Here is a 288,358-nt window from a genome sequence, read left to right as displayed (position 1 = left end):
GTACCTACCAACAAATGGCTTCTTATTTTTATTCATAGGATTCTTTCACCAATAACAGGTTGGTAACAGATGTGTCAGAATCAATCGTGTTTTAGATGTGCATGTAGTGAAGTGATAGGACAAGTCATTGTGTATCCTTGTAAAATTGCACTTTCCATCAAACAATAGAAACTGTTTTCTCTTTAGTGTTCAAAATATCCCACTATTTGGTTCAAATCTTCTTGCAATACATACAGATAAAGAGAAACATTTCTAGGCATTGCAAAACAGTAGGGTTCTGTCAATCATGATATTTTTTGAAGCCGAACATTGCCAAAGCTTTGGCTGGAATATCTTCTCATACTGGTAAGTCTATGAATTCTATTTCTTTGCTGTTTGGTTTTTGTTGGTTTTTTTTTTTTTTTTTTGTGAAATGGGACAACTTGTGACCCATTAATAAAAGCTCAGCTATTTGCTATACTTAATGTTCTTTTCTGATCACTTATGTGACACAATATTTTTCCTGGTCCATGTCTGAATTATTCCAAATCTTCCTTTCTGCATGAACCCTCCTGATAGGAGTTCTTGAACACACATACATTTATGAGAACCTTTTCAGGGAAATCTTACAAAGCTTCAGATGTAATCTACTAACCTAATAGGTAATCTAGAAAATAATTGTTTTATCTTTCATTAAAAGTCAGAACAATGTCTGTGTGGCATATGTTTGTCCTCCTTGGTTAGTACAAACATCCACATTTGTGCTTATGCTTCTTATGAATATTTACTGTGACCATTTATATGGAAAAAAAATCAGAACTAAATGAAAGCTCCAATCTAGAATTTTACTTTTACTGTACTTGACTGGAACCAATTCAAAACTTAGAAGGAAATTCCAAGGTTTGGCTGAACTAAAAATAAAAAAAAAAAAAAAAAAAAAGAGGAGTTATTGAATAAAGAATTCTGCAACACTATAAAGTAATTGCTGTTCTCAGAAACACCTTTCCTATATTTTGTTTGTTCTTTTGGCTTCATCTGGTTTCTTTATAAACTAAGCCACAGAGCATGAGACAACATCAATGTTCAATGCACTTAAAGTTATATTGTCATGGAAATTCTATGGATGTGGCGATCTAGCTGCCTTTCTTCAAATTATTATGTAGGACTTTTACAGTAGATATTCCTTCTCTTCATTTAGCTTTGGAGAAAAAAAATTCCACTAGCTAGTTTACTAGTTTAGGTGACATGAGTTAGGCAGTTGTCTTCCTTTAAAGTTACTACATTTTCTGAATATTAGATTTAACAGATCGAGTAGGTGTTTTTTAATATTTTAAACATCTTTCTTGGCCACTTGCTGTCAACCATGTCTCCCAAGTCCTTCTCCACAGTGTTGCTTTTTAGCAGACCAGCACCTAATCTGTACTGGTGCATGTGGTTATTCCTTCCTATCTCTGTTGAACTTCATTATGTTCCTCTGCACCCAACTCTCTATCCTGTCCAGATCTTGCTGAATGGCAGCACAGCCTTCTGATGTATCAGCCACTTCACCTAGTTTTGTATCATCAGCAAACTTGCTGAGGGTACACTCAGTCTCTTCATCCAGGTCCTTGACGAACAGGTTAAACAAGAATGGACTCAGTACTGACCCCTGGGGAACACCACTAACTTCAGGTCTCCAACTAGACCCTGCACCACTAAACACAACCCTCTGAGCTCTGCCATCCAGCCATTTCTCAAACCATATCACTGTCCACACTCATCTAACCTATGAGGATGTTATGGGATGCAGTGTCAAAAGCCTTGCTAACAAAAATAAGTGAAGTGTAAGGTTTTATCAGGTCTTTCATCATACTCTGAGAGACAAGGAATTGTAGTAGGTAAGATCACTAGAAGTATGAGAAAAGTGGTGGTCCCAATTAGAAGGCTAAGAACTATTTTTGTGGTCATGCAACAGTCTCAAAGCAGACATAGATAGCATCATAAAATAGCATATTTGCATTAAGAATGATGTACCGAACACCTCATTCTAAAAATATATTTAGAACTTCCACGGTTGAATTAAGTATGGTCAAGTTTACCTGTTAGACTAATATCAGTCAGACAAGCGATCTGTTCAGGCAGGCTAAGAAAAGCCAAGATAATTATTTTTTTAAGAATTGAAAACATCCCTTTTTTATTATCATACAAATGTAATAAGAGAAAAATGCACCTACAGGGAATATCTGTGCTGCTTTTCAATTAGCTCAATCGATCAGAACAAACATGATTAGTTAGAACAGGTTTACAGCACTCATCATCATATATCAAACACCACCGGGGAACATTTATGCCTTTATGACGTGGGTAAGTAAACTATGAATAAAATAATGGATTTCTTATGGTGTCTCTCTGATAGTTAAAAATCAAAAGAGTTCTACAGGGTCATCTAAAGCTGAAGTTATGTCTTCTCAAAGTGTAAATCATTACTGAGACTGTAAAAGACGTGAATCTTTCATGGATTTAGCTGGTTTTTGTTTTGGTTTGTGGTTTGTTTGTTTGTTTTCTTATTGGGGTTTGGTTGGTTGGTTTGTTTTGTTTTAATCTGGCAATGCTCAACAAAGAAGAAGAATGGAAGACTTCACAGTATAGCCTCAAAATTTATAAATTCCTCAGGTTCCTAGTCACTTATACCTTATTTGACTGTTCTTGTATGCTGAAGAACAGCAAAATAGAAAATGGACCCTGATTGTTTGTCAGTCCTCAACAAGCACGGCATCAGACAAAGGATTGCAGATATAGAACATCTATGGGCAACCTGCTCACTTTTTGTTTCATAAAATAATTTTTCATTTTTAGCCTTCAGAAAATTAAATATTAATAGACTTTTATTTCACAAGCACCAAAAAAAACCATATATATTTGTGAGTTGGTCCCCATGACAGTTTCTTTTCTGTGCTAATCTCTATATTTAACAATATGTCACTTAAGACAAAGGAAAAATATCCCTGTATGTCTATTTCTTTTCTCCTTTATACAGACGAAATTCACATTGACTTCAGTGAGAATTAAAGAGGACGAAACTCAAAGGAAAATTTGGTGATGTATGTGCATGTCCAAGGAAGAATGGCCATCTGTTATAAACTGTAGTATTAATGGCCTTACCAGCTCATGTCTGGAAACTGAAAGGATGATATAAGTGTTGCTACTTTTAACTGTGTCTCTGTTATTGTATGGGGGGGGGGAGTGCAGGGAGGGGTGTTTTGTTGTGGGTTTTTTGTTTGTTTCATTGTTGTTTTTTTTTCCTCCTAGTAGTCTCAGCTAGAGTCATGCAGTCTTTTCCCATTTCTCCTCTTGAATAATGGATTAACACTGTTACTTAATTGTTCAAATAATTTTCATTTGGAACTCAGATGAGACACTTAAAAATAGCTTAAAGTGTTTCTCCTTGAACAAGAGAAATAAAGTTATTTCTTTTGTAATAGGAGACCAGTTGTTTCAATGTGAACAAAGATAGATTACTTAGAGGGGCACCTAATTAGCTTCATATGATACCCTTAAAGTGCACTGGCTGGAATGGTATGCATGCCATTTAAGCACTTCACTGGAACATCTTTGTATTGGCTCCTTTGAGTTCAAGCACTTTACTGGAAGTAAGGGAAATATTTAATGGCCTTTGCCTCATCTGGAGGCCTAGAAAGCTTATGTAAGAATTGCTGCTACTTGAACTAACAACTAATGGAGATTCTTCTTTCTTTCAACTTATAAAGTCAATGTTTTGGGATGCAAGTGTCTTCAGTTCAATTTCCAAGATTCCTTACACATGAATTTCTGCAGATTCCTTACACAACATACTGCTTCTTGTAATTTATTAATGAACATTCAAAACAGCACGAAGTGTCTTCTACAACTATCAAGATTGTTTCAAAGTATTTGGAGACAGACAATTCATGCTAATCAGAAATGCTTGGGGAAATATCATTTACTGTCCAAGTACAACGAAAATCCTTGAACATTCAGATCCATTAAATGTGGTGTAGATGTGAGACATATATCGAGAAACTGTTAAATAAATTTGCTATTTCTGGAATGTAGAGAATGTAAAAACTGATGAAAGTTGAGGGGTAGACATCAGACAAAAATCTACCAGAATTATATTTTATTTTACATATCACTCGTAGCACCAGTGCAGGTTGTTGTATTAAACAGAAGATATAAATGTACATGCACAAAGAATATACATCTCCCCTTGCCCAGCAGCCAATACTGGCAAGACAGGAGATAATTATTGCAGCTACATTTTGGAACAACTAACAACTATATCAGCCAAAAAATGAAAGTGCTGTTGCTGCTGTAATGAATGCTTACCACACCCAAGTCGTTTATGATGCAGGAAGGTGGGAATATTCATTTGATGGGTATGAAATGTTATATGCATTAGCCATATTTGAAAGACTAGACAAGGAGTTATATTTGTGCAGCCAACGAGTATATATATATATTTCCGTGTTGCATGATAGATATTTATATGTACATATTTATTTAAAACAGGTAATAGAATTTAATTCTATAATACCTGAGGAGAATTGTCCTCACAAAAAATAAAAGACACTTTAGTTTTAGCAATTAAAATGAAACCAGACTTTTAACTCATAATATGTATCTATTGACTACTAGCAGAGTGATGGGGAATGGAGACAACTGCATGAACATATAACTACAAGTAAGCAGTACATTTACAGAGCCTATACATGAGATTAGAATACAACACAATAAGAAATATCAGGAAATTGTGTGGATTGTCACAAAAATTATTGGATTATTTTACTGATGTGATGTCAATTAAACAGGGTTAAAATTAGGCCTGATTTAAGGAAATTCCCACAGCAAATATGAAGTAGTTGGCACTTCAACACATGCTGTGTTTTGAGGGTTAACTTACAATCACCGCACAGTAGTTAAGTTCAATGGAAAAGCAAACTTGTACAAAGAAAAATCAAGTTTTCTTGTGATTTTTGCCTCCCAGCTAAGATCGGTTTGAGCCAACATATGAAAGTTTCTGTGATTAGGCCCCAAAGCACAAAAATACCAATTAATTATGATGATTAGATATCTCTTCATTAGCAGCCTATAAATAAATCATACACAGCATCGCGCAGCCGGTATTTCTACTGCAATGAAGAGAAAAAAAATCCTTCAGTGCACTTTGCTAACTATCTAATTAATTTTAAATTTTGTTATAATTTGGCATTTGTACCATATTACAGAACCTTGAATATCTTTTTGTGTTTATATAAACTTATGTGTGTGTATACCAATAGATTTTTCTAGGGTGTATAAAATATCTGCTTTTGCTACATAAAGTAAAGGTGTTTAGATATAAGACCATGTTTAAATTTGTTTTGAAATTACAACAAGTGTTCACTCAGTGTAAATCTTTTTGTTGCCATGAAACATTTACAACTGGATGACTTCATCCTGGTTTACTCTCCTCTTCTCCCTCTGATCTGTATAAATGATGCTGCACCCATTTCAGGGTGGTGAAAGAGGAGCATATGGCATATTACAAACCTGGTGGTTGAGTGTGCTCTACCTTAACAAGTAGTGCAGCCAAATGGGAATGAATCTGTGGAGTGAAACAGCTGATGATGAGGGGGAGTTACTTCAGCATAGCTTTAGGCTGATCCTGTGGGGTGGGCACTCAATTAACAGTCAGATAATATTTCATGTGGTCCTGGAGTACATTTCTGATATAAGTTCCTCCAAAAGAAATCTAGTTCATGAGCTATGAGACCTTTCCACAGTATGAACCAGGGTGAAGGAAGGTGGGACACTAGGTGCTAGACCTTGAGGAAAATAACGTTCTTGGCTTGAACGCTAAGGTAGATGCATTCTCTCAGTATTCTTTTGCTTAACTAATAGTTCATCCCTACAGCAATCTATTTATCTCCAAATTTTCTATATGCCAGTCACCATGATGTTTAACTGTCATTAACTATTACAGCATCTCTGCTGGAAACCATACTTAGCTTGTACACCTTTCCAAAACATCCCTGAATTTAGTGAATATCATCAATAAATTTAACTCTGCAAAGTAAGTTCTTTCATCATTTGATTCAGGTGCTAAAGCTAACTCTGTATTAAAGAAAAAAAATACCAGACATTCTGATAGTAAGCAATCTCCAGTCTCCACCTTCACATTAGCAATTGTTTTCTGGTAAGACAAAATGTAGTGCTCAATCACTGATATTTTTCCTCTTTTCCACCATACAATTTTATGCTACAGAGGTGTCATTATTTTAGCCTTGATCACATCTGTCAGCACAAATTCACCATCCAGTCTTCTATCTTACACCTTCTCAAAGCCTTTATTGTCCTTCACAATGAACTTGACTTTTCCATATAGCAGCACAATGTAATCATCCTTTTCTAGCTTCTGAATAAGAAAATATCTGTATTCTTGTTCCCTCCAATTTCTATAACTTTTACCTCTTTTTGCTTGAAGTAGCAGGCTTTGAAAGATGTCTACATGCTTTGACTTTTTGTTTTAAATTTTAAAGACTTTTATACTCTACGATTAAGCTTTTTGAATGTCCAATTACAAATGTAATGGAAGTACTTTTTTTTTTTTTTTTTTTTTTTTTAACATCTGAAGCAGATCTTTTAACATCTGAGGAAAACCAGTCAGCCAAGGAGGACTTATTTCTAGTTAGGTAAGAGCTCCCCACTATTCCCAGCCAAAAACCTGGAAAAGATCTTCATTCAGTGAAAATTAAGAAATGATTGAAGAGCCTTTATGTCAAAGACAACAATCCTGAAACCTCACTTTTAACTGCTGCCTATCTGAGAATTACCTAAACTGTAGATATGCTCATGAGGTGTTTTAACATTTGACTGTTTGTTTACTTTAAAAGTCTTTGGATGCTTCATAACATGCTCAAGCACAAAATCCACTCCAGATTTCACGAGAGTCAGTAAGTCTGTAACTATTCATACCTTATGTGAAAACTCTGTGCTGCATATAGAAAAAAAGATGTTCATCTATCAAATATACTGTCAACTAAATGAAGAACTAGGCACAATTTATTCTCCACAAATACACAAAATTTCGTGGATATGTACATATCGTTTTTCTCCATTGGAAAATGTAACGTAGAGTTGGAGTTTTTTGGTATTTTTAAAACTCTGGATGCACTCACTCCAATTGTCTTGTCTTGTTCAAAGCTTTTGATTCAGGCCACCCCACCTACAGGAGTATATTTAGCTCCTTATCAGCATTCCACAGCTAGAGGTCTCTCTTACATGAGTACTGTCCGCCTACTTGGGAATATGTTCCTCTACCTAAAAACGTTTTAGTATTTCTTCTCTTTAAAACTCATGAAAATAAAAAAATAAAAAAAGAAAAAAAAATAGGCTATTTCCTGTAAGTATGTAAAAGAGCAGAACTTTATAATAATTTTAATCCATCCAACCCCCTTGAAGGCTTTCACACATTTGCACAGAATCTTTAGACACGTTAAGGAGTCTTTTTCCAAAGGACGGTCTGTAATCTTCCAGACGCACTGTGTATTCTGTGGTTCTTTGCCTTTTATCTGCTCTGGGATTTACTATTATGTGGCCTTATTACAGAAGAACCATGTGCAGCATCATTCCACATCACCTAGAAAATCACAAGCAACACATCTAGGCATTAAAGATAGCCTTCCATTTGAGACAGGTAAATAAAGTTTGTCATTGATTTCAAATGAAAGAACATAATTTAAGAGCATTCAGCTACATCACTTAAAACACTTTAAAAATACCAGCCAACATGTAATTTTAATTTAACATGATATTTTAAAAGTTCAGTGTGAACATTTCCTACTACAATAGACCAGATTCCTGGCTGCTGAAAAATAGCCAAGCTCCATTAAAGTCAATTGAGCTGTATCAAGATATACCAGCAGAAAGTCTGGCACACTAAATACAGTATTACTTTTCCTTTGGATCCAGAGATCTGGGTTTATCTTTGTTTCTAGCCTATAAGTTAGAAGAAAAAGGGAAAAAAAAAATGACTGCAGCTAGGTTTACTGTTGAACAGATATAGTATATCTCTATCCTCCAGCTTCCCCAATCAATTTTCATTAGGGCTTTCCTGACTGAATTTTTCTCTCCTGTTTCTGCAGTTACTATTCAGTCCTTGAGAACACAATGCTGTATATTAACAGCATCATGTCACTGGGGATTGTGTAGGAGTCAAAATACACCACCAACAGTTTATAACACTTTATGGCCATTTCTAACATATACAAACTTATTTCTTTAAAATCCTACTGATACCATTGAGAACAGATGGCATGACCCTGTTATTCAAGTGCACTAGCTTGAGCTAGGGGAATATAAGTATTATTACACTATATTAGGGATTCTGTGTCTCCTGCTGTAGGTTAAGCTTCAGAGGAAGGAATAGCTACCACTCCTGTTTAAATCTCAAGCCCTAGTAAAAAGTATTACACACTTTTTTTCAGTTATACATATACATATAGATGTATGCGCAGACATGTACATTTGTGCAGGCGAAGACAAGAAGAGTGACCTCAAGGGCATGTCATAAACTCTTCAGGTTTAGTATATGATACTTATAGCTTTTCCAACATATAGAAAAGATTTTTTAAAATACTTTAAAATAATATAAATATGAAAGATGTATATACGAAGTATAGTCATTTAGACAGAATTCAGATAGAGCTGTTGACATGATTTTGTTATTGTGCTATACCATACAGAGGAAGGGGGCTCATATTTCAAGTCTAGACCTATGATGTCATACTTCATTCCATTGAAAACAATTATGATAATAATTAAAAAAAAACAAAAGCCCTCGAAATTGAAAGTGTTGGAAAGTTTTGCTGTAGTTTCTTGGCCTTGCTCCTTTTTTTTCTAAGTACATTTTCTGTTAACAGTTTTAAAATGGTATTGAACATTGAGAATGTCACTGTTCTTTTATGAGAAAGAAACTGAGATGGACAGTTGCTGATGTTGTAGTCATTATTGAAGTCTGAACCTGCGTCCTCAGGACAAAACAAGATTAAATCAAACAAAGAAAAGAACAGTAATGCTGGAAAATAATGCTTCAGTTACTTGGGATGATCCAAGTTGAAATCTCACCACTAGAGAAAAACAGGCCAAGTGCAAGTCCTAATTGGCCTTCCAAGACCTGGGAAATATGTGCTGGTCTTGGTCTGTTAAAGGCATTGCTTTTAGTTCCATTTTCTGGCTGAAATATGAAATGTGGTTCCATCTGTCAAGGTATATTATTTTGAAGGGAAGACAAAAAGACACAGACAACAAAAAAGATGTCTTTAAGCTTTTTTGCTTAAGCTAAACAAAATCTGTCTGCATGCTTTTTTGTTTTTCAGAGTTTACAAACTCTTTTTATTTTAGACAAATACGTACTGTAAACCCTTATACAGCAGTCGTTACAAATACGAAAATAATATGCTGTTGTTTTCTTAACTAGATTGTCTGTCTCTAGTCAAAGCTTAGGATAGATACCTAGTGAATACATAATAATAAATCACTGGGTAGCTGCCAGAAATGACTAGGATGTGAGACAGTCATCTTTTTACAGTTTTGTTTATTAACTCTATTAACTCTACTAATATTTCTTATTTTGCTACAGCATCATGAATCATCTCTGGTTATGACTACATAGAGCTACATGGAGCTGCGTGAAAAGTTGTACATGCAAAACAATAACAGCTAAATTTACTTTAATGACAGTGCCACAAAAAATGAGAAATATGTATTTTGCACAGTGCAGTGTCAGGACTCTGCTGAGCAAAACTGACAGATTAGTGTATAACAGTTACAATAAAAGCCAATCTATCACATTCAAATTTAGTTTCTGTAATGCTGAATCAGTCTTAAGACCTTTCTTCCCCTTCAATTTGTCTGATTGCTTACTGTTACTGGTTATTGATATTGATGCACATTTATGGGGTAACTTTCAGAATTGTCAGCTACTGAACAGAACCCGTTATAATAGCAAGAAAAACTTAAAATATTTAGTTCACTGAAATACGGAGTTAAAAGAAATATAATGTTTTGAGGGCCTTGAAGAAGTCATGTAGTGCCTGTCCCATTGTGGAAGCAAGATCAAATGCATTTAGTACATCCTTAACGGATGTTCCTTTACCTCAGTAAAAAAACCCTCTAGTGATAGATGCTCCATAAACTCCATAACCTGTGTGCCAACATAAGTACTGAGACTTTAAGAGCAAAATCTATCAACAAATACTCTGCAAACTTCGACAAGATTTCTGGAAATCACCTGTACGCTTTTAAATGTTCAATCAGCCAATTTGTTTTCAGTACAGACCTACATAACCTGACATGTTACTATGCAATAAGGTGTCTCTTTTTGCTTGACAAATCTGATTCCTCTGCATTATCAGATAACTTCCTGGTGTCAGGAATTAAAGTCACTTCTCATTTCACCTACACATAAATTGCCAATTTTCTTCAACAGGCAAAAATTCTGCTTTTTCTTGCACTTTCTCTGAAGACAAAAGGATTGAAGAAGTGCATGAGTATTTTAGTTGGCACATAACATGTTTATTTCTAATGATTACCAAGAAGGTTAACACAAACAAAATTTCATCAGCCATTAAAAAAAACCTGGAAACAATAAACATGCCAACATTTTGATTAAAACTGTACTTAAAGCCATCCCCTACCCCCTTCCACATATATGATATTAACAGCTGTTACAGAAAAGATAATTTCTGGTGTACTTTCTTTATAGATGAAAGGTAAATGTTAACTCATTTTTTATTTTATCTGGTAGAGTAGCTACTAGATCTCACTCCTTAAAATATTAAGATATTGCTCTCATTACCTTAACAAAATTAGGGTTCTTAACCATTTAATCATATACTTAAATCTCCTCATAGTCAATTAACATGCACCATTTGACTAAATAACTAACTGAGGCTGATTTCTTTGACCTGCCTTGGATGTGCTTATGCAAGTAAGTCCTCAATAATTTGGTTTCCAAATCAGGCTTTTAGGAAGCATTCAGGAGACTCCTTTGACTTAAAAGTAAAAAAAAAAAAAGAAAAAAAAAATGTTATGTTTATGGAAGAAAAAAAGGTAAAACAAACTCATTATCTCTTATCTCAATTTTTGAAGTTAAAGTTACTTGAGACAATATTAAAAAAAGGAACAAGAAAAAGAATTGAAAAGTATTTATCTTCTCAGAACTGCGTGAGTCGTCTTCACACAATGAATAAAGTCATTCCTCACTACTAGAAGCAGATGTCCTGAAACCCAAGATGTCCTCAGTGACAGAAAAAAATCCATGTCGGAAAGGAAAGAACCTCTGTAGTATAAGTGGTGTGAATATTCTGGATCACAATTTTGGATCTAGACAAGTATCTGTGGCTATAAAAGAGGTTAAAAGGTGCCCATGAACATTACTAAGCTCCTTGGCTAACAGGGACAGTCTAGTCTAGATCAGGGTAGTATTTTCCCCAGATGTTCAAAGCAGAATAGTTGCTTGCAAACCACACCACGGGAACAGTCCCTAGAATATTTTGCTTCCTGAACTGTGACTGGGAATTGTTGGAGAGGTTGCTAAATGGCATGTGAAAGGATTAGTAACAGTTTTTTAATATAGAAAATCTTGTCCTTATGCTTGGGAAAATTCCTGGGCTCCATCTGGTTTATTAGTGTAGATATGGGCTTTAATTTCACCTAAGTCTAACACTACACGCCAAAGTGTTATCACAGCATTCTGGAAAAGGTACAAATCACTCAGTTTTCAGCCACCAACATGTGCTAATAAACGTGTAGGTTTGCATGACACATTTAAGACTATGTTCAAATAATGCAGTCTACAAATCTTGAAAATGTGGGAGCATTTAAAAGAATAAAATAAAATAAAAATAAATTATATTTAAAAATAGTAATAAAAATAAAATTAAAAACAAGAAAACAAACAAAAAAATAACAGAAAACAAACAAACAAACCCCAGAAGTGTGATCTGGAATCTATGACCACAAGTCTGGGTTTGAGATTCTGAGTTCACACACAGGTTGCACCAAACTATTGTGTGATCTGGTGTTAGTATCTCAACCCATATTTTTCCATCTACCAAACAGTACTAGTGGTGGTTATCTGCCTACTTGATAAAGATATTCTGAAAGTTAATTACCGAATTTCTAGACTACGTTTCCTGTTGAAACAATGATTTGTTGATACCAATATATAATTTTGATTTCTTTTCAATAAAAAAGTTCATAGGTAAAAACTAAGTGAATTAAGACTTCAGAAGTAACCATGATAACTGGAGACTCAGGCTTTGGTATATTCAGCTCCACTGATGTAAATGGAATTATATCAAAACTAAAATTTAGCACACTGTACTTAAAAAGCAGTGAAGACTCTTCCTTGCTGCTTTTTCCTTGGGGCTATCCTTCAGGCTGTGATTTTTATTTTTTTTTATGTATTCAAACAAAGATCAATAACTTCTGAAAGTTGAAGCAATGATTTCTGTCTCATATTGAAGAGTAAAGGAGCTCCTTTGTCTGTTAAATTGCTAATTTGTGGCAGGCGGAGACATTTCTGATGCTAACTGGATTGCATTTCACACATCCTCTTCACTTAGCCAAATCTATCTTGTCGCACACAAAAAAATAAGAAAAGATCCAGTGCAATTTGAGAGATGTTGTAGTTGTATCAGTTGATTCTTGCTTCTTTGGTCAATCTCCATAGAGACAGTTAAATTGCATAACATATTAAAGGACTAGGCAATGGAATGTTGCACTCACTGTCTGCAGATTTTATTTTTCATTAAACCATTGTACTATTTGTTCTGAGCAGATGAATAACACAAGACTTGGCAAACAAAAACCAAACAGAAAATGTAAAAATACTCTCACAATTCTGAAAGGAGGAAAAAAAAATAAAAGGAAAAAAAAAAAAACAGCTCCCAACCCCCCGAAAAACAAATAATCCAAGAGGTATCCTGTGTGTACTGTGAGATAGCATCTTCCAAATGTCTTTGAAATTCTTGAACCATTCAATTTTTTCTTCTATGTTAAGAGATATTCAATCAATTTACTGGCTAAAAAGATCAAATCTAAAATGTGGTGTAAGTAGTTCCATGTTGGATGCCAGAAGTCAGAACTGGCAGGAGTCTGGAGCAAGACCTAGAAGGAATTAAGATATTTTCCTTTGAGTGATCTACCTCAGGTTCCTTCTTGTTCTGATAGTACCCATCTATAGTGGGAAATTTTTGACAGGAGGCTTGGCTCACACCCCAGCAGGTATGGCCTTCTGGAGGCATTTGAGTATGTATTATGATAGGTTCAGGCTCAGAAAGATCACCAAGCTTGTTAAATTGAGGTTCTGCAAAGTCTTCCCATAGTACTGACCTGCATGTGTTTCTAGTTTTATTTCACATCAAACAGACAGACAGATACCCACCCAGTTTACCTAAACATTGAGCAAAGATGGGCTCTGAAGGGGGACTGAGGATGGCTTGCTTTGTCCCTGGTTTCAAATGAACCCTGTGACGGATTTGCATTAGCATTAGTATCACTTCAGTGAAATGTAGTTTAAATGTAATCTACCGTTTCCTCTTTACTGTTTTGGAACAGGTTCAGATTAGTCCAGCTGGGCACTTGCTTTGCTACTATATTATTTCAGCTATTTTTTTTATTATTATTTTTCAAAGAAATTATACTGTTTTTCCTCAAAACTTCTACATCAACACACCATGTAACTCCAGCAGACACCAGTAGGAGACACAATAAAACATCAAGAGTCAATTAATTTTCTTCAAGAAAAAATTATAAATTAACAAGTGATTGAATGATAACTGCCAATATCACAGTATTAAGTTCTCATACTGTCACAGTGCTGTTTTGTGATTAGTGTTTGTATTTTATTTAAGATTGAAGCATTTGTATGCATTTGTTTTCTCTTCCTTTCCCCTCACTATTCATTCTTACAATGTCTCTCTCACACTCCCTTTTTTGCCCTGTAATCTGTCTACCACAACATCCTATTCGCCTTTGGAGAGCCCTGATAATCCATTCTGTCCATATTAAGTGTTCCACCATAACAGTGCTGAAACCAATTACAGCAGTTCATGACCCATTTTCTATCCCACACTGACACTCATTTCTGCCTCTGTATTGGCCTTAAGTATTTATGGGGTCATATAATGAACCAAAATCGGTAACTGGTGCATTTCAAAAAGAACACAGTAAAAGAAAAAACAACATTTTTCCATCAGGATCAGTTCCTCATCCTAGTGCATACCCACACAAATTGCTGTGCAGGTGGATATAAGAAGTGGCTGGAGGCATGAATAATGAACAGGAACAAAGGCTGGAGTTCTGGATACTGCTTAATCTAGCACGGCTGACCAAAAATATGCATATCAAATGGTGGTGTGTATATAAATGGGCTATTGTGAAGTCAGGTTAATTGATACTTGAAAGAATATATGGAAAGCATAGAAGTATAATATGCCGAACCCTTAAGTGCAAGATACTGTGACATTAGCTACTAGGTTCATTGACACTTTGTGTCAAATTCCCAGCAAAATTTCCTAATAATTCCCTTGGGTTTGACACTACTTTTTAACCTTTTCCTATCCAAAAATTAAAGACGAATTAATCTCAAAATATATTTGTGCTTTATACAGTTTTCATTTATACAGGCTCATACTGGGCAGAATAACCTGAACAAAACTGTCAGCAATGAAGGATTAAAATGTAATATAATAAATGATATGGTTTAAATATATATGTTTAATTATGCAAGCAGTCATCTAAAACAGACCATCCTGACTCTTATGAAAACATGGTTCTCTGATTGTATGGATATACCCATACACCCTGATGAAAACCGAAAATCATAGGATAGGCTGTTAAAAATAAGTCCCTGCTGGGTCACAGTTTCCAGGAGGTTTCTCTTCTACCTCTAAACTTAACCTTTCATTCATATTCTTCAGAAAGTTGTTAAACAGCGTTAAATTGCATAATTCCAAGGTTTTCTGTATTCCCTCTCTAACCTAAATTACAACTGTATTTGCAACATATAACTTATGCAAGTATTTAAGTATTACAGAAGAACTTTATTGTCCTCATAACTGTTGTTCAGTTAATTAATATCGTTGCCTATGAAAACCTACTATTACTAAATATGAAAAGGATCAGACCATCTAATTATTTTACTCAATTGAAATTAAGCTCTGCTGAGGAAAGATAGTCTGTTTTTCTGGAAATATACGTCAACTTTAAACAAATAATAATCATCCTTGAAAAAATGAATTGAAAAATCTTTAGATTCTAAAGACCTAAAACCCGACCTGCAAAGTCTCAGAAGCTCAAATTTTTGATATGTCTGCTGTTTAGGCAAAACACAGGGAAGTAAAATGAAAGAAGCAAAGTTCATCTTCAAAGATGAGATTCAAGATGTCTAAATTTAATCACTTGGAAGATATCAAATGTATACTTCTTGTTTTGCAGTATCTTAGAAATTAATAGAAATACGGGCATTTCTAAAATGTGATTTGTCTCCTTATCTTATATATCGCACTTAAGATGGGGTAAATTGCACTCTGAAGGACCTGTCTGTCCTTTCACCCTATTATGATAATGCTGGGAAGCTGAAGATTTTACTTTTGTTGCAAAGGAGTTTGCGTTGCAGAACAGAAGAGGACCACACTAAAGAAATAGCTTCAGCTACGAGGTCCAATACTCAGAGGTTAGGTGCAATAATAAATGAGACAGAGAGAGGAAGGGGATTATAAAACTAACCCTAGCTGAAATTTTCATTTGTGCTTAGAGCCAAAGAAAGGTGTAAGAAATAAGCACTGATAACTGGTGGAACATCTTGTATGGTTAGAATATTTAAATCTTCTATAATATTTTTAAGAATAACATGATGATATGAAAGGACCAAAAGGACCGTGAGATTCAGGAGATTCTTTGGTCAATGCTTGTTATAAATCAGCAGACCAAATGAGAGAATAGCAAGAGTTATATTTGGAGCAGTAGTCTGTGATGCAGGAAACAAAATACGGTGTTAGGGCGGAATTATCTAGCAGTTTGAATGCGGAATATGGGCTGGTAATATATCATTGGAGTAACTAAAAGTTCTAAATGATGATTTGTTTAAAAAAAGTTGTCATACACTTTATACCAAAGAGTTTCTAAGTGTACTTTGGATTTCATTTTGATTAATTGAAGCATTGTATTAAAAAATGATATTTTATGGAGCTTGTATAGGCAAAAAGAGAAAAGCCCCAACCAATACTGTTTGAGATGTTTCAAAGATAATAACTTCCCCGTGCTGAAGAGAGACATTGAAAGAAATTATTGGGGTTGGAAAAGCAAAAATAAGGAAGAGACTAAAAAGTTCAATGGAAAACAAGAAAATCTTTACAAGCGTCTAGGCGGAAAGTTAAAAAATACAGCTCCATAATTAAGAAAAGACACAATGTTGGTTAAAACTATTATGATTCATGCAGAAAGCAGATTTTATCTACTAAAATAAGTGTTAGTCAATTTATTTTACTTTTAAAGTAGTTAAATACTATGAAATATAGGAAACAGATACATGAAATTAAAACTAAAAAAATTCTTCATAATTGTTACAACTGTCAGTAAAAACACAGATTTTTTAAAGACTACTAATAATAAAAGACCCCACAACCTATTTATAAAAGGAAAAGAGCTATAAAATTAAATAATTAAAAAACAACCAAACAAACAACCAGGAAAAAAACAAAACAAAACAAAACAAAACAAAACAAAAAAAACCCCACAAGTTTAAAATCGTGCGAAGATGGGAATATTCTGATAAATGTTTCTAACATACACTTAAAGAGAAGCTGGCTGATATTCTTGTAAAACATGAAATTGTGGAGTTTCCAGGCCATTAGTAACCAAGACTTATGTTAATGGCTCCTGGGAATAAACATCTTTAAATCAGATGCACTAGAGAAAATATCCAAGAACCTTAAAAAATATTGAGATGAATGACAAACGACGTTTTAATAAATATTTTAGTATTAGAGAAACTGATGCAAACATTCATATGGAATAAGCAGAGCAGCCCAACAGAAAATTCCCTTCAGGGATTCATAACATAAATTGATAGGCTATGCTGTAGTCAGACAGAACTTACATAGGATTCAATTCAGTTGCAGCTGGATGAACTTTAAAGAACTGTGACACATGAATTAGAAAATTTAGTGACCTATTTTTTAATTGAACTTTATTCTTTTGTAGGAGATTTTCTTTACTCACTGTAGAAAATATTTTAGAGAATATAATAGGGAATTTTAGGCAAAGAACAGATGGCCTCATGAAGAGAACAGAATGAATTTGATTTCTCTTCCTGAATTTGACTCTGTCCTTCATTTTTCCATAGTGACTCATTTCCATACAAGCAACTTAAATGGTAGCTTTCACAGCTACTTATTGATACTGTTTTCCTCATGTTCTAGGTTACCTAATAATGTGAGGTCTGATTTTCAGAACTGGTAAATGCTACTAATGCAAAAGCCATTTAGAGGTTTGGTTTGACTTGGTTTGGCTTGGTTTGGTTTGGTTTGGTTTGGTTTGGTTTGGTTTGGCTTGGCTTGGCTTGGTTTGGCTTGGTTTGGCTTGGTTTTGTTTTTTTAACATACTAATATTGCATATACTAAGTGCTTTGAAAAATCAAGTCTGAATTGTCTCTCATTTTCAAACAGGGTTTTGTTTTCTGTTGTTTGTTTTTGTTTTTTTTTAATCCCTTTAACATATTATTATTATTTATCTTGAAAATAAGGTAAAAATCTTTAAAATAAGACTGCTAGATAAAAAGTTATTTAAAGTTTATGAAAAAAATCAAATACTTATGATAGATGGCACAGAAAAGTCAACATAAATGCTAGTAATGCTGCTTCCACAGCAGTGTTTGAACAATGTGCAGGAAGTCTATACTAAGCACTGAAAAGAAAACCAAATTTTGACATGCTGATCAATTAGCAGCGGTTGCCCATTCTCCCCACTGAATCAGAAGACATCATCTGGAAAAAAAATGGACTTGAGGAAGAAGCACAAGTGTTGAACGTATCTCAGCTTAAAAAAAGGGAACAAGGAATTTATACAAAAGATACTTCTGGATTGTCACAGCTCAGAGAGACAGCTCAGCTCCCTGGTAGGAATAAGTGATAAAGGCATCTGAATATGGATTCTTCCATTATCTTTCCTCAATTTTCCAGCCATCATGAAGCCATGACATGAGTATTGCAGACGCATTAAGGCCAAAAGAACTCCTCAAATGTCATAAAAGATTGGAATATACAGAAAGCCCATGAGAGGAGAACTGATTCCCCCACCTTATGAAGCTGTCAGCGACCATGACAGCCTGCCATATAAATGTATTCCCACATTGTAGACCATTAATTGTGATTATTAGCCCTTCAGGCTGACACAGATCTTCATATTACACATTATTACTCCTATGATCTTTCTTTATAGCCCAGGTTTGGCTGGATCCCTTTCATGGGTGGAAAAGTCATAGTTGAGACCATCATCAGCAACAATTCATTGTCTTCAACCAGAGGATAAGGGAATTGTGAAAAATGAACTGCCACAGAGCTCTTTGTATGGTCAGCAACCCAAGAAATGCCTAAGATTTTCTGTAACTTTCTGTAACTTTTGCCTCAAATCTGAGTCATGCTTTAAGGTTTTGCTGATTATACCAGCAGTGTAAAATAACACTTTACCAGAATTTTATGTGTAATTGATTATTTTCTTCTTCATCACAGTAAGAAAAAACAAAAATACATCTTTCAGATAATATTTTCTGACATTCTTTTTCATTCAGTATTTCAGTTTGGTTCAAAGTACCAAAGAAATTTAATCATTGCAAGATACTTTCAAATTTTTTTTTCCTATATATGTTACAGTACCTGCTTGAAAAATTCCTGAAAATCCCCTTTTCAAGTTGACGAGAAATGTTTTCAGTTGGACAATCATTTCTTCTTTTCTTTCAACTAGAACTTAAGGAATATTTCAATCCCTGGTTCCTTCCAAGAAGAATTTTATTCTACTTGAGCAACATTCTGTGTGTAAGTAATCTTATTTTTGGATCCCCACCCTGAGTTATATGCATCATTACAGAATCACAGAATGGCTGAGGTGTGAAGGCACCTCTGGTAATAATCTAGTCTAACCCTTCTGCTCAAGCCCAGGTCAGACTGCCCCAGACCTTGTTCAGTCATGAATACCTCCACAGAAGGAAACCCCACTACTTTTCCAGGCAACCTGCTCCAGTGTCTGACCATTGTCACATGGAAAATTAGTTTCTTATGCTCAGATAGAATTCCAGTGTTTTGTTAATGGTGGTGGTGGTTTCTTGTGTTTAGTTTGTTTGTTTGTGAGTTTGATTTTGTATGATTTGTTCTGAGCTTTTGTTTCTGTTGTTGTTGTTTTGGTTTAGGTTTGTTTGTTTGTTTGTGTTTGGTTTTGTTTTTTGTGTATATGTGTGGTTTTTTCTTGATTTAGTCCACTGCATTTTTGACTTGTCCCCGGAAAAAAAAAAAAAAAACCTGAAAAAAAAAAAAAGAGAAAATAATGTCACAGTTTTCTTTACTTCCCATGCAACCAGGTATTTGTACACATCAATAAGATCCTTCTGAGCCTTCTTCTCACCAGGATGAAGAGTTCCAGCTCTCTCAGCATGTATATGATGTTTAAGTCTCTTAATTAACTATGAGGACATTAACTGGATTTGCTCTGGTCAGCACATATCATTCTTCTAGTGGGGAGCCCAGAAGCAGACCTAACACTCCAGATGTTGCCACACCATCACTGAGTTAGCATTCTTGAACTGCTGGCATTGTTCTTCCTAGTGCAGCCCAGAACACCATTGGTCTTCTTTGTCATAGTAGTACCTTGTCATGTTTCTTGTTCAATTTTTTTTCCATCAGGACCCTGGAGTCTCTTTTGCAAAGCTGCTTTCCAGCTGTTCAGCCCTCTCTGTGTACTGGTACATGGGGTTATTCCTCCCTAAGTGCAGGACTTCCCATTTACTTCTGTTGAACCTCATGAAGTTCCTGTCAGCCTGTTTCTTCAGCCTGTCAATGTCCTCTGAATGGCAGCACAGTCACCTAGCTTATCAGCCACTCCTTCCAGTTTTTCATCATCTGCAAACTGTTTGAGGGTGCTTGTTGTACTGTCATCCTGATCAGTAATGAAGATGTTGAACAGTATTGACGCTGGCCACAGCTGGGCTTCATACTGTTGATCACAAATCCTTGAGCCCAGCAGCCAAGCTTTCAAGCTTGATCCCAGTTTTCACCTTCACGATCAGTCTTTCCCTCTGTGCAACTGTGAGGTTTGGTAAAACATCGCCCCTTTGTCAGCCCTGCAATTACTTGTGTCAGGAAGTTGTCATCCATACAATGCAGAAAAGTCTTGGATTGCTTGTGCCCTGCTTGATTGCCCTTGAAGTCAATATTAGAGTGGCAGAAGTTCCCCATGAGAACCAGGGCCAGTGACCACTTATTATTAACAGCCTGAATTATTCAGAAATGTTTAGAAAGTTAAGATAATATTAGGAAGGATGTTTCAGTGCTACAGACTACTTCCTTGTTGTTTGCAGTCTATTCCCAATACAGTTTGTATAAAAATCTGAAGATCTGTCTGAAATAATAAAAAAATTAAAAATTTCAGATATATAGTCTTCAAACTCTATCTCCCAGCAGTCTAAACTAAGAAGAGAACATCTTCAACTTCTTACAAGCTTTTAAATTCTCATCTTTAAAAAATTTGAATCATATTTTATTTTTAGATATGTTGTTTCATAAACTAGTCTTTATTTGGTCTTGCTGAAACCCTTTTAAATGTTAATAATCTAAAGTAGTTTCCCAGACCTTTTTTTTATTATTATTATTTGACAAAAGCAAAAGGCAAAGCTAGTTAAAGCCACTCTGACAGTACAGCCTTTAAAAAACTAATGTATATGACTCTTATGCAAATATTCCCATTGGCTTCAGTATGACTACTTTCATTCAGAAGTACTCAGTAAGGATTGCGCATTGCATATACCTGCAATTGTGTTTCTTTCAGGAGAGTAAATTCTGAAAATGAAAAAATCGTAACAGCAAACCATATCATTTTACTGCTACTTCTCAAAAAAGTGACATCCACATTTGCAATATCTTAGGTTTGCTCAGCTTAAGGGTGATACCTTGAAATGTGGTATGACCATGTAAGGAATAGGCAAAGCCCCACCTGCACAGGTATAAATATAGCAGTTGTCTTTGGCCCTCTCACTGCTTACAGTGGCTGCTGTATAGACTTTGCCTGCTGCCTCAGCCAAACTAGCCCCTGCCTCCTAAAAAGGATTGTTGTGTGGGTCTCTTTGACCCAGGGGCAATAGCTGCCGTCCAGAAGATGGATTCTCACCTGCAGCCTCCCCCACCTCCTCCCTCAGACAAAGGCCAACAAAGAAGAACATGCCCAGAAGATTGCCAAGGGTCCTGGGGTCACCCAGTGGACCAGAGAGAGACCCCTGAATGCAGTCCACGCAAGCACAGATGGCTCCTTGCAAGAGAGGTGAGGACTTTCTGAGCCTGCACATTTTAAGCCTCGGTTGCGAAACAAAGGCGGAGTCTAGCCTCAAACAATGGGAGCGAGGGAGGGTGAAGAAGCATAAGAAATGACTCCCAAATGGGCATTGTTAGCATCTTCCCACCAGAGGATCCCAAACCATGATGGAGGACAGGCAGGACTCTACGGGACTGGAGACCAGAGGGATGCCTTTGGAACTTGTCTGGTGATAAACTAATCCTCATTCCCATATTTTTCTTCTTCTTTCCCTGTTTCTTTTTCCTTTTCCTCTCTCACTATCGCATGTTGTTTTATGGGCAAAATAATTACGTAACACTCTTTGATTGAATTCTAACCCCTTGGCATTTTGGTTGCCTTAATTTTGCTCTTCAAGATCAAGATAAATGAACCATCACAAGTCCATCACCAAAGGGACTGTGACATTAAATTGGCAACTAGGATGGGATTCTGGGAAACAGAGGGGTATAGGTAGTATATGGTTTGCACCAGGGGAAGGATGTTTCACTTCAGCTGCATCTGGCCTTACCTTGTTATCAGTGAGAAGCATCCAGAATGCAAGGGGGGTGATTTAGATTTCCCACACACCATACACACCTTGGCGTAGAGCACCCCAAACTCTAGTTGAGGGTTCTGTCTCCCAGAATGGAATGAATGGACCATGACACTAATCAACAATATAAAAATATATTTATAAGCAGAGAATTATATGTAACTATAGGAACTACTATTTACAGAAACAACATAAATGAAGAACATGATTTTTGCCTAATCTCTATGAATATTATCTTTATCCAAAAGTTTTGCAACAGAGTTTTATTCTTTTACATTGCACATAGTCTCTAGAAAGGAGCCATTGTAAAAACTGTCACACTCACTTTCTTGCTAAACTCAATGGATAGAAAGAAATTAACTAGAAATGCTTCCAACCTTAAATAGCTTCTTAGAGAAGATCAAAAAAACTACAAACTTATATGGTTTATATTATATCAAGGATCACTGAAACATGTGAATGAATACAGATAGTACAATATGAATCACTTTTGAAAAAACAAATTCTGAAAAACTGCCCTAAGCAAAACTGAAGTCCATTATATTTTGGCAGTCTGCTGATGTTTGGAATCATTTGACTGCACACATTTGAAGCAATTTTATGGAAAAATATACAGAATAATATATTTCCCCATAAAGTATTTAATTGACTTATATAGAGCAAAACTGGATTGAAAGTATGAACTCTCAGATGCATCATCTGACCTGCAAAAAAACTTTTACAATTTTTGAAATGGAGGTGGAATTGGAACAGCTGAAAGTGCAAGGCAATTTTCAGAATAATCTGTTCATTGTGATCTCATTTTGAATACAATTATTTTAGGATCATTTTGATAAATGTGATCTGAGGTTTAAACATGAGATAGGTTGACAAAACAACAATAAGATAAGAAGAGAGAAAACTGAGCTTTATAAAAGAACTTTAAAGTATCTTTCAGCCATACAAGGTTTCTGTGTCCATTTAATACTAAGGGGGAAAAAAAAAAATAAAAGGAGAAAACTAATTAAAAAATAATTCTTGTTTTCCTGTAGTCTCAAAAGAAAAAAGGCAAAATCTTTCCTCTTTTGCAAAACCAACCCAACCCAACCAAAAAAAAAAAAAGGGGGGGGGGGGCATGTAAGGTGAAAATAAAGTAACAGAAAAAATGAAGTTCATTTTTTATTTTTGGACAATGTCTTACCAAACAGTCGTATGTGGACAACTAAAAAAGATTACATATGTACACATATATGTAAGTAGGTTTATCTATGTGTATATATAAAATACACATACATACTTATAAATGTGCATATATATTTATACATCACTGAAAACTCTTGTCTTAATTGACATATCACCTCCATATTAATCTATTCTGCTTTAAATATATAAATATATACACATATATATATATACACATAGATAAGCATATTTATTCACACAGAAACACGTGAGAGGCTGAATATGCACTTATATATACCAAATATATACAATGCATTTATTTTAACAGTCTCTTTGTATTTTTGAGTAGTTGGATTGTAATTTAGGAATCTGGCATAAAACTGTTTCCTCTTTGCAGAAAAGCCTTAAAAGGGATGATAAATATGTCTGATTTTCTGAGAAATGTCCACAGTTCTTTTCTATGCCATCATAATTAAACTATGAGGTATGTGTTGAAGTTTATATTTCTATGTATGTTTTCATTATATATGTATCTATGCAAGCAATGTATGATGCTGAATTACAAAAGTTATAATCAAAGGTAGATGTAACATATATATACTTTTAAATGATAAACATATTATCCTTCTATCTATTATATAAACCTGAGTTCATTCAGTCCCACTAGATACACATGACTGCCTTTTCCAGCTTGTCTAAATTAGAAACAAAATAAAACAAAACAAAACAAAAGATCAGGGGAGGGAGATTATAACTATGAACAGAATAGCTGTTACCTAGGACAAAAAAAAAAAAAAAAAGGAATAATTCTCTTAAATATTCAGATTAAAGACCCTGAAAGAGTGTGTGCACCTATTTTGGAGGAGAGTTGAGGACATCATTTTTGTACCTCCATTTTCCAGGCTGCTCCAGGAGATTGATAAATGTCCATTTTAGTCACCCTTTAAAGCCTGGCTGATTTGAATGGACATCCATCCTTAGATCTATCATCTTGTTGTTTTAATAAGTTCCTCTCTCTTCATTAAAAGCTCCACCGAATGCAGCCCTAAATTGGTACCCACCATGCTTTCATTAGGTTAATTCTCCCTCGCATAAGCAAATGGTTTCAGGTAGTGATGATCCATTTAAAGAGAATTAAGGGACCAGGGATGAAGTAAAGATCTCATATCTTGTACTTTGTAATGGAGAAATACAATTTCAGTAAAGTGTAACAACTCATAATTTTAAGTTGTTTTACATACAATAGGCACATACGTACAGAGTAAACAGCCAGAAGTTGTAACAACATTATCTGACAATGCTATCCAGTTTGACACAAGAGAAGTTTATTTCATTATCTGGATCACACAACTACATTTTACAAAGGCTTGCTTCAGAATTCTGCTTATTAGTTCTACTAATTAAGACACAAGAGTCAGACACTTAAGCAAAATAAACAAAAAAACCTTGATGATCCTATTTTTTTTTCAATTGTAGGAAAAATCCTCTATTTTTCTTTTTTTTTTCTGAGAAATTTCTTTTTCTTTTTTTTTTTTAATCACAAGAATTTGTTTCAAATTGCCAGTGTAATATTTACAAATACTTTTTTTATTATTATTTTTCATTTTGCTGCCCTAATTTTCCCGTCTTTCAAATGCAGTATTCTGCCCAATTAAGCTGTCTTTAGACACAGAAGCTTAGCAAATTATGTTTGTCAGGTGGGTTCTCCCAAGCTTTCAGTGCTCTACTTCCAGCAAATGACTGCAAATAATGAGCACACTGGCAGAAACAAAGAAGTTTCATATTCAACAGAGACTTGACTGGCAAGGATTAGACATAAGGATATACATGTCAAGCTTGGAAAATAATCATTAGTAATCAGTAGCAAAATAAATGCAACATCTAGCTAGAGCAATTACCATCAGGAAAGGAAATAAGTATGTGAAAGAGTATTTCCTTCATCCCACACCTAAATAATTTGGGGCAATCTAAAGCATTCCCATTTCTCACCTCTGCTTGAAGTTACCTTGAGGGCACTCAGCATCTACAATGAATAGGCTCAAGAGCACAGAAGATAAGGCACCACTCTTCAGTTTCTCTAGTGGGAAGTATTTATACCGGCCAAAGTGTTTCCTTTAGTTTCTACTTAGCTGGTGGCCCTTGCTAGCCATCTCTGGAATTGTCAATACAGGAAAGACATAGGTCCAGAGGAGGGTCAGCAAGATGATCAGAGGGCTAGAATACGTCTCCTATGAAGAAAGGCTGAGAGTTGAGGCTGTTCAGAGGAGGCTCTGGGGAGACCTTATTGTGAACTCTCAATACTTCAAGAAGGCCTATAAGAAAGATGAGGACAGACATTTTAGCAGGGCACGTTGTGATAGGGAAAGGAGTAACTGTTTTAACCAAAAGGAGTGGAGATTCAGACTAGATATAATGAAGTATTTTTTTATGATGAGGGTGTTGAGTCACTGGAACAGGTTTCCCAGAGAGCTGGCAGATGCCCCATCCCTGGAAACATTCAAGGCCAGGCTGGGTTCAGCCTTGTTATCTTTTTGAGGTGTGAAACAGATTGCTAGTTACTATGCTCAGAAATAATTGGTGAAAAAAGCTACATGTGAAAACTGAGAGGGAGGAGAAAAACAAATTTAGCCATTCAAATGCTACAGTAACAATTTTTATTTTATGTAATGTCCTTAATGGGATAATTGAGTCATATACCAACATAATACATTTAATATTGCAAATCCTGCGAAGAAATAGTATTTCTTACACTATGAAGATTTATTCTACACAAGAATAGCATGGTGGTTTGGGACCTGTGTCTTTTCCAATGCCGCTTTATAGAGTGTAGTCACACGTTCTCTGGCTCAACCTGAAACAATAGATAGAAAATACATTTTGAGAATAAACAGGAATGTTTATCAATCCACCTTCAGCTAACTGAATGCTGTTAACAGGTTCTTCACATTTAGGATTCTTCTCTTGAACTTTGATTCCTCAGAGAGCTTGATAAATCTAATGGCTAGACTAAGGAGTCTTGCCAGATGTATTCTTAACGACAAGGTGTTGTGCATCTCGGTTCCATTTGCACTTGTCAATGCTGGTTTTAACTTCCTGGTATTTTCAGCATTTTCTGTTTTTATAACTCTACTGAAAGACTCTATTTACTACACTGAAAGAATTCTGGCTATTTTGAACTTACCTTACTAACTAGGGCTCTCCATATCTCTTAGTCATTTGCTTCCTTCTCTAAGGCTCAAGGCTGTGGGGGACTGTTGACAGCAAAGCCACAGTCACAGTATATTCACAGAGGATGAACTGACATTACAATTTATGCTTCCCTCTTTATTGTAATTGCTGAATCAACACATATTAATGCTTGGTCATCACTCACACGCATTTTTGAAGAAAATAACTTTTTTTTTTCAAGAAGGGAACTTCATCTCCAGCCCACCATAGGGCAATTACTTTTTTTTTTTTTTCAGTCTAGATATATCTTACCTATAAAACAAAATACATTTGAGACATAGCTGAAGAAATCCATCATACACCTTGGTTTAACCTTGGTGGTCATCTTATAGTCATTGTGTTTAGCTGATGACTCTTATTACCACTGCAATGCTTTTTATCTACTGGTAGGGGTGGGAGCATGGGTGTTGCAGGCTTCTTCACTGATGTTTTCTGTACTTATGCATAATTCTTACCTTATCTTGACTATATGCTATGTCTTGGGGTCTGATGACTGCTCAGTTCTCAGCAGTAGATAACAGCATGCTATCCATGTCCCTGACTTTTTTTGTCCCCTATATCTTTACTTGGCTACAGTAAATAGAGGCAAGAAGGGAAAAATGCACCTAGAAAGCTTTCTCAGACTGCTGTCAGAGAAGTACCTCAGCACACTGAAACACAGGCACTTCTACCTTACAGCTCCCACTGAGATCTGAAATCAGTCTATGCAGCCAAAAATTTATATTGAGGGAAGAAACAGTTCTCCTCCCTGAGAGGCTGAATGGCATAACCTCCCCTCCCCTGAGCTCAACAGCAACTGGCAACAATGACTTCTTGCAATAACAAGCTGTTTCTCTGAATCCTGAGCTCAGCAAGACCCATTAGCCTCTGCCTCACACTAGAGCTGCGAGTCTGACAAGTGAGAGCCATAACACCACATGATGGGTCTGTGGGCCAGGGGAAAAGAGGCAGGAGCATGCAGGCATGGTGAGAGAGCCTGCAGCAGCCTGTAGGGCACACTTGGGAGCAAAAACAAAGACACACAATGTGTGGCCACAGGCACAACCAAAATCAGGAAGCAGGTGAAGGAAAACATAGGTAGGAGAGAATATTTCTGAGAATGATTATGATAGAGAGGAACAATTAATTTGGAAAATGGCTGGATCACACCAGCTTCCTATAACAGAAAAACTTTCAGAAAGTTTGTCAACCACATTATTCTAAAGGAGCATTACTGTTCTTTTAGATCAGATATCACTAACATTTTCTGAAACATCTCATTTGACTCCCCTTTAATGGCTGTCATAGTACCTCACCAACATTTCTTTCACTCTACTTGTTTATAATAAGATAATCTTTATTAAAAACAACAAGTGAAAGCAGAAAGATAACACCAAAAAGGGGCCTTCAGGTGCTCTGAAGAACTGCTGGACTGCTGCATGTAGTGGATATCATATTGTTTCAACTTTTTTTTCAAAAAAAAAATATGTTACTTTACAGTTTTAAACAGATTAGATGAATGAAAAGATATTATTACAATGTTGCAGAGTGTCAAAATTATATTTTCAGATCTGCATAAGAGACTTTCATGCTAAGAGTGCAATCATTTCTATCCATTTTTGTACAAGTGGGTGTTCATATTTCCTACACACCTCTCCAAAACCAACTCATATATGTAAAGTACTACTTTATTCTGAATTTTAAGTACTTGGATAAAACATATCTATAAATAAGATTTGCCTCTCAGGTTGTTCTGCAATCATAGTTGAGCTCCACACTTAACCAGACTGTTCTTCTCTATCAGTTTTCTTTAAAAACAGCCAGTTTATTGGCATGATAGAGAAAAATCAAGAGAGGGGGAAAAAAAAAGCCCACAAAGCAAGGCAGATCAAATAAAATTATACTGATTTAGCATGTCATTATGGAATATGCTGTTGAGTAGGCCCAAAAGCATTAATAGTCTCTGAGGTTTTGTTTTCTCCCTGTCTGGCTTTAAAAGATTTAATGATCCCAGAACAACATGTTTTTAAATGATCTTTCTCTTCCAGCTACACATCTTCAAGAAAATATGTTGGCAAGACAAAATATTGTGAGCTGTTTTCCCTAAAATTCTGTAGTACATGTTGAAATATGTAATACAGTAACTGCCTAAAAGATTAGAACCCCTAGAATAACTACAAAAATAGTTAGCTGAGGTTACTGATTGCCATACAGCACTTCTTTATTTTATTTAAAAAATGAGACAACTGGAATTATTTAGCTGTTAAAGTAAAATATGGCTCAAGTGGACAGGACACTATTCTACAATTATAGCTTCTCTTAAATAACTAACTCTGATAAATGCATCTGGAGGCTTGTGAGTGGCTGCAGTCTACTATTAATGTATGACGAACTGTCTCTCCAAGAAAGCTACATTTTCCTCTTTAATTTGCCTAAATATCTACAAGACAATCCTGAAACTTAGTGGGTGCCATATTCTTAATAGAGAATAATAAGAAATCTATCTGCAATAAGAAACATTTCCCTGTTGAGTTCATATAAAAAGTGGTCTGCACAGGTGAGGCTGATTTTCTGCAGCTGGGAGAAGGAAGAGGGAGGAACTGCCTCACCTCATAGCTAATCATCACAAGTTGTTATGGTAAGTCAAATGAAATCTTCAGTCTTGTTCTCACTGTCAGCCCCTTTCCCCTTCCCTTTTCCAAAGCCTTCTCTGCCTTCCCTAGAGCTGTCTTGTATACCTTCTCTTTGCTCTTTTGCCTCAACATGAGAACTCCCAGCAAGCATCAACAGTAGACGCAAAGAACTGAAGCATACTTCAAGGAACAGGAACAGCATTTGAACTGTAGCTGACCCTTTATTCTTGCCTCTCCTGGATAAATGCTTCTTGCTCTGAGAAAAAAGAAAAAAAGTTTCCTGCATTGCCAGTTAGCTGTGGAGCTACAGTACAAAAAGCACCATACAATCCTTTCTCAACCAATTGAAACAGGTTTTACAAATTCCGTATGCAATATGTATTATGCCTGTTCAATACAGGCACATGCTTATTGCATATTTTAATGTGGACACTCATTGCATTATAAAGAACAGAAAACAGAGAGAAGAAATTCAGTGTTAAGAAAGCTTTAATAAGGCTGTTGAAGTTACGCTGGGTCCACTGCCAGTAGACAGAGGAGACATAGAATGACTACAGAACACATTGATTTAAGAGAACTGACAGGAAGAGGCATGGGGAAGTAGTTAGTTTAGAATGTGAGTTTTTCTAATCTTTGATCTCTCTGTGTGTCTGATTCCATCCTCTTTCTACATAAAGTTTGACTCATACCCATTGATTCCTCTGCTTTTATATTTTATATTTATTGGCTCTGATCTAAAATAGAAAGAAATCCAAGGAAATGCTGTATTTGATCCTAAAACATATTCTGATCTGAATAGCATAGGGAAACATATATATATAACAGAGCTGTGTTTGCTTCCATACAGCTATCTGACAAGATAAGTCCTGAGGATACAGAAAGCCTGAGCGAACCATCTGCATTCTCCTGTACCACTCTGGAACCTTTGCATCAGTTGTGATAGACAGCCATTTCCTCCTTTTGCTACTATAGGTGCTTTATGCTGCATTTCTTCTCTATTTTTTCTCCTACTTCTTCATCTTCATTCATTTCCTTTATTAAAAATATGAAAGCAGTGTTCATAAATATGTCTTTCATTTGAGAAATAAACATAATGATAAATATAAGTGGTTGAACAGAAGAATTTTTAGTTATGCTGGTGACTTTCTGACTTTTCTCAAAGAAAAATAAGACAGTTGATGTCTTTAATGTTCTATTTTAATTTCATACTTGTTATGATGTTTTATAGTTATCTTAAGAGCTAGTAAATTGCTCTTAGAACTGAACTGTATTACAAAGAGAATCACATGGCATAGAAGTGGATATATTTATCCTTAGCAAAATAAATAATGTTATCAACGCTGTATGAATAGCTTACAAAAATTAAGAAAGTATATTTAGAGAACTGTACAAAAACTTCTTTACGCATAAGCTCTTTATATTTTCTTAATTACAGTTTCTTAAAAATACTTCCTTATTTCTTGAGCTGAAGTAAGACAGAAAATAAAGGTAATGAGAAAAATTCAGTCTTCATTAAACAGATAAAAATGTCACTGGTGTGGGAGTCATACGTATATTTTCATGTGTTAGGTTTAGTCAGACAGTATATAATGACGGGTATTGATGAGAGAAAAGTCATGGTTTATGGAATAATTGCATATACCCTTCTGCAAGACATTTACATTACTTCTACAAAGCACTCTTACTGAAAAACCACACACATTATGCATGAAATAAATAAAAATTATTTCAGGACTGTAAAATGGTCTACTGTGAAACACTCAGAGTGTTCTATCTCTTTTACTCACAAATAATTTTAAGTCATAATGAAATTATTTGGTCATAATGAATAAGTAACTGAATGGTGAGAAAAGACTAGATATCAAAAGTTATAGAGATTAAACCTGCATAGTGTAAAGAAAAAACATCTTTATGCAATCTCTCATTGTGGAACTCACTAGAGAACATCAGATAGGTGAAATTCTCTGTATAGAGTCATACAATAGGTGCATGTGAGTGTTCTAACATACCATGAGATTGTACCTATTCCGGTTTGTTTTCGTAACATGTCAAAGTATGTAAATAGGCTTTCTTTTTCAAGACATTTTAGAATGCAGTTGATCTTCACTCAATTCCAAGGAGAAATAATGCAAGATATTGCATCAGTTCTGTTTAATATTTGCAGCAACACTTGAAAATAAAGGGAAATTTTTTTTTTCCTCTTCATTATTTTCCCATGGTATGAAATTACAAAAGTATTTGATTAAGATTGTCAGGATTTATTTGTGTACTTGTTTCTAATGTGCTTCTTTATAGAATATTTAACTTATCCCTCAAAACCAAACACATCAATGAACAAATCAAGTGACATATTAGAAGTTATTTTTGGCTAGTTAAAAATAACAAAATCTATGTGTTTGTTATCAGTTAACCAATGAGGAGTTTACATAATAAAACTCAAAAAAAAAAAAAAAAAAGAAAAAGAAACTCAACTGAAGATAAGTTATTACAAGTCATAAATAAGATGCTCCTGTGAGAAATCTGCTTAGACTTCTCTCTGAAATAGGATAAATGTCTTCATTTTGTATTGTCAGCTCCAGACATTTCAAAACTTTAGGGATTTCACCAAAAACCACAATCAAACCAAACAGAAAGATGGGCTAAAAGTGGAACTGAGGTGTTCAAAATTCTCACTAGCTCAGCCTTTAACAGACAATTATGAACATCTTGATGTGTGCCTGATTGCAATCACTTTGCTTTATAGTGACAACAATGAATGGGATGCATTGTCTTTCAGAGAAATACTCTCTAGACATTTTCCTGGGTAGCAATAGAAATGAGAAATAACTGTCATTGGGGGGTCCAAATGACATAAGGAAAGATACATGGTGTATACTTTGTATATGCTGCATGTACTTTAGACATACAATCACAACCAGTAGATAATCTTTTTGCCCAACACTCCAACAGCTTCATGGCTACTTTTTCTCTAGGCTTTGCTTTAATACATAGTTGAATACCAAAAACTTCCTTAAAAAATAATTAATGCAAGTAAACTAATAGCTTATGTAGGATTTTAATCAAATTAGGACAAGTATAGCACTGAGAAACATTTGCACGTCAGTAACTTTCCATCTCAAAATATTTCTTTGCTCCTGTTCTGGCTGTATAATCATATTTGACTAGAAACATTGGCAGGGGGAAGAGCTCTGCTTTTGAGAACGCTATTAAGACATTTCTGAATAGAGAGAATAAAGTAAAAAGAGGTTATACTATTACTTAACTGAGAAACTGAGACAGGATACATTCTCTCAGTAAATTCATAGTTTCAATTGGAAAAGCAAATTAAATGGACAGGATGTTTCCCCATTCTGCCTCCAACTCTGTTGCTGAGAACGAGTCCACTTGACTTCAAAAAGACCATTTTCATTTACAGACTAAGTTGACAAAATGGGATGTCCTTGCTGCAAATGCTATATTATCTACCTAGTGTGTCAGCCTGAAATAGCAACAGAGGTGCATATCAAATGTATCAAATGAACTGGCTTATGCTCATCACTTCTTGCACTAGAAAATACTAAAATCTTTTATTTTTGTAAACTTTTGAAAGCCTGCATACTGATTATAACATGGAAGGCAAAAAAGATTTTTTTTTTTACAAAACAGAGTGACAAAAAGTAATAAAACTCAAAGGAAAGTTTTCAATTTCTGTCACTTTTCATGCCAGCTTGACATTAAAAGTAATAGCTAAGATTAGAATATAACAGGCCCTTAAAAGGTTCTTTGGCAGAGACTGTAAGAGCAGCCCAACTTGCCTCATCTTGTCCATCTTGTTTCCCACAGCAGCATCCCCCCGTGTGGAGGAGAGCAGGCAGCAGCCTCCACAGTCCTTCCCTGCACATGCTCCCCGTGACTTCCCCACAGAGTAGTGCAGATTTCCTAATGCCTAATTTGGCCTTGCAGTAAAAAAAAAAATGAGAAATTCTATATTCAGATTTCAATTCAGATATGGATATAGGTCTACTGCATCTACATTTATGAGATAAAACATTCCCTGGGAACAGCACATTCCCTGATTTCTGGTATTTTGAAGGAGTTTTATTCAAACACATTGGAGATGAATAGTCTAATCCTTCCATCTAACATCAAAAGAAAAAAAAAATAGCTTCTTCTTGAACTACAAAAGCCAAGATAGTTATCATTTTACACAACTCTTTAAGAAAAGGTGGACATATTTCCTCAATTAACAGAAAATTTATTTTTTTACACTCAGTCAGCAGCAGCTGACTGTTGGGACTGCTACTTTCTCTGTCGGTGACTCAGCCATAGAAAACTCAGCTTCTGTGGCTACCAAGGTGGTATCAGCGCCGCTTGGGCAGCAGGAGGAATGCTGCCCCATTTCAGAAGCAGCAGCTGGATGCCCATCTATTCAAGCCTCTCAGACACAGAATGAAAACAAGTCTTGTTCTGTAGAGTCCTTCCCACTCAGAACTTGGGTACATGGCTCCCATCCTGACACTTCAGTTCCTCAACTGTGAACAGGCTCTGATCAGTCCCTCTTCCTTCCTTCCTTCTCCCTGGCTTTGGAAAACATGGTTTTGTCCATACTGCTGAGAAGCTTCAGCCAAGCCTTGTTTTATACTGTGTGCAACCCAAAGATATCTTTCCATGGAAATCATAAACTTAAGCGGTGTTTAGTTCAGCCTGAATATTTTTGATTCTGAAAATAGTTTCTGTTGGACTGCCCATGGAACAGATTTGCAGAACATTTTCTCGGTTAGTCTGAGCCAGTTCCATCTAATTGGAGAAGTGCTACATAATGCAGCAGCAAAACCAAGCTGCACTTTTCAGTTGATAATACACAAAACAAAACCAAAACCAAAACCAAACCAAACCAAACCAAACCAAAACAAAACAAAACAAAACAAAAAACCACAAAAAAACCCAAAAAAAAAACGTAAGAGGGAAAACAGGTAAGCAATCCATATTGTATTTATACCAGTCCTAAGTGCACTTTTGGACAAGGTACTATTATTGCTAAAAATAATACGTTGCTTTGTTTTATGTTGCTTTTATGCTTGAGTCCTGACCTTGACATTAAACATAGCTTGTTGGAATCTTGAGGATTTTTTTTTTATTAATCCAGTCACACTGAAGTTTTCAATTTATAACTTCTACTACTAGCTTTTATTCTTTACAAAGGTTATTTTTATTGTTGGTTCTATATAGCAAGTGCTATTATTTCATATGATTGGTATTAGGATTTTAAAATGTTTTAAATTATAGTTTTCTGGAACCATAACCACTGATGGAAAATTAGTATAAAATGCCACAGTCTTTAACAACACTCTCCCTTACAGGTCTCCATCTCTTGACATTAAAATATTTAGCAAATTCTGAATATTACCTGCAGCTTGGGGAAAATTCACCTCTTTGAATGTGGAAGTTAAAAATTTGGTGAGATAGGAGAGATGGTAGCTTAACAAAATGTACCACAGGTCATTCTAAGTAACAGCAATAAATGGCATGCAACATTAGAAATTAGAACAATTTCATAACATCAATGGCCTTTTTATGAGTAAATTGCTTCTCTGTGGATTTGTGTACTGACCAGGAAAAAGATATTACGAAAATGATCTTTTTATGTCCTCTTAAAATGATAAAAATAAGATAATCTCCAGGTGGTCTTTTTTTCATAAATCACTTTTAAGCTTAGTGGCTACCCTGTGTTGTGTTCTGACATCTTGACAATAAAAAAGTACTTATAATGCTCCTGCAGGGTTTGTTCTAAAGCCTTTCCCTACTGTTAAGCAGTAAATCAGTGACTGACAGGATTCCTAACCTGCCACCTCCTGCCAGGGTGACATTAAATTTACACTATATACTGTAATCTCCTTCCAGCTACCTAATAAGGACAAGAGAAAAGTCACTTCCAGGTATCCCAGTTGCAAAGTCTTGGATAGTTTCTCCACAAAACTGTTAGAAGGCATGTCATCTCAAACTGTTGTGACAGTCTGTTAAAATTACTCTGCTTTAATCAAAGATGGAAAAGGATTTAAAATTATAAACATAGAAATTACTGTACAACGTAGTATTCACTTTTGCATACCTGTAGAGGAATACACCCATAACTCTATAGTACTGTGCCTATGCATCTATTCACCTAGCAATAAAGAAAATTATGAGGGTTGCATTGTCTCGGGACCGATGGGAGCTGCCTGGTGGGAGGGTTAACCCTAACATTATGGGAGAGAATACATTCTGAGCATGGCTGGTTTCCCCCTCCAGCCAGCTGGCTGCTGATACTACTGAGGCATAAATAAAAGTCTGTGATAAGATACTGACCCTCTCGCTGTGTTGCTAAGCTTTTTCTTAGCCTCTGGAAACCACTGGTTAACACACTTTTCACTGCAGTGCCCTGTCTGCAGCTGGGAGGGGAATAGAAGGGAGGGAAGGGTTCAGTACGTACAGTACTGGCATTGCCATGCCACAGAAGGGACACAGGGAGGGCTCCCAACAGGATTTCATCTATTTCATAGTATCACAGGATAACAGAACAGCTGAGTAGGGAGAGACTTTTGGAGATCGTCTAGTCCAAACCCCGTTCTCAGAGCAGGATCAGCCAGAGCAGGTTACCAAGAACTGTGTCCATTTTCTTAACTTCCCCAATTATACATATTGCTAAGATCCCCTGAGCCTCCTCTTCTCCAAGCCAAACAGTCCCAGATCTCTCAGCTTCTCCTTGTATAATATGTCTCCTCATCACTATCCTTGTGGTCCTTCACTGGAATCCCTCCAATATCCCAACTAAATCCTGCACTCCAGCTGTGTCCCTCCATCATTGAGAGATGAAGGATCATCACTCTTGACCTGCTCCTTCTCATGCATCTCAGGATGTTCTTGGCCTTCTTGGCTGCAATGAAACTTTGTTACAGCTCATGTTCACCTTGCTGACCATCTGGACCCCAGGTCTTTTTCTGCAAAGTCATTTTGTAGCCAGTCAGCCCCCAGCATGTAGTGGGATTATTCCTCCTCAGTGGCAAGACTTTGCACTTCCCTTGTTGAATTTCATGAGGTTCTTGTCAACACTTCTCATAAAATAGAGCTTAGTTTATGGGTCTGTGGAAAATTATGTGTCTAGGCGAAGTACCCCTCTCCGTTTTTGTGGAAAAACCTGAAAGAATATTATAAAAAGTGAAGCAGTCTCTCCTCTGTGCCTTTCCGTGTTATGCCATAGAACCTTATTTGAACTAGATTGGAGCAATGACAGCAGCTCCACCAATGACCAGCTTTCGTCAGGCCAGCACACTGAATTTTTTAACACGTTATGAACAGAGTTGCAAACAGCAGCATTTTTTATTACTTTTACTTAATGACACTGCATACAGATTCTTAAACCTCAACAGACACTCCAAATGGCTCTGCCACAGCTCCACTTTGATAAATTTGTCCACAGCCGAGTATCGAAGGCCAAAAGTCTAGATCCTCATTAATATCTCATATAACAATTTTATGGTTTTATAAAAAAAAAGAAAAGAAGAATGATGTGAATATCTACTGTTTTAATAGCTATACAAATCCAGAAGCTAAGTAAATTCATTACTTCAATTGCATAACTACACACTATAAGAAGGACAATATTTTCTGTATGAGCTGTATCCAGTTTAGAAATTAGCTCTTCCAAGTGCCAGTCAACACAGACATAAAGGCTTGGCCTTAAATCTAATGATCTTATTTTATTTCAACAGAATCCAACAGCAGCAATGTTAAAGTGAGAACAGGGCTTTGACTCTTGTTTTCTTCATGCTATGCTCAGCAGATTAATTTACAAGAGCTATTTTACAAGAAAGAAGAACCTTATACTTCTCAGTCATGTCCAGGCTAGAGATTTCCTGGGATAAAGATGAAAGAACCTTAGATTTGTTGTGTTTTCAAGCAATTCTGTCCAAATCCTGTCTAATCCTTTTGTTTCCTACTAGAAAAAGAAAAGAGGAAAAAAACTGATTTCATATCCAAGCCCATTTAAAAAATGATGCTGAGTAGTAATACAGATTAATTACACTGGGTGTGGATCCAACGTGAATTCCAAACTTTTCAAGGTTACATAATCTATTTTTTCCTTCTAGAAATGTTTCAAATTTTGATAGACATCTCCAGTAAATTATAACATTGATCTCTACTTTGCATTTGAACATTAAATCTGTAAATGTACAATGTGTTTATGTGTGCACACATGCATGAAGTTATTGCATGCAATCTCACTTTGAAATTCAGCCAGCTCCTAAATAAGATTTTTCTTGACTTCAGTAGGGCTTAAGAAAACACATACATTTATACATACATACATAGATACATGTGTGTGTATAGATATATACACACATATACAGACACAGTCTTATACCTACCTATATCTATTCTTACATATATACACACACTATATGTAGTGTATATATATTGTTTATAACTATACATATATTTTACATTTATAGAGATAAAGAGAGAGAGAGGAAAAGAAGGAGGGGGACAGAGATCTGGGTGAGAGACAATGGAGAGAAGCCTTCATGGGTCCCAAGTTTCCTGACATTCTAAGCCTTTACAGGGTAACTTTAGTTTAGATGAGCAATATGTTGAACTATCTATTTTCCCACCAGGACAACAGCAGGCTTTTGATAGTTGTTTAAATCCTATTTTCTTCAGCAGCAACAGCATCTGTGACACAAGATCTCTAGAGGAAGTAACTTTCAAAATTGACTCATACTTCTGTCTGTCTGTTCTTGCAACCTGATACTATATTGCATTTAATCTTCAGCTGCAGTTCCCTCACGATTTTCTTCCATGTTTCCTTCATCTTCAAGCTTTCCTTCCTCCTTTGTCCTTCTGCAGTCTCCTTTCCCCCATAAATGTACAAACTTTTTTTTTTTTTTGGTCCTTTTTTTTCCACTAGGTTCTGTACTCAAGAGCTTCAAAGGGAACTAAGCACAGCTATCAATTATGCTCATTTCCCATTTGAAAACAGAGGGCAGAGGAAACATAAGTGGAGGTATCCCTTGAGACAGAGCTATGAACCTGAATCATGAGACTAATGAGAATGTATGAATGTGGCCAGGAATAAAAAGTCATATCACTGAGTAAAAAGCAGGGTTTTACAGGTTTAGAAAGTGGAGCATAGCATAACGTCCCTAGTATTTCAGGTGGTTTTTTATTATTTTTTTCATCCTAATAAGATGACATTTTTTTCTATAAATATGAAATCAGATCAAAGCAAGACAAAATGTTTCCTCATCTTTTTTTGCCTTGTAATCTAACTATTTGTCAACTTCAATATTTTTTTTAACTTCTTTTTTTTTTTTTTTTTTAATTTTCTCAAAGAACTGTACCTCAGGGGGTTGTAACCTTGAATATCTGCATATTTTTTTCTTGTGGAGTTCATGCCCCCACAATTTGATAGTAATTTAACATATTGTATGCAGTTCTAGTGGAGCTTTTTCTCTAGAGTTCAAATCTTAGGCAATAGCTTGCTGTGATCCTAATGAAAATCTCTGTCACTCTACAAAAATTGCCTAAAATGGCACTTCAAAAACTAATACTTCAGCTTTCAAAAAATATGCAAATAGAGATCCTAAATGTAATATGCTATAATTTTAATGAAATCAGCTGCTCAGCACTTACATTTATGGAAATAAATACTTATTAAAAATGTGCACTGTCTCTCCAGGCGAGTGTGTGATGTTCTTTCTGCTGCACTCAGTCACTGCAAATTCATGTCTCAGTTCTGTGAGGTGGATCTGAACTTAATGAAATAAAGTGACAGTTTTCTGCATCCTAGGCTACATAAACTTGACAGGAAAGTTTCTTTGTTTATGTATATGTCTGGAGGTTATCTAAATAAAGTGAAAAGTAAAATACTAGGTTAAAATATCTTCCTTAGTACTGATGATATAGACAATGACTCTATATGTATAGCTTTTTATTCAGTATTATCTATCAGGAATAGAATTATTCATGATACATATTAAAGAACAAAACAAAATAAATCCTTAAAAATATTAAATGCACTAGAAATACCAGCATCAGTGTAATATCTTCCTTAGTTAACCTGATAAGACACAGTATCACTCATCTGATTTAACTATACTGAATTAAATCAATGCAAGGCCTATGCAAATATTAAGCAAATCCAAAGCCATACTTTTATCTAGCTTTATAAGGATTAAAATTTTACATATGCAAAACAAACATATGACAGTCAAAGTAAACAAACTGGGAACACTAGAGCTGACTGGGGAAAAAAAAAAATTGTAGTTTTTTTTGTCTCCTTGTGACCTAAAATATAACACATAATCCACTTGTGTCACTCTTAAATTATCTGGTAGGAATGCTCCCAAATGATTGTAAATTGCTTGCCATTCCCAATAGAAACAGGTGCAAAATTAAGTCTAAAATGCAGGCTTGTCCTTCTTACCCTACAAGAATTTAGTAAAATATATGGTTACTCTTACTGAACAATAATAATCTTTTCACCTACTGAAGCACCATAAAAATGGTACTCATCATTAATTTTCGAAGTACCCAAGAAAGGGTAGATTTTATTCATCTGAGATTTAGAGATAATTAAAGCACCAATTATCTTGTATTGTTGTTATTATTTCTTTAATTTTTCCTAGCATTTAGAAGACCTACTCAAAGTCTAAGATGTCTTTGTGCTAAGTACTGTGCAAACACAAATTTAAAACAGTCCTTGGTCAAAAATATTAATTATTATGGCCGAATGAGACAAGCTGAGGAAGAAAAGAAAGAGAATTGTAATCAAACATCCAGACCAGGAGCTCCCATGTGTCAGAGCCAAGCACTTGACAAACTTCTTTTAAGCATTATAGGAAATAATATATTTAATTTTGTAAAAACCTAATTTCTACAGCAATGCAGATGTTTATGAAAATATTCCCTTAAATATGCAAGACAGCCTGGGAGGAACTATACATACGTTTGCTCAAAAATGTCTTAAGTGAACAAGTATAGTATTACAGCCATGGGTAACCATATGTGGCTATCAGTCTGAACAGTAAATGAGAGATGAAAGGCTCTTGTATGAGAGATGAAAGGTAAGTAACATAAACTTGATTTTATATGAAAGGTATAGCTAGTGAAAGGGTATATAATATGAATGATACAGTCAAAATTACAGCCTGCGAAAATGAATATAGATCACTATTTTGAAGTGGAATCTAAGTGGGGATAGTTTGCCTTTGGTAGGATCAAAAAGAAAGAAACCACAATGTTAAAGAGAGAACAGGAAAAGGAGACAAGACTGATTTCAACTAATTTTAGACATCTGCAGCATGGATATTTACATATGAGCTAGTCCTTGAAGAGATATAGGAGCTTTTTGGGGAAAATAAAGTTGATTGGATGTCTATTTTAGTAAAAATGCTACTCTATAAGTAACTATTTTTCTACACTGACTAAGAAGGAATCCAATAAAAGAACACAGATGCGTATGTCTATACTGCATATAGATGATTGAAATCAGGCAAATACCATCCAAGAAGATGGGGAGCAGGGATGAACAGAAAAACTGTGCATTAAAGATATTGTACAAAAGGAAGACACACAATTTAAATATAACCTATACTTGAGGACCTGGAGAGGATATCTGAGTCAAATGCATTGAATGACAGACGTAAGCACTTGTCTTTGCATGGAGATTTAGGAAGGAAAAGCAAAAGCTCTTTCAATTTTCTTTAATGTATTTGTGTAGTTGTGTTGTGCTAGATGAGTTGACTAGATAGTCGTGAAGAAATACTGGAGAAACAGTTCAAAGTCTTGCTTTAGGTGGAACGAGATTGCTCCACTGTGAAGTGGCAGATTGGTGAATTGTGATTGAATTAGTAATGGATAAGATTACCCATATTTAAAAGAGGAAGAAGAAAGGACCATGGGCAGAGATACATGGAAGATCTACATAGAGAAGAAGGGGTGAAGAGGACTCTGTATAGGACATGGCAACAGTGACTTAGAAGAGGACAGTCACCGCAGCAAAAGAAGACATTGTTTCAACAAAAAACATGTGGCAATGTTGAAGATGGATGACTGCTGATGGCAGCCAAAGAAGGGAATGAGACTGTAAGGTTGGTTCTGGTATTTGCCCTCAGAAATGAAAGAGGTAACATGGCTTTTAGAGACTGCACTGCAGAGCAACCATACCTGAACAGGTTTTTTGTGGAAACGAGAAATTAACCTAGGTTTGCTCTAGAAAAGACAAGAAAAACTGAAAAATAAAAACTGAAAAAACTGCAAGGGTGTGGGTTTTTTTCTAAGACTAGAAAAACATAGAGCATGTTTGTAATGTAAGACAAAAAAGAGAGGTCAAAGAGATCGTGTCACAATGGGAGGTAAGGAGATGGGATAAGACTCCCTAGATCACTTTGTGGAGTTAAAGGAGAAAAGAATGAAAAAATTCCTCATCCTCTACACTGGAGATACATGAGAGGGTGAGAAGAAAAAAAAAAAAAAGTCAAGACACACATTTTATTTCCTTTCTCTCAAAAGAAATTGGCAAGGTCCTCTAAAGAAAGAAAAATGGGGGTAGAAGGAGGTCGTGACAAATGAGTAGAAGAAAATAGAAGCTGTGATTTTAGGTATGGAAATCAATTAATTTGGAGCAGTGTATTTATTTTAGAAAGAAAAATGTTAATACTGACTGAAGAATGTAACAAATTAGTCAGGAAGTAAAATTCTTCATAGAATTTCCTCCAGAAACTTTCATTCTGGGAGTATCAGTGGAGGAACAGGGTGCTGATGGTTTTTCAGAGTGGGTAGTTCAGTGAGGCATTTGGGTAGGACACTGGGTCATCCAGAATTTCGAGTCCATCTGGCTGCATGCTCTTGACAAGTGAATACACCACAAGCATCTACTGGACTGTGAATATTCAAAGGAAGGTTATATGACTGGGGTTTTTTGTTTGGTTGATTGGTGTTTTCCTTCAGCTATCTTAGAATTCACTTAATCCTTTCTCACAGAGCATTTTCTCCATTTGTTAAGTTTTTTTTAACTTTTGTTTTGTTTTGTTTTGTTTCGCATTACACTCTAGAACCTCCCTGACCTGAACACAGGCTTTTTCTCCAGGATGAAATTGCTTCACATCTCACTGGGTTCAGTTTCTCTTGACCCATTGTAGGAGCCAGGGCAAGGACAACTGTAGACCTTTTTGCCCAGTCACAAGCTCACAGATTCTGTGAGCAAACAATGCAGACAGTTACACAATGCATTTCACTGAAGAGTGGGAAAGGCAAGGAGCTGTTGTGGATTGAAGTGACAGATGGAACAATTTTGATGAAGCAAGAGAACCTGGAAGGAGAAGACTTCATCAACCCTTACAACAAACAAGAAGAAATCACTCATCAGCTGGAAGTTGCTAAAAAGTCCAGCTAGAAAGCACCAAAATAGATCATGGCAGTGAAAATCAGATGATGGTCATACAAGAGGATATTAGAAACAAAAGAATTACAGATGTCCCAAATGAACACCAAGTTGGTGTCCTTTTCTGCATATGAAGTTGCAAACCAAACTTGCAAGTGGAGTAGACGTCACAGAACAGTTGAATTACAAATATCATTAAAAAGAAATCTGAATTGTTATTAATGAGAGTGAAAGGAACAGCATTAGGAATTCTTTGTAAAAGAAAGGAGACAAAGAAATGAGAAAATCTCATGGTGTCCACTGAAAAAATGAGTAATAAAGGAAAAAATATAAGCAGATGTAAAAGAGGTAAAAGAGAGAAAAAGGAGAGGATGGAGGAGTTGAAAACACAAGTTTTCAACACCAGTGGCCTTCTAGTCTACAACAGACATGGGGGTCTAGCAAAGGCTGCCAAATTGTTCAAACATCACCTCTAAGGGTGAAATGAGGGATTTGTGTTTCATTAGTCTAGTGAAGAGTCAGACTAGGGGCAACCTAATAGAGCCTACGAGAGCTTGAAAGTATGTTACTCAGATGACAGAGCCAAAGTCTCTGTGGTAATGGCAGAAGACATAACAAGGCCACAAACTGTGGCTAGGGACATTCAGATTAGAGGAAGAAAACTTCTCCAGAAAGGAAGTACAGCACTGGGACGTGTTACCTAGAAAAGCAGAAGAGTGAACTTTCTGTCCTTGGATTTTTCCAGAGCTTGGCAAAAAAAGCGCCACCTGACCTAGTGGTGGTATAGTCCCACTTCAAGTGGGAAACCTGCACTGAACAACCTCCAGAGACTCCTTCCAGCCAAGACTTCTATGATCCAATATTTCCATGAATGGAAGAAAATAAGTCCCCTGTCCTTTAGTTTGCTGAGGAGGGAATGTGAGAGATGGATGACAGAGGTATCATCAGGACTCGGTGAGAGCTAGCTCTGTAGAAAATGGAGTGTGAAGAAGGCTGCAATCTCTCTTAGGATTGTTCCAGAAATAATGAAAGAAAGTGAAAAGGAGAGAGGTGGAGAATAGTTCATATTGCTAGGTAGGGGATGGAGGTGGTGGAGTGTGTGGGAAGAGGTGGCTGCATGAAAAATTGTGGTAGATGTCATCGGGTGTGGGTGGCAGGAAGAGGGAACTGTCCAATTGATTTTATTTCTTGGCCCTTTGATTTTTAAACTTGGTCATTATTGTTTGTTTCTTTCCAAATTGAGGTTCAAAGTCTATCTTTTTTCTTTATGTTTGTGCAGTTCCAACTAGATGGGGAACTTGATCTTCCATTTCCTCACTAGGCCTTCTTGATGTTAACATAATAACTATAACTGACATTTAGCTTAATAATAGCCAGTACCAATAGTACTTTTCTAAATAATTGATAACACCTTGCTTCTTAGCTTTTATTATTTAAGAAAAGTACAGATAGCACATGATGTTCCCATTTCTTCAAGGAAGAAACTCTTTGATAGGAAAGTAGAAAACAATGTGAGAAAGTTACTGAGGATAAAAGGGTAAAAAGAAGAAGAAGCCATACCTACTGCACAGTGAGGAATAATGTACTTATTCTTACAAAGGCAACACTTTTACAGGACCCGTTTTTCACCATCAGCCTATATAAGGGGGGATACAAATAAAATGAAGTCCAGATGACTACTGATTTGGGGAAGGCCACAGAACCAACTGATGCATGGACAAACAACCAAAGGGGGAGACAGAGTACTTTGGTATTTAGGATTTCTGTTTCCCTGGAAGCTTAATGCAGTACCACTAAGGAATCAGATTTTATTTTGCACTTGCCCCACCATGTGCTGATTCTGCAAAAACTCACTCACAAGTGTTTGTCCTGACTTTATAGGCAGCTTGTTAACATCAGTGGAACTGTCTGAGTTACAATAATTTATAGGAATAGGAGTTTGTGAGATCACTTCCAAATCACAAGAGACAGCATCCCAAAACATCCTTCATCTTCTCTGCAAAATACGGTAAGATTTAGGTTAGATTTAGATGTTGGAAGCAATAGGACTATATCTATACTAGCAAACCAAACAGAGTCTAGGGTTTTCTTTGACACTGAAGCCAACTGGTGCATCCTTACTCTTAAACTCTCCTGCCATCAAAAACAAGCTAACAACATTCAAACTGCCTATTGGGAATGGTTCCCACACTGTGCTAATTTCCAATGCATGCTTGAGAACTATTTTCAAGGACACTAGTTGGAAGAGAGTGATATTGTGCCAGAGAGTGTACTAACATTTTAACAATATGGATGATCTTCTTTCAGCATCTGTACCTGTGTTCTGAGATGAACCTACTAGGCTCACAGGCATTCAATAACAGAGCACAAGTGGATTTTTAGTTATCTTCAAGCTCATTTCACAAATGTTTCCCTGTTCCCTCCATCTTCTTCTTCCTAAACAATCCTGTAACCAGTAGCATCTATATTTGTCATATGTCTGTATTTGACATTAAATTTGTTAGATCTCTGAAATTCCACACTATCTGCATGTAAAATACTGCACAGCTTTTTTACCGCCATCCCACTGGAATCCAGAAATGAGGGACTTCTCTATGAATGTTATCTTCACAGACATTAGCAAGATAGAGACTTCTAAAAATCCGCATTTTTCTGAAGTATCACCAAAGGAGGTGGTTCTGCTACAAACCTTTTTTCTTTAAGGGACTGGAGAACGAACTGGATTCCGTTCTTGCTTCAGCTGGAGGGAATTCAAATCTACTGTATCCACCTCCCAGAAGCTTTCCGTAGCTAATGGGATACCATTTTCTGGAAGAGAAAGACACTTTCTGTGTGTCCCATTGAACTTGTGCCACTTTGCAGTAAGAAATACAAGATTTAATAGGCTGGAGTCATACCACAAGAGGAAACCCACAGGTTAATTAGGACTGGAAGTGCTGAGATCTCTCTCTGCTCCAGGAATTGTTTAGATGGTGTATCTAATGTAAAATGCATTTCATTGCAGGTCTCAGATACTCTAAATTTTGTAAGACAGAATGGATGAGAGACGCATTTTAAAAATAAACATCACTGCAGTTACATTCTGAGAGAAACCAGAAGGGCTGGTTTGATCAGCTCTGTTTTGATCATCCCTCCCTATAGAATAACAATTTCACAAGTGTGGCAAAGGCCAATCTTATTTCCTTTCCCTCTTGGGAGAGCTGAAGCAAAAGTCACTAGAAAACGCTAATGTGAAAAATCCCACAGCAGTCAGTTAGGCTTTATTTCATTGGTTGATGGTGTTCTTTTGGAAGTTTTTATTAAATAAATTTTAAAAAAGGCGAAAAAGATTGTGTAAAATACAATATGCAAATGTAGCTTGTGCAGAGAGCTTTTGTGTTGTATTCCTAATCTGTGATAATTACAAGATAGAAGTAAACTGAACTCAGATTTTAAAATGAAGTGCTACCACATTTTATCAATTTCTGTTTATTAATGGGATAAATTCTGCTCTCAGTTATGCTGATATCAAAACAAGAAACACATTCTAGATAAAACTGCTACTCATAAATAGTTGTACGCATACAGTATTCACACAATCAAACCCTATGAAATATTCCTAGAGAATTGAAAAGGGACTATGAAATTTTCTATACTGCAGCTGTTGAATAAAATTCCATATCAGAAACACATTTCTATTAAAATCTCAAGAGCTGTATATGTAGGCTATGTGTATACATATTGCACAAATATTCTATACAATATGCTATAGTAATCCAAATAAAGGATTGAATTCATTTTAAAATGTACATTATTTTTTAAAATATGTCTATTTAACTCCAGTATGTTGGTCTCTAATACTTTTTAAATGGCTTTAAAAATATATATATATATATATATAATTTTTTTTTTCTTCAGAATTTATCAGTAAGCCAAAAGTGTGATTTCATGTATCAATTTATTTTCATGAGGGCAAAGCTACTGTCCATGCTCTATTTACTTTTTGCTTAAATATATAAATAAAATAAATTGATAATAACATTCAGTGAGGTTTTTTTTTCCTATGTACAGCAGATGCATATCAGTCATGTACTTTCAGAAGTTTCAAAAAATACAAAAATTGCGATTCCACCTTTTTAAAGTGCATATACAAACAGAGAGTGAGACTATGATCCAATTCTATAAGAGAAAAAGTGAGTTTATTTTTACAAACCATGACAATATTGTATTTTTATAATTGAGAACTGGCAGTTACAGAGGCCAAGTTTCCAGAGGCAAATATGTGCTAACATCTTAAGTCTTCGTCTGAGTCCATAGTCACAATGCAGGTATTATTGCTGCATACATATGCCAGACGTGTAAAGAGACAAAGACAATGGAGGGAAACAGGCCAATTACATGGAAAACAACTTCTGGCAAAAAAATGCTGATATAAAGTAACCAACTACATTAAATAAACTGGAAGTGAGAGATGAGCCCTGCTTCCTGGAACCAATCTGGATCCTAGAACAGCTTTTCAAGGCAGCAGAGAAGTCAAACAATCAGTTAATTTTTAGAGGGTGGAAATTTAAAGTTCGTTTATAGAATAAATTGCCTGACATGGGGTCACTTTATAACAGAAGAAAGGTCCTTGGTTGCTGCGTTTATACATGTAAGTTAGACTGTCCAGGAACACTCTTTAGCACCGATGTTAGCTAACATGATATGCCCTGTATCCATACTATGAAAACCTCCTGACATCCAAAATACTGTAGCTGCTTCCAGACTCCATACTGGGAGTAGTTAGTGGGTTGTCCTAACTCTACATACTGTGCCCGAGAATTGTCTGGAAGACTGACACCTGATATGGGCCAAAGGGCTGCTGGGGGCAAGTCTGGATATCCAGCTCTGTAAGCCATCAAAATTGAGTGGCGGGGATGGCCTCTTGGCACTAAGTAATAAACGTTTGTTCCATTAGCAAGTATGCAGATGTAGCCATTGATTCCTGTAGTCCCTTCTCTTCCTATAGAAATCTAAGCCAACACTGTTTGAGAACTGACCCTGGCCCTGCAATGGATTTTGAATGAGTAGAAATCCACTCCCAGAGGCAGCTAAATCAAGCTCAGTTGTAAAGGTCTCCCCATGAGATCTTCCTCATTCAGGAACAGAGGACATAATTTTTAGTTATTCAAAGGGCACTATGGGGCATTATTTCTTAAATACTGCTTGAGGAAAATCTTGTTACCCTGACTGTCAAACAATTTATAAAGTCCTGATAGATGAAGCTAGGGATACTGGAATATAAATTCTGTTACATGGAACACCAGGCCATCATGTCTGTTATGTAGTATCCATAGATCCGGAGAAAAGCATCCCCAAGATGCCTTCGGTAAGCATTCTGTGTATTGGAAATGGAAGATTTCTAAAAGTTCCATGCCACTGAAATACCTATGTTTGACTCCATATGTTATAACACCAGCCCCCTCAAGTACCATCAAAATATTTTCTTGTCTATTTCTCCCAATCCAAATTCTACACCTTTTTATTTCTAGAGAACTAGTAGTAAGATTCACTCTTCCACACAGCCAAGACAAAAGTCTGTTCTTTATCAACGTTATATGTATAGATCCCCCTTCACTGTGCTTCAAGTGCTCCTGTGTTTCTCTTGGTCTATGCGGGTTCTCCTCCTGTTCCCTACAACACCCATTCTGTGAACAGCATGTCTCTGAGACTTCTGTAGAAATGGATCTGTGATCTTACCGCCCAAGACACCACTGCCTAGAACAATATATTCTCCTTTCCCCAGGCTTGCAAAAAAAGCTAAACAGATCTTTCCCAGAACTGCACCTTTATGACTATTCCATCTGAATACCCAAGGGCACATGACAGCCAAAATTCCTCATACGCACATATCACACAAGATGAGAACAATGTATTTTTACCTAAAACAAGCAAACAAACAAACAAACAAGCAAACAAACAAACAATTCATAGGTAAAGTACTAATTTCCATATAAATTTCCATGATCCTTTTCTCAAAATTCTGGGCTGCTCAGTTTAGAGAGTAAGGTAACCATAATTTACTGTTTCTACTTCTCCAGATGTTGACTCCTCTTCACAGCATTACCTGTCATTAAAGTTTTTATGCAGCTTTACAGGACAGATGTATTTTTTCTTGGCTTATCTTGTAGTCAGACTTTTCTTTCAATACCACAGTATGGCCTTATTTTCTTCACTTCTGACAAAAACTTGTAATCATTTCACATAGCTACGTTCTTCTATGCCAATCTTTCCCCAAGCAAATTTCATTGTTGCCATCAAATTTGTTCAAAATGGTCATCTTTCCTAGTGTAAATGCAGTCAGATGATGGCTATGATTACCTGCTCCTTGATCTGTGATGCATTTCTTCATTTAGACAAATACCTTCCGTTAGGACCATAAAACATGAATGCGAACACTTACATAAAATGTTACAGAAATTCCCTTTGTGGGTAATTCTTGCTCTGTTTCTGTTCTAAATATTACCTTTTCATTTTTGCAGATTAAAACACATGGTTGATAATGAAATAGAAAATTAAGTGGAAAACAAATGAGATCTGAACACAGTCTCAAATTTTTAAAGAGTAAATGAAATTGTGTACCAAGTGAGTTTTGTATAATGATTTCAAAATGGGCAATTTTCTCTGTAGTTCCACTGGTCTGGTGGCACGCTAACAGCAAGCTATAAAATTGTCCCACTATCCTCCATGCTGTTTCCTAGAAATTCTTTAAAGAAGGATGATGGAAATTGGCGAAATCACATAATGCAAACAGTTAACTGAAAAAATCACACAATCAACTGTGTGCACAATTATCAATATATTCAAGAACAATGAAAGCAAGAAAGCTGGGGATCTTCAGCCTTGATCCCAGTGCTGTAAGTATTTTCACATGGTTTTACGAAGCATGGGATGCAGCTGAATAATGACCATCCCACCTCTTTTTTAGATTCCTTGTCAGCTTTTTACACTGAACTGCCCTGAATGAATAGGGTGTTGTGAATCCCAAAGTAATCGGTTATCAAATGAACAATCTGAATTGTTGCTAATAGCTGAAAGGACAGCTTTTGGCCCTTCTAGCAATTTATAACAAAGGAGAAAGATACCTAAAATTCAGCATAACTCTTCAGCAATTTTTCAGTCAGACAGAATGGTTAAGCATGTTCATCAGTCGCTTGCTCCATTTTTCATTAATGCCTATTAAGAGCACAGCATATCTGCCCAGTATTTTCCTTTTGACTCATTGTTGGTCAAATTTGGAAGGTTTCAGAGGAAAAATCTTTAGAAAAAAAAATAACAAAAATAAAGCTTAGCAAGGTTTCCAAACATTAAGTTACCTTTCATGTGTGTGACTGTGTTTACATGTTGTGAGAAAGAGAAGTCTAAAAGAAGTTAGTAATGGTCAATAAGAGGTACTTATGGTTGATGGGCAGATAGGAAAGCAAGATGATGTGTACTCATTAGTATCCAACAGTCCAGAGGAAAGAGAAGTGCTTTGCCAGTAGTAGATCTAACATTTGACTTGGTGTATGGCTAAACACAGTTTGATGATCACAGAACTGGGTGCAGCCAGCATTTAATACCCTGCAGCTGTAGAAACAGTAAATTGATCCACTTGGCTCTTGTAGGATTGAGTTACGTTGCCATAACTGTTGTACCTCCAGTGGAGCTCAACAATAACAATGCAAGGGTGTTCAAGAGAATTTCCTGTCATCCAGCAGAACTAAGACGTGTTCCTCTCCTCTCCTCTCCTCTCCTCTCCTCTCCTCTCCTCTCCTCTCCTCTCCTCTCCTCTCCTCTCCTCTCCTCTCCTCTCCTCTCCTCTCCTCTCCTCTCCTCTCCTCTCCTCTCCTCTCCTCTCCTCTCCTCTCCTCTCCTCTCCTCTCCTCTCCTCTCCTCTCCTCTCCTCTCCTCTCCTCTCCCTCTCTCTCTCATTCCCCTCCCCTTTCCTTCCTTCCTTCCCTTCCTTCCTTCCTTCCTTCCTTCCTTTCTTCCCTCCTTCCCTCCTTCCTTCCTTTCTTTTGCACCATCTGCATTCATCATCATCAACCTAACTTTTTTGAGAGCACAATTGCACACTCATCAATCATGTACTATAAACTGTTCTTATCAAATTTAAGAAGTATAAATCAAATAAATAGTACCTCCAACTATGTGTGCATGTGTTCATCCTTCTTTACGTGTAGAGCAGCTGATCAGGCCAAATTTTACAGTACAAGATAACATTATAAAAAAATTATTGTAGTTTGTTCAGCTAGTAAATCTGCATTACCAAATAATATTTAGCATGTTTTTATAACATTATTTGAATTATTTTCAGATTCATTGAAAGTTTCATTTTCATAAATTCACCCTTTAGTTGCAGTATGTTTGTTTTTTTTTTTTTTTTTTTTTTTTACATCATATAAGCTTAAAAAATGTTCTGCTCCAGAAATGTTGAAGTGTATATTGTCTATATTGAAATGTTTCTGAACTAATGAAAATGAAGACCTTCTCTAAAGAACTTTTAACTGTTTAGGCAAATATTAAAAAAAAAAAAAATAGAATTAGAAAGGATGAATCAGGTTGAATCAATTTTCAGGGTTATTTTCCAGATGGTTGTATAATAGAGGTTCAACTCCTCTTGTCCTGTACTAAATCAGTTATTTGCAACAGTGCAGAGAAAATGTAAAGTGGCTGTAACAGGCTGACATTTTCATGTGACAGCCTTTTATGTCCACTTTCCACTGTTTTCACATAACTCTAAGACCCTCAGTGTTCCACCTTTATCCAGCTTTCTGCTTTCTGTTATTTATTACCCAGTTATGTGCCTTTTAACCTAAACTGTCCTTCCAGAAAACATAATTTCCATTTCAAAGAGTTTATGAGCATTTTTCAGGCAGCAGAGATATTTTTGTTCAATTTAAGGCAACTGATGCAATGTTTTGAGATACAGGATATGATGGAAGGGAAAATAATGTCACATTTTGAAGATTTTCTGTTACATTTATTTCAACATATTTTATGTAAAACAGGGTGTCCAAGAAGTTTTGAATAAGCATTACCTAAATTGTCTTGAGTAGACTTAATACAAAGCACTAGATATGACATATGGGGAGCTGTTCATTAGCAAACTCTTTCTGTGGGCATACAGGAGATTATTTAAGACCTTTTGTAGAGTTCTTGTCTAAACAGTCATGATACACGACTACTGTGCTTTTCAGGATATTGAGGTGATTTTTAGATAGTTATTTCAGATGAATTATAGGAAGTAGGATCTTGCATGCAGACATCCATTCCTTGCCTGTTGGTCATTGTCAAATGTATTAAATCATCCAGGCCTCCCTTTTCTTACTGTTTCAGCAGGTCCACCTATATATGAGAGAGGAAACAGTCCTTTTCCTTGGACATAACTGGTATCATATGCATGCTTTTTGGTTGCATGCTCAATCTGAAAAACCTTTGAATATGGACTATCACTTAGTGCAGGCCAAAGCTTATTACTCATAGTAGTACAGACATGACAATTATCTACATTAAAAATCTTGTTTCCCTCTGCCAATGCCATACGATCACAGTCAGGCAAACAAACTGGACAGAGTTTTTTAGACCTCTGACCTCACATGGGCTGACAGAGTACAAAGATTCTACAGTTTAAGTTGCTTAGATGTTGAACAGGGTCTGAACACCGTAAGCTGTGAGTGTTTGACAGGCCAGAGGATGGAATAAGTGAGAAAGGGGTAAGAAGTCATTTATATTAACTTTCCAGGAATATGGATTCTGGGAACTAGTGTACTCCATGCATGTTTCTGAAACATCTTACCTAACTTCAGTACTGTGCAAAAAGCAAACTAGGTAAAATGTAAAAAGTAATTTTTAAAGAATATAGGAGTCAAAACAGATTGTTTCTTTATTTCCTTGTTTTTCATCCGCAGTTACTGTGGCAGAATGCAAACCCCCCTCTCTCCCCCTCCCTCCTTCAGTATGGAAGGAGTAGGCACATCTCCCTCTCTCTCTGCTACTTGAGGCTAACAGCTTCCTTTGTTTGGCCCCAGAGCACCCTGGCCAGGGCCATTAGGAGAAGGGAGTGCCAAGGCACACTGAGCCGCTGGGAGCCTGCGGCCAGTGTGGGGGCTGTTTGGAGGCTTCAGGGGCACCCACAGACAGTGTAAGGGTGCAGAGAAGCTTCTAGAATGCCTACAGTCAGATCTGATCAGCCAGTATAAAAACAGGACTCTCGTCGAGACTCTGCCCATTGTTGCGGGTCTCTCGGAGCACGAGCAAGATGCTGCCGCCGAGAGCCCCTCTCTCCGGGATGGAGACTCCCCTTGCCTTGCCGCCACGGCTGTGAGTAAAACTTCTGGCAAGATTGCGAGTATATTTACACTTTTTGTGCAAATATGCACGTATAACTTTCCGTGCTCCATATGAGCACGTGTAAAATCAATCCTCTCAGAATCGCGGGTGTATTTTCCTTCCGTGCACATATGCACGTGTAACTTTCCGTGCACATTTGCACACGTACTTTAAATTATTTCCTCACACAGTCGCGAGTGTATTTTCCTCCCGTGCTTCCACGTAAGCACATGTAATATTCCGTGCACATTTGCACGTGTAAGTAAATTAACCCTCGCAGGATTGTGAGTGTATTATAAATTTACCCTCGCGGAATCACGAGTGTACACTTTCCGTACTCACTACGAGTACATGTATCTCTTTAAAAAATAATTCCACACCGTGTTTAGGCAAGTGTGTACTTCTCCGGGACTGGGGGATGGCCCCGGCATTGTTTTGAGTGAAGCCACGTGTATGCACTCTGTGGACCGCCTGTTGTATTAGCTGCTGCCCCTTAATAATTTTCCTCAACTGATATCCGAACCTTTATTTAAGTCACTTTTGGAGTGCTAAAACCCTGTTTCTCACCGGTTTAATAAAAGTTGTTTTTGGACCTTGTTGTCCCTTAAATTAATCTACGGGGTGCCTCCGTGACAGTTACTACAAAAGTTATTGAAATCTTTTCATGGAATAAAAATTACAGTAAAATCATAGAGAAAGAGGATGCGCACATGTGTGCAGACATTTGTGAGACATGCTCAATATACCAGCATTTTGATTTTGGAAAGTTAATTTGGAAGAACATTTGATGCTTACTGATTTTTTGTATGATTTTAAGACATACATCTGTCACATGCTTCAGATATTCTGTATTATATAATAATTTTGTACTCTTTGACAAAATGGGCAGTCATATTTTGATTCTAAGCCTAATAAACACTTCCGCCTTCTTCCTTCCAAACGCCATCCTTTCTTTTTTACTTTATTTTCAGTTTAATAACTGGTAATGTTTGACAGAATAGACAGTGACTGGAAAATACAGTGGCACTGGAAGGGGATTTTCATGTTTTCACCATTTTCATAGATAATTCTCTAAATTAATCAATTACAAATCCTAAAAATATGCAAATTTGCCTCACATTGTCAATAAATATAAATATATTTTGTGATAACATTATTACAAGGAAAACAACACACGCTCGTGTGCAAGTTTGAGTTCTGTATCACACTGAACTTAGTGGATTTTAATGGCTTAATCAGTGTGATCCTTTTTTCCCCTTTGAATATATATTTCCATGAAATTGTTCAGTCAAAGAAAATACTTAATTTGGATTTTCAGAAATACCACACATTTAAAAAGTGGTACTACTGTACCAAAATTCAGGTAGTTTGTAGGAGATTGTTGAGAAAGTTCTTGCATGCATATATTGCTTGAAGTATGGGGAGAGTTAGTGAATGAAGCCTGGGGATATACTGTATAGAATCTGGAGAACTCTGAAATTGTGACACACTTCTAAGCCATGCTTCCTACGATGATCTTTGGATTACTCAATTCTTAATGTCTATTCTTTTATTTATTTTTTTTTTCATAAAAGCCACAGAGTATCTCTTTAGTGACTCTATGGACTTATGGCAAGAAGCATGGAAAGTAGGCATGTTTTAACAGTGCCTATTTTGCACCAAGAGAACAAACTAGCGGAGGAAGTCACAGGTTCTGCACTCTCTTATGTCTTTGAATGGATACCTTTCTGAAAGCCAAAGATAATCTACTGGTTTCACGTGGAGAAAATAGAGAATATTAATGGCCTTTTAATATGCAGGTGAATGTAAAATGTGTAAAATCTGAATCCTAAGGGACAATACATATATCTAAGCAGTCAATGAAAAAATAACAAAAAAAAGGCTATTGCCCAGTGGCTTAAATTTATTGTGCAAAAATATCAAGAATCTGGAAATTAAAGCAGAAAGCTAAGGACATGTTTTGTATCATAACAGCAAATAATATACAGATATAGTTTGATGTTGAAAGTGGAAGGGAGACTGTGTTCTAAAGACCATTCAAGCCAAGAGAAAGAATAACATCAACTTTATTGGGCTTTACATTGGACACATAATGAATAGGTACAAGGAGGATGAAAGAAATGTAAAAAGAGAACAATTTTATGTTTACCTTTGACTAGAATTATCTTTTCCAGATGAGGTGACTGTACCCCATGTAGTTTATAAAAGACTTTTTCAGTCCCTTAAGACATGTTTTCTTTGTTTAATTCTACTTTATGTTGTTATTAATTTACTAATTTTTCATAATATATCCAAAACTGATCTGCTGTGATTTGAAGTACTACTTAGGAATGTGCTACTTCTGGACTTATTGCCAGTTTTCAATACCTATAAAAAGGGAATTGCTTGAAAGCATTGTAAATTAAACTATTGCATATATCGTAAATTGTATCAGTGCCTGAGTTTTTAAGTGAATGCTTTCTTTGTATTAGAATCCATCACAATTTAAAAAAAAACTTAAATCCCTGAACCAAGTCACCATGTGCCTGATATGACCCTCTTCAAAACATACTTTGTAGACAAGTTTTGTATTCTTCTGCCTATGTAGTAGGGGTAAAAAAAGAGCAGGAAACCTTGCTGGTGAACCCTTGAAAATGTTCAACTATTAATATATCCAATATCTAGAATACTAGCTATTAAATGGTAATGATCTGATGGCCAAGAAGGGTAAAGTTTGGGGCAAATCAAGGTCTGAACATTTTGTTTTCAAAATGTCTCTAGGTCATAGTTGTGAAAATTCTCTTGACATAGGTAGTAGATATTTAAATGATTCCAATATCCAAACTGAGAGGGACACATCCAGGGCATACTGCATTGCTGTTGTTGCTTTAGAGCGAGAAAATTCTTCAGCTACCAACTACCAGCTTTTCAAGATCTCAAACAAAGTTGGAGGATTTTTGCAAAGCATCTCAGAGAAGAGCTCTGTACGTTTCTGTTGTCTTGTTCCCTGAAAGCTATAGGACAATCTTTACTCTGAGGTGGACATGTAGGAAGTCAAAATGTTTTCATCTTGGAAACAGTGATTCACTATTTGTTTTCTTGAGTCCTGTGTTCTTAATCAGCACTTTGGCCCCAAAAACCTATTACTGGATTTCGCCAAGGGCTTAATTATAAATGTATCTTTGCCCTCTTCAGTCTTCAAGATTTTTTCTGCTTTCTTTCAGATTTAACACATTTGTTCCTAACAACTGTACATTTATACTGGCCTCCTGAGAATCTCAAATTAATAAAATGCCCTAGAAGCTATTTAAACTTGTGGTCCCTATTCATTATTTAAGGTACCAATAAACAAAAGGGCATAAATTTTTTCCTTACCTAGCCTCCTCAGAAAGTAGCCAGTTCTTAATTTTCAGATACTCATGCTGAAAACTACAAAAAAAATGCAAGAAGTTACAGTATTAGGCCTAATTAACTGAAACATGTGCCTAAGTTTAGAGATATTTGTTTTCAATAAGATTTAAGATGATATTTACTTGTCTTTTTTTAATTATTATTTTTTTTAAATAATAATTATTGGTGCTTGGTGACAGAAGAGAGAGCATTACCTGTGTTCTGATCAGATAAAATTCTGCCTCCACTGTGACAAAAAGTATCACATCTGTTGTAAGAGAGCAAATATTTAAGTATTTCATTGCAAACTGACTTTACTGTGATTGTGCCTGCTGAAGCTCCCTCTTCTGGAGTCGAGTATCTGTGTGAGAATTTCACCTTCAGCAAAAAAATCACTCAGGTTCCCATTGGCTGCAGAGCATGGGATCACGACCTAGGTTGAGCCCACAGGCTCTAAAAGCAGCAAGGATTGAGAATGACCACTTGTTTTTAAACATCTTAACTTAAAAGTCAGGTTCACTTGTTCTTTTACCTAACTGGCTCACAAGCTTCACATGCTTATTGTATTTGGCAATATCAAAATAGGATTATTTGTTGCAGAAGGAATAAATTCAGGACTATATACTGTTTGCAGTGCTGGAGTTACAAAACCCACTGACATCAGTAGAAAGCTGTCATAGGACTCTCAGGCTTTTATTTAATTGTCCAAATCTTTTTGTGTCATATTTGTTATTCTCTGAAAAAATCTGCCAGTCATTTGCTGAATTTTGTATTTATTTGTTGCTTCTTTTTTTTTCTCTACTCTCTTCTTATAATTTCCTCTGCTCTTTTCCATACTTTGAATCCTGAGTTTCCAGGTGAAAGTGGTTTCAATCCCATCTTTTGCCCTCATTTCATGAACAGTGACTAAGCAGTAAATATCAACAGCAATGTGTCATCACAGAACTTCAAAGTTGATATTCTAATCAGCTAAATAGAAACGGAGAGTTCACTTCTCTGTTTCAGGATGCATACACTGAGGCAAATATTAGTGCATCTATCTCTATTTAAAAATGTTTTCTAAATGGATCCTCATATTGTTGAGAATTTGCTTACACCAAGTGGACCACATTAATGTGTTATCTAGTCTGTGAAATGCACATTTTTAAGATCTTTCAGTCTTTCACTAAAGGGGAGGTGGAGAAATTCAGCATTTTCGTCCTGGCCACATAAAATTTATTGCTGTTCCATGACCTTGGGTGATTCTTTTCCCCAGGTCCCCCGTATCCTGGTAGTGATTAAGAAATGACCCTCAATTGGCTGAAGTGCTCAATGAGAAAAGGTGAGCTGGCAGCTGGAACAGTAAATTTAAGTATCTAGGAAGTAGGATCATATCTTAGGATACAGGAAGAGAAGATTAGAGACCACTGAGGCAACTGACACATGTGCAGGCGTGTGGGATCACTGGCACAGGGCACTGGAGGAAACTGAAGAGCTGCTGGGAGTTCCTCCATAGCAAGAGAGAAGCAGTAGACATATTGATTTTACACTCTACATGTTGCATTCTCATCAGCAAACTAGGGGCATATGCACTATATTACATGAAATTAAAATTTGTACCAAAATTACTGGGTTACCATGCTGAAAGAGCAGCTCTTAATTCCCTTTCAAGCAGAATATATTGAGTGACGTTGTGCAGGTTTTGTGCTCAGCCTAATGCTGATTGATGAATTCCTTAATATTTGAATATATTTTCAGATGACACAAGTATGAGAGTTCTTTGCCAGGCAAGATGAGAAATTGAAGTATTCATGATAAATAGAGGAAAAAATATGGATCAGTTAGTGAGGAACAGTATGAACAGGTGCAATATACAGCAAATAGGGCAGCAGTAATCAGCTGCACAAATACAGAATAAAACTAACTTGAGGAAATAACAGTTAATGAAAAAAAAAAAAAAAAAGAGGGGGACACTATAAGGGATCCTAGTTTGAACATGTGCCAAAAATGTCAGTCTGTTGCAAAAAATGCAGGCATTGTATGTTGATATGACAAGTAAGTAAAAGTACAAAACAGTCCTATTCAGAGTTGGCAAAACTCCAGCTAGAATACTGGCTAGAATATTGGCTAGAGGAGACAAACAAAAACAATCATAGATCTAAAAATCACAACTACTTTGAAAAGAAATACTGAATGACCCAGCTTACCTTAAGCCAAGGGTAAGGATTAGGAAGTGAAATAAGAAGGGAGAAAAGAAGCATACATGTCTATTTATACAATGTTATGCATATTTATGTGTAAGTATACTTGTGTCTGTGTGTGCAGATACAGGCTACTGCAAAGAGAAGAGAAAATAAAAGAAAAATCAGTTTTCTGTCTCCACAGTCAAAAGGAGTAAATGTCATGCAACAGGAAAAAAATCAAGTGATAGCTTAGTTAAAAAAAAAAAAAAAAAACTAAAAACAAACAAACAAACAAAAAAACTTAAAAAAAAACTAAAAAAAAAAAAAAACAGCTCATGTAATTAATAAGAAAATAGACTGCCTGGTGATATTATCAAGTTTCCATTAGTGGTCATCTTTAAAAAAAAAAAAAAAGTAGAGCAAACATATGCCAGAATTGACATAGATTTCATAATTTAAATCTTGGGAAGGAAATGGAATAGAGCTTCTTGAGGCCCAACTTCTATTGAGCATAGAAATTTCCTCACAACTGGAGTTATATATGCCCTCTATTTTTCTATTGTTACCAGATGTATGGTTGTTCTTAGGGACCTTTTTTTCTGTGGAAACATTAATCACTTATTAGGATTAAACATTTTCAGGTATGAAAAATGATTGGTTTGCTGTTTTGTGAGAATGAACAAAATAAAACAAAATTTATATTGCTAGTGTGTCCTGTATGTATTTTCATTAAAAATGTTACAAAATTTACTTGCAAAAGAAAAATGAATAAAGTTCAGAAATAAAATAACTTACCTGTAGAAAACAGAAATAGGTTTATAGAATCTAAAGCCAAGGTTTGACCCTTAAAACATACCTATATACAAATTATAAATTTAAATAAGTTAACAATTTATTAGTAGACTATGTGCACTACAAAAGAGGGAGTGAAAACAAGGTACAAGGTTACAACGTTTCTACAAGTATGATTATGTAGATTTAAAGCTCAGATACCAAAAGCTGGAAAGTTGCAGATTTCTGGTTGTCATCTGCTACTCCAGCAGTCCCAGTAATTTGGGGTTTTTTTCTCTTGTTCCACAAAACCTGAATTCTTCCCTGTTTCGCTCCATCCCTAACGTAGTTTTTCTCATTTCTGCTTCTCAGTTTTGGCTGTGAATTTAGTTCTTCTGAGATCTCTAGTCCTCTGTCAAATTCAGTTGACATTGCAACTGGTATTACAATAGTCAACTGACAGCTAGGTTTTTCAGTAAAAAGTTGCTGAAAGGAGGCACAAATATATGCACAATTGAGCAAGTTCCTGAAGTGCCCTTTCATTGGAAAATACAGTTAAAAACATAACTGGGCTCTCAAGTTTTTAGTTTAATAAATTCTTATGTCTCACCTACATTATTCTTGTGACTTAGTTAATAGCAAGAAATTCAGACAGTCAGAAAATTAGATTGCAATTACTTATATTTATTTAAAAGATGTGTATAGAATACATCAGCCTCTGTGTATATCAAGTTTAATCAACCTTTTCAATGAAGGATATTTGTACATACCACATTGTTTTTCATGCAATTCTTTACACTGATTAAGAAGATATTATTCTTCCCTCCATAGCCTGGTGTCTTAGTCATCTGATGGGGCTTAGCATGGGTTTGCATTTTTAACATGGACGGATTCACATGAGTTAGTACAGATCAGGCATTTTCTTTTATATGTCTTCTCCAGAAAAGAGAAAGTGAAGGCTGTTGAGCACATGCATCTAACGTTTGTTTCTCTAATTAGGAAAATTTTACGTCATCTAAATGCTACATCTGTGACTTCTTTGAATTCCCAGTGGTTGTTTAGACCTTAAGGAGATGATCTCACTCCAGAAGAAAAGTGTTTTGCCATTTATTTGAGAGAAAGGTTCTTCTCACAACTACCACCAGCAGATGAAGCTGTAAAACTTTCAACATGTAAAGCACAGTGGAAGCATTTTCATGATTTTTTTTAGTGTTATGAAATGCTTTTCTCTAGTCATGGAAATATTGACAAAGAAAACTTAAAAAATACAAAAATGGGTAATGGAAACCAGAAGCTGATCTCCTGCCTTCACTGTTATTAACTGGATTGTTAGTTCAGTTCAGCATCTGTTCAAATTTAGGAGAAATTTTGAAAAAAAAAAATTCCCAAAGTTCAGATTGTGAAGCACATCTAGCATCTTTTAAGACAACTCTTAAAACAAATTTCTCTTTGAAAGGAAAACTTGCTACTTATTAAACAGATTGACTGTTATTCCTCATATTGCCCACTGACATTTACAATAAGGTGATCTCACTGCAGAGTTTCTTTGGTGACCAATTCCCCTGTGATGATGATCACAGAAGCAGTTACCTTTGAACTTGAACTTGGTTGACGAACCTGTAAAGCCACCTTGATCTCCTCCACAGCATTTGTCCCTTTTGTTTGTGATTCTTCTGTGTTGGCATGTGCTTTTATTTTGTCTTGGTGTGATGTTGAGTTTGTATTTTTTCTTAGACTAATTTTATACATAGCAGTTGGCAAGGAAAACAAGTCTTGAGAGATACAGAGATCACACAAAGCATGGGGGCTGAAGGAGCAGGAGTGCTGTGTCAGGCTGCTGGTTTAAGTTGAATTATGTTGTCAATCACAGCTTGATTGATCAACACTGGTCCACTAAGTAAATACTTTCCATGACATTACTGAATTTGGTTCAACAGAACAAAAATTCAAACCACAAACAAATTTGAAAAAAGAGCCACCATGGAAAATTACAATTTTCCAGGGACAAATAGGAGATATCTTCATGGGAGATGATAGTCTGAACAAGAATTTTTGGACTGGGTGAACATAAACCAAAATATCAGATTTAGATACATTAATACAAAATGCATGACAGTACTGAATTTGCTGGTATCATACAATACTGCAGCTAATCTGGAAATCACTTTCAGCAAACACACAACAGAACTTTTCTTCAAAAATGTCATAGTCACTTCCTGAATAAAATATATTACTCAGACAAAATAAATTTGGTTATTATATTTGTCTTGCTTTATGAAGGTCTAGACTGTATCACTTTGTGATGTGTGCAATTTATTCCACACTTTAAATTGAGATCATTCAGCTTGCAAAACTTGCGAGTATAGATCATGGTTAAGAGAGAGATGAGAGACAAAGAGGTCACTCTGTTGTAGGTATCAGTCACAGAATGATAGTGTTGGTATTGATAAGAACAAGAATCTGTTAAAGGAGAACACCACCAATTTAGAAATTAAATCCATACAATAAATCCATACAGTTTTGAACAATGGATGAAACACAAGAAGCATAAAATATGAACTGCAAATCGGTAGGATAAAATTGGGAGGTCTTTTCTTAATATTACCATTATCTGAGAAAACCCTGTGTCCCACACACACAAAAACAAACAAACAAACAACAAAAACAAACATTAAAAAAAGGTATAAAGAAACAAACTGGCAATGTGTAGGATGCTTGGAGAATGTAATACATAATGAAGAAAGTAGTCCCCAGAAACAAATAATAAAGAACGCTTGGAGATATTCAGTCAAAAGACAAATGAGTTAAAGAAATCAAAAGGGCATCCAGTTTAAGAAAATATTGAGCAAGAATGTTGAAAAACAGCAGGGAGGACAAGAAGAAAGAAAGAGTACAGGTTGCAAGATGCTGTTAGATGTATTTCAGACAACAGCTTCAGTGCTTGAAAATGACAGAAACTGGTTTGGAAATAGTCCAGATCAACTTGGTAAAAAGAAATTTGAGACAACAGTTATAATCAGAATGTTAAGTGATCTTAGAACTGAACAGCAGGGCATTCCTAAGGTGCAGGGATAAACCTAAAAGGGGAAAGCTTAGGGAAAACTATTTCAGTGTTAAAGGCCACGAAACAGCAAGAAGACCCAAATGAGGAGCAAGTGCTGTGAGATTAAACTCTGCAAGAGCAGAACGGAAGAGGTTTCAAGAAAAATTAAACATATCTTTCTGAATTAGTGTAAGCACAAAAGACTATGAACTGACTTACATGAATTATTACGCTGTAACGTCAATGATTCATGAAGTAGAAAAGTCCTTTTTTAGCACACAGGGAGAAAAGAAGAGCTGGTATAACAAAGCAACATGAGCGGTACTAAGCTGTTTTTAGGACAAATCAGAGAGTAACATGGCTGTTGTGTGGCTGTAAGAGGACCTCCACTGAGACTGGACTAACTGCTAATTTAAAGCACCCAAGAGGTGGTTGCTTATTAAGAAATCCTTGTTCTTTACTGTGCATCTAGTAAAACTATTCTTTTTCTAATTGAATATCATCATTTTTTCTAGAAATAGTATGATAAATCTACTAATAAAAATAGCATACTCCCTTTAAGGGAAAGAAAACCTCTTTTGCTGTGATTTGCCTACATTTATTTGCATTTCTGTAAGTTATTTCAATAGCTTTAATGGAATTAGTCAAAAGCTCTTTCTGCTGCACTGCTTGGAGGGAAATGTAGGAACACAGAAGGAAGCACTGAGGCCCTGAGAAAAGCAGGAATAGGAACAGAGCTTACATAGCAGGTTACAAGGCCCCAGGAGTGTCTCCTCATGAATGCAGCAAGGCTGGTATTAAGCAGGTTGAGAGGCTGTCAGCATGAAGAAGGAGTGAGCCTAGGGACAGTCACTTAAGTTAAATGCTGGAGAAACCATTAGCAGCAAAGCTCTTGAGTTTGTGCTGCCAGGAGTAAAGGAAGGATGCGAACTACTGCTTGCACAGATACCTTACAATCACAACTTGATTTCCTACAGAGCTTTTATGCTTAGCAGGTACTGCTCTCTAGGCTTATCCTTAAACATCCTCTCCCTCTTTATTTCCCCCTGCTCACTTGCATTCTTCTCTTGACTTTCACCCCATTGTACAATGTCTCTTTCAAAACCATGTAAAATCACAGTGTCTCATGAGTATTTAGAGGAGAAGAAATACATTTGTTGCAATAGGCTTTATGTTCCTGCAGAAAATTAAAATATGTGTGCTATGTCATGCTCCACAAATATCCTTGTGAATGATGTTAAGAGAGTATCTAAAGGAAGAAGGTGTTCACAGATATCTGGCTGAGATCATTATTCTGAAATACATTTTGTAATCAGTTAACCAGTACAAAAATATCTGCATGCACCGTTACCAAAAAAAAAAAAAAAAAGAACCGTTTTGCTGTACTACACAGTGTTATGGGTCAGATTTCAACTTCAAACACACACCTCCATGTTTCTTGAAAATTTCCAACACTACCACAAAGCCATATGTTTTGAGCTTCACAGAAATTCTCAGCTGGAATTAGAATGTGATCCTTAATGCCTCAAGTATGTCAAATAAACTCTATTCCTTGTGGCTAAATGCCATGTGAAAATAAACCTGAACTAAGGTAAGACTGTATGAGTAGAGTATTTCCATTTATCGGCATATGACAAATCTCACACTCAGGGTATGCTTATAGAATAAGTTTACGCTGTGTCCCTGTCTTCTGATTACAAAATAATCAGTTTTCACAAGCAACTCTCTGATGCAGTGAGAGTGAAAACTCAGTGATTATTCATGTGAGTAATGGCTCACTTGCATGAGGGTGAGGTTTGCAAACCGGCTTCTTTTCTGTCTCTTAATTTCTGATCTGTTGGCAAGAGCTATGTGTGCAAAGTATTACCAGCTTAAAATGCTTTTATCTTCAACTTAAATACATTTTCAATAAGTATAATTTCCCTCAACATATAGTCTGAAAACTGCATTGCATTCTAGGTGTGTGCAAAATGTCATATCCTTAGAGGAAAGTGAATAGGATGCAAAAATTGCTAAGCTGGTCAGATGAAAAGCGTATATAACTCAAAAGGCTATCTCAAGTAATGTCCAGTAATCGGTGTTCTGGGAAAGAGCGTGAGTATTAGCCAGCCTGAGAGTGGTAGTTTCCTGGTATAGCATTTTAGTTTCCATCTACACACAATTATAGTCTCTTTTGTTTGTTCAATTACCAAACCAGAAGTCTTTATTAAAAACAATAACAAAAGATTTCTCTTTTCTTTTCTTTTTTTTTTTTTTATAATGGAATATGCTTTCCAAACATAGAATTAACTAAATAGAAAAGTTTTACATTTGCTCTCCCCCAATAAAGGTGGAAATTTTCATCTTTTGAAATACTGTTCCATTTTCAAATCATTCTGACATAAAAAGACATATTGACAATGAAATGGAAGACTGTTATTCACTGTGCTCTGCTTCCTGTCATTCAACTGGTAAAATGTATGCAGCCCAGCTAGGGCCTTCAACTTGGATAAAATCTCAGACTGGGATAAACCAGGGAAATAAGGAGAAGTAATATTTCTAACATAAAGTCTTTCCAAGCACATGAAAGCATGAGAACATTGCTAATAATTTTTATTTTGTTTCTGTTAATTTAAATATTTTAACTGCTGTAAATTTTTATCATGTGGCAGTGAAAAAAAAATGTGTATATATTTTAATGTTCGGGTTATCTTTCAGTATATGACAACCACTTCCATTCAAACAAACATTGTTCCAAAGGGCCTGGTCTAGTCAATTATGCTATGAGAAGACATCTGCAGTATTCGTTTTAGTCTCTGGATCCCAGTGAGACACAGGCAATGATAAGTACACATCTACAAGAATGAATCACAGAATCACAGAATCTTAGGGATTGGAAGAGACCTCAAAAGATCATCTCATCCAATCCCTCCACTGGAGCAGGAACACCTAGATGAGGTTACACGGGAAGGTGTCCAGGCAGGTTTTGAATGTCTCCAGAGAAGGAAACTCCACAACCTCCCTGGAGAGCCTGTTCCAGTGCTCTGGCACCCTTACTGTGAAGAAGTTTATTTTCATATTTAAGTGGAACCTCCTGTGTTCCAGTCTGTACCCATTTCCCCTTGTCCTATCTTTGCTTGTCACTGAGAAGGGCCTGTCTCCATTCTCATGACACTCACTCTTTACATATTTACGAACATTCGTGAGGTCACCCCTCAGTCTCCTCCAAGCTCAAGGGAGCCAGCTCCCTCAGCCTTTCCTCATAAGGGAGATGTTCCACTCCCTTAATCATCTTTGTTTCCCTATGCTGGAAACTCTCTCCAGCAGTTCCCTGTCCTTCTTGAACTGAGAGACCCAGAGCTGGACACAATATTCCAGATGTGGTCTCACCAGGGCAGAGTAGAGTGGAAGGAGAACCTCTCTTGACCTACTAAGCACCCCCCTTCCAATACAACCCAGGATGCCATTGGCCTTCTTGGCCACAAGGGCACAGTGCTGGCTCATGCTCATTCTGCTGTCCACCAGGATCCCCAAGTCCCTTTCCCCTACACTGCTCTCCAAAAGGTCATTCCCCAACTTATACTGGAACCTGGGATTGTTCCTGCCCAGATGCAAAACTCTACACTTGCCCTTGTTATATTTCATTAAATTGTTCCCACCCAACTCTCCAGCCTGTCCAGGTCTCGTCGGATGGCAGCACAGCCTTCTGGTGTGTCAGCCACTCCTCCCCATTTTGTGTCATCAGCAAACTTGCTGGCAGTGCACTCTATTACCTCATCCAAGCTGTTAACAAATATATTGGATAGTAGTGGTCTCAGTACTGACCCTTGAGACACTCCACTAGATACAGGCCTCCAACTAGACTCTGCCCCATTGACCATGACTCTCTGCCTTCTTTCCTTCAGCCAGTTCACAGTCCACCTCACTACCCTGTCATCCAGACCACACTTCCTCTGTTTAGCAGTAAGGATGTTTAGTCCTCAGTTTAGCAGTAAGGATGCTGTGGGAGACCGTGTCAAATGCTTTACTGAAATCAAGGTAGACCACATCCACTGCTTTGCCATCATCTATCCACCTCATTATGTCCTCATAAGAGGCAATGAGGTTGGTTAGTATGACTTCCCTTTAGTGAAATCGTGTTCACTGCCCCTAATGACCCATCCTTGATATGCCTCTAGATGGCACCAAGGATAAGTTGTTCCATCACCTTTCCAGGGATGCAGGTGAGGGTGAGCAGTCTATAGTTACCTGGGTCCTCCTTCTTGCCCTTTTTGAAGATTGGAGTGACATTTGCTTTTCTCCAGTCCTCAGGTACCTCTCCCGTTTCCCAAGACTTAGCAAAGATGTTGGAGAGTGGTCTAGCAATGACCTCAGCCAGCTCCCTCAGCACTCACGGGTGCATCCTATCCAGACCCATGGATTTATGGATGTCCAGATTGCTTAATTGCTCCCTAACCCAGTCCTCATCAACCAAGGCAGCTCCTCCATTTTCCTGACTTCTTCTGGGGCCCCCCTCGTACCTCAGGGGTATGAGGCTTCTCAGGAAAGCTTCTGGCAGAGTAGACAGAAACAAAGAAGGCATTCAGTAACTCTGCCTTCTCTGTATCTTCTGTCACCAGGGCACCCACCCCATTCACCAGTGGGCCTACGTTGCCTTTAGTGTTAGTTTTATCTGCCATGTATCTGAAGAAGCTCTTTCTGTTGTGCTTGACCCTTCTTGCAAGGTTTAGTTCTAAGGAGGCCTTAGCTTTTCTAGTTGCTCCCCTACATCCTCTGACAACAGACTTCTATTCTTCCCAAGTGGCCAGCACCTCCTTCCATAATCTGTAAGCTCTCCTCTTCCACTTGAGCTTGCCCAGCAGTTCCACGTTAACCGAGCAGGTCTCCTGGCTCCCTTCCTAGACTTCCTGTGTGTCGGGATGCTCTGATCTTGAGCTTGGTAGAAGCAGTCCCTGAAGTATTCAGTCTATTCAAAAAAACTAGCCGTTGCAGAAATTTCAGATCAAATAGGGAGACACCATGCATTTAGACAGTTAATTAAATGGGTTAGAAAAGGATTCCTTAGCCCAGGAAAGGAGATGGCCTCCAGGAACATCCTGAAGTCCCTTCCAACCACAACCATTCTGTGAGATATAATTATGGGTTTTGATTTTCTTTAGAAGTTTAAGCTGTTTTCAATATGTCTAATAACTCATAGAGTCAAATTCTACTTCAGACATCTGGCTGCATATCCTTTGCTTTCTGTGCTTGTATATCTTCTTTTCCTTGTTCTGCCATACTCCTGAATACGTCTCAAAGTTACAGAAAGAGAAATAGAGCTACTAACCAATACAGAAGTTCTAAAGATGAATGTAGAAGCATCAGAGTCTTCAGATAATGACAGTGCTTTAAGTGAACTCCAGCACTGAAGTGTCAAATCAGAAGATAAGAAAAGGCAGAAAAGTATTAGAAAAAAGATCATACAGTCTAGTAACAAAAAGCCCACGCTTAATTCCCCATCTGCTGGATTTAACCTTCCATGTTCCCACCTAGTGTATTGCAATGTGCACTCACTGATTCTTACAAGTAAAAAGCAAATTCCATTGAGTAAGGGTTACTGGAAGATGACCACAATGCTCAGAAACTATTCTTAAATGTGAAGTGTTCTTAGCAATCTTACAGAGATTTCATAATTTTCAGTTATCAGGGAAAGAATTGTCAATGTTTAAACATAAAGCTATATCAATATTTTCAGCACCTACTAACTGATCGTTATTCAATTACAGTTCATCTTTTAGAGGAGGCACTACATTTCTACTTAATTATTTGAGGTTCTGGCAAACTTACAAGCAGAGGATACTTATTCCAAGAAACCTGTACCAGCTCTTTCAGCAGTCAATATTTTCAGTGGTCTCAGATTTTGCATTACTTTTTAGTCAACTATTAATTATCAAAACAGAGTGAAGGACAACAACCACTCCTTATTTGAATTATTTTCATTTTAGAAAGGTCATCCAAACAAATGTAGTCTTGATTTCATATAATATAGACTACGTCTTTGTATCCCATTATATTTGAGATTGAAGAATGAGTAAGCAGAAAATATGTATTTTGAATAAAAGGCTAATTTATTAAAAGCAAAAAGACATGATATTCACACCGTCAATGAAGAAATAACATTCACAATGAATATTGATAGTCTTTTTTTTAAGAAACATTTAAATGCTGAGTACAGAGAATTTTATGTAACTTCAAACTGACATTTCAGAAGTGGATACAGAAGTGCTAATTAAATAACAAGATATATTTGGAAAGCAAGAAATATAATTTGCAAAGTAAGGGCATAAGCATATAAATAGGATAATATGGAGAACTCCTAGCTAATTAAAAAAAAAACAAAAAAAAAAAACAGTTCTGGCTACATAATGAAGACTACTGAGCTGAGGTAAATCTGCCTTAAACCAAGAAACTCCATTTCCAGTCCAAGGGAATTTAATCCTGAGGCAAGGTAATGTCTTCCCGGAACACTTCTTCATTTGCACGCTGTTGCTGTGAGGCATTTATCTCCAGTCTTTTGTCTTGAGATTCCCTATTTGGGGTTACTTCACTGGTATATTCCTACAATCAGTCTCAATTGACAACAGTAACAGTATAAGAAATATTAAAGTAAGAGACTCAATAGCAGTTGGCAGAGTGTAAGACTGGATGCCAACAAGTAGTAAGGTGTAATCACAATTATCCTACAGTTCTGACATTATGTAAATCTTTGGAGACATCCCATATTTCAAATTTTACTTCTTAGATAGAGCTAACACCCCAGATAATTCCATGAAGAATAACTGGGGTGTTTGGTAGTAAGTGACTGCCAGACATCTGATTTTTTTACTTTATTAGACTCAAATTCGGTTATACATTACACTTCTGATCATTCTAAAGGACTAAAGGGAAGTACAAAAAAATCACCAAGCTCCTTATGTTTTTTCCTTTTGAAGTATCTTATTTTCAAAATTTTTCATAGTGTATCAAAGGGGTAGAAGACTGATCCCCAGCTTTATGCTGTTGTACAGACAGCTGAAAGCCATTTCTGACTTGTGAGATGGAGTGATGAAGGACAATTAAATAATTATGGTTTTTATGATACCACACTGATCACTGCACAACATGACAGTTGGCTGTAGAAATTAACGTTGTGCATTCTGTCATGACAAAAAACATACTGGTTTCAGTATGTTAGCTCTCTGTGGGAAGGACACTATTTTTCAGTGACAGTGATGTGCAAATGTCTGAAATTATAAAGTGATTTTTATGTTTTCAATTACATACAGGATTTGACAATTAACATTTTGTTAATCCTCAAGTTCCCACTTTGATTTGAATTCTAAAGCAACTAGGTTACCCCTTACCTAAGAAAAATTATTTATTACCAGCTGAATCCCTAGTCATTCTCCAGTTTTTCGATCTGGCTTACCAGTGTTGACTCCTGGCAGTTAATTCATTCACCTCAGCCAAACTAAGTGACTTCTTCCTACGTTGCTTGGCTTATTTACAGACAGGGCCCTCACATGGTTCTGGTTTCAAACATCACTCTAATATATTTCATTTTCTTGTTTTGTTTTCTTTCCAATCTAATATTTTGTTTTCAAATCCAGCTGACAATTTGGACAGATACATTGATGGTGTCTTCTTCGAATTACTTTTTGTTCACCATTACCTGCCCATGTCCATTAGAAAGACAGTGTAACACTGGGGATACTGTTATCCCAGCGTATCAAAACACTGAAAATCATGGGTTGAGTCAGCTCCCAAAATAGTAGACATCAGGAGCAGAATTTTACAAATAAACTCTCATATCTTGTTTAACATTCACATATTTTGGTAGAATGATTATGCGTTTCTCTGCGACATGAAGTCTACAGTCTCTGTTCCCTACCCAACATCTCTTGTTTCTGGTAAAGCCTAGAAATTACTTTAACAATAGCACAATCAGAAGCCCTCAGTGTTGGTGGTATCCAAAAAAACACCTTTTGGACAGTCTCCATCTTCCAAAACACCCGACGATCTCAGTCTTTTGGTTTTTAGACTTATCAGCATTATCCATCCACTTCCCCAACATCTATCTACTCTAGCCAGTGCTGACTGTCTTGTACTTAATCCGAATCTGGAAGTGGATGAATGTACATGTAGGTGAGAAAACTAGTGACCTTTACCTGTGAGAATGATTCATCCAGGAGCTAGTTTTGTAGCCCATGTTCTATATTACAACCAGAAGAATAATCTGCCAATTTTCACCTTCACAAAAAAATGTTTATGCATTTCATAGCTGTCTATGTGACAGATGCTGTGATTTCCCTGACTCCATCTGTTTCTGCTGCTGAGTTAGATGCCCACTAGTGATATGAGGTGTCAGGTTTTTCATCAGACAAGTTGTCCTTACCATGGTAGTATGCAGAAGACAAACAGAATGAAATAATCTGAAAACTCTTTTACTCTGATGCATAGGGCAATTGTTACAGATATGTAACCACCTTTTCTGAAGGCAAACTTCAAAATTCATTCCTTTCCTGAAGAACTGGCAGGTGGGTAGTTAAGCATTTTTTTTTCTCTCTGTAGCCTTATTATGGCAATTCAACTCAAACCTCATGCAATACTACGTCGTGTCAAGGTAATTGAGTTATTCATTGCAGATCCCATCATCTGATGAATTTCACAATTTTTTTCAAAATAAATTATTCAAGGAGGCATTAGATGAACAGATCTAATTTCAAGTACAAGTGTTCTATACATTTTATTCTTTTCCTCTTTTTGAGAAACTCATAATCTAATAGCTACATACTTGAAATATAAGAGTAAATCTATGACTCACACCTCAAATATCACAATTTAAAGTACATGGGTATGTACCCAACTGAGACAAAGGGCATCTGTAAAAAAGCAGTAGATGAAACACTTAAACTTGTCAAAATCTTTGACTGCTTAGCTCTTCTCTAGGCCTTCTGTATGCAAGAGAGTATATTAGTTTATTAATCATTAGCATTAGTACAGGATTAGATCCAGCAAAGAACTGAGGCACCAAATGTTGCCTAATTTCTCTCTCTTCTTCAGATGAAATAAATTGAGTTCAAAGAGGCAAGGTATTCCAGCTAGTTGCAACCATGAGAGAGATCATCTATCCTTGTAAAAAGACAAACATACAGAAAGAAATTAAGAGATGTTTTTCTGAAGGAGGAAAGGATAATGGATGTGAAAATTGAAATTATTTGCATTTTGAATTAACAACCCATGTTAATCAGATAAAAATTACTGGACATTTTAAGATTTACACTTTTAAAGTTTTGCTTCATTCTTAAGGAAGAATGAGAATGTAAACAGAAATGAGCATCTGTGCATACACTTATCTTTTACTTCAGTCTAAAAAACAGCTCTTCGTTCTCATTGGACTTTTTGGTTGAACATTGAGAAAAAGAAAATACAAACTTTATTATCAAGGGGAAGATAATGCACATTTCAAGATTCTTTATAGCTTAATATCTTATTTGACAATAAAATAAAGGTTATTTCATGATGTACAGAAGAATACTCTCCCTTATACTTTAAATTTGAGATATTATAAAGTTTTCATACTCACAAATCAAAGGAATATTAAAGTATAAATTTGCTAGCCAGTGAAAACTGTATGAAGTATTGGGCTCTCAATTACTTTGAATGGAAAGATGGGACTAAAATATCACATAATATTTTTCAATTTACTTTGTGGAATAAGATTTTTGATGGATATTTTATTATGAAGTCATGAAGTTCTGTCGATCTTCTGTCTTTGGTTGCTTTCCTGCACTGTACTGGAAGCTTTTGCATTTCCTTGAAGAAAACTATATTTTAGGAAACAAATTATATCCTTAAATATCCACTGAAAGGACTTAAATATCTAGGGGAAGGTCAAAGTGCACAAACTGAAATACAGAAAATTCCACTTAAAAGGAAAAAAATATATTGTGAGAGTGGTCAAACACCAGAAAAAGCTGACCAGAGACAAGGTTCTGGAGTCTCCATCCTTGAAGATATATAAGCTAAATTCCTCCTGCTACCGTTCAGATAATTTTTTAATACCTTTGGACACAGGGAACAGGCTATTTTCCTACTCAATGTTATTACACATTTTTCTGTTGTCATTCCTCCTCAAGACTTAATGATTCACTCCTTTCAGATATTTTTCCTGTAATCTTGTCTTTTCTAAACTTTTGATAATTCTCACAACCCTCTGGATTGTGCCTAATTAAGACCATTTGTGGGCAGTGGAAGGATTGTTTTGTTTCTTACACATAACTCTCCTATTTATGTATCACAGAAAAATGTTCGGGTTTTTTTTGCAGTCGTATGACTGATGATCAGTTTAAGAATTAAAGTATCTTCCAGATTACATTCTGCAGAACTATCTAGACAATGATTCCACATCTTGCAGGTGCAGTTTTTTCTTACCGAATGTACTACATTGCCTTGTTTCCTATTTTTTAAGCAAATATATAGCGTGTCATGTTCATTTTGAATTTTACTCCTTACCTCCACAAAGTACTTGTAACTTTTCTAGCTTGTTATCATTAAATAAATGTACTCCCAATTATTGTTAAATACAATATCAGACCCAGAACAGGTATCTGTACAACCCAGCTTCATAAAGACTCTGATAGCGAACAGCACAAAACTCTACTTTTCTGGTGCTTTAGAAACTGTTAGGAACCTTAGAGTAACCAGGAAAAATTACATATTTCACTTTTCTCTCTTCCACAAGGATTAGTTGGAAATTGTATTGATTTAACATGATTGTTCTTAGCAAATCTGTGTTGGCTGTTACTTAATGCCTTATTATCTTCTAAACGCTTACAAATAAATTGTTTGATTTTTGTTCCAAAGCCTTAAATTCAGTATACATATTTCATCTTACCACCTGAGGTTAGGCATCGTATCTTTTTCCAGTTCTCTGTTGTTTCAGTTGTCCTTCTTCATTTCCCAAAAATGACTACTAGCTAGTTTGAAATTATTTCAGCCAATTCCCTAAGGGCAAATTCCATGCAAGCTCTAATATATCTAAGAAGATTACAATGTATTTTTTTTTCTGTTATAACTTGAATTTTCACCATTAAATTATTGGCATCAATTGTTAGTTGTATGTCACACTTAAACTTTAGAAGAGAGATAAAAGTACAAAGGATGACTTCTGGTGTTCTCAGTGCTTTTTCTTATTAGCTTTTCAACTTGCTGACTAATTGACCAGATTTTCTTGCTGCTAAATTATTGACTAAAAGCATTTTTATCTTCCTTTAAAATTCTGGTAAGCTGTGACTTGCAACTTCCAAGTGCATTTCCGTTTTTTATTTGAGATTTTCCTTCTGCTAGATAAAAACTCTGCATTCCACAATTCTGTGTTGTTCTATTAAAATCAGTGAAAAGATGCAGATTTAATACATGATGTCATATTCAGCTCACCTAACACTAGCTATTAAGAAGTCAGGCTACTCTAGCATAGTTCCATATGTTTTTCCTACAATAAATGATGAGAAGTAGATTGAGATGAGGAGATAATCTTATGACACATCCTGTCCTAAATTGGGTCTCCGAGATAGGGAGGATAAATTGCCCTTTGGAAATGTTCATTGCTGTTGCTAGTCACAAACTGTGCTCATCACACCCACGACATGGTTCTGAACTTCAGCAAATGTGAGGGAACCAGATACAGTGTTTTATTTCTGTGCTAGCTGTGTAACTCTCATTAAAATATCTTTAACTGCTTTACGAATATTAGTTAACTTAGGTCACAGTATCTCTGTGAAAGAAGGAAATAAAAACTGAAGAACCCATCTGTTGTCCATCATAAAACAATGCTACTCAGCACTTTAGAACAAGAAATATTTTGCAACTAACTCAATATGTAAACAGAATACAGAAGTAGGAGAGCTGGTCAGAAGAAGACCTGAAATAAAATGGGAAAGGCTCTAAATAAAATATAATAATGAGTCAAAACTTAACTACTTTGTTCTGAAGAATGTAATTTGATTTCTAATGCAAAACTACTTCTGGGATTTTATTTTCTGCTGCTTCTTCAGCTAGGCAGTTCTAGCACTCTGCAACAACTTGTTACCATTTTTAAAAACATTTTTGTTCTAATGTTGGTATTTTCATAATTATTCACTCTGTGTCACTAATAAAGTAGTTAGAAATCAACTGCTTTGATGAACCTGTGTTCTGGCTTCATGCAGGTATTGGAAGATATGCATACTGTACAAATATATATATGTATAAAATGTATATATATGTATATATATGTATATATATATATGTATAAATTTTTGCCACGCCTGGATGATTTTTATGGAACTTTCACACTTCAGGCATCACATTTTGCCCTTCAGAAATGAAGAAATGGAGAAGCAAAAGAATATATATCTGTTACCACCATTTCTGAATGCTCACCAATAAAGAAACATGACACATAATTCCCTGAACAGGTAAATTACAAGGTGCATCAGAATACAAAATCAGTGTTTCCCAAGTCTAAGACAATGTATTTGCTGTCAATTGTTAAAATGAAACTGATAATATGAGGATCTAGTTGTTGTTGACATAGCTGTCTTATCTAAGCTAAGGTTCTATGAAAATATGCTACTATTTTATGTTCTGATGATTAATAATGCTTTTGATGGGTTCATGCTCAGGAACTGGCTATTTACAGTAGTAAGACCTGTACATATATATATTCTGTAACCTATAAAAAATTCTATAACATACTTAAAATATTTCACACAAGAGGCCTCTGGCTATGTACTCAGGACATATTCAAATCCCTTCTTCTCCTCCAGTTGCCTGAGTCCAAGGACAGCTGGTGGCAAGTTAGAGTAAGCATCTGATATCGTTGAGAGTACAACTCTGGCTGTAGGATGACTTAGAAAAAGAGAGGCTTAAGATATTATGAATGGCAACTCAGCCTAAATCTAGGTCAAATCTGCTGAAACTTGTATTGTCTTCAGGGAGATGGTGAGATTAAGAAAGAGGAAAATAGTCCTCATATAATCTCCTGGACTTCAACCTCAGTTAGGAGAAATGGATAGAATTCTTCAGATTGCCAGCTTGAGGCACTATTTGGTGGGATGGGTATCTTTTGTGGTATACAGAACAGCCCTAGTCTTTTGGTTACCCATACAAGGGGACCTACTGGAGCTTACTTTATCTTCCCCCGCCCCTTGCCCACGCACCCTGGTTTCTGTTGCTGCCATTTCACCCAGGCACCAGGCAGAAGTGGACACATCCAATGGCCACTGACATTTGCTGTGTGTATTAGTGTATTAGTACAAATCACTGGTGGATATCCTGAACAGCTGCAGCTAAATGCACTAGAACTTTCCATTCCCACCTCCGTAAAATGCAGTGAAAAAACTTATAACTTTCTGATACGTTCTCATTGGTGTTTGCAAAGTGCTTTAAGACACTATGATTTAAACAAAGATTCACATGCATTTCATTATGTGTTATTATCTCAACGAACTTGAGATGTATTGAGTATGTATGTATGGGAGTATTTTCTTACAGTCCTAGAACAAAATTTATAGAAAAACCCAAATCAAATGCAATAAATTTTTAAAATATAAAAGATAGTGTGTGTTCAGACCTTCAAATGATTGCAGAATTCAGGCTCTTCTAGCTTGAAGCTGATAAACACCTGTACACATTTTTAGGAGGAGACTTCATATTTCAGAAATAAATGCTTAGATATCAAACCCAAACAGAAAACACAGTTTACTGATCCACATGCTGCAATGGTGGATCTGAAATGTTATGTGTCTGTCCACCCACTATTGCACATGCACTCAAAGATGTTATTCATGCAACTATTTTTATTACAATGAGCTTGCTTTTTAACCACCCACATTTGTCTTTTAGATTCTCACCTGTCAACGATGTAATTCACACCTTCACATATAGCCCTGACCTAAGGCCAAGAATAATATGAAAGAAACAACATTTTTTTATTTCATTATTTCATCTTAGGATTTTTTTGCCTCAGTATTTTTTTGAGAAAGTTTACACAAAATTATTTCTTTAACAGTGTTATTAAGAAAGCAAAAATTCCTGAGAAAAACAAAAAGTTTAAAATATTCCTTAGGAAGTAAACTAAGTAAACTATCTTTTGAGTTGCAGACTGAAAGAAAACAGACGATTTTCATTCGTGTTTACTGCTTGGTTCTTGCTTTGCACTGATTCTTCATGGGGACTCTTTATGAATGAAAGTAGCTGCTTCACCCTAAAGTGTGTCCATCTACTTTTCAGTACATGGAAACTATCAGGATTCTTTGTTCATTTGTCCAAATTAATTTCCTTTCCAACTGATCCATTTTCCAAGACTCTTTCTATTCTGTATGTTCAGACATCCTTTACATAGCTGTTCATCTGTCTTTCAAGTGGATCAAATCCATTAGCTCAGGGGTAGGAAATTTTGTTATCATTTACACTAAGGGATCATTGATTAGGACATCATTTTCTTGGAAAGAAGGTGAATTAACAACTGCCCCCTGATTATGGTCTTGAACTTTATCCTAGCCTTTCTTGTCCTCAACACTGATATTCACAGATTATGATATCATAAAGAACCATTGAGATTACCCAAACTGGTCTTAAAGTAAGAGTCTTCCATGAAATAATTTTTGAACTAGACAGCAGACAATAACTGTAGCCTGAAAAGTGTTAATGGTCAGCAAGGCTAAATAGGGCCATTTAAAGCTGGTTCTCAGGACATATATATTATAGTATTTGCAGAAAAATTAATTTATATATAGTAACATACTGCAACAGAAAATAAACCTGTCACTTGACTATAAAAGCTCAGCAACTTCTCAACCACAGTTTAAAAAAGCCTTTCTTTGAAAATTCAGAGTCACATAGCATCTACCATAAAATTAAGAAAGTTTGTGCACTAGTCAGTTACTCCATTGATTACTCTGCCACTATCACTGTTAAAATCTTTGTCTTGTTCCTAGTATGAATTTACACAGTTTAAACTTCAAATCATAGGCAAAAAAGCCCTAGTGATTGCTCTAGTATGTTGAATGTAGAAATCGGCTATGAGCATGTTCTTATATCTCAAAGGAGTTAATTCAGGTGTTCCAACTGAATTTTTGTTCCAGCTTCATTTTTGCTAAGTACCTAGGTAGCTTGTGTAGAAGTCTTACTTTTACCTCCTTAATTTATCTTACTACAAAATATTTTAAAGATGCTCTATATTCTTTCCAGATACTATGAAGATACAGAATTGTTTCTGCTACAAACTGCTTCAGAAGTTGCTGTCTGGATTAGTAGTGTGCACTGTGGGTTCATGGCCTTCACAGTAGGTTGGAGGCTCCATTGTGCAATTAAATACATGCCTAGCAAGGATTGCATATTTTACCCTTCTGCATATTTTACCTATCCGATGTGTGCTAGTTCTAAAGTGAATCCCAGCCGTTATGATGACTTTCCACACTGTACAATGTGTCCTGTCACTACCCCTAGCCTGGGATTGAGTGACGTCTATGAGAAATAACTCTTAACTATATTACTTGGGGAGGAAATGACTTAGTTGCTATCCTGCAATTGCCAGGCACATCATAGCTTTAAGAGTGGACAGCAATATGTCATAATATAATGTATTTTTGGTAATACCTGTGCAACCATTGAGGTACTACATTTACTAATAGCAGCACAAGCACTTTGTCAATCACTGTGCACAGAGTCATCTGCAAATCTTGATGGTTCCATGTCAATGATGCTCCTTCAGAAAGGACACGTAAAGATTTGCTGTCACCATAAAAATACTTTTGCATGAATTACAAGCAATATGCCTACTTACCAGTCATTCACTGTTGTCAGGTGATTTGAGAAGTCTGTCCTTTAAGTCTGACAGGTGAATTATGAATACAGAAGGGAATAGCCCCAGAGAGAGTGTACAAACAACAGGAACCTCATATGCTGTGAGTCCTCTACACAAGGGCTTGTGGTGTGGATTAACACATGTTAATGTTAGAGATAATGTAGAGGAAGTGAAATGTGATGTGTTCAATTTAGTGCCTCAGTAGTTGGATATTTGGGGCTTTTGAAAGTAAAAAGCAAGTTCGATGTCCCATTGGAAACATGAACATTTCCACACAACAATCCACTTCTAACATCACAAAATGACAAGAGACTGAAATGATGTGTTGGATTTTACTTTTTCAAAAGCCATACCTCACCTAGGACATAATATTATTCATGCCTAAGGACAGTGCAAGCTAGTTGCAGTTCAAACCTCATGAAAATATGTCCAAATGGTATTTTAAATATGCCAGCTTACTCTGTAGATGGGAGCCTTAATAATATACAATTATCTAGACATAGATACTTACTTATTTTGATTTCCTCCAAGCTTATTAATTATCTCTCATATTTCAAATACCTCACAGCTTCCCATAAAACCTTGCAAGTATCTCTATAGCACATTGCAGCATGAGTGTCTCCTTTGGCACATCATCTTCATTCTGTAGCTCCTAGACTGCTGCGAATGAGATTTCTGCTGGAAAACAGTGCTCTTCCTTCATGGTTTGTCTTTACCAAGGACTCAGCCCCCTAGGATTTAGTTCACTGAATTTTGACTAAAGTAGCATCTTCTCTAACTTAGTCAATAAAGATCTTTCTAAAGTCAACGGGTCATGTAATCTTTCTAATTAAGACAGTGATATTAAGTCAGCTTGAACCACCTACTGGCAATGCCTGTCTTTGTCTCTGTTGAGATGAGACAGAAAGACTGGATGACGCTAAGACTACATGGATATCAGTGAAAAAAAAAAAACAGGACATGGACTGTTTTCTGGACTGAGCCCAACCAGGATGGCATAGTTTTGAGTCCTCCATTCAACTACACACAACCCCTTGCCTGCCAAAACAGGGGGGGTTGCACCCAAACTGCTACCAGAATGGCCTAGGCTGTCCATCAGCAGTACCTGGATATTGTCTGGGAAAGCAACAGTAGGCGTGGTAAAAATTTGCCAGGATCTGTGCTTTCTGCTAGATGCTATAGATGATTGTATGCCAGTGGTAAGGCCCACAACCTGCTCTTCCGTGGTTTGCCAAGCTATGTGCAAGCTACATACATGTAAGTGTCTAACTTCTACACAGCTAAAAATTAATCAAATGAATATATATTTTGGTCTTCCACATATTCTGTATTAAAAGAGTGAATTATGGTAAAGTAAACTTTTTTTTTTTTGCATGTAAGAAGAAGAATTTTGAAACCTCACTAGCCAGTTCACTGACTGTGCTAAAGACATCACTTAAAGAGCATTTAGCCAAAAGTTACATATCTGAGTACTGCCTACAGAAGAGCCTCTGCCACTGTAGCCACACCAGTTACCAAGACTGGCACTATAATCATGCCAGCTACCAAGATTGACACTGGTGCTACAATAACTCTTTAATGCGGACCAGGCTTTACTGACAGGCAAGCACTAAAAATAAAGTTCTACATCCTGGACAAAAGAAAGTTCCTCTTATAGATGATTAAACACAAGTAGGCTGTTTGAATCTGTATAGAAATTCTTACTTGAAAAAATGAAAATTCATTCTCAGATAGATATGCATGCAAATGGCAATTGACATACACCAAAATTTATTTATATGTGGTAATAAAATAAATGTTTTTACTACACGATCTTTTTCTCATAAACACCTACCGTTTGAATATTTTTTCTTTTCCTCTTGACACAGTTATAGATTCTTTTTCTGAATAGCTATTATGAACATGATATTGTCTGATTAACAGCTGTGCAGCTTCCCAATAACCTAAGAGCTCATTCTGTAATCACAGAAATAGTATTTTTGAGTGCAATGGGGCTATTTGCATGACTAAAGACTTGCAGCCTCAGTCCCTAAATCTGTATTTATAGTATCTTTAAGTATAATAAAATTAAATTACAAATGAGTCGCTGATTAAGTGTCCTTTCAAGTGCCATAAAATCTTGCATTGAGCTAGAGCTCCCTACTGTTCCCACGATAAATAAGTGTCCAGAAAGATAATGCTGGAGAGTTTGGTAAACATGCAGATCGTGGGATCTGCTTTATTCCAGTTTTGATAGAAAATGTTTTTTCAAGTTTACATATCATCTGAAAAGATATCCAGGGGCATCAAACCTCGCTCCAGTTCCTCTTCAGACACTTTAACTGCAGCTTTGGAAGTGGAGGCTGGGAGGATTTGAGAAGATGAATTCTCCTCTGGCACAAAATAGGTGATAGTTGGCCAAGCCTTCAGCCCCATGGAAACAACAGGCTCTTGTCAGGACACTTTAGTTACAATTAGTTACAAAGAAATCTGGTAAGAAAAGAGAACTCCAAGGAGATTTGGATGCTGTTGTGAAAACCTCCCAACAGAAAAACATGAGGTAGGCAGTGAGGACCACGGTCATATCCTGGTAGAGCTGCTGTCAGTAGTGGACTTGGTTAAAGCTCCTTAATTTCGTCATTCTGTCCTGTCAACTTTCTCCCTTCTAATATCTCTGTATCTCCTGCTCTGAAAATATTGTCACCCATGTCTGAGACACTACATGTCTCTCATTTCTTTTGTCTCACTCAAAAATGTCTTTCTTTTCCCTCTCACCTAGTGGAAGCTATGGAGAGACGGGTCTCCCAGCTGCACCCCCCGTTACCACCCAGCTTTTTTTCCTGGCCCCCAGCTGAAGCAAGCTTTGAGCAGAAGCATGCTTGAAGAGAAGGAATGAAGCGTGTTTCATTCTTCTTATCCCCTACCTTCTTCTGCTGGCTTAAATTCTGTCCCGCACCCCCTAGACAGTTCCCAGCTGAGAAAACACTGGTCAGTTTTTTAAATGGTGCTTTTTTCTGTATTTTGTCAGAATCTATAGAGCAACAACTTTTTAATCTTACATTGCAGATCTGATTGGGTCTTGGGTTGGAAATGCATCATGTTCTAGATAAGCAAATGGAAAAAAGCCCCTTGCACAGGGTCACAGTTTGCCCATAATAAGACAAAAACAAACAAGCAAACAAACAAAAAACCCCACCTTTTTTCAGTGAATTATGGAAAAAAAAATCAATCAGAAAAGTGGTGGTATACTGACATTTATAATATTAATTGAAAAAGACCCAACCTGTTTCAAATGCTGAATGTTGAGAAAAATATCTGCACAATATAGAAAGCATACACTATGCATGCATAGAAAACATGCACAAATCAAGCTAGAATCTTTCCCTTTTGTTTGGAATCTTTCAGCTTTAAAAACATAATACTAGTCTGAAATCGGTAACCAGGATTTCTGTTTGGTGAGGGGGACACTAAGCACACAAAATCTTATGAAACTCTTTAATAAGAATCTGATTCAAGGCCTGCCATTATAATTTCAGAAGCTGTCACCAATCTTAGTGGTATTTAGATCATGCTACAAGAACAGAAATACTCTATTTACTTAGTTCAATTTGTTGTAGATCATTTCTTGGACTGTACTAATGCTGCTAGACAAACATATATATAAACCTTATTTCAGAAAGGATTGTCTAAGTGAATCATCATTACTTGCTGAAGAAGTCACACTGCCTCAAAAATGACTTTTGTAATAGCAGAGCCCTGTAATCTGAAGGGGCTACTCCCTAAGGCTGTCAGGGCTTAACACTTTGCCATCTTTTAACTGGGAAAGGTAAGCAGGGAAGTGTTTTGCACTCCCAACATTCAAGCAATGTAAAAGTTACAAGTGAAGACTGTTCAACATCTCACCTTAAATTTCACCTTGAATCTCACCTCACTCCATCTTGGCATTGACATGTGGGCACAAGTAGATTAAACTTGTCTGGCTGAAGCAGCAATTCACTGTCATTATTCACCTTGCCTCTGGCAGAGGTGGCCACTCGCAGCTGGTAAGACTGGTCCAACTCTAATGTTATCCCTTGAACAGCTTACCACTAGCATAGTAAGGCAAAAGGCCAGCTGTAAAATAATGCATTCAGGAGCAGCTTCAGATGGAGCCAGCTATCCTAGCCATGGGCACAGCACCCATGGGGACAAGAAGAAGGCACGGTGCTCCAAGACACTTCAGTCACCTGAGTTAAATTGTCCTGTGAGGCAACAACCTCGATCACCTAGACTATCCTTTGGACTTGTTGCTCTTCTAACTTTGTTTACACACTAAGCCATTTTCTATGTTCTTCTCTGGAACCCTTTGTACATGGAATTTCTCTGGTGTTTCCATTTTCAGGCTTAGCAGAGACCACAAAATTTACTCTCTGTTATTTAGCACCTCAAGCTAGACAGCAACTTGGCCGTAGAAAGGAACAGTCAGTGTTTTATTCACCATTAAACACAGACACCTCTTAAACTGTTCACAGTGCATTTTTATTAAACAAAAGACATATTACTGGCTTAGAGCCATTTTACATAAATATTTCTCGGTCAAGATCTAATAATGTAAAGCATCCTGAAAAACATTAAAATAATTGTATAACAAGATTTGTGTGTCAGATCACATAAAACTGAGAAATTTAAGGTTGATTAGTTGGAAATTATTGTAGTGTATGAACTGAATGTTGCTGAAATCTATAAAAAATATATATGATGAATATATAAGCAGAAGTTCTGATATCTATTCCAGATGTATCATTTTAGTCTGGTTTCTTGGTGCAGTAATGCTTATGCTACCATGCTGTCTGTCCTACAAATAACTTCTGAAATCACTCACCAATTTTAACCAATTGAATAAGTAATTTAACTTTTCAAAGCTCATGTGATAATTGGAATTTGGATAGAGGAAAAAGCCACAAATTATTGTCTCCCCTGAGGGAAAAGCAATTGCAACTTACCCTTTTACCTCCTTTGAGAGGAATCAGACATCTGGCCATTCAGCATCTGTATATTGGCAAGCAATCATCGCAAGTGTAACATCAAACCACCTATAACATGTAATAAAAAACACCTAAATGAAGTTTAGGAGGAGGGAAAGAAGGTGGCAAGAAGAAAGCCTAAAAATCACAGGAAAAAACTGAAATTAAATAAGGCTTTCCTACTTCCACTATGTCTTAAATAACCTTTTCCTTCAAAAAATTTTTCTTTTTCTTTTTTCTTTTTTTTTTTTTTTTTAAGTTTATAGAACCCCATCAGTATCTCTCGCTTTTTTTTTGTGAGGAGGAATTTGCATTTACAAACTAGTAAACAATGACCATCAAATAAAATGTACAAGATTAAGGGTTTGTGTGTGTATGTCTTGCTGTGAGTTATTACAATATCTTAAAACATTAAATAACACAGTATTAGGGATGCAAACTAGAATGATGTTCAGGATGTCAATCACAGATATACTGAAATGGGATTTTGACTTAATGAATCTATCATGGTTTGTTGGACCAAGTTAAAATATGGAATATTTTTCTTATGAAGATTAAGAATGGACCAGACTTTTCAGTATTTTGAGGACAAACACTGAGGGTGTTTGTACCAGGTTTGGGGTACTTCCATTAATCACTCTTTGAAGTGACAACAGCAATCCTCATCTCTTCAGCAGCATAAATATCTAATTGCTTTCCAGATTCACCAGAAAATATTTGGTACGTGGTGGGTTTCTTATGCTTCTAGCAATAGCTGATGTCCTCCATCTCCAGGCCTAGTAAAAGACTTCAAAGGAAAAGGCAGTGATATGGGCTAAGAAGTGGGAAGTGAGTCATTTGCCATCAAATGACCTGATTTTCCTTAAGGCTATGCTCCAAGGTAAAATTAATGCTGAAAGCTGTGCTGGAGAACAGAATCAAGTAAGCACTACATGTACCTACACGTAGACAGTTAGGGAAGTTAAGAGAAATAATTAACAGCATAGTTGGATGGGAATTTAAAACACATCAGCATGCCACACAAACATTCAGTGTAGACCTTTAAACTGTATCTGTTGTATTAAATTCACTCATGCCTGGGAGTGTTTCCAGATGCTGGAACACAATTGTCTATATGAGTAAATGCTTAAATATTCCTTAGCACTAATTTGGCTCATGCCAACCATCACAGTTCAGACCATGCCCAGAGATGGTTCATGAGCTTGTACAAGCTAGCTTATTTCCAATAAACAGTTTACATACAACACTCTGTTCTGGAGCTAAGAGAGTTTGCTACCAAAGATGTGGGCAGCATCATGCCAGTTGGCCTCAGCACCCACAATTGTTCTCATGCACATATAATTCACTAATATAGACACAGGATTAGTGAGAACTATGAATAATGATGCGTGTAGTAGCTACACTATCTTGAAAAGTGAGTAGCTGGTGCCAGGCAGAGTAATCATTGTGCACATCCGTAGCAGGAATTAATGAAGAGCAGATATTATCCCCATGCTTGATTCTTCCTCTGAGACTCTTCTGTGTATACAGCTCCTAAACAGTAACATCAGTGTACACAATTTAAAGCATACATTGCCATGCATTTTCTTTTATTTCAAGAGAAAAGTGGTAATCAAGGACTTCTCACCATAGCTTTTTTATGAAAACTGGAATATTCATTTTAAAATGATCTTCTCACTTGCAATCAGTAAACATGAAAAAAAGACTTATCCAGTAAATTAGTCAGTACAAATTATTCTTCCACTTTGGTATTAATGACTCAACATCAGCTTGGCAGGAGGTATTAAGATGGGTATCTCAGAGATCTATTCTGGCTTCAATTTCATTCAATATTTTCATTAATGACTTGGATGCTAAAGTTGGGAATATGTTAATTGCGTTTGTACATAAATACACTGCTGAAAGTAATCAAAATATCATATTGGTACAAGACAGATGTAAATGGCAGAAGCAGGGTATCACAGAAGCCTGATAACCATGACCAGGGGTTTTGGGTATGACACTCTGCAGATAATAAAAAATAGCTGCAATGCTGAAAAATGGGATATAACTCCTGAAAAAGAATACAGAATCCAATGAGATTACATGAAGTATTCCTGACAAGAAGAAACAACCAGATGCATTCATATAAAATATAAGAATCACTAAGTTTGCAGTTAGAGAGAAGGATCTAGGTACTTTAGCAGATGATGAATTAAATGAGTCAACAACATGACATATTTCAAATACCGTAAATGCTATCTGGGTTGTATTATTATGAGTGTCATGTTAAACAAGCTAGGCAATTATGCTGCATTGCTTAGCAGTACATCAGTGCACTACAGAGTACTATTTTCAGTTCCAGCTACTCCTCAAAAAAAGTGCAGAAAAAAGGCAGAGAAAAAGAAGCAGTTTTCCTAAGCAACAGTTTCAGCAAATTTGGAAGAAAGTCTCAGGTAGAGAAGTTTGTAAACCAGTAAAATACGCAGATTTAATAAATGTTAAGATAAACTGATTCTGTAAATGCTACATGGCTTAACTATCTTTGCATATTAACCAGAACTAAACATAACATTTTGGATTAAATTTAAGGACTGAGATAGAAACCTGAGCATAAATATTTTGTAAAGGTTTTACTTCAAGTTCACAATGTAAACAACTGCCATTTAACTCAATTAAAACACCAATCAGTGTCAGAAAATAGGCGTATTATATGGGGTTAAAAGGAAAATAATTCCTTTGCTGCAGGGTTTGGGAATCCTGGCACCATCAGACAGATATGTGTCTTTTGTGAAGAAGTCAGAGCTGTTCACAGTAGAAGGGCTAGAGACAGTACTGCCTATGAATCTCATTGCTACTGGAAGCGTCCCTGGAGGAAGTGCATTAACTGGTATAGTGAAAGAGATTTCCAGCCAAAATGCACAGAGAAAAGCTTTACATCACCACTGGAGAAGGTGGAATGGAGGCAAAGCAATCTAGATGACTACACACTAATAAATAAGTAGACAAACAAACAAACAAACAAATAAATAAATTGTTTCAGGACATTTAATCCACAGAAAAGGAGCAGATTAGTGCTTCATGCAGTCTCAGAAGAAAGAGTAGATGACAGAAAGGGATAAGAGGCAGTTTGAGAGAGTGGGCTGGGTACCCCAAGTCCTGTGAGAAGGCCCACAGAGGTGAGTGGGGACTATAGGAAAAGGAAGAGACAGTGTAGTGGTGCAGAAGTAAAGATGGTCCCTAGTACAGGAAAAAGAAATTTTTGCATAAGGAAGTTAAAAGTAATGTTGTCATTTGACAAAGTTACTTTGATTCAGGATGTGGGGAAGGATTCAAATAGCGTGCCTGTGTATTATCTTTCTACAGGACTATGTGTCCCATGGCAATTACAAATCTTTTTACCTCACTTTATAGAACAAGGAGCTCTAGAATAAAGGATCACGTGGCCTATTGCAAGGCAAAGTAATGGATGTAAGCTCACCTATCTTGCATCTGTTTTGAACACTATTCCACTAAGACTGAAATCTATCTCCTACCTTTTTAGTTGTCTACTAATTAGTTATCTATTTTTAGCCAATTGTTTGGATCCTTCTCTAGTCAGCAAAGGAAAATATACTCTCAGAGGACCTTCCCTTGCCCATTCTCTTTTTCTCTCTTTACATCCTTCCTTCTTTACTGCTTTTCTCTCTCTTTTTTTTTCTTCTTTTCAACCTTCTGTCTTTCTTAGTGTTCTGCAAACTTCATGTATTGAACTGGCTCCAGAGGGATCCAAATGCCACAGCCGGGTGCAGTTGCTGAGTGATAAGTGAAGAAAGGTGGATATGTATCTGTCAGTGTTTTGGACCTGTCAAGAATCCTCTAATAGCTACCCAACAGAAGCTAATGATACCACTGTCTATAGTAAAAGATACTATTATTTTAAATACTTACTGAACACTTCCCAAAAACCCCAACATGCTCTCTCATCATTAACCAGAAAAATCCCATTCATTGTTTTTTCTGACAGTTTCATTATGTTTTCTCTCTTTTCTTCTTTTTTTTTTTTTTTTCTTTTTTCCACACTGTCCTATGCATATAATGTTGTCCCTAGACTGGAAACTTGCTATTATAGACAGTTCACTAGGTAGCACATGGGAAAGTCTTGCACACATGATTATATATTTTAATTAGTACAAAAGGGAATTACATGTATAAATACCACATAATTTTGGAAGTCTATTTAATGCAAAGCTGGAAGGTTATGGAACTTCTCTTATAAGTGGCTGGATCTTCAAAAAGACGGACCCAATTTGAAATGACTACTGCTTTGAAATTGGGTCCATCATTTTTGAAACACCCTGTATTTCAAGAACAAAAGGAAGAGATGTTTTCCTGTAATGTTAACAATTTTTGCCTCTTGATTACAGTCCCTAATCCACTAATCCATAATACAGTAATGACTCTATGAGGAAGAAATGAACTGAGCTTCTCTCAAGAACAAGTTATATTTTTGCATTTTATCAAATGATGAATGATTTCTTCATATCCATTAAAAAAAAAAAAAAAAAAGTCATGGAAAAGTCTGATTTACTAAGAGAATAAACATGTACTTGAAAAATCCTTATGCTCCCTTAGAATTTTTATGATTCCCATTTCCTGCAATCAGGAATATAATTTATTGCTTCTAGTATTTAGAGGTCATGATGTGGGAGGAGAAAAAAGCAAGTTGACAGAAACATCAAGGTATTCAGAATACAATGGCAGTCTTGTGTACCATAGACTAACAGAACGGACTCATTGGTTATACCATACCACACCACACCACACCACACCATACCATTTGAAATCTTGTTTGCTCTACATGGAAAAGCAAAATAATGATAGAAATAAAAATATTATTGTAAACAACATATATGATGAATGATAAGGAGCAATTTAGTTCTTCAGTAATAAGTTGTCATTTATTTGGGGGACATGTTACAATTCCCAAAGGAAAAAGAATTCTCATGTCTTTTATGGTTGTCTTTTTAGGTTAGAAATTGAATATTAATCAGAAACATAAGTACATTTAATAACTGATAAATTCAGATGCTTAATGGAACTTTCATGACCAATCTGAACAGAGGAAAATACTCATATGATTTAGGAATAAAACTTACAAACCTCCTCTTACAATTTTCTGAAAGAAAACAAGTCCTTTCATGACTGATTATACCTTGAGATCTCTCAACCAGCAGCTACTGAAAGCAATTGATTCTACAAACTAACTTTCTTTGTATGTATCTCATAATCTACAAAAAGGAGTGCTTGGATGTATCACAAAAAGTTCCAATCTACAAAGCTGTAGATGCATTGTTATCTTTAATCACAGTGCTCACATACACAAAGGTTTGCAAGATCAACACTCAATTAAGTATTTAAAACTACAAGGACTGAAGCCATATGATTTTCAAACACTAATTACTTTTCCATTTACAACTGCAAAATCTACATGCAGTATTTTCTCAATTAATGTGGATAGCTCATTACACTGGGTAACAAAAAAAAATAATATATTGAAATGTCTTTCTCTTGTTAAAAGAAATATGAAAGAATTCAGCTCTGGAATTTCACTGAGCTTAATAGATAAGTGACATGCTTAAATCACACTTGTCATTCTACAGATGAAAGGATTTGCCAGGATGTGAATTGCAACTATAAATCTTCTACATATGAATAGAATAGTAGACAGTCTCAGGCTCAGTTTTCTAAACCATGATTTGTTGACAGTAATGGCCCTGATAATTAGCAGCAAGTTTTTATAATATTTAAGCAGCAAACTTTGAGGGTCACTGCTTTTAAATCAAACTTCAGGGTTATTTGAGCTACCTTGTGTTGCAGAATCAGAAGGCTGGCACCTCATAAATCCTCTTGGATTCTTAACTGGTATTGACAGGACTCTGTTGCAGCATTACATGACTTCTGATTTATTTTGTATGGGAAATGCAGTACTCACCGTGGAAGTATTGCAATACTGGAAATTCTCAGAGGGTGGCTTTATTGTATTAGTAGAGCAATACAAATAGAGTTTAAATTGTCTATTGTTCCATAACCTGCAAAAGAGGAGCCTGAAAGGGTATTAAATGTTTCTTTATACCAAACATAGAAGAAAGCTTATTTTTATTACTACAGTCTGACAGCTAGAGCCTCCATTATGAAAGCTACCCCTATAGCAGATCAGCACCAAGTCAGGCAATAAGATCTTTTTTCCCTCAATGTTTGATATGCCAAGAACTCCTTCCTCCTACACAGTCTTCTCAGAGGGGTCTAGGTTCATCCACCCTAGCATTAAAAAATAAGCAGCCAAGGTGCCTCTCCCTACACTGGCTATAAAGGAAACCTGGACTTATTTTATAAAAGTAAAGCACGATGAGAGGACTTCAAGCAAATATAGAAGGACTGCCACATTTAGAGTGAAGCTTTATCTAACTGACATTGTTTGCAACAACATATGCCAATAGGACCTAAAAGTTCTTTGGAGGACCTCTGTTCCCTATTGCCACCAAAGAGGAGAATCTTATTGAACTTCTGCTGCACTACCCTTACCTACCTGTGTGGGTAGCAGACATCCTCTTGCCATGTAGAAGAATGGAGATTGGCAAGATTGGAGACCTACTGGACTATAGTCAGTAGATACGCATGGCCCATACTACCTGTCCTCTGCTCAAGAAGAGGAAGACCACCTTGAATCTCTCAATCTCTCCCTCCTCCAGAAAAACCTTGTAAGAGGTAGACTCCAGTCGTGCCTGAATCTTGGCTACACAGGTCTCCTCATTGGGTTTCTGCCCTTATATACCCTACCAGATAGCATGAGCACATCACAACCCCACACGAGCAGGTCTCACGATGTGTAGCTACTCAGTCTCCTAACTGTCCTGTGAAAACCCTTCATGACACACACAATCACTTCACTCTGTTTCTTCAGTTTTGTGCCCCATCCAGACACTAATTGACAGGCTCTCTAACTATCAAGTTGGCAAAAAATGACTGTAGGGAAGCATGCTCCCCATTTCACTGTGAATACCAAATGGAAAATTGTCAAATTGTCCACAGGTGGACATATTCATGGACATGGAGCAGTTCTTGGCATCTCCTGTGTTTCCTGCAGAGAGAGGGAGATTCAGGTGCAAATATACACCATACACATCAGTTAAAGTCCCTCTTCCACCTCAATAACTCTTTACTGATATTACCTTTTTCTTCTTTTCCTTTTATTTATACCTGTGAGACTTGAGACCCCATCATGGTCTGGCACCTCCTCATCACCCTCCTGGTGGCCCTGACCATTCTTGGCATCAGGAAAATAAAACTGCATGGGGAAAGAGAACAACTGCAGACTCTATTTCTGTTGCCTTATCCTGTCATATCTCAACACATCAGCAAGCAGTGCCCATCTACTCCTTGGATGATACTTTCAAAGACTGATGAGTTGAGGGACTCTGCTTGGTGTCTGCTGCTGTTTCCCTGCCCTTATGTTTGTGGCCTTTTAATAGTTACCTTTCTCCCTTTTCTATTTATTATTTCCCCCACGCTGATTTTGCTCATTCCAGCATTTTTTTTCTCTGTATTCCCTTTGGCAACAGGGCATGGGTTTCATGGAAAGACCTTTTCATGGGACATGAACCTGTCCATAAGAAAAAGACTCAATAGGATCACCAGGTGCTAATTTATGTTAGGGGAAGAATGTAAGAATAAGATACATGTAATCATTCTACTGGTGCTCTTATTTTCATATTTACTCCTTAAGTTGCTTCTTCTACCTGAATTCTGGCAGTCATCAAAATTAGGGATTTTCAGATCTAACATCTTTGCTAACAGGATTAAAGCTATCACTTGCCATAATCTTCATTAATTTGTCTTAACCCTATTTTGACCAATGCTACACTTCACCTCTACAAAAGTATATAGCAAAAAGTAATGCAATTTAACAATATTTTGTATGGAAAACAATCAATCTTCCTTTTTCTTTGTTGCATTTTTGCTTTCTGACAATTTCATTGGATTGTCCCTAGTTGCTGCATTGTGAGACTTGGTGAATCCATCAGATGCACATTCCTCTTTGATACGTCCCTATTGTTCACTTTCATGATAATTTTAATGACATCTTCATAGCTCTTGCAAACTCCACTTACATTAACAATTGAGTCTTCGGGTGTGTTCTCAAAGTCAGAGATAGACACAAAGTCAAACTGGACAGATGGAAGATGCTGAGCATCATTACAGGGCACAACTGAAGTCTCACTAGTGAATGTAGTCTCATAGTCATTCTTAACAGCTGTATATTGCTTGTTAGCACTCTTCAAAGTGCCTTTGGAAAAATAATATACCTTGTCCAATTCAGTGAGAGGAAAGAACTTGTCTGCGTGATCACTGAATGCGGTAGCTCTAATCTCACTGCTTTCATTGACTAGCTCTTTAGAAAAGAGCTTTCCTTCACCACGGGAGTTGCTCCACGTGCAGATCTGACCTTTTTGGGTAACACAAGCACAAATGGCCCACTTGGACTGGTAGGGGTTCAAGCTGGCAATCCTGATTTACTCCTGATTTACTTTTGCTATACCATGTATGATTTTGTAGGCACCCTTTACATGTCTTTCTTTATATACCCTCCTCAGTTCCCATAATTTGTCTTCCAAATGAGGAGTTAAAAAGTAGTTAATTTATTGCATGTGGTACTGTGGTACTGATAGCTCAGATGGAATTTTTTTTTCCCCCCTAGATGGGATAATGCTGGAAGTGAATGTGGTATTCATTTCAGAGTCTCGTTATTCATTTTTGCAATACATGATGTTTCCTGTTGATTTTCTTCCCTTCTCTGAATAATCACTCCCTTTTCATTCTAGCCTTTTCCCAAATCATCTTAATCACTGTTAACTCTTTGATTAATGTGAAGAGAGATTACCTTTGCATATAATCACTGTCCTTTTGGTACTGGTGGGCTGACTCTCTTATGTAATTATGGTAAAATTATAAACAAAATAAATCTGTGATAGCAATATATATTTATTTGCTTTTCAAGGCATTGTCAAAAATATTTTTTACCTTCTTGTTGGTATTTTTACTTTTGTTCACTTTTGTGTGTTTTTGTTTGATCTGTTTTCTTATTTGTCTCTGTTTACTCATGGCCGTATTTTGCCACATTTGTTCATAGTGAGCACTTCTACTGAGTAAAATGTTACTTCTCAATCCAACTAATCTACCTGATTGGAGCACACATATCAGCGTTCAAATAATTATATTATTTCGTCCCTACATTGTAAGTCATTAGACTCAAGGAAAATATCTTGCTCTATTTTTGTTAAGTATTATGTCAGTTTTCAGACCTGTAAGACATATTAAACAGTATATTTTTTTAATTGCATCATTTTATAAATAGAAATACAGGCCAATAGAATCATTAGTCTTTATCCTGATGGTCTAAAGAAAACAGCTTAAAACAAAACCATAATCTCTTTCTCTCACAAGACAAAAATTCATGAAGCAGTATGTTGCATCTCCTAGAAGAGTTTAGGAACAGTTGCTTTCCTCTGGGGCATTGCAACTTCATACCACTTTCTTCCTCTGAGCTGTGCCTAAGTGGAATAATTGAACCCATAATTTGCAGTTACACTAGTGGGAATACAATTATAAAGATTCTCACTCCTAAAACACGTCTTTTTTTCATTTGATTTAGGCACTTAGGAGTCTAATTCTTATTGACTTTCAAATGTGATTTAGACTCTTGTGCCAGATTTGTAAAGGTATTTAGGTTCCTAGTTCCTGTAATCAATGGAAGATAGTAGCCTTTAAAAATCTGGCTCTGAGGTGCATAATTTCTATTGACTTTCTTAAGTGTCTAAGCCACTTTCAAACTTCTGAGTCACGCAGGTGTTTTTGAAAAGTCACTAAATAGTGTCTACCAGAATATCCTGTCCAGTCACTGGGTGAGTGGTAACTGCAGTTGCAGTGTGAATACTCTTAGCCTTTTATGGAGGGAGCTGACACTGCCTGCAGTTGGAGAGATGGAACAGAAATAAGTGATTCATTGATGGGATGCAATTACTATATAAGGCACGACTCCCCAGACTTATCTTGCTCGCATACCACGATCACCATTATTGCTATTGCAGCTAATGGCATTTAAATAAGCAGCAACTTTTACCCATGTCTATACAGGAAACAGAACTGGTATTTTAAGGCATCAGTCATATTTTTCTCTGGCAAATTTACCTCTCTGTCAGCAGTTTAGTCCATGCAAATATTAGTTATGACTCTCTCTGAATGCTCAGTTACAACACAACTAAATCCTACTGAGTAGAAATCTAGATTAAAAAAAGAATATATATATATATATATGTATGTATAAGACATTTGCTAATTAAATTTCTAACATTTTGCAGCTGGTGGAAGTATAAAGCATAGGCCCTGTGTGTGTGTGTGTATCTTAAAAAAAGTGTGGGCAGAACACTTGTTTTCCACAAACTGGGGACCATATGCTAGTGTTAGTGCATGTACTTCCATTGATGTCAACTGGATTTTCTAATTCATATCTGAGGCTCTTTATATGCAAATAAGAATAGACATTGCCCATTTTTTATAAAAATTATGCCTGGATTGAGTCAGTATGCTTCGAAGCAATATGTGTGTTCAGGCATTGATGTATAGCTGCATATTCCATAGCAACATGTTCGCAAGGTCTATGCAAAGAGGTGGTGTGGATGGAACGTTAGGGTATAAGGCTTAATAGGCTGAAACTGACTCTGTGTTAAACATTTTATACAAAATGTGGCTTTGAAAATTGAACAAAAAAAATTTGTGTTTCAGTCACATATTTGTCTTTTCTTAAATGAATAAAAACCAACCAAACAAACAAATTCCCATGCACACATGCACCAGAAAACAGCTGTGATTTTTATAATGAAATTTTGCAGGCAATTAGCCTGAAATGTAGAATAATCAGTTTAAGTAATTTAAATTGGGCAAGATGTTGTGGTTTTAAAACAACTACTGCGCATTCTCAGAAGCTACTTGCCATTGGGATATCTACTTTGCATTGAGTATTGCAGATTCATAATATGCAATCTGTGCTATTATTACAATACAGCGTGTCCATGTTCAAAGGATCCATTACCTTAATGCTGCAAAGTAACAAAAGTAGTGATTGCTTTTCATGGATATAAAACATAAAAGATAATGATGGTGGAAAAATATACACTGAGGTTGCTTTGTAACTGAAGTAGGAGCTATAGATCCCCTATAGCTATTTTAAATTATTTTTCGTTCACATCCATACTACATGTGATAATGACTCTTGGGAAGAGCATGAAGAATATAACTCCATGTTATAGAAAATACTGACATTAGAGAAGTCTGCAAAACTAATGAATTGTAGCAGAAAACCACTGTCTATTCTTTAAATTTCCAAGATAAAAGAGATAAAATAAACAATAAAAAATTACCCTAAAATCACATTGACAGGTGTGCTACATTTCCAGCACAAGACAGAGAATACAAAATGTACAATGGGCTGCTTTCATTGTTAAAAATTCTCATAGTACCAGGACTGCCGTATGTCCAAGTTTTTCCTGATGTGTCCTCTTTTTCCTCATGGAAATGGTGTCCAGGTGGAATTCAAGTATTTTGGACATTTTTTTTGAGAATTCCAGATGCCTGGCAGCTCAGTTGGAGGAGCATCACAGACATATCGGCTACATACGGGCAGGTCAATGCATCTGATTCTATGCGCACATGCAGGCCATCTGTATAGCTCAAGTGCAGCAAGCCAAATTCTTTCTGGATGTACTTCTTCTAGGAAGTCCTGCAGAAAAAGAAAGTAAACCTGTAAATTACTCAGGCTGAATGCATACCTTCACTTACAATAAGAGAACTTCAGAATGAAGGACTCAGTTCCAAGCAATACTCTGGACTATCGCCATACTACAGAGCTCTCACCAAATAAAGTTGAAATTGTCATCTTCTGCAGTGTTATCTCCTCAGCCCTTTTGAGATGTTCAGGAAAAGATGAAGTGTGTAGTGCGGGGCCAAAAAAGGTGACCTGTGTAAAGCAATGGATGACCTTTAAAAGCCATTACATCACAAGGACACAGCTCAGATAGCACCATATATCAGACACAGCTGAGAGCATACCCACAACCAATAATTCACTATTTAGCTTCTTCACTGTACTAAGGCATTACAGAAAAGACAATATAGTACTATTCAAGACCACTTCAATACTCACAACAGTGTGAAGCAATTATTTATAAAATGTAACATCTTAAGCCCCAAAGAAAGGTTGTATATAAAGTTAAGAATCTATTCACCCCTGATACCCTGTTCCAAATCTAGTCTGAACTTTAACATTCCTGACTGTAGTGGGTTAAGTTAACACCAGCTTAACACAAGTTTTTTAACTTAGTGATTTAATAATGCATGGGGTCTTCAGTTCCAAAATTAGTAACAGATGGTGAGGCAGGATTCATTCCCAGTCCTGAAGAGCACTTTGCTATACTTTCTTTGCTCCAAAAGTGAATGAGAATGCAGCCCAGAAATATTGGTGTGTGGATTGTTTCTCATGGGGAAAGCCTGATTTGTGCAGAATTCCTTAACCATTGCTGTGCTTTAATGTTTTCTAATACATAAATCTGATCTCAATAAAGTTATGAATGAAAATGAAAGAGATATTTTCAAGAAACATTATATACTCCACTCCAATATTTCTAGCTACTTTTGTGTCAGTAACATGCATTCTCAGTGCAGCCACAGCACTCTGAGAAATGTTTTAGCACATTGCTATGAATAAATATTTTTCTTAAGAATTACCTGGCTATTTGTTTTATATATATATATATATATATATACAAGTGGGAAGTAAAGGTTAGATATTTTTCTCTTTTTTGGAATTTCTCCAAAATACTTCATGATACCATACAAGAAAATTGTTACAACCCAAGAGAATGTTTTAAGGTCATCTGTGTTTGAAGAGAAAAATAGATATACATAATTGTGTACCAGTATCCAGACAGACTATCATCTGATAAAATACAGCATGACTTCCTGCCTACCCTTCGTTCCACCATCCTGTCTCAGAAGAAACCCTTCTTTTGTTCACCATTGGATCATAGGTACCCTCTAATCTCATAGGCCTACCATTCATTTTTATACCTTCCTGTTATTTACAAGCTCTCAATTCCATTTTTTTCTCCTAATGACACAGACATTAACCTTTCCACTTTACAAAGAAAAAAGAAAAAAAAAAAAATAAATCTCACATTCTTCTACTTTCGAGTTAGTTGATCACTATTTATAAAATCTTTCTTAATACTTTTCTCTAACTTAAACTGTCGATTTCCCGCCATTTCTTCTTATGTACAGTGAAACAATTCTTCCTACAGTTCTAATTCCTCCTTTTTTTCCAGACCTTTTTTTACCTTAATGTGTCAGCTGTATTTGATATTACCGACCTTTCCTTAAATCTTGTCTCATTTAGCTTCTATGATGCATTTCTGGATCCTCTCCTGCTTCTAACGACTGTCCTTTTAATACATTCATCAAAGGAGGAACCTCAGTGTGGTTGATCTACACACTGTGTTCTATATTACCTTCTTTTTCTCTTTCATTCTCTCTTTACAAGTAATTTTGTTTTCAGATGCAAACTGATTTTACTCTACTGTGACAAATCACAGTTCTACTTTGGCCAAACTTGTCTTCTGTACAAATCAAAATCCTCTTTCATCTCTTATGCATTCTTGAAGATATCTAGTCATCAGCTCATACTCCGTGTAGCTAAAACAGGACCTTGTTCTTTCCTCAATTTTTTTCCTTTCCATTGAAAAAAAGTGATCAAAGACCTATCTGTCAATCAGATCTATCTCCTAGCCGTCACAGACACGGGTAAGAACAATCAAAGCTGAGCAGTCATTTAGACTTCCTGAATAGTTGATGAAGATTAATAGATACTTCTAGGCCACTTTAGACTTTTCTCTAGATCTTTGTTTCCAGACTGTGTCTAAATCTATTGAAATATCTCTTGGTTGCAGCCTTTTCTGTTTTATCTATTTCAGCTGGCTCCTGTCATCTGGCATTTCAGTTAGCATAACATCCTTCTCCAAGGCTTTAAGACAGGTAATCTCTCTTTTTCAGTGCATTCAAAATTGTTTTGCAATGATCTTTTTGATAGCTTGGCACTTTAACCAACTCAACTTAGCTCTCACTGTCTTTCTCTTGGCTTTCCCTTCTTTGTTGCACTGAATTCTGGCTACCTGCTTTCACATTCAAGGAAGGAACATCCATGGCTTATCTTAGGCATTTGTTTTTTTCTGTCAGGCTCTTTAGGGTTTTTTTCTACTCACATTTGGAAAGGTATCCTTGTGAACATCTGCAATCCGAATTCACTATCTTCCTTTAAATCTTAAAACTCTCCTTTTCCCTGATGCCTTCAAAACACTTCCTAACTGTCCAGCTGCTAGTGTTGAGCCAACTGCCTGCAATGCTGACAAATATGCCTTATTGTTTCCTTATTATCCTGTTGTAAAAATCCAAGTTTGAACATTTTCCCTAATGGTGAGTTCAGTTGTGCGAAGTGGTCAAAAATCCATAAAATAATATACTCACTGCTTGAAGGAAGTGGTATGAAAGTGGGGAAAAAACAAGTTATTCAAATGAAAAAGAATTTTGATAAACCTCAGCACCCATGTGAAATTTCAGCTTACTAAATACAAAAATTATCAGACTGAAAAATCAATGAACTAAAACTATTACTGCAAAGAAGGGATCTAAATATTGAATGAGATAGTCTGGGACAGTACATTCCATCTCTAACCTCACTTCTCAAAGTCCTGAAAATAAAATGTGTTCCTGTTGTGTTGGATGGGTTCAGTATTGAGCCTGGGAAAAACAAACAAAAACACAACAACCAAACAACAAAACAACAAACAAAAAACCAAGCAAACAAAACAAACAACAACAGCAACAACAACAACAACAACAACAACAACAACGACAAACAAAACTAAAAAACAAAACAAAAACAAACAAACAAACAAACAAACAAGCAGGATGTCCACATTAGGGACACCAGACCAGTGGTCCACACACTTACAAACACAGAAAAAAAAATTCATCCTCTTTCATCCTTTCATCATATTTCTCTGTTTTCCTCAGATTTTTTTTGTTGCTCTTTCCTTTTCTCAATCTCATCCTTTCTGCTTTTCAATCCTGAGAGCAATCACAATGGCAGCAGAAGTGAAACAGCTCAGATGTTTTAGCCTAGCCTCAGAGCAATGAAGGAGATGGACCTGGCCAAATCAATCACACAAGATCTTGGAGTAGCTAATGAGAGTCTGTAGCAGAAATTGCGATATTAGGAATGACTGATCCTCTTGAAAACATCTTGTGAAGACGGACCTCTAAAATATCTACTACACTCAACTTTTATTGTTCCATCTCTATTTTCATTTGTGTCTTTTTAAAACAGGAAAATAAGAATTATCACACTGATTAATTAAAAATTCACCAGCAGAGGTAGTACTATGTTTTCCACCCTGAGAATGAGGCTACTGGTAGACTAGTCCTGTTCACACAGCATAACACTTAGCCTGAATTTCCTGTGGGTCCTATTTGGTGCATCTGAGAACAAACAGTAAAAGAGGACATTATTTTCATTTTTGTTGTTGTTGTTGTTTGGGGTTGGGTTATTTTTTGTTGTTTGGAGTTGTCCTGGTTTTGGCTGGGATAGAGTTAATTTTCTTCACAGTAGCCAGCATCGGGCCATGTTTTGGATTTGTGCTGGAAACAAGTGTTAATAATACAGGGATGTTTTAGTTACTGATGAGCAGTGCATACACAGAGTAAAGGCCTTTTCTGCTCCCCATGGCACCCCAGCAGTGAGTAGGCTGAGGGTGCACAAGGAGTTGTGAGGAAACACTGCTGGGACAGCTGACTGCAAGTGACTAAAGGGATACTGCACACCATATGATGTCATGATCAGCATATAAAGCTGGGGGAAGAAGAGGGAGAAGGAGTGATGTTCAAAGTTTTGCTGTTTGTCTTCCCAAGGAACGGTTACATATGATGGAGCCCGGTTTTCCAGGAGAAGGCAGAACACCTGACTGCCTGTGGGAATTAGTGAATGAATTTCTTGTTTTGCTTTGCTTGTGTGCATGGCTTTTGCTTTACTTATTAAACTGCTTTTATCTTAACCCAGGAGTTTTCTCACTTCTACCCTTCTGATTCCCTCCCTTATCCCACCAGGGCAGAGTGAGCAAGTGGCTGTGTGGTTGCTGGCTGGAGTTAAAACACAACAGAAGTTTCTTGTTTTGTTCTGTTTGTTTGTTTCCTTTTCTGGCTCAAAGAGCTTTAAATCATGTAAAGGCCTTATTGCACTGGCGATTTTTACCATATAAATCAAGGCTGTGTTAGCTCTTTCCTAAACCTTAACTGGTTGTTAGCAACTGGATTGTGTTAACATACTTGATTTTCTGAGTCCATTCATTCCTTTCAAATGAAACCAATTACTCCAGTGGGTATTATTTGCTGTTCCTTGTTTCTGGACTATAGGTCTTTGAGGCACAGGCTTTCACTTATGATCAAGCAGTGCTTTATCATGGAGGTCCTGCTCTACAATAATAATAATTGTTGCAAGTAACAGTTAATGCTAGTATCTGGACTTGTTTATTATGGTACAGGATTAATGTTATTGGCATTGTGAGAACAACTTGCTATTACAATCAGAGCCTGTGTGTTTTGTTCTTTACAAGCAGCCCAAATTCTCACCTCAGAGAGCCAATGCCTTCTTCTGTGGTAGGAAGGCCCCTCCATTTCTTCCCAACAGGCAGAGACAGATTTACAAAGTCAAGGCTACAAAGAAACTAGGTGAAATATCTCTTTTGAGCTAAGCAGCCCCAGGTTAAGGAACAGGTGTTTCCAGGAATTAGGAATTTAGGAATGGAGGAAGAGGTGAACTCATTTCCATGAAGAGAGCTTGCCCCAGGCAGTCTTTTAACTCACTTTTGAAGACTTTCTCAGGGACTAGCCATCTGTCTAAGGCTAACCTATACACTGAATAAGTCAGTCTGCCACAGAGCCATGACTGCAGATGATGAGGTCTTGCTTGTACAACCTGAAATGTATTGCTGCACCTGACTCCACTGATTTTTTTTTTCCATAGGAAAAGTGACATTTTAGTTTCCAGGTCACTTCAATGCCCAATAATAGAAGAGATCATAATAATTATATATGTTGCCAAAGGCAGAGAAATCTAGTAAGCAACTCTTGTACATAGGATTATGTTGGTATGTTTATTATATAACCTTACTTTATAACATTGGGGATAATGTTAGATAGTTTGTATTGTTAATTCAGTGACAGCACAATCATATTTCAGGGACAAATTAATGCTTAGTTTACTCTAGAAGCACAAATATTTCCTTTAGGGCACTGGGTAGTGTTTTCCTCTTGCCCATTGTCCTAGAAGAATGTAAGTTTCTCAGTCACTTGGAGCTCTGTTTTTCTATGGCTTTTGTTTAAAGTATTGCCCATTGTGTAAATAATAAGCTATTCATGAGGCCACAGAGAGAAATGAAAGTAAGTCTAGGACCTGTTAGAAGAAGAGACACCCAAGCAGAGATTTGTATCACCCAGCTTTGCCATATTTCTGTAAAGAATAGATTTAGGTAATAACCTAAACTTCCGTTACCATCAGCAAAGAAAGAGTCACAGATCAAACTAATCCTTAGATAGGTCTTAAGACTGATTTTTTGACCTGATATTGACTATAGAAGGATCCTGGAAGATGTTTTAAACAAAATTACTACTGTTTAGCTGCCTAAAACTAAGCCACACAAAACTTGCTCTTAAATTTTAGCTTGTGTCTTGATGATAATTTCAGTGTTATACACAAACCAAGACAGCCGTAAAGTGGGAGACTGGAGGAAGAGCAATGGATTGCCGGTATTCACAGGGTCTCTTTTTCTCCTTCAGTTCAAAGAGATAAAACATCAAAACCTTGGCCTCCCAGGTCCCAGAGAGGGCTTCAGTAATAGGGTTACCAGAGCAAGTATTACCACTTCTGCCATAAGGATACTTTCTTTATTTTCTGAATGATGCTCACACCAAAATATTTTGTGTCAGGAATGCTGAATGGGACTCTTATACTGTCTCTTTTTCTCCTTTTTTTTTTTTTTTTTTTAATGCAAACTGGTAGCATTTTGGTGGTTTGTATTCTTTCTTAGCTTTTGAATGATAGGATCTTTTAAAACCCTTTGATTTCCTTGTCTCTTTTCCATGAAAGAGCTTGAATTATTCCCTATGATTTCTTCCTTGGTCAAAAGACTGGTGGCATATCTGATAGATGGACTAAAATTCTGGATGGTGCTAATAGAAAGCACAATCTGAACACAAGTCAGTTTAATCATCCTCAGCAGACCATGCTTTGAGCCCTGCTTGGTGACCATTAGCTCAGCAATCCCAAATCTGGAATACCTTCTAAACTGTAGGCCTCCATCCTAATGTTCTCATGATCCTGCCATAATCCATCACAGCTAATTATCTTAACTTTCTCAATCTCATGCCACATGTTTTACTCTTTCTGTAAGATTTGCAAGGGACAGTCTCTTATTTAAGGTTGAATGTACTCAAATATTTTTTTTTTTTTTACCATTATATCCCACTTAGTTTTTCTATTTGATAATATAGTCACATTACCATCAGTAGACAACAAGAAAACTGTTTTTCTCTGTCTTCTTCTTTGTCCTAGCCGAGAACCCTGCCCAGTGACATGGCTGAAGTTAAAACTAGTTGAAAGGGAGTGTGAGCTTTTGTTGGGATCTGTCTGGAAATCGTTGCTTAGTGGAAGGCACAAGTGTTCCTACTTTTTCCACAAACACTTTACAAGGCAAGGAACTTTAAAGAGGAATGACAGCAAAAACTATTGGAAGATTAATGAGGATCCCTGCAGCCTGGTCTTTTATGGATCACCAGCTTTTCTTTCATCAGCTGTATTTACTCAGCAAGTAAATCTACTGCTAAAAAATATGAAAAGCTCTTCCACAGGCCTGCTTAAAGGTAAGAGACCCTAAACAAAAGAGTTAACAGCATTCTACCGACAAAGAAAGCCCTGAGGGAGGAGAGGGGGAAAAAACCTTTAGGGAAACCTTCATTTTGCCTGTCAATTAGTCATTTTGCTATTCACTGCCATGCAACTCCTGAACTATCTTTTCTCAGAAACAGAAAGAAAGCAACACAGGGTGGTTAATCATATTACGGCATTGATCTTTTATTAAGCAATATGCTGAACCTCTTGGATAGTTATTAAAACTAAAATGCATTTATGGCATACAGCATGTATATCTAGCCTTTTGGATCAAAGTGTCTTCTGGCGCTGTCACATACTAATGAGGGGAGTTGAGCCTAGCAAACTTCACATTTATCAGGGGAAACAAAATTGTGTGTATTATACATTTTTAATTACTTGTCTCAGTCTCAATGTTAACTTGTAATAAATTACATTTGTAACTTATTACAGCAAATACAATTTGTTATAATACAAAATAGTCCATGGAAATAGCATTCTATTGACAGAATTTTCTCACGCATTTTTGCTATATTCTTGATGACATGGTAGTGATTCACACCCTATTAAAAATGATCATTCAGAACAGACCGCTCCTATTTCAAGCCAAAAACTCTTTCCTGTGCTCCATTCATCAGCAGTGAGGGTCCCCAACATGAGAAAAGCTCTCTAATCACTGAGGATCAAGACCAGCAGGTAAATTAAGCTCATACCCAAATTTTACCAGAAAGCTAGGCCCTTTGTCACAATTTTATTAAGAAACTAAGCAGGGCCAGGGCATGGCTTTAAACAGGGACCTGTGGTCACCTACATTCCATCCACCCATAACTGCCAATGGGGACTCAGAGGTGGGGCTGCTCGGACAGCCGGTGCCAGCTCAGGTGGGTGACAATGCAGCTGGGACTGGTTGCATGAATCAGTAAATCCATCCTCTTTTAGGGCAGAGGACATGGAAACCACATTGTGCCACTTGATTTCAGGAGTGAAGAATAGGCCATGACACACTGTATTTATTAGCATGGAAGTATACTTTTTGTTTGTTTTCTGCCATACCTAAAAGCTGTGTATGTATTTGGTTATGTTGCCTTACTCTTTAAATCACCTCTATACTTATTTAGCCATTCTTTTTGCAGTATTTTCCCCATAATGCTCAATATGAAATTAGAGTTGGTTAGGTTTATTTTTTTGAAACAAAAACTTATTTATAAATATTAATAAATAAGCAGATAAACAGTTTCTACCTAAGGTAGTTCTCTGGAAAAAAAAATCTGATTTTATCTTTCTCATTTCTCTTTGAAATAAAATAAAATCCCACCACCATGAAAACAAACACTTCAAATATAAAAATATTGTAATTTTTTCTTTCAACTTTTCCTACAAAAAATATGAGAAATCCAGAACTGTGGAATTTTCAGCACACACAAAAGCTTCATTTTTATGCACAACCATCAGCCTTAGGAGACAGAATATCCTGCAGAGTACCAGATTCCCTACAAACATACCACCATGAGATACAAAAGCTATGTTTGTGCTTAGGTCCCGTGGTCTGTTACAGAGGTCCAGCTAGGATATTACCAGAAAATCAGACCATGTGAGATAATCAAACCATCAGAGTTTAGACCATAACATTTTCAGTTACATTGCACGGCTGGTGAGACTCATGTAAAAGCTGTGTTGATGCAAACATTTTTTGTTGTTCAAAATGTGCAACAGAAGGCACAACCAGAGAATTTGCTGTATTTTCTTCAAAGGTACATCAGAGCTTCTGTCTTCTCTAAACTGCCTCCAGCCTGCAGCATACAACACTGTATCCACAGATACATGCAAGCGTGTATAAGGAAGAAGAGCAGCAAATCAAGCACAGACTGCTAGTTATGCATCAAAATCAGCTGAAACCAGACATCCTTACTAGTTGGTATCATGCTTTCTTATCTTCCCAAGCCCTATAGGACTGTTTTCATTCCAGATTTTCTCCTAACTTCAGTCAAGAAATCCTTTAAAATATGTTCATTGATGCTCTCAGTTTGAGGCAGTGAGCCTGAGAAATAATACAAGTAAAGATTAAAACACAACTTAGCAGCTACTCATACAACCAGACTGGGGACAACACAATCAAATGTGGCCAACTGTGTTGAATCTCCAGGGTTTTGTAATTTTCTGTGTATGTCTATAAGAAAGAAGCAATTTCTCCATCAATATTTTGAGTGTGCTTATTGTTTCCCCAAAGACTTACTGTCACAGACATGAAGTACTGGGCCAGCCCTGACAACTCACATGCTACTACTATGTAAAATACACCTCCAGTCACATTAGGTTAATTTAAAAAAAGAGTAATTCAAATGCAGAATATTCAAATGAACTCTACAGTGAAAGAATGAGGTAAATGACCTTTTTGATAACATTTGCATGTGAGTCATTAAGCAGCTGCAATGCTTAGGAGGAACATTGCTTAGTAATTCCTTTTCCACTGATGAGACTATTGGTTAACAAGAATCTGCAAACATTTAGGTATGTTTTGACTAATGAATCATGGACTGCTTTTGTTCAAGTTTGGATTGATCTATAATTTTCTGGCCAGAAGTGATGTCTGTGAACCTCAACCATGTTATGAATTTACTTCTATTAGTCAATACTATCAGTTAGTGGCTGGCCACCTAAGTTCCACAGTATTGATTCTAGTCCATAATGAACACAGTTGAAAAAAACAGAATAAAGTGTAATATTCTTCTTTTTAAGAATACTTGTTTGTGTTAAAATATGTATAGCTTTTGAAATCAGTAAGGGTCTACACAAATAACCTTTACATTTTTCACATATCACACCTTCTAGTCTCAGAAATCATCCACAATCACAAGTTAGCATACATTAACTTGTGAAAGTTTATGAAAATTCACTGTTGGACCACTCTGTTTCTGGTTACCCCCCAAAACATAGATGAGACATATTGCACACTGCAGGCAGGCCTGTACTACAAGTTTAATTTTTACAGATATGCAGTAAGTTTATTAATAAAATATGACTGTTTAAATCCCTGGAAAATAAGAGAATACTTGCTAAAGATAATTATTTTATATATTTATTGGTCTGCTCACTTGACCCACTTCCCCTTTTTACCGTTTTATTTGCTTTTACCTCTTTAGATTTATTTTTTATATTCTCAGATTATAACATCATATTTTAGTCAGTTTCTACTGCCTTCAACATGACCAATGTTGCATAAAGACAAAATAAGAAAAAAATAACACAACATAATTATTCTCCACCTGCAGAGAAATTGAAATATTAAGTAACTTCTGAATAAAACAGAGGGTTTTTTTCTATTTCTCCACAAAATCTTAAGCATCAGCTGTCCAGATGAAACAAGCTATCAGCCTAGACTTCAGCGTTCACAAATGTTGTTTCCTAAATAAAGAAAAACACAAGATCATACATTTTGTTCTTCATGTCTTCTGTCTTTTACAAAAACAACGGGATTGTAATTTTCAGCATAATAATAATAATGCCATCAATAATAATGCTAGTGTCTGTTTAATATCTTCCTTCTGTAAGCATTCTTCTCTTTTTTTTACCACTTATTCAAATCTAGTTTCTTGGTATTGCAGCTTGAATTTTGGCTGTAGGGTTCCTATTTCTCGTCAGCCAGCCAAGCCTGCCATATGAGAAGAAGTGAGGGGTGTGTTTAGTGGAAGCAGGTGCTGAATCAGTGCAGGCATATATTTCATGGGCCAGTCCCTTATTCAGGCACTGAAAGGACACTAGGTTCACTTGCAGTAGTTGGTAGGTTCATTTGCAGGCTGATTTGCTGGGTAGCAGGCAATGAATAGTGTGAGCCTATTCCAAGGCTGCTACTACAAAAAGAACACAATTTTTCAGCAGCAGTGGATGAAAAAGTATCTTATTCTTCTCTTATGAAAGCATATCCAGGACAGCCAGATGAATATTGTAGCTTTTCTGGAACAGTGTCTTTGCCTGTTAATATACCAGGAAATTTTTAGATATATTATGCGCAGAAATCAGCATATGTCTATGCATTGGTCATTCAAGGTGGCCAGCTCTAGAGGTAACATGATCTTTGACAACTTGAAAGTCTGGCCCTCTGAAGCTGGATTCCCCCATCTGGTACTGGCAAACTTCACCCTGATTGCAGATTTCAGTTCAGTCCAAATCAATCTCTAGCTGTCTCATCAGTTTGAATGGCCTCAAAGTCTACGTATGTATCAGGAAATAAAACAGCGCCAGGGAATCTTGCCAAACACTGGTATTTGCACTGTTATAGCAGAATCTGGCCAGACCATGTAACACTTTCCTAAATAATTCTGGGCATGGGCAGGTGCAATGCCCCATGGACAGGCTTCGTGAAGCTGCCTGGTTTGGTGGTTCAGCCAGCTGAGGTGTGGGATAGAGAAACTCCTCTACCAGACAAACAGTGCCAGACAACAGTCACAGATACAGCTTACCAAGGCAGACTTGGGCAAAGTGGCTAAAAAACACTGTCAGATCCCAGAGAACTGGGATCTCCTTATTGTGTTCTCCATATCATAGAATCACAGAATAATTTGGGTTGGAAAGTACCTTTAAAGATCATCTAGTCCAACCTCCCTGCAAGTAATAGGGACATCTTAACTAGATCAGGCTGCTCAGAGCCCTGTCCAACTTGACCTTGAATGTTTCCAGCGATGAGGTATCTACCACCTCTCTGGGCAATCTGTTCCTGTACCTCACTACCCTCATTGTAAAAAATGTCTTCTTTACATCTAGTCCAAATCTACTCTCTTTTAGTTTAAAACCACTACCCCTTGTCCTATCAAAGGATATATGCTATGAGTAGTTCTGTCTCACAGGTAGGGAAGAGTAGAAAAGAACTAGTGAATCACCTCTAACATCCTTCAGTAGAGAGTATGTACTAATGGGTCTCAAAACAAGCTTCTGATCTTCCTCAAAAGAAGTGTCCTTTTTTAAAGTTATACAAACAAACAAGTAATCCCAAACATCTTACTTCCAGTCCCTTTGCAGTTGTCCTACTCGAAAAGGTAAAGTGGATTTTTTTAAAGTTTTATGAGGAAAATGTGATCCCACAGTGAACAGTATGAACACCAAATTTCATCCCAGACTTAATTTTTATAGCCCATTTATAAATCTTTGAAATATAGGTTTGTAATGGAAATACTGACAGACCCTTAGCAATAGTGCTGCTATAATAAGATTTGTCATTTATGATTAACTGAGGACCATCTTAAAGCATCTTTTCTAAAGGCATCTTCTTTCCATCTGCTTTATTTCCATAGAGCTATATCACAAAAATAAGTTCCCCAATTTTGTCAAGTGCCAGAAACATTCTGTTTATTTGCTGTTAATTATAATCAAAGTTTCTTACATATAATAATTTGCTGTGTGTCACTTCAATCAAACTGATTTTATTGAAAGCCTACAAAAAGCAGGGTCTAGAAATCTACAGTATTTTTGATAATGTATTTCAAATTGCTCAGTTTTTTTTAAATCTGTGAAATATAAATGAGTTTAAAATAGATGTGTACTTAATTATGATTGAACTAAGAACACAAAACAAAAAAAATGGTTAGCTGAAGACTATTTTAAAAAAAAATGTTTCATTCTAAATGTTTCACTTAGTGCATTAATACCATTTTGTGAATGCAGTTTGTTTACTCTAGTGTAATTGAATTTGCTTGTTAATCTGTTTCCAAAAGGTGTTTCGAGATAGAGCTATACAAGCAAATGGAATCCTACAAAAATGAATATTGATGAAGATCCAGATTTCCTTATTCCCAAAGGAATGTTAAAATTTTGCTCTAAATCTTTAAAAAGATTTTTTATCTTGCTTCTTGCGTATATTAGTGATGTGGGCTGCTTATTAATCAATGTTTAACAATGTAATTACAGCTGGTTTTAGTCTTACCAGATAACACAGATTAATAAATGACCTGCAACTAGTGAAGTGTGTAGAAAGGGTAATGAATTCCTTCCATCAGCACATTAATTTATTAGTAATAAACAAAGAGTGTGATGAATTAGAAGAATTTGTAGAGATTCTGAATATTGCAATGAAATTTCCAGATGAAAGCATTTAATCATGCAGTTTTCATTCATTTATTTCACTTTGCATGCTATATTGTGCTGGGATTTGCTTTTCTGAACTGCATTAAGCAGTCTATTGAAATCTAGTTTTGCAGAGTTTTATATCAGTTTATATTGATTCAGCTCATAGTGTTACACACCAGTTTTACCTGCCACTGAAGGTGATGTAACTTTGATGTGGGCTAATTAAATTCTTTCCATATAGCAAAACAACTTAACACAGCTGAGCAAAGCACTGCCAAATCAGTCCTGTCTCTACACTGTCCACAACTGCAGAATTCCTTTGGAGAATGATATGAAGTTGCAGATAGAAAGAAGCAGCTATAGAAGTAGCCTGATTAATGTGACCTAACTGCCAGCAAAGTGGGGTTATCACAAATATCTGCATGCTAGAGAGACACAACAGTTCAAACCATAAGCAAACGTCATTTTTAAACAATCTTGTTATTTTAGCCTCCTTATGAACTCTTCTGGCTTTCCATCATTTGGATACAGACACCTTTGAAATCAAAGTTACACTTTTCTGAGAATTCACTAAGTCCATATGAATAGCAAAAGTGAGGGTGAGAAAAGAAGATAAGGCATAGATAATACAAGCTGTACTCTTCATCTTCCCTTACTCCTTTCATTTCTCCTGTACAGTCTTGAAACAGAGACAGAACAGTGGGCAAGTAGAGTCATGTAGACCGACCATGTCTTTGGGCAAGAGAGGGTATTTCATAGGGACAGTTGGTACAATATCTCAATGAGGATGTGCAGAAGAAGACATTCTAACATCTGCAATCCCACTGTGGGTTACTGTCTTGACTGCATGGCAGATATCCTCAGCAACAAGCCCCGGTCTCCTAACAAAACCAGCCTGGTGGCAGACTACTTGGAGAAAAGGTGGAGAGTTCTCCATTCCCACAAAAACCTACAGAATTCTTATTAAAAAAAACCACAAACAAACAAAACAAAACAAAACAAAACAAAAAACAAACAAACAAACAAACAAAAAACACAAACAAAAACCCAAAACAAAACAAAAAAAACCCTCTAATATTACCCAGATACTCGATATTATATATTTTCATATATATATATACAAACACAATTTGAAATATTTAAATATTTAAATGGTACAGCTCATCTTAAGGTAGAAATCTTAGCAGGTGCATAAAGATACTAACTCTAGGGGCTCATATCAGGTCAGGCTGAGGCTCACAGAACTTAGTAATCAGAAGGATGTGCAGAGGACTGTTAGAAGAGCTCAGAATCTACCATGCTTTGCCCAGCATCCAGCCTTATTACCTGTGTGCATCTGAATCCCACACTGACTTCTATGAGAACTGTATAGATAGAAGAACTGAAGCAGTGGTTCTCAAAGTGACACGGTGACAGGAGCATATCCAGGGGGAATCTGAGGGCATGTATAAAGGGAATTTGTAAGCAGAAATCACTGGGACTGTACAAGCCATGCCTAGAAATATGCATAGACTTCAGTAGGTTAGAATATGCTGCAATTAATTATGTAACTGGCATGAATTCTTGCCAACAAGCCCCAACTAGCATAATGTTGTTGCAATTATGTCATTTCACAGAAGATAATGGACTGGCCCTCTGTACACAGTACTGCGTGCATGAAACTATATTATCTCTACATTCCATTTATCTACGACTACTGAATTTATGAGGAAATTATGTATGTAGACACATACATATGCATATTTGACAAATAAATGTACTGAAAAGTCTCAGTCTGAAGAGATACAGTACAGTACTTGTTTTGAAGAAAAGTATCTTAAATTAATCTAGTGAATCCGAATTCATATGAAGCTCTTGCCAGCTGACAGCAGTTACTCACAGGTACAGTAGAGGCAGTGTAGACTTATAACTATGTACTGATTTCAGCTGGAAGGAATGTGACAAACTGTTATTTTGCTGAGCCTGATTAAGCACCTAAAATCTAGCTTAATTATGCTACAGCTGGCTATATGCAAGGCACATTTTATGGCAGGACAAAGAGGCTGGAATAGCATTAAAGCCCTACAATCAATGTTTCTGTCTTAGAGAGGAAAGCCTTTGTGCAGGCATGCTGGAAGGCAGCTTTTAAAGCACTGCCTTGCAAATCATGGCAAGGGGCAAAGCTAGGGGCAAGCTGGGGGAAGAAAGGATGGGATGGGACAGGACAGCAGAAGGCAGAGACTGAAATTGGTCCTGCAGTGTGCCAGGCAGCCTTAGGAGTGTGTCATAATTTTACAGGCCTCCAGAGCAATTTTGGATACACTGAAGACATTTTCAGCTTACCAAATCAGAACGACACAAAGGTGAGTTAATGCTCTCTCAACCTGCCATGCCCCTTGACCATAAATTTTAATAGGTGGGAGTTTTTGTTGTTTTTGTTGTTGTTGTTATTTTGTTTTGGTTTGTTGTGGGGACTTTCAGTGGCTCTTTTTTTTTTTTTTCCTTTGGGTAGCAACATTCATTGAGAACTCTGTGCCCATTTGGGGGGAAAAACAAACTCCCACCACCCATATGGGATGGTTAAGAAGATACATGTTAACACTGAAGAAGGAAAAAAATTGTGTGGAGTTTTTCTCCTAGAATTCAGGAAGCTAATTCCTGCTGAAATGTCCTTGGCAGATGCCCTGGTGTTGGGCACTTTTCTTTTTTCTTTCTTAAAACTGGAAGTTCAATTAGGTAAGTTGATTTCTTACTGTTGGGCTTACTACTGTAATACAGCAATTATAGAAATTTCCCTGGTAGCTTCTGGACTAATAAAAGATGTAGAAAAAAATACAAAATCTTGTTACCTCATGAACAGCATAAATCTGATTTTTTTGTTTCTAAGGTTGAGTCTGCCAGCTGTACTAATTAATTTCCCTTCTTGTAGTGTTATTTGAATATTTGCTTATATTTAAAAATGTGATGAAGAACAATATTTAAAAGCAAAGGGACATAGTTAATTCATGTATTACAGTTGCCTTGCATTTTAATGTTTTGGATAGTATTACTAAAAAGGGAAAAAAATAAAAATTCAAATAAAATGATACAAGATAGTCAACTGAGTCTCCTAAAAGATGTCTGGCTATGAGATGGAAAACAAAGTGCATTAACAAATAAATGGTTGATTTCACCATAAAACCAGGCAAATTATAGGGTGCTCCAAGATATGTACTATGAGTAGCACAGTTTAATATACTTATTACTTATTGTAGAAGTTGTAGACAGTTATGTGGCAAAAGGTTATTCAGGTTAGCCAGCATTAAGGAATGTTATGCAGTGGATTAGAAACCCTTCCTCTAAGCAACTGGGCAACGCAATGACAGATGAATTACTGAAGATAGCTGCCATCTTATTCACTAGAAAGAAGAAAGAAAAAAAAAAGAATTCAATCACATTGAAGTGCTTTAAATTTATTGCAACTATTTAAGGGAAAGACCTAGACGTCACTGGCAACACTACAGCTCAGTGACAACTGCTTATTGTGCCATCATTGGAAAAAGAAACCAAACCAAATAAAACCAAACAAAACAAGCTCAACCAAACAAAAACAAAACCAATGTCAAAACCCAAGAACACCACTGAAAAAAAAGACAAAAAAACACCCAGCAAAACAAACAAAAACCAGGAACCAACCAAAAAACAAGAACAACAAAAAGAACCATCAAACAAAGAAACACACCAACAAAAATCATGTACAAAATAAAGCACTCCCCACCATGTCAGTTAACTCTCCTTATTGCTTACAGTTCAAATTACCTCCTCAAGAAAAACATGTACAAAAGAACAAATAAAGGATTTCTTGAAATGAAGTGTTTTCCATCTGAAGGAGCTTTAAAGATACTTAATGTTTACCTAAGAGTGTCACTCTCATTCAGCTAGAGTAGCACCTAACTCTCACCTAGATCAATGGAACTGCTTACAAGAGGAAAGCATTATCTGAACAGAGGCTTTAGACACGAGACAACTAAGAAATTAGTTGATAAATGTACATGAAATAACAGTGATAATTATAATAATGATAACAATGATAATGATAATTAATAATAATAGAAAGAACCCAGTCAGTGGTGACTGGGGTGAAATTATCCATTTTGTGGTGCATATTATTGTGGGGACACAGAGAGCTAATCTGATTGCATGAGGGACAGGAGGGGTCCAGAGGCAGTGTTGCAATATTGTGGTTTATTTCTCAGTCTGCATTTACTGATCCAGGCAGGTGTTAGCTTGCCCTTTAGGGTCAAACATAGCAAAACCTTTCTTCTTCATTATACAGTCATGTAGCTTAATTTTACAGAGGATTTCCATCATCCCTGCATTTGTGTTACGAGATTATTACTCTAGATAAACCAGAGTTGACTGTATAAAAACAGTTTGTTAGGTACTTCTATTAACCTTTGTCACACTACAGTAAATACCAAAGAAATCACATCCTGAAACTACAGTTGGCAAATCGAAGCCAAAAGTAAATGTGTTCTGAATACATCATTATTTATCCACAAAACTCCCTATCACATGAACTTCCACATTTGAAGGAAATAAAATAAAATATGTAAGGTATTGTGTTTTAACATATCTGCTAAGCACCGGCTATCTTAGCATATATAAGAAAAAAAGTCTACCCTAAATTGATATGTGTATCGATTGTTAGGAATCTGGTTTACCTGCCGTGGATGATGAGAGATCACTTTTGAGAGGAGATAAATCTACAGAAGTGGTACTATACGCATATAGCAACTTGACAGAGTACAAGAATATGTGAGAGATGGCAAAGAAGAAAATCTGCAGAGGGTTGTACTCCTGAGGAATGCAATTCTTAAATTATTCTGCTTCAAGGAACACTTTCTCCCATGCACACTGGCAGCTTTCCTGTCAGTAGTGATGCTCCACATCACTACACTTCCTGGATCTAGAGGTGAAAGCACTGGAACTCCTGCCATTGCAATCTGTAGTTTCTCTTTCAGAACTAAAAAAGGGTTATTGCATCTGTTCTTTTATCCTTCCCCCTCCTACCTCCTAACACAGAAGGGAGATTGAGAGATTTTTTATTTTTTTTTCTTCTTTTCCCTACTCTTTCACAGAAACATAAGGAAACTGATAGATAGAGTCTGACTGTAAGAGGAGGTAATATATGGAAACAGGAAATCTACTGGGTCTGATTTTTCACCTCAGTTGGGCTGAAAGAAGAATCTAAGACTGTCACAGATGGAAGTGATAAGATGTCACTTGTACTCAAGGAGAACAGGAAGATACCAGCCTCACTGGAGCATATTGCTAGAGTTTATCTACTACTTACAACTAATTAACAAACTAAGAATTAGTTACCCTTACGATCAGGCTCTTCTGTGTGCAATTTTCAGTATGACAAACATCCTAGAAAAATTGAAACTTATAGGGTATTGAAATAAATAATGTGCTTATGTGTGCAGTTACTTCTTGATGCACCTGGGCAGAAAGACATTCATAAATAAGCCATGGAAATTATCTCCTTTCTGAATATCCCCACATGGTGTTGCAGGATGATGGCACTGGCTTGCTCTGCTCGGGCTTCCCAGGGGAAGGTCTGCAGCACAATAAGATGTAGTAACAGACTCTGAGGAGTGATCAACACAGAGGTAGTATATTCTCCAGTGGCTCTTGCTCCTCAGTAAAATAGTTTTCAAATTCAGATTTATCAGGAGAAGCAGTCTTACAGGACCCAGATGCAGCACTTTTTTGGACCTCGTGGAACTCTTCGATGCTGTTCCTTGGTAAAGGCAGAGACATTTCATGTTCACCTATGTATTTAATGTGAATTTGTGTTGTTCTATAGAATATATTTCATTTCCATTACATAGCAAGATGGTACACCATCTCATCTCTATTTATGGACAGTGTTTTTCAAGTGTATTGAAGATTCATAGATTTGAACAACAGAAGTTAATATCTATTTAGCACCTTAAACCCCCTGAGAGAAAATTGGCAATGAATTGTTATGACCATTCTGATGCATGTGAAGACTTCAAAGTGTGAAGCTTTATAACACCATTTTTGATTTGCCTAAAATAGTTTTAAAAAAATTTCAGCAATAGAAAGGACTTTTCATATGAGCATGCTTTTCAAACAAGCCAGTCCAAATTCTCTACAATTTCTTTATGAACCAGTAATATTAATTTAATATATTCCCTTCTTTACTATAATAGAGCTACTTTGACTTACAAATCCACAAGAAGATCTGAAATTGACACTGTACGGAACAGTCATCTCTGATCTGGGTTTGGAATGTATGTGCCATGTAATCTGGAAGATTAAATGCAAAATGTCATATAATGATTTATTATATGCATATTACTTAAAAGTCAAATGCCATGAAGCCATTGCATTTTTATATTAAAAATTCTACAAAAAATGACAAAACTTTTACAAACATGTGTACATATTTCATAGAAAATCTAGTACACAAGGGATTGCTTAGATTATGACTATAAATGACTCAGTCCAGAGTTTTAAAAAAAAATATATCTTCTTGTATTACTGAAGCTTAGTGTCTATTTTTACTACTGTAAAATATATTTCACATGTTTTTGGTCTAAACCAGTTTTAAGGATCGTTCATTGTGTGGACAGAACCAAGACTCAATATCATTTTCATTAACTATGTCTGATGCTAAACTTCAACAATTTTTTGAAGCTATTGAAATTTTGCTTCATCCCTGAGGAGGAAAGAATATTGGAATCCTTCAAAAAGAGATTTGTGAAAACAGAATTTTATAACTACTTTCAAACCAAGCTCATTTCCTTACATATGCTTGTATAGCCTTAGAATTCATCCCATATTTCTTGTATCACAATTTCATATTGATTTATGTGGTGAAGATAGAGTTAGCCAATTTTACAGAGAAAATTCTTTAAATATTTCTCCAAAGTCTGCTTAGACCATTGCAATTCAGTATAAGGAAGCTCGACTAGTATCACACTGGTATCAATAAAAGAGAAGCAAGGTAGGAACAAGAAAGCCGTTCTCACTACACACAAGTTTAAATAAATGCAAAATCTGGCCTACAGATTCGAGTAAGAAAAAAGGACAAAACAGAATAAAGCAAAAAAGCAACCTTAGTATCTTTGATTACATTGTTTTGTTACAGTTAACCATTCACTTTGATGATGTCTAAACTGTGGTACATTCAGTTGAATGACGTTCCCAGTTTGTTTGTTTGTTTTTCTTTTAATTGTTTTGTTGTTGTTGTTTTGATTGTTTGTTATTTTTTTGTGTTGTTTCTACTCTCAGGGAATGTGATACCAAATCTGAAAGTTGTGGTCCATTTAGCTTGAAGATTGTGGTTCAGTTATAATATTTCTCTTTTCTGTTTTTGTTCACAGAGGATCCAACTCTCAGCTGGATGAGATGCAATACAGGCTGTGCATCCTACAGAATACAAGTATTAGAGAACACCACAAGGAAGCAGAGGAAGAGGAAAAAAACCCAAATTTGCTAAAAAAGCAATTACCTATAATATGTCATCTTTAGCTCATTTTAGGAATATCACGAAGACAAGGTATTTAAAATTAGTTGATTAGGAAGATAAATAAACACCTTTTATTTTTAATCTCCTATTTCTTTATACACTCAGTCATGTGCACATCTATACTTTCTGGGGTGAACACATTCACATAATTTTAAGTATCCTTATATGTGTACAGATGATATACAGATATTATACACATACAATATTAGATTGTATAATATAGTACAATATAGCCTGTATAAATGCAGGTCATGAAGAAAATAAGTGTCTGGCCTAACACTATATAGCCATTTGAGCATTTTTCTTGTCAATTTGTTCATTTAGTAAGTTCCTGTATTTTCATGAAGATAGTTGTTCAAAGTCTCAATACAAATAACTTTATTAATACATTCTGCAGGTTAAATTTTTGGGGTGGGTTAATGATGTTGCAGTGAAATGCTAGGAAATCAGAGAGGACTAAGTGGGTTAAGGACTTCCTACATCTGCTTTACTTACTGCTACAACATATGCCACATTAAAACTAACTTTACTTATGAAAACTTGCAAACAAGTTACACAATACCTCCATGTCAATATTCAAAACAAAATAGTGTTTTTAAAAGAAGACAAGCAAACTCACTGTTCGGTTCAGCTCCCCTCTCTGACTGTGCACATATGAGGATGGGAATGAGAGATGAGAGAGGACAAGAGAATCAAGAGCGTGTACTTTGCCTACACTTATCACGGTATGCAGAGTATCAAAAAAGCATTCTGAATGAAACGCAAAAACTGTCATATTCTAAGATATGAGTATTAATTATTCAGCAAGTGAAATGAACGCAGTGCATCTTTGAGGCTACCTCCACACCATTCTCAGATGAAACGAGGAGACCACAGCGAAAATGCTCAAAGCCCGGAGTATGGTGGCTGTTTATCCGACAGTGCTGAGGATATTATTAATAATATTAATTCAAATTTTGCCGTATCTACCTAAAGTTCCCATAAACAACTCTCCCCCCCAATTTTAAATTTCCATTTATGGCATGTCATTTTCTGTATCAGAGTCCCCATTTGCGCAAGGATTGTTTAGGATTCTCGCAAAATCTTGCCAGCGAATTGCAAATACATCCCCCGCGCTTCGCTGCCTTAGCCTGCGTCCGAGACAACAATCACTTATTCCGTTTACATAGCATTTCTATTCTCCGAAAGGGCACCGAGATGCACTTTTAATAGAGCTGTACAAAACCAGCTCCGAGCCGTGCAGCATCAGCCCCGGGAAGGTGCTCAGGGCAGAGTTAGAGGCAGGGGCCAGGCAGGGGCTCCGCAGGGGGCGCGGAGCGGGGAGCGCAGCCGGGGCCGCCGCCTTCCGCCGCGGGGGCTGCGCCGTCCTGGCCCCGGCCCCTGTCCCGCCGCGGCCGGGGAGAGGAGCGCTCCCACCGCGTCCGGCGGAGACACGGTGCCCGTCGCAGCGGGCTTCGCTCCGCAGCCTCGCTCAGGGAACGGTAAGTTTTTTGTGTCGTTCTGTTGTTTTTACTCATTGAAGGAGCAAGGCTGGGTTTGGGCAAGGGAAAACGGAGGGGTGGGGGCATAATGGGTAATGGGTCCCCGGAAAAAGCGCTGCTGGGCCCGCCCGTAGGGTGAGCGCTGACAAAAGGGATTTGGCAAGTTCGTCTCTCCCTGGGGTTTTGCGCCTTTTTTTTTTTTTCCCCCCTCGCCCTTCTATTTAAATTGTCTCATTGTTAGCTGATTACCCTCGCTTCAGGTTACACACGACGGGGGGCGGAGGGAGCAATCGCTTCTTATCCTCCCAAATACGACCTGAATTGTCATTACCCTGTTCTTCGCATCTGGGGAAAATCGGAGACGGGGGACAGAAAACCCAAATGAAACAAAGGGAAGGGAGCCCAAGTGATGTCAGCCCTGAGGAACTTGACTTTTGGCAGAGGAGTGTCTCGGGGCACCACCCCGCAGCTCCTCACGAAGTTTCCCCTTTCGGTAGCAAGAGCCCCGGTGCGCGCTCGGCTGGGACACGGCCGGGCACGGCGCCGGAGGCAGAGTCGGGACCCGCCGGTGGCGGGTCGGGCTGGGCCCCAGCTGGGATCCCCTCGCTCTCTACCCCAGCGGGGCGGCACGGGGCGAGAGCACCAAACACCGGCCGCCCCACTCGCTAAGAGAACAAGCAAGCCAGCCAGCCAGCCAGCCAGCCACATCCAGGCGTGCGGGGCAGCCCCCAGGTGCCGGCCGGGCCCAGTGTCCCCGTCCCGGCTCGGTCCCTCCGTCCCGCCGCCGTCGCCCCGCTCACAGTCAGCGGCTCCCCGACACCGGCGGCAAGCCGACAGCCCCCGCGCGCTCATTGGGCGGCACCGCCGACCCCGCCCTCCAAGCCGGGACGACTCAGGAGCCGACTCGGCCCGCCGGGCGCGGAGGTTCGTTGCTGTTTGGCCGACGGCGGCCGTCAGTCAGGTTGAGGGACGGGCAGCCGTGTCGCTGCGGTCCCGCCCCCTCGCCCTATTTGATATTACCGGAGTGCGGTGCGGGCGGCCGGGCTGCAGTCGGGGCTGGCGAGCGGCCGGCCTGGTGCGGGAGCCGGGTAGCGGCGCGGAGGAGGGGGTGGAAGAGAAGGAGGAGGAGAAAGACAGCCGGGAGGGAGGGAGCGCCGAGCCAGAGACTAGCAGAGCAAATTCTCCACCGTCCTCTAGCACCCACCAAGCGGCGGCAGCGGCAGTGTCTAGAAATATATAGCTAGAAATATAAAATCACCCCGCTCCTGCACCATGGTTTTCCAAAGTAGGCTCCCTTCTTGGATTATTTTGTGCTCCATCTGGCTGTTCCGCTTTGCACACACGGGGGAAGCACAGGCTGCAAAAGAAGGTAAGGTGATGCGGAAAACAAAAGTTTGGGCTTATTTATTGCTTTTGCACACGAACTCTGTGTGGTGGCTTAGCTGAGGACCTGCCTGCCACTGCGAGCTCCTTGTCAGAACCCCTTAAAAGAAAAAGAAAAGACATTTTTTTAGTTGAGATGGGAGGGAGGACAGAGCAAGGCATTCACTGAGGGTGTGCGTGTGTATGTGTGAGAGACCGGGACAACTGCCTTTGCTCTCAGGAATGAGGTTTGCGAGACATTTGCACGTGATGAAAAGCCATGGAGCTGGGGAGACAGCCCCCGGCGAGGATCTGTGCAGGGGAGCCTCGCTCTCCTGTGGCAGCCTTAACCCTCCTGACGAGGTGCGGGAAGGGGGGGTTACCTCGCTGCTCCCCGGGCGGGGGCTGCAGGGGCCGAGGACTGAGTTTTAGGGCTCGGGACGTTTCGTGGGAGTCACGGCATGGCGTGGGGCTGAGGCTGCGGGGCAGCTCCTCACCACTGCCTTCCGGGGGCCTGCGGCGCTCCGGTCCCGCGGGGCCGTGCACAGATGGTGGGAAGGAGCATCGGGGTTCAGATTTGCACCTCCCGGACACCTAGGCTGGGCATGCATTTAGAGGGTACATACATCCTGGCGTCGTGTCTCTGCAACGTGTGTGCTCTCTCCCGGCATGGCTGGAGAGAGAGAGAGGTTTGGGGATGGATGTTTTACGCGATCTGCGTATCACAACGAGGCTTCCCGACTCCCATCAATCCAACACTGGTATCTGTGTAAGGCGAACCCTGGACATTTGTTTCCCCCACGCACAGAGAGAAAACAAGCAGTTTTCTATCAGAGACTGATGGAGGTGTATAAAATCAATTCACAAAGTCCATTTGGGAATCTCTTTTCTCACGCTGAGAAAATCCGAAATGATTTAAAGGAGCGCCCTGCTCGCGTTTGACAGCCAAAGGCAAAGGTCCGTCTCCATCTTCGGGGCGGGGGGGGGGACAACGAAAGGGAAGGGGGACTCGAGATCTATTTCGGTGTCTCCGCATATGTATGCGTTTAGGGGCTTTACCCACTCAGCTGGATACATCAATATTTTTCATCAAACCGTTGGCATGCAGTAAAATACCATTTAGAGCTTGTGACTGGAGCTTAAAAAAATCCTTCAATTAAAATGTCTTCTGCCATTAAGAGAAGGCGATGGCGAGGTTAGAGGAGAGAGCCTTTCTGTAGCAGAATTTCGAAAGTTTATCTGGAGAGGCTGTAAAGCACAGAGAGCACCACACGGGGAGTTCTAACGCGTGGCCGTGGACTGGGGAGCAGAGAAGGGCCGGACAGGCAGGGGGGCAGGCAGGGAGGGTGCGGGCTGCATGCCCCACTCTGTCCCGCAGATTGCGCTGCGATCGGGGCTGCGCCGGTTCCTCCCGGCGGTTGTCTGCCTCCTGTTTGTGTGTGTAATGCGTATGTGGATGTGTCTATATATAGGCAACTATACATATAAGCGTAGACGTGTTTGTGTATGTTTGGAGAAAATCAACCTAGCCAAAGGAGGGTCGGGAGGGGGCGAGCGGCAGACAGGGATTGATAGCGGCTACCTGCTGCAAGCGCAGAGAACTCCCGCGGAAGGAACAACGAGGGAGGGGAAAAAAAAAAAAAAAAAAAAAGTAACTTTTCAGCTTCACCTCCGGCCCCGCCGAAGGGCGGGTGGCAGCAGCAGCCCCTCGCAGTTTCCTACCGTTCCCCGCTGGGTACGGAAGAGAGGTTGGGGAGATGAGAGGCCGAAAAGTTTTCCGAGTTCCCGTTCTGTAGCTAAATAAAAGCCGCGGTGAGATGCTGGAAAAGAGCGGCGCAGGGTCCGCCTGGTTCTCCAAGAGAGGGGGTGACCGCGTTACCTGCGGAGCCCTCAGCCAGCGCCGCGGCTGGGACCCTCGAGGCGAGCGCAGACGCGGGGGCGCTACGGCCCGCTCTCCCCGGGTAGGATGTCCTATCCCTCCGCCCAGTGGTTTACGAACCCTCGGGGCTCCGTCCCGAGGCTGCTGTCCCGGACGGTTCCTCCCCAAACCGGCAGCTGGCGGGGTGTGGCGGGAGCGACCCCGGTAGCAATGCTGCTCGGTCTCCAAGTCCCGCGCGGAAGCACGGCCACCTTTGCGCAGCCCGCGCATCTCTCGGGGCGGGGTGCGTGGTTTGCATTCCCGCGGAGGCGAGCGACCGCTGCTCCCCGCCTGCGCGGCGCCCTACGGCCGCGCTCCCGCGCTTCGCCCTCCGTTTTTACGCCTCCTTTCGCTCCCTGTCCCGCCGCCACGCCGAAAGGAGCCCCGAGCGGCGCCTCCCCCGCACATGGAGCGCGGCCCACTGCGCCCCCGCGGAGCGCCGGCACCCTGGAGGCTGCGCATGTGTGCGCGGCTGCCAGTGGGGTACGCGGAGCGCGGCACAGTCCCCGAGCTTCTCCCATATCGCGTCCCAGCGCTGCGCGGTCCGGGCTGGGAGCAGCGCACCCGCCGCTGGCCTGGAAAGCGCTTCTCCAGCCACTTTCGGTGCCACACGGAGAGGCAACGTTTACTTTGCAAGTGGTGTTTGCAGAGCAGGGTTTTATGTTTGTTTGCTGATTGTCTTTTCTTTCTGGGATGGGTCCGGCCGTTACTGTGTGATGGAGAATTGCTGCCAAATAATAAGTACGATTCGCAGCCATGGGACGTTGTGCTGGTGCCGAAATAGTTAAATTTTTCGTGGTACCTTTTTTTTCCCAGGACCATTATAAATGTTCTGGTTTAACAAACCGCCACATACACCACCTGCTTTTCTATAGAAAGTGTTACAAAGTAAAGCCCCTTGAATCCAAGCTTAATGAAATAAGCAGATAATCTTTCTAGAGAGCGACTAACTTCTTTATTGAGTAGCTCCACTTTATTACTGAAATTCAGGCCTGGAAGCTACCGTTTTGTGTTCACCTAACATTCCAGATATTACTCTATGAACTTCTAAATAATTTTTAAGGTCACTTCATCTTTCTAGTAATTCACTGAAATTTTGTGTTAAATTCTACTAGGACAAAGGGCTGAAGCAAGAATTATAGCCTTTTTAAAAGACCCGGCAAAAGTTGCTTCAAGTTACAGCCTTAAATCATGCAATGAAGTATCAGTACTTAAATGTTAGTGTATAAAGTTATAAATAGCTTTATACCCAAAAATATACTGAATACATTTAAATTAAAAATGCTACTTTTCATTTAATCAAATGGAAGTATGAAGTTAAATGTGCAGCTTTGAAGAAGGAATCTTCAAAGTGTACCAAACCTAGATATGTGGTTGATCACTCTACAGCTTTGACTGTTTGAAAGATGGTATTGTAGAAGATTATTTAAGGTTTTTTTAATTATTATTTTTTTGTTACAGATTAGCATATGTACCATTTGGAAGTCTTACAGAAACTTAGACTGATACACTAAGAAGCTTATAGCTATAACTGAAATATAAGACATATATAGAAATACATGTTTGGAGGTAACAGAACATCAGTAATATAATCTCCAATATGTGCTGTAAAATATGTTAAGATTTGTTTTATTAGGCTGTGATTAACCACTTTTGGAGACAGGGTTACATTTAGCTGAAAACAATTGCAGTGCTACTAGAACTGATGTCTTTTTTTATAGAAGTGTCATCAGAGTGACATTAAGATTTTAGTAAGCCATTACCATAAAGTGAACTAGTCTGATATAGTGTATGTAGTATTTTGTGTACGAAAAGTATGAGGTAATTGCAGAGTCTCTTATTTTCTATATTCTTGATTGTTATTTGTTTATAGAATTACTGTTTCACCACCTAAGGGACATATCTTTTTCTTACAAACTCAGATAGATAACTGATTTTGCAGTGCATCTCCTGGTAAGGTATAGGCTAGTCCTGTCTAAATCAGTTTGGAAAAGTGTTGAAATATTTGTGTGTATTTATTTGTTTTAAGCTCTTTATAATAACCAGCATATGGGAAATGTCCTTAAGACAAAGGAGGTGAAGGAAGCATGCATCTTAATGACTGATTAGTAACACTTTAGAGCACTAAGAAAAACAATGCAATTTGATTTAAGCAGTGAAATTGTTAAGATTAGTGAATATCTGCTTATATGTGGATGCTACATAATAATTTAATAATCTATTTACAAATAAACACGTAGTTGTGGTTGCAGGTAATTTTTTAATAATATGAAGAAAAAACTATTAATTTGTATAAAAATTGCATTATTTTAATCAAATTTTGTATTCCAACTTTGTTATGTGTTTCTATATTCCCACTTTTTTTTAACAAACAGTGGATTTTTTTTTTCTTTTTTTCTTTTTTTTAGTAATATTGCTGGACTCTAAAGCACAACAGACAGAGTTGGAATGGATTTCCTCTCCTCCCAATGGGGTAAGTATTCCAGACAGAAATTAGCTTCCTAAGGAAGAGTAGTTATTTTACGAAAGCAATTGAAAGACTCGCTTTAAACTAGCTCGCCCTCATATTTCTCTCAGTAATTGTACCAAGTGTTTATGGCTTTGTCATTTTTAGAATGGAAAGAAGCATTCCTAAGGTTACAGTGTAAAAATGTACAAGCTAATTAAATGTAAGCGTCACTTTAGAAACTCACCTAAGTGTTCTTGGTAGCTTTATGTTTTGTAGTGTAATCCTTTGTGCTGTACCAGAAAGCTCTGTATATTTATAACACAGTATTTTAAATCACTTTTTCCTTCTTCCTTTAGAAACAGCAGAATTAACTTCTCTGTGGAAACTTTCTAAAAATATGTTTTTCATTTTTGGTATAATGGGTGATCATAAATTTGTTTACGATGTTTTCTTTGTAATTGAATAGCACAGACTGAAGTGCTCTAAAATAAAAACATTTATGCTGCAGATGTGTTTGAAATGACATTCCAAACTTGAAACATCCCCAACTCTCAAGGAGCGTGATATCTGGAACTAGGCACAAATTATGTGGTTAAGGCCACCTCCAGCTTGCTTACAAATTAATCTCATGGCGCTCCTTGAAATGCGCTATTGTAAAGTACATAATTATAAATAATAAGGAATTTAGAAACCTCGGTGTTATTGTCTTATTTATTATATATGTAAAGTTGAGAAATGTTCCTTTCAGACTGAATTAAAAGTGGCATAAAACCCCTTCTTCCCCAAGCCTTGAGATACAACACTTTCAGAAAGATATAAAGGGTGTGGTGTCCTGCCTTAGCTCAGTCCTACCTTAGCTCGGTCTGACAAATCATAAATTATATGGACAGTTCTTACTCTTGTAAGCAGTCTTGCAGAATCCATTGCAGTTCCTTGCATGAACAACTTGGGGGATCAGGCCCTTAATCTTCAGTGCATTAAGAAATCTGGAGCCAGAAGACCGTGAAGTGTGAGTGGGGATAGAAAAGTGCAACAAATCCTTTAAATAAGAAGAATGAAAATATGAAAGTGTCTTTCTTTAAAAGCAAGATTGTGAAATCAATACAAGCATAAACTGGAAACGAATCTAAGGACTTCACAAAAAATATAATGTGAACTCAACACGTATGATGGCTAATAACTTCGGCATTAGTGTTTTACACTGATTGAAGCCTTTACCGGAGGTATTTGAAAGATTAGCTTCGTGGCAATTATATTAGGCTAACCTGTAGATAATGAAAGACATGTCAACACATGTTACACATGTCAGCGTACAGAAAGATGAAAATAGAGTCAAATTCAACAAGCAGTAAAAGGCGACTTTCAGAAGTAGAAGCCAATTCAATCAGAAATTAAAAGTAAATCAAAACTAATGGCTTGGTTCCTATGCACAAAAATATTCAGGAATAGTTGCCTGCAAATTAACATAAAATTAACATTTTAATAGTATAATTTTGAAAATAAATGTTTTTCTGATTTTATTTACTGAATTTTCTGCTGGGCAATAAAGACTTCATGGGAATAAACACAGAAAATCTTCTTAAGACAAACTACTGCATTATCACAGTACGGAATATATCAGCCAGACACTCATTAAATGCCTCATTCAACTGCAAATGTTACATCTAACAATGATCTCAAATATTGTTAAGATAACCAAGAAGTTAAAATACCATATATTGAAACCAATAGAACAGGACATATTCAAAAGGAATGACATGTCTATCACCAAATGTTGCTGCAGGACAAAGAAAAGTAGAATTTTCTTGCTGTAAAAGCTGTTATGGAATCGATAATTTTAAAGAGACATTAATGAAATATGACCTCAGATTGCTAGGTGAAAACATCCTGAAGTACTGGTGTTTGTTTTGTTGTTTTTTTTTTTTTCCTGCAGAGAAACAGGTACGCCTCCAATGGAGTACTTGCAATAATAGCTTTGTGGTTGCATAATTGAATCATAAGTCATATTTCCTTAATTTTTTAGGAAAATCATACTTCATAGCTTTGGCAAAATATGGAAAGGTAGACTTCAGTGTTTAATGCTAGGGATAAGGTAAAGCAGAATTTCTTATCTGAATTTAGTGTTTCGTATTGTAGTCCTTGACTATAGCATAACAATCTCTCTCATAGTAGCCAGGCTCATGTAATGGGCTTTTGACTCCAAGAAGACTCATTTGTGTTGTAGTATGACTTTTTTTTTTTTTGGGGCGGGGGGGGGATGTGGGGGTTTGGAGATTGGTTTTGATGGAGCAGACCACAATCAAAATGTGAGGAGTCAGATTCTGTTGTGCATGGCGTTAGAGTTACTTTCATTTCAAAGATACGATACGTCGTTGAACTGAAATATCTCATTGCAGAATCTGGCCTGGTGTTTTGAGGAAGGACTGACTGCTTACACAACATAAAAATAAAACTAACAAAAAAACAAATGAACTCAGAAAGAACAAACAAAAAAACAGAACCAAAACCGCAACAGTGCCTGATGTGAAACAGAAAATAAAAACCAGTAAAATCGTAGCCTTTTTTTTGTTTTGTTTTTTTTTTTTTAATTTTCAATATGGCAGAGACAAAAACCTCAGTCCAGGGTCCCTTTTTCCTTTTCCTTCTTTGTACTAATTCTTTGGAGGGTGAGGGATCTTACTCATTCACATCTAATAAATCTATTATGAAGATAGACTTTCTTCTGTTCTGAGATTAACACAGTTCCATATACAATCAGTTCAGTTAACTCCATGAGCATTTAAAAATATATTTCAATCATTTACTACCATATGCAAATATAATACCATACATACCACATCTGTATTAACTGTGGGTCTTTGAAATGTGCTTTGATATTTACAACTTCTGTGCATTTCAACATCTGCAGCCATGATATATTTTGTGGTGATAACTTCCAGCATCAGTTCAGCCACATCTGCTTTTTCTTGGAGCAGTAGATCAACATTAAAATGATCTCATTTGCTGTTGAATGGGCTTGCAAAGTACTGTACATTGCATGGCCCCTAGGCTGAGAAACCAATGCCTTCCATGCTTGGTTGCTGATATAAGGAATGTCAGTGAGTGCTCGATCCTGCAGAGGTGCAGAGCATGCTAGTTCCACAAAGCACTTAAGCATACGCTTACCATTAAGCTTGTAAGTACTATTATTGATCTTAAGCGTGAGCTTAAGTGCATTATTGACACAGGGCCAGAGGGCTAAGTGCCATATGGAGAAGTCATGGTTGCCTGTATCATCAGGTGAGGATAGCACAATAAAAACCCCTCTAATTTATTATAGCTGTGGTTTCTGTAGTGAATAAAATGTTATAAGAAAGGTGGAAAAAGCTGAGAGACAGGTATTGTGTTGGTTGCACCTGGGCAGATCCACCTGGTTGATTTTTGTTGAAGGTTTGCTGTTGGCAGAGATGCAAACTCCCATGCCACCAAAGGCTGTTGAAGACTTTGGGACTGTTACATGTTTACCAGTTTGTTTAATAGTTGGGATGCTGAAGAGGGAACAACAACAAAACCCAGGCTTTGAACTAGTGAACTTTCAGTCTTGTGGGTTTTTCTTAGTTATGTATGTAATCTCATGGTTCATTTGAACTCCTAACTAAATGAAGTTCACTCCTTTTAACATGGATGCAGCCACTGAACAAAATGTGGAGTGAGGAGCTCCTGCTTACCTTCTTTGGTTTGTAAGTAGAACAGAAGGTAGACTGAAAAAAAGGGAATATCCAAAATATTTTTTTGCTTTCACATTTTTAATGTTGTCTCTTTTCTTTTGCCCTCTCTCTCTATGCTACTTTCATCATACAGGAGTTAAAACTGTATGACTCACAAGTTTCAGGACCCAGTCCTATGCTTTCTTTACAACTGAAAGTTTAACTGGAAGTTTTATGTACACAAGTTTTATGTACTGTAACACTAGGCAATTTCAGTTTCGAAGACTTCACTGATTTTAGGTTTCTCTGGAAGTGAAGCCGCCTCCCTCTTTTTGGTCTTTGCTTACCCACAACTGTCATGATCTTAATAAAATGTGGGAGAGCCCAGTGTGTAATCGGAACTTGGTACGTGGGACAGCCTTCTCTGAAGCTTCCCTTTTACAACTGTGCCAGTTTTTTAGCAGTTATTTATATGTGGGAAAGATGTGGAGGGAGAGAGAGCCTGCAGCTGTGTTAATATGTATTTTCTTTATTTGGGTCCTTAGGAGTATTTTAACAATAACTTACTTTTATGAAGCCATATTGTAAAAAATGAGGAAACTTGTGTGAAGCCTTTTAAAATACTCAATAGTTACATCTGGTGGCATACTTGTTTTGTATTACTAACTGTTTGTTATTGTTTTAGTGGGAAGAAATTAGTGGACTGGATGAAAACTACACTCCTATACGAACATACCAGGTATGCCAGGTGATGGAATCAAACCAAAACAACTGGCTGCGGACTAACTGGATTGCAAAAAGCAATGCACAAAGGATTTTTGTAGAACTGAAATTCACTCTGAGGGATTGTAACAGTCTTCCTGGAGTTCTGGGGACTTGTAAAGAAACTTTTAACTTGTATTATTATGAAACAGACTACGACACTGGCAGGAATATCCGAGAAAACCAATATGTAAAAATAGACACTATTGCAGCAGATGAAAGTTTTACCCAGGGTGATCTGGGGGAGAGAAAAATGAAACTTAACACAGAGGTCAGAGAAATTGGACCTTTGTCCAAAAAAGGATTCTATCTTGCATTTCAGGATGTAGGGGCCTGCATTGCTTTGGTCTCTGTCAAAGTCTACTACAAGAAGTGCTGGTCCATCATTGAGAACTTAGCTATTTTTCCTGACACAGTGACTGGCTCAGAGTTTTCCTCCTTAGTTGAAGTGCGAGGAACTTGTGTCAGCAGTGCAGAAGAGGAGGCGGAGAACTCTCCGAAGATGCACTGCAGCGCAGAAGGAGAATGGTTAGTGCCTATTGGAAAATGTATCTGCAAAGCGGGATACCAGCAAAAAGGAGACACGTGTGAACGTAAGTAAATGTGCAACTTGTTCTAATTGTACATTGTAGGTCATGTTCTATCAGCTTATTTTTATTTTTCAAGATAAATACATCATCAGTCTGCTTTAAAAAATTTTGGATCATCAATCTGTAAACTGCACACTGGCTAATCCAAAGCAGTCAGCTTTTCTTGATAGGGAGATCAGCAGTTGCATTCTGCATTTTAAAATTTACACAAGAAAGTTTAAAGTTATATGAACTATAAGTATAGATTCAGGATTAACATTTTAAACTGGTTAAGGTTATGTTCCTTGTAACTCTTGCTGAGCAAGTCATACCTATCACAGAACATTCTATTAATAATCTTGTAAATGAGTAGTTAATTTTTTCTTTCACGTGATCTGTGACAGCATTATAAGGAAACTAAAACTGAAGAAGAAAAAGGCATGGTTAGTAATGGGAAAAATACACACACAATAAAAACTGAGTTTGAGGTTTATAAGTGTGTATGAATTCAGACAAAAGATTATAATTTTAGATCTTTCAAACAGAATATCAAGTTTCCAGAGTAAAGTATGTTTTCCTTTCTACAATTTCTTTTTACATAAAACTAACTCTAAACTTTTGGCTTCCCAAAAATACTAGGAAATCAGAGACTACTGAGTTGTTCTTTCTAATTCAGACTGATTCAGTTACCCATGTTCTTAGAATAATACCTCAGTATTGCTGTCACTGCAGCTACATGTGCAAGATGCTTCTGCTTAGAGTAAGAGCATATTTCATTGTCTTTGCTTACAGTAAAATCAAGAGAATAGGCAGTTTGTTTGAAGATGTGTATTTTCATGCACATTTAACACAAGGTCTACCATTTTTATCATAAGATGACAAAAGTTATATATTACCATATCTTCATTGTAAGATGGGCAGACATTTGTTGGTGAGAAATGCTGTAAGTCAAAAACTGGTGGAAAAAAACAAACAAACAAACAAGCAAAACACCACCAAACAAACAACAAATAAACCCCCTAAACAACCACAAATCTGTGAAGAGGAGAAACCTACAGAATCTCAAAAAGAAAGCTGGCAGCAGTCACTGAATCTGAGATGTCTGTGTGAGGACTTCAAAATCATTTACAGAGGATTATGAGCAGCCTAAAACAAAAATAAATGTATCTCATTATTAATAATTTATCCTCAGGTTAAAAAAAAAAAACAAAAACCAAAACAAAAAAAAACCCCACACACGCACAAGACACCCCATGATTGTGTGATTGTGTTCTTTGGGAGTTTTTATGAGGAAATTTGATACAAGGTGAAGTGGGTGGAGTTGATCAGTCCTTTTTAGCCCTGCATAAATCTTTCATTGTTCTGTTGGGGAGGGATCAGGGCTCATATACTGCGGAGGGTGATCTCATTAGGAGTAACTGTAATATGAAAAACTGCCCCCACGAAACCCTTCAGCAGACTGTATTAAAGCTCTGTTAAAAATATTAAGCACTGTGTCCCGTAGAAGCCTGTTTTGAGGTTTTTTAATGTTTTTTTTTTCTGAGTCACTTTTTTCCTTTTCTTAGTTAACTTGCTCTTGTTTACAGACTTAGTCATGGTTGATGTAATTAATACATTAATTTTATTTGTGTTTCAATAAAGGAGAGAAAGGATCCAAAAAATAAAGGAATGTATGTTGGGAAGTGGGTGAGGGACAGGAGCTGCGTGAGCATGGGTGGGATAGATAGAGAAGAAATTGGTGTTTGGTGACTGGAATTCAAGCTACCTGTTTATTAAACAGGCTTCTTAATTTCTAACCACACTGATGTTGACAAAAGAATTAAATGATAACTTGTACTTGAGTATAGTAGCGTGCTCATTTGCAAGAACACTTCCCATTTTTGGCTTGCTTCCAAAGCAATCACTAGGAGAAAATGCTACTCTGGAAGCAGTCCAAAGGATCATTTATAGTATTTTTCTTCTTTTCTTTCAGTGATCCTGTTAAGAGTTTCAAAACAAACTCTGGTTCCATATTGAGGCAAGTTAATGTATTTGCGAGGGAAAAGGTGGGAGGCAGGCACTTGCCGAATGTGCGTTGTTGGCAGCTCCGAGTCAGAACGATCTGGGTGACTGGCGCACAATAGTAATTGCTGTCTGTGATACTTGTTAGCCGTGTCTACTCTTGAGGATGTTATTAAGTATGATCAACTATGTAGTGACCGATAATACAGCTGGCACACTGATACCGCGTCTGGTTTTTGTGACAGATATTGAGAGAAACTTATCTGAACATTGACACTAATGCAACCGGCTATCTGTTACTGTCAAGCTGTGTAACAGATCAAGCAGAAGCAAGTTGGCGTGTGCTTTCTTAACCCAGAGCTTTTATAGCCCTGTCTGAGGGCTCACTTCTGGAAATACTTTGTACCTGGCATGCTGTGTGACTTCTTTGGGACTACTCATGGCAGAAAGCATTGTGCTCTGACAGGATGGGCAGAAGTCTGTGATTCCTCTCTCACACTTGCTAAAGCTCAGCTGAATTAACTTAACACAATAGGAAGGTCTTTTAAAGATACAGAATAATACCTTATCTGGCTGTGTTGCAGCAAAGGTAGGAGTAGATGGCCACATTGTAGTTCCAAATAGCTCTTCAGCCTGTGACTCAGTGGGGATTTTCATTCGTGTTACACTAGCTTGATTGTCTGGCTGTGATTGAAAAATGTGTTCCTTTTGCATACAGCTCTTCTCCTGAGTGTTAAATTTATTGAGTTCAGATACTAAAACAATTGAATTTTGATTTATACACAACTCTGCACTGGGTATGTTGCCAGAAGATTTTGTTGTTGTTGTTGTGTGAATGTAAGTAACTGGTAATGCTGGGAAGGATAAGGAAGAAAACAATCATGAGCGGTGAAACACGTAACCTGGAAACTCAGCTCCTATGTGTTTTGTCTTCAGCGCTTGATCTTTCAAGCTGAATTAATCTTGGTTTTGGTTGTACATTGATTACTTCTCACTACAGGGGTGCCAAAGAGTCCGTGACACCTCAGTGATCTATTGTGATAACACACATACATAAGAGAGCCAAATTCCAGAGAGCTCACAATCGTAATTTAAAGAAAAATAATCTTAAAGCTGGGTGAAACAAACATGAGAAAACAAGATAAGCCTCTGAACTTTGAATTGCAGATTCTTTTGCTTACGTGCAAGGGCACAATCTCCTCAATGTTGATTTTGTATCTGTTGGTGTGTGGCACTGCGCTCAGGTGTGTAAGTCGTACATTTTAAAGGATTGTATGGAAATATACCTAGCAAAGGCACCAGAAAGGTACTTACAAATATTTGGTTCTTCCGACATCACATATTGCATCTGTTCTGGCAAAGAAAAAACCCAACCACAAAACCCCAGTAAATTTCTCACTAACTGTAGTGGACTCCCAATAGGTCTAACTTCAATATTTTTCTCGCAGTGGAGTCCAGTCAATATGTCGCGCATGTGAGAACTGCACTGCGATCAGTAATTGGTATTTGAAGGAGAAAATAATTCTTTGAGAACTTCCAGTATAATGTATTTTCCATCTGTTTCATGTTAGTTGGAGATGGGGAGGGAGAGAATTAAATGTATTCAATCGGAGTAGTAGGGTGATATTTCAGAAGGTAGGAAGCATCTCTTAACATGACTGAACTGAGAAATTACATAGATGATTTGGCACTAAGTCAAAAAAATCAAATTTCTCAGGAAAGCCAAATGGGTGCATTTTACTGTTGAACATTTTATAATACCATATGCGTTAACAGTTGTTTTATTGGCCCCAAAATGGGGAGGGGATTATAGCTATTTGTACATTTTGTCTTGGTGAGGTAAAAAGAGAGCTACAGACTTTTCTTTCCGAACTTTGTCATGTGCTGTACACTGTGCCAGACTGCAAGCTGCATCTGTTCCTTCTTTTTTTTTTTTTTTCTTCTTGGGACGAACTTTTATCTCTTGAATTTGTGAAATATTATTTGACAATGCATCCAGAAACTGAATTTACCCTATGCTTGGCATATTTGTGGTAACTTATGTGTGATTGTGTTTTTTTAGGGGTGTATTTTTTAGAAGCTGTTGTGTCACAAGTTTACTGGTAGAGGGCAATGAATGAAGAGGTGAATGTGAATAAGTTGTTGTTAAAAATACGTTACTGTGCTTCTAAGAAGCCCAACTTGTGCATATTGTGAATTGGGTGTAGAGTTTAGCGCAGACAGTATGTTCCAAAAGCTGTGGGTGACCTGAAGCTTGAGTATATTGACGGTGCTGCATTTTCAACTTGAAATATTTCGCTTTGTGGAGAAAGGGCAAAATGATAGAAAACTTTCTCAATGGCATTTATATCATCAAGACTCTAAAGGTTTCCTTTTTGAAGAACAGTTACCTTTCTTTCATTTGCCTCCAAAATTACTCTAGGGAAGAGAATGTAATTATTCTCAGCAAATTGAACCAGAGCAGAAAATGAGGGTATCTCTGAGTCTTGTTATTTTCTCTGGAGCCAGTGGAAGTTTAAGAGGAAAGTGTCTACCTCCTTCCCTTTTCATCATGTAACACATTAAGTAATTGTTTTATCCCATTTTGAAGTAAGGTTGATCTGATATCAGATCTCAGATACAGCTGCATAGGAACTATTGGATTAAAAAAACCAAACCATGTAAGTATCTTTCCAAAGGATCCTAGCAGGTTTCAAAAATATACCAAATACTTTTAAGGTGAAACTAAGACTTTCTATCTAGATGGTCAAGAATACTGAAAGTGTTTCTACTATTAAATGCAGAGCTGTGTTTTCTGCTTCTAGCCCCCTTTGGAATTTCTAGAAAGTTGAATGTCTTTGCTTTCTTTCACCCTGAAGTCTTCTGACTGCCCTTCTTGTCAGAGACATGTGGTTATATATATATATATATTTTTTTTTTCCTTTTATTTTCCTTCAGAACAGTCTAGTGTTCATAAAGAGAAAAATTTTCACAAATTTGTCAGTCTCCATAAGTCATTTGGGTTTCTTTGACCTACTTTGTACATGCACTTCAGCCTTTTGGATGCGTCAACAGAGAGAAGGGGCGAGGAGCTATGTCTGCTGTTAAATGCATCCTCTTTGAAGAGTGGTTTCCAAATGAAATGATACAAGATGGCTTTTGTTCTTAGTGGTCAGGCCTAGCTGTCACCTGAAGAAACTGTTGCCTTCATGCTTCATAGCATTTGTTTCCAGTCTCCCCCGGTTTTCCTTCTGGCTCTTAGATACACTAAAAAGTGTTCCTTTTCCTGAAATGTCTAAATTAGTTAGGTTAGTATGGTTATAGACCATCATAGTTTTGGTGACACAGCATCCTCTCTCAAGTGTGACATAAAGATATGTATGAGAAGTAAGGCAATATTAAGTTGAAATGATCAAGTGGTGGAGGCAGTCAAAAATGGCTCATTCTCATCCATAATGCCATCAGAGTTATCCCTAAAATTAACTAACTGCAGAGCTACTGATGGATTTCCAACGAACTAGTTGTTTTGCTCCTGAAGAGCTGACAGGAATGAAATAGCACATGCAGGTGGGCAATAAAGAGCCCAGATCCTAGAAGCAAAATTATTGGATAATGGAGTTGCATGTAGAGCTCTATCCCTTCTCCAGCCTTTCTTCATCCCCACCCTGCACCCCATTCCTGTTCTCAGATTATATTGTCTCCAGGAATTAATTTTATTTTTTGCATTTTGCCAAAGGTTTGCTGAATATATTTTTTTTTTTAAACTGAATTTGCTGCATTTTTTTTTGTCAGTTTCAGTGCTGTGCATAAATTTTGAAATCAAAACAAAGCCAGCAATGAAATCTAACAAAATCTTAGTAATTTCTCCTTTAGTTACAGAGGAAGCACTAAAGCTGTCTTTTTACGCATCTGGGATGCCACTGCTGAATTAGCTACGGCTGCTCAACAGCTGGGCTGTTAACTCCTTAGCCATAAAGTCTATCTTCTGTTTGTTCTAAATGAAGCTTTAGTTGGTATTTAGAAATGGAATCTAATTGTTTCGAGTCTGTTGCCTAAAACAATACATCTTGCTTCTGAAACAAAGTTTTCTGCCCAGAAATCTCTTGTGAAAGGTGCAATAGGTATGCAAGAGCTTTGTTGTCACTCTCTAAGTACAAAAGAATTTCCTAGATGAAAAAGTGACTGGATTACTGGGAATTTTTTTTTTGCTTGTTTTGTTTTGGTTGTTTGGTGGTTTTTTGATCCAGGATTTCTGTTATCCTCTGATAATTAAGCCACTAAAAATACATTTAGATATTATAAATTTAAATATTATTTTGCTTTTGAGTACAAATGAGAGAAGTGACACATATAATCCTTGTTAGGGGAATATAAAATGTACATGCCTTCCATTAAATACGACTGCTAGCTTTATAAGAAAAAACAAAAGAGAAAACATGCCCCATGTCTTCCCCAACCCGACCTGCCCAGCCAGTAAACAAGGTTCTAGGAAGTGAAAAGAAGGAGAGTTAGTAGGTTGCAGAGAAACTGAAAGTAGAGATCATTTAATGAAAGAACTGATCACAGAAAAGAGGAACATGTTAATAAGTGTTTAACTAATCTGTTTTATGTATTTGTAAGGCATCTGTTACATGGATAGTGAAATGCTATTCGAAGTTTTTCAAGTGAACTGCAGTTCAAAGTATAAATTGTTCTCTGCTTTAAGCAAAAGAGTGAAGCGGAGATTCTCACTCAAGAAGTGGGACAACCATAGAGAGAAATCCATATTTGGTACTGAAATTGAAAGAAAATAAAAATCATGATAGCAAAATGTTTGCTTAACTAGATTAACTTTTGAATTTTGCTGCATCCCAAACTTCCTCTCTTATGAAAATATTTTTCACCCGTCCTCCCAACAGTTCATTTATATTAAGCAGTGTTAAAACTTTAAGAATATCTTTCTGCTTTTACTTGGGAAACTGTGGAGATAGTTCTCTCTTTATGTGGGTTTTCAGTTAGTATCAGGCTTATTACCACTTGAACTACTAGGTAAAAAAAATAATTGTTGCTCCTTGACTTCTCAGCGTTGAATCTCAGTATTTTTCCTGTACTGTGCAAGCTCTGCTTGCAGTACTAATTTAGTTATTAAAAGCAATGAGCTGTACACAGCTTGTGGATTAACACTTTTAAAATTGAAAATGTGTAAAACAATTTCAAATTAATATCTGCAAAGACAAGGTGGATCTTTTGAAGTATACTTGATATGTACACATACTACTTTGTTAATAAAAATTTAAGACTGGAACCAAGTTAAAAATAAAACAATTTATATAAGATTTCATTAAAATACTTAGAAAAGTATGTTCAGGGAGTTTATTAAAAGCCAAACATAGTTCACATGACAGGAAAAATATGTAGATGTTTTCTACTGTAAGACTTCACAGAATATTGTGCCATCAAGCAGGAAAAAAAAAAAGGCAGGTTCACTGTTTAATTCAGCATTACCCCTCTTAAATTTCATAAAAAGTAACCTTTCTTTACAGGATGATGTATCTAATTTCTTCTGTAGCCTTGCATTATTGAGAAAACAGCAGCAATAGCAAATATATTTAAGACATTTTTATGGACAGACTTCTCCTTACTAAGAAAAGCTTTTATCCCTGTGTACTTCCTAATCTTTGTTGCCTGTATCTGTCACAGTGAGTTCTCTTGCCCCTAACATGAATGAAAAATAAATGTTATATGTGAAAGTGAATAGTATCCTCGTTAACAGTTCACAGAAGTAACTTTATTTTCTGTGAGAATCTCGTATTTCATTTCTTGTTCTCAGATATATCAGCAGTATGTCTGGTGTATCTGGTTAAGTAAGATTCTTGTGTACTTTTCCATTAATGACTCTTTCTGACTTCATCAAGTCTCCCTAATAAACACAACATGCCAACATACTGGAGAGTGACTGTTCAGTATTTAACACTTTTTTCCATATGTCTTTTTTTTTTTTTTTCTCCATTAAGAAGAGATTTCCCTCATAGAAAAAAGTGTTTCTTAAAAGCTATGTGCATTTTTGGGAACTTTGCTTAATATCAAACTACTTTTTAATTCAGAGTAGTAAAGGCAACCAAGTATAAAACTTGTGTGGCATAAGTATTAGGTTCAGTTATTATACTTCTTGAGTCTTGATCCTGTCAATGCATGTACCCATATAACTTTATTCATCTGGGTGGCCCTGCTGCCTGTCCTAAGGAGGATAAAGTTGCTCACATCTGTAAGAAACATGAGGGTTTTTTACTCAAGGTAAATTGATACTTCAACTTCTTCATTTTTGTGGTTTGGATTATTTACATGTGACTCTTGGCAAGACATGGTTCTCCTGCAATAATGATATCAAGCATTTTTCTAATAAAAGTCTAACTAATTGTTAGTATTTTCTGACACCTGACATACCTCAAATGTGTGTGATTGATGGATGAAAAGGAAGTACATGTTTAAGAAATATAATTACTGCTATTGTTGTGCAATGTATTTAATATGCATAACTGCAAAGATTATTTTTTGCTATACTTGCGAAATAACTTAAGGGTTCCATTTTGAGAAACTGGTACAAGCCTAGAGTCCTGGCTTGCTGTTGGCTACTGAATTTTTCATTTTGAAAAAAAAAAAATCTGATAGTATGTATTACCATAAATAAACATGCTGTAGAAAGTGTAAAAAAATAGGGCTCTTCTCAGTAAACAAGTTATAACTATTTAAGGAAGTAATGTTTAACATAAAACTATCTGTAGGAATATGGGCTGAGGGATAATCCCTATACCTTACTGGCAAGAAACCCGTCAACTCAATGAGATAACATCATGTGTTAATATTTTTCTACTGAGGAAAGTGCTAAAGTTTTAAGTAACTGTAAGCGTATACATAAACCTAAAACTTTTATGCTGATGAAATATTTAAATGCATGTTTGATTAGATGTACTTTTCTGAATTGCAGGTATTGTGTTGGTATAAATGTGCACAGAGGAGCTGAAAAGGACTCAAAAATTCCACTGATTGTACATGAGATGTATAATCTCCAGCAAAATTAGTCACTATAATTTCTTATTATTCTTTCCTTACATTCAGTGAATGTGGAATATCACCCAGCCTAGATGTCTGGTGTTCATTTCTCCAGTAGATTGAACACAGTGGATTGAACTAGGGTGGCCCTTGAAAGCGGTACTTAGAGATCTTCTGTCAGGTGACTAATATGGTTGCCTCTTGTAGCCGTATGCATGTGACCTGCTGTATGTTCCTTTCACCTTACTGGATATGTCCTTATGATGTGACTGAACTGTAATTGTCCACTGATGCCTGGAAAAGCTTATTTTTCTCAAATGACCGTGTATATGCTTTTGTTCTAGTCTTACGGTATAGTTTATATGTACATATTTCTCTATAGAAGTCTGATCCTTGGGGCAGGATGTCAGAGTTCTCCATACAGTTCTGGTAGACCATCAAGAGTTGTCTAGAGCTTGGGTTAATGACCTGATCCACTCCACCTGAAAAATTAGTACTGCCTGTGGCCTCCAGCCCTCCAAATCCCTCAGTTTCCCAGTTTAATAGATAATCTTCATTTATGAGTAGTAAACATAGTATTCTTTGAACTTCCTGAATCTACTTTTTTTTTTTTTTACTAAACTATTGTATGGCTATATTTTGAGAACAAATGATACATTTCTTGAATGTCAATGTGATTTCTATTTGAATCAATCCATTTGTGTCCACAGAGGGACATAGCTGATGTTGAGAATCTCATTAAATCTGTAGTTTAAAATCTTTGAGCTCTTGCTTAGTTACTATGAAAATGCTTGAAGAATGTTGGCAATTGAAATTCTATAAGCAAAATTTATTGTATTCCTAAAAGTTTGGCAGATTGTGTGCCAAATTGTTCAGAACTGAGGAGGCTGGAGCAAGTTACACATTCAAAAATTTTTCTGTGGAACATGGTCTGAGTGGGCAACATGTGGCTGTGATCACTGATCATATTTACATTATTTCATTCACCTCAGGTTTCTCAGATTTAGGTAAATTATTTTTCTTGCTGAGGAGAATTTGAACTCGGATCTCTTGCTTCAAATAGGGCATTTCTATTAAACCGACATGCGGTTACTGTTAGAAGGTTTTATTAGCCCCTGCTGAAACTTGCTCATACAGCCTAGCAGTTAGAGCCATTCTTATGGAGTGATGGGTTCCAGTCTCTTAAGTTCTGAGCTTTCTTATATATATATTTAATATATAAGACACACACACACACATATATATATATAAAGATATAAAGCATTTAATCTTGGATGCTTGAGGTCTCATGTTTCAGAATGTTAACATATTTTTGTCTTGATCAAGAAATTTGCACTATATATATATGTATATATTTTTGAGGTGAATAAGAGAACTGGAGAAAACATTCGACTGATTTTTCATTTGTTTATAAGGGGGACTTGTTTGTATGTCAAAGCAAATGGAGATGTACTGATTTTTTTTCTTGTTTCCATTAGACCACATGGTGTCGTTTGAAGTCTTAAAATATCAAATAAGAAAATCTAATTAGGCAGCAAAAGATTGCACAAATTATTTTTTTTTAAGGTCATATTTGGTATTTCATTTTTAATTGCTGCATAGAGATAATTTTGGAATGTGTTTGGAATCCTATTGAAGAGAAGGTATTCCTACTTGTTGTGGTGAATCAGGCTCATGATATAGTCTCTTAGCTGAAATCTCAGATGTTTGATTTCTCATGTTTCAAAATGTCAACATATTTTTTCTTCATCAGTTTATTTGAGCAGTAAATATATTAGATAACTCTCCATTTTCATTTTTGTCCAATTTTTTTAAAGTTTTGTTCTGTACCAGTAGCTCTTTAATAAAAATTAACATTCATTATTTCTTTTCTTGAGTATATTATAATTGTCATATTGTTTGTCCTGATAGCGTAATGACAATATGTTTACAGAGACAAATGGGTGACTTTCAAAATGTAAGCAGTGTTATTGACACTAAGTAGAAAAAAAAAAGTACTGATAAAGTCCACCCAAATGATTCCTAAGGGAAACAGACATTGTTTTAACTGTTAGCAAATCCCAAGGCTCCACATTGTCACCTAATTATCTCACCTATGGAATTCTCAGCCAGATTTAATCTGCAGTCTTCTGCTGGGAAGTGTGAAACTATCATGTGCTTAAAATCATAAACAGGGCTGAAAATCATGTCTCTCAGTGCATCTTGAATAGAATATTCAATCTGTGATCCGTGACCATGTCTTTTGTACACTTTTACTTATTGTTACTTGTATATTACTTAATTTTCTGATTTAAAGGGGGAATTATTTGGGTTTATGAAGTGCATGCTTTTTTGTCTGCTTTAGCTTCTTAGCTGAAATAAGTCTCTATTTGGCCTATTATTGAAAAAAAGTCTTGTCAGTGGAATTGCTAGTGAATAATGCCAATAAAGAAAGGAGAGAAATAACATCTTTTAAAACCACACTTTTTCTTTTTCCTGGGTGAGTGTGACAGAGGAGGAGACAATGATATTTCTACTTTTGTTCTTCTGTCTTAAAGATTTTCTGTCATACGTAGAGCTACACAGTCACTGTATTGTGTATTACTGTTGTAAAAATCATGTATCCAGGAACATAAGATTCAAAATTTCATGACACAAGTAGAGATGAATGTTTTTCAGAAAAATAAAGCACAGGTTGATAGTTCAAATGATGTGCAATCTTTACATGGGGAATTTTATTTGTCTTCTTAATACAAGGACTAAATGAAAATACAATCCCTGTTCTCACAGAACAAACCCCATTTTTAAAATTCTGTCTTTTAAAGACATTTTGTGTATTTAAGTGGTGACAAGGGTATTCATTATTAATTAACATTCATGAGATAACTGTCAGTTGCCAGTCAAAGTGGAGCTTGGAAGAATGTTGACATTGATTGATGGACGTATTCTGGGACTATGCACAAACAGGATGCTCAGGTCATCTGGACACAGAAAAACATTACAGATCAGCTCGACATACACAAAAAGATCTTTTGCTTAGGCTGTTTTTCTGTCTAAAAGGAGGATATCCTTCCATGTATCCTAGTTTCACTTGATTTGTAAGTTAAACCTTAGATTTCTAGCACCATGGTCATCAGTGAAGAAGAGTCTAGTTTGGTCTGGGAAATACGGGCAGTGCCATCATGCTGTTTCTAGCTATGAGTAGCTAAAGTGCTTAAGCATTCAGGTTGAAACAATATTTTTGGGTATTGCTTTATAAGATGCTATCCATACCTGATGGATATATGTACTAATGTAATTTCTTCTTTAAGAGGAAGAAAATTCTGAAACCCTAATTTGTATTACACTGAAATGCAGATATGGAAGAGACTTTTCAATCTTGCAATCTCTACAGTCTTCTTCAGAAGTGACTTTTAAATATCCGTGGTCATACCAGTTGTCTCCAGTTGCCTGAGTCAGTAGTGTATTTATACTCAGTGAAATGAAGACTGAACTTGTGGCAACCTCACACCTCCTTTTCAAGGAGGCTATTACAAGTCCTTTGTGTGTTACATACAAATTACATTGCCCTAGGCTGGGTAGCCTGTGCACCATGGAAACAGTTGCTCAGATCCTTCTGCTTGTTGTGGTGGGCACCTGATCATACAACAGTGGTGGCAGTTAGCTAAAGAAACGCAGAATGGTGGTTTATTGACAGTATAGCAAATATAGAGAGGTGATAGTTTCTTGTATAGGTGAACAGGCTGGTCATCTTCAGTGTATGATAAGCAACTGCTTCACGAATACTTATTTCTCATAATTTTTATTCATTTTAATTTTAAGAATATGCTATCATGGTTGACTTGGATTTGTTAACTAAAAGAGATGGAAGGCTATTCATTAAGGTGATAAAAATGGAGAATAAAGGAGAATATTTTCTGACTAGAGCCATGGGTAAAAAAAACCCTGAACTATATTACACATCTCTGTAGGTTAACAAATGGATCTGTCTTGTCCTCTTTAAAAATCCCTGTAGCTATCTGCTTTGGGAGACACCAGAGTTCCACCCAGTCCAGATGGAAGTAGTGTGCTGCTGGGGATCCTTTGCCAATCTCCATCCCTGATAGTGGTTTCTGAAACATATTGGGGAAATCTGTTGAGAGCTGTCATCATTTCATACTTAGATGCCAGTTCTCCCTCTCACTTTTCCTTCCAAGCACCTGCAATTGGAGTTCCTTAACACTGCCTTTGGGGCTGGCAGGACGTGCTGAAGAGGCAGAGCTCCCTCCTGTTACTCAGTGGAAAGGAGGACCACAAATGTTTTTGTTGCAAAACTGCTTGTTTTCCCTTGCGTAAAATCTTGGTTGCTTTATTAAAAACCAAAAAAAAAAAGTCCTTTGGGACTATTTATGAGACTAAGAAAAACAGGAATCGGCCCCATGTCATAACCATCTGTTATAAACACAAAGAACAAGGACCCAGTCGTGCAGCACTTGCTAAAAGCAGTTCATTTAATAGGATATACTACAAATATGAAAAATATGTGTTTTCCTCATTACTGTGACACTATTCCCTACCAGCAGTGTAAAAAAAAAGGAAAAAAAGAAGTCATCATGAGTCTTGGTATGCAGTCACACAGTTGCATTATTTTATATTGTGGTAGGCTATATGCAATAAACATTCAATTCCAATAAATATAGATATTGCTGTATTTTCAAAAATAACTTCAGCTACTTTCACACATATGTTTTTCACAGTACAACTTTTCATTTTATGGCTGAATTATGACCAAGTTTTCTTTTCTACCGTTTTTATGACTAATGTAAACTTCCTTTTTGATCATGACTAGTTTCCCTCTCCCCCACCAGAAAATGCCTTTTTACTTGATGACCCCACCACTCCTCTCAATCACCTTCCTCAATTATAACTACAAGTGTTATTGGAAAACTGAAATTATTTGATCCATCCTGCCACACTGTGTCATGGCAGAGAAGTATTTTTTGGTGGCTGATACTTTGATTCAGCTTTATAGGTTGGACTAAGAGCTTGGTTTATTTTTTTTTTTTGCCCCACCTTTGTGCCCTCCCCTGTGTTTAGCATTTCTGCCTTAATATAGAAAAGAATTTCTCTATCATATTTAGTACAAAACCCATAGCTCTGTAAAAAATCAGTTGTAGTGCCCCCTGCCCATTTTTTTTCATCAGCTTTTATATGCATGGTTTTTACATCATCCTCAGTCCTGAAAGTTGTGCCAGTCTGTGCTAGATAACTTGAGCCATGGGTTTTAATAGGGGAGTTTAATCTGTGCTCTTTTGCTTCTGGCTATAAACCTATGTTAGGCAGAGCAAGTGTTATTATAATCCTGTTGATTGCACCTCGGTGGGAGACCAGTCCTCTGGCTAGCTATAATGCCTTCAAGGGCGGCTTTGCACAATCAGTCTGGCACAGAGCACATGCAGCGCAGCCCAGAATCTGGAAAAATATATAAATTATGATAGGAGGCTGAGTGTTTCCATGGTGTATGCAGAAAGACAGGAATTGCTGTATTGGATCAAACAAGTGGCTTGTCAAATCCGTCACTCTTTTGCCAGCAATGTCCAGTAGCAGATGTTTAAAAAACTAAAGATAAAAGAGAATCAGTTTTGTTTTCGTTCAACCCAAAGCATTCTATACAGTTCTGTTATGTTTCCTTTGTGTCCTTTCTCCAGTCGTTCTGTCATTCAAATGTTAAAAGACGTCTGATTGTTTTCATTCAATGCAATAGATATGTTCTAATCCATTTAAGCTCCTAGTGTATTTTTGTGATTTTTATTAAGTTTGTGGCCTCAGATTTAGACTGGAAATTCCACAGATGTTTACATTATTAACTATTTAAGCCTTATTATTTATGAAATGTATGCTTTGAACTTGACTGAAAAGCCCCTTGAGGATCTGCAATAGAAACATACACAGTAACAACACTAAACTGATTTCTGTGCATTTCGAGATGTGTATTTCAAATAGTTTGATGGAAAAAATGAGTTCATCATTTGTGAACTATGCATAGGACAAATGCACTACAATTTTATTACATCAATGTTACAGCAACTTCTTTTTCTGCATTTAAAGACACATTGAGGCATTGAAGGGTTAATCTCCCCAGGCAAACAGTGTATCACTTTCCTTAAAATGCCATTGGGAAACTGAGATAAATGGTGAAGCATTTTCCGTGTTGACATGATGTTCGCCTGTCCGATTGCATCCTTCCCAACAGACAGCAGAGAAGCAATTACAAAAAAAGACATCTGTGCCAAGGTTTGGCTAGCCAGGGAGGGCAAGCTCTTGTGTTTAAGAGGTAGAGAATCCAATCGATGAAAATGTCTGGGCCTGTTAGCACCAATAAAGCTGAAGGCCACTGGAAAGCTCAGAGAGGGTCTTTTGTTGCGGAGATAGAAAAGGGGCTGAAGCTGTGACACTTGGGGAGGAATAGGGTCAGCTAGTACGATCATCCATCTTCCTCAATGGCAGCTTTCTGTCAGTTTTTAACCCTGCTCAGCAGAGGATCTAAACCTCTATTGTTGGCACCAGCCAATTCTCAGCCAAGTGTAAATGAAGTTAATATTCACTGACCTTATGCATAGCCAATGAAGGCCCTTGATGTCATCCTGGAAATAATGTTATCTGACACTTCAAAAAGCAGATGTTGGCAGGTTGTTTGTGTTTTTTTGCTGAGCCAGTACGCAAAGACGCATTGTTTAGCCACCTCACATTTAAACTGATTTCCATAATAGCCACAAATAGGCCTTTTTGACCTTAAATTGACATAGTTATGGTTTTAGTTTGCATATCATTATATGCTGCTCACAAAGCCTGGCTAACCTGCACTAAATGATCTGGGAGAAGTATCTCGGTTCACTTAGATAAGAAATATATGGGTCAGTAAGCAAATTTTTTTTCATGCTGATAACACAGCAAGTAATTAAAATAGCTTAAATAGTTTAAAGCAGTCATTTTTAGAACACAATGAAGAATAGTATTTGTTTTGCAACATACCTTCATGAAAGGAAATGTATCACACAAGTAAAAAAAAAAATCTCACTTTCATGGGCATGGTTTTTCCTGTGAAAGGCCTCTTACAAGAAATGGTTAAGGTCTTCTTTTGTCTCCAGTAATATTTTGTCATGGTGAAACGTGACTATTCTAATATTGTTTTAATTACAGAAAGTTAAACAGTTTTCATAGGTTCCACTTTGCCAGAGGTTTATCTAAGGCAGAAGTGTACTGATGATAACCACATATTTACGCAGTACATTTAGTCCAGATAGATCCCCAAACCTTCCACAGACTTTTATGAACAAAATGCATCCTCAGTCCTCTTGTGTAAAAGCCAAGTGTCAAACATCTGTTGTAATTCTGGAGTAACACACTGTGGCTTTTTTAAGGCATAGTGGTGTTTCTCAGTAGCCTGTGGTTCTGATTCAAGGAAGCATATAAAAATATACCACACATGGAAGGTGAAAAGTAGGTTGTTTTTTGTTTTTGTTTTGTTGTGTTTTTTCATGTAAATTAGCTGTAATTCTGGCTCATGTGTGCTTACCTTATGAGACATGAGCATAATGGCTTATGGTAAGAAAGTGCAGATGCAGGATGAGTAATCATTATTAATCAAAATTTTCATCTGTATCCAGTAATGAACTTCACACAACCATATTTTTCCCCTGCTGTGTACAGAACACAGCAGCAGGTAATGGAAATCTGGAAAACTCTCTATTATGCTGCAGTATTGGTTTTAAAAATATGTTTGAATGATGAGTGTAGTACAGCTAGTACCTTTTAGGCTGCAATCCATAGTTGTCTTTTTGAAAAAGAACTCAAAGTACCGTGGCATGTTTTTTTTTTTTTCTGTGTGTGTGTGTCAAAGAATGAGTTAAAGGTTGAACTGAGAAAGCCTGATCACCAGTGTTGCTTGGGAGGCAATTATCTGACAAACTGGCAAAGATGAGAAATACCAGAACAGATCTGCATCTAATTGAAATCACTCAGATCTGATCTTAAGATAAACAGTCCTAGTTTTTTTGGGAAACTATTTTATTGATTGTGTTCTTCCCATCAGTTGTGTTTGTTTGTACCTGCTAAAGATGTGAACAAGTTTCCTGTAGTAGCAGATTTACTTAGCAACTAATCAGCCAGAGATTTCTCTGTATACCTTTGCTTGATATTGACTCATATCAATGGGATTTAACAAAAAAACCAAACCAAACCAAAACAAACAAACAAACAAAAAGAGATAAATAAGTTCACTGTGTTTCTGGATTAAATTTTAAGAAATCAGTTATTGTTTTTGTTTGAAGTACAGCACCCTATTTCATTAGCTTTTGGTTATTTGTGTGCTGGCTGTGACATGTAATGGCTCAGTTGTAGCTCAGATGACTAAAAGGCAGTTTTTAGTTTGGACCAACTTTAATGCGGTACGTGGTAGGACTAATCTGTCCAGATAGATTAACTCAGATTTTTACCCCCCACCAATCCTATATTCAGTCCATTCTATAGTTGTTCTGAAATTACCTGAAGTTAGAAGAAAACTTCTGAAGTACAGAAATATGGCCAGCTACTGAACAGTGTGGAAGGAGCAATGAGCCAGAGAGCATTGAAAGCAATGAGGCACCATTGTGGGCTTTTAACAAGCCCTAAGTCTGCTAAGTAAGCAAATTAATTTGTTTAAGACTTTACAAAGACCCATTTATTCTGTAAGTTATATGGACTAATAACCAGATTGAGTCACATTTTGATTTTACTGCACTGCTGTAAATCCATTCATTTCTGGCTCAGTTTTGATAGCCTGTCCCTTTGTCAGGCTTTATCCTGTGAAAAGTGTAGAATGCCAAAAAAATATCAAACTGACCCAATTCTGCCCTCTTCTTCAGCAGAAATGCATACTGAAGTACAGAAGTTTATTTTCCACTATGAAAACAAAGTTTGCCTTTGTGAATTAAGCCATGGGCAGATTGATTCATTTCATCATGTTGGTATTGAATATTGTTCCTATTTTAGTTGAAAGTTTGCAAAATGATAGCTTTCCATGGGCAGGCTGCTGAGGAAGTGATCCAAAAATAATGTAAATTGAAAGTGCTCGGTTTAATGTACTTTCCTGTTTGTTTGTGAGTTGTGTTTTTGCCTTTAAACAAAACAGAACAAAACAAAAGATGCTTTGGACTAAATGTCAGTGGAAGATTCATTAGGGTGGTAGTGACACCACTAGCTGTGAGCTGTGGGGGTGTGGGGAGGTGGCTGGTGGTGTCTCTCTTGCTGTCTGAAAGCAGAAATAAACTTGGCAGTACCAACATCTGGTTTCTGGTGACATTGTCACCATGTCTGGCAGCTGTCATGGAGGGAACATGGCAGAGACTGGGCATCTGATGTACTTGCTTGTAGCTAGGTTGATTTTGCTCCTGATTATTCTTATCCACAAGGAGTGAGATCTTCAACAGCAGATTTTTCTTTTTTGTCTGGTTCTGTTGTTTAGCATAATAAATAATTTTCACCTTTGGACTCTGGACCTCTGCAGAAACAGTCTGTATGGATCCGAGTGCATTCTGTATTGCATTGTCAGCACAACTGTGATTTTCTTTGACAGTTACATCAGTGGGGAAGAGAAGAATGGAATTAGGTATGAAAAATTGCTTTGTTCTCTGGAGTTTCTAGAAAAGATCTTTGAAGCTGTAGTGTGAAATCTCTAGCACATCTGCAGATGATTTATACTAATAAAGACTAACCAGCAAATTTGTGTTGGAGAAAATAATATTGGAAGAAAAAGCACAAAAAATCAATTGTATGAGGAGCCAGAATATTCAGTACTGACTCATCTTCCCTAATCGGTAGAAAAATGGATTATATGACTAATATAGAATCACCTCAAAGAGAATAGTTAAAACCATGTACCATTTTGTTGGACAGATCGGAAATACTGTAAATAATTTAACAGTAATGAAATATGTGATTTTACAACAAACAAAATTTGCCATATGGGGAAAAAAAAAGTCTAAATTAAATGTACCACTTTATTCTTTTTTATACTAACAAGGCTACCCTTTTTTAAATTTTTTTTCAAGTCAGTAATATAATTTACTCCACCCACACAAAGCATTGAACAGCTTAAAACGCTGTCAAACTGAAGCCTGGGGATATATCCTCAAGGAGAAAGGAGAGTGTGGAAAGGTGAGGAGGTACGATCTGAGGGCATGATTTTGGACAGGGGCTGAGCTTGGAGTGGAGTTGTTTCTAAGCCTCTACCCTGTACTTCGGAGTGCCAGGTGGTGAGTGTGTCGACAGGTGAGTGAATACAAGTGTAAAGCAGGAGTTTTCATCACTGTGGTAGGCCTATCATTTAATGGTTTGCATACCACAGCAAAGTGGTATCTGAATGCTGTGCAAATAGGCAGTGTCTCAGCCAGCATGTGGTGCCATCGTTAATGACACTGGATCACGCAGGCATCCTCGGTTTGCACAACGAGTTCTTTACACAGGGCTTTGCCTTTGTTTCATAAAGTCAATAATGCAAATGCATGAGAATAAAGGTGAGGCCTGACCTTATCCCCTTGAAGTGACTGAGAGATTGTCTTTCATAAGAGCTAAGGCCTACTTCCTGCTTTTGTTGTATTTTTTTCATAACAGTTTTCAAAGTGCCTTTCACACAGACAAAATAACCGTTCTCATAGATTAAATTTCAGTGGTAAACATTGTGGAAATACCTTTCATAGATAATAATAAAAAAAGAAGGGCTTATGTGTAAGTGCAGCCATACTCTTGTTTAGTGGAGGAGAATAAGATGCATTCTTCCTCTTCCCTCTTGCATGCTGCTTCTCTTTCTCCTCGAACAGCACAGGGTGTGACAAAAGTTAGATTTTTGTACTACCCATACAAAAGTTTTCACTGTGTTTTACCCATGCGGTAAGAGAAGCAGGAACTGTGTAATATTACTTTAGGAAAAAAAAAAGAAAAAAAAGATAAAATTTAAATTTATGATATGGACCTAGGGCAATTGAGCTCTGTGCTTCTCATTAAGCAAGCTGGAATGTCTCTTTTCTCCCTCTGTCATCCCTAAGTGCCTGCAAAACTGGAAATGAAAATATGAGTTCAGTAGAAGAAAGAGGGTTCTGAATCTGAGAATTTTTTTTAAACTTCTTACCTTTTAGGCAGTCTTGCATACCTCAAGTAACCAAAATTTACTGTGTCCCCACAAAACCAGGCGTGTTTGAAACAATCTTTAGTCTTTGTATATGCATCTGTTCAGTCTCTGAAAAGGGTTGGGTCATCTTTTCAAACTATTTTCCACATCTGTAAGGAACAGAAGCTGTTTTTCCTCAAGCTGGAGTTTAAGCAGTTGTTCTGAAACAATGACAGCAACAAAAACATGTGATTCTTAGAGCTGGAATTTAAAATACATTATCAATTGCTTTAGGATTAAGAATTAAAAAAAAACCAAAAAACAAAAAACAATTGACAACATTATATGACTTGAGTAGCTTTTACCCTGGTAAAACTGTCAAAGGCAAAGTGTTAAAAAGTGTTTGAGAATGTTTATTTATTGCATAGGTGTAATTGGGGACGTAATTTAACTTGTGGAAACACTGTTACCACTGATGAGGAATGGGAAGGAGCTAGGTCACTTGTGGCTTTTAAAGTCCGTAAGTAAAGACTTGGCTTTGTATGACGGGTGAATGGCAAAACATCCTTTTTCTTGGAAACTAAATATATTTGCTGCTGAATTCACCAAAGCATAAACATGGACTGCTGCCGCTCTCCGACATGACTGTAGAGGCCTTTTTGGAGTGAAATCTTGCTACAGCCTGAATCTGTAAAATACCCTCAATGGCCAGACTGCAGAGAACATGGAGCACATGAGGTCTGGCACCTTCACAGCTCCTTGTGTACAGTGCATCAGGGAGCACGGGACTTGCATTCCAATGTCTGTGTAATTGAAGTCTCCCTATGGGCAGAATTTAGGTTAAGAGCAAGGAAATATCCTTGCTGAGCAGCAGTAAGTTTCTAGTCAGGTTGCACCCATTTCTCCATGCTGAAGAGTGCAGGATAAAAAGAGGAATTGTTGGTGGCAAACAAGTGCATCCAGGGGAATCTAGCTTTAAAGGTGATTTAAACTAAACAGGAACAAGTCTTATTCTGTTTGCATGGATTTAATCAGGAACAACCGCATGTGAAGACCATGCAATGATCCTCAGCTTGTAAATCAGATGTTTAGCTCTGAGTTGCCATGTCTGGTCTCTTTACCACTGACTGCTAAAAGGGAATACATTGTTTGATATGCAATACCGATCTTATTATTTCAGAACTGTGTTCCACTGCATTTTCTACTTTGCATGCTTTTTTTTTTTTTTTTTTTTTACTTCCACTGAAGTAATGCACAGTGCTCTTGGTAATACAGCCCTAGAAGTTAACAACCTTGCTGCTGCTGTTTGGCCTTCCTGAAATTACCAACTTCTGCTCTGCTGTAAGAACTAAAATGCTTTATCCTGATGATACTCCATCATTCACTGAATTCCTTTGAAACACTGGGGAGAAATAGAGAGGGCAATTTTAATTCTGTGCTAAAAATAAAGTGTGGGAATTCAGTAAAGTTATGCTGGACAATAAAATAACTCTGAATTTGCCTCATTGTGTGAAGTGCCTCTTGCCAGCTCTTGTAGTGTTATCACAAGCTCTATACCTACTTTGCTGCTGTACAGTATCAGCTCCTGCAGAAATACATTTCAGTTTTCTTTTCTCAAATCTTTTAATGGATAAGCTGTCAAACAGTTCTGATGTTTTACAAATGCTGTATAGTTAAGGATACTAAAATAAGATAATAAATGATAAGGGATAATCAAAAAAGAAAATGGAAATGGACATATTTTAAAGTGCCCAGTTCAAATAGGTAGAGATCGACCTGCCATTGTTAGCCTTTCTGTATGCCCATCATTCATTAGGCAGGAAGTTTCAAGTTTTTCTTGAGGTGTGCTTTTCAGATGTGAGCTATCTGTTTGGGGCTGTGTGAGAGTCCAAAGTAATCTGTTTGCTTCGGAGGAAGAAAGTAATGCCTTCTAGGGAGTATTCTTTTCGGACTGAGAGAATGTCTTTCTATTTTTGTCGCAAAGCCATCACCTACAGTGCACGTCAGGCCTGAGGGGGATCATCTTGATGGAGGGAAAAATGGTTCCTCTCTTATTAATAAAACACAGTGTATTATGTTTTTGCCTGTCCTTGCTGCTGCACAGAGGCATCCCATTTAAAGTCATTAAAAACTCATTGATACATTTATTCTCACCACAATGCACTAATAGCATTCAAAGCCATTAGTATCTGGCTATTGTGCATTTGCAAAAAAGTTGCAGTGCTAGGTCAGCACACATTCTTCTTTTCTGTGATAAATGAGCAATATTAAGGTATCAAAGTAGAAACAGATTAAAAAATATTTATAGTGTCAGCTTTCTGTCTTACCTATCACTTTTTTTTTCTTGCTACGATTCTGAGGTAGATGCTGATTAGTGTATCATATGCATGTAGTAATTTTGCATTATTATTTTCAATTTAAAATAATGATCACACATATTTTGACAAACGTACAAAATGAAGTGGTGTGCTAAAAGATAACCTTTTAACACAATCAAAAGTCTCAGACTCTTCCTTGCTGCCTCGGTAAGCACAAAGAGCTAATATAGTCTCATAGCACATTGCCAGAAATTCAGAATAAAAGAGGATGATGTGTAATTCAGAGGCAAACAGAATAGTTTTCTGCCTGTTTGTAAGACGACTCCTTTTAATTTGGCTTCTGGGACAACTAATAAGTTCCTAAAATCATAAGCTTTGTGTGAAAAAATCACTTTCTACAAAATATTCTAATGAATGCATGTTTTTCTGTCCCCATAGCTTATTTGCATCCAATAGGTTCATCCATGTTTCCATGAAAACAAATGCCAAACCTGCTGCTGAATTTATTTATCAAATGTTGCATAAAAACTGGATGCCATGTTCTGTTCAGCTATTCCCTCTGGGTTTTCATTGGCGGAAGTTAAAAGGTGAAATTTGGTGTTACTGAAGTGAATAGCTGGAATCTTAGTTTAATTGGATCAGGAATTGGCTGAAAGTATTCTGTTTATTATCTCATATTCATTTCCATGACAGCTAATTGTGATGTCACAAAGCAGAAGCATCATGGATAAGACAGACATCAAGAGGAGGTACCTTCTTAAACAATATTGACAATGATTTATTTTAAACATATCCTGTGATAAAAGAAAATAAATGGTGGAAAATCAGTGATGTTTGAAAGTATTTCACAACTTGCTATTATAAAGGGTTAGTATTTTTATTAGGTTATGGTGAAAAAGAGGATTATCTATTTCTTCATGGTTTTTAGCATAATTGTAGTGAATATCTACCTGTGCAACTTTCCTGTGCTGAATTTTGATCTGAGCAATATGCAGGACACTGACTGATTTTTGATCAAGGTTTCTCTTTCTACTTTGATTCCAAAAGTGTTGTCCACTGTCACAGGAGAAGTGAACTTAATCAGATGTGACTTGACTTCACATCTGTGCAGGAGGTTATCTCTTGTAAAAGGGTAGACTTTTGAATGAAACCTTTGTTTTCAGCTTCCTTGTAATTCTGCAGTACAGTTGAACATGTTAGCTCAGTTAGAATAATGTGCTGATTTTCTAAAGATGAAAAAGAATTTTAACCCCTTTTCTCTTTTTCATTTCTCAATTATCTGCTTCTTTAGATTTCACACTACCTGCCTTGGTTTTAACAACTCTGATTTCAGTCTGTCACCTTCCTTGGCTAAATAGAAAATACGGTACACTCTTCTCCTTGAAGGAGAATATTCAAGAAATACAGTCCCAGTGAGAGTGCTGTTTTGTAGCAGCAGGGATCCTTTTTTCCTGTCATTTTCTTAATTCGGTCTCTGTTTCAAATCTTTATCAGCACCTGTCCTTTTAAGGAAACAGATTAAAATGTCCGTGGGTAAATGGAGGGTTGATTTGGTGTGAATGTACAGCTTCCATGCTTTTACAATACATGCAGTTATGAACAGGGATACCACATGCTTTAATGTTCTTACTGATTCTAACTGCTTTGCTTCCTTGCCTCTGTGTATGCTCATTTTAGCTCTCCTTGTACCACATTATGCATAAGGTAAATGTATATTTGAAAAGAAATTACATATTTATTTTTTTTTTTAGAAATGGGAGCATGTTAAGCTGTTGTATTAAATGTTGGATAGTTGGATGATTTAGTCAGTGCTAGAGAGGAGTTATCTGTTAGGAAACTATGGAGGTATACAAGGAGTAAATACTAAATATATTTGGTTTAGTACAATGATAACAATATTCTGAAATATTACACAATATATTGCTGTAGCTCAAATATATTGATTACTGTCTGACTAGGTTAGAGATAAAAGCAGTAGACATGCATTTGCTCTGTTTGGTCTCATTTAATTTCATCATAGTGAGTCACATAGGCATCAAGATTTATATGCATCTGATAAGTAGCTGGGATAGAGAGTGCTAATGATGGTTGTAATGCTTTCTAGAATTCTATTTCTTCTGACTTTGGTTGACATTGTGACTCTAAATACTGCAGACTCTGTAAATTAGAAAGTGGAAGACAGAGGAGGGGAAAACCTGCCTCAGAATTCACACAATATTCACCAGTATTTAGTCATCCATTGTTGATTTTTAATTTTTATTTTTTTTTTTCCCTTGTGTGTCTGTACAGGCAGAATGCATGGTGCTCCTCAGGGAATATTTATCAGATTAGAGTGTGCATTTGTCAGGAGAATTTCAGGGAAAGTAAGGCATAAAACATGCTGAGATTTTTTGTACATACAAGGAACTTATAACATTTATCCTTCAATTCAAAAGAAAATCCTTTTTGTCAGTGATCAGCACAGGATGGAGAGAATTGGCTGAGTCTTACTGATTCACATGGGACAACTGTCTCTAGCACAATCTGTTTAAGCTGATAGCCCCAGTACTGACACAACAGATGCTTGGAAAGCTGCTGCCTCTACTGCCTCTGTTGTTGACACCATTGCAAATTCTTAAAGGAAAGTCACAATGAGTCTAACTCTGGTTGAAAAAAAAAAGACCCACAGTAGAAACAAGGCAGTCTTTTACAGCCTGATCCTATGGGATCTATCTTGCTTTTGGATGGTGTTAGCCATAGGTATTGTGGGTTGAAGGTCTTTACCTCTTTAAGTGACGATGGTGTTGATTAATAGGAGAATTCCGAATATTGCAAAATGTTTACACATCTCTTATCATCTTCATTTATATGCCTTTGGTGTGTGCTGCTGTTGTAGCAGTGATCCTTGGAGTAACTGCTTTTCCAGGACCTGAACAAAGACAGGAGTGACAGTATTGTAGCCAGAAAAACAAACAAACAAAACAACATGGAAAAGATAACTATGGGCAATTTCCACAGCTCTTAATAAGTAGCAAGAGCAAGTATGACACACAAAATCGATACAAGCCCCTTGTCTATCTTCCCTCTCACCTCCACAATCCTCTCTTGAAATCCACAAGAAAAAAGATCCAGGAATAAAGCCTTTATCTTTAGTGTGCCTGTTAGGTATATTCTACGGCTGACAGCAAGGTTCCTTTCTACTTCATCATTTCATGCTTGTTTTGGTGGAAGTATAGAGAAGACAGTCAGTTCTATCAGCTGTTAGAAAATATTCTCTATCCTAGTGATATTTTCCTTTGGGCAATTTGAATTCTTCTGAAATTGCACAGAATTTTTTAAGGCTATTTTTGCTGTTTAGTGTATTAATGCCTACATGTTTCAACCAGGCTCAAAGAGAGGAATCAGCTGATTCTGAGGTGCTACTGTCTTTACACTCTGTGGAAATGTATCCCATTTTGTACAAATTGTTCATTATTTAATCAGAGAAGATAGAGAAAACAGAAGAAATGAAGTGAGTTGGCTATGCTCAAAAAGCTGTTAAGTGCCAAAGTGAGGAATAAATCCCAAACACAAATTTCAACTTAGTACCATTGTTACTGAGCAATGCTAGTTCTAAGTAATTGTCTTCTATGAAGAAAACTGCATAGCCTGCAAAACTGGCCAAACACCTATTCTAGTTAGCAGGCTAGTACAATGAAATCTCAAAATAAGATCAGGTGTGGATTTGGTCCACTTCCACTTCTGCTTTATAACTCTGCTTAGAACAGAACAGAGGCCATAAAAACTAAATTATCAGGCCTGTACTGTACCTCATCATGACTAATGAAAGTTGAAACACAGTAGGCTATCCACTTTTCTTCATCTCTTGCTATGGAATCTATTTCTAGTTTGATGATTATCATCACAAAGAGAAGGATACAAAAATGGACATTAGGCTTACAGACATATGAAGAAATAAATTTTGAAGAGAAGCCTGTATTTGGAGTTTTACACATATTTAAATGTATGCAACCACCTATAATTCTCTTTTAACACTTTCCATGATGGGACATAAGGACATAGTGCATATATTGTTGCCAACTCAGTCACTTCAGAGTAAAGGCCTGTGAAGACAGACAATGAAAAAGTGTGTTATGTACTCACCTAAAATTGGCAGACAGGTTCCTTGTACTCAGTGCCAGGAAGTCAGGCTGAAGAAGATGAGGCGATAAGATGCTAGAAAGTCTGGAAGAACAGTATACAGATTCTCTGATGTAAAAATGAGAGGCTAGAAGAGGTAAAATAAATTATCACAAATATGAGTTACTGTGGTCATCTTATTTCAAGGAATAAGTACTTCAGTGGAAAGTTTACCCAAGTTTGTTGAAAATGTAACATAATTTAGGTAAAGAAAAGAGAATAAAGAAAATAACAGCAATTTTAATCTGGCTTTGATGCAAAGGGAAAATTAAGGAGATAATGCAGAAGTATGGGTTGACAAATGTCATGTTATTCTTTTATGCAGAAAAATTGTGTTTTCCCACCCCACTGAGGTATTTAATCATGGCTACGACCTTAATAAAGTAAATCTAAAAACCAAATAATTAAGGTAGCTTTCCAGAAATTTATGAACTAAAAGTGGCAGCAGTTTGCATCACCTGTTTGACCTTTGGGAGAACAGTAGTGCAATCAATCTTCTAAGTTTAACAGAACTGGAATAAAACTTGAGCAGGAGACATAAATTTTGCTGCATATGCAAAGAGCCCCATGGAAATGGGCTATATAACTGTCGAATCTTTAGCTGAACAATACAGACTGAGATGATACCAAAAGTCAATCCCTTCCTTAGGTTTTGTGTTATTTTATTTGATTTACTAGTAAAACCACATAAACCCTACCTAATCTTCTTGCATTCTGAGTCTGCCTGAGGTTTTTCCTTGTCCCCTGTTCTCTTCAGATTTTCTCATTTGAAAGAGGTGCTTCACTTTTCTGTATTGGTGGGAGCTACTCATCTAACAGCATGACTTGGCATTTGTACTCTTCATTCTTAAAGTTGTGAGATGTTTTGGATTTTTTGGAGGGGTTGTTTTAAAGCAGTGCAGAACACACAAACTCTTTTATTTCTAGGGAAAATCTGAAGCCTGCCAATCTGTTATAGAGAGTTACAAAGAAAAAAGGACTATTTTATTTTCATATGTCAGTGGACATAAATAAAAATTCCATGTGCTTAAGCACTGTCAAGAACAATTTATATTAAGTTTCAGGACAATTACTATACGATCGATTAGAATACGGGCTTTGCTGCCAAAGGATGTTGTAGAAACATCATCATGGAAAAGGTCAAGAATCTGTATTTCTAAATTGTACAACAGTAGCCCTTAATTTTGCAAACCAGCTACGGCTGAGAGAACATTTTATAGCAGCTTCAGTGCAAATCAAAAGCAGAGGCTGTAAGTGAATTCAGTATTAAAAAAAAAAAAAAAAAAAAAAAAGGCAAAAAGCAAAAAAGCAATCAGTACAGCAACCCTAGCATTACCTATTTTCTCATTAAACTCCATTTATTTTTCCACTAGCCCCCATTTTCAGACTTTGATGAAACAGGTTTTTTGATTGCTAATCCACAATGTGGGCTATATTCAGGACTGAAGGAGGATGAGTGAAAATCCAGCACTAAGTATGGGCTATTGGAAACCTCTGGAACTGCTGGAAAAGCATAAGTGCAGAGGACAGATGGGAGGATATATTGGTTTAATTCCATTCAGAGGCAGTTGTTGGGAACCTTATTGCTTGAAAACCAGTATGCCTGTAGTGATGATCTGCGTTTGGGCTCATTCGTGCAAATATGTACAATAGAGTCACTCTGTGTGACACTGGCATGATACGTGTGGGTACATATAGTCAAAAGCTCTCCCTGCATTTGAGGAAGGTTCCAGTGAGCTTTCCATTCCTTTTACATCTTGGAGCTCCTTGCTCTGAACTGCAATTTGTTTTATTTTGACAAAGTTATCAGTAATTATCAAATATTTTAAAAGCTGCAGGCTAAATGCAGGATAGAGTTTTGACCACTCATGGGCCTTACAGGACAAGGAAATCAAAAGGGCATAAAATGCACAAAAGTGCCTTATTAATTCAACATGAGAATTAGTGGCCAGACAAAGGGGTTGGCCCCCTTTGTAGTGCAGGAAACAGAATCTCCCAGAATTGTCCATAATTAATATTTGTCGTTTCTTCATGCATATAGTGGCAAAAAGCCCAATATCTAGTTTTTGCATCTGCTGTTTCAGTGATGTCATATGTTAGTTTGTTCCAAAGTCTGAAGAAGGATGAGATATGGAAAAACAAATAGAGGTGGTGGTGTTTATTTTATTTTATTTTATTTTATTTTATTTTATTTTATTTTATTTTATTTTATTTTATTTCCTTTAGGAATCAATGTGTACTTGATAAAGATTTTAATAACTCAGCTTTCTGCAGTCACTAATAACTGAGAATGTTTACTTGTTCTTGGCTTCACCCAAACTATTTTCTACTCCTACCATTCATTTTTGGGCACATAATAGTCCTCCAGTAAGAGGGTTATATCATTGAAATATGAATGCTTGCGAAGCATGCATGTGTGTATACACATGCCCACAAACATAGACACACGTTGTTCATGCAGAATTAAGATTCTTCAAATGTGTGTTCTATCTATGCTGCTGTTGTAATGCATTAAATTGCCAGCTAGCATTTGCATTCATATCAAATTAATTTTCATCATCTTCCACATAAATGTCGTAATAGCCAAACATAATCATAAACAACTTCACCACTATTTTATTTTGAATTTAGATAACTAGTTACAGTACACCAGTTCTCTGCTCCGAGGCTCAGATATGCCAGCCTCAGCTTGATATTTCATTCCCTGTAGGCATACATTACTCATTTCAGTTCAGCCACTGAGACAAGCTATAAAAAGCTCTACAACGCTATGTGTATGGATCTATTTGGTACTTGATAGAGGCAGACCTGATAGAGAATGTGGATAATGTACTGTTCTCATTTCTCATCACTACCCACCTATTATAGGATACTAGATAAACTGCTTGCATATGAAAACAGGAGATATTATATGAGGATATGCAGATGGGTGCCATTTGAGGATTACTGGTAATTCTTATGGCTGGATGCTTTATATGTTGGCATGCCAGGACAAGTGAGAGCAGGATTAATTTTGAAGCTGTTGCCTGGAGAGCCATACCACTGACCATTTGCAAGAGGCTGGGGTTGGGTTCATAAACATTGTTTGTTTGGTCTTGTTTGAGGTGATGTATAGTATACAAGACATCTGTGTGGGCTGGCAGATGTGATACAGGAGTCATGGAAGATCCGTACTCTTTTGGGCCACTAGCTTGGCACCTGTCAGAATAACCCTTCTCAGACTGGACTAGGCAATTGCATTTAGGCAGCTCAGAAGTGAGTCCTGGGTCTCCATAGACTCCAGTGAGAACTTAGCTACTTATTAAACATGTAAGCACTAGCACATAGACACTGAAATTTAGGTGGTGTAATCTAGCAAGTTGTCAGCTAGGCAGTGGAGATCAAGGGATTAATATGGACAACTTACGTTTTAAAAACATTCCTGCTCTGTATCACATTGCTGCAGTTTCTGTTGATGTTTCCCTCCCAACAGCCCTTTTTTTTTCCTGCTAAAGTCCTCAAGGCAGACTCAGGACGCCCAAGTCCCAATCTGACTTTGTATTTAAATCCAGTGTCAGAGTGGGCCAACCTTTTTCCTTTGTGTAGCTTTCCTGTCACTGTCTCAGAGGAGACCCAGCTGAGATCAGTAGGTCTGTTGGAGTAGTGTGCTTGATGGTGATAAGGAGCTGGGTTGTGTAATGGAAATTTGTCTGGCTGAGCAATTAGAAAAAGTCGGGAGGAGAAGGGGATGAACTGAGCCCTGAGTAAAGACTGCATGCCTGTTTTGTTTCCATTGCTCAGCCCCATTCCTTGACGATTAGTGGATGGATCTCCATAGCCACTCTAGTTTCTGAATTTGTTCTATCTTTGTTTTTCTTATAAAATTAACTTTAATTAAAGCTTAATGTTTAATGTGTTGTTATCATTCAGAAAAAAACTTTAATATTTGATGCAGAAAATTGCAAGAATGAGGAAGAAGGACAGTGTACTGGAAGATTGGTACGTTTTTGGGTAATGTAGCAGAACTGAAGATGGAAATGTATTAGAGGCCAGGGAGATATCAGGAAATGCTTTCTGTCACTGGCAATATCTGCTGTCCCCTGGGCCGTTGCCATGACTTTCGCGCCTTCTTGAGATACGTTTTATTTCTTCCTTGGCAGTCCATCCTTTTGAAAATGAATGTATGATTTTTGAATAGAGCTGTGTAATTGAAAGCCTTAAATTCCACCCTAAGTGGAAAACTGAATTCTGCTGTGGGCTATGAGGGCACTTCCCAAACGTGGACAGTATTTCTTCTGGGAGCTTCATACCCGCTATGATAGGACAAACCAGGCCCCATTGCCTGTTATTGAACTTTATATAAATTTGCTTCCTCCTCTGCTCCTGTAAACCAGTTTTTATTATCTTTATTAATATTTTTTTTCTGTTTTCTTTATTTGTGACTATAACAACTTGCTTCCTTCATTGTTTTTCTTTCAGTATCTTGCTCTTTTTTGAAAGCATTGTGCAGTTTCTTGAGCACTGAGGAACCAACATCTATAAATTTGTCTTTCTAACAAGCTATACAGAGCTGTTTGAAGAATCACTTGGACAGAAAAGAATCATTTGAGTAACAAATTGTTCACAATTAGGATGCTGAGTCAGTTCTACATGTGTTGAATAAGTTATATACTGATTTGCCAATCAAAGGCAACGACAGAAGCTTCTCCAAACAAATAATTCATGTTTTCCCCTCACTATGGTGTCTCTAGCAAGGAGCACAGAACAAAAGGAGTAAACCTGTAAAGTAAAACAGGTAGTCCTGAGGACTTGATGTCTACGCTAAGTAAATTTCCGTGGAGCTTATTTGGGGCAGTAGACCTAATAGATGTCTAATCCAATTGTGGTTGGAGTGTATTATTTTTATTCTTAGAGCACATTTTCTGGTTATTTTCCTCTGAAAGCACACCAGTTCATGTGCCCTGAGAGAACTCTGATGTGAACCAAAATGTAGCAAGCAGGGATGACCAGGAAGTCACTTCAACAGTGCTAATGTGGATGCATTCATGCTATATTAGCATTCTTTCTATTCTCTTTCCGTTTTTTAAAGTTGAAACCCAACACACAAATCAATAATGACAACAAAAAACACAAATTGGAATTGTAAGTTTTCAGATCCTTGAAAGTTTTGTAAATGTCTTGGAATATTGGTATTCTTGGAAATGTATCTGACATCTGGTGAAATGCAACGGAGATTGTACATGTGTCCCTACTGCAGTCTGTGCTATGACATATCTAAGCTGGCTATGTCATCAATGACACCTGTGCACAACCCTTGCAATGGTCAATGTTTGGAACCTGCTATTTGCTCCGTTTCTTGAGCCCTTGAAAGCCACCCAGAGTTGTCTGCTGCTGTGATATTACTGTCAGCATTACCCAGATTCAGTGTTCGTGTGTCTGTATCTGTAGAAACTAGAGCTGTGTGAGGAATTGTGCAGAAACATGCTGTAAAATTCAAGCAAATAATAACTTGGATGAACTCTGGTAGTTTATGAAAATAATTGGATAAATTCAGGAAAGGAAAGTTTGTCAGGAGATATTAAGCTAAGAGGTGGAGATGGTTAATAGCTTGTGATTGCTGCTGCTTGGTTGTTGGATGTGGGCCCACCTTGCCTCTCTCTGCCCTGCTCTTTCTTTCCTTTTGTAAGCATCTGACATAGGTCATGGACAGAAATAAGCTAGTGGTCTAGGTGGGCCATCGATGTTCCCCATTTGCTTTGTCTTTATTGCATGATTCAGGTCATCCATTGTCCAAGAGACCCATTACTTCAGCGGGTTTGGATCAAGCCCTCAGGGCTGTAATTGCTCAGCTGAGTAATGCCACTAAGATTTTGGAAATCTGTAGAGAACTGTGATTGCACACAGTTCCAGTGAACCTGGGTATTGTATGTGCACAGAGCTGTTCTCTTAGGGGGTTTAAAAGATTAAATGTAATAGTAGTGTACACTGAAACAGAAAGTGTGATAATCTTAGTTAAAGAACTTGATTAGGTGGCAGAAGCAGCGTGGAAGTTCACAGCATTTTCAGTGAAAAAAAATCTTTTGTATGGTTAGATGAATATCCTCTTGTCTTCTCTAAGAAAAAGAAAGTTCATGTTTTAAGATTACTCCATACTGGCTCCATAAAGCTTCCTCAGGTATCGGGCTCCTTTGTTTTGCAGTGGCGTTTAATCACTTGCAGAAAATGCTTGTTGTATCATACACTTTTCAACCATGCACATTATCCCTTAATTATATACGACTAAGCCCCTCTTGACTATAAGACATGTTGTTTGTTCAAACGCACTTACAAATCCATTTTCTTATCAGTTCTTTGCTGAACATTTACACAACGGGGTACTGTTTAAATATGAAAATTAGCCTTTTTATAAAAAAAATTGTTTGACCCACCCACCTGGCCTCCATCTGTGATTGTTCTGTCTCTGCAATCTGTTGTCTGCTTTTCCTCAGCATGTTCTTTATCTTTTTGGATGGCTGCTATCTTTGAGCGGCTTTATTGCCCCTCCTTATTTTCTCTGTGCTTAGTAGAAAGTGACATTTGCAAATCATAAGGATCAGCCAGGCAGATTTGATACGCTCTCTGCTATAAGACACACTTCTGCTCAGAGTATGCAATTAGTATAGACAACTTCATTTCACAGTATCACAACTTATGCTGCACTATTTGGAATTAAAGCATAGTGTGAATATGGGAAGTTTTCTCATAAAAACTTGTAGCAGATAAATCTGTCAAAGTTAGCAGTGTCTTTTCTTACCACAGAGTTACTGAACCGAACCCAGAAAGTTTCTTCATGCTTTTTTCCAGTTCAGCTTCATATCAGTGAATTACTATGGTAATACTTTTCCTTTATTTTTTTTTTTTTCATTAAAGGGGAGCTGTGTGTTTGCAATTTCTAATAAACAGATACGCTAATCTTTAGATAAAAAGGTTAAATCCATTTTTATTTTGAAAGCTTATGGTTAAATGCTTAAATGGACAGTTAAAATTTCCAGTTGATGCACTGATTAAAATTTTGTTGGCTTCAGTGAACCTGGGAGGCAATCCCATCTTAAAGAAATTAGAGTGTATTTTTTGTTTGCTTCCTGCGAGTATTCCTATTTCTTCCCATTCCAAGACAAATGTAAATGTGGGGAAGAGTTGCTTTTTTGTGTGAAAGTTCCTCCAAAAACACCACAACAGATTGATACGTGTGAGCATATTTTTTCTGAGTAAGGAGGCCAATCAACATTAAACATGTGAATACTGGAGACCAGGATTTGCAACTAAAGTTATTTTTAGATTCCATAACACTGTTGTGCAGAAATTGAGTCATTTCTCTCTTATGGAGTCTTAGAAGCTGGTCTTTTGTTTGGATGGATTTCATGCTGTATAATGATGGCCTTGAAGAATGTGTTACAGAAACTTGTGAAAAATTTCTTCTGGATTGAGGCCTGGAATGGTAATGGTAGCTCATTGTCCAAAGGAAACAAAAATGTGTTATTAGGTTATTTTAATTTAATTTCAATTGGAACGCTTATAGAGATGCTGCTTCTGTTCTATTTTATAAGTAAGCCCACCAGATTAATTTCTCGCTAGCCCATTATTAACCAATTAGAAATATCCACATCATGTTGATTGTCTTAGAGCTTCTGAAAGTCTACAGGAAAAAATCTGTTTACTCCACTTCCTTTATAGAGAACTTTATCCTTAAACCATATGATCTAAGACTTCCCCCAAAGACCTCTGTTATTTCAAAGGGGACAAAATGACTTCATGAAAGGATTTCAGATTATCTGAGGCCTTCATAGGAAACTCTGCCATTATATTTATATCCAGACAGTTGTTGTAAGACAGGATTTTGGGGCATCAGGAGGGAATCTTCTATGTGAGCAGAGAATCCATGGCATGAAGAGACAGAATGAGCAAACGTAGTACTGTTCTCCTCACAGAAGTACAAGAGCCTACTCAGGTTATATTTTTACTATCTTTACATTTTTTTAATGCATCAACTAAGCATTGTTACTGAAAGAAGTGGTGCCACCATTTTGCAGCCCTCAGTACTCTGCCTTCACAGACATTTGGTGGCTGAAGAGTGAACTGGATTGAGGAACCAATAAAACTAACAGCAAACAATTACTTTTACAGTAGTACATCAGAAGGTTTTGTACATAAGGCTTTAGTGACATGTGAATGATCATGCCTATATAATAAAGTAGCTTTTTATTTCTTGTGGAAGTAGATTGCTAGTGGAGAACTCCTTTGTCAGCACAGGTGCATCTGCATTGTATTTTAGACATCAGTGTTGAGCCTTTGAGCAAAAACAGACTGGCTGAGTGTCCAGGCTTTTAGAGACAAGTGTCTTTCATGGCATCCTGGGAAGGAAAACTTGGCCTGGTATCCTCCAGCTGACCTGAGCCAACACTGTCCCACCCATGACTGCACATGGTTGGACTCAGGCAGGCAGGTCAACATACAGACTCTCCTGGACAGTCTCAAAGGGGCAAATCAAGACTGTAGGCACCCTGAGAAGTACCTAGCAGCAGGCATCTGCTTTTCCTGGGCTAGTATAAGCTGTCTGTCCCGCATGGCCATGGGACTTGTCCATTGAGGAATGGCCCTGAAGAGTGAGAGGCAAGTTGGGAACTTCAGTCTCTTCATACTTAGATCTCTTTGGCTGGCAGATCTGGCTGACATGCCTACGACAGACCAAAACTGACCCATATTTCCAGTCTCCCTCTGATGATAATTTAAAAGTAACTCTCCCCAAAAAACTGTCACTAGCCTTCCCTTCACCAGTTCATGTTTCTTCTGGAAATTTCTTGGTGATTCTCCCAGGAAAGGAGAAAAGGGGCAACCATTGGAGCAAGAGAGGTTTTGCAGATATTTGGAAACTGCTTTTCTGGGGCTGGTTGAAAAACACAGTGACTTTATACTACTGATAAAGCCTAAGGCATGTGGGTTTTTTGTTTGGTTGGTTGGGTTTTTTTTGGTGACAAATATACACCGTGTCCAGCAAAGTGTGGAGCTTTTTCTCCCAATCTGGCTAATCAGTCGAGCTGTCACTCAACTGCGCACAGAAGCCAAAGCTGATCTTGAGGGAAGGGCATGGTGGAAGAAAACAAACAAATAAACAATCAAAACCCAACAACAACAACGAAAAGGAAAAGAATGAACAGGGAAGTCAGAATATCTTTTTTCTTTCATTTCTCTAACACACCTTTCACTTTGGAACTATGTTCAGCAACAGAGTTGCATCTGTCTGCATTTTTATGCCTGTATATCTCTCAAATGTTAATTTCCCTCAAATTTGTGGTTCCCAGGAAAGGTAATGAGAGGCACAAGTCCTTGCAAACTCTGCAAATGTAGAGAATTATTATGTCATAGCCTCAGTGCACAACTTTTAACTTACCCAGTTAATTAATTCTCCTCATACGATGCTAGAGTTTCTTTAATTGCCATTTAAATGTAGTCTTCTGTGTGCTTATTCAGAATCATTAGATTCCAAGTAATTTTACTTTAATAGTATAGTGACGTTGGGTATTCTTTGATTTGTGGGATATGTTCTTCAACCTGATTACCTTGTCCTTGTGTATAAATTAGCCAGGAAAAGACCGGAGTATTTATTTGTGCCTATGATTCTTTGCAGCTAGATAAATTAAAAAGGCACACATGATGACATAATCAGTCGTGGGGGTTGTTTTTTGGTTGTGTTTTGTTGCTGTTGTTGTTGTGTTTTTTTTTGTTTGTTTGTTTGTTTTTTGTTTTTTGTTTTTTTTTTTTAAGTAGATTTGTGGAGAGGTAACGGTTTCACTTCATTCGGTGCAAAAATCAGAATAAATTACTATTGCTCAGCTAGCAATCTATTTCTGGATCTCTGTTTGTGTGAACAGCAGTACGTGAACATCTCTCAAAAGACATTAGCAGGACTTTGGACAACAAGGGCATATTAGGCTTGGGGAGTGAATACGAGGTCTAAGAGATTCCTGACAGGCAACAGAAAACATTCACTGGATGATGGTATGCAGCCATGGGACAGCCCTATTTAGATATGTCATTCACACTGTAGCTGAGGCACCATTAAGAGTTCTGAGTTTACTCTGGCTAAACCATACAACATAATACCTTGGTTGAAACATGAATAATCTTTAAATGCTATTGCAGTTTAAAAATCAAGCTAAAATAAACATATTTTTCAGCTAGACATTTATCATTGTATAGTAGTTAGACAAATAAAATACTACACTCTAAGCTCCTTATAAAACAATATATATTAGGTGCCGGAGAAAACATAACAGATGCCATCTCTCACTATAAAAGTAATTTACAGTTTAAAACATAGTCATGACTTGAACATACACAAATTATTGGAAAAGGGGATCAGAGGTTATAAAGTCTCCTTTTGTTACTGCATTTCTTATGTCTAATATTTCACACTGAAATCCACATTTGGAACTATTTTATAATGGTCTGCTTTCAGTTTATCTAAACTTTTAAGATAGGTTGGCTAAAAAGTGCCTGTGGCTGATGCGGTCTACCAGCCAAGTATCTCATAAGAGAACAATACCTCCCAAATTATTTTCAAAATTTTATTTTTGCTACTATGGAAGATTAAACATTGTGCTTTTCTGATGTCTCCCATGCCAAATTGTCATATGTTTGTAGCAGGTTAATACAGAAGGGGGTTGACAAATCTTGCTATAATCGCTACCCCATGTTGTTTTCATCCTCCTTGTCTGCTGTTCATTTTCATCGTGAAAAACCCTAATATATCAGTGACAGGAGGTCTGGATTTGTGACCGACTCTTATAATTACTCCCACTGAGGCACTGTCAATAGGATTAAAGTAAAGATTTTGGACCTGTCCATCGTAGATGAGGTCAGCAACACTAGCAGTGGGAGTACTGTTTCTGCAAGCTGTGCTTTCAGTCCTGAGTTATGGAACTATATACATTAATACGGAGCAAATATTTGAAAGCTCCACTGGAGAAAGACCAGCCCTTTTTCTGCATTAGCTAAAATATCCATCTGTAATAAATAATCTAACAGCATCCATCTATGTCCTGACCATACATATATGTATGTTAATTTTCAAATGTATCGGAGCCCCAGAGAGTTTCAATTACAGAACAATCCATTTTGCATTTTATAATTAATAAAGTCTTTGCAGCTGCATAACTTTATCCAGGAAACATCTGTACAAACTCCTTGTGTATGCATAATTTCTGCGAAAAGGGGGTTAGATGAATTGTCTTTAATGTTTTCAGGCTTGAGGAGGGTAGAAAGGTAGGGAGTTGATTAAGATAATGCAAAACAAATCACAAGAATGGAAGCTTACATCCACGCATTTATAAAAAAAATTCCAACCACTGCCTGTAGGAAAAAATACAATGTACAGGATCACTTTAACATATAGCCAACTTACTTTATTCAACTGAAGAGAAGGGAGGAACCCAGGGGAAAACCTGAGCTCTGCTGAGTAGTGCAGTCATTTTGGTGTGGCTCTCAGACTGTTACCTGAAGTTCATAAGTAAAATGCTGTTGTTGAAACTCTGTGATTACTTCTTTGCCTTACTTTGATGCCAGCTGTGAAAAAGTATCAGCTTTTTAAACATTAGCCTCACCTCTAGCGTGCACTAAACTGTGCCGTGTGTCCCACTAAAACTTACTCATGACGGCAAACTCAGGGAGTGGTGAGTAAACCAGAATACACAGATAAGCTCTTTTGCTCTGCTAGCACAGTATGCCATCTTTATTTTCCTCTCCTCATACAAGTCTACTTTTTATAGTGGGATCAAACAGTAATTAGTGCAGTAACCTCCTTGCAACTCATTATGTTTCATTATTTTCATATAAACTCAAAAATTATCATCAAAAGACATGTTTAATCAAGGATCTAACATGCTGAAACAATTGCATGCCCTTTAAGTCTTAAGCTGATATGCCACCTGGAAGACTTGCAATTCAATGATGGAGATTTCTTTTTTAATTTTTTTGTATTACTGTAGTAGCAAATAATTTTCTTCATGTGTCACTGCCCTACAACTGCTTACTCCTTCTCCTTTGGTTATATAAACATCAGTTGTTAGACATGTCACTCATAGCCCTCCCCATATTTCCATCATCCCTCCCAATTTAAGTTCCTTATCTCTCCCAGAAGCAAAATGAATCTCCACAGTGTTTATAGTGAAAAGGTTACATAAAAATGAACAGTACTTAACATATCCCTTTTTTCCTTTTTCCTGTCCCACGAGTAGGACTCCAGACTGCTGTTTGCTGCTGCCTACATTTGCCTTCTTTCCTCCTTCCAGAGTTTCTTGGAATTTTTTTATAAATATGAAAAATAATACATTATTTGATCTCTACCAGGCCACTGGGGCATGTGATGAGCTCACAGCAGAGAAGCTGCTATTTTTCTACATAAGCTGCAGTCAGCATCTTTAGTTACAACAGCTAATGCCTTGTTGTGCCACAGATGTGGCATCCTAGTTTTAGTAGTGTGTGTTAAATCCTCAGAATTTACTTGTGGCTTTGCAATGTGCCACTATTTACAGTATTTGTATGGGCCCTTAAATGATACCAAACATATTGTCTCAAAATGTTTGGAATAGCACTGACTGCAGGGGCATATGCTAAATGTGTATTTGAATGAGTACTCTGCACTGATGCTGCAGCCTTGTCCAGCCATATACCAGACCCTACTGTCACAGTACATCCTTGTTATGGCTGAGTACTGGATGTACTAGGAGAAATCAACTTAGTCCAAGCCAAAAAAGACTGCTAGTGTCATCTTCACCAGGGTCTTTCATCATATGCAGACGGAATAATACACTTCTTTATCTAGGGCTTCCAGGCAAGGAAGTTTAAATCTGAAAAAACAATGGCCTGCTCAGTTTCAAACCACAGCTCTGCAGAGTAAGGAGACTCTTATCCAAGAGCTCTTCACATCATCTTTGTATTTCATGGTGGAACTCTGCCAGCTTCCCAACAAGAGAAACCTCTTTGCTTCACAGAGCAGGTGGGAAGATTTTGTCTGAGAAGCAGCCATGGCTGTTGCAGACAAGTAAATCCAAGGTGCCAGGTAGCCCTGGGGGGTCACTGATGGTCAGTCCCTAATGGCTGTGAGGCTAAGATATTAAACAAAGATTTGTGTCTTAGCTGAAGCATAGCTTTCTTCTGTAATTATTGTTGATTTTGTAGCATATGGGGGAAGAATTAGCAACTAATTTCTCATTATTTGAAGGCTGGTTTATGTTGGGCTGGTAGGTGTTATTCTGTGTCTTTGTGCTGTCAGTAAAGTTGACTGCTCTTGGTTTGAAACCCTTTCCTGGAACATATGAGACTTTGGAGCAGCTGTTTGAATAAAATGGGAGCTTCATCTGGGAAGAGCTGTTCTATTAAATTAGCAGCTGTAAATGACACACCACAGTGGATGAGAGTAAATTTATTTTGTGCTGGCTTTCTTCCCTTTCTTCCCCATATTTTCTAGTACCCCAGCAGACTTTCAGTAGCAAAACAACTTTTGGATCTTAGTTTGCTTGAGGGATATCAAATGAGTTCGCACTTTACTCAGGTTGACAATAACAAGGATTATGGCTACAACATCAGAGTGCTGCCTCACCAGTTATACCCTCCTCCATACCTCTCATCATTGCTTAAGTTCTGTACCTTGATTTACAATGTAGGCTTTATAGGAAAAAAGTGCTCCTGGTGAGTGCTCTCCTGCCCTAATGAACTGAAGTATTAAAATGGAGATGATAAAATATAATTTGAGTTGCTTCAAGCTTTGCCATGAGATATACTTTTGTGGAACAGCGTCTGTATTTATCACCTTTAGATTTGCAGGTACAGAGCTCCAAGTAATGTTTGGCTAATTTTTTTAGTGTTACTCATGAAGGTAATGGAAATGGAGATTTTATACACCTGTCCTTGTGGTATTAAGAATATTACCTAAAGAACTATACTGGATCAAAATAAGTAGATTTAAAATAGATTAGAACAAAACAATTTATTTGAATTACTTGTAATATTAAAGAAAAATCGCCATGGTAATTTGGCAAGATAGCACAAAAGGGGGAAAAAAATAATCAAAAACATATTTTTGAACGGTTCATTCCATCTATGATCTGTAACAGATCAGTGGCAAGTCATCACACCTTGATAAGTGATCCATGCAATAGCCTGTCTTGGTATTGTTTTCAATTCTAAGTTTCTTGGCAAGGGTAATGATATATGTGAAAAACAAATAAGGATTCATAGTTCTCTGATTTTTGAACAACAGAATTATTCCAGTACTAGGCTGAAAAGAAAACAAAAGTGACAAATATAAATTTGTGAAGAAAAGTGGGAAAATAATTTAGTTGTATTCCTCCAATGAGTAATTTTAATTATGATGTGTTACTCCTGCATACTCTTTTCTAAAGAGCTATAAACCTTTAAAAATCCTTTTAAAAGCACTGTTTTCATACTGCTAGAATATTCTGCCTCTTATATTTATGTGCTGTATAAGTTGAAGGGATGGTTATTAAATGTCATCACAAGACTCTTATTGGAAAAAACGATAAGGAATTGTAGGCTGGTATGAGAGTCTAAACCTGCCACCTGTGGCATGCTGTGCGGGAGAATAAATGGCTTTCAGTCATGTAAACTAGTCACAGACGTTCGCATCTTTTGAACTCTAATAAGAAATGCACACTTATTTTAAATAGTAAGTGACTAAGCATATAAATGTCTTGATCAAGTCATCAGAAAATAAATGAAAAGAACTTTTTGTTTACGTTTTGATATTTCTTTCTGAAATCTGTATTTTACCCTCTGCATCTTTGCTTTGTAATGTTCCCTGCTGAGAAGGACAGACTGGAAACTCAGTGGGAATCCTTGCCTTTTAAGTTGCTCTTTGCTTTGCAGAGGGTTGCGTGCTGGAATGCCCCGTGTATTTGTCCAGTGTTTTGCTCAGTGTGACAGGAACATGACTATTCAAGAAAGGCAGGAAGCTATTATTTGGTAATTTTAGCTACATTTCAACTGCAAGTACTGAAAAAGCAGACAGAAGTTTAAATATGTGTCTTAAGGTACACATATACAAATGAATTCAGCTTTTGTGCTCTTTGTCTTCTGTTAGGAAATTCTGAAACAATCTTGAATGATGGTGTGAAAGGATAACTCTGAGTTGCATTTGTCACAGCAATGAATTCATGGCTCATGTTTTTCCAAAGTGTTTCTCCAAAACTGTTTCTTTCTTTCTTCTTTTCTGAGTAGAATGTGTAACAGCTGCTGTGATAGAATCAAACTATAGTATGTTTTACAAGCCGGCCTAGACTTTCTTCTAATGCAAACTCGTGCCCCATTGTCAAAGTCAAAGAATACATGCTTTGCATGCTAATTTTCTCTGCCAGGTGATTTAGCTGCCATCCAGTGTTTTTTTCAGCATGACAAACGCTAAATGTTATGGCTATTTTTGTCCTTTAAGCATGTATTTTTTTCTTTAGAAAGTTAGTGTATTGATAGGGAGTAACAGAGGGCCTATCATTTTATACCGTTATGAGCCAGTGTTGATTTACCTAATTCATCAACTTGAATCTACTGTTATCTTAAGTATTACCACCATTTTTTCCCCTCTTATTTGCATACAATTAATCAGATTAATAAGAGTCATGTTGTTGTAGCTACACTGTGGGTCCAGCCCAAAGGCTATTGAAGTCAAAGCCACTTCTTGTTGACTTCAGTGAGATTTGGATAAAGCTCACTGTTCTCATGCTCTTTCCAACACTGCAATACCAGGCAACTGAAATAACTGTTTCAAATATCAGTGTCTTTGGATACTTTGTATTTCTGTTCTGAGAAAACATCCGAGCAAATATGAATATAACCAAAGTAAATTCTCTCCCTCTGAATTCAGAATGACTATTTAACTAGCTTTAATATTTTGATACTCAGTACTAAGTTTCACCCACTGTCCCCTTTTCTTTATTGTATAAAGGTGATGGCTTAAGAAGGTTAGATTTTTTGTTAGGATTGGAAAAAGAGAATAAAATAGTGTGGTTGAAAAAGCCTCTGCTTTATGAGAAAGTTCTAGAGGACTTCTGTGTTCTGTTTTTCATGTTGACAGTGTTTGCAAGTTTGCCCATAACCTCAGTGCTGAAATGGAGTCTTAATCTGTTTCCGGTTTTAGCACTGTCTGATCCCCAGTTCTCTCTTCCTTGTCTCCTACAGCTCTCATAGTTCATCCATTCTTAAGCTGGCTGTCTAGGTTGCAGTTATGTGCTTGTAAGAATCATTATAGGTGTGTTTTATGGGTGTTTGTGCTTTTGGAACTGTGGCAGTAGCTGATAAAATTGTTTCTAAACATAGGATTTGGAACACAACATTTTTTTTACTTCCGTGGGTTTCCAGAACACAAACCAAAGTATGAAGTGATCTTACATGCATATTTCCAATTATCTACCTTTTACTTTCCCTTGAAAGTTCTAGTAAATTAATTTCAGCCTGGTTGTCTTTCCCAGTGGAACTAGAAAAAACAGTTGTGCAGCTTATACTGTCTGCCCTCCTCCTCTTTCTGCTTGTTCCTTACCAGCATCATCTGCCCAACAACTGTTTCACACCTCATTCTTTCCTTCAGTTCAGGGTTCATTGGTGGGTTACAGCTTCTTTGGGTTTCTCAGATCAGGGAATAGTAACTTTTGCTCTGTTAATTCTGATGCAGCTAGTTCAGATACCAGAAACACTTCAGTGGCCTTGAAGCAGAGCTGCTCCAGACTATTTTTCCATTGTTTAGACCTATTACAGGCATCCAGCCTTCTCACACCATGATTGTACTATTCTTTGTTAAAAAAAAAAAAAAGATGCTTTTCTATTTCTGTGGCCCTCTGTTTTAAAATATTATGCTGCCAACTACTGAGGTATTTGTAGTGTATGCTTGAACTCATAAAAATGCCATGAAATCATTAACAGCATCAACTGAAGAAAAATATATTGTGTTTTCTTTTGGCTTGCACCAACATAACAGAATGGATAGTTTAGAAGTTTACAGGAGTGTGTACCTCGTGTGACAGAGTTAGAAAAAACATCAAAATAGCCCCTGCAAATCTAAACATTAATTTGTTTTGTTCTGCCTTAGCTTGTGGCCGTGGGTTCTACAAATCCTCTTCACAAGATCTGCAGTGCTCCCGCTGCCCTACTCACAGCTTCTCTGACAAGGAAGGATCTTCAAGATGTGATTGTGAAGATAGCTATTATAGAGCACCTTCTGATCCACCATATGTCGCATGCACAAGTGAGTCAGTCATGAATTTCATAGTAAAGGATGTTGCTTAACCAACCAGGTGCAGCCACTTGTAGCTAGTAGTTTCAGCTGGCTTTTTCTATATTTGAAAAGTACATTTGCGACAGTAAATGAAATTGAAAGGCAGAGGGGAAAAAAGGTTGTCAGTGAATACAGAATCATCACAAATACAATTTTCGTGTTTGTTTGATATAACATTGGAAAACGTTACATGTTGGGTAAGTGTGTAACTCATTGTGATAGAATACAGGCATAATTTTCCCATGGCTGTAAAATTGTTGAAGACAATGTGCTTTATGTGACGTAATACCAAAATGAGTAACATGAAAAATGAAAAGTAACCTGTGCAGATCTGAGCTTTGATTGAACCGTAATTGGATCTGGCTTAACCCTCTAAGTGCAAATAGACTAGCCTATGCAGATGGGTGGTTCAAATAGTGGAAGTCTCCTAAATCCAAAGCAGCACCAAATATTTCTGTAAATCATATCAGAGCTGATAATAAAGGACTAGATGCAGTTGATGCAGTATATTGAGAAGAGATGAACAAATCCCATACTTGGGAAAACTATAAAAGACAACCTTTAAGGTACATTAACCAATCCTTTTAATTGCACAGAAGAGAAATGGCTAAAGTCAGTTGCAGTAAATATACAGACAATTGTTATTGTGATGCCTTGATGGGAAATAAATAAAGCTCTTGCCAAGTGAGTTCAAGGAAGCTTTTATGCAGCTTGTAGTAAAAATAATGAAACGTTTATGTGAAGAAGCTATTTAACTATTTTCTGTCTCAGTAATTAAAAAACTAGCCACACGTCTTGTTGTGATTCTGTACAATTACCTTGGATCTTTTGTATGTTACATAGGACCTCCATCTGCACCACAGAACCTCATTTTCAATATCAACCAGACTACCGTGAGTTTGGAGTGGAGTCCTCCTGCTGACAACGGGGGAAGAAATGATGTAACCTACCGCATTTTGTGCAAGAGGTGCAGCTGGGAGCAGGGCGAATGTGTTCCCTGTGGGAGTAACATTGGATATATGCCCCAGCAAACTGGATTAGTAGATAACTATGTCACTGTCATGGACCTGCTAGCTCACGCTAACTACACGTTTGAAGTTGAAGCTGTAAACGGGGTTTCTGACTTGAGTCGTTCCCAGAGGCTTTTTGCAGCTGTCAGTGTTACCACCGGTCAAGCAGGTAAGTTTTCATCACTTATGAATCTCAACAATGTGAGACTGAGAGAAACTGGGAACGTGCAAAGTACAGATGCAGTAAATCAGGAGCATGTTTGGTGTGTTTTGGCTCATTAAGCTTTTCACCTTTCCAAGTAGTTAATTTGAGCTTATACTATTTCATGATAAGCTGTCCTGTGTCTTGGCCTCAGGATTGCTTTCAGAAAGCAGATATGAAAGACTTAAAGAAAACAAACATCTTTATTATTAAATAGATTTTCTTAATTCTACAACTCTTTTTTTTTTGTCTTCTTGCGTCACCGTAGGTAATTCTCTAGTATTTGAAGATTAAAAAAGTAGACGTGGCAGTCTTATGCAGGTTTCCCTTCTGAATTTTTTAAACCCATATGGGAGTCCTCGGTCACTGAGAGATGATTTGGATATCTGATGGTGTTTTCAGTGTTCATGTTTTGCCTCGGGATAATGTTTCTAATTTATCTTATATTTCCAGATATTTGTTTATGAGATTCAGTGAGAATGTGATGATTATTCTTCGTTTCTTCTACTTATCATAACCTAACAGGTGAAATGTCAGGGAAAATAAAATCAAACTAGCACATCACCCCAGGGCAAAAAAGGACTTAAGCTGTCTGCATGCTGAGAGAAAAAAAAATAATTCTCTGTTTCAGGTTTCTGAAAAGATGAGTTGCTTGTTGATAAAAATTATAGGCCTCTGAATCTACAGTAGTGCACTGTGGACTTTAAGAGAGGATAGTAAAACTAAACTTTTATACATTGAACAAATGATCGTAAAGTCAACATTGTTTGCAAGACCTGTCTTCTGAAGAAATGCCTTAAATGAAAATATAAAGTGAATAACTGATGCTTGCTGTGAGAACAGCTAACCAGTGTTTTAAAGGATATTTCATACTTACATCTTGGAAGAAATTTTAAAGATTGTGATCAAGCTATTACTTTTTAGTACAGTAATGCTTTGAACTGAGGACAAACTCACCCTACAGGGGCAATGAACAAACAGGAAAAACTGTAGTTCTTTTGCACTTTAAAGATGGTCATCTCAATTAAAAAAAAAAAAAAAAGGGTAAAAAAAGCCTTCCCTTCCTCCCTACAAACCTAGTATGGTTAATATAGTTGTTAAAGTTAGGCTGGAGTATTTATGGGATATTCAATTTCCCTGTAGTGCTTTCCTGGATACCAAATGCACATTTTGTATTATTTTAGAACCAACCCTATGACTGAAAGGATTAATCTCTGTGCTTGGTCAGTTCTTGGAGTTTATGATGAGATTTTGAGCACAGAGGACTTACCCTGAAACTATTTTTGTGCCACAGATGGTATTATTTTGACACCTTGATTTTTCATCTTTAAAATAATTCTCTATAATTCGAACATGCACAGGTGGACAGTCTTCTGCTCTCGGTAGATGTCTGTAGATGTCAGTAGAATTTGGACTCTTTTCCTATTAGTTAAATCAAATTTGCTTTACTTTATATGCTTTGATGGTTCAGTGGCACACAAGGTAAAGAAAGAGACAATAAAATTTGGTGACTAATATCACACCTCAGGAAGATGAAAAAGCCTTAATAGAAGTTTCTTGTGTTACTCCCAAGATAATTCATTATAGTTCATTTTCTTGTGTTTACATAGCCATATTGATCAGGTTTTCAGGCCAGAAAACATAATGTAGTTATCTTGTTACCTTACAAGTAACACAAGTTAAATTATTTGGATATATATTAGAGACAACATCCAAATTTGACCTAGTGATTTCAAGTAATGGGAAAATGTTCACCCCCCCTAAATAAATTCTATAAGAACATGCAGTAGGAAGCAGGAGACCTGACTCTGTTCCTTCCCTGCTCTCCAGTTTGCTGGGGGATTATGCACAGGTGAGTATTTCCCAGTGCTACAGAATCTGACGGTGCCACTGTTGGGAGAAAGGCTACCTGGACAACTGAAGCTTTGTCTGTTTAGCACTTCTGAATATCAGGTTTTAAAGGCTTCCAGTTGGATATCTAAAAGGAAACATGGGAAACAGATTTGGGGAAAAGAAAAAATAGATTTAAACTTTCTTTGTTGCAGTTTTCTCTCTCTGTAATGTGGAAGCAACCCTTACCTTTTCTTATGAAACTCTTCAAGATTTTCTGATTAAAAGTGCCATATAACTGCAGCCTTTTTTTTCACCCAAATTACAAAATTTGTGTTAAAGAAAACACAGTATTTCAGAACAAATGCATTCACAAAAAGGAAAGACCTCTTTTACATTATATTTGCAACAGCATGTTTTGGATCCTAATACCGATTTCTTTGATTTCTCAAGGAGGAAAATATTTTAGGTGGAACAGATTGATTACTATAATTGAACAGAAAGAGACTGGTTGCTCAAAAGAGACTGTTATGCTTCTATGCTCCTATTTTATTTTACCATGGAGAGAAAGAAAATGTTGGATTTATTTATAGCCAAGTAAACTAGGATTCATGCAGGTCTCATTTGTTACTGTGTGACTGTTCTATACTTTCAGCAAAAATGACTTTTTCTGTGCTCATATTGCTTTTTATGTGTGTAAATGTGTCTAACTAAACCTTCTTCATATGTTATTATGCTAGCACAATAGGTTGCTATATATAATTACTGGGTTCACCAGTTGCACAGAGGTTTGCAGTGAGATATTCCCTTTGTAGTTTTGGTTTAATTGAATTGATCTTTTGTGGTCATATTCACAAAATTCAAATAATTGTGTAATGATAACAGGAAATTATTGATAAAAGAATGGGGTTATGGAATACATTCACTGTTTCTTCACCCACATATAACAAGCTTTTGATGAGACAAAGAGAGCATGTCACAGAAAAGAACCAGGTGGTTGATAAAAACCTATTTATATTTGTGGAAATAATACAATAAAATGACTGCAAATGGGTAGGTAGCATTTCACATTGCTCACATATATATACATGACACATTGCTATTCATTCCTTGTTTAAAAGTCTTTGTGGCTAGGCTATCAGTTGTCATATGGCATATTTTTTATGCTGCAGCCAAGAACCATGAGGCCTTTTGTTTTGCTTTGTTTTGTTGTTTTTTTTTTGACAAAAGCATGAAAGAACTGAGCCAGATTCAGAGGTAAAAGATTAAGTGCACTAAGTCCCTCAGGAGTAAACCATCTTGTTTCATATCTTGCCCATCCAGCATCATATAAAGAATATAGGATGTCATCTCAGTATTGCAATCTGATCTCCGTGAATCCATGCATCCTTCTAGAATTCAGATTTAAATGTGATTAAGCCCCAGTTACAATAGGTGGATGTACTGAAGAGCTGCAGCTGGCAAACAGCTGACAAGCACTACCTTTGTAAGCTTATTGAATGGTTGTTTACCAAAGATAAAATTTACCACGTCCCTAATAAGATATTCACCTTTCGGTGATACTGATAGTTCCTTTTGATCCACCAAATTCCTTTCTAAATTTTACATTTTTTCCATGCAACACTCAAAAGGTTAATGGCACCAGGTAGGATTCACAGCAGATGAATATTTTCAGGTTTTATCTTTTATGCACTTCCAAACCTTTAAAAAAATAAGTGTTTCAATAACAATTGTATAATTTTTCTTTTGACAATTTTGCAAAAATACTATGTTTTTAAAACTATCTTTCTACATCCTTTCCTTTGAATTTTAACTGACTCTACGATGTACCAGTCTGTGATAAAGGGTGATATTCACCTACCCTAGCCTGACTTTGAGAATAGATAGGTTGGATGAAACCAAACATTTTATCAAGGTTTGAGAAAATGTAAGTATCTGTCCTGAGACAGTTTGAGCTGTCTTTATAGTAACTGGAAAGAAAAAAATAATATCCAAGGGGACACTCATCATGTCATATTACTATAACCAAACATGACAAACAAAAGTTAAACTGTAATGCCAATACCTGTTCCTAAATGTACTCTCTGTTCTTATGCAGGGAACACTTGCTAATGCTCACTGCTTCTTCACAGCAAGAGAAAGGTGCCCCACAGCACTCTTAGGTCATGCTGCGCCTTCAGATGCACTTAGTGCTGACAACTTGAAGTGGTTAAAAAACCCTGATTCAGCTCCATAATCAAGGCTTACTCTTGAAAAATGTTTTTTACTAACAACTTATTTTATATATGTTGATGTGCTTTTCTTTTTTTTTTTTGCATCTTAGAGTTCAATTTTCAGACCTTTCCCTACATAAAACAGATTCAAAAATTCACATGAAAAAAAAAAAGGAAAAAAACTCAGAGAACTGAATTTTTCAACATTGCATTATCCCAGCAACTTGAACAGAAAAAAACATTACATACTATAAAATCATGACTATTAGCCACAGTACCATTGATTTACACAGCAAGAAGAAATGATTGAATGCATAAAGGAAATAAGCCATCCCTTTTGTATAAGTGTGTGATGGGTTCTGCCTTTCATAGGTACTTGGAAGTCTTTCTAAACAGGGGAGGCAGTTTATATTCTCCCCTACTCTATGTTCTCCTTTGGTGTTGCTGCTCATAATTTTTCTCTTCTTTGCTTCTCTTTGCATTTTCCCCAGCTCTCAATTATCTCTACCCATTTTTTAAAATCTCCTCTTTCATAGTCTCTGCATTATTGACCATCTATTTTTTTCCTGTTCCCTGTCATTCTCACTTAAGCCTGACTTTTCTTCATCAGTGACCTGCTTCCCAGAAGAGGCAACAATCAAGAAAATTCATGCCCATGGCTTTCCCAGTCACTTTGACATCACTGTTCTAGTCCTATTCCCACTTTTCTCCTGTCCTCAGACTATTTTGGTGTCTTCCCATTCTGCCACCAAGTTGTTTTTATCTACCTTTATGTACCACTTCCATCCAATGTTCGCTTCTGGTGATACATGACAGCTTATTACAAATAGCTTCAGTGTTCAACTGAACATTGCTTCTATGTTTTCCTATTTCAATGGACTCCCTTTAGCTTCAGGTTTTATTTGATATTTCCTGCTTGTAACTTTACTTTTTGGGCCATACTTCATCTTCTAGCCTTCAAATGGAGATCAGCTTTCCCACATGGATAAGACTACATCTGTATATTTATTTAAAAACAGTGCTTCATGTAAAAAGAATTCCTAGTATAAAAATAATGTTTTTATTTTCTTTTTAACAAGCATGTTCCACCTGTTGAGCTGGGATGATTACTTTATAGAAAAAGTCGCTTTTCCAAACTAATATTCCCTAACTGCTTTCATTAAGCTGTGCTTTTTAGAAACATATATATTATGATGACTGTACTTTGGCTAACCATTTCCTTGGTTTATTTAACGTGAGCCACAAAGATGTTACTGCTTATTATTATTAATATTTAAGATATATTTTAGTCTGCTTTAACTTTTTTCTAGACCAGTAGGCAGACAACATAGTTCTGTAAGCATTCTGCACTCCATGGCCACCAACTAAAAAGGGTAAAATTGGAGTGGAGATTAATTACATGTGGTAGTTATTATTATTCTAGTTTTTAATGATTTTTAGTGCATGTAAAAACTGGATTGGGTTACTTCAGTGAAGCTAAAACTGCCTATTGATCTGCAATCACATTACCCTGGACTAATATCACATATTTTGACAGGAGACGGTAAATCAATTTATGCCTGAATTAAACTCATGGATAAAAACTTGATAAGAATTCCAGTCTCTGTATAGCAAATACCATCAGATCAGGGAAAGCAGTTTGTTCATTCACTGATTGTATCAGGTCATATTTCATGTAGTGAAGTCCACAAGGTTACAGAGATACTGTAGAATTGCTAGGTTGGGGCACTACTTTAAGATTACTAAATGTTAATGTTTTTTTAGGATTTTCATAAAGAAGGTATCATATGTAAGTTATAATATGGTATTGTATGCTATTTGACAGTTTTGATAATATTTTATATACATATACAGAATATATATCTAAATACATTTGAAATGGAAAGCAATATGTTTTATAAGAAAACTTACCACATAATAGCCAATTGATAGTAGTTCATTTTTTTCTAATATCTAGTTCTAGTTTGTTCTAATATTTTTCACTGAAAGATAAGAGAGGAAGCAAGAAAGATGTTAGCTGTGTTGCTTAGGGTCTGATCCTGCACCGCTGAAGTCAATGGAAGTTTTGTCATTGACTTCAATAGGAGCAGGATTTGAACCTTATGCTCTATCAGAACACACAGGAACCAAAGCAGTGGGCACTCTGTCATCCTGAAAGGGAAAATTAACTTCATATCAATTTTGATTCTGACTGTAGCTGGTGTTTGTGCATCAGTTTGTGGCTGAATGTCATTTGAATTTTCATTAATTTTTAGTATACTAAAGATATGATTTTTTTTTTTTTTTCAAATTAGTATCAGAACTCTTGCCTGTCCACCTTTACCATAAAAGCTTTTTAGAGATAGATGTAATTGTTTTTGCTAAGAAACTAAGTTTTTCTCATAGAGACTATGTGAATTTTACTCTATTTAGACATAAAAGTAGTGGGAAGCTACATTCTAGTGTAGCTACAAAAAGACGAAGCAAAGCTTAAGCGTCACAGAACCAAAGTTACGAATTAGAAATGGTCAGATTAAGCTTTATTTATGTTAATGTATGGTAGCAACCTTCTAGAAGCATTACAGTGCACTTTTCCATGTACTGAGCTATTGAAATAACAGGTAAAGTCACCACAGTCAAATGTACACAACTAAAGCATAATTTCACCAACCAGGGAACAAAAAACTATATACATACCTGAGGAAGAAAATGAGTGGTATAAAGTACAATTTAGCCAAAGAAAGGAGAGATTTGCTTGTTAATATGACACAAAGAACTAGAAGCCACTTTTTCTTCTAATGTTACAAACACAGGCTGGACATATCCTTGGTATTTATGAATTACACCAGTTGTCTTCTTAAAAGTAGTGAGGAAAAATTAATCCTGACCTTCTATGACCAGTCCCAGAAAAATCTATAAAATAAAAGAGCTCTACTTGTTATGCCTGCTGGGTGGGATTTTAGCCCCTCATAAATATGCTTGGCTTCTTCTTTCACTTTATCCATAGTTAGATTATTTCTCATGGCCATAAGTCATTTTGAACAGAGTAGAAACTAAATAGTACTCTTTGAGCTCTGTTACACTATTTAGAGACTCTCACGCATAGTTCTGTGAAGACCTGGCCAGCTTCAAGAACTTTCAAGATACTTGCAGTACAAAGGCAAGAAATCACTTAATACATTTATACGTGGTGATACACAGCTTAATGTAGCTAATTAACTCATATGTAAAGAAAGAACAATTCTATAGTGCCTAGTCCTGCACTTGGGTCGCAACAACCCCATGCAACACTACAGGCTCAGGGAAGAGTGGCTGGAAAACTGCCTGGCAGAGAGGGATCTGGGGGTGTTGATCGACATCTGGCTGAATATGAGCCAGCAGTGTGCCCAGGTGGCCAAGAAGACCAGCAGCATCCTGGCTTGTGTCGGAAATAGTGTGGCCAGCAGGACTAGGGAAGTGATCATCCCCCTATACTCGGCACTGGTGAGGCCCCGCCTTGAATCATGTGTTCAGTTTTGGGCCCCTCACTGTAGGAAAGACATTGAGAGGAGGGTGACAAAGCTGGTGAGGGGTCTGGAGCACAAGGCTTACAAGAAGCAAGTGAGGGAACTGGGGCTGTTTAGCCTGGAGAAAAGGAGGCTGAGGGGAGACATTTTGTCTCTCTACAACTACCTGAAAGGAGGTTGTAGCATGGAGGGTGTTGGTCTCTTCCAAGTAGCGAGTGATAGGACAAGAGGAAATGGCCTCAAGTTGCACCAGAGGAGGTTCAGATTGGATATTAAGAAAAATTTATTTACAGAAAGGGTTGTCAAGCATTGGAACCAGCTGCTCAGGGAAGTTGTGGAGTCGCCATACCTGAAGATGTTTAAAAGATGTGTAGATGAGGTTCTTAGGGACATGGTTTAATGCCAGAGTTAGGTTAGGTTGAACTCCATGAACGTAAAGGTCTTTTCCAACCAAAGTGATTGTATGATTCTGTACCTTCATTTATTATTTGTTGAATAATTTTGCCACATGTATCATTCTCTTACCAAGATAATTTCATTATGATGATTATGAAATGTGGGCAAATATTTGTGCAGAAACTTTAGAACTTTCATAGGAAACTTTCTTAGGCAAAGTACTGTTGTGGCTATATTGAGACCCAAGAGTAAAAGAGAAATACAGTGGAGAAACTGGCAAAAAGAAAGGCCTATTCTGGTTCTGTCATAAAACGGCTCAATGACTTCTTTTGCTTGTTTGTTTAGCTTCCTGTTTCTTATTAGTAGCTAATAGCAACACATAGCTGGCATCCTGAAAGCACAGGGAAGATTTGGGTTTCAATATTTACAAAACAGATTTGAACTCCTTCAGTGAACAAAACTGTGAAATATTGCTATCAGTACGACAGAATAATACATGTTGCTTGAATTAATCTAGCCAAAACACACTGTGCTCATGAATTCTGAGATCTTACTTCAGCACAGTGTAATTTATTATTAAGAGGTTTCATTTGTTTGTTATTTTGCCTAAAAAACAACACTTAAAGAAAAAGAGTTTGATAATGTTTGTAGCATTAGCAGTTTTGTCCCTGAATTTCCTAATATTTGGTGGTTTGTTTCAGACCTTTTGAAGACTTCAAGTCCCATTGCCATTAGAACAGACAAAACCCTCTAAGTGCATAAATGTTTCTTTGATGAGAAATGAACATCATAACTGAAAGGCACTATTGCAAATGTATGAGTGACATCAGATCTGAAATCCTAATTGAGGTTGTATGTAGTAAATTAAAAAATTCTTTAACATCTCTTTAGAGTGAAGCATTTGATGACAGCATGGCCTAGAGCCAGCCTACTGTAACGACTTCTGTGGGAATCTTTAAAAGGGAGAAGATGATAGCTTGTACACGGAGAGCTAAAAAATTTTCTCCATTAAGTTAAATGATAGAATCAGTGTGCAACTTCTGGATAGAAGAGATTGCTCACACTAGTGCCTGTTTAATAGCTGTAAGATTTTTGTGGTGAGTCTATCACAGCTAGTGTAGTTAGTATGCCAAAAATGCACTGCAGGAAGGGACAAAGAATGTCTTGAATCAAGAGCTTTCTTAAAGCAAGGTTCAATCCACCACTTAGGGATGAAGTTCAGTCTCATAATTAATTGTCTAGAAAGAGATGCCAGAAGATTTGTCTAGCATTTTAACATAGGCTATTTTCAGTCTGCTTTGTATATGTATTCTCATTAGAAATAGTGTCAGAGATTCTGCTGCTGCTGCTCTTTTGAAACAGATCATATTTTACTCAGTTACTTATCTTTTATTTGTTGCTTCTGCAAGCAAGCCTCTTTTTTTTTTTTTTTTTTTTAAGAAGGAAAAAAGGAATTCTGGCTAAATGGGTCCTCAGGTGAAAGATACAAATTTTAACCTCCTGGCCCATGGCCTTCTGGCAGTTTAGGGAGTATTAATGGCCCAAGAATGAACGGTTCACTTCTGACAGGTAGGGATAAAAGACAGCCAAGATGAGGTGGAATGTCAGGGCAAAATAGAGGTCTATGAAGAGCTAGGCTTGATCTTCCTGATGTTACTGGGCTAACAGGAAGGGGAAACATCTTGTCTAATAGCAATAGCCATTGCTGACTTACCTGCTATGACAGCTCCATGGGTGGCAGCAGATTTTTTAGGTTCTGCATTGGTCTGGGTAATTAATATGTCTGGGCAGTTTCTGCCATCTCTGATGTGTTGCTGCCCTATGTAGTTTCTTCTGCTTTCCTTGAGGTAGAACCAGCCCTAACTCCATAGGGCATATTTCTAATTGAACAGTTATATCTACTACTCTTGGTGTATTAGTAGTTTTGTACAGTTTGGCATTTCTGTAGTCTTTCTCCGTTATAGTGAAAATATATCATTGTATCTATTTATAGAGGAAATACTCAGGGCAATTTACTGAGGAAGCCATGGCTGAAGGCTGCAAATTGACAACAATAAAAGTGTTATCCCAAGTTCAATAGTTAATGTTAAGTTAGGAGATGCTGATTAGCTTTCTCTTTGCTTCGTTAGTGATGAATGAAAGCAAATTTGATTCAGACAGCAATCTGGTGGAATGATGCAAAGCTATCTGTGAAAACATCTGTACTAATCCACCAATGCAGTAAATTATAGCTACAAGCAAAAGACATTGATCCAAGAGGATCATTAACAGCTTTAACCAACTGATCCAAGTAATAGGGTAAATGAGAGAACATTATCAAGATCTGATTTTTACAGCTGTCAACTACAATTGGTAAAACATGGTTACCACTTCCAATTTCAAGCATTTTATGACTTAAGTTTACTATATTCTATTGTGGGCAGCCAACTAGGATCAATTAAGTGGTAAAATGCGCAGGAAAAAATTACCCAGCTATCTTGCACTCCATTTACCACGAGGTCAGTCACAAAGGGAGAGATAATTGCTGCAAGGCAGCAAAATTAATCGGGGATGAGCCAGAAAGGATGATGTATGTTCTGTGACAAAGTATGTGACAGAGATGTACGCATAAACCTGTAGCTGCTTGCCTTTTTGAGGACACAAGGACGAGAGAAGGAGACCTGTGAAAAACAATTAACATGGCTTCAGAGTGAGCAATTCTTAATTATCCATAACATGTCGACATCAGATAATTAGTGTCCCAATTTTTAACAATATTTGGTCATTAACTACAATAGAAAAGGGAAGATCAAGAATGGAGCCATTTGTTTGAGCTAAGTGTTACATAACGGTGTCTGCATGCGAACATAAGTCAGCTAAATCATGTTCACGATAATGACACAGAAATCTTCTTATTGTAGGACCAATATAAATGTCCTAAATTCGAGCTTATAACAAGCTGCTTTTCATGTTTCTGTAAGGTAGATTGTTTGTGATAGCAACCCACAAAATAAAGCAGGCTTTAATGACAGCTGTAGTTTAAACTCACTAACTTGCTTCTCTTTCATCTGTACTTTTAAATTTTCACAGCAAGCAGTGTAAGTCATATGATTCAGGCCATTTTAGTATTAATGTTAATTAAGGAAAGGTTATTTTTAGCTCAATTTTATAAACATACAAGGCTATGAGACTGTGCAAAATATATATCTCTTTGGACAATTTTCTTTCAGCACCTTTAACATGTTTTAATTATGTATGACAGAGAGGCTGAAATCTTAAACTCCTACATGAAGTCAACAGGCCAATGAAAACCGGTACCTTACTGAATGAGCTAAATCCTGTATCAGGCATAAGAGAATCCATATGGGCAGAAACACAGAAAACTGTAAGAAAAATTATTCACAGAACTGTATTAGAAGTGCAGAATGAGATTTTTCACATCTTATTTCCATGTGATTTCTGCCTTATGCAGGCACAGAGAAAGGAAAAAAGAGGAAGATGTGCACTCACATGCACATGCACACACACATGCCTACATGAAGCTTAATCTCTTTTTAATCTCACTTTCTTCTAGCCTGTTAAGTGTAATTTTCAGAATTTTTAAGCCATATCTCATTTCCTCTGAAGTGAGCTTAAGACTCTAGGGACAAGATCCTGTCACTGTGATTCTTAGTTTTTCCTTTTTAAAGCTGACCCTCCTAAATCTTTTACATTTGAACAACTTGTTGTACACAATTATCCACGATTCCAGGGCTACCTCTCACATGTATGCCTCTGCAGCAGCAGACGCTTCATTTTCTGCATCTCCCATCTCATGCCTGCTGGATGGATCTATTTAGCATCTCTCCCTTTGACCTTTTCTGTCTGCCTGTCATCTAAGGATTTCTGGGTTTTGACTATCCCATTTCCTAATGCATCATGGAGCACTAATTTTTGTCCGTAGCGCCCAAGCTCCTTTCAGGCAGCAGTGGCTGAGTCAGCAGGCTGGATTCCAAGCGAGCAAACCCTGATGCTTGTGTGGAGAAATGTCATTTACTTCATTGCAGAGTCTATTTAAGTTCATAGAGCCTCTAATCATGGCTGTGAAACGAGGAATTGGATGTGAATATTTCAGAGCCAATACTCTAATGATTTGTCTCTGTGGACCTTCTGTGGAATTATTCTAAATATTCCCTTGTGTAGCTGAGATCAAAATTTCACCCTTAGTTGTATTTTTTGTGTATTGCAGCTTAACTGGTAATGAAGAGGGAAAAGTGTCATTGCTCTTTATGTTGTGTAGAATTAATCACATGAAGCATTTTAGGGCTAAATGTTCTGCTCTTTGATGTTGGCATTAAACATTAGCATGTAAATCTTTGGTGGATATTTACATTGTTGTAGTCAGTGGAGATTGATAGGTTTCTTCAGGGGGTGATTTGGAACAGGAGCCCAATTTAGGAATTGTGCATTGACTCGTCCTTAATTACAGAGGAAGCTTTAGATTACCTTCCTTATTTAGCCACCTAAATTAACTGCCAAAAGGTGATGACAGGAATGCCCTCTTCCTCCTAGCCCTACATGCACAAATGTTAATTTCTGCCACAATGTTAACGTTAAATATTTACATGCTTCTATTTATTTTCAAGAAAATACTAAACAAGCAAGTAAATTTTAAAATAATTTATTGTCTTCAGGATTTAAAAACTCCTTAAAAATAATTTGCTAGTCCTGTTAGTAAATTATGTTATTAAGACTCTTGGAAGCCTTTTACCATTGACTGAATTAACTAAGGTGCTTAGTCAGGATATGCATATACAGGTGTGTCTTGAAAATTGGGATATTTCACTTGATCACAGTGTATAGCATTAATCTTAAAATGTTTTAAAAATTTAAAATACTTATTCTATGCTTTCTTTTTATTTTAATGCTTGTTAAGTGTCCGCATTAGGAGGACTGCAGGTGCCTTACAGTTTATCTTGCCTACAATAATGCAGTGATGGGCACTCATGAATGTTATATACTTTTGTGTAAGCAATACATTAACGCAGACATGCAGTGGCACAGAACAATTACAAAGAGATAACCTTCAATGAGCAATAAACAGAGGGAGTGAACTCCTTCACCATCCTTCTGGGAGCTGTTTCTCAACCTTTGCCCTAGCAGGTACCCTAGGCTCTCAGAATATTGTCACATTCATGACGCTTTGGAGAGTAATTTCCAGGAAACCACCTTTCATACCTCTGCTGACTACAGCAGGGGTAAAGGATGGTGGTGATCTCTCAGGCAGACAAGTCTCATCCCATTTAGCAAGCTATAGATCTAAATCAATAGCTCAAACTCCACTTGAATACCAGCAGACAGGGGGTGAGAGTCTAAGGAAGCTAATGTGTGTTCCCTGTTTACCAAAACTATGCCTGCACAAAAAGGATGAGCGTCCATCCTCTGTTCCTGACACGTCAGGGCTCATGTTTCCAGAGTTAAACATCTTCATCTCCCAAACCCATGTGCCTACATTGAGATTGCCACAACTATGCCCAACTAGCTAAGCGTGGTAATGAATTAATAGTAAGTGCAAGCATGTATTTGTACCCCACCCTCAACTTTACCACAGTTTACTTTACTAGATTAAGTTACTAAATTTACTGAGCTGTATTTATAGATTAGGAGGTTATAAAATTTGACTTATTGGAAAATAATGTTATAGGCTGATCTCAAAATGATAAAATGATGCATAAAATCAGCACAACTTTACTGGGGGAAATGCCACAGCTGCCAACTGTGGTGAAGTTGGTAAACTAGTGCCATGCCTCTTTTTGTCACATGATCATGTAAACTTCTTTAATACAGAATACTCCCTCAGACTGGGAGCAGTCAAGACTGGTGTCATAAATTCTTTTTTAAAAAAAGAATTATGCTTTCCATTGGCTACATAGAAGGAGCTTCAGTTTGGAGTTAATATTTTTGAAGTTTACTTCACTTTTCAGTACTTAGATTTTCATTTCCTGTACTCACTATGAAGCCTAGTGAAGGGAAAAAAATTCAGAGGATGTGGAAAACTGTTTTAAAGTTATTTATAAAACATGCAGAACTGTTATTTCCAAGTGTGGGAAAACCTTAGATATATTTTTGGATAATAAATTCAGTAAAGGATTTTTTGAAAAATATCTTTCTGCCTATTTGTGCTCTGATTTCAAGTCAGAGGTTAGTTTTCCTTTAGATCTGGTAGGTGTCATAGGCCTTGAAAATAGCTTGAAAATTTACTGTTATTAAAGATTAAAAGGGTGTCACAAAGTTGCTTTCGATTTAACTTTCACTGAACAGTTAGAATTATCATAAGATCACAACCTAGAGAGTTAGCACACATTAAAAAAAAAGAAAAAAGAAGTGGTAATTATTCAACTATCCATTTTCATACATTTTAATAATCAGATGTTACATCCAAAATAAGATAGTTTTGCAATTTTCTGTAAAAAACTGCGATCTGGGAAATGCTTACCCATGTAAAAAGCTCTTTTTTTTTTTTTTTTTCCAAGTAGGGAATAAATACATAGGAATTTGCATAAGCTAGCTGTAAAAAAAAAATACTTAATTCTCTTTTTCATTTTTTCTATGTTCAGAAGTACATTTAGTCGAACATTTTGAACTTAATCAGTACATCTCAAGGGGAGCTTTGGTGTAAAAGGAGTGCAGTTTGACCCCTGTTGCTGTAGAAAGTAAGAGTCAGTGATCTCCATTAGACTGTGTATCCCGCTGGGTAGTATCAGTTGCCCTTTTGTTATTGTAAGCGCTTTCTCTTACTTTTAAAGTTTAAATAAATATATTGAAGTTAAAGAGTTAATGACAAATTCAGGAAGTCTTGACTTAACGGTGATGAAGTGAGACGCATTTTGTGCTGTTCAATGTACACAATTTATAACCCTGTTTGATTACCGCAGCATGTCTTCCGCCTATAAGGATTGCACCCGGGGGACTAGTCAACTTATTAATTCATCACTTGCCGCCTTTTACGGTTGCAATACCCCTTTATGGCATACAAGCAGAGAGATCTAGTAATCCGAAGGCTGCCAGCCGCCTGGTTCCACTCTAGCTGACCCTTTGTCTGCAGGCACAATGCTGATAACTTTTCTCGGGGTTCTTCTTTCTCAGAGGCTGCGTTACCCTCCCACCTTTTGTCTTACGATGGGAACAAGCAGTCACGGTTATGGTGACTTCCAGAGAGGAACAGCCTTCTACAAGTTAACCTGTAGCTTCTTTAAGTGCCTTTTGATTTATCTGTCACCTGATCCATCAGCAATGAATAATTTTCATGGAAGGTGCACTTTAATTACCTTCCCATTTGACTAGCATTATCATGCCCTATCTAGGTAATTAATCTCATGAAGTATCCAATTTCAGTCTTTATTGCTGGCAGGCAGGCCTTCTGAATTATATGTGCTTGAATGGGCATTGGGTCTGTTGTTAAACCAAATAGGCCATTAAACAAATTTTGGTCCCTCTTGTTTTCGCTTTTCTTTTTTTTTTTTTTTTTTTCTGTAAGCATGTTGTGGTCCAGTTGATTTGGTTTACATAGTTGAGATTTGAACAATGTAAAGCAGAAAAGGGCAATGGTAGAAAATGGTGGCTGATCCAATAATAATTTAAAAAGCACAGGTCATAAAAGTCTCTGAAGAAATAGTTACCAGGTTGTGATACTAGGTACCAAAAATGATGTGTGTTTTTTTTTTTTTGCTCTTGAATAATGCACAGTTTTTACAATATAAACTTGGTATGCCCAAGACACACTTTATAGAGCTGTTGTATTCAGAGAATAAATTAATAGTCCTTCTCCCAGTATCAGATCAGGGATTTGCAAGTGTATTCAGTTTCGTTTTTCATTGCTTTGTGGGTGAAAGACAGGCTTTTAAAAATGTACTGTTGAACCACCAGATTAAATAACATGGTAATAAATATGTAGGAGAGGTTTTTCTTTTTTCTTGTGCCTGTCTCATTAAAAATGGTGAAAAGTTATGATATTTGGAAAGCTGAACAAAAATGCTGTCTCATTAGGTAAAAATAAATAATAGCGTAATTCGAATCTTTCATTCAGTTGCCTACACTTTAGACACACTATGTTTGTTTTGGAAATAATTTTGTAATTAATTTTGTAATTTTTCCGAAAGTGTTTTGGTTTGGTTTTGCTTTGTTTTTTTTTTTCCCCTGTTTCCTCTAAATTCTAATTCCTCAAAGAAAAAATATGATAGGTCACATTTTACAAAGGTTTTGACAGAAACCTTTTACCTCAGATACAGCTGAGAATTTCTTGCGAACTTTCACAAGTCCATTTCCTGGAAATAAGTTTACTCACTTTATCACTGAAGCTGATAAGAATGTATGTGTTAGTTGAGTTTCATATTTTGAGTACAGAACAGATCTCTTGGATTAGAAATAAAACACTTTTTAATAGGAATTAAGAAAGCATGAAGATTTGTGAAGAAAATTATGAAATCTTAAGATCACAGGATTCTTCTTTGTTGTTGTAATTTTTAAGTTAGCCAAAGCGGGCTGTTTGATATCCTTAACTGAAAACTCTTGAAAGTAGGAGACAGTTTTACAAAGGCAAAATTGAACTTGTGCTGCTTTTTCCTTACTGTTCGCAGGATTTCTTTAATATAAAAATTTGATTATCTGCCAGCAGATTATTTTCGTATTTAATGGAGGTACATTTTTTTAATCAGAAGAAAGATGAGAACATGAGAGAATTTGGTATAATTGTGCTTTATGCTTAGAATAATTTTAAGGGAAAAATCTGAAAATATTAAACTGGATGAAAAGTTGAGGCCACTGTGTTTAACCGTGTAACTCCCACTTCTACCACTTTGAACTTCAGAAACTGGGAAAAATGAACAGCATGGAGATTGATCATGGAATGCAGAATCTTTCACCTTTAGGTCACCAATTTAAATTCAGTCAACCCAAGCAGTGTCCAAAAAATTGTTACCATATGAAAGTTGTTTGTGAACTGTGTGGAATTTAAATGATGAACTCAGTTCATTTTCTTTTTCATAAACATCATCATAAGCAGTGCTTTTGGCAGTCATTCAAAAGAGAAGGTAAGATTAAAGGAGCATGACCTAGTAAACTTTTCACTCCTGGTCATGATCCCTTCAGGTGAGCATAATGACTGGAGAATGTTAGATTGCTGATGTGAGTTGTACTTATTCTCTGGATAAAGCAAGAACTTCAGTAGTTTTTTTCTTTAAATATCGTATTTTAATTACTCTGAATCTTTAGAGGCAGATACAGTCCCAGCGTGTTAGACTGCCAGTCTCATGGATGCTCCTGCAGCTTGAATTGCATTCAAACCGAAACCATTCATTGAATATAAAAAGTAAACAACTGATTTCCTTTTGTTTTTAAGTTCAGTTTTGCTTGGAGTTTGCCAGGAAATAAGTTATTTTTGTACTTACCGAATGGTTCCTGCCCTATATTCAGACTTATATTTTGCTAGTATAGTAGCTGCTTTCAGTCACAGGAATATAAAAAGCCTGAAAAAAATCCTTTAAAGGACTTTATTAAAGTATGGTCATTTGCAGAGCATCCAGGATCTTTGCCAGCTGCCAAGCTACTGAGCTTAGCTTTGCTGATGTCTTTGAGGGGAAATGTAATATTTGGTCTGAAAAATATTTGTGTTCCAAAGTTTGACAGTTGATGTTAAGACAAGATACAGGGTGCTTCATTAAGCTTTCTCACAGTCTATTACTTTAACAACTTTCTTATAATGGTGATAGAGGAAAAAAACCACACAAGTAAAAATAGCCATTTTGAAAGGTCATTTAAGGTACTGTATAGCAGCTCTTGTCTATTGAGAAGAGAATGGTCTACTGGTTCAGGCACTGGACTGAGGCTCTGGAGATCCATGATAAATTACATAGTCATTCCCATAGGCATCTTGTGTTACCCTGGATAAATGACTTAATCTCTCCGTGGTGCTGTTTTTCATGAGAAGAACGAGGATAATAGGACTCCCTTGCATCAAAGGAGCATTGTGAAGAAAAATCCATTAGTGACTGTGAGGTGTTTAGGTACTGTTTTGCTAGTATTTAGGTAAGTACTAAGATAGGTTAAAGTCTTCCTCTGTGGGGTTTTTTTTGGTCCTTTTTTTGCCTTTTTTTTTTTTTTTTGTGAAATATTTGATAGAATTAAGTGCTTGTTTTCATGTTCATCTAGAGTTGTTGGTCTTCTTTGTTCCCTAATGGCCAAATTCTTCTTGGCTGAAATTTCAGTAAACCTCCCTTAACACGCTTTTTTTATCCCTCTATATATTTCCTGAGAACTGTAAGACACAGGAGATTGTAAACAGGACTAGTCCAGTACATCACCAGCTTTTTAAGAAAGCTTGTGTCTCCTGCAGCTCTGCTGGATGCACTGGGTAACTGCCAGTGTTGCATATGGAAGAGAAACAAATCTCACCAGGAGTCTTCAAGTTTGCAGACAGTGAGCAGGTAGCAGGGCTAGCCCTTAAGGATGTTTTAATAATACATTTGCCTATTAAAGAAAATCCTGAGATTGTGACCTTTCTGAAATAGTTTGTTCTTGCTGGAACTTTGCTTTTAATCACTAATCATTGTGACACTTTTTTGGCAACCTAACCCCTGTGAATCTTTCTGCGGTGTTCTAGGTAAGTCTCCCATGGGATAAAAGCAGGTCTTTAATATAGCATTTTTTAAACTGTAACATTGATACATTCCTCCATTCCCTAATTGCACCTGGGAAGATCTGGTTCTTGTTGCAGTTAATAAGCTGTTCACCCAGTACTCTAAAATAACAAGACTGGTCACATTAAAGTACTTTTTCGTGGTTCATGTTTTTTCTCACCCCACTACTCCAAATGAGAGGAATAATTTTATGGAGACCAGCAACATTACTCTTTATCTTTTGTGTGGAAAGACGTTAGGTTTGTTTTATATTGCAAGTGTTCTAAAACTTATATGACACCTTTCTGCCACGTTACAGCATCACTACAGCTCAAAATATTGTTCAGACATATGGGCATAAGTTGTTTTACCTTCTGTTCTAATGTCTCCAAGGAAAGCAATTTTAAATTTGATCATCTTTAAGATCACACAAAAGTAGGTGTAAGGAACAACAGAGGATGCAAAACTTTAGGGACCAATTTTATAATTTTTATTTTGATTCAAAATTTAGTTAAAATCATATGTAGCCCAGGCATAAAACCACAGACCTTCAGCAAATTCAAACTATTAATAAAGAGGTAATCACAGAGTAAATTTTAGGTACAAACACTGTGGACAATTTCCCACAGCTCCAGATGATGATGAGCTAAGCAGAACCATCAAGCCTTGGCCTCCTGGTTCCTCTTCCACACTTTCTCAAAGTCAACATCTTGCCTCATACATTTGCAGGGTGATACTGTGATTGCTTTGCTACCTTTTTGGCCCACGTTACATTTTGTTGACCCAACCGTAAGGGAAGAAAGAAGCTGGAATGTGCAGCTGAAGCTTCAGGAGTGGAGCCTTTCTAGGTCCTGTGATAAAAGGATTCCCACTCTGGTATATTCCCCTGTTCTGGCCAAGCACTTCCATTTTACTTTTCTTCATGATCCAGTAACTAAAATCAATCTAATAAGAGGAAATTGAGATCTTCAGGAAACTGCCTCTTTATTCATCTTGATTTTGAATATTTTGTTTACAAGACTGAAGGGAAGGTAAAAAGTGTACTACTGAAGAAACAAGTCAACTGATATACTATTTTAAAAGCATTCTCTGGACTCTTGTTGAGGTGAAGAAAATTTCAGGCATTTGGACAATGGGCTAATTAACTTCTATGACATAGGTGGGTTTGCGATAGTACAACCCCAAATGTGTGTTAAGAATAAAGCTCTTAAATGAATGCCTTGTCTACATTCCAGGGGTTTATAGATAACTTTGCTGTGTCTTGTCACCACGGCAATGAGTTCTTGCACACATATGTCCTAACCTGAAGTTTCACTGGTGTTTTTCTAGTCCTCTTTCCTTTCTCTACTCAAGCCCCTTTTCTTGCCCCTCATCTTTCCTTTCTTTCTTGTCTCAGTGACAGCGTTTTTCTGTGAAATAACAGTGCATCACCAGTGTTTCTGGCGTTTTGCAATTACCTAAAACATTAATATCACTCAGAAGTTGAAACATCACAGTCTACTTACAGGTCAAATTCCAAAGGTTTTCAAAATTACTGTTATTGCAGTCGTAAATGACTGTTTTAGCTGTCACCTCTATCAATTAACATAGTTCATCTTCTTTTAAAGCAGTTATATTTAATATACAATAAAGAATTACATCCTCCTCATGGTTTTGGAAACACAGAGAATAGAACTTAACAGTCCAGTAAATACCACATTTTCTAAATTTTTTACTATTGTAATGAGATAAGCCATTATTTTTTTAAAAAAGAAGACAGAAATTGTGGCCTCTTTATCTTTTCCTGTGCAGCACAAAAATGTATTCGCTTTAATGGAATGCCATAATGCACTCCTAAACTGTCAGATTTCTAAATATGAGCCATACATCATGACAGTGCAGAACAATGTATTTTGTACCAAAGCAGTTCTATTGCAGAAGCTGAAAATATGTTAATCCTACCTTGATCATCAGGGACCCATATGAATTTCCTTTACTCTTTTAACCTTGAACTGAATAGGTGATACCATTTTTGAATTTTTTAAGGAAAATTTATTCAACTACAAACAATATTTTGGTTTATAATACTACTAATGACTTCATAGACATCAATAATTATTATTTGCACATATGAAAAAGTATTGAAAATCTCAGAGATTCTTTTGTTACACATTTTTTTTTTCCCCAGGGGAATTCTCTGAGGGCTTTCATTTTATGCTTGTAATTTGTACACATTTTGAATTACAATACTAATTGTTTTATTGTACTTTATAAAGTTTGGACATAAAACTGCTCACAGTTTCTGTTGATCACAGATTGCACTGAAATGTAGGCTACTGTTGGAAAATCTGACCACAGATCTGTTTTACAGATTTATAGTTTTTTGCACTGAGTTGTCTCAAACGTAATTTTATATTAGGAACACCTGAAATCACCATTCTAAAATAATCTTTTAACCTTTCAGGAAATTATCCTGTTAAGTGACCAGTGCTAATTGTATTTTTAAATCCATTTTGGGGGAGGAGTATGAAGGAAAAAAATGTAGTAAGGTAAGGTTATTAAAAGTGTTAGAGTGGATAAAATACATATTTTTTTGTTGGAGTTTATAAATTTGAAGTACTACCAAACACATCTTGTATTGCGAAATATGAAAGTAATTAGATTTTGCTAACTGGTTGTGAAGGAAAATGAAATCCACTCTTGTGTCCTCATCACATGAAACATCTTCAGAAATTTTTTTTCTGTCATGAATATACATGTGACAGAAAAATTCAAAATAAATAAATGGCTGTAGTACAGATTAAATATAATGTAATATCTGCAGATATTAACTGGGATAAAAAATAAACAGAAGATGCTCAGGGTCCTGTAAAAGCTGAAAGCAAATTCTTCAGTTTATTTGCATTAGGTGCTGTATTGTTGCAATTGCTCTATGATTGAAGACAACAAACTGCAGATCAGTTTTTTAAAAAAAGACATGAAACCATTTATACTTTAGTTTAAAAAAAAACAGATTTGGTTTCTTTTTAATAAATATGGAGCCATTTATATTTTAGGGTTTAACACAATTATTTGCTTCTAAAGAGTCCAAGAGTGGCCACTTGGAAAATAAAAATTAGTCTTCAGTATGAGTACAACGTGGACGCCATCAAAGATTACACTCATTGCAATGCTTCAGCATCATGAGCACATGAGCCTGAAGAAACTTCAAACAGATGGTTTAATTCCACATTAAAAATTATCTCTATTATACAGGTGAAAAGGAAAGATACAAAGTCTTTGAAAGGACCTGAGTGTTGAGTCCTGCATTCATAATCCAGATGCCAGTGTTAAAAAAGCAAGAAAACAGTTTCCTCTTATTCTCAATTGTGGTTCCACACATCTCATGTAAAGGAAATGACGGGATAGAGTGATTTTAAGCACAGAGGAGAACAGGAATATTGTATCAGTAGCCCATTATTAGGAGGGATCAAGAATAGTATGAAATGTCACCCTCCGCTTGTAGAAAGTCAGGTGCCTCAGGAGAAGGATTCAGGAGAAACATGCTGGAAGAAAAGCTGTTGGACCTGGTTAGCTTCTGCCTTTTATTTGGAAAAGGAGTGTATACGGGCTTGAGAACCAGAAAACCTGTCCAGAAGTGTGTGTGCCAGTAATCATGAATTTTTGAGAAAAGCACAGGCTCAGTCTTCTGTTAAAATAGGATGCTAGAGCTCAGAAATACTGCTCCAGCATTATGCTGTAGCGTGTGAAATGGGGGAGTCATTTTGCTTCTTTAACTGATGAGTTTAACTCTTTTCTGTAGGAATACCCTAATTTTTACGCCACAGAGTCATGTTTATGTGTAGTGCCTAATTTTCTTCCTTTCTTACTGCCTTTCTTTCACACAACAGAGATTCAGCAGGAATGACAGAGAGAGACTCCTTGCTTCCACGAATTTCACTAATATTCAGAAATACACTGGGACAGAATGTGGGGAAGAAATCACAAACTAATTTTCAGCTTAATGGAATGACTAGTACTGATGTGAAAACAACTAGGTGATTTTGTAACATGAGATATTTAGTCTGGAAACTTCTAAGTTTTCTAACCATCAGAGCAGCGAGATTCTGGACTAACCTTTTGATGGGAGTAGTGGGAGACATAATCTGATTTTAAGACAGAGCTTGGTCATTCTTCTGGAAGGAATGACATCACATGGTTGCCTGAGATGGCAGGTGACTGGACATGGTGATCCCAAAGTAGCCTTCCACTCCTACTTTCTTAATTAGGAAAAGACTCTATATTTTGTTATGTTCTCCAGTTTCTCAGAAACATTTCACCTGTAATTTGATGGTGGTGGTTTTTATTGCTTAAGAGAGGTTGGACATAGAAAAGAAGAATCTTTGTTGAGATTGCAAAAGTCTGGTAATTGATATGTGAACTGGAGATGATGAAATAGCCTAATGTAGGGTAAGAAACAAGGAGGACACTGTTCACATTGAAATGGCTGAACGGAATGTATAAACAATTATGACAGTTTGTATAGCTGTTTTAATATTGATGTCAAGACTGATAAAGCATAGAGTAAGTGTTGTTTCACTGGATAGTGTAAATTTAGAAGGTGCACAAAGACTTATCCCCAGTTTGTTTACTTTTAAATGAATGTTGCGTTTGTTAACCTTTTAGGATCTGTACATTCTGCATCATTGATACTAAAAATACATTTGACTATATTATGATTTCACCATTTTTTAATCAAAACACTTACTTTTCCTAATTTGTGGGAGGACAAATCATGTTGTAGTCACTAAAAGGAGTACTCTGACGTATTGTTTTACGTTGGTACTACAGTTAAATGAGTTCAAATCAGATTTAAAGAAATATTATATTATGCTATCAGAAGACAAATTTATAGTCCTTAATACTAACTGATTCTTATGATGAATTTTAAACAAGTTTTGCCTTTGTGTAGCACAAAAACTAGATGCTAAAAGGCTTTTCTGCTACAGGTAATAACAGTCTAGTCTATGTAGTTTATAAGTTTAAGGGACTCTTTGGAAAATTGTGTTTTTCTTAGCTTTGTTAATGTTACACATCTAGCATCTGAAAAGCTTCTACTTTCTTATGTTGTGCTGCTAATTACTCAGCACCTTACTGGCAGTGACACAAGAAGCATGTCATTCATAATCAAGGTGCTAAAATGAAGCTTTGAATGCCATAATAAGGAGGTACTTTGCAACGAGTCATTAACTTGCTACATGGCATGAAACCCCTGGAGGAGGGTCTTTAAGGTTGCAGGTTATAAGTAATGACATAATTGCCTGATGATGTAGAAATATGACTGAGGTTTTAAAATGTGGTTTTTCTGAATGCTTCAGGTGCTGGATATCCACTGTGCCTGATTTTCAGCAGTGATTACTGTGGCGAACTGTTCCTTTCAAAGGCTCAGGAAGGAAGATATGGCAATGGGACAGCTCACCTTGCACCAAGTTAGTCACTCAGGCTTCAGGGATGCAGCAAAGCAGACACCTGCCAGACTCCTTGGCAGGAATATTTGCTGCATAATTGAAGTGCCACTGGACTTGTAGGCAATTAGCATCTCTGAAAATCATGATGTGAGTTACAAAAAACAAAGCAATTGAAAAGTGGAGGCTACTTCTGAAGAATATGTGCATTGGTATGAATTGCTTATGTACTTTCTTAAAAATTATATATCATTATTTGAAACTTAGGTAGAAAAGAAAATGGATTTCTCCATTGCTGATCATAGTTAATTTATCAAAAAAGTAGAGCTCTGAAAGGAATTGCTTTTTAAAACATTGTGGGATTTCAATCCATTTTTCTTCCTTTAACAGATTGATCTGTCATTCTTGAAAGATCAGCAAAATCCCACAAAGACCTAGTATTTTTTGTACAGCTTTTGAACATCATAAAATTGATTCTTTTATATATGCGAGAGTGTGTACATTTATATGGGTTTTAATAACCTGCATTCATCTACTTTCCACTCTTGTTTAACCTTAAAGTGACAATCTAGAAATTTTCCAGGTTGTTATATATTCTCCAGAGTTTAGTTCATGGTCTGTTGTTATTTACTCACTTAGTTGCCGAGGTTAAATTACATGAATATTTGACTCACAGTCACTGTAGGTATACTTCTTTAAGCTGTTTCTCTTCACCTATCAGACTGAGTAGAGTTATGCTGGGGAGTATTATTACTTGAATGGGATATCTGCAGTGAGAATCTAGATGTTGAAAGAAGTGCTAAGGATGATTCAGAAGACAGTTCTTTCTCACTGTTATGCCGAACCCATTGTCCCCTGTGGGAAAAAGGATCTTGCAATTGGATTTGTTGCTTTTCGAATTGAATAAAAAAACCTGAAGTCCTGTCAGCTGTAGCCTTGGCACAATATGCAAGAGGAGAGGTGTTAACCTCAGTGTCCTGAGCAAATTCCAGTTTGAGTAATTATGTCTCACACCCCTGTTGTTCCCCATGTAGCTTCAGTTGCATTATCCATTCATTTCCTGTCCCAAACCTTTGTGTAGCATTTCCATGCGCTTTATAACAGTTTCCACATTTCACCCTAGAGCTAACTGTAATCATCTTTCTTTGTCCCCATATACAGACACAGAATAATTGTGAAACTCTTTGCAGGCTCATAATGAAGCTAGCCAAAGGCCAACTGCATTAACTAAATTAAGATAAAATTCTAGATCCAGCACAATCTGAATTTAAAGCAGGGCATGAAGTGGCCTTAGTGGCATGCGTAATAGGTAATCTGCTCCTGTCAGTGGAGAGAGGACAGATGACTATTCTCATCACTTTAGACATATCTGAATCATTTAACACAGTTGATCATGAGATTGTACTTTCTTGTTTGAGAGAAGTAGTGGGATCCAAAGTAATACACTAAAATGGCTGGCATTCTTCCCGGACAAACACATCCAATGAGTAGTCAGGGCAGACTGCCTTTCTGTTCTTCATTCTGGTGTTCTTCAAGAATCAGTTTTATTGCTAGCTCTTTTTGGCATCTGTACTCAGCTACTGTGTAAGCAGGTCAGATGGTATGCTTGGGAAATATGCAGATAGTATACATTTCCTTTAGTACTCTGAGACTGTTAACCATTCCAGTTTCACTGTAGTGGCAACTGATTGCAAGAAAACAGCACAGAAATGAAATATAGTTGGTTAAAACTGAACCCAAATGAGGCAGAGGCGGTACTAGCAAAAATAAAATTACAAGTCCACAAGTTCCCAGGCCCAGGATAGTAACTTCTGGTTAAAGTTATACATTGTTTTTTGATCAATGCATTCTGTATTCTGCATTGACACTAAAACAGCCACAGAGTGACATCTGGTAGCTAAAACTGTCCATCTTTCCTCTTTTGGTAAGAGAGTCTACCTCATCCTGCTGAGTGTTGAAGTGGGTGCAGTTATTTGAGCATTTACTGCTTCTCCCTTGGATAATAACAGCACAGTAGATCTGAGCATAAAGCTCTTACTGGATAGGGAAAGTTATCTAATACAAAAGCTTGCAGCAACTCAGACTACCATGAGCACATCAGTCTGCCTTACATTGGCTTTTCAGGGAATTAAGCTTAACTTCAGTCTCCACTCTTTATCTTCAAGACTCTCTGGCCTGGGCTCAGATATCTAAAAGGCTATCTCAAGCCCCGGTGCTTGATAGCTTCACTGCTGGAAGTTCTCCAGTAGATTTCTTCACAGTAAATGTAAGGCTTATCTATAGGAGAGAGCATACAGCAGTACAGTTTGCATCAAAGTCTCTGAGTTAATTCCCAAGGAATCTGATGGCTATCGAAATATTGCCTTATTTCTCTGTGTGATGCAAATTTCTTGGACTTGCTTCTATCTTGATACAGTTACAGAGAAACAGCCATAATAGAACAAAAAGGCACTTTCCAGCTCAGATGTTCAGTTACCCTTTCTTCTGCTCCTTGAGAAAGGATGAGAAATATACATTATATTCATATGCTTCTGTGTTTGGAAAGATGCCTAGCTTTATAAACTAGTACAGCTCAAAGGACTACAGTGAAAATATGTCACATTATAACAGATGAATATATAGATGGAAAATCATTATTACAAGAACTTGCTGGATTATATGGCTCATAAGCTCTGCTTCTAAAGAAGTGCTAGACTAATTTTTGTTCTGTTATAAATCACAGACATAGATAACAATGCAATATCTATACTGAAGCTAAATACTAAAATAACGAAATAAATGTTATGATTTAGGATTATTTTTTAAAATATTATTCTTCAGTGTTAGTCAATAGCCAGGTGCTGAATACAGAACAATAAAATGTAATTTATTTGTGTACAATGCTGGATATTGATCTTGTTTTTTAAATCTTCTTTTTTTTTTTAATTATTTTGCAAAAATTAGTTCTGTTCTGTTATTTTCTGACTAATTCTAATAGGACTTATTTTGGAGAACTTAAAAATACAGAAGGTAGTGAAGTGGATTATCTACATGTGGCTCTGCACATAACTTCATAATATTTAGCTTATTTCTGGAACTCATGTCTCTCACAATTTCATTTGTTACTGAGGTTTTTCGTAATGTTTCCTGAGTCAAAAATATGAAGGGAAAGAAAGACAGATATGTATTTTTCACAGTTTGATTGTCTTAACTTGTTAGATACAATAGCACTAGGTATTAGACTGAAATGTGTTCATAAATGAGAATTGTTAGGTGATAATTTATTCAATATAATATAATACATTTTTCTAGCCCAAACTCCTTTTTTACTGATACCTTTGTACTCATGTAGATAGACAAAGCATTGCTAAGTGAACCAGAAAGGATAAAATGTATAAACCTAAATCTTTGTGCAGAATTTCTATAACTTTCTCATGACTGTTTTAATTTCTGTTATTTAATTTCAGCAGTTGGAAAAAACCTTCTGGGTTTCCTATGTACTAGACCTTGGTAATAAGAATAAACTCAGAACAAAATAATGAGAAAGGTGTATCAAAAAGTCTCAGAAGTCTCTGATGTGGAGTCTAAACTGTTAATTGCTTACCATGTCTACTTAAAGCACATTCCTGGGTGACTTTTTTTTTTTAATTAGAATAAATTATTAGATCTAGAAATAGTTTCCTTATTTTAATAAGGAACACATGTAACAGAATAGAAGAAGGTGTAATATCTAAAATACAGTTTAACTTTCTAAAACAGAAATGTATGTAGTTGTTAAGGAGAACTTTGTAGCTAAATGGGTCTGATGTCTCTTTAGTAAGAAAATTTTGGCATTACTCCATTCACTTCAATAAAATTACCCTTGGCTTTCATTAACAAAAATTACAGTAGCATCACATCTTTTCAGCCTTCTTGGGTTTCTACTAGGATGTCTCTGAATGTTAAATCACAGTATAGTCTATTCATCCGTTATTTTGCTGTTTGCTTACTTCTTATGTTACTGCAACTGTTTAAAAGCCCTGACTGGGGTGGAGAGTTGTTCTGTTTTTTTCTTTAAGATGAAACTCTACAAAACATGCTGGTCTGAATCAGCTAGTCTTTTGAGCTAAATAGACTTGTATCCATTATTTTCAAAATGTCGTTCACGAAGGTGTAAGATTATATCAGGACTCTGGCATGTGTAGCTGAGGATTCTCAGAAGGAGCAATTTACAGGTCCCAGCAAGTATAGCAGGAAAAAAATACTTGAGCTTCTTGTGGCTAGGATTAGTCTTCCTGCTCAGCCATTGTGCTGTCCCGGTTTCACAACAGCCACTCAGGCTTTCACAGTGACAGAATTGGGGCTGCCCCACACCTTCTATCAAGTTCCCAGCAGGGGAATGGAATGTGAAAAGCACTTTCTTAGTGCAATTTAAACCTTGCTCCTCATTCAGACTTGGTATATTAGCGCAGTGGCAGGTACCATTCCTAGTGCCCTCTCATTACCACACTGAACTTTCTAATGTGATTTTGACAGTTTAAGCAAGAGCCACATTCACAGTGTTGCTTTGCCTTTACTTGAGGACTTTTATTTCTTTGCTCAAGAAGATCTGAATATTCACATGTTAACAGTAATGGGATAGGCATCTATCTGATACAAAGACATGTACACAGCTATGACTCCAGAGCGTGCTGTACATGTGGAAGTCAATTCAGACTGGTAGTACATCTAGGACTCCGGTAGGATGTTGGCTTCACTGCTCCTATAGATGTCCCTGCTCACAAAAAGGGGGAATATTTTGTTTTCATAAGGCTCTAAAACACTGCAGCTATCATATCAGTTTAGTGAAGTACAGATTTCAGCTCTGTGTTTGCAACTGCAGTGCTTGGGAGCAGGCAGACAGCCCCACCAGCCCTGCCTGCCTCCAGGGTGCTGCTGTTCATCCCAAGGGTGAGGCAGAGGGACTGGGAGCTATTTATAGCTGCTGCTGTACATCCGTCAGGTCTTGCAGTCACGTAGGCACTTGCAATGACTCTGCAAGAGACAAAGTGGAGATTCATCATCTCGGGATTTCTCTTTTATTTATCTGTTGTTTTTTCACCAAATTCCTTCCATTGGATTTTGTGGGTTTGAGGCAGACTATAAATAGCTGGTTTTGTTTTCTTCTAAATATATACATCAGAAGAACAGAAGAGTGAAGGGCCACCTGGAGTTAAGATTTTAATATTTCAGTTGTTACAAACCAACTCCAAAACCAACATTTTTTTCCCCGGCAGATTTGGTGTGAAAATGTTTAGTTGAGCAGATGGAGCAACAGCTGGTAGTGTACATGTTTATCGGGATAGTTGGCATTTAACTGCATCCAAAACTGATATCAAGCTCAAAGATGCTAAGAAGCAGGAATGACTGGAAGCTCAGATGATACTCCATTAGATTAGCTAGGAGCAAATTTCTTCAATTTTTAGTACTTTGGCCTTGTAAGAGTAATTTTAATCCAGCAGGAAGCTGAACATTTAAAACTGAAATTAAAAAATATGTCAAAATAGGTAAACATTTGCTATTACGATGCTTTAATAAGCAGCCCAAGGAGCGCAGAATATAACCCAGAATGTATTGATGTTGAAGGCCTAGTTAGCAAATAACACGCATCTGCTGATGTTTAATTATCATGTATGCTTTGCTGGCAGATTTCAGAATCTGCATAGTTCATATTTACCAGTGTAGTCTCTTGTTTCACAGAGGACATTCGGCTGCAAGTTTAAGAGAGGAGAGGGCACATGAATAATAGTGATGAAACAAAGAAACAGAATAGATATGTGTAGACAATAACGATTTTACAGTTGCATCTAATGCACACAGTGAGGTTTGATATCCCATTGTGCCAGGCACTGTAGAAACAGTGGGGGAGAGTCCCTCTGCCAGGAAGTCTAAAGAAAGACAACAGATTCAAATGCTGAAAACTTCATTTCAAACAAGGATTTCAGCTTAAAGCTCTTTAGGACAATCTTAATAGCAACAAGGGACAAAAGGGTACTCTTTCATTATCCCAGGCCATGCAGTAGTCTTATGACAGTGTGTGATATTATACTGTTTAGGTCTATAATTTTGCACACATTTATATGATGCATCAGGATTCCTGATGTCAACAATATTTCTGGAACTAGATTTTTAAAAGGCTGAACAGTTTCATAATTTTTTTTCTTCCCCATATTATTATTTTTTTTCCCAGTATAATTGTTCCTCCTGTGCGACTTTTTTCCAGAGATCATAGATTCATCTTGAACTCCGAAGAAAAACAGAATGTGCCCCTCTCATCTCCATAATACATAGCATTTGATAGCACTGGCACAGTAAAGATCTGTTTCAGTGGTATTCCAGTACAGATGGGGCAATGTACAGGAAGTGAGATTTATTATTAGCATTATTTTTAGTATATTTCTATCCCGTAAGGGGCAAAGATTTTTTGCCTTATTTTTGGCATGTAATGTTCTGAAGCAGACTCCTTTGTTTTTTCCCATTGCACAGGTAGCAGAGAAAAGTATCTCTCCAGACACATAAAATGGCTGCATTATAAATGAAAATCTAAAGGGAACCAAACCGCTTTACTAGATGACCAGTGATGCCTGTCACCTCTTTGCCGGTGGGCTGTGAATGCACAGTGTACTAAAACGTAACAGTGCCTTCAATAACAAAATAACAGCAAGCGACATTGTGCAAACTCTGAGCAATTCTGCTTACCTTAGGGCATCTTTGGAGTCTGCTATAATACAGAATGCCCCCCTCAGCTGTCATCTCCTGGGGCCCGTTCCAATTTCCATCATAGTCCAGCCTGGGAAACATGAAAAAATACCAGAAAGGCATCTTAATCCTACATTTCACTGAACTGGACATCTTAACAATATAAGCTTGTACAGAATTCAAGTGCTGTGTTTCTTCCTTGTTGGAAAGTTGCATAATAAAATAATCATGTAGTAGCAATTAAAAATGTTTCAATCATAGACTGTACCTGGAAAAAAATAGTCAAACATTCAAATTGGTGATGTCCCTTTTTAAAGCATGGGGCTGTCTGTTTTTAAAGCACATATGTTGTCATGCACTCTGATGCACCCACCCAGCGGCAGGGCAATAGCATAAGACTAAGTTATAATTATGCAAGTTTAATGATGGTGAAACAATAGTACTTTATGAGATAAACAGCCATGGTGTTTTATAAAGCAATAGGTTTGTTACACATACTTGACTCTTGCTAATTCCACAAGATGGAAAATACAGTTTCTGTAATATAGTGTGCGGAGGCATGCGGAACCCCTTACTAACAGGATTATCTCCTAGTTATGTCCAGATTCTTTTGGGGGACATAGGAGTCAGTAAGCTTACTCTTATCTCACCTCTTAGCTTCTCAGTGTTGTCTCATGGATTTACTAATTGTGTCAGTCCATACTGGCTCCAGAGCACTAAGCATTACCACAAGTATGCAAGCTTTGGTCAAAAAATATGTTTAAGATGGCATTTATGCAGTTTAGTATTTTATCATTAAATCGGATAAACAGGATATCTTACTGTTTTTTTTCTTTTTAATATTTTTCAGTTTGAGCTTTATGTTGATTTTTCAAGAACATATAGCAATTGTAGCACCTAATTATGAAAATTATATTACATGACATCAAATTATAATGAAAATTTAAAGGTTGTGTTCTTACCTTGTGTAATGAACTTGGACAAAAATGCTTTGTATACTAATTGCTGCACTCCCTTAAAACAACTAATATAACTGAACTTCAACCCCAAGAGATAGCATAGAAATATAAAGCTTATCTTTTCAAAGCTCTTTTTTAATGGGGAAAATAAAAATATAGATACATTTTCATTAAAATTAATATATACTTTTACTAAAATTTCACTATACTAAAAACACAATTGCTCTTGGTTTCTAATGAAACCTAGCATTTAATAAACTAGTGTTTTTAGGGACAGGTGTGAAAAAAAAAAGGGAATTTTCTAGTCTCAGCTATCTTGCTTTATTTTATTTTAATGGCAGATCATGGCATATTTCACTGAAATTTAGCAGATGGACTTCACACTAAATCCCGTTGCAGTTTTCACTAACGACTGGTGGTGAATATTAAAGTATAAATAGATAAGAAAATATATGTCTGAGAGCATGCCTGCAGGATTTAGCCTTTTCAGTAGGGTATCAAAAGAAGAAATGTTTCCCAAAATAGTGCATAGCAGAGACAATAAGAATCATCTAAATTAGGAAAATGTTTATATTTCACTCGGGCTTTATAAATAGGTGGAAATATTGGACTGCTAGTGAGTAAAACAGACTAGATAGGTGCAAGGTTCAGCTGTTATGAACAGATAAACAACAAAAGTCCTTGCATAATCTGTTTGTTATGATTAGGAGTTGAAAATTAAAATTTAATGTAGCAATGCATAAAGAAATGAATATGAATGTGTTCTGAGGAAGGAAACACTTTACATAAAAAATATTATTGCAAGAGATGTTGTAGTCCCAGTGAAGACATAGCAATTTATTTTATTTTTACAAATGTATACTGATATACTTACCATTGCTATGGGGACATTGATGATACAACAATGGGCTATACCTGGAAAAAAAACAGTGAAAGTCAATGGATAAAGGAAACCAGTCTGCTAATTGAAAGTCTTAATGTGTATCTGAACAAGTTGCCAGTAAAACAGAGACTGCATATTTTCCTCCTATTGCGGGAACCTTGAGCCACTCTTGTCTCCATATCCTCTGCTTTCTTCAAAGTAACTAAAGTTTGAGTGTAGTTCTTTTGAATGCCAGAGCTACAGGCAAGTACAGATTAGAGTTCCTGAGTAAGGCTACCTATACATCTTCATTGGCTTATAAAGGCAAGCCTTTGGCTGGTTTATAGTGTTTGCTTGTCTTTTGGGAAGCCAAAGTCATAGATCATTTTAGTAAATTTGATCTTTCATATCCTGTTTTTAGTTGTTTATTATAGGTTTTTTTCATTCTTCATCACTTCTGTTTGCCAAATCAAAACAACATGTTTATCTTCTTTTATATATTGTGAAGAAAAAAGAGGCATCAATAACATGCAAATTGCCATGTTTATTTTGGTTATACAAAAAGAATAAGTGATTTAAAACATATTTTAAGATGGTATTCCTGTGTCTTGCTTCTTCATTCCTGGTCATCCACTTTGGATTAATGAAGGCTGGCTTTCTCATAGCAATTTTATTGGACTGGATTTCAAACACAGTATCTCTTGTTGTATATGTCAGCACATTCAGTTGTAATGTAAAATATATCCATCTACATAAAATTAAAGGATAGTGGTTGTTTAAGTTGGGACAAAATTGAAGGAAGCTTTTTCTTCCACCTGGTTAGTATAGTTTGCTTTGTTTTGATAAACAAAGGTTTTTATAATGGTAAACAGCCTTTTCACAACTTATCAGTCGTGACATGATGGATTCATTCATTTACTGATTGTGGAACCAGCTGCAATTAAAAAAGTCAGTCTGTTAAAATATAATGAATTGAATAAATCTCATGCTTTCGGATTTATGTATTTATTATCTGCTAGTCATTATAGAACCTATAGCTAATATATTTTTTAAAAAAAGCTAATTAATAATAAATAAATCAGAAGGATATCTTGTATTACATAGCAAGTCTTTTTCATGGTTGTCATCTCTGGGTGAAGAAATATTGCTGGTGGCTGTAGAGAAGGAAGGATAATCTCACTGCCTCACACTGTTGCTAAATACAAATAGCAGTAATAGTCTTATCTTTGGAGAAATGTTCTTATTAAATAGACAGAGTTGGGTCAGTGAATGACCTTTTTGTTTAATGTAATAATTACATTATGTTTTCACAGAGATGTGCCTTGTAAGGTTCATGTCCTAAGTATAGGAAAATCCCTAGGAAAATATGATGTACTGATTATTTCCTAATCTTCATATACATCATAAATAAGGGTAACAATTATTATGCAGTGTTGCAGTAGAAATTTCTGATGAAGAGATACCAAGTGTTATTAAAGATTTGAAAGGAAATCATTGACAGAGTGTAGAAAAGTATCCAAACATCTCAGCTCCAAGTTTTGTTCCTTAATCATTTAGTCATACTGATTACTTAATGTGAGCTTTGTGGCTAATTTGTTATGTAATTGCGTTTTCTTATGGCATTGTCTGGTTAAACTACACACGTAGACTGCATTCACCTAAGCTGTTAGAAATGGGATAGCAATCTGGCTGATTTATGATTCATATTTTGCATGGACACCTGGAAATGCTGTACATTTTTTTCTTTGTCAGAAAGAATCCCTTCATCTCTGTTCTATTTTCCATCCTTAATTTTATACTCTGTCTTTTTTCTCACCTGTTGTGAATAGTCTATCTATTTTATCCTTCAAATAGTGGATCTAGCCACCTGGAAGCCAAGACCAGGCCAAGATAAAGGACGAAAAAAGTTACGTGCACAGCCAAAGCAGCATTATCCCTTCTATCAGTGCATTGATGTTGGCAGATGTTTGTCCTACTCATAGGGCAGGTTCTCCAAGGGAAACTCTCAAAGCTTGAACAGACTTCAGGAGCATCCTGGCCACTTCAACTCTGCAGCTGGCATGCTGTGCAGAAAAAGGAAACTATAATTTACCTGGATATATTTCACCTCTCTACACCATTAGAAAAGCCTCTGTTGCAATAACACAAGGCAGCAAGAAGGAAAAGGAGAGAAACTGCCTTAGTTTCTTTGGGATGTGTTACTTTAAACTTGCCTTCAGCAGAACTCTGTCTATCAGTGTCTTGTCCAGAAAGCAGCTTTGTAAGAATACTTCTGTTTGGGCTATATCACATACCACAGGGGTTTGGATCTTGTAAAGAAGACAGAAATGAGATTTTGCATTGTACTGTTACCTTCACTTTCTTCCCCTCCCCTTGTCACTTCTACCTCCTGCCCCTTCACCACAGCACTTTTAGTTTCAGGCTTCCTAGGCAACACTTCTCTCTTACTCAAATTTCTCTCATACCTAAAAGATTTAGTGACTCCTCCCCAAACATTTTTGGGGTTTTAGCTATATGCATTTTGTGTCACCGGAGTGAGGAGAAATAAAAATACATAGCTTGTTTAGCAAGAGAAGGGCAGGTAGGAAATACTCATAAGTTAATAATGCATGCATCTCATTCTAGAACAATCTTCCAGCCAAAAAAGCAGCAAATCCCCTGATATTTTGCATCTTGATATCCTGACCACATAATGGTAGCTACAATATAGTTAGCAGAGCAGTAAGGTTTGTGACCCAGAGATCTCTTTCCAGTCATCATAGAAGAGTGATGATTTGTCAGATAGGATTTATTTACTGACTCTAAGAAATTCCAAACATTGAACAACATATTGCCAAAGAGAGAAAGAAAGGACAGAAAGGATCTAGGAAGTGTGTCAGGCAAACAGACATATCTCCAAATTATCTTAGCCTGTTCCATTAGAGATTAAGAACTTCCTAAATCAGAATATGTAAATCAAGCTGTGACTCTCAATAGAAATGGCATTTTCAAAAGTTCTTGATCCATTGTGATCAGAAACATCAATATTGCCTGGATTGTACTGGAGATCAGGAAAAAAAAAAGAATAAAATAAATCTATTTTTAATGCAGACATGCAGTGTTTCAAAGGGAGTAGTTTATGATGAAGAACTAACCAAAGATTGATGAGCATGTTATTGGTCAGGCTATGTGAAAGTGATAGCAAGAAAGGCAAATTCATACCTTCTGTCAAAAAGAATATTAAGTACTCACTCCATAGAAACTATATGGTTGCAATAGAAGCTTCTGAAGCTTCCTTTTAAACAACTTCTGATCTAAAGGAAGCTTTCTCAGGAAATAAAAGAGAGGGTGGAGAAACTTGAAGTCCTGGTATGTTAAAGTCTTATATCCACAGCAATCAGGAGCTAATACTGATTTGATGGTTTTGAAGCAGTATCTGGCTCAACATCTTTCTACCAGGCGTTTTAGCTTCTCAAGAGTTCCAGCCTCTATAAGAAATTTAACTTGGATAACCAGTTTTTCTTTTTGTTTGTTTGTTTGTTGTTTTGTTTTGTTTTGTGCGCTACTTCAGCGATTGCATTTGAGCCTTGTCCTGTAAGTAACTATAACTGCAGTTATTGTCTTCTGTCAGTGTTAATTTTAGCTGAGTATACAAGTGTTGCCACTATTTTGGGGCTCTGAGGTATGATCTTGGCTATTTGTCAGTCTGAGTTCTCCAGCTGAAATACTTGCTCCTTACAAAGTGGCAGACAAGTTCCATTCCAGATATGGAAAACCAGTATTTGACATGGGCTTCCTTGTTGTTTTTGTTTTGTTTTGTTTTCCTTTATTCCTGTTTAGTTTTAGGACAGAGAGAGAATCTCTGTAGGTTTAACAGCGAAAATTACTAAAGAAAGGCTAAAACAAATTAGTAATAATAAGAAGAAATAAACAAACCCTGGAATGAGTGTAAAAAAAATCTTTTTACTGGATAGTTTGCAAGTCAGTAAAGAAGGGAATCTGAGCAGAATGGACAGTCCTTACCTGGCAGAGGAAACGAGGTCTTGCCAGGGGAAACTGATTCACAGAGGGAAGGTCTGTATGCCTCAAGGGTCACTTTCTCATAGTTTTAAAGTTCAGATAACACATCAATTTACATTTGGTATGACATAATAGAAAAGACAAGTTTAAGGAATACGTCTGTTAAAGAATTTTATTTCCTCTTAACACCAAAGTAAAATAAACTCAGTGTATCTGTATTCCTATAAGGAGGATCTTAAATGTTCCTTGTTTTTTTTTTTTTTTTTCCACTTCCCAGCATCAGAGTAGTATGTTTAATGGTATTTTTCTCTGCTGTCTAATTCTTTTCTTCATTTAAAGTCTGTTTACTCCATAGATATTTTTTATTTGCCATCACAGCAAAATAACTTCATTCCCAACAATATCCTGAGAACATTATACTCAATATCAAAGGACTCCAGTCGTAATAAGGAAGTTTTTTTTTCTGATATACAACCATCCATCCTTCCTATACAAATGTAGCAATTTAAGGGATTGAACAACATAATTCCTTCTTCAAATGTTTGTATTATGTGCAGCTTTTTCAACTAACAGTGCAGAAATTTTTAACAATTCTGGTTTTGGTATAGTGTCTGAACCTGCATTATGAGAAGCTGAGCAGTCTTCGTTTGTAGAAGATCCTGTTGCAGTAAGACAAGGAACGTATGCTTTTTGCTGTGAAAGAGTTATGCATTTTGTGGAGGGCCATAGAGAACTGACATATGGGTGTCACTTTCTCTATTCAATAATCAGAACTTCTTAAATGTCTCCATGGTTCTTCTTTATCCCAGTCACATTTCTTGTAATGCAGAAACCTTGTTCACAGTGTTGCAGCCATGACCAATACCTGTTTTCTGAGGCTAAAGAGTGATATCCAGAGTCAAGAGAAGTTTAGCAAATTTTTATTTCATTCTTCATAACATCCTGGAGACATTGAGCAGGAGGGGTAAAGAACAGCTAATTGGAAATGAGTAGCCAGATCTGTGTAAGTGTTTAGTTAGTTCAGCTTGTGACTCATGTCAGCTGTGTGCAAACAACTAAAGACTCATCTTGCGAGAGGAGACATAGCATTTTAGTAGGTGAATTCTTTTCTATGAGGAGCACAGAACAAAGGATTTTGACAATTGAATTCCTCCTTGAATATCTTCTATTTCCCTCAAGAAGAAAGATGAGAGTATTTAAAGATTGGTCTGAATCTTTAAATGAACTCAGTCAAGCAGTTCTCAGGGGTGGTATCCCTGTTATCTCTAGAAAGGGTCTTGTTACAGGCCATGTATACTGAATTAATAAAATGAAAATCTGCTACTTCAGGAATGTTCGTGTTTCTGTACTTATTCCCTTCTGAGTCTGAATGTCAGTTGTGACTTTCATTTCTTCAGGTTATTCAGAATAAAAACTTGTAAAACAAGGACTGTGGAAGGGTAATTTAACATTATAAAAATTTGTAGTGTTGATTTAATAAAACTAGCCAGGTACAATATTTATCAACTGAACTAAACTTGAAGCATTACTGACAGTAATAATCATGGGGCTTTATTATGATATCAGGAATTTGCTGCATATCTTGTCAGGGACAGAGCACATCATGCTGCTGGAATCTATTGGCAACACCATGGCACAAAGATCAGCCCCTGCAGGTTTAATTAGAACTTTTAAAAAAGCTAAAACTCTCAAAACTACCAGTCATATCCTCTGTGAGTTTGTCATGAGACCTTAGACAGCACAGTCCACATTTTCTTAAAGGATATTTTCAAATAGTATTTAAAGTATTGTGCTTGATCAGATTTCACATCTAAAAAATCTGCATAGTCAAGGAAGAGGAAATGAAGACAATTAATTTGATCAAACATTTGTGGAGTGTAAATCCAGGATCTCAAAGATAGACTTAGAATACAAGACTAACCCATAAGATTTTAATATCATGGATCTGTTCATATAACTAGTACATGTGTTGATGAGCATTTGTATCTCTGTATACATCCCTTTGCTGCTATTATAACAAGAAGCTTTCTCAATATAACTTCAACCGAATGGAATAAAAATAGTTTTGGTTTAAACCAGGACAACTCTTTGTAAGCCTGAGTAGTTTAAGACCAGTTTTGGGGTTGGTTTTGTTTTGGTGGTGTGGTTTTGTGTCTTTTAAGTATATTGAGAACATGTAGAGATGAAATTTTCAAAATAATTTTAAAAGCTGACTGTAAGAGCAGGAACAGTCCTCTGATATATATAATTTGAAGCATCTAGGACCTCATACAGACCTGAAGTGGATAAATATGTGTGTTATCTATGAATCCTTGGTAATTTATAGGATTCTTGTAGAACTGAATGTCTTTGTCTACAGACTATATCTTGCCAAAATAAGAGTAATGTGCCCAGGTTATATAGAAAATCACACAGAATCTCTCGCTCCTTAGGTAGGATTTATAAATGTGAAACTATTCAATGAAGAGTCATCTTTGTAGGATTTCTGGTTTGACCTAATCCTTTCTTCCCAAGAATTTGTATGTAAAAATGCCTCTAAGACTTCTTCCTTCAAAGGTCCAAGGTTTGAAAGGCAGGGCTAAGGAACTACAAACCACATGAAAATTCACCTTGAAGTTAATGTGACAACAAGTGTATTCGTTTCTAGACGGATTCCTTCTGTGCTATTCCCTCTGCAGCATGTATGAGGCTGATGAGACATGAAGCAAACTGCAAGAAGTGTACTCTGAAAGGAAGAATGCACCAGAGCCCAGAAATGCCAGGCAGAGATCTTTCAACCATGTGCTCTGGCATTCATGTATAAACCCAGAGTAACTTAAGTGAGATTTTGCCTGAGCACAGTTTGCCTAATGTTTATTACACATAATTAAAATATAGTTTTTAGTCCTTTCTCTGAAAAGGATTAAAATTTGAAGGACAAATATATCTGCTTTGTGTTCATTTATCTTAAATATAGTGAGAGTATGGTAATGTAGTGGAATAGATTTTAAAAAGGCAGTTGCTGTGGGTGGGTTATTTAGTTTGGACTTGATCCCACAAAATACCCATTTTGACAAAACAGGTAAGCAAAAGTCAGCATATTCTTAAATCTCGTTGACTTTAATTGGCTGAACATCTAAGCACAGGCTTTCAGAATTTACAGAACTGAAGCTTGTCAAGGCATTCACTGATAGATGGGCTGGTTAAAAATATCTTTGCCCTTCCTACCTATTTCTTGCATTAGATTAAGCAATTTCAGAATCAGAAAATGAAAATATCTGTTTAGAAAGGGATTACTTCTAAATATATGATTTATTTTCTGTCAGTGCTATCCTTCAGGAAAAAAAGATGTCAACAAAGAAAAAAAAAATCAAAAGCAGAAAACCCTTTCTCTGGCTTTGTTACTCATTTCAGTTAAATGATTGATTCACTGTAGCTCAGAATCAAATCTAGTATAACCCAGAGCTGTATCAGGGTGAATTTGGCAATAAGGTATCATGCATTCCCAGAAGCATGAGTAGCAAAGCACTGATTCAACAAACAATCTCTGTGATAGTTTGTATTAGAATTAGCATTTCAGCAAAGTAACAAGGTTTATGCAGAAGAGAGATGGTTTGGAGTTTATTTATTTGTTCATTCATTTTTTTTTTCCCACGCTAATCTGGAAGAGATGGTGAGTGTAAATCATCTTTCTCTTTGTGTATTCACACTCAATTCATTTGTTGAAATACAGAGCTAAAGCTGCTTTCTGGAGCAGCCCGTACTTTAGCATATTGAAGATTTTCAGAAATTAAAGCTTTTCAAAATATAATCTCTTCCAGGAGGCAGGGAAGGAAAGAATCTTGCCAGACATTCATCTTGTTAAAGAATGACTGAATGATTTATAAAGTAACATTCAAACTGATTTCATTGTTGAGGCTGAAGCAGATCACATTCTGAATTTATTGCAGCTTGGGCTAGATTAATCTGCAGGCCAGTATTTCCCAGTTGTGAGCTTTGCTGATTCCACCTCCTTCTACTTCCTCTCTCTTCCTCCTCTTCCATTGCCCCTTTCTCCTTCCTCTTTCCCTTTACCCACTTCTTTTTTTTTTTTTTTCAGATATTCAAAACAAAGTGGATTAATTTTGATTTAGTTTGAAAGAGTAATGAAAGCCACATTTTTCTTTCTAAAGCTTCCTGCTAAGGAAGGGCAGTGCTTGGATATTTCTTTCTTGGGGTTTATTCAAAGCTCTGTCACTTGCCAGAGCAGGTGATGAAGAGTGCGTGTGAGTTCAATTCAGTGAGTCATTGAGAAATAGGCTGTAGTTTTCAGGAGCAATAAAGGTTTGGCATGGGTAGATCCTGAGATGGAGCTTTGAGTTATCATATGGCACATCACTCATTAGTGATTAAGCCTCAAAGGCTTCAAACAGTGAGCATTTCATGAAATATAAAGAATATATTGTATACTTGCACCACTTCAACTTACTTTGTGCCTTCAATTCTGTTTTCTTGTCTCTTCTTCAAAACAGTGTATTTAGAAAGCTTCTCTCTCACTTTGTCTGTTTATGCTGTCTGAAATCATATCCTACCCAGACCCCCCCCAAAAAAATCCTCTTCAACATTCATAAGGAAAAATGCTGAAATTTAAGAGCTACCAAAAGGTTTTCAATATTTTCATATGAATACAAAGAAACTTCATCCTCTTTAAAAAGTGTTCTCCTTTCCATCTGTCAAAGTACTGAAACCTGCTTTCCAGAAAGCATATCCCTGCTGGTAGACACCAGAAAATTATTTGGAAACCCTGTATATCTTTTAATAGCAGTAATTACACAGTGTTTGCTAGATTTGAATAGTATAACATTTCATTTGAACTGATAACCTGGAAGTGCCACGAAAAACATAATAAAAATTTACAAATTTAATGTCACTGTAGATATTTTAATTTTGATGCCTTTACACATACACATTTCCTTCTCTTAGAGTCTTGTTTGTAATATTGGAAGCTCGGAGAAGTCTTGAAAATATATCATGTTCGAAGTGTCTTAAGTAAATGTAAGGATGCAATAACGCATTTGTATTAGAAAAAACTCAGGGCGGGGGGGTGTTTGTTTGTTTGTTTTTTCCTAATGTTGTGCTGTACCCTAGATGTCATCCTGAGGTAAGGAGTAGGAGAAATCATTTATTGTCCTCTGGGTTCCCATGCAAACAACTGTACTCCAATCTAGGAGCACACATGCCTTAAGTAGGTATATTACCAGCAGAAGGCAAAAAATAGGAGTGTGGCCCACTCGCAGCCCAGGATCTGGGGATTTCCTCCCTTGTTCCCCTGTTTGCATGTGGAGGCAGCAAGATGACTAAACTGCAGCATGCTCAGGAGACTGGTTAAACTTTCCCCTTCTTCATTCTACTCCTCTTTTGCACCCGTCTATGCTATGGAGTCAAAACGAAGCATTTGAGCAGATATTTTGGCAGGCATAAAAATACAAATCTTTCACCCCAGCTTCAAAGCCTGGAAGGAGAGAGGGAGATGCTGATCCACAGAGAGGTGCCAGATCCACAGTGCTCTGTAGCAGGAATGCTGGGGCACTTCCAGATTTCTCTTTGTTTAAACTATGCAGGCATCTGAAATCTAGCTAATGTGAAGAGAATTCACAAACTGATAGCATGCAGTGCTTCCCTTGTTAAGGGTTAATTATTATTCGCCTTTCCTTGCACCATATGGTGGACTTTTGTTTGCTCTAAATACATCTCCTTTCAACAGCTTTGCAGATTAGAAAGTGAATCTCATTAGCTAAAAAACACTATCATTTTTACTTCTGATTTACATTGGTTTTTACACTGTTTTATGTATTTTCATACACTTTACTCATTGTCAAGTATAACTAGATCCCATTAATGAAAATTGGCATTTATTTTTAATATTTCTTAAAAAAAAAAAAACAACTCTTTTTTTCTTATACTCTCTGTGGTAAGAATAAGGGTTTTCTTTCTGTACCTAATTGTTGTGCTTATGATGAAGTATGACCATGGATGTGTATACTCTTTAAATCACAAAAGTTGAAATCACTTGTAACTACTGGATCAATATCAAACATCTCCAAGTAAAACTAGTTTTATTAATCCAAAGTTGTCTTAAACATGTTTAGTTTCATGATAATCCTAGCCTAGATGTGGGTAGAGATAGAACCAAGACAGGGCAAAGACAATTAGGCTTATAATTGCTTAAGCATTTCCATTCCAGCTCTTATTTTTTGGCTAAGATATTTCAGACTGATAGGATTTCTTTTTCTTTGCTTAGTAGTTTGTGGAAGAAGAAAACTGGACTTTTGAATTAAAATCTTTGTCTTTTGTATTAAGTGAAAAGTGAAAGGGTGGAATGTTTATTTATGACTTACTAATATATGCGTATTTATTTGAACCACACTTGCAGCAAAATAACCAAGAATCGTGAGTTGAAATTTTAACAAAGAAATAGTGACTATTGATTATTATTTTTTCTTTTTAATATTCTGATGAAATTGAGTTTTGATATTCTGTAATCACATGTCCTGGGACAGTACTGATATTGCATACACCTTTTATTGAGGGTTGTGTAGATGTTCATGAACATTCATGTTGATGAATGCTAGCGAACACAAGATATTGGGAAATTGTAAATATTGCACATGTTATCATTCCCTTTTTATTGTTAATATAATATTAAAAACACTTTAGGAGCTACTGGAAACAATCACTATTGTAATGTTAAAGTATTTATTCCATTGTAATTGCCATTACCATGCACTACTAATAATATTGCTGTCTGGATATACCACTGATATTATTGATTATTAATGGTAGACTAAGAAAGAGAATTCTGCCAGTACATTATAAATATTCAGAGAAACTGAATATGAATTCTCGTATCATACTTGTGGTATACAGTTTTGGATAGCATGCCTATTTTAAATTATTGTTTATTCCATTTGCTGCTCGATTTTCATATTTTTCTAGATATTTTTATACTTTTTCTCCTTATGACTCACCTTTTCATGGCTTATTGTTCAAAGAATCTTTACTCCAAAATCTGTGATAAGACCTGTTACACTGAACATTATTTCTGATGTCACAAACCAACTTTATGATTTTTCTGTAGGACTGGGTCCTGCAAACCAAGACAGAAATAGAAGTAGCCTATCTTGTCTCATACAGCTATTTCTGCTAAAGGAAGAAAAGGGCAAGGAGTGGTGTATAAAGCATGGGAAAGTACATGTAATTCTGTTATTTTTCTGCTATGAATGTGCCTTATTAAATCCATGGAATCACTGTTTTTTTCACCTTATTTTTGGCAGTATACTTAAAATTATCTCTCATCTGCAGAGCCATATAAAACTTTAGTGCCAAACTAGCTGAAAGATGGTGTCATTATCAGGGTTTTTTTGCATACTGTTTTTTCTTTTCTTTTAGAATAGTGTTGAAAGGTGCCCATCAGACTTCAGACTGACTACATTAGTCATTAGATACACATATAAAAATGCATTCTCTAATCCAAAAAGCTTTTAGTCTAAGTAACAATGGCATGCTTTGCCAAGGACAAGGTGAAATGCTAATGTCCTGTTTACCACTCATTTCAACATAGCAAGTGGTGAAGTAGACAAATGTCTTTACTCTGAAGGACAGCTTTATGATTCTAATTTCTGGAACTTCCTGAGTAATTAGGACATGCTCATTTATTATGCCAATTTACAATGGTTCTGTCTGGGAAACAATACAGATTCTTCAAATTTCTTTCCACCGTTTTAGATGAAAATCTTTATCTGCTGGTTCAACACACATTTCCCATGTCTTCTTTCCTAAATCTCTGCCATAGACTATTTTTTCTATTAGGCATGACAGATAACGTTACCCAGCTTTTGAACTTTCTATTAGGAAAAGCAGTCAAAAGTTATTTAAATGTCTGTGGGTTTATTTGATGCAGATTTGATGTATGTTTTATGTGAAATTTCTGGGGCTTGAAAAAGTTCAATCCAGCACATTTTTGTTATTTGGGGTAGTTAACATATCACTTCTCTGAAAGACGGGTGAAGTACACATTTAACTAGACTTCGGGTTAAAAACCTTACAGTAAAACCAGGAAAAAATATATTGGTGCTTTCTAAACAAGTCATTATGCTAGTCATTTTATTAATGAAGGTTTTTTTTAAGAAACAGTTTAAGAAACAGTAGAAGTCATTACTAGGGAAATATTCTTATAACAATGTTATTCTTGCTTTTGTGTTTGGTTTGGGTTTTTTTTTCTTCTGTTATGGTGATTTTTTTTTTGGTTGGTTGGTTGGTTGGTTTTAGTTTTGATGGGGTTTTTTGTTTGTTGGTTTTTGTTTTTTTTTTTTTTTTTTTTTTTGGGGGGGGGCAGGGAGGAGCTAAAACCTGTATTTTAAATATGTGTTACTCGTTACATATATCAGACATGCATTATATATTCAAAGTTGTATTATATACAGACAATAATATATATTAGAATAGATATTCATAAAAAGATTACCTTCTATAGTGCTACTTTTTAATCTTAGTGTTATGAATCATTTGACTTACATTAGTACAGAATTCACTTTTCAAAGAATACCCTAGTGTTTCAATGTATACGTAACAGATGTGTGCCTTATTAACCAAACACAGCAGGTTACTTCTAAAGAGGTTTAAGTTATTTTACTGTGTTTAAAAAAAAAAAAAATAATCATATTGTAATGAAAAAAAGCAAATCTTATGTGTAACATCAAAACATGTGAACTTAAATTCTGGTCTGAAATAGTCATTCAAGTAAGTTGTATAACAATGTGCTTAATTTTGTTCACTGTACAGAAAATATCAAACAATTTACAGATATGATACATTAACAGAAATTAAGTTACAGCATTTCCTGGCACTCCACTGAATCATGCCAGCCAAAAAACCAACCAACCAACAAAAAAAACACAACAACAACAAACCAAAAAAACAAAAAAAACCCAAACCATATATCCCCATGGCAAATATATATATATCTTAAAAAAAAAAAGGCAGAAAAAGTGTACCTTAAGTTGTAATTTTAAAATGAAATTGTGGAAGCCACTTTTTTTTTTTTTTTCTGCTTCAGAAAGTCTTTTCTTTTATCAGGTGACCAAATCTGAAAAGCAAGATTCATTTTTGGTGACTAAAGGAAGTTGAAATGACTGTAACTAAGGGAAGGTATTTCATACACAGCTGTGATATGGAAGTGTCAAGGCATCTTACCCACCCACTCACAGATTCCTGAGATACTCCAGTTCCTCACACTCAGTGGCCACTCATCCTTTCCTTCACAGAGGAATTCTTACAGGCAGTACTAGTAGATGCTAAAACGTCATAAATTTTCTTTGCAATGCAGGACTTGAAGTGATTTTACTATGAATTGTGTTTAATTTTTAAAATGAAATAGCAAGATTAAATGGGTGTAATTAATAAGAATAAAAAAAGAACATTTAATATTCAGCATTGTGTAAAATATTTTGTAGAAGCAATAAATGTTAGAACGAAATTTCTGAGACAGCTTCTTTTGAGTGGCAGGAGCATTTTGTCCTTAGGCTGTGGCCAAGGCCCAGATATACAGACGAGAAACCTATTTGGAAGTAATATGCGGTAAGCTCACAATCTTCTTTTCTTGCATTTTGTTAGCATATATCACTAAATTGATGTTTACACTTGAACAGACTCAGCTTTTAGCAGGAGCAGCACTATGAATCAAGTACCCTCAGTTCTTCTCTCACCTTGTTTTAGAAAGGGGTGCCACCCTTTCCACAGTTAAAAATGGAGTAAGGAAATTAACAATTGAGCAAGTAAACACTGTTAATTCCAATCTGAAATAGATTTTTGTTAGGCTGTTGTTCAGTGTTTTGTTTTCCATTTTTTTTTTTGTCCCATATGCTAGTTTTGCTGACCTTTGTGGCAAGCTTTGGCCAATCAAGACTGGTATTGCACATTAAGTCATATTTTGATCAAAAACATGGTTTTCTGGACTCCCATGGGACAATATATCTGTGTAAGTTGAGTCACACTTGCTGGATCAGGACTCAGGCCTAGTTTGAATCCTTTTCAGTTTAGCACCTAACCAGAAGTCTGTATGCTAGTGATAAAGTTGTGTTTTTTGGTGTTTTTGTTTGTTTGTTTGTTTGTTTTTGGTGGTGTTTTTTTTTGTTTTGTTTTGTTTTTAACTCTCCTAAATCCAACAGCAATGCATATGGATGTTTGATTGGAATGTGCCTTTAAGGAGTTTTAGAAACTTTAGTTTTTAACATTGGTGTGCCACATAATGCATGAGGATGAACCTGGGTTTCCTGGTCCAGAGTCAACATTAGAGAATGAGGCACTCAGACACCTTCAAGTGGTGCAGATGCTGATGCTTAAAATGGAAATGTACAACTTCTGTGACGGCTGTATTTCTGTTAGTGCGAAAGTTTCTAGCTTCCCATACCTTTTTTAATCAACATGCTTTAAAAGTAATATTTTACATAATACTTTAATAAATGTTAATAAACAATACATAATTTAAGTGGAGTTATGACTAAGAAAATTTAGATCTTTAAATGAGAGAACCTATTTAAAATACATTAATTCTTGCTATTGTAGCACTTGTTTACTATAAAGCCTGTAGTACAAAACTCAGACTTGCCTTCATGTGGGCGTATTACCGTTTCTTTATCAGGGAAACATAATGTAATGATTTATCCTATTATCACCATAACATTGGTGGATTTTGTTTGTTTGTTTTTGTGATATTTATTTTCAGTGGGACTGGAGGTGATAATTATCCCAGCAAATTCAGTTCACTATTTCTCACAAATAAGAGAACATTAAAGTGTAAAACTACGGTGTTTTCCCAAGAACACCTCTGTGTAATCAGAGATCTGTATCCAGCTCAAGAAAGAATATTATTCTCTCAGGATACAAGGATTCATTAGTTGGTAAAAATCAATGTCCTAGCAATATAAAAGTCCAACAGCATTTATAAGTGTGCTGCCATAAAGATGTGATAATTAGAGGGTCATCAGTATAACACTTTTTTGTTTCTTTTATGTCATTAACATACAAGTCATTTGTAGTATCAATTGTTTCTGGTGACCAGAATTATTTAAAAGGTAAGCAGTTAAAGCAAAGCAGGTGTATTAGCTTATATTCACAGCTGATGTTCCAATGAATCAGGCCAGAAAATAAATAAAGCAACCAAACAAAAAAGTGCCAGGTGATATATCTTGAATGAAAGCCCATAGTGAAGTCTTCATTATGCAGAGAGTTTCAGTTAAAAAGCCATGTACTGATATACATAGGTGAGGTTGTTTTTCACCTCAGGGCTGTGAAAGAATGCAAATACTAAAATAAACTTAGAAAGTTAAAAAGAAAGATGGAAACACCAAGTCAGTAAATAAAATCATATGTCTAATAGAGAAACAGTTTTGCAGAGGACATTAAATAAACCATTGTTAAAGGTGACAGTTTCAAAATAACTACCTTGAAAGAAACAAATCTTTTGAGAATTTGGGGAAAAAAAGTGGAAAACTACATTGAAGTTTTATTTAGAAGAAAACTGTATTTGAATACTATGACAAAGAAGTCAGGAAGAAAAAGAATGAGGATAGAAATGAATTTCATTAAAATCTCTTTAATTCTAGTCATGTAATTTTCATTTTTAATTTATATCTGTGATTTAACACAAGGCTGGATGATTCCCGTGATTAAAAGACATAATTTGTTTTTCCAGCCTTTGGCAGCGTTCTGCTCTTGGGGCCTCTCTCTCAAGTGGTACATACCACCTACATTCCGATCCCTTGGGGGCTACAGGCTAGTGGTATAGATGCTCTCTACTTGCTAGGTGCAGGTGTTGTTCCTAAACTGAGAGGAACAGAGAGGGGTACAATGTGCTATTTATTATTTTAAGGTTAATTTACTGCTTGCAATTAAAAGGGTGAAAGATAATGTTAGGATGTGAAAAAAAAGAGTCCAGTTTGGACAATCTCTGTTCAAACATAGTTGTCTCATAAATGGACCACTCAGCATCAGTACATCCCTGTTTTACTTACACAACTTTTAATCCTCTTGTACATTGGCTGTGGGCAGGCATCTCAGAGAAAAGTCTTCTGTAGTAACATTTTCTGTAGTAAGTAAAAGTTAGGTAAGTTTCAGTTAAGTTACAGTTAAGTAAATGTTTTCTGTAGTATTATTAGAAGAGACCTAGAAGTATAATTTCCTGAGGTTTCTCTCAACTATATGTAAATCTGGGTTGTGCCTCATACCCATTCTTTTAGTGGCTTGATGTAGCCTTCCACGTAATGCCTCTGTTTCGCTATATTTAAGAAGTTTGTCTTTTCCTTGCTCTTTGATTCTTCTACAATAGAGACATTTAAAGTCTTTGTCCCAATATCATATTCCAAGTTATGTAGAATTTAGGTTTCATTAAACTCCACCATTTTGTTATTCAAAATCTACAAGCTTATTTTAAAACTTTGAGTGTATTTAAGTGCATGAATCATAACTTAAATGATAGTTGAGTCAATGCTAGAAACACTTTGTCCTTGTTTTTACTTTTAAATGTAGACAAAATAAGACAAGGTGGAATGGACAAGAAGTCTATAGAAGAGAACATTCAGATCAGTCTTGTCAGACATTCATAGCAAAGAGATAAAAGGATAAAAAATATATAGAAATAAGGCTGACCTTTCTTTTTCTTTTGCCTGCTTGATTTTGGAAAGAGAGGCTTGCCCGTGTTAACTTCCATTCAGAAAAAACTGTGGCTCTGTCCAGGAAAAGCTGGTGCAGACCAAGGGGACATTTCTAAACCTCAAATTCATAAATTTGCTTCTCATACCAAACAATTCTCTTTCAAAGTCCCAATTCCTTTCAATGGGACTTTGCTGTGGAGAAAAAGAAGGGAGATTTACTCTCAGTCCCAGAATGACTGGGTCAAAGAGCGCTGTTTAAGCAAAAATAGCATTTCTGCAGGATGGCCACTATCTGGATTACCTGTCACCGTCTAGAAATCTGCATCTAGAGCAAGTGTAACACAGTTGATCCGCCTTTCACTCTGCTGATTAACAGCCTAATTAAGAGGGTAGTGTGTTCCATTTGTTGTAATCTGAGTGTTGCAGTTCTATGTTATAAAGTGCCAATGATTAGACTATTCTTCATTTCAGCTTAAAAATAATACCACTGCATTTAAAAAAAAAAAAAAAAAGTGCTCCTGTCACCATTTTATTTTTATTTGTATTTTGTGCCTTTGAACTTTATTCTTTTAGATGTACTATTAAAATTAGTCATCTGTTAATGTGCAGAAGGCTTTAGGTTCCTAGATGATTCTTTGAAAAGAACTGAAGAACACCTGCAATGTCTTAAGGTAATAACTGTCAAACTGTCAGAGGCAAAAGTAACAAGCAAAAATATTTGCAACAGAAGAAAGGAAAAGACAGCCGTTGGAAAGGGAAGCAAAATATATTTATAAAGCAGGTTGTAAAAGCCGTTAATGTTAAACATGTGATGTTTATGCCAATAGAATGAGTCAGATATGCTTCAAGTGAAATACTGTATTTTGAGCTGCCTAATGTCACCTGTGCCTGCAGGGACAGTTTGTTAACTCTCCATGAACACACAGCCAGGTCTTCAAAGTAAGTTCCATTGTGCTACCATGGATCTTTAGAGACATCCTCCCTTATTGATCTTGTTTTTGCATGATTCAAGTTGTTAAGAACAAGATAAAGTTCCTCTGATAAACATTGATTTTCTATAGGTAAGGAGAATTTCTTTAGTCTAACATTTTTATTGTCGTTGCTTGTATCTATGCAGACAGCTCAACCTGCTTTGAGACTCTGGTAAGTCATTAAAATGGCTTTTTTTTCTTTTCTTTTTTTTTTTCAACTTAAGTTTCCTTTAAAGTCCAGCCAACTGCTTGTATTCCTGACCTTCTGGAAGCACTGAGCCAGTACTCAAGACCAGTCATGGCACTTCACTTGCCGTTATACAGTCAGGACTGGGACAGAATTTTTTTCAGATTTTGCTTTCTTCATGTTAAAATCAATGAGGAAGATGCAAGCATCTGATTTCTCATAAAGAAAACATTGACTGAAAAAAACTGCAACCCTTCCCTTCTGTCCTGGTTTTGGCTGGGAGAGAGTTAATTTTCTCCCTAGAAGCTGGTATAGTGCTGTGTTTCAGATTTCATATGAGAATAATGTTGATAACACACTGATGTTTAGGTTGTTGCAAAGCAGTCAAGGACTTTATAGCTTTTATCTTCTGATTCTCTCCCACATCCATGGCAGTGGAGTGAGTGAGTGGCTGTGTGGTGCTTAGTTGCTGGCTTGTGTTAAACCATGACACCTTATCTCTTCCTTCTTGTACCATATTCCCTGAGCTATGGACTAGTATGAAAACTAAAGTAAAGGAGCAAATAGGATATTTTCACACTAATTTAATCCACCTGTGTTCAAAACCACTGCAGATTTGGATTTTCTTTCTTGATTTTTTTTTTTTTTTTTTTTTTGGGGGGGGAGAAGGGGTTGAGTCCTAGCTTGTTATTAAATATATATAATATACATATACATATAAAAATGTATTCTAGGTATCTTTATATACTGTATTGATGATCTATTTTTCGTTGTTTTTTAATTATTTTGCCAGCAGCTTACCACAAAGTTCAAAACTGTACCAGTAGTACGTATTTAACACTGGAGTATGTAATCTGGATAGACTGGCTGTACAGTAAAATGTAGGGTTCAAGTACAGGTTTGGGTCATCCTATATCTTCAGTCCAAGTTCATTTACTTAAGACATATATATGATTGTTGTGCTTTAGGTCAGCTGGCTAGCTGATTGCATGTTACACCTCAAAACCTGCCTTACTCACAGTCCTAATTTACCACATATATATATATACACATATATTTTATGCAAGTGTGTCTCATAGAATGCAATCTTCTGGAAATTAATTGCAGAAACTCAAAACTCTGTTTGTATCTAGGGGGTGAGAATGGTTTCTAGGGATCCTAGAGAAAAGTTAATGACTGCAGCAGAGAGGTGGGTAGGTGGTAGACTCCATCTGCCAAACTTTTCTGTGTATCACATATCAACACAAATTTTAAGCTCTGAGTAAACCAGGCTGCTTAAAGGACATGCCTGATTTGCCTCTTGAAGAGTGGCTGATGCTTCTGAGGTCCCTCAGAGGGCACTCCTGCCTTCCTAGCTGGGTGCCTGAGCTGTGCCAGATAAGATGACCTCTCTGGAGGCCTTTAAGGGCACCCCCTCTCCTTCATTAGATTTCTTTCTGGGAGAGATTTTTTTCATTAGGTGACTACTGTGCAGACTCAAGAGTTTAAATTAAGGAGGCTAGTTCCCAGCTATGGGTAATCAATTGGTACGAATACCAGTATCTCTGTATTTTTATCACAGAAAACAAATATTAGAGTAGCCTTTTAAAACTGAATAATGATAATAAAATAATAAAAAACCTTCAAACCCTATGAAAGACATAGCATGAAAAATGAGTCCTACCGATCAAGTGGTGTTTTTTCCATCTCAGGCCATACCTGGAGCAACAAAATCTGTTGGGTGTTCCATTCCTAAAATCAGTGTGCAGTCATGTCCTTTGGAAGGTATCTACCCTGTTTAATCTGCACACATATTGCATGTATGAAACTCTGATTGGTTCCTGTGGAATACAGATGTTATTATAAAAGTGCCTTGAGTCTTTCTATTATCTGACTTTATATGCACGTTTCATAAACCTTTAATTTAGTTTGGATTAGAGAAATTACAAGGTTAAAAAAAGAAAAACCCTTCAAGTAGAGATTTAAAATAAAATAAGCCCTTATCATTGCCAGCTTTATTTAATGATTAATTCAACCACTGTTGGCTCTTCAGAACAAAGGGGGACATTTTGTTTTGCCTTTTTTATTATCCTTGAGCATGTGTGTAGCACAGCTTTGATTAGTTAAGTAAGCTCTCTGCTATTTCACCTTCTTCAGTGGGGCTCACTTAAAGAACTATAGAAACTCTTATATAAGTAATGAGTAGATTAAGTGTTTCTATCATTTAATGATCACAAGAGGACTTTCCAAGTGTTTTAGTATATCTGTTTTCAGCAGTGCTGAAACTATATTAATTAAGGAAACAAGCTATAGACATTCATGATTCTGATGTATATCCATCTTAATATGTGTATTATAATACATTCATGAATGTAAATTCACTGAAGCTTTTTCACATGAATAAGGCGATAGAGTGATATGCAGAGGATATAGTCCTATTTCTCTTTCTGTTTACACACTGTGCAACCTTGCATGTTCTGGTATTTAATACACTATTGGTCCAAATGATGTCATATTGTTCAGCTAATCTAAATGTGAACGATATTGTACACTGTACTCACTCATGTAAATTGAGTTGCTTTACTCGTGGTGTGCCTGGGAATCACTAAATTTATGTCTTTTGATGTCGGTGGTGAATACAACTTTTGTGCTATATATACACGTAGGGAGCAATAATTTCAACTGTAGATTTGGAGCTTCTCTTAGAAAAACAGTAATTGAAAAATGATCTACAAAGTCTGTGTAGGAAAATGGTAATTTTCTTTAAAACACAGGATAATTCTGTGGTTGTGACTCAAGTTTAATTTATTTTGTGACATTCCAGTTTTACTGTATTTTTGCTGTACCCTTTACAACCTGGAAGGACCCGTAAGGTGTCTAGACACAATTTTTCATAGTTTTATTTAAAAGGACAGTGTATGTTGCATGCAGTCTGAAAAAGAGACCAACCCTGCACTCTCCCAATACATTCAATATGAGTGAGGAAATGGAGAATCAGATCTAAGTATATTTTTTAAGATAAGTAAAACCGTAATAAACTATTCAAGGATGCTTATGCAATTTTGCTTATTTTTCCAATATGTTGATTAATTCTGCAATAAGACAGAACAGCTTTGTATTTTTTTTCTTTTTTTTCTTTTATGTTTAACCTTGACTAAACATTGCATGGTTTTCTGTTACTGCACAGAGCCCCATTTTTATCTCCTTCATCCTGGATATTGATTAAAGTTCAACATCCAGGATGAAAGGAGTCAGTGCAGTCACTACTTATTCACACCATTAAAAACTGAAAGATAATCAGACCCAGGAGCTTTTGTTCTGGTTTGGGTTTGATTTTGTTTTTGTTGTTTTTCTTATAAAAATGTTAGTTCACACTTCTATTTAGCATTAAATTGATTCCACACAATTGTGAAGGTGGAGTCAGAGTATTTAGCTAGCAGCTTGCTAAAGGACTTCTAAGCTTGTGAAGAATTAGAGTTATATGATTATGATCTTACAAGATACGATGAAAGGTAAGTCATAGCAGACTCCAGACTAATTACCTTAAGGATCAAGGAATACACTTCCTTAAATTCACAAGGAAAACTTATGAGATAAGAAGAAATTCTAGATAGTGTGTGAGGAAGATGGAGTTTACCTCACCTAAGAAGTATGTAAATGTCAATTTTATTTGGTGTACCTGTTGGTCATCTGTTTCTTCTAAAATCAGTGCCTAAATTCACTATGTCGTCAGTGGATAAAGTTTCTCAGAGGCCTTAAAATGAAGATGTTTTCAAATTTATAGGTCTTAGATTAAACAAGCAGGATCTCTTTCTGGATATTTCCAGTTCACTTATCTTTCTGTCACAGGGAGCAAAGCTATTTGGAGGAACTTAAGCACTTAATTTAGGAGAGCCGTAGTCGCCTAAAGGGTAGGTGCACCCAGGTGCCTAAGTTAGATTGTTTGGATCCCATCCAGATCTATTTCTGAAATAGAAGAGTAAAAAGAAATTTTAATCTTTTTTTTTTTTTTTTTTTTTTTTTAAAGCTGTAACCAACTAATGATGTAGCTACGTTGCATGATCAGTTGTGGTAATTACATTTTTAATTACTTTACCCTTAGGACCTGATTCTGATCTTATTTCCATTGGTATAACACAAGGATAACTTAGATAAAATCAATGCAGCTAAACTAAAATATAATTGATGAGAGGTCAGAATTGAGCCCTAAATGGTATGCTAAAAGTGGAACTAATCAGAAAGCTAAATGGGTTTATAATTTGTGCAATTGACATTTTCGTAATCTAAATCTCCAAGAAGTTAACCTTTGGATATAGATCTTCGGTTTCCCTTAGAGCCTCATAGCATTCAGGGAAGTAAGGCCACTAGAAAGTCTGTAAAAAGATGGTGATTCTTTACAGCTTTAAAAACTACGTAGTAAGTTCTTTCGTTAAGTGATTCATGTCTTTCCAGTTTAATAAGTTTCTGAATCAGCCAAGTCTTTGTGCAAAATTTTCCAGTTAACAGAATGTGGAGAAGCATTGAACTGTAGCATATTCTCAAATAACAAACAAACTCCCTCAAATCGAATGTGATTTTAAGTAGTAAGGAGATTTTAGGAACCAATGTCTACTCAAAGTCAGGAATATTTAAGGTATTTTAGAAATCCTGTTTAGAATTTAGTGTTTGTGTAATAGATGGTAGGGGTACACTTTTTAAAAATCATGCCAATTTATCATATATAGTTGTGTAAGTCCTAGAAATGTATATTCCTGTTTCAAGTTTTAATATTATTGATTACAAAAAAAAAAAAAAGATAAAATATAAACAAACTGAAGATATTTTCATGCAAATTTTGTGTATTTTATTATTAAGTAAATATAGGCATTACCTCCAAAGTAATTATTGCTGCTCAGTAGGGCAGGTGTTGATTTATACTGCATATTCAGACCAATCAACTGGCTTCACTTTATGAAATACGTTCCCCCTAAGATAAGGGGTTCTCCTTTGCTTTTGTTTGACAGAATTTTTTTAACAACTCACGCATACTTCCAAAATTATTTCATTTGGGACAATCAGCATTGTGTCAAGTAGGTTCTTTTTCCAGTTGTCAGAATGTACGTGAATTTTTATACTTCAAGGGAAATTTTGAATATTGTATTTATGTCAGTGGCAGTTCTCCACAGTGGTGACCTCACTCTGGTCAGTGAAACTGCTGCTTTCCACAAGCCCTGACCGAGGGAGCCATGGACTGACTGCTGTGCCTGACCTTCCTCTCATGAACATGACTTTCACTCCCGCACATAGTCACTAACTTCAGACTTGTTACTTCTGATATTTATCACTGTAGCAGAGAATCCCAGATGGATATTTATGTATCTCCTTAAATTCTAGAGAGTTACTGCTCTCTGAGGGGAGAAGTACAGGTTCATAACATGAAAAATAAAAAAATGGAGGCCATTTTTTCAAGGAATTCTTCCCGTGTTCCCTGCGAATACCACCCATGCTGCTTTCAGAAATGTGTCTGTCGTTAGCAGTGCCATTATAATGCATTTCACAGGAATTTGGAAGGCTGGAACAGAAGTTGCACGCATTTTAGCAATGTTAGTAGAGTAGAATTTTTTCCCCACTGAACAATTATGTCTTTGAAAGCATCAGTTTGATCAAACCTTTGGCGCAATAATTATTGTTTTGTACTGACATCTTTATAGAATATTTTATGCTTTTCTGTTAATATTTGATCAACTGTTTTTTATTTTTTTGGCATGGCACTATGTTTCCAGATTTTGGTTGGCTATATGTGAAACAAAATGCTTTGTTATGGGGCTGGAATTCGTTCAATTGTCTCTTGGGCATCATACACTAAATAAACATAATTGTACCAGTCTGCAGGCCTCCAAAGCCACTGTTCTAATCACCTCATACCCTCCTGCAAAAGCAACTTTTAGTTTTAGAGAAGTCAAACTAGGGTGGCAATATTAGCTATACAGTAGCAATAAGAATGTGTTAAGGTGGTTTTGGATTTTTTTTTTTTTCCCCATATGTAGCATCCTTGAAGCTGATATCTTTTTGTGACTGAATAGATGACAGCATGAAATTCAATTACAGCAGACAGTCTCAGTCATTACACCTGTCTGCTTCCAGAGGAACGTATTTGTAAATTGTGCTTTATCCTTCTGTTCCCTAAAACCTGTGTCTGTAATTGACACTTGCCAGCAGAGATGGCTGGAGACAGAAGGAGAACATAATGTGTCTGAGTAGCTCACCAGGGAAAAGCATATCCTCATCTTTGGAGAGGTTTGTGGTGTTTTGTTTTCTTTAATGAAGAATAATACCTGTGTGTCCAGGATTAACTGCAAGGCTGGTAGCAGATGTTTCTGTTGAAAAAAAAAAAATGAAAAAAAAAAGTTATGAAAGATGAATTGCAAAAGAAGGCATGACAAAAGAAAAACCTAATTAACATAGAAATATTTCTTCTGCAAAAGAAAACAAATGCTTCAGGAGAACAAAAGGCCCTCTCTGTTATTTGTAAGGCTGGTTTGTTACTCTAACACATTTGTAAGAATCAGGTTTGTGCCTGACATGTTAAAACTTATTCACAAAGCAAGAGTTGTGGATACCATGGGAGTCAACGTTGTCACTTGTTACGCAACTCAGCATCCGTTCAGCACTGATTGATGCCCAAGTTGCCAGTTTTGGAAGAAATGGCATACAGACATGACAATAATATTTGTTCCAAATGTCAGGCAGGAGAAACGGGGGACTTCATAGAATGGGTCTAGATGTAGACTCTGAACAGAAAAAAAAAAAACAACACAAAACATGATAGACAAACTGTCAACCCTGATCTTTCTAAATTGTTTTGTTTCTTTCTGGTAAGTTCTATTTCTTTTTATCAGTTTCCCTCCCCAGAACTCTGCCAGAATAGACAGCATATGAAACTGATAAAGCTGATGACTTTTGAGCTTGATGAAAGAATTACCGAACCGTTAAGTATTTAAAATGCATCAGATATATAAAAGATATGGACAATCAGTAAATCGCTACATTTTTGTAAGAATGCTATTTGAGCATAAGTTTTCTTAAAACTTTTCTAATGATATTAGGGGAAATCAGAATGCATTTGTTGTTTTTACTAATTTTTTTACTTACATGTATTAGTTGATTTGTAAAAGTATTCAGGGAACTACTGCTTCTGTTCCTCTCTGTAGATCAGCAGGTAATTTGAGTTTCTCAACCACAAAAGCAATGGCAGAAAATGAAATGGAGTAATGCAGTCAAGTATTACTTGACTACATTGCCTGTTACCATGTAGTCAGGACATCCCCAAGTGGCCCAAAGAGCCATGTGTGCTTCTGCTCATGGCTTATAGAGCATTGTAGGCACACTGTGCTGTATTTATGAGCCGGAAAGTAAAGTGTGTCAGAGAGGAAGTTAAAATGGCTTCTCTGTAGGATATTGTTAGTGTAAAATATCTGATTTATTTGGATCTCTTTTTGAATGCTGCAGCTTGTAAACACAGTGGGGAATTTCTCTGTCATTGATCCAAAGCAATGGGTACTAATGGCATAATACAGTTGTACTCAATAACCTTTTATCATGGCCTGCTTTGTCATGTGGAGACTTAACTGAGGGGACAGAAATACATCGTAACAAAAAAGGAAGTCTTATGAATTTCCATCTATCTATTTAACAACGTGCAGTTTAAAACCACCTGATTTTGTTTGATTAGTTTTGTTGTTGTTGTTTTTGTTGGTTTGGTTGGTTTTTATGGGGGGGTTTATGAACTCTTATTAAAAACAATATGAAAATTATTGTGCATATTAGTGTAAACATGAAGATATATGTAGGCCCTTTTTCTGAAGAATTCAACAAACAAGTTGTGGCAGATGTCTATCATGGCTTGAGTAGCACTGCCACATTACAGTGCTCTAAATTTTATTTTATTTTTTTTTTCACACAAAGCTTTTCATATTTATGGGAAATCGAATAAACAAATAAGGGAAATGTCTAAAATGTCTACACAGTAAAGTCTTAAAATTTGCCCAGTACCTGCAAACCCATGTCAAGATACTTGCTTCAAACGAGCATGAAAACCAGTGTGGTTGCACATGCTGATCCCAGGCCCCTGACAGAGGTAGCTGCAGTCCCTCCATGTGTCATATTTAGTAATTTCAGCAATTCTGATGTCTAAGTTTCCCTTCAGAGCAAACCAGAGCATGGTGTGAGGCCAGGTTGTAACTTCATTTGCACACTTTCTCTTGGGAGCAAATTAGTACACAAACCAGTGCAGAAGGGTGCCACTTGGGTAATATCAGTGCAGCATTGTTAATAGAGTATCTTGAGTTTTGTATTATCTTCCTGAACAACCATTTAAGAGCTAACAACAGTATAATTTTCTGCTACTATTTCCATATATGTATACATGGGTTCGTTTTGCATATGTTATTGGTAAAATGCCAGTCTCACTTAAAATAGATGTAGAGTCAAAGCAACTCTGTTATATAAAGATTTCTGCCAGGAAAGGAGACAGCAAAGACACTTTATAAAAAAGTAATACAGCAGGTTATAACCATTGGGATGCCGATATCTCCATTTTTTCCATGGTTTGCATCTGTTAGCAACGTCCCCTTCAGGCTGAATACCCAAAACACCCCCCAACTGCTGTAAAATGTGGTTGCAGAAAAATGATGTTAATGCTTCATGTAATGTAAAACTTACATTGGACCCTAAGATACAATTTTGCAGGGATATCTTTTTGCTGCTGTATGAAAAGCCAGTGGTTTTGAGTGACTGTGTGTATCTTCATGATATTAAAAGGAAAGAGGTCAAAAGCCAAGACTTTTTTGTCCTTTAGGAAGTGTTGTAAGGGTCCATTCTATGAAAACGAAAGTGCTGGTGATGATTTCAGCAAGTACAAGGTGAAGCTCAGATTGTCTTAAGCACATTATTGCTGTTATAAAATAAAGAAGTATAAAAATTAGTTAAGGAAGGCTGATAGCCCATTCATTCATTAGTCTTTGTATAACAAGTGACAAAACTGGAGTTGCAAATGTATGTTTGGTAGCATTTGTTGATTAGGAGTTTGGTCTTATGTTGGGAGCCTCTACTCATGTTCGTTTCTAAAACATTCAGCATGCAATGGGACTGCGGGATTGAAACCCTTATTTCTGAGGATTTTTAGTGGTTTGTTTTATGCACATATACTACTAAACACCTGGAATGCTTCTGCTAGAGAGACTTTTTAAAAAGTATAAAATTAAAGGTCTCCGGAACTGATGTTGTTGCTGGAATTGAGACACATTCAAGATGCATAACTTTAAGAAATATCAGAAAGATAGTTAGGTATCTTTCTTTTGCTGAGTTATCATCTTTTTTTTTCAATAAAAATGTGTTATAGTTGATTTTGTGCTAGCAGTTGGTGCATTATGCCTAGTTCCTCGTACATGTGAACGTCCGTCTTCCCATTTTCATTTTTCAGTTTTTATTGTTTCAGTTTAGTATTGTATTTTATTTTGGTTTGTTTGAGGTTTTGTTGGGTTTTGGTTTGTTTGCTTGTTTCTGATACAAAGTGCAAAAGATTTAATTTTGCATATATCTTTTTCTTTTGGAAAGTACACTGTGGATCAAGGGAAATGTTAGGCATAAGAATCAGAGACTAGCTACACATAGAGAGTAAAGGCATGAGAAATATTATAACGTTTTCAGAAGACTCTGGACTAAAACCAATGCCTTCCAAAACAATCAGTACAGCTTTCTATATATAAATATTTGCACACATTAATAATATGCCATATGGTTGGATTACCAGTATAGATGTAACACATCAGTCTACCAGATGCAATATTCTCTCTGGAGTAGAATATTTATTTGAAATATCCTGCTCTTTTTGACACCTCAGTTTTAACTTTTTCTATAACTTGATCTGAAAATGATGACCAGCTTGAAATCTATATAACTTGAAGGCTTTATCAGTAAAGCCCAGCAGAGTTATATTTCTCTGTGGCTGTGATGTTGAAACCTGGTGAAAAATCAATTTTTCCTTTTGCTGAATGGTATATATGAATCATTTAAAAAAGGTGAATGAGTGTGCTGAGTGCCTGTCATTCTCTAAGTACTTTCTTATGCAGCATGTGTAGGTACATCTGCCTGTTAGTCCTGAGAGGCTGTGTGTGTTTGATGCATTGGATGTTGTGTCAGCAGGAAGGAGAAAAAGAAGAGATGAGGTATATCAGAAAGAAAGTTGATAGCAAATGGTGTTTTGAACAGCCTGTATCCCCCAGTGTAATACATTATGGAAATAATGGTTCCAACAAGTGATGCTTCTTTGTAACCTGAAGTGATGCAAGTAGGGATTGTGCATGCTCAAGTCATTCAAGTCTGAGTACTTAGTTATCTAGAAATACTGTAAGAAGTGTCTTCACCATGAGCGGCTTTGTTATAGATGCAATAGCAAGAGCTATATTACCAAATGAAAAAAAAAAAACCAACCCAAACAAAAAAACCCCACAACAACAACAAAACAAAAAAAAGGGCAAAAAAATGAACAAAAAACCTTTAAAACTTATTCAGCTATTATTATTAATAATATTATTTTTTAAATTACGATTTTAATAGAGTTATCTTTTTTGTGGTTTAATAACATATATTACCTTGTATTTAGGGATTAATTGAATCCTTTAACTCATTTTCAAGATTGCTCAAACATAGTTGTTTCAAAACCATAAATAGTTTGTTAGCTAATTAACAAAGGTAGGCAATAAGAAATGGGCTAAAGGTTTAAAATGAGATGTGATGAAGCCAGAACAAATAAAACACGAATGCAGAACAGTTTCCAAGAAAGCCACAGAGAGAATACAGAGGAAATTATTATACTTGAATAAAGAACAATGTGCTTCTGACCTGTACAGTCTCATTAAACAGAGATCAAGAAATGCAGCCCAAAAGGCAGGAGAAAGATAGCATATACATCTAGCCTGTAGCGTCAATAGATTGGCTTATGTGGTTGCTCTGGTTTACAGTGATTTTCTTGCAGTAACAATAGGCCAGTGTACATTGCCAGAGAAGGATACTCTGGCTTCAACCGATTTGGTGATTCCCTTCTTCCCCCAACAAATATAGAGACAAAATAAGCTTATGTAACTAACTGCATTTTAGGAATATCATGTGTTATGGGAATTACATACAACTTAATCGTCTTCAGAGGTACCAACATATAGAGCCTGCAGGGTTGAACATTCTCTTCTTCCTTGTGTGTTTTTTCTACCAATGAAAAGTAGCACAACATTTTAGTTTGGGGGGAAGAGGGCAGAACCTAAAACACAACCCTCCTCTGCAAAAAACAAAACCAAACAACTAAAACCAAACGCCAAACCAGCTTTTAATCTGACCGTTCTTGAATGAAAGGAGTATTAATTGACAGATTATTTATTGTTGAGTGCATTTATTTAAGAGTTTTAAATACTGTCTTGCAATGTCTATAAAGCACAAAGATTTTGTTTTGAAAATTCCTTCAGAATGGAATGTGCCTGTTGGTGTTGTGCTTTGTACAGATGTTAAGTAGGAATCTCACATAGTATATTTCACTTCCCTGATTAAAATCTTCTGCCTTCTCTGTTCCTCCTTCCCTGCATTGCTGTTTCTTCCCTACATACACAGAGAGGGTTAACTAATACCAGAGGAAGCAAGTTCATTTTGCTTCACTGCTTAAAAAAAATGAATGCTATGACCAACGGAATGAAAAAATTTGATAAGCTAAAACAAAAGGCAGCAAATGTTGAGAACACACTCCAGTGACCTAGGTAACATTTTTTTTTGCCATGATAAGTATGAACATTAACGATTTTAGGCATCTAAAATGTAAAATTAGCAATTTGAAAACATTTATCTGGATGAGATAGAACATTATACATGAAACATAATGACCTCTCTGAAATTCAGCCAGGATGCTGTGCTACTCATTTAGACAAAGAAGACAACTAGTTAATCAAGGCAAAGAAAACTAGACAGAGTAAATTGGTTTGCTGCATTCCAGACTCTTAGCTACAAAAAAGAATATATTTTGCTAATTAGAGAGTGAAAGTTCTCTAAGCTTTTAGAAAGAGAGTGCAATAAAAGTGAAAGAGAGAGATCCTGGCTTTGGAATGGTGTATCAAGTCATGGTGTTTGCATGATACGATGTTGTGATTTTATCAGTCGGGCAGCCTATGTTAAGGGGTCTTCAACTCTGATCATATTGATCATATACAACATAATACTTCCTAATGAAAATTATCATGCACGGCTTCAATCCTTAATTTTCATGGACGCTTGGAGCCTCTAATGAAATGTAAATAAATTTAATTTAAAAACCTACATGAATATATGTGTTATAATAAAAAGGTTAGAAATGTCACAATTAAAATAAGAAGTTAACAATCAAATTTTAAGTTTTTTAGAGAATTATTGTCTCAGTTGTGCTATATAGCTTTTTAGTTACCACTATATTTTTATCCTTAATGCTACAGGAGTGTGCATTCTATGTATTTTATTTCTATGTTATTTAAATAAAGTGTGTACACTAAAGAATATTGGAGTGAAAGTTATTCTAATTAGACTCAAGGGAAATGGTAAAAGAGAAAGTGCAGTTCACCTGCTTGTTGCATGGGATAGGAACCCTGTGTTTTCTGAAGACTGTACAACTGTACATCATTTTACATAGTGAAAGCTTTATATACAGTTCTGAAACAAGGTTGTTCTTTTTTTACCTAGAAAAAGATTTAAATTTTACAGTACTTTTGTTTGAACATTCCAGTGTAGAATCAGTACTAGATTATACACTTAAAAATATATAAATAAATTTATCTCGAATTTTCTTTTCCTGTGTGAATCTGCTCTGTGAATACGACCAAGGTCCTGTACACATAAGTGTCATTTTGCTTTTAACTGTAGGGGACTGAGGATCAAGTCCTCTATCTTTTGCATGAGCACTGTTACACCCTTGAATTATTCACATTGAATTGAAAGAGAACAAGATCAAGTTCTGCACGGTTCCAATGCAATAGCTGGGTTTTTTTTAAAAAGCTAGGTTTTGAGAGGACTTTTGTGCTTACATTCATAGAGGCAGTGTGTATGTTTGAGAATAAGTGTGATATTAGACCTGCTTTACAACCACACATCACCGGAAATTCTGCCATCCTTCTTTTTTGATAAACATGAGATAAACCGGTAAAGCAAGTTACTTTTTCAGTCACGTTTTATTAAATTATCTCTTAAACATTTTTAAGTAACAGTCAATGGCTCTATAGTGATTGTACATTGTTGACTTTCTTTAATTTTGAAAGGTACTTGTTTGTTGGTGATGTTTATTAGGAAAACTCTCTGTGTATGTGTGCACACGTGTGAGTGTGCATATAGGTATGTCTCTGTAGAGTGAGGTGAAGGAGGACAGTGACCTCTTTATTTCATAAGATCTACTTCTTCAGTTGTCTCACACTTTCAAAAAAATCCAAGACCAAATGCAGAAACTTGAGCTCTAAAGAGATAATGCCCTGGAAAGTTTAAATTAAGGAAAAAGTCGGGGTTTAGTCTCTTAACAAAGCTGTTTTCATCACCAAGTCATGCCATAATCAGATAGTGCAACAGGTTATTTTTTTAAGCAGAATTGGAATAAGTTATATGAACATAATCAGCCTAAAATGTGATTTTGCTTCCAAAACATTCTTTTTCTTTTTATGCGCATTTCAGAAATAAATGCAATAAATATTTAGACTCTTAATTTACTAGATATCAATCTAAAAATCTACCTTGCTATCTTAATCAGAATTAATTTGCTGAATTGTTATTCCTATCCCATTAATCTCAGTTTTGCACTAACTTGAATAATGCCACTTTTTGCTGTCTGAACTTTAATCCGATTTCCATTCTAAATTTATGAACAGTAATAGGGTCCTGCTTAAATATTCATTAGCTTTGAATTGTGAGCTATGAAAAAGTGCTTTCTTCTACCTTAATGAAAGTGGCTCAGCATGGGGTGGATCAGTAGTGACATTTGATTTTAAGCATCCAAAAAATTTGCTTTTTATTTATTGACACATCTTGTCCAAACAGCTCCCTCGCAGGTTAGTGGAGTAATGAAAGAGCGAGTGCTGCAAAGGAGCGTGGAGCTTTCCTGGCAGGAACCAGAACATCCCAATGGAGTCATTACTGAATATGAAATCAAGTATTATGAGAAAGTAAGTGCTAAGATTATCTGTAATGTATGACAATGTGCTGTTTGCTTTGTTTTGGCTTGCTATGTTGTGGAACAATGTTAAAGCCATCAGCTGTCAACTATCCTGTCTCTTCAAAGTCACAGTGATTTTGCTTGTTTTTAGTAACTAGTGAATCCCTACAATTATTCTTCTTATCATATGTCCCATATATTGTATTTTGGTATCCTAACAATGGAATATCCACTTGAAATCTGGCTTTTTTTCCCACTTTTTTTATTGTTAAGTTGGACTTGGATATTTTACCGCAATATTTGTCATTTTCCCATCTCTTCTACATTGTGTATAAAGCTTGTTTCATTTCCTTCTATGTCACTGTAATTCCAGTCTTGAGATAATCTATGAAATACAACACTTTGACTGCATTTGGTATTTCCTTATGAGCTGGGCCTCTTTGACTTGATGTCTGAAAATTTCCAAAGCAGTCCCTACAGTTTCAGCTGATAAATATTCCTTCTTTATCCTTTTAAATAGTCCCAGCATTTATTTTTCACTTGTTGTCTCAACACAACAATGAATTGAAGGCTGCTTTTCAATAGTAGATGAAGTGATCTCTGTTTCTGGTAGAGCGAAATTGCAATCTTATTGATGTCAGTCGGAGTTTTGCCATTCATTTCACTGTGTCTAGGGCTTCATCCGTGATAACTTTGAAGTACTCCAGAATAAAAACATTCCGACAAGCATATAAGTAGGGCCACATGCAACCGTAAGCTGGATGAAAGCAGAGAGAAGGCAGGTTGTGCCTTCATGGGACCCAGACTAAGTGTGGCTCCTCCAGATTCCCTGGGAAACTTATTGTAGCACATAACATATTCCTAATTTTTATAAAGCATTCTGAGAGAAAAAAGAAAGAATAAAAATACAAAGAAATGAACAGAGGAGCTCCTTTGTGATCATTTGTGAAGATATTTCATCTCTGCAAAAAAGGTAATATCACCTCTATATCAAGAAGACTATGTCTGCTTACCGGGTAACATAGAATCAGGTAAATTCAGACCAGATTGGATCTAATATCAAGTGTCACATCTAATTTTCAAAGCTGAATTGTACACACATAGTTATCAAAAGATCTTTATATGATTTGAGAGAGGAGTAAAATATTTATTTGTTGATTCTAACCTTCAGTTTAGGTTATTCATTTTAATGACTCTTATTATAAAATTTACCAGATATGTACAGATAGCTAAACAATTATTTTAAGGGAATTGTAATAATTTTAATAGTAATTTTTGTCCCTCAAGCATGTATGTGTGTGCACACACACAAGTAAAGTCCATACATTTAAAAAAAAAGTTTGCATATTTACCAAAGGCAAAAACGTTCTCCCCACTCTCCACCCCCCAAAAAAAACAAAACAAAACAAAAAAACACCTCAACCAATCAACCAAAAAACCTTCAAAAAAAAAAAAAAAAACAAAAACCTACAAACAAAATAGCTTGTTTAGTTGGTTTTTATTTGGTTTTATTTTTAATATGCAGATTGATTTCCAATCTGTTACAATAAAATAAATAGGTAATGAAAAATTACAGAAAAATGCTCAAGATACTAGATATTTCATAAAAGGACAACTTCCAGAATGTGACTTTTTTCTATTTTTCCTGTATATTCATGTTACTTTACATAAGCAGCAGAATTTCTTTGCTAGTTTCCTATGTTTGCAAAGACAAGAACTGGTGTTAAACTTGTTTTGTAATGGGAGGAAACCTACCAGCACTATACTTGTTAAAATGAAATTAGTAAAAGAGAATAAGAAGCTCATCCTACAGTCACAGATAAACTAAACTATGTACCTTTTAATTTGGGGAGAGAATTTCAACACAAATACTTAAATGCTTGCCTTCCTTCCAAAATAATGCTATTCAGCTCGAAAATTGCTGCATAAACTTCTTGCTCAGAACGAGAGAGGCAGTTTAAGTGTTGGTCCATTAATTTAAAAGAAAAAAAATCTGAACTTTCAGGTTGTTTTAGAGCCAAATTAAATCAAACATTTTTGTGGTTCCAAAATGTTCTGATAAGTGTTTTTTTCACCTCTCACTTCTGGCTACGACTGGAATGGAAACTGCCTGAAATCTCCCTAGTAAGCCTGTCCTGTGAGATTTCTAGCAAGGGTTTTTTATTTGTTATTTATTTTTAATGCAAGAACCATTGGAAATTCAAATAAGCCCCATTTATGCATCAAAACTGAAACTCTGAAATTCCACTGTGGCTTACAGTCCCAAATATGACTGTTTATGGTTTCCACGCACTTGTTTCTCATCTCTCAAGCATTCTTGTTCTTTCTCACATACCAACATACTTTCCACCATGGTCCTTACTTACAGATGATTTAAACTGTCCTGGAGAAGATATGAAAAATTGCTAGTCAAGCCAGCAGGCTTACTGAAATGACAGACTGGACAAGACCCAGGAGACGCCATGACTGAATCTCAGAAAAGAATCTTATGTATTGTATTTAACCCTGTATTTCAGCAAAAGCCTTTGCTGCTCTACTGTCTGCGAAGGGGAAGGTTCTCTATAATTTTTAGGTGCTGAAGTGTTATTGAAACGAGTTACAGATTTATTCCTTCCTTCTGTATCTGTCTCATTATCACTGCCTCGTTCGGCTCATGCTTCTCTGGTCATGCGTTGCATTCAGATGGTTGGTTAATTCATCTCTTCTGCCCTTCAAATCAGGGTTGCATCTGCCACCAAAAATCAACAGGGCTGCACATATCTATGCTGAAAGATAATCTGGATCAGTAAATGTGATGAATAAGTAGAGCATTTTGAATACTGTAATGATCTGTGATACAGTTTTTCTAGTATTTGAAAGTGAGTTACTGCTCATAGATTTTGTATTCTTACTTCTCCAGTTTCGGATGGTGTCATACTGAGCTTCTTTTCCTGGGTTCTCCTTGATTCCATAGAGTTAAAACCTGAAAAAAAGACTAAAAGCCAGAGAAAAACAAACAAACAAACAAACAAACAAAACCAAACCAAACCAAAACAAAAAAACACACACACAAAAAAACAAACCTAAATGAAAACTGACTTAAGTATATCAGAATTTTGTGCAAAATCCAGCCATTTATACATTGACATTACTGTTCATTTTAAAGGTATTGGAAGGTAACAAGGCAAGGTGTTATGACCATGAAAAATACAGATTTTCCTGTCCTTGAACTGTTTAGACCCCATAGTTTCCCCTGGAAATCTGAGGTGAAACTATTTACTCATCAAAATTTCTCAAAATGTAACCAGAGCCAAAGAAACATTTTATATCTGGATGTTTTATGAGTAACAACATGAGCATCCCATTTGAATTTTATGTTGCACTTAGAGCTCTTCATTTCATTGACAGTGTTTTGTAATACTCCACAGAGTATGTTTTATTTCTTATGTTGGGAAAAAAAAAAAAAAATCAACAAATTGAGATAAACTACCCAGGCTGGCTCTCAATTGCTGATGTGCAACCATGATAAAATCTGGCCTGTAAATGTCATTTAATCTTTTGTCTTATTGTTTGCAGGATCAAAGAGAAAGGACCTATTCAACAGTGAAAACCAAGTCCACTTCAGCTTCTATTAATAACCTAAAGCCAGGAACAGTGTATGTTTTCCAGATTCGTGCTTTTACTGCTGCTGGTTATGGAAATTACAGCCCCAGACTGGATGTTGCCACACTTGAAGAAGCCACAGGTAAACAATTAGATTTATTGAAAGTTTAACACTTTCAATAGAAGTAGTAAGTAAAGCAAGACAGGAAAGAGTCATAGGTAATATTAAAACTAGAAAGAATTGAGTTCTTCAGGAAGGTGGATTGCTCTTGCTATATTTTGAAGAATAAACTTCAATTAATAGTTTTACCACAGAACTACAGATTATACTCTCCTAACTAGCTGGAAAGGATTTGTAACATATCAGGTTCTTCTCCTCTGATGTCCTAGTAACATCAAGAAAATATTTTTTAATTCAAATAAACACCTCTTTCCCTCCACAAAAGAAGTGTGTATGGTGACCTGAATAACTCTATTAGATTCTTCTGTAACTGGGTAGAGCAGGGGAGAGGAGATTTCAGCCCACAGAGGCATCTCCAGGTCATTTTTTCCCTGTTTGATTTCACACACATAATCACAGAATGTTATGGATTGGAAGGGACCTCAAAAGTTCATCTAGTCCAATCCCTTGCTGGAGTAGACTCTTCATAGTTTTGTTTATGTGTGTGTCTTGTTTAAGCTGTATGTTCATCCTCAGTGTCTTTTGAGTTCATTGGCTAGTTTCAACTTGATTTAATAAAGAAACAGAAGTCTCAAAGATACTAGATTTCTCATATAATAATGTGTAAACTATGTAAAGAAAAAAAGTATGAAGCTGAAGTACAAACTCTCTGAGTACAGTGCACCAGAGAATGTGGCTGTGACATCTCAGCAGAGGGATAACACTTCAGGAGAGCATGCTCTTTCCTTAATGCTGAAACCAATTTTGTTCCTTTATTTGTCTAAAAATGACACTGATACCTGTTTTCCTCACTAATGTAGATGTGAGCATTCGTGATTAGAGAAAATCTTCCGCATTTTGGGTCTTCAGAAAGAAACTCTTCAATCACTGAGACCTGGCAGCCATAAGCCCACTCTTGAGAACGGCCTGTGTCACTTGCAGCTTCACCACTCTGTCGCAGACAGCATTTGATTATGCTTTTTTAGGGTCATTTGCTTCATGTCGACCTGTCACACAGCAGATCAGCCAGATATGGAGCTGAGAATACTTAGCCAGCAGGTTGAAAGGGTAGGGATGCCAACCTTGCTCTTTACACTTTTCCAGAGTATCTAAGGTGTGGATGCACACTGTTGCATCCGATTAATTGCAGCCAGGTGCTGCATGAACAGTTTGTAGGTTTTCTTAAAACACAGTAGTTGGGTCTTGATTCCAGCTTGGTTCCACGCAGAATATGTAAACTATTGGTAATGAAAAAGACCACATATCTAATAGACATAATTGAAATAGTAATTATCATAATAGCAGCAATAAACTGTTATTACTAATATTATTAGCTCTGTGTCTGATAGCATGCTTTCCATCCACAGAGTTCTGCTTTAGAGTCAGTAGCAGAATTCCCATTTTACAGAATGAGAACATGAGGTACAGCCAGAAGTCATTTCTTATTTTGAGTAGATTGCTGGAAAACAAACTAAAAGTCTGTCATAATCTGTCATAGGTTTCTGCTAATTATCTAATTTATTGTCCATAATGGTTTAAAATTAGCAGACCAAAATGTTTCCACAACATTTCCTTAATTATGTAGGTAATTTGTATATACCAAATGTAAGCACAGTTGTAGCTACTGAGGTTAGCAAAGATAATTTCAGAGGTAAAGTCTTGACTGGAGTTTGACCAACATATGGAAGATTAGGAAATTCTAGAATGAATGCATCGCTGACCATGCCCATGTACCCTTTTTCTGACTCAGGTGATGAAAAACTGCATATAAACTAGGGAGATACTTGGCCAGTACACACAGCAGATTTTTCTCTTGTCACAGGCCAGCTTTGTGTTTTGACGTGCCATATAAAAGGTTCTGTACTGTCATTAAAGAACATTTTAAAAGTGATGTATTTTCCATTATCTTGAGAGGACATTGTAGAATATAATTCTCATCAAGGAAGATGTAAAAATACATCATATGTTGAATCCCACCTATATTACCAGTTGTCCAGTGTACCGTGCCTCCAACTTTTTCCAGAGCTCAGATAACATCCTCGGCCTGCTTCCAGAATGTGCCAGGACCTAAAATCTGTGAGGCAGTTATGCAGAGCAACCCACTCACACACATCAACCTCTATGCACTTAGCTCAGCTGCTAGATTAGGTGACAGGCTGGGGTCGGTATTTTTGCTGGCTGTCTTATATGGATACAGCTTTGCACCTTGGCTGTTGTGACAAGATGCTGCCTCTTCTTGACTTCCAAGTGAGGTTTGCACTGAAGTTCAAAGAGAGAAAGGAACTGTTTTAGGAAATGCTGTATAGTACATAAATTTTACTTTCCCATGTTTGGGAATGTCTGCTTCGATGGCCTGGTGATGTTACAGGAACTGAGTTGTGTTACGTATGCCCCTACACTCTTGCACGAAATAGTGGCCACTGATTTCCTAAAAGTCCCACAAGTGGGATATGTGCAGGCCTGCAGGAGCATCCTACTGATCTGGGTATCTCAGAAAGTTACAGCTACTAAAATATAAGGATTTTTTCTTTAGTTACTCAAAAATAAGCATTTGTTCTTTTCAGTTAAAGATCAATATGAAAAATGAGATCTTCCTTATCTGCATTAGCTAGAACATTAAAAAATTACAAAGTTTCTTTAGGAATTGAAACTGGGCAGGGAAAGGAAATTTCCCCTCAATTAGTATTATTCTGTATCTGTGTGGAATAACAAGGAATTTGTTTTTTTGAGGGGTGGAAGCAGCTGGTACAGGTCAGTGTCAAATACATCATGTTGATTGGCTCATTTCTCCCAGGACAGATCAAATAAAAGATTGGTTTGTTTGTTTCTATGGGAACCTCTTAAGCCTGTAACAGGAATCTGGTTCTGTGGAATTCATAAAATCCTCATGTAGACATTCCTTTCAGTTAACTCTGCCAGAGTTAACCGTCCACAATTTAGTTAATCAGCTGTCAGTTGGGTTTGCTTTTTTTCCCCCCTTTCTTGTCTCTCTGCTGTTTCCAAATGACTCACACTTTCACAGTCCCTTGCTCAGGATCCCTGCCTGATGTCTCCTCCTGTATTCTCAGTTTCTTGGGCTATATCCTCTCTGTTACAAACCAGCAAAGCTCCATAACACTCAGCAGAGCTGCACTTATTTAATGTGACTGAATATATGGCCACCTTCATTAGATGTTGGGCACCAATGTATTAATATTTAACAAACCTGGAGGTTTCTGAGGCTATTTACATCCTCAGTTTACATTGATGTGACATTAAAACGTTCGTATATATTAATAGCATTGGCATATCTGAATATAAAGAGCAATAATGTGTGGATATTTTAGCATGTAAATTCTCTGAAGCATGGAGAATTCAATTTTGTATATGTGGAAGCACCTTTTTGTTCCTAACAGAAATGAATAAGTAATAATAGCAATTTATAATGATTAATGGCAGTAAGAGATAGAAATATGCTAACTAGGAAATATGTGTTAATTGATAGTGTGTCATCTCAAACATTATTCTTATAGTTAAGACACTGGTTCTTTGGATACCCTCAAAGTCACATCAACCAGTTTTGGGCAGCAGGCTAGAAGAAGAACTCTTCAGGGATTGTTCTCCTACTCCCCCCCTTTACAGAGACATCCAGGTCTTTCCTTTCAGAAGGAGTCAACCACTGAGCAAAACAGAAGGCAGCACAGCTGTAGGAGGGAGTGGAAGTGGCTGGTGCTGGCTTTTGGTTAATGGCTGTGCCACTTTGACCAAATCAATTCCAACATAGCTCCTTTTTACTCCCTGTAGACGATCATTAACTCATCCCACATTTGGATGACTTTCCAACAGAGGCCCCTTTTCAGGCTAACATTATCAATTTAATAGTTTCAGGCAACTGAAAGGTAAACTAACAGTCTGCAATTCATGAACGTTTACTTGATTTTTTGCAGTTCCTTTTTAGGGAATAATTTTAGACTAATCTCTACTCTGTGCTCTGTTTGTAGCCACAGCTGTTTCCAGTGAACAGAATCCTGTTATTATCATAGCTGTGGTTGCTGTGGCAGGAACCATCATTCTGGTCTTCATGGTGTTTGGATTCATCATTGGGAGAAGGTATTGCACCTTGTATAGGCACAAGCACATCTGACTGCACTCTTGTGATTTCTTGAGACATAGGCTAATCTGCGATGGTAATTTGCAGAACTCAAACAGAAGTAGTTTTTAGTAAGGACCATTTTCATTTAAATCCCTTTATCAATTATAGTTTGTACTCTTTGGCAAGACATACTTAAATCAAGATATTCTTTTTGTCCTATGTAAATGTGCTGTAAAAGGAACCCCTAGTAGGTTCTTTACCTGTACTCCTAAAAGTTTCTTTTTCTGTTCAGTTTTCCTACGTGTAGAAGTCTGACATTTTATCTGATCAGCCTTTAAATGACTTTACATTCAAGAAAAAGAAGCACAGCAGTAAGTTTAAGAATACCATCATGTAAAACAGTGTTCTACTTTCAAGTTCTTTAATCCTCTGTTTTATCCATAGAAGCTTTTCACCAGAACTAGAATTTTCTCTTTAGGACCTGTCCCAACTGGTATTTGGTAGAAAAGCTTTTTGATTAGAACTGTTCATGATTTATTTAAAACTCTGCTGTCAAGAGAATTATAGCTGAAACTTTCAAAGGGCTTACGGGAGTTAGGTGCTCAGTGCCTAAAAATCTCAGCCCGCAAAGCTGATGTTGTCAGGACTTTAAATGTGAGGAAGCAAATCATTATTTATGAGTAAAACTGACATTTTTCTTTTCAGGCATTGTGGCTATAGCAAAGCTGATCAAGAAGGGGATGAAGAACTTTACTTTCATTGTAAGTGTTTTGCTTTTTCCCCCCCCTCTCAAAAATTACCAACTGCAATACTAAAACAACACTTAATAAAAGAGAAAGCCATAAGAAATTCAAAAATGCTGTGTAAATAACAAGTGGGAAGTTAGACACTGTGAAAATGTGACCTAAACCAAAAGAATGCAGATTAAAGTCAACGTTGCTCACACAGACAGTTTTATTTCTATACATGTGTATGATATATTGTTGTTTTCATTTTGCCTTTTTTTTTTTTTCTTGGTTGCTTTAAATACATGTTTCACACCATCCTAATGATCCCTCTAAGGTGTAGTATTTGCGAGACCTTTGGCTAAGTGACTGTATGATCTTTACCTCAGGCAAACTTCAGATTAAAAAAGTATGGGTCTCTGCATCACCTTAACAATGAAGCTGTTCTGCTCAGCAGCTGTTTTCTGCTACTGTGAATACTGTGGCATCAATATTTACAAAACATGAAGCCCTTAAAAATAGAATATTTAATGTGAAAAGAAAGGTGAGCTACTTTATTACTGTTCTCTGTTCTAGAATCATTCGCTTAGTGAAGAATAGCACCTAAAGCCTCTTCTTAAAATCACAGCTACCACCCGAACTTATGCCAGAACCCTGGAAAAATTAAATAAAATGCATCTTTCTTTGGTTAATGACAACTAAAAATTTAAGGGGAGAGGAAGGCTCATGCAAGAATAGTTTATTTTTTATCAAAATACCTTTTAAGAAACTTTATTTTAGCCCTTTTTCATTTCACTTGTAATATCATTTTGACTTGAGAAATTAAAAATATTTTCATTTCTTTTAGAATCAGTCATTAGTTCAGGAAGTATGGTAAAACTAAATTCCAAAATTATTTTTAGCATCCAAAATCACATAACAGAATTAAACTCCAAGTTCTGACACAGAACAATGCCTGGGTTTCCAGTCTTCTCCCATACCTCCTATCAGCAGAACTTGACATTCAGTCATGGTGTGATGTATATAGCCTTTGTTGTCTACCAATAATTGCAAATGTAGCTTAAATCCATCAGATTTTTTAATGAAAGCAATATGTTTTATCTAATTTTACATATGTTAAAATCATGAGAATGTAACATCACGTGGAGAATGAAGTACCCACTAGTCACAAATTTATCGCATCTTCTCAATGCATGTCTCTTTAAATGAGTAGTTCTATCCAAGGCTCCAATCAAAATCAAGGTTTCTGTCTCACCTTTCTGCCCTGAAAAAATCAGATCAGTGGGAATTTCTTCATTCTCCCTGAGTTTGGATGTGTTGCTACCTAAATCATTTATTTGAAATGCAGTGAGTAGCAAACTAAGTAGTGACATCATTGCAGCTTTAGTCAATCAATTCATAATCTCTGCAAGAAAGGTGGGAGATAAGAATGGGATAAGAATTATTTATCATGCACTTTGCAGTGCAGTTGATTCTAAAGAATTCATTAAAAGTCTGATATTACTTAAATGTTTCTATTCTGGGAGTGATGGATATGAAATTTACCTCTCTTAGATGCATTGTAAGCTTTTCATGTCTTCAGAAGAGCTGCTTTCACTTTTAAAATCCCCATTATGTCCTTGAAGAAAAAGATCAGATATGTATTCTTGTATGTCAGTATATAAACAAAAGCAATATAGTAGTTAAATAATTCCTTTCATCTCCATTATCGGTGGCATTTTTTGTTTCAGTGAAAGTGTAAACAGATTAATATGAAAGTTGCTACATAATGATTCATTGTTGATCCAGAAATTGCGAGATTTTATAAGTTTTCATTTTGATCATTTGGCTTTCAAGAAATCTGGTTATCCAGCAAATCAGTCAGAAGAGCTAGCATACACAGTCTTTTAAACTCATAGCACCAAATAGAAGACACTTTTTGCCAAGCTATTTTTTCATCATCTGCTGATTGAAAGTTTAGTGTTTAATTTTATTTGATAACCACGTACAGAATGAGATAGAACCCAGTGCTGTGGACACGAACTTGGTCACAAAGCTGTGAATACCAATTTGGTGTCCTTTTGCTTCATAACATCTAGACAACCCTCTTCTGTGTGGTGGTATCAGATTGAATTTTCAAAAATGTGACTTATAACAAGTGCTTAATTAACACAAAAACTTACAAGTAACCATTTTTAAAAGCAGGTTTTAAAGTACTGTGTTTAATAGAGTGTCAAATATTTTGTTTCTGTTCTCTTCAACTCTCTGTGACCTTAAGTTATACACTTGAAGATACAAGTACAATGCAGGAGTTTAGTCAAGCAATTCAGATTTATATTTGGTTTCCTCCTACCATTTTCTTCTAACAATGTCTTCAAATCCAAGCCAGCATTATTTCACATTGGTATGCCAGGATAGCCTTGGTCTGACAAAATGTTTTATGACAGCTTGAATAAAGAACCATCAGAGACCTTTTTGAGATTCACAAGGTTACCTCCAATCCAGGCCCCTTATCACAAACACAAGAGGATGACTCCTCCATCTCCCTGCCTGAAAGCACTATCATATGAGGTTAACCTATTACTTTCTTCTCATTTTCTCTAGTCATTTTTGGTTTTAAGAAATAAATATTCATAATTTTAAAAATTTGTAGCACTATAAGTACAACTGGAAAAACATTATTTAAATACATAATGTGGTAGATAATAACATCTGGGCAACATTTCAAATAATTTTTCTGGATATAAATTTGTTATATAACTCAAACATTTTCTCTAGCTTTTTCCTTCTTTTGAGGGCTTAGGGTATTTTTTGGTCACTAATACCGTCTGAAACATAAATACACATGATTGGTACAGTATTTTTCAATAGATGTTAAAATTTAAAATATTTTATGTTCAATTAAAAGATTACAAAGTTACCATATGTTTTGTATTGACTTTTGATCCTGTTCTTGTGTATCAGTATATCAATTAATGGAGGAACATTCTTGTATTTTCATAATGAGTTTTGATTCACTGATTTAATTAAAGCTCAGAACTGTAATCCCTGTGAGCTGAATTTATTTCATAAAAAATGCTTGATTAATAGATTTCCAGCATTCCTCTTCTTTCACCAGAAGTTTCTACTTTCAACAGAAGTTTCTACTTTCACCAGAAGAGGAAAAAATAATTTTCCTGAATCAGCAGCTAACTAAGGGAAAAAACTACATACCGGCCAGAGCTCTGTGCTGCCTGAGTTGCACTAAATGCTATACTGGAGAAAGAGGGAGCAAAAAACTAATTGCACCATATTATTCACTTAGGTGCTTGAGAGAGGGAATAATTCTGCTGCAGAGCCCACTTTGCCTTCATATGCCTTTACAAGTTGACTACAAGTGTTTCTTATGTTCATATTTTAGTGCAAGAAACATAGCTAAGGATATAAATTCTGAGTGCTGTGAATAGTTCAGCCTGACTATTGCCACAGCATTTAAATAATACTATATTCAGTAGTTTAAGCAAATTGAAGTAGATGGAGGAGACTTTCAAATCCCCCTAGAAGACAGAGATAACATAAAGAAACCCTGTTTACACAACCTGGGAAAAGAAGATATGCTGTCCTTAAACAGAAAAGAAAGTTTCACCTCACCTGCTGCTCTTATACCCCTTCCCCTGCTTTGTTTTTGCTTCCACTCAACCCTTGCATTTTATTCCATTGAGCACTATTTAACATTTATTACTTCTTTCACTTCAAGTTGGAGATGCAGATGTTAATGTTAGTAATTTTTAGAGATGGGATTGTGTAGTTCTGTCAGCATGCTTGCAGATGACGCCTAAAACTAAAGTTGCCTCTCAGAGCGGCTCTGACTCAGGCAGCGTGGAAGCAGGTTCACTCTTCCAAGAAGCACTCTGCATAATGAAATTCCTGGGCTGACTGCACAATAAGTGCCTTTGCTTCATCACAGTCATGCTTTCTTACATCATTACAGTTAAATTTCCAGGCACCAAAACCTACATCGACCCTGAAACCTATGAGGACCCAAATAGAGCTGTCCATCAATTCGCCAAGGAGCTAGATGCCTCTTGTATTAAAATTGAGCGCGTGATTGGTGCAGGTAAGGCTGCCGTGGCTTCCTGATTCAACTGTTCCATTTAGCCAGGATCGAAACTCATACATCATAATGACAGGCAAATAATTATACCTCAAGTATAGAAGAACTTTTTGCATTTGCCAGAGTGGTTAAGAGCAATGAAGCTTTACTCGCCTCTAAAATGTAAAGACAGAGGGAAAAAAACCCTACAAAACCCAAATAAATAAGTAAATGAAGAGCCTTGCTTGACATTGAAATCTTGTGGGTTTCTAATTCTGTATCTACTGTTAAAAATGTAATTGGGGGGGGGGAGTTTTGCTACATATTAAAGGCATTAGGCATGAGTGCAAATTCTACTTGCTTTCCTTTTGCAAGAGGGCTTTTTGACCTCTGAATTTTTGTTTCTGTACGTAAGGAAAACTGGCTGCAGCACAAAATCTTAAATAGAGACTAGGAAAATCTTCCCTAAGGCTGTTTTTTGTTCTACCATTTTTCTTTGTGATATTTTAGGAAATACAAAAAGTTATTGTTTAACTTCTCATGACTGATTGTAATTGCACCAACATTACATTGCTTTTCTTCCTCTTGAACTGTCTACCACCTACTTAAGACATGGTGTTCATGCTCTAAAAAGTCAGTTTCATTTGTTTGCATTAATAAGATATGTGACATTTTTATTGCACTAGTCCATGTAGTAAAATTAAGTTTCCATGAGTAAGAAAAATATCAAATACTTTGGATTCCTGGAGGAAATGTTCTTTTGCTTTCCTGTTGTTTTATGAAAGTATTAGTAGAATACTTTTTAAATCACCCTGCAGTTTGGTATGCACTGTAAATTACATACTGTGGCATTATTTAAAAAGAGAAGAAATATATCTAAAACAAGTTGGTTTACCTGTATTAAAATCTTTACACTTAGAATTTACAATGCCTCCTTAATGTAACCTCACTCATGTTGAATCATGTCTTAATCAAGGAGTAGTACTGTTGAAATTAACAACACTGCTGAGCAAATTATTACTTCAGATGAGTAAGACCATAAGAATCCAGCCCTTGCTAACTAATAACTTTTGTGATGCTAGAATGGCAGCGTCTCTTGTAATAAATACATAATATACAATATTTAAAATCAAGATTAGCATAGAAAAATTACTGAGCTTTATCTTTTGCTTTGAGTTAAAAAACTATCAGCATAGCAACAGCTCAGAGCACAAAGATATATTCAGTTGGACTTTGCTTATGCCTTCTGAGCAAAACGTTGAAAACGCTTCAGTTGCAAAGAGTATACAGTTTAAAATGTATTTTCACTGTTGTGACAGAGTAATTCCAGAATGTTAATTTTGTTGACTGCAGATGAATTTATTCTTGAGTACGAGTGATAGTAAAAAACTAACGTGTCATTAGTCATACTGAAGAAAGTTAATTAGAAGTGCTATGGTGAATAGCATATTGTGGATGGGGTTTAGCTACGGCTTTAACCTGTTGATGTAGATACCAGACAGGAGTGAAATGAAATGCAGTCCAGGAACAACAGAATGTTAAAGACCCAAAGAAGCAGCTGAACTCACACATCAAAGAAGAATATAGAATTTGTACTAGTGACAGCACCAGAAAAGCCACTTAGCAGTCTCAATACACATCAGCAATCCTGGCCACGTCAACTATCAGACAAACAGGCTGCAAGTATGCTTGTGCTCAATTTGCATGAGGGATATGTGCTTTCCTTGCCAACATTTTCATTACTACCCTGCTGTGGCCACCTGTCAGACACAGAATATGGTGTCCACTATGTTGGGTCCTTGTTCATACCACACATCCTTTGTTTCAGTCTCTTTCTTGTTGACGTGCTGAGCTAGTGGCTGTGTGACTGTCCTGTATTCCCTCTCCTGTTGTCATATTTTGTGGATCCTTTTTGGGCATCATTTCAGCTGAATATACTATTTTCTTCAGAATAAAAGTAGTGCAATGGCTAGCATCCTGGCCTGAAATGCGTAACATCCAAGTTCAGGTTTCTGGTTTGTCTGAGTGTGAGTGATCTGCTTTTGGAAATCGATCAAAAACAGATCACAGAGAGCTGTAAAGGTGCTAAGCCTTAGCATCTCCTGTGCCAAGTATCCTAATTACCTGGATCTGAAGTATCACATACACACACACACACGTTTTGTTTTCAACATGGAACAAAAAACAGTTTTGGAAGGTACTACTAGAGAACATTATTATCCTTTAGTAAGTTCTTGTGGCTAGGAGCTGTGAGCCAGGTGAGTGGTGAATTCATTAACAGTCATCCATAATGCTAATGAAGTACAAGTGGGAGGTCAAGGCACCAAACTAAGGGCATGAGCAGCTAGTTGTTATGTACGTCACAGCTGTGCCTCATGGTATTCATAGCTATGAGATGGAAATTCACACAACACCACCAGTACCCAAGGAGGGTTGAGGCTAATGCCTCACCTGTGCAGGCAGGAACAGTTGTACTCTATCTAGCCAATTAGTTCCGGTACAGCACAGTGTTAGCAGAGGTATATGGAGTCGATCTGAGCTAACCTTAATTCAACTAGTATAAAACAGAGAGGAATTCAATTCTGCATGCAGTCATCTCCTGTGAGATTCATAAAATCAGCCATGCTGAGTGGAGATTTGCCTGAACAAGTTGGTAGGAAATATTAAGGTTTGGCCAAAGTTCTGCACTTCTGTCTGGTCTGGAGAATGGTGAAGCCAAGGCTCTGCTTTTGGGGGTAACAAGAGAACAGTAGTAGTGGAACGGTGGCAGTGTCCTAAACAGAACTCATCCACTAGGACACTTCAAACATTCAGGCATTCAGCCCTGTTTCCAGGCATACCTCTCTCTCCACTGCCAGCCAGATGCCTTGACAGTGTGTATGAGCACTTAAGTCCTGATGCCACCAGGTTTCTGAGGACCTCAGCCTATGTCCAAAGGAGTTCTTTAGTCAAAGTCTTTATGTTAGTCTTTCCTCATACAAATCATTTTTTTCAGCACTCGCCCTATAACATGTCTTGGATATAGGTGTGTCTGCATACTTGTGTATACTCAATAGCTTAATGTTAAGGCACTCCATAGATATGTGGGAGATAAATTTCTGACTTGATTTGATTTGGAAGAGGGACTTGGATCTTCATCTCCCATACTGCAGATAAATCTAAAAAGTACCAGATTATCAAATATTTTTGCGATGAATCTTTTGCTTTTTAGAGAGATGTTCCCCTTCATTCAGTATATGTTACTAACGTTTTCTCCTATATATTTCAAGACATTTTTCTTCCTGGCCACAGAATGGGAGGTCTTTATTTTCCTTTCTGGTGACATGGCTGTGAGGCATGGGACAATCCCTAAATCTTTCACAGTCTCAATAGTAGTGGTATTTATCTCCACATCTCACGTGCTTCCATGCGGTTGTTGGGGCTTTTTTTTTTTCTGGTATTGTTGTTGGCTGTTTGGCAATTTTTTTCACTTACTTCTTCAAGTTCCAGTTGTCTGTTAGTTTAGAAGCCTTTTACAAACTTCTAGTGTATGCTTGTGTTTGTTTAATGTAACAAAATTATTATAAGTCACACCTTTCATTTCATAATCTGCAAAGTAAATTATCCTACTTGAAGGTAATAATGTAGTGCTTCATTTAACACCATAATGATGTTAAATTAAAAGTAGCTCTGAGAGAGATGCCTTTTGAAAGAAAAAAGCCCATCGGATCTAAAGATGGCAAGGAAACCATGTAGAGCAGAATTACATTTTCACTTAGAAATGGTATTACTATTTCTGTAATAGTATTTTCTTATGAAAACTACTTCATATTTATTTCCTATTTATGAAAAAATGTGACAAATTACTAACAAGTCTTATGAAATATTCAAATACGAGTCTTGTAGATTGACTTAACATGAAGTGTTTACTCTGTAAGGTATTCAGTCAGCAATTCATTTAAAGCACATGCCTGTCTTTGTGTTTTTAAGTAATCCATTTCAAATATGAACAGTCACATGCTAAATTTAAACACATACTTAGGCGGCTAGTTGAATCAAGGCCTAAGAGAAATATTGATATTCTAGTTGGAGTAATTCAGCATTGATTTATTTCATTTTAGGAGAGTTTGGTGAAGTGTGCAGTGGGCGTCTAAAGCTTCCTGGCAAGAGAGACGTTGCAGTAGCCATAAAAACTCTGAAAGTTGGCTACACTGAAAAGCAAAGGAGAGATTTCCTGTGTGAAGCTAGCATCATGGGACAGTTTGACCACCCCAATGTTGTTCACTTAGAAGGGGTTGTTACCAGAGGTAAGCAGTGGCTCCAACTGTCAGTCAAATAACAACATAATGGCAGAAATTACTTTAGGTTATTCATGGTCAAAGATTCAAATTAAGCTGCACACTCGTAATGGATTTTCTCCTGATGCGTAACTAACTAAAACAATACTTACTTTATGGTACAACCTGAGGAAAAAAATTATGATGCATGCATGATTAAAAGATGAAGTACTTTGAAATATATAATTTTTCTAGTTTCATTTAGCCTCAAAGACCATGCAGAGAGGTAAGGTTTCTTATGTCCTTTTATATTATCTGAAGTGTCATTATTCCAGAGTCCTGTTCACACAGCAGGAGTTAGGAGAACACACTGACATTTTGATTTGTATGGTTTAATTTTGTGAATCATGACCACATTCCACACAGACATTTAAGAACTTATTAGAGCTCAGTAACAGTGCTGGAGGCCTCAGAAATGTTCGTTGTCTCATTGATTCAGTCCTTCAAAGGAGTACCATGTGTTTTATCAAAAAAAGGCACTCCATTTGCGTTACAGTTTCTCAAACAAAATATGTCTTTTCTTTCAGGCAAACCAGTCATGATTGTAATAGAATACATGGAGAATGGGGCCTTAGATGCATTTCTTAGGGTGAGTACCAAAATGAAAACATACATAAACATATTTTAAGTGATATGTATGTTATATTATATGTTGTCACCTTTAAAAATGTGGGTTTAGATATGTGCCTATATAGGTATACATGCATGATATTCATATAGTTAAAATGCTTTTCAGGCTGAAATGAAGCTTGACAACTACTATGAGTTCACTACGTTATTTCAGCAAAACCAGATCAGAAATGAGAGGATCAGACAGGACCACATGGGAACATTCTAGGAATCTAGGTGATTTAATGTGGCATAGACATGATGGGTTTTATTGTTGCCACCACCTGAAGTTAAAACTACTGATACCTAAGGCCCAATCTTCTGCCTCTTGTGTGAAGAGTTTTATTGTGTCAGCATGGTAGAAATCAGTATACAAGGATCACTAAATGAACTATGGTTGTGTATAAGAGAAGAACAAAGGAAAAAGCAATGCAACTTCACAATAATTTAGTATTTTTTGAGTGTGTGTTCTAAACTCCTTACCAGATGTACAAGACAGTGTGAGATGATATATAAACACCCTATAGAGAACAAAAAGATTATGTTTGTTATATTGTTGTATCTCTAAAAGGAGATAGTCCTTATTCTCTTGATACAAATCATTATGCTGAGAGATGAAGAGCATAGAGGCAAACTATAAAGACCTGTGCATCAGGTAATCTCTCTTAGAAGAGGCTTGTCAGGACTTAGCCAGAAATGTATAGTGATTAACAAGTTTTGTTACTTCTAGTACATTAACTACTCATGTTTCTTAACTGGATGTACTGCTTTATCTCATAAAACTTGGGCTTGAAATGAGTTTCTTTGCCCCTGGATGAATTGCCACAGAAGTAGTAAATAAGTAGAAAGCTGAAGTTGTGAAACTAATTCTTATTTTTCCTCTCAGTCATACTAACAAGAATTGCTGCTCCTTTCTTCCCTCCAGAAACATGATGGGCAATTTACAGTCATTCAGCTAGTGGGGATGTTGAGAGGAATTGCTGCTGGAATGAGATATTTGGCCGATATGGGATATGTACACAGGGATCTTGCAGCACGCAATATTCTTGTCAACAGCAACCTTGTTTGTAAAGTATCAGACTTTGGCCTTTCCAGAGTTATAGAAGATGATCCAGAGGCTGTCTACACTACTACCGTAAGATAAATCGATGGGTTTTAGTAGTTTTGAGTTGTGGTTATTAAGAAGCAGCATATCTTAGAGACAGTATAGATAAGAGAAATAGATAAATTGCTTGAGAAATATTAGCTAGTCAAATGGAAAAGAATCTCTTTAGAAATCTGGCTTGAATTAGGGACTGATAATTTTGTAAGAGCATTAACTTTACTTGGTAAAGTTCTAAAAACTTTACACAGTATCTTAATTATTCCCTTCCTCATGATTTTCTGTTTGAACAAATATGGAAGTTTTACCCATAAAAATTTTAATCATCTCATTTACTATGAGTCAATTAAAATATTTGTAGGCTATTACTGTTTTTCAGACTAGATTTTATCGCACAAAAGGTTGACTAGCTTGAGGCTAGGCTGTGACAAAGCTCAACTCCTGTATTTTCCCTTGCTTTTGGGTGGGACGCTTTTCTTAAATAAGCATTCACTGGGCACACTATGCTCTTTATTCTTTTGTTTAGCCAGCTCTACTTTCCCACCCGTGGGGCTTTGCTGTACCTATTTTCTCATGCTGAGGGAAGGAGGGGCCCCTGGAATCTGCTCCAACAGGCGCAGGGATCCAGGAAACCGCACCAGTGTTCGTGGCTGTCACTCCTGCCACTGGGGTCTAAAGTAGGACCTTGTTTTAAATATGTCAGACCAAGATCTCAAAGTCAACTGGATTTATATGAACAGGATGACACTACCCTTCCTAGCTTCAGCCAGCCAGGACTTAAATGACTAGGTAAATCAGACATGTAACCAGCCGTTTAAAATCAATGGAGAGATAAGCATTTCCAGAGAAATGCATCCAACTTAGCCTAGACAGGTGTTTAAGTTTCTGTTTCTGCCTGAACTTCCTTAGACTGCTTTGAAAATTCTGCAGGAAGTCAACTATAGTAGATATCATAGTTGCTGCTTCTGATGTTGATGGAAATAATTGCAAACGCACTCTACAGAAGATGATATGGAAATTTTGTGGATAAAACAAACAAGCAAACAATAAAACTTTATTCTTTTCTTTATATTTCTTAGGGTGGAAAAATTCCAGTGAGATGGACAGCTCCAGAAGCCATCCAGTACCGCAAATTTACTTCAGCCAGTGATGTGTGGAGTTATGGAATAGTTATGTGGGAAGTAATGTCTTATGGAGAACGACCTTACTGGGACATGTCAAATCAAGATGTAGGTTATACTTTGACTGTTTGTGAGCATGTGTGTGTGTTAGAAAAAACAAAACTTACATACTGTAAACACGTACATATGTGTTTCACTATACATGCATAAAATGTTGGTTTAGAAATAAGATTTATCAAAATACTGTAGTGTTCTTACAAAATTAAAAAGATACAGAGTTTTCACTTTTTACCTAAATCTCTAAATATTTCTTTTACCGTGTGGATGTTGTAGATTTCTTTCCTGAGTATCAAGTAACATTGGAATATCAAAAATAGTAATATATGCTCTTCACTTTATTATACTTAAGCATAGAAGAAATTATTTTTTCCAACAAAAATAATTCTGAGGTTTCTGACCTCAGAACAATGATTAATCAGCTGATAAAAATTGTTAAAAATGTGAGTGGCAGTTAATGACCTACTTTGGCTTTTTCAAGTTAATTATGCTGATTTAACAATAGCCTTGTTTGCATAAAATATGACCCAGACCAACAGGTCAGTGGTAATAGAACAGATGGGTGTTAATCTTGATTTCTGACAAGAGTATCTATTAATATAGAAATTACATAGGAAAAAGCCATACAGGTGAGAAAGATGTCAGAAAGAGTCTCATTTAAAGTTCTTCAGGTCAGGGTCTTGAGTGTTTTTTGTTATTATTTTATTTTTTGATTGAATGATCGACATCAAACTTAAAAAAAAAAAAAAAATAAAAGTGTAAATGATGAGTCAGTTTGGCACAGTGCAAAGTTGTTAATATTTGACAGGTCTCAGTGTCAAAGATTTCATGGACTGTCAAAATACAGGCAAACAAGTCCTTGGGGCAGAGAAAGAGAAATATTTACATTCCCTAGACACCAAGTAGAGTTTCATTTCTTTTGACACCTTCCTTCTGTACTAGATTCAAACATAAAAGAAGTCTGACAGGAATATAAGATGCCTCAAAGGCAAACCTTACCTAGCTTTCAGGGAACAATAAAGAAAAACTTTCAAATAGGGGAGAAATTTTGGTATCTTCATGCTTCTTGTTGGATTTTGAAAAGTATTCCCATGCAAGTAAAGCGCATGACTGAACCTTTTTCATAGAACAGATAATTACCATTTCTGGCAGTTTTATCTCTTTTTAGCATCTTACATAATAATCTTCAATAGCACATAGTTAAAAGATGCATCTCGGTAAAATAATTTCAGATATTCTTGTATGCTGTGATCTTCAAGCGTGTCCTGAAACATACCTCCCAAAATATATACACATCCTACCAATCCCATGAGTAAAACTATGATGAAAAAATTTTGAATTATCTTATGATTAGTTATTTATTCTCTTTCACAGTTACCAATGGGAGTATTTAACTGTAATAAAAAATGCTAATTTTTTTCTGATTTTGCAAAAGCAATCAAGCAGTTTATATCTCTTAAGTATATAATTTGTCTAAAAGTGGATGTTGGTGCAGTCATAAACCAGATCTCAAATAAAATATGTCTCCCTGACTTTGGATCTTTAGATGGCATTTATTTAATTCTGCTTCCTTTAAGACATTGTTTTAGATTGATGGATGATACAAATTACTGTTGCAATCTCTTTTTAAGCAAAAGTCCTCCTTTTAGCAGTGACTAGAGTCAGGGTGCTACAGCTAGCCACAGAGGCACATCGGGCTGAGCACAGGTGATACACAGAGTCCACCCAACTTCTCTGATCAGTGGGCTCCCCTCAGCTTAATCCTTTCTGGTAACAGTAGCCCTAAACCCACTGCACTTTACCCTCTTCCTCTGTTAGATGCTGGTGGTTGCTAGTTCTTGCTGTCATTCGGTTACTGACCCTAGTGCAGATTTGTTCTTCAGAAAAGGCCAAGAACTTAGGCTTGCATATTTTTTTAATTTCTGTACTCCTGGATTTATTACCATTATTATGATTATTAATCTGTATTATTATTATGTACCCAGAAGCAGAGTGATAATGCTACATTATCCAGTTACCTGTATTAAATGCTTCTTTGTTGGCAACCAGTATATACAGTGAACAGACCCGGCCCTCTTCTATTCTACTTCACATCCTCAGACAGCCTGATTAAGATAAAAACATACTTGACTTTTAACAGTATTCCCTTTTTCTCTTTTTGCAACAAAAGCAGAATCTGAAAAAAAGAATTGTTGGAAGTGTAAATAATATAAATCCATTCTATTAGTAGGAGGTCCAGCTGTGTTGTTTTGGTTTGGTGTCGCTTTGCGTATTTTAAAAAAATATAAAAATCTGCATCTATTTCATTATCTGTGAGTACTGATTTTTGGAACCCCACCCCCACTTTTCTTCACAGAGTCAACACTTGTAATACCCTCAAAGCACCTGAGTTTTGTATAAACTTTTTTTTTTTTAAAAAAAGAAACTTATCAATATTTTAGAATGTTTTTTCAATGTTTTGGATATTCCTAGCAATTCTGTCCATCTCTAGCTAACTTATTATTTTATATTTCCCAGTTTCATCCTTCTTGCTCAGGATACACATCAAAGACACTGATTGTTCAGTATCCTCAAAACCTTTTTTAAAAATAATGTAATCATCTTGATTCCCACCTCTCTTCAGGTTTCGCTGCAGATCACAGTGAACTTGGAAAATTCCCATTCATGTTCCTTTCGTTCACGTTTTCACTGTCCCTTGCACTCTTGGCTGTAGTCTTATCTAGATGGTTTGCCAGTTCTAAGGCTCTTAGATATTTTTGTGGTTGTGTTACTGTTGCTGTTACCTACTTTATCATTCCTCATCGGTTGTCTCTGTGTCCTGACCTGTTAAGCAACCGCTTTGTTTGTAGTATATCATATATAGTATACACAAAGGTTTTAATACCTTTTGCCTTTTAGAAAGCAAAAAAATTCTGCATTACTTTTCATAACACACCTGTTGTCCTATACACACTGTAGCTTTTCAGTTTTGTTGCACTGCTGCTTCTGAGCATAAGGAACTGTTCTTTTACATTTCCTTTTAACACAGCTCTAAAAGATCCAAATTTTACTTTTAATGTTTTCTTTCCTATATACTACTTCTTCCAATTCGCCTGCTCTTCTGCAGAAATACTCTTTCCCTGCTCTTTCTGACAGATAACTTCACTCACTCATTCTTCAAGGCACAGATGTTACTGCAGGAATTGAATATTTCTCAGTCATTTTTGAGTTGCAGGACAGTACTGTCATTCTAAATGTTCAGATAGAAAGCTGAGGCTCAGGGAGATGAGGCAACTTTCCTGGGGTCAGAAGGACATTCTCTGACACAAACGTGCAGTAAGTGCACTACCGCTGGGCTATACCTCCTCTTTTCACAAAACTGATTTTCTGCAAAAGGTTTTGATACAATCATGGATCTCAGCCAGCTTTTTTAAGATTATTTTGTATTCTTTGCAGTTCTGTCTACTTTGCAGTCCACTGCTTTTTCATTTTCTCATACAACCTATGGAATATTTCCCATCTGAGGTTATTATTTTCACTAAACTCTGGATATTCACCAACATAATTTATCATAGCAGACCTACTTCCTAGGGCTACCTCCAGAACAGCTTCTAATCTTGCTATCTATAGAAACCAAGGGAGAAGACAGTCCTATGAATTACCCTTCAGGAGCAAGCACCCTTCCTTAGCAATTCTAATATTGCTATGTCAGTCAATGTCAATAGACTTGAAATCCCCCATGAACAGTGTTTTAGTCCTTTTTCACAAGACTTTTTATCTGCCTTGCTTCATGATGTGCTTTCTTATCCTGCCCTCAAGGTTTACAGCAGTTTCCTCTGATTTTATTTTACCCATTTTTATTTTTTACTTAAATGCAAATGGACTTGTCTAAGGAAATCAATGGGTGAGTGTAATTCTTCGTTCAGACATTTATGCTCTCCTTCAATCATATCATTATCTGGCAGCATCTCTTATTAAATCTATCTTTCTGTTTAGGTGATATATTAAAATACCATTCAGCCAGGTCTTCATCTCTCACATGACACATTTCTGCTACTTTATCATTAATATAATATGGCTAGACATAGAACACAACTTTTTTCCCTAACAATTTCTGTCCAGTAAACATTTTTCTTGGATCCTTTTATAATATCTTCAGGGGGTTTGTATTTCATATGTGCACACGCAGATCTCTATCTATTTACAAGTCAGATGCTTCTACCACACACTCTTTCATAAAAGCCTTGGGGCAAGTAATAATGCTTTCTGAAATAACTCCATTTATCAATCTATCTGTTGCTCTCTTGGTGAATTTAATTGTTGTTCCCCACTGCTCACTTGACTAGGTAATATAGCTTTATTCTGCACATATAGAGCAATATGCTTAATAAGCCCAAAGATACAGTTGGAAAATTATTTGAAAACATGAAGGCTAGTGTCAAAACAACAGATTCATATTTTTGCAACACTGATGGCAAATTTTATTTATTGATTTTTTTTTCTTTTATTTCTTGAACTGGGTAGCAATATATATTACTTAAATATTCCTTGATGAAAAATGATTAACTATGTTGGCTACTAGGTTATAAAAGCAATCGAAGAAGGCTATCGTTTGCCAGCACCCATGGATTGCCCAGCAGGACTGCACCAGCTGATGCTGGATTGTTGGCAGAAGGAACGCGGTGAAAGGCCAAAGTTTGAGCAGATAGTTGGTATTCTGGACAAAATGATAAGAAACCCAAACAGCTTGAAAACCCCAATGGGAACCTGTAGCAGGTAAGAAAATCTTTAGTGTGCTTTCTTTTGATGGTGCACGTGCCTGGTGCTGAATGTTCTGGATGTTCTGCTTGGTAGCTGGTTCCAGTTCACACTTACTCCATGTGTCTCTCAGTTCCTTCTTCCTTCTGTTCCCTGTTTTTACCTTCCCTCATTTGGCCTTCTTTTTTACCATCCTGAACAAAGCCCAAAAGGACTTTCTTAAAAAAATAACCAGAATGAAGAAAGTAAATATCATGGAACTAACATATTTCTCAATGAACTACTGCCTGCTCGTCACTCTTTCCACACTCTCACCACTAGCAGTCTTTGTTTTCCTTGTTTCTTAAAATTGTGAAGTCTGGAGGGCAAGGATCATCATCTGTTGTAGTTTTATATGGTGCATCCTTTGCCCTAAGAACTAGTACAATAGAAATAGTAATTAGCAATACTCATGTTTGGCCAATGTGCTTTGATAAGCTACACTGTAGATTTTTGCCTTTCATTTTCTGGCTTTAACTCCTTTCAGTGATTGCATCTCATTGTATTTCATGGTGTAGCTTTTAATGGCTTCTTCGTAAATTTCGGGTGGATTATTTAATTGTGGTAATCTTTTAATCTGCTAGCTAGATCACTACACTAGGAAATCAACTGGCCTGTGTTCTGCTCTCAGTTCTTCTACTGACTAATTTGCTGTGTGACCTTAAGCAACTTACTTCGTGTCTCTGCTCTTTCCTTGTCTCTGTTTTGTCCCATCCAATTGAATAATGGCAATAGCTGCTGCTACATTTTCTAAGATGCTTGAAAGAATAGCATCTTTATTTTACCCAGCAAATTTAGTTGCAGCTTCTGTCATGCTAGGTAATAAGGTTGATTTTCTGTTGGTAACAATAGTCCATTAGGCTGATTTTGCTCACTCTGACCTTTCATCTTTTACGTGAGCAAGCTTAGGAATTACATATTGTGAGTTACAGAGTAGTCAACAGCTATTCACGGAATAATCTAAACTGTGTATAAAGGCCTATTACTTTCTACTCTTGACATTTTTAATATCCCGAACTTATATGACTCTCACCTTGCTAAATACTCCCTGATGTTTACTCTCTTTGGAAACAACTTACTTTCCTTTTTCCTTCTCCATAGACCAATTAGCCCTCTTCTGGACCAGAACACTCCCGATTTTACCACTTTCTGCTCCGTAGGCGAATGGTTACAAGCTATTAAGATGGAAAGATATAAGGATAATTTCACAGCAGCAGGCTACAACTCTCTTGAATCAGTTGCCAGGATGACTATTGAGTAAGTTAGTACTGGGCATGTTTAACTTGCATCTAGGGAATTTCTAGGTAAAATAATACAGTATGTTCACCTCCAAAACTTTACCCTGAGTACAAACATGGTACTTGGGGATAAGCCAAGCCAATTTAGCAGCTGATGGTGTTGCACTGGAGCATCCCATGAAAGGGCAAATACCCTGCTACCTGTGTGTGGCATCACTTTTTTCCCTGCTTTTGAGACCAACTGAAAGAAAACCAAGGGGCTAGAATTTGAGGGAGAATGTGGCCCATTTCAAAATATGTATGTATAGGAAAATAACCACTTTGCCTTCACTACTTAATTGGTACCTTCTCCAGACATGTACTAGAAGATGTAGAATGTTCTTCCAGTTGGCTGGGGGCTGTCTTTGTCCTGCAAGAAATGACTTTGCATTAGGATAAAACTCTACGGAAGCAAAACAATTTTCTGAAGGCAAGTGTGGCCTGTATTAGAGCTGCCATCTTAAATGGGTCTTCTTGGCACCTTGCAAACAACATTCTTGTCCTGGTGGTTGCCAAACACATGTTATTCCTCTTATGGAGAGCAGTGTTTTTCTAAACAAGTTTCTAAACCATATTCTCAAGTTTGCAACCCTACTCTTGTCTAGTTGGTATCACTAGGAGACTCACCCTATAGCTTGGGAACTGTCGTCAGAGCCCACAAGCTTCTGCTAGATCAGTAACATTAGTAGCAGTGGAATTGAAACAGCTGCTCTTCTTCATTTGCATGATGGATGTGGGTCAATATGCAAAGGTTTTCTCTAGGCATCTCTTTAGGAAGCAGGTGGTCCCCAAAATCTTGTATTTAGGTAACTTTGTCCTGAAAACCATCCGAAGTATTTTACAAGAGAAGTGTCTCTTCGGGTGTCCTTAAAGACACAATAAAAGGTAATTGTAGTGCAAAATATACTGGCTTCATTCTCAGATGTGGAGCCACATGCGGTATAATTATGTGATACTCACCATGTAATTGCATTGCTCGCTGAGAAGTTGAACAGCCTCCTATATGAACTTCACAGTACTGAGCTGAGGTTCCAGTGTAGCTCCAATGTTAGAAGCTGGTAGCCCAGAGCACTACATAGCTTTGACTCACAGTTTAATACCATACAATAGCAGTCTAAGTTGAAAAATTAACAATGTACGCATTTATCTTCCCCAGGGATGTGATGAGTTTAGGGATCACGTTGGTTGGTCATCAAAAGAAAATCATGAGCAGCATTCAGACTATGAGAGCACAAATGCTACATTTACACGGCACTGGCATCCAAGTGTGATAGACATTTCTCCCTTATGAGGGAGGTGACAGACTGAGAGAACAGCACTGGCCTTCAGTATATATGAAGTGCTGCTAGAAGACACTTGATTTCCTGGGTCCTTCCTGCAGTGAATAGAAGAGCTACAAGAAGCACCTACAGACTTGAACTCCTAAGTGCCACCAGAATTTATGAAAAGGGAATTAGGATCCACCAGTGGTGGCAAGGAAAACAGCAGTGACAATAAACAAAGTACTACCTGAATAAACATACAAACACCTTGAGCTCTCTAACCTCCTTTTTATCTAATAGACTTTTTAAATGTACATAAAAATTTAAAAAAGAATATATTTGTCAGATAAAATCATGATATTATTGTTGAATTCAACAAAATATTTTCCTTAAATCTGTGATTTCTGAATCTTTTTTTAATCATATGTGTTTATTCTTCATAAAGACATTCTTTTAGTATGATGTTTATATCTTTGGACCTTTTTAGTGCTAATTCTATGACACATTACTACACTGGGTACCTCTGAAGGATTATCTGAGTTCCTAGAGATTTAAGAAGCATGACCAAGCAATGTATATCTGTCCGAACTTTGGTATCCTTTTGTGCCATTTACTTTTGTTAAATCAACACTATATCGACATGGCTAGCTAATTGGCAGGGAGTCAGGAAAATGCAAGTTGCCAAGAGCTCTGATATTTTTTAAAGAATTTTTTAAGGTTACACATATACTATCTTTTAAAAGAAAATAAAAGCGAAAAGAAAAAAAAAAATAAAAAAAAAAGAAAAAAGAAAAAAGAAAAGCAATAATGACCCCTAAGTAGTTCTAGGCACTTTTAGCAAATTGTTTGCAAGATGATTTTAATGGACTAGAGTGAAAGTGAGATATATTCTAAGATGTAGATCTACAACTGTAAACCTGCTGAGACACTGCGTTGAATGGACAAGTGATTGTAGGAGTGTCTCAGAGCACGGGTGCAGTTCTCCAGTGTTACCTAAACCATTTAATCTGAGCACATCACATTTTTTTTTCTATACTCTGCATTAGCAAATCTGAGAGAAATAGCTGGAGTATATTTTATATGAGTTTAAGCTGAATGCGGTCCAGCTGTCAGAATAAGGACATAGATTTTATATGAGAACTGTAGAGCATGAGGCAAGGGGCAGTTCAAAATTTTCAAGTTTTTTACAAGCTTTTGCTGCTCTGACCAAACATAGGTGTGTGTGTTCACACAGACACAGCAGTCATTCGTCAGGAACACAAATGCAAGAGTAGTTGCTCAACAGAATATCTTTTTACACCATTTACTTATATATATGAATTTTGTTTGATTAAAATATAGAACTACCATAAGCAATAATGGATGATGTCTTTAGAGATATTGCAGGAATGTATATGAACCAGAGAGAAATGCTTTAAAAAAATCTGAAAATTCTGAACTACCCCAGCAATGAAATGCTGTACTTCCAAAGAGAATTAGGCTGCTTCTATTGATTTTAATAGAGAAAGATCCCAGGGATCAGTCATAAATTGGTCTTGTTTGATAATGTGGGCATCCACACAAAAAAAAGAAAAACAAAAGAAAAAACCCTGTAAATGTTCCTTTGTAAAACTTGTAAATTTTATTTATACTGTCTTGTTTTGTACACACATTTATGTGTAGTGAGCTCTGAATACATTGAAAATGCACTATATTTTTCTATTTTACTTGCAGAGCATCACAAACATGTATATTCAGTGCTACATAATGTGTTTTCCCACATTTAGGACCAAAGATAGTTATTAAAAACTTAAATGCATCATTTTCCCTCTCCTTTTTTTCTGCCCCTTTTTAGATCACTGTACAGTGTTATATTTGTCATTTTATTTATTTGTTTCAGTAGAAAAAGGTTTGGTTATACTAATTTTTTGTCCCTTCCCGCCTTTGTTGAAGAAAATCTGTAAAAAGCTTTTAATTAGCATAATCCCGTTACATAGACACTTCCATTTGTAATCTTTGTAATAGACTGTAAATATATTTTTGGAACTATAATGCAATGTGCATAAGGGTTATTTTTCAGTGTCCATATATGATTGTTTATACAATTCACAGCACTTTACAGTCATGCTGAGAACCCTAATTTATTGCCTGGATTTGGGCAGAGTAAGAAAAAAGGTGGATATTCTTATTTCATATTAGATTGTCATTCAGTAGAAATTGAGTTATTTTCATGTATGCAGCTCAAGATGTTTTTTTAACTATTAAAATAAATTTTCTAGAAATGCTGTAGAAGTAAGACACAGAGTAGACTGCATGCCCAATATTGAAATTAGTGCACGCAAGCACTCGGCCAAGGCACTTCAAGTAGCCGTTGGAACACACTTAATTAATCAACATCCATTTTGTGTTATGACAAAAGCTAAGTGCCTCACTGCTGGGGTGAGTATCAGGGTGCTTGTCAGTTTTGCTACTGCTTTAAGCAGTCTAAGTTCAGATACCTGCTTCCTTATGAATCTTGGCTATTGTTTCCAAGGGCTCGGTGAATAAAGGTGCGATGCAGCAATGCTGGTATTGCTGAGAACCCATGAACCCTAAATGCAAGAGAGTTCAGGCCAGGCTTCACCTTTAGGACTTGTTCAATATTCTGAAGCACAGAGGCCTCGAAGCACGTGTGGTGACCTGGGCTCACACATGTAAAAATGAGGGCCCTAATGGTATTTCTTCCTTATTTTTCCTTGTTTGATTTGAGCCATCTTCTTTGAATATTAAATATATTTAAGCATTCATCTATATACCTTGACTGCCTTAATGTTGCCACAGATTTTTACACATTTGAAAGTGGTAGAGTAGACCCAGAAAGCACAATTGCTATTCAATACTCCAATCGTAGCTATCTGTTCAGAACATTACTGCAATTTAGAGCACATGCATGTAAATGGATTTGTAACTGGTAAAGCAGCAACATATTGATGTTGGTTGCAGTTCCACAGGTTCCAGGAAAACATAGCCCAGTGACAGAAAAATAGAAGGCCAGAGAAAGTTGGTGTTCGTGGGAGGAACTAAAGAAAAAGTTGGGTCAGAGGGAGGATTGAAGGCTAAATGATGAAAAAAAAAAATCATCTCAGTTCTGGCCTAATTTCATTGGATTTGGAAATTGTCATCTCTAAAAGACAGATTAGCAGACTGTCAGTGAGGCTGATCTGCCTTGATTTTATTCATCTATAAGCATTTAAAAGAGAGAGGTCTAAGACAAGCAGGATGAATCTCCCTCTGGCAATGCATATCTCTGTTTCCTGTAGAGGGAACCCAGATGATTAGCTTAAAATAGGCGTCTAATGTCTAGATAGTTGCAGTTAGGTGAGGTGATTCCTACCCTATATGTCCTTAGGTGATACAATTTCCTCCACGAGCTGAGTGTCGTAGAAAGACAGATCCTCCACTACTAGTATGTCACAGAATATATTTAAACTGGGCTTTATCACAGAGAGAAGTGATTTATTTTTTTTTTAATTCAGAGATTGGTAACATATCATCTAAATGCTTTTTGTATATGGATATAAATTCTTGAAAAAAATTGTGATTGTTCTGAGGAAGACCTGCCTAGTAAATTACAGTTATTTAGTATTTTAAATAATCAGAAATATTTGCTGACATACTGCTTCAGTCCAGAGGTTATGTGATCAGATATGATAGTTGCTGTTTGCAAAACCATGTTTATCTAAAGCCTTGTCATGTAAAAATCTCCAGGAGGCAAAGATGCTTAACTGTATCTCAAATTGAATGTTGCCCTTAATATCTCAATAACTGAGCTCTGTCTGTATTATTCTCCATTTAAAATGAGGTTTTTATATTTGTTTAAGCTGGAGTTATCTGGCATCCACTGAGGGAGTTTGAAACAATGATTTTAAATTAAATTTGCTTTTCTCCACTAATAATAATACATGTTAAATAGTTTCCACTGTTTTGAATGTTACAAAATCTATTGCTTTAATGTGGGGGATGAAGGGGGTTATTTTTGGTTTGTTGTTGGTATTTTTTTACATTTATTGGTTAGTAGTTGAAATAAAAAAATAATAATTTGTCCTTTCTAAATCATTCATATGTAACAACTTTGAGAATGATTTAAATTCCTTGACTTTTGGGTTATTATTGAGATGGTGATCATGTCACTACAGCCATAATCCAAGTGATGCCAAGACACTCTGCCACAGGGGTGGGTTCAGCTGGCATTCTGTTGCACAGTAATGGCATGAAACTGTCCCCCAGCTGCGTGTGAGGAGCAAAGGCTAACTCAGTCAAAAAACGGTCATTTCATCTTTTGAAAATATATATATGTGATGTGTTAGAGCTAACACATCCTTAATGCATTATTCCCTACATGCAGTTAGGAACTGATACACTCATCATATGCATCTGGGTTTTTGCAGTTTTTGCAGTTTTTGTTTGTTGGTTTGTTTATTTATTTGTTTTCTTTTAAACAAGTGACACTTGGCATGCTTGTTGAAGAGAACAGTTCCCAGATAGGATGACAAGCTGAGTTTAAGAAAAGTACAATACAAATTCTTGCCTAACAGTAACCGTGGCAGCAGGTGCTGCAGGGGTATTCAGGCAGATGGTGCTATGATTTGCTGAGCATCTAGCACAGCAGGGTTACTGCATGTTCAGGACCTGTTAAGATTGTACTTCTGAGGAATTAACTGATATGTAGAAGCAGGTGATTTTTTTTTTCCCCCACTAACTTGGAATGGACTTGCAGATGGTAGATTTGGGATTCACTAGACTACTCAAAAGTCTTAGCCTCAAACCAATTTCTAGTAAAACAACAAATTCTGGGCAGCAGCCTGTATTTTCTTTCCTGTTCCCTTAAGGGTTGTCAAACACAGCCAGCAACTGCTTTTAAACAGAGATTTTTATTGTTTGCATAGTGCAGCCTTCTTTTCTTGGGAGTCGGCAGTTCTGTAATTGAATTTCCTGCCAAAAGTTTCAGGGAAGGATGATGGGGGGGGTGGAATAAGAAAGTTTTGGGGAAAGAAAAAAAACAAACAAACACAAAAACAAAGAAAGAAAGAAAAATCCAATCCAACCCAACAAATGACCCATGAAACCCAAAGTGTGACTGGACTCACCATTTTTTGTAACACATTCCATATAGGAATTTGGAAAATATAAAAGATTAAACCAAAGGCATAAAATCTGCAATATCCTTACAAAAGAGTAGTGGCAGAATGCAAGCTACATTTGTGGGATTTTTTCATCTCCAGATTGGGTTTTGTGAGTTTTTAAGTTAGGATAATTACCACACAAATTTAGAATAAAGTCTGTTGAGGCAAGCTAAGGGACAAAACTAGTATGTCTATTAAGTCCATTAAATTCTCAGTGCACTTTCAGCATGGGTAAGGATTAGGCAGTTTGAAAGTGAAAGGAGTTGTATGGAGTTTATATGCTGTACAGACTGTGTAGGTTATGTCCAGAGAGACTGTGAAAAGTTAGAAGTTAAAGAGGAAACCCCTCACTTTTGTACCTGGTGAAAAGTCAGAATTTGGGAAGGAATGGAAAGAGAGCCATTCACTATATGTGACTCTAAGTCATAGGGCTCCACAAGATATCGCTGGCAGAGGAGTTACGGAGTGTCAAGATTTTTTGTTTAAGAGACACTTTTAATAAAATATACTTTATAATCTAATGTGGAGTGGTTTCAGTACTCTGATTTTTCCTCAGGCCAGATTGGAATTTGTCAAAGAGATTAAATTGAGACAGATGGGAAAGCAACTGGTAATACACTCATTCAAGCAGACTTGAAAGAGACGTGAAAGGAGAATTTTACACTAAAAGCCTGGAAATAAAACATGGATTCTGATGATATTTACTCTCAGAAGGTTTTAGAGTAGTTTTCTTTAAGTCTAGGGTAATGGTAGCAGATTTTAGTGCTGATACTGTACAAACTGGGTGAAATTAATGTCTAATTAGGGTGACCAAAAAAAAACCACTAGTCAAAAAATAGTTGATGTCTTGATAGACTCTGAAAAAAAGATGCGACACAGCCATGCGAAAACTTGTGTAGCCAGCCAAATGCATCTTGGACAAAACAAGACATAATACCTAGTGCCAGAAGAGCTAAATCAGGAACAGAAAATCTATTCATCCATGGACCGAGGCTTCTGTGTTTAATTTAACCAAATAATCAATTGTAGAATTGTGTTGCTAATAATAATTAATACTAATAATGAAAAACTATAGCTAAGAGGTCATCTGATGAATCATAAAATGGCTAAAATTGAAAAACAAAGTGATTAAGCCATAGCTATGCCCAAAGACTTCTGTGTGCTGCTGGTATTAGAATTATGTGACTCTTGAGTATTTCAAGTCAGCTATAAACTGGAGACATAGGCCCAAGTCTATAACTAAGCCTTCCTCTTTTGTGCCAGATAAAAAGATGGAAGGAATGCTGAGGAGTCTGTAAGGCCTAGCAAGTGCAATGCACATCATCTTCTGATTATTTCCTTATAATTACCAAGAAATCCATGAGTTTATCTCTTATCTCTTACAAGAAAAAAACTTCCTGCTCCAAAGATGCCATCTCTCTGTTTTACTAAGACATCAAAATCTAGCTTGAAAGAGGATAGACTGAAAAGTGATAAATACAATGTATCCACATTTATGCCTTGCATTTCACCTCTGCAGAAACATTACACACGCAATATATTGACTATCATTCAACCCGTCTTACTATGCCAGCTTCCACTGGCTTCCTGAAGGGCTGCATGTCCATATTTAAGATGTTTGCTGCAAAACATGTCTCAGTTTCCTTTCCTCAGGGACCAACCAGACTGTGCCAAGAACACATGTGTAGCTTAAGAGTAAGAAGGTGCAGGAACCTCAGATTAGTTTTCTCCAGAGTGTTCTTTTCAGTCATAATCACGAATTAAATTTATTTGCTCACAGAAGTTGCACATAGTAAATTATAAGAGAAATACGATTGGCCTAGAATCAACTTAGTAAAATCACTCAGATACCTCCTGAAGGCCACTCAGAAATGGCTGGTTTTAGTTGGTGGTTAGGATTTTGTTCAGAAAGTGAAAGAGGCAGGTCTATGTGAAGTCTGTGTGCGCAATTTTCACACTCCGTAAAACACTCTACTTAGCAAAGCATGGAGCTTTCTGGACAGCAGATATCCTCTGTCACTGTCACTGAAACTAGATCAAAAATGTAAAATCCATGAGTTCATAGGAGTAAAGAAATTAAAAAAAAAAAATTGTAACAGAATCGGACCAGGTCTTCACCATTTATTGTCTGGTCTTGGCAGTTCTGGTGCTTCCTTGTGGTGTCAGTGGAAAATTAAGGTGGGTCCAGTAAACAGGAGGAAAATGGAACTGGGTGGAGTGAGGAGACTGGGAACAGAGGCTGAGAGGATGTGCTGGACCTGTGGGTGACTTTGGGCAAACTTTGTATTTCTGTTTCAGGATCTTTGCAGTGCAGAGCCCTTGCCTTCAGACTGTGTCATCCAAGGTCTCTCTACTGGCTTTTTTACTCAAGTAACACCTTATGTCCTCTCTTTATTACTCTGTACAAAATAGCAGTGTCTTGTTCCCCAGTAGCCAATGTTTATACCCTCAAGGGCTGCAGAAGAAGACACGGTTAGATTCAAATCCAGGCAAATACAAGAAGAAATTGGGCCAGCAAGGCTCTGAGAGGGATTCCTAATGAGAATTTCCTTTGATATTACTGGGCCTCAATACTATCGATTGCTATTGTGACAACAAAGCCTACACCCTACCATATAGCTTTCCTACACACTCCACACTGTCAAGAGCAGGAAGGGGGACAGGGAAGAAGAAAAAAAGGCTTTCAGGCATTTCTTTGTAGTGCTCTTTTCTAGAGAAATAATTGTCTCGATGCCTACATTACCCAAACCTGTGCAAGAAGCAAATGCTCTTCAGTGCTTCTTATTTGCTGGCAAAAGAATCCCAGATAAGCTGCGTGTTGTCTGTTGAAAATCTCATTCACAAGCTGCCTCCTATCCCATGAAACTGCTTGCAAAACATGGGGTGTTTCACAGGCAGTACCTTTCTTGTGGTAGTTACCTGAGTAACACACCATCAGATGTCCCTGTTTGATTCCTTGTGCAGAGATGTCTCTGGCTTTTGAAGGATATTTCCCCAGCCACATGGAGGGAAACATTTTTTTTGCACTATGCTCTACTTCAATTTTTTCCCAGCTGGCCTTCATCATTAGTACTTACCCAGCACCATCCATACTTCACTGGGGGGTAAGTAGAAGATGACAGTGAGGAAGGAACATTAATTACAGTACCTCAGCAACAACAAATGCAACATCTATCTACAAGCAGCAAACTATGGGTCATAGAGATCTCTCCAGGTGATCTGCCCTCTAAGTGCAAAAGTCAATAGTGTTGGTCTAAACAAACACCAAAAAAAAAATGTGTGTATGGGGGAGCTGAATCATCTAGGTTTACAGGAGAACCACCCAGTAACACCAATGGTACAAGCTAATGGAGTATGTGTTTATATTGGCTGTACAATCTAAGAGGGAGCTGAATGGCAGAAATCAAAACACCTGGAAAAGGGACTATTTCAGGCTGGTGGGAGAAAATAATTACCTTCTGTGATTTTATACTCCCGATAATGACTGGGAGGAAAGTCTCTTCTCATTCTTTCATACTATTATAAACCTACTTCTTATGGATTTTATGAAATTAATATAATTGGATTAATAGAAATCATACAGAAACCAATGCTTTACCTGTGTTATCTGCTTCTGATTTATTTGCTGGAAAAGAATAAAGATGTTCCCTAGAAATATTACATGCTTTCAGCCTAGCAAAGTATCTTAATTATGGAAAAGGAAAAAGAAATCCTTATAAAGTAAGCCTTCAAGGCAGCTAATACCATTTTTACACTTGTATTTTGAACAAGGATTGTGTAAAGCTGAATTTATTTATTTTTTTAATAAACATTCAGATGCTGCCAAGTTATGTAAATTTAAAATCCTATAGGATAGTATATATTTCAGAATGCTTGTACAAATTGTTGCCTGATATTTAAGGCTGAATGTTCAGGTCTAAACTAACAGTGCTTCAGTTTAGATACCAGAGAAACAGAAACCATACATCTTAGCATATAGTTATGCATTTGTTGTTGAGCCATCACAGCATGCTTTTGCAAAACAGAATATTATATTTGATGCTTAGACTGTAAGTTCTTTGGTGTTGTTGCTATTGTTTTTGTGTTTAAGGCCTTTTGGTGATGGAAGCTCTTGTTAGCTAAGATCAGTGAGCATTAGTAAGCAGATAAATACAGTGGAAATTGGTAGAAGCCATTTGATTAAACTATGGTGATATCTCACAGAGGTGATGTTCAGCTGTTACTGAACTCATTCTCCCTCCTTGTCTAGTGTTGCCAGAGCAACCCAACAGACTGACTTCCCTCATGCTTATTGGCAGCTGAATCATGGCTACTCATAGTTCAGGATACATAGCTGATGGAAATGTAACACCTATCTGGCATCCTTTTACCTCTGCTTCTAAGAATGCTCACTGTATTTTGTTTTTGTTTGATGAATGATTTACTTCTTTTCTGACAACACATGGAAATTTTATGTATCTCTTGGGTAAGAAGGGCATAGAAAGAGTAAGACTGACTCAACAGCCTTGGGCTGCAGGAAGGTGGTACAAGAAGACCAACACGATACTTTCAACCTCTGTATGGGAAGGGAGAAACTGTAGGTATTCATATATTGCCAAACACTTTGATCTGCAGCTGCTTGCCTGGGAAGAAAGTTGGTTAAGCTAAGCCTAATGCAAAATTACTTTCAGAATTCCTACTTGCACTGTACAATCTCTTCTCTTCCTGAAGTACCTTTCTCTTCCAAAAATCCCCTCTCTCTAAAATCGGTGTTTAGACCAACAGAAGACTGTTGTTTTGAGTAAGATGGAGATCTTTTCATGGAAGAGGTTGAGTGTCCTGTCATGTCCCAGAAGAGCTAAAATATTGGTCTGCAGAGACCATACTTTCCCCTATCATTCTGCCATTGCTCCACTAGTAGATAAAATGTCTATCATCTCTTTAATACTGCTTTTATGTGTGTTTCCTGTGGAAAAGGTGAATTTGGGCATTTACATTCAGAGACAGTTTGGGGATGTGAATCCCTGAAAATAGTTTCCTCAGGACACATCCACATTTTCCGCTGGGATACACTATGGCATACCCAGGACCCTCCTAAGTGTGCTGAGTGCTAGTTCTAGTTCAAGGTGTTTCCTTGCTGTGGAAATTAGGGTGGGTGATAACTCGTGTGTGCTGGTTTTGTTTCATTATTAACTACAGGAATGGCCTTGGCACCATCAGAGACTGCGTAAATGAGTACTAAATCTGACCATACAGATATCCCAACCAAGAACTGAAGGCATATGTTTACCTCAGTGGGGCTTGTCAGCTGTCTTGTCCACTGTCTTTGACTGGCCTTCAGTTTCTTAAAACCATTTTAGGTTTCTCTCTCTTCCCAGCAAGACAGAGTATCTAATTCAGGAGTGACAATGGACAGCAGGGCAGCTAGAAACGAAGCATTAAAATAATTAATAACTAGGTCATACAAATGCAAGGAAATTATCAAATTGATTTACCATGTATCACACAGGGATCTTCATCTCCCATCTGTTGATGTTTCATACTTGTTAGCTTGCACCTGGTCTCGACTCTGGTGAAACCATCACTTGGCAATGAGAACCAGGTGCAGCTCGGAGTACAGCCATGCCACAGTCCAAGGTATACACTCAATGTCTCACGAATCTCTTGATCTGAAGACCTTCATCCTGGTGCTGACCAAAAATGTCAGTAGAGGCATAGCCAATATAAATGTAACCTGAGGTTTTAAATACCTTTGTATCTATGCATTTGCCTTTAGCTTTGAAGAAGTTCACATGTCAATCATTTTTACTAATTCAAATATCTACTTGACTTCAAAACAGTAGAAAAAAGAAACTATCAGGATCAAAAAAGTCTTATTTTTGGAAAGGATTTCTCCTCAGAGTTTTTCTTTGCTGCATTCTTTTCTCATGCATTCCTGGCATTACTGGGGTTTCAAAGGGCAGGTGCAAAAAAAACCCCAACTAATAGAAATTAAATTTAGCTAGCTAATACCTTCGCTTTATGTAAAATTACTCCCTTGGACACTACACTGGAGACAGAAACAAACAAACAAACAAACATTCTGTCCTTCCATCAGATTGCTTCCTCTAGCTTTTTTTTTTTTGCTTTTTTTTTGCCTTTTTTTTCTTTTTCCCTAAGCCTTAGAGACATTATGGCTATTAGTATTGTCAGATCCTCTTCTCAGTTTATCATAAAACATCTGCTCCCATAGTGTCCAGTTTGGTGACAGAGATGTATGGCATTCTAGAACGTATTAATAACGCTCTTCTCTTGAATGAGTATCTTCCCTTTGATTCACACTGTTAAATAATCTAATCCATGTGCTGAAATGACAGATACTTCTTTGGAATCAACTACAAGAATATTGTTTGGTATGGCAGGGGGACATTCCTCTGCTGGTTTATTTTTCTTTAGTATTAGTGTTACATTGGCTTGTCTCAATGTCTGTAATAAATTTCTTTTCTCTCAGGAATTTAAAATAATTTGGTTAAGAGATTGCTAACCATATGTAAAACAATTTTTCTTCAGTCTTGGCCTATATCCATTAGTCCTGGAGCTATATTGTTTTGGAGAATTCCCATGGCTAGCCTGTCACTAAATGTACAGTAAAATTGACATCTTTTCTTTTCTTTTTTAAGTTTTGGGTTTTGTTTTGTTTTGTTTTGGGAACACAAGCAACATAAACATTGTCTTGGAGTGCCTGATACCATGTAATGACTGAGACAAGTCAGTTAAAATGTTTTGCAAGATTCTTCAGAATACTGAGAGCTTCTGACAATGTCAGTTAGGCTAAAGGAGAGTCTATTTTATTGGTTTACATGCTAGAAGATAACTACCATGTGTATGCTTTTTTAATTAAGCAGAGTTTAAATTGAACACACCCATTACACCCTTTTCCTGCTTCTCTGTTTTAAAGAGTTATCCACATCTTCTCCCAGTTCTTAATTTTATACTCAAACATCCATCTGAAAAACTACACCTCATTCATTTATTTCCTTTATTTCAAATACTGAAATTGTCAAGTGTAACCTTGTGGCTCATTGAGATCCAACATGAAATGAAACAACATGTTAGAGGTGTTTGCTTGGGAATCTTTGCATTTTTGATGTTTACCTACTTAGTCGATGAGAATTTTTGTCAAGTAGTGGTGTATACATGGCAATGACATTGTAATTTGCCTCTATTACTTCCTAATATCAGGATTCTGCTGCACTGCCAATTTCATATCTGTTGTTATTATTTGTTTGACAGAATCAAAAACATGCCAGGTGCTTTGCAAAACAGAGAACAAGAAAAATCCCTTTCCAGAAGAGATGACAGCCTGAATAGACATGGCATAATGACAGGAAACAAAGGAAGCAGAAAGGGGAAGCAAAACAAGAGTTATAACCATAAGATCATGAGGTTGGTTTGGAGGCACAGTGAACGCTATGAGGCATTTTTTTAAAGCACATAAGGACTGTAGTTGGGATTAGAGAATGGAAATGTAGAAAAGAAGCATGGAAAGGAATGGAGAAGAAGGGAGGAACAGACTGGCAACAGGAGGAAGAGTAAACAGAGGTGTATGGGAAAGGCCAGAACACACACCTGACAAACTGAGGATTATGACTTTTGCCAAGAATGAAAGACCACATCTGAAGAGCATGATGATTTCAGGAGGATGGCGAAGCAGGACATGGCGATGCTGCTAGGGAGAGAAGAGCCAGCAAAGCTGCCCTGGAACCCTGCCCTGGAAGCTCCTCACACTCATACAAACCTGCTTCCCCATCTTCTTTCTAGCTCCCCTCTTATACACAAAATATGTATCTAGAAGAGCAAAGGAGAAGGAGAGGCAGCTAAATCAAACATTTCCAAAGGTCCTGCTTGGAAAGAAGTTTAAATTGGGATGATACAGATTCACTGATGATGCTGCTGGTAGCAAGTGGCACAGAGCATCCTGTCAGCCTTTCTCATACAGACAAATCAATGGGAGCCTTTGCCACTACTTACAAATAGACCTTGCTGAGAAATAATCAGCAATATTATGATACTCTAGCCAATCCAGGGCATTTTAAAATGTCCTTCATTCTAGATCAGAAATAAGCAGAAATTATAACATTCACAGTGAAATGGAAACAGGGAACATACATATTTGAGCAGTTTCTTTTAAAGCTGAAAATAATAATTTCATTATTATGGAAAGATATAAGGGGGATTTTGCTAATTGAAAAATAATACATTCTATAACTTTTCATTAACATACTTGATAAAATTGGAAATTATTTAATTATGTTGGATTGGCTTTTTTTTTTTTCTAGAGAATTGGTGTTGTTTTTAGAAGGAAACTGGAAAATTGTCATTTTCACTCTGTTAGACATTTGAAACTACCCTAATTTCCAAAGTAAGATTTCTTCATGAGCAAGAAATCTGCAAAGTGGCCAGTCTAATCTCTTCCTCACTTCCTTCTCCTCTGCTTCAGTGATCAGACATGTCTAGTGATTAGGCTGCAAAGAGCAAAACCAGTTTCTTTGTCTCCCTGAGAAAAGGCATTTTGCCAACTTCTTTAAGAATTATTAACTAGCTATGCTTACAGGAAGTTACTTTTTTTTTTGCTGCAGACTATGTCTCCACTTAAATCCTCCTCACAGCTCTTCTATTTTGCCTGGGAAAGTTTATCAGAAAGGATATTGGAAAGGCTCAGATCTTTCTGTCTCCAGTGAAACTGGTTTTAGACATAGTTATAGCGTGGTAGATGTACTGGTATGACAGCTGACAGACTACTGCTGGTAATAGAGTGTTCTATTACTTTGGCATATATAGACACTTTTTGCTTGGTGCTTCTGACTGCAAAGTATTTATGTTTAGGGTACTATAGGTAGTTACCCATTCTATTTTTTCTTGTAAGTTTCAGGGGACAACAGTGGATATTTTTTTCTTCTCCTTCAGGCTGACACAGTTTTGCATGAGTCATTCATCTTGAATGTGCACCAGAGTGATATCAAGTTAGTTGTTGTGACACCTTATCAATATGATGCCCATTTTTAGTCTCCTAGCAGTAGGATGATTTAAGTATCATCTAGTGGAGACAACAGCCTTGTTTAAGAACATGGTGACTCTGGATAGGATTCAAATAATTCATCTAGGTGAGGAGGAGACAACTGAAAGTCATAGCTGAAATATTACCAAAAGTCTGTAACTGGTTGGCTTTGTCCATCATTTGCCTGAATATTTTGGTAAATGTTGGCTTACTGGATTGTCAAATGGCAGCAATGGCCAAGTACATTTTTTTAAATTGTCTTCAATTTGAACTTTGCTTAAGTTAATCAAACTCTTTTCACCTCAGCATACCATTTTAGCAATGAGGTTTACAGGACCTACTCTGTCAATATAGAAACTTCAGCTACTAAAGAAAATACTAAGTAGAGAGAGCTACACAATGCTCAGCAGTGCTTGAAAAATCATGCCCACCTTAGTAATTTCTCTCTGCTGTTATTGAAATAATATTGGATTTAAATCATGTAGTCATGGAATCAACTTACAAAATCTACCCTGTTTACATTCCTCTTGTAATTAAAAGTAGCTCGAAGTTTTACAACAGTCCACATATTGTTAGGAAAAAAAAAAAAGAGAGAGAGATTGTAAGGCACTGTCATAGTATCTCCCCACAATACAGGATTTTTTACGTAATTTTTACATGTTTGAAAAAACCCTATTAACTCAGCTGCATATAACTTTTTGCAAAAAGAGACTCAGCACAAAGCAATATCAAGACATAGTTAATAATTCTACTAATTACATTTAACCAAGCTCCATATTTTGCATAATTTTGCCCCTGCTTCTGGCATGATAGCAGATAGGGAAGATGTGTGTACCTATCTTTTGGCCCTGAGAGGGGATTCCACTGCGTGGCACCTTCCCACGCTCTGCTACCAAAAGAAAAAAAAAAAAAGCTTATTTCAATTGGATGAGGTAGTGCCATAACCTCTGTAAACTGTAGTTTGATCTACCTTCTGAGTTCAGACACTGAACTAGATGCATGATTTGGGAAGGTTGTTAATACCAGCTACCCCAGTAGCCACGTGGTGTTAAAGGAAAATGTCTTGAAAAAAAAAAATATATATATATATATATTATATTATAATGTATCCCAAGAGTAAAGGACAGCATGGTTATTTTGCCTATAATTTATTTGTTTTTAACCTTGCCTATACTTTTCCTGCCAATGCTTTCCTGTTGTTATCTGTCAGCTTTTCCAAGAGGACACTTGGTTGTGCATAAAGTAAGAATAGCTGCACTGATTCAAACCCCAAGTTCACATAATCCTGTGTACCTGGCAGGTCCCCTGCCATGGTAGGGGTACAGTCCTGTTGTTATAAGGCCTCCACTGTCCCATACAGATTAGGAACACCTTCAGCTGTTGACTTACAGACATCTTCAGGGCTCTGTATCCAATATGTACAGTTCAAATGCTTCCTAAATCAGGGGTGCACTATGTTTAATAGTCTGAATTTGTCCTAGATCCTGTGAATTTACTCTCTCCTTCTGTCTCTCTTTCTCTGTCTGTCTTGCCCTTCTTTCTTCTAAAATAGAATGACCAGGGCTGCATGAATTATTCAACATAAGAGTATATGATGTATTTATACAGTGATATAGCGATACAGTGTATTTATACAGTGATATATATGTTTTCTATTTTGTTTACAGTTTCTTTCTTAATCATCCAAATATCCTGTTTTACAGTTTTAATTGATACTGAGTGCTTGACTTGATGTTTTCAGAAAGCTGTCTAGTATTAATTAATTATTTTTTTTCTTCTCAAGCAAGTTAATTTGTAGTCCCTGCCTGTGTATATATAGCTAGACGTATTTTTTCCTTGTGCATTTCTTTCTGTTTTATCAAATTTCATCACCACTTTATTGCCAATGGCATTCAAAATTGTGAAATCATTTTGCAGTTCCTTACAGACAGCTTCTGATTTAACTTTTAAAAATCATTTTGTATCAAACTTTCTCATCTGACAGTTCTTAGATATCACATTTCCTTTTACTACTAATAAAAGTACTTTTGCTTAAAACCTTTGTTTTAATTCGTGCCTCAGTCCAGGAAGCTTTGCACACACTTAAGTGCCTGGTTGCTATAATTTACTTCTGCATCGTTCAGTGTCGGGGAGAGAGGCCTTCAAGCTATTTGTGGTTTATTAATTGGAAACCTCAAAAGTAGAGTTTAAACCTTCTTATTGCCTACTGGTTCTGACAGAGTGGTTATACAACCTTCAGAGTGAAAAATTGCTAAGGGCTAGATCCATAAAGTGCATTTAGGAATAGCCTTTAGCCTCTTCAATGTCCTGCCTCCTCACAGAAGCTATAAACCCAGATTAGGCACATCCCTCTACAATGAAAGGGGACAGCCAGGTGTTTAGCAACAGCCTCCACGAACTCTGGCATACGGAGCAGGGAACAGTCTGAGTGAGCTGGAGAAAGAGTCAGATGGGGGAAATAAAACAAGTGAATGGTGTGCTGATTTTGGTATATTTTTCAACACTGCCTTATTCACGGGACTAGAGGGTGTTGTGAGGTAAGACTCTCAGAATCTCTGCCACAGTACCTTTTCTCTCATTTGTCCCATTATTCCCTGGAGTGAGCTCTAGCACGGAACTGCAACACTGAGGTGCCAATCCCTCTCTTTCTCTCTATCCCAGTAAATATTGTACTTTCAGTGTTAGGCAACAATTGTGTGAACTTTGGGGACCTACCATGTCAGTGTGAGCACCCAAAGCTGCATTTCATAGAATCAGAGAATGTCCTGAGTTGGAAGGGACCCACAAGGATCATTGAGTCCAACCAGTACCCCTGCACATGACAACCCTACAGTTCACACCATGTCTCTGAGGGTGTTGTCCAGTCTCTTCTTGAACATTGTCAGGCTTGGGGTCGTGACTGCCTCCCTGGGGAACCACTTCACTGCAGGTGTAAGGTGGTGTCTGTGTTACAATACCAGTAAAAGCAGTGAGAATAATTTGAACCCTGAATTAGTAAATCTGTTAAATTTGCTTGTGTACAAAGGAATCATTTTTGTTTGTCCCACATCTTAACTTCATTGTAATGGTATTTTACCAACTTTCCAAAACCTATTCTCTGCCTGCACAAGGATTATGCCATGACCCATGTTGCCTTATCTGAATACTGCAAGTTTGTAATTATAGACAGGGGAGTAGACCCTAGGAGTTACTAGTATTCATAACATACTAGAAATTTTACATAGCGGGGGAAGTAAGTGGGTGATGACTGACATTTAGTGTTTCTCAAGCTGAGTTGCATCTTGAATAGTTGAGAGGAGGAATGAAGAGCTCTTTTATTTATTTATTTGTTTTTTTAGAAACATCTCTGCTTGCTTCTATTAAAAAAATACAGAAATATGTAGTACTGTGTTTCTTCTTCTGTATTTATAAAACTAATTCTTTCAAAATATATAGCTATACTGGGCTGGTCAGAGACAAAAGAGACAGAGGAGATTTTTTATGTTTCTAGAGAAAGTGTTATGAATTTCCATCTGTTCAATTGCAGTGTAGACGCCTGTAAATCTTTCTCTGAATCAGTAGAACTTTGGGAAGTAATAAGCCAAAAATTAAGAGACTCCACAAACTGTCAAATCAAACTGCCATGCAATGTTTTAAGAATGAATAAGCCTTGAATGACTGCTATATATATCATCTCTGTCTAAGTATTGACACAGGCTAGTTCCTACATTTGCAATTAATTTCTTAACTTTCTCAATTTATGTTAGACATATATGCTGGCCCACTCTCTCTATTGACAGCTATTGAGTAACAATGGCAAGCAGCAAAAAAATAAAGTGAACAGAAATCTGGGTTTAGAGGAAAACTCATAACAAATGCCAGGTCAGCAAATCTTTCCTGGTATGTACTGGGTGGGTACAGATCTTTTTATATACAATGCCAAAATGGCAACAAAGGTGGTTTTTTATGCACTGATGCCATGTAACAGTAAGACTGTTTCTAGGAGATCTAATATACACAGTGACACAATGGAAGGAATTGGTAGAAAAGCTGTGGCTTTAAGCTTGGTCAAAAAAATCTAAGTACTAAGTGCAAGCTGATGAACTTTATTGCCGGTTCTGCTGTTGAGTGTTTACACCAGGTGCTTTAGGAATGTTCATTCCTTCTTCACAGCCCATCTCACCAGTTCTTTCTAGTTCTTTCTTTCTGTGTAGACTGAGATTGAAGGCTCCATGTCCACACCCTTTCCCACAGTCTCTAGCCCTGCTTCATTTGAACTTGTTCTTATATCACTTCATTGGTTGTTAGCCTCAGGTCTATTTAAGATTTTTCTATCCTTTTAGTGCATTTTGAATGTAAACTCTACTTACATTATTGAAAGATGGACTTGGTTCAATCTTTTGTTCCAATACAAACTCCCAGAATTTAGTAAGTAATTACTGATTCTTTAGAGAGAGAAAAAAAAAATCATCTTCTCTAGTTCTGTAAAATCAAAACTTTTCCTGTAAGATAATTTTGCATTGTGGTTTCTGAAAGTTTGGAGCTTAACTTGAAACCCTTCATGGGACTTTTTGTTTTTTTTCTAAGAACTGATTTCCAAATCTCTTAAATGCAGGAATTCTCACTTTATTACAAACTGCAGATATATATATATATATATATATATATATATATATTTAAACCAACCAACCAAACAAAAAACACCCAAACAAACCCAGTATTTAAAATAAAATAAAAAGCCTAAGTCAGTTGCTTTTCTTTTGACATTTAGGGCCTTGCTTTATTTTATGCTGAAGCTCTATATTATAAATGCATACCTATATGTCTGCACTTTACTGAGTAGCCAGGGCAGGCTCGCCAATTTAATATTACAAATGAACTTTTAACCAGTGGACAGAAATTCTTATCAAAGCTGAAGTATCTAGGAAAACAAATTGAGATGGTCAGTTTGGAGGCAGTTTTTCTAATAAATACAAGGAGTCGATGACATGCTTCATTAAATATTTCAGCTAAGTGAAACTTAAAAGATGCACTGTTGTCAACCATAATTAATACTAATTTGGACAAGAATATTTCAAACCTTGCTGTAGTCCACTGTAGAAATAACTATCCCTAGAACAATAACAACATTTCAAAATTGTATTTCAGTGACTAGAGCCAGCAGAAATTTCTTTAGGCAGTTTAAGATCTACAGTTTTCTTACTGCAAAGTATTTATATTGTCAATAATTTACCAATTAATCTATAAAAATGTATGGAGTGCCTCCTTTCTGGAAACTTCATGCTATAAAGTTTTCAAACATTCATTTAAAACACAATTTAAGCATAACTTACAGAAACAATAGGCAAGGCTCACAGCAAAAGAGAAGACTTTTGTAGACGAATCACTTTAAGTCTAAAGCTAGTACGACATATTAACATTATCTTTCTTTGCCAAATAAAAATGTAAGAATTGTCATACTAGTCAGTGCAATGTAATATTTTATCTGTACAGTCATCAACAACTGTACATCCATTTTGACAGCTGAATAGAAAAAAGAAAACAAAGGATATAGATACTTGTGTCATCACATCCTAATTGTCACTAAAACTATAAATAAAACTTTAGGCAGATCTAGACGAAATTCTTGGGAAAAAGCTAAAAAGATCTTACTCTAAGTTTACCAGGAATTTTCTGTACCTACCCATGGGTGCATACAGATATTCAAGCACATGTACAAACACACGTACAGAGGCCAGTCAAAAGATATTATCTTTGTTTCTTCTACTCAGGAACTAAAGGCATGTTCAGAATCAAACTACTTTTAAGGAAATCTTTTCCTCTGCATGATATCTGAATTGAAATTACACAGAAATCTTAATGTGTATAAAGACGTAATTCTCTAAAATAGAACAAAAACAAGCATTCAGAGATGTAATCTGCATTGTTGCTTGCCTATCTGTGTGTCCATCTTTTGATTTATTTTGAGAACATGCTTACTTTCCACCTCCTCACTAATGTGCTTTTGTAGATTAACAGAAACACAGACTAACTGCATTCCCCCAAGGGACCCAGGAAAAAAACCCCTCAAAATTATATATGAGTACATTCTTTCAAGAAATGTCCCTTTGTTACCCTTGAAAATAGGGGACACTACTTCTTTCCCTCCAGACTGCCCTTATATGCATTTTTATACTGAAGTATTCCCAAGGGAGAAAACAGTGCGGATGTTCTTAAACATTTTTCTTTGGTCGTGTTTTGTTTTGTTTTAGGTTGTTTGTTTGGTTGGTTGGTTTGGTTTGGTTTGGTTTTTTTAAATCATGTTTGCCAGTGCAAATGGATTTGGTAAGGAGCATTAAAAATATCAGGTGCTATCAGGTGACAGTAAATGTAATGAAATCTCAAGGTCGACTTAATTTCTTACCTCTCCTTATCTCTTTGACACATTGTACTGTGTCTCAGTAGCTGCCACCAACAGCTACCATCAGAACGCTTGGCTAATTAGTAATCAGTCACGTCACTTGGTGTGATCTCATCCAGTCTGACTATTGAACCTGAGTATAACAGCAAAAAAGGAAATTGGAAACAATTAGCAACTGTGTGTTTAGTCCACTTATTTTTTCAGCAGCATTATGTGCCTGCAGTTCAAGGTTTCATTATGTACACTTACAGACAAGTTTGAATTTGATGGCTTTGGTAGTTTTTCATTTAGGAATATTCCATAGCACTAAAAAGCACTACATTTAACTACCAGACAAATAACCCCATAAAATTCTAAAAAGATAAGATTTCTTAGCAGTTCAACAGCATTAAGATAGGGAAAAAAGCTTTTTAATAAAATTCCATATCATACATCCTTTCTCATCAGTAATCGTTTCAGCACAGAAAGTACCCATCATAGCTGAATGAAACCAGAGAGCATTTTATTGCTGGGGCCTGACCCAGCAAGTGCTTAAGCACACCTTAGTGTGCCTTATTAGTACAAGAATATCCCATCAAAGTTACTGTGATCACCCAGATGCTTAAAATTACACAGAAGAGTAGATGCCTTTCTGGATTAGGGTCTAGGGAATAAGGCATTTAAGCTCAGCCTTTCATGTAGTAAAATATTTACAAATCTTTTAAGAGAGAATATATAAATTAAAATTACTATCTTGCCTTCTAACTGCAAGAAACAGGACAGCTTCAGATGTGAAAATCAACCACATTAAATAATCACTTTATTCCCAAACTATGTAGTTGTCTGAAACAGCAATTGTAAAGATCAAATCTCTGCTACCAATAAACAAAAGTAAATCATGGCAGAAAAGTTGTTTATGTGCAGTGATCTCCAGAGGATTAGCATTTCAAGGGATCAGATTTCCTAAAGCTCCTCTTTCCTGATAACAGCCTCTACTGTGAGGTGACACACCAATAGACATAAATTATCTAGAGCTGCAGATAAGCAGAGGCCATTTGGGGGTTCCGAGTGCAACATAAATAGATGCAAAACAGTAGGAGAACTGGTGCTCATCACAAACCTCAAAAGGATTAGCAGTTCAAGCTCTGATTTCCTTGCTGTTGTTAGCTGCGAATTACCATCAGACAGTGACTGAGAACCTGTGTTATCTGTGATAATTTAATGGCTTAATGGCAGCCCTTTTATCTGGGGGTCATAATTAAGCTTGTTTGATCAGGTTCCTAACAAGCGCCTCGCCTGTATTTTTAGCTATGCCTATTTTTTTCTCTGGATGTAGGAGCATTTTTGCTAATTAGTATTAACAATATTGTTGTTAACAATTACTGGTAATGATAACAATCTCGTAAGAGGTTAGCATTTATCTGGAGGAAAAATGCAAGCCAAAACCAGATGCGAGACTCTTTGCATTTAAATATTTTTACAGGAAATTTTAACTGCAGCATATCAGCAACTCCTTGGTATGTCATGTTCAAGTCTAAATCAAATACAAAACCAGTGCCTAAAATCACTTTCAATTAAATTATATTATCTGGTACAAAAATAATATCAATCTGAAAGTAAAGCTGACTTCTATTTTACAGAGCATTTACTGTCCCTCTTTATCATCCTACTAATGAGCTGTTTCTTCCACTGTCATGATAATTTTCTCAACAAAACGTGAACTTTAAGACCTTATTACAGCAGGCAATATGACAGGTGTCATCAAAATGAATCTAGTGACAATTTATCTGTCGACATCACTACAAAAAAAAAAGTAAATAATGTTTTTAAAAAATTACTGAATATTAGAAATCTGAAAAGAAAACTTTCCAATATTTAAAATATTTTCTTTTTAAAAATATAATTGTAGCTGATCATTTTGAATACAATACAATGAGAAGGAAAACAGTCAGTTACATAAAATGTGAGGGTTTGTTTTTTTTTAATGGAGGATCAACTGAAAAAAAGAAACAAGTTCTGCCTTTCTTGATTGTTGATGTAATTTTATTAATGAAAAACCTAGGACACTAGAAGGAGAGCTGTATAGGTTACTTAATAATATTTAGAGAAACTGAATGACTGGCTTACAGAAAGCAATCTGAAAAAACTGATCACACACATACATAGACACAGGTGTTATGGGTGTTTTAAGTACGCATATATCTAGATAAATGTATGTATATGTGCATTTATGTGTCTTTGCACATCTGTGTACATGTTTATGTATTATATATTTGTATTTACCTATGCTATTAGTCATATCATATGAAGTTTGTCTTTAGAATAGGTCTTATTTCTTATAATAGTGAGACAGAGAATCTGTGTATCTAACCTAAATTAATTATTTAGGTACTATAATTAATGCAGAAAGGCAAGCGTTATTAAAGGGTGATTCATTCCATTTAACTGAGTTGCTTGTTTTAGAATTGGATGCATTGCTTTTCTTTCTCATGGCTATAGATAAACCCCCAGTGACGTGGCTAAGCTTGTAGATGGCTGAAGGTTAAATGAGATGAATTCCACCCACATGAATGAAAGAAACAGTACATTTCAGAATGAGAATTCCCAAAACATTCTTATGAAGAACCTTATCTCCCTGTTCTTTTTAAATGGAAGGACTGTCACAGAAGTATTAAATATGTGTCTGTGTACAAATGTGTTTCCTGCCTCACATAGAACAAGACTCACCTGAGATCCTTGAATATACCAACCCTATCGATATTATCAAATAACCTATAGTAATAAGTAGTTAATTAGATAGACATAGGCTTGCAGGCAGCAGCAAAGAGAAACAAAACCAAAAAACAACACATCTGTCCATTCTCCTGTCCTAGTGTAGTAACACTACTGATTTTTGCAGGTGAATCAAAAAATGGCTTGCATTCAACCGTTTGGGTCTGGTAAACCGGAATTTTATTTTAAGCTCACTCTCTGACCGAGAATATGGCAGAGGAATTTACTGGGAGCTCGAATGAGCTTTGCTTCACAAAAAAAAAAAAAAAAAAGCCTTGATCTAGATCTTGATGAAATCAATGGGATTCTTTTCATTGACTGTAGTGGGACAAGGGTGAGTGTGCCAGCCGTATTGCACCAGCAGCTGGCAGTTGCCTGGGAAGCTGAAATTTTACTGAGATATGAAACAAGCAAAATGTGTGAAAGAAATATGTGACAAGGTGTAGGGGAGATTGCAGTACAACACACTGAAATCCTTACCCAGCATCTGCAGCTAA

The 288,358-nt window shown here is 36.6% G+C and overlaps 1 protein-coding gene across 7 annotated transcripts; it reads left to right on the top strand.

Moving 5' to 3' along the window:
* Positions 1-118,155: 118,155 nt before the first annotated feature.
* On the top strand, positions 118,156-279,328 carry EPHA7 (EPH receptor A7). 7 transcript variants are annotated; one of them, XM_065056529.1, is made up of 17 exons: positions 118,156-118,512; positions 122,832-122,896; positions 127,244-127,913; positions 171,586-171,741; positions 172,615-172,950; positions 237,350-237,474; positions 241,020-241,188; positions 245,187-245,295; positions 245,984-246,039; positions 249,953-250,078; positions 254,155-254,340; positions 254,898-254,959; positions 255,905-256,114; positions 257,161-257,310; positions 261,821-262,014; positions 263,137-263,292; positions 264,469-268,650. In XM_065056529.1, exons 1-17 carry the CDS (start codon positions 118,416-118,418, stop codon positions 264,581-264,583), a joined length of 2,982 nt encoding a protein of 993 aa, XP_064912601.1. In that variant the 5' UTR covers positions 118,156-118,415; the 3' UTR covers positions 264,584-268,650. The 7 variants fall into 7 exon arrangements, with proteins under 7 accessions (XP_064912601.1, XP_064912599.1, XP_064912600.1 ...); XM_065056527.1 differs by lacking the exon at positions 264,469-268,650 and adding an exon at positions 276,967-279,328 and having other exon boundaries at positions 118,177-118,512; XM_065056528.1 differs by lacking the exon at positions 264,469-268,650 and adding an exon at positions 276,967-277,209 and having other exon boundaries at positions 118,177-118,512; positions 249,965-250,078.
* Positions 279,329-288,358: the final 9,030 nt, after the last annotated feature.

The sequence above is a fragment of the Columba livia genome, chromosome 3 (assembly GCF_036013475.1).
Source record: "Columba livia isolate bColLiv1 breed racing homer chromosome 3, bColLiv1.pat.W.v2, whole genome shotgun sequence".
Classification (NCBI taxonomy): domain Eukaryota; kingdom Metazoa; phylum Chordata; class Aves; order Columbiformes; family Columbidae; genus Columba; species Columba livia.
This window is presented reverse-complemented; position numbering and strand designations above follow the sequence as displayed.

What these genes read in the sequence shown, in the direction of transcription:
- EPHA7 (XM_065056527.1), top strand. Translation starts at nt 118,416, where the DNA reads ATGGTTTTCCAAAGTAGGCTCCCTTCTTGGATTATTTTGTGCTCCATC. An exon ending in AGCACAGGCTGCAAAAGAAG is followed by an intron (nt 118,513 to 122,831) that starts GTAAGGTGATGC and finishes TCTTTTTTTTAG; the next exon opens with TAATATTGCTGGACTCTAAA. An exon ending in AGAAGGGGTTGTTACCAGAG is followed by an intron (nt 254,341 to 254,897) that starts GTAAGCAGTGGC and finishes CTTTTCTTTCAG; the next exon opens with GCAAACCAGTCATGATTGTA.